The 271,205-nt window shown below is 40.9% G+C and overlaps 3 protein-coding genes across 7 annotated transcripts; 1 reads left to right on the forward strand and 2 right to left on the reverse strand.

Annotated features, from left to right (window-relative positions):
* Positions 1–267: 267 nt before the first annotated feature.
* LOC127574441 (solute carrier family 45 member 4-like) lies at positions 268–66,108 on the reverse strand. The gene is given in 16 exon segments (XM_052023456.1): positions 268–2,807; positions 2,809–2,887; positions 3,943–4,136; positions 4,138–4,154; positions 5,602–5,701; positions 10,392–10,426; positions 10,429–10,470; positions 10,473–10,712; positions 10,715–10,778; positions 10,780–11,480; positions 13,043–13,222; positions 21,851–22,039; positions 32,758–32,788; positions 32,790–32,873; positions 32,875–33,278; positions 65,979–66,108. Coding segments are annotated over 15 exon segments (2,529 nt in total). The 5' UTR covers positions 33,172–33,278; positions 65,979–66,108; the 3' UTR covers positions 268–2,531.
* Positions 66,109–66,955: 847 nt separating this feature from the next.
* LOC127574643 (uncharacterized) lies at positions 66,956–119,614 on the forward strand. Of its 4 annotated transcripts, none has more exons than XR_007956944.1 (4): positions 66,956–67,999; positions 70,559–70,708; positions 71,630–71,749; positions 119,487–119,614. XR_007956944.1 is itself a non-coding variant. In XM_052023815.1 (4 exons), exons 1-4 carry the CDS (start codon positions 67,325–67,327, stop codon positions 103,874–103,876), a joined length of 990 nt encoding a protein of 329 aa, XP_051879775.1. In that variant the 5' UTR covers positions 66,956–67,324; the 3' UTR covers positions 103,877–103,921. The 4 variants fall into 4 exon arrangements, 1 of the variants encoding a protein (XP_051879775.1); XR_007956943.1 differs by lacking the exon at positions 119,487–119,614 and adding an exon at positions 98,821–98,961; XR_007956942.1 differs by lacking the exon at positions 119,487–119,614 and adding an exon at positions 92,185–94,919.
* Positions 119,615–166,690: 47,076 nt separating this feature from the next.
* LOC127574642 (G-protein coupled receptor 20-like) lies at positions 166,691–205,840 on the reverse strand. 2 transcript variants are annotated; one of them, XM_052023813.1, is made up of 4 exons: positions 205,718–205,840; positions 186,303–186,386; positions 183,145–183,176; positions 166,691–171,041 (listed from the first exon to the last, which is right to left on the reverse strand). In XM_052023813.1, exons 3-4 carry the CDS (start codon positions 183,166–183,168, stop codon positions 170,016–170,018), a joined length of 1,050 nt encoding a protein of 349 aa, XP_051879773.1. In that variant the 5' UTR covers positions 183,169–183,176; positions 186,303–186,386; positions 205,718–205,840; the 3' UTR covers positions 166,691–170,015. The 2 variants fall into 2 exon arrangements, with proteins under 2 accessions (XP_051879773.1, XP_051879774.1); XM_052023814.1 differs by lacking the exon at positions 183,145–183,176.
* Positions 205,841–271,205: the final 65,365 nt, after the last annotated feature.

The raw sequence follows: 271,205 nt of genomic DNA on the forward strand, positions 1-271,205 counted from the left end.
AGGAGTATACTTAAAATGTAATATTTACCCATTATCTTCACCTCAAGTCTATTATAAGCACTTTTAAATAGCAAGTTGTTTCACTTTTGCTGGGCATATGTTAGCAATAAAATTGAAACCAGCAAGCTCAGAAAATCAAAGGCCCAGTACATTATCTTTTACCATATACAAATGTAGCACTTTAAAAATAAAGATAATTACCAAAATGGATGAAATAGAAATATAAACTGCACCAAATACAAGTGACATTTTGCCAGAACAGGTCTGTTAAGCTCAGTAGTATTTTAATACAAAACAAAAATCAATACAATTGCAAAATAAATATGACAAACATTTATAAAGTCTTTGATGTACAACTGTGTGCAATTTTCCGCTGATTGCCTTAGCATTCAAAGAACCACGCATAGTACATTCATAGAGTTTTTGCTTTAGTAGTCAACATTTTGACAGTATAGAACCAGTACATTGAACTAAAGGATTCTGCTGCCATTTATTGTGTATATTTGCTTTGGTAAAATGGTACGTTTCTTCCAAATACATACATTCTTGCACTGAATCCACTATCATAAAGTAATGGATTTCTTGTAACTCACAATAGATTTTACACACAATGCCATTATTATTTTTCTGTAGATGAAAGCAGCATTTCTGCATGCATTGTGATATCTATTTCACAACAAAGGTGGGTTGATCAATTATTGCAATGTGTGATTTATCTGCACACAATAAAACAAAACTCAGTGGTTAGTCTCCTCCTTTACTACATCCTCGTAACAGTGAAAATCATTCTGAATTATATTTCTCAATCTAAAATCAAGCTAAGGCTAACTCTGGAAGTATCAAGGCTGTGCTGAGCAGTTCACTTTCACTCCAGAATTGAGAGAGTTTCTGTACAACAGAAATGACACTATTGTATGCCACATTTTTGCTGTCTTTCCTGAGAAGACAGGTAACCTTCAGCCACTTCAAGAAACTGTAACAATCAGGCCGTGTTTAGTTTCTGGTTTCTTTGGCCCAAGTTCAGTTTTCAAAAGGCTGGCATGTTAGATTTCTTAATAAAATACAATTCTAAATGGACTGCTCCAATTAGCTTTCCTATGCTTTTCTTTATTTCAAATGTTAAACAACTTTCTCCGTAGTAGATTTTACTAAACTGTTACTTCTGGTACTATATTGCTGGAGTCACCAGTTAGAAGTGTCTTAAGTCATAGACTCAACCAACCTCATACCCAGAGGGGCAGAGTTGAAGCAGTATTAACAGGCAGAGATGCGAAGGAAACTCTAGAAAGCTACTCTACCTTGTAGAGATGCATCTTTGATCATAAAGCAGCTGTGAAAACATTCTAGGACAAGAGCAAAAATATGTAATTTGAGCACATACAACTCAGCTATCAACTTAAAGCGCAGTACAAAGGAAGACCTATAGGCATCAAGGCCATGCAATAATTCTAAGTGATTTGCATTCAGGGCAAGTTCTTTTTGGTCTTTGGGACTAAATCAGCTGTACTGATTACAGCATTACTATCAAATGTTTGTTCTTTTATTGAAATATGTCAGGAAGAAAAAGGAATGTATTGTAGGGTTGTTGCAAAAATGTAAATTTGTTTTCAAAATAGAACAGCAAATCTGGACATCTGCCTATCTGAAACAAAGGTATTGATAGGCAACACTCACATCTTTATAGGTCTATATTTTAATTGCTTACAAAAATAGCTCAAGACCATTCTCAGTCACTTAACCAGGGCTTATTATATTAAATTCCATCTGTCCAAGCACACTGGCCAAGTGTGTGTAGGGCTTCCCACAAAACAAGTTATCAGGAAAAAGTTGGGAGCTATGAACGTGTTTTTCCAAGGTAAAAATATCGGCAGCATGTTTCTCTTTACTCTATTGGATGAATAAATATGTTCATTCAACCTAGTGGGCTAGGAGGAAAGATGATTGCATAATGCAGTTTGAAAGATTTAAGTTGCCCAGACAAATAATCAAGTTGTTCAGATTATTGCTGATTAACATTTCCACAGCTAGAAAGAGAATATTCAGAGGATCCTTCTGGTTCCAATTACTTTTTTTTTAAAAAATGCTCTATTTATGATGGTTGCAGTCAAAACTTTCAAAATTTCAAATTGGGAGAACCAGCAACAGTGTAATTGGAGAATTAAGGAAAGCAGCATCTCATTTACTGCAAAATAGCTTTTTCACTTGCTACAAAACACTATGCTTGGGTATCAGATTACACGCTCTTTTTAAATGTACCAAACATCCGTCTATTTACTTGATGCCTCACTGTATCCGATGGTACACAAAAGCAAATTGTCAAATCAGTCCTGAAATGTAAATTTAAAAAAAATTACTCATGAAACTATTTGTTCACCATATCCACTCCCAAACTGCCAGGGCACTTGTTTACAAGAAACTATTATGGTTGCTTTCGCATTTTTCTTTTCCAAAGTAGGTTAAGACTGCAGAAAAGAATGAAGGACAGGAAATCTGTTGCGTGTTTTTGATCATGCAGTTTCTGGAATGTTTTATTAAACAGATGATTCAATCTCCACTTTAGAGATAGTGCCTTTACGAGTCAACTTCAAAACAACTGGCTTCTCTGTACTTTTCCCACTGTTTACTGAAGATGCCATTAAAGTCTCTTTATTTCCTTCCTCCACTGCGTCTTCTTGATTTCCCGGATAAATCACAAGAAATGAGGCAGATAAAAAGCCAAGAAATGAACCAATGGATGCCACAATAGGGATGACTCGAACTGAACCAACTGCTTCCACCACACTACCCAGTGCTGATGCTACCAGTATTTTGGGAAATATAAACTTGACAGGAAAGGATTGCACAGTCTATTCCAAAGCCCCTCTTGGAGTTTCCAGGACTGTGATTTCTATACTGTAAAAACAGAACATTTCATTAATTTGGATAAACTGATACAGCCATTCGGGTTAAAGGAATTTGCCCTTACAGAATTCACAAATCACTAGCCAGACAATTGATTTACAGATAAAATTTGCTCAATGGAATTTGATGAAAAACAGTAAATAAACCAACATTTTTTAATCTTGTTTTTTTGACACATGCACATTGTGGCTTCACGTTACTGAAATTGTGACACGGGTCATTTGACAGGAACTAAGCAAAACCACCAACCACCCACCACCCCCCCCCCCAAATAATGTGGTAGTCAGTGGTACTCTGCTCACTTAATTACAACACTAAATATCAGGCACAAACTGAAATGTTGAATTTTAATACTGAATGGCTGGAGCAAAAACAAACTGCTGAAGGATCTTAGCAGGTCAAGCAACATCTGTGGAAGCAATGGAAAATCCTTTGCCTCCACAGATGTTGCTTGACCCGCTTAGTTCCTCCAGCAGTTTGGTATTGCATGAGGTTAGCTAAATCCTGTCCCTTTCTCTGATAGCTGATAAGGCAAATGGTAACTCAAGTCTTTGACTTTTAGATTAGTGGAATATTTACAAATGATAACACAATGATTGATTTACCTTTCATGGCTTATTTAAATTATAGCTTAACAATTCTAATCCTAATCTGTGTTGATGCACTTCAGTAGATAACTGTGTTCCATGCAACAAACAATCTGTGGAAGAATTCAGCTGGTTGAGCAGTATCTGTGGAAGGAAAAGAATTGTCAATGTTCTGACCCAAAACGTTGACAAGGCATTTCCCTCCATGGATGCTGTTCAACATGCTAAGTTCCTTCAGCAGATCATTTATTGCTCCAGATTCCAGCATCTGCGGTCTCGTGCCTCTATCTGGAATGCATAACTGACACTGCTAGTATAAGAAACCACCTTTCTCTTAATTAGAAGTAATTGTACTGTAGTTTGGATTTCACCTTTTGTCTGTGTCATCTTGGGAACAAGTTTGGCCATGCACTACAATTTTAAAATAGCGATAGCAAAAGAGAAAGCTGCTTACTGTTTCATTTCATGGTATTGTCCAAGAAGAGCATAAGGGCAGTACGAGATACTCATAGATACTATTCCCATTGTGCTGATCATTATCATTGACACGTAAACATTTGGAAAAATAGCCATCACTGCAGTACCAATTGAAAACCCAAGTGTTCCTAATATGTAGATAACTTTAATGCTCAAATCGTAGTTATCCAAGGTACTTCTGTAAAATAGCTGTCAGGAAAAGAAAAATATTTGAAGTTTAGATTTACTACTTTAGTTCCTATAATGAGACAATATTACAACAGTAAAATCTATTCACAATATATTTGGTCAAAGAACTGCTATTGCCTGGAAGTAATTAAATCAATTATTTTCCACAAGTTTTACCCCAGAATTCTTAGAATACTCAAGCCCCTTATAAACTACAAGTAGCAAACTGGAGAAAAAGGGAATTGTAAAAAGTGTGAACATGCCCACTTTGTAAGCTTCACACATCTTCCTACTGAATCCACATCATTCAAACTGCAGCGTCACCTTCACATTCCACTAATAGTTGTGAATTTTATCCTTTACGTTAATATTTATGCAATTTATGAATGAACACTGAAGCAATATCACTGAACATTACCTTATCACCGACAGCAGCACTTCAATAGAAATAACAAAACTAAAGTTATAAATTTTAAGGAAGCAATTTTGCTTAGAGTTTACTTCAAACACCCAAAGTTTTATTGTCCAATGTACAGTAAAACTGATAAACCAGCAGCCTTGGACTTCGATTTTCCAGACTATGTGATTCTACTCCTATTAATGTCCCAAAACAATTTAATTAATTTTTGTACATTTTATATAATAGTACAATAAATTTTTCAGCTAACTAGATGAGTTTAAACTGGAGCTCGGGAATGGGGTCCCATGAGTTTAACGGGAACATGAGAAACAGCACCCAGTGAGCTAGATGCCAAACCATCAGGATTCCAAACAATTAGATAGCAGATTAGTGGAGTTTTATTGTATTTTCCAAAACACTTTACTTGATTGGAAAGGTCCATAACTTCTCACCAAGGCACGTTTAATAAATTACAAGAGATCATAGGCACGTGATGTGCCCATTCAATTAATCCAGATTTTCCTCATAGTGCATCCAAGCCATTTGTAAAAATTGAGAAAAATCTGACTCAAAACAAAGTCAGAAACAAATAAGAGGAGTGTGCTTACACACGTTTTAGTACTTGGCTTTGCCTCACGCCAAATTGGTCCCTGCTGTGCTAAAAACAACAATAACCTCCTTATTCATTGGCACATTAAAACATCCTTTTTAACAAAACACATTTTGTATGGCTCCCAAATGTAGCATTAAATGGACAGAAGGACAGTCTTCTGTACAATTATGAAAATATTTGGCTTTTGTGGCAATACCAAAATGCTTAACAATGAATAGTTCTTCATAATCTGCTTCTTAGTGTTTTGTGGCCTTACAACTTCAGATCAATACTTTTCTTCAAAGCTGACAACTGTTGCATTGCAAGTAACATTAAAATGTACTTTAGAACAGACTTTCCCACATAATTATACAACTGGTTAAGACATGTAGGCAGGAGACCCAGCCTTTAATTCAAGACTTTCATTCTGTAGCAAAATTCATTCTCATTCTGGCACAATTATCTTCAATACTAACCTGAACAGATCGCAGCAGTAATAGCATAAATAACAAGTCCCCAGCATCCCATCTGCACACCAGTATTATAGTTCCAGAGCTCAGTGGAATTGGAAAGACCCTGGAGAAACAAATTATTTAAATAATTTTGACAGGCCCATATCATCAACACCAATGACTAAATTTCATTACACTCTTTTAACATGGGGAGTGGGAGTGTGGCGGTTACGGGTGAGGGCTAGGTATGAACGGAATATAATGAATGCAGGGGCGATGTCTACAAATCAAATCAACTTATTAAATGCTGAATGTGTGAAAAGGGAAACCAATCTTCAGAAGGTTCTTAAAGTAAATAAAACTGCAGTTGCTGAAAATCCAAATAAAAACAGATAGTGCCGGAACTAGAAAGTTCTGTTGAAAGCTGATAGCCTGAAGCATTAACTCCACAGATGCAGCATGACCCGCTGAGTAGTTCTGGTCTTTACTTCAGAAGATTCTACTGTTGGCAAGTTTAATTTGTAATTTGAGGATGAAGAAAACCTGCTGCTTATAGTCAGAAAATTAAGTTCTACCAATGTAAATTTGGCCATTGGGACTCTTGTGGTGCACACACAGAGTCACAGTTTTGTTAGTGGAGCTCCAACCTGTTTGCATTTGAGGCTTTCTGAACAAGTGTTAATGCTCACATGAACAGTCCAATAGTTTTCCCCAAATTAGTTGATTACAGGCAGGTGTTTTGAGAAATAGAAGCATGGCACTAAAATCAAGTTAACAAATATACTGCTCAAAAAAAGGTAGAACATGGCAGTTCTCATTCAAGTTTTCAGCTATAACCTTAGGGAATGCATTGCATGTTAGTCGTTTAAGAGATATAAAAGAAATCAAGCTCCCCAAATTTGCAAGTCAAAAATGCTGAACAAGTTTTCTCACTTTAATAATTAGCGTGCAAGCTCTTGTTTCAGCTGATGGATGGGAGGAAACCAGCCAAGCGGAAGGGTTCAGCAAGGAAGGCGATTAAACAGAACATTGAAAATGACAATTATTAGGTGATGCCGGGCAAATCGTTTCAGATGTTAGAAAGATAAGTATTAGGTTAGTTCCATCAAAGGGAGATATGCAGCAAGGTCTACATATGCTAGGATATGAAAACCTGATGTTAAATTAATTTTGCTTTTTGTAAGAAAATAGCTCAAAGTTGTTTTGGGATAGGATGAAAAAACTGTACATCATGCACACTCACAGCAAAAAGAATGTCCATTAATTGTTTTATAGTTGATTTAGTTGATGTTACAAGAATGTGGATATTGTTTAAAAGTAAAAGGTCACATCACACATTTGCATTTCATCCTGTTTTCTCAGGTCAAGACAACTTTATACTCTGACTTTCTTTATTCTGCAAAACTTAGGGTAACAGAAGGTGAAAGATTAGTCACCAGTTACAAAAACAAACTTAATGTGGTCCAAGTGAGGGTATAATACCATTCAGTCTTAGTCTGTATGAAATCTGAACTTTGACCTCAAGAATCTTTTAATTAGAATCTGAATGCAGAACTATAATTATTTCTGAACAATACTTAAACTCTCAATGTCAAGCATGAGAAGCAAGTAGCCCTTTGTACAATCTCTACCATGTCCATTAACAGTTCTGATTAAATTAAAATAAGGTGCCTTAACAAAATTAACAAAAGGGTATCCAATTAAATAGTTGAGAAAGAATACAAAAGGATACAAGGAAGAAACCAGAACCAGATTTGAATTACGAGCAAGCAATGAGAGAAACACAGGAAACAGAAGCCAGCCAGTTTAAAGACAGACCTGGGAAGGTTAACAATTGATGAGGTACTAGGAAGGTTATCTGCGCTTGAAATGTGTAAATTGATTAGACAGCTGGTCTACATCCTAAGTTGATGACTAGAAGCCATGAGGAATAAGGGGAACTGCAGCATGGGTAGAAAATTGGATGAGTTACAGGAAATATAGTAGGGAAAAGTTGTTTTTCATATTGGAGGGAAGTACAGTAAAACTATTAATCTAGCATGCTCAAGAGTTGGTACCATTAGACTTGCAGATTTTCCAAACTATTGGATGGTATTCTTCTGAATATTCCAACACATAGATTTAAGATGTGACACAATATTATAATAAATTTGCCAGCAAACCAGGTGCATTTCAAGGGCACATGTGAACCAGAGCCAGTGAGCCAGATGCCAAAACACTGGCATTTCTGAATGATCAGACAGCAGGTTATCAAAGACAAGAGACTGCAGATGCTGGAATCTGAAGCAAAAAAAGGAGGGTCGAGCAGCATCTCTGGGTGGGGTGGAATTGTTGACCTTTTGGGTCGCGGCCCTGCATCAGGACCAACAATGGAGGGGGAAGGTGGCCAGTATAAAGAGCAGAGGAGGATGGCGAGACAGAGGCTGGTTGCTGATTGGTGAGTCAAGGAAGGGTGAAGGATGATGGGCAGAGGAGCCAGGTGGGGGAGGGCTAGAATTGAGAGACAGAGGCAGGTGGGTGATGGATAGAAGCAGACAAGGAAGAAAAAAAATGAAAAAGGCAGATGGAGCCAAGTGGGGGAAGTGAAGGGTGAAGGTGGAGACAGAGACTGGAGGGTGATAAGCAGTGACACAAAGGTTAGGGGTTCTGGAATCTGATAAGGAAGGTGATAAATGAAAACCTCAGGGGGAGGGGGAGATGTATATAAAATGTATGAAGGGTAGATGGAACCAAATGGGGGAAAGAGTATACGATGACTAAAGTGTGCAAGTAGTAGATTATCTTCTCTCTCCACACTCCATCCTGATGTAGGATCTTGACCCAAAACACTGACAGTTCCTTCACCGCCCCCCCCCCCCCCCCCCCCCCCCCCCGCCCCATGGATGCTGCTCAACCTGCTGAGTTCCTCCTGCAGTTTGTTTTTTTGTTGCTGCAGGTTATCAGATCCTTTAATGTACACAGAGTTCCCTATAGGATGGTACTTTCTTTACATACATATTAATGATGTGAACTTAGGTGTATGGGGCACAATTTCCAAATATGTAGGCGACAAAACTTGAAAGTATTGTGATCTCTGAGGGGGAATAGTAACAGCTTCCTACATCGACAGTAAGATTGAGAGGAGATAATATAAACTAGAGAGCACAATCCTGGGGGGGAGGGGGGTGGAGATTATTGAAAGCACGAGATAAGTTGAAAAAGTGCTTAAAGAAGCATAGTATCCTGGGTTTAATAAATTTATTAACAACCGCCAGTACAGTCCCCAGTTCTGGGCACCACACCTAATTATGATCATTCTGGAGAAGATAGAGAGATTATCGAAAGGATTCCAGGGATGAGGGACTTCAGATCCATAGAGTCATACAGCATGGAAACAGGCCCTTCGGCTCACCACATCCAAACAACCATTAAACATCTATCCGCACAAATCCCACTTCACAGCACACGTCTCAGAGCCCTTCTATGTCATTGCATTTCATGTGCCCATCTAAATACTACTTGAATGTCGTGTGAATACCTGCCTTCACCCTCCCTATGGCGGGAGAGTTCCAGTTTCAACCACCCTCTAGGCAAAAAAATTCTTGCTCAAAACCCTTCTAAGTCTTCTACCCCCTACTTAAACTTAATGCTCTCTGGTTAGAGACATCTGCAGTCAGAGTTGCAGTATCATATAGCACAGAAACAGGCTATTCACCTACTGTGGTAATGCTGATCAGTACATACTAATACTAATTCCATTTACCAGCACTTGGCCCATAGTCTTCCAAACCACACAGCTTTGGGGTGTGGGAGGACACCAGAGCACCCTAGAGCAAACCCATACAGTCACAAAGAAAACATGCAAACTCCATACAGACAGTGCCAGAAGTCAGGATCAAACCTCGGTTGCTAGGACTATGAGACATCAGCTTTACTAGGATTTGAAATTTTCTGTCAGAGTCCCAGCAATCTTCTCCCTCATCTCCTATAGCAGCCTGGGATACATCTCATTACCTGTAAGACACTAAACAATAGCTAACAATGGTGTTAACTTGGGACTAGCACCATTGTCGACATGAACAAGTTGGACCGAAGGGCCTGTTTCTATGCTGTATTACTCAATGACTATCTAATACCTCCTCCTTTCAGATGGTAATTTTGTTCTAGAATTCCACCATACCCCTCCATGAATTGTCCAATGTTCTTCTCCAGAGTGAATACAGATGAGCTGTATTCATTTAAGACCTCTATGCACAGATTGCCATTTTGGTCCTTAATGGGCCCTACTCTTTCCCAGTTAACCTCATGCCCTTATAAACTATTATGGAGATAGAATGAAGAAGCTGGCATTGATTTCAAAAACAAGCAGAGTGTGAGGAGATCTAACAGAGATATTTAAAATCATGATTATATGAACAATTAGCAAGTAGGCAACATAGATCAAAGAGACACAAGAGCCTGCAGATGCTGGAATCTGGAGCAACAGACAATCAGCTGGAGGAACTCAGCAGGTCGAGCAGCAGCCGTTTGCAGCAAAGGAATTGTCAATGTTTTGGGTCGAAACCTTTCATCAGGACTTAAAGCTGATTGGCAAAAAGAACCAAAGTATTATGAGGAAATATATTTTTTAAAAATATAAAAGTGAATTTTACATGCAGTGTTCAATCAAGGGTGACCCTAAGCATAATTATTCTACATATAAAGACTATATAGTGGAAGCATTTAACACTAGGTGCTTTCAAAAGCTGATTCTTCAGGGAAAGAGGATTAGCAGCTCGGTCTTCCAAAGGCAGGACATAAATAATACTGTAATAAAACTAAATTTAAAAACTTACTTTTGGGTCTCCTCCATAGATAACTTGCCCCATGAGTCTGTGTAGAACACAGCAGCCCCAATCACAGCAAACCAAGTACCAGATGACATACACAGAGTCTCATTAGCTCTTTCGGCATTTTCAGCATAGATAACCACAGAAGCTTTACAGTTGTCTCTGACTCTCCTTCCTCACTTTCTGTATCACTGCTTGAATTGGTCACACCACTCTGGTTCCGTAGTCTCTGACGTTGCCTTTGTTTCTTCTGCAGATCGTAAAGGTCATTCATGCTGCGCGAAGATTTGATCAGGACAATGGCGTTGGCACGACGAAAGCGGTACGATGTGAACCCATCTTGCCATAGTACGAAAAGGTGTGAGATGGCTGCCGGTAGAACACGTGCCTCCGCCCTGCGCATGGAACTGCTGGTTGTCGATGGTTTCATTCCAACCCTACAGGTATTATGGTTAATGTTATCGTTAGCGCAGTCATCAGATAGCCCATTTATCACTTTGGAGGATTTAAGATCATCTTTCAAAGTGTCCTCAAATTCATGCTCCCTGAGCAAACCAGAGATGTGATTAAACTTGGATATTATTTCCTGATTGTTACTTTTGGGTATACTTGTTGAAGATTGATGCAGGCTATCACAATGGTCCTGGAAAATAGAAGGTTCAATGTCTCTCAAAAAAAATAACTCTGATTCAATTTCTATTGTTTGCATCAGGCATGTGCAAAACAGAGTCACTTGGCTCCGTCCAATATTTACATCCAGGAAGTCGAGATTGACATCTTGCACAGAGTAAGTTTCATCAGGGAAGACTGCAGCAGTGCAAGGTCCTTCTTCATGAAGCAGGTCAAGCCGAGGGAGGGGTGGGAGACTGTTATTCATATTAACAGTGGAACGTGCATCTGTTTCGTCATCAATGCGGTCTTGTTGGGGGTTATATTCCTCCTCTTCGATGCTGAAAAGATGCAAAGCAACAGAGACAGAAAAGATGATGGCTGCAAAGAAGAAGAGGACTTGCTGTTGTGATTTGAAGATCTGGCCCAAAGCAGTTTGTGTCCAATCTAAGCCACCGAGCATATAGCCAATAGCTCCACCAAGGCCTAGTGAGAAATTGGAAGCAAAAACCAAATGCAAAAGCAAATTAGATTCTTAATCTGCATCCATAAAGTTTAAAACATGATTTACATCTTCAATAAATGCAAGTTCAACCAAAATTATGGACTTCTCCAGTAAGCATCACTTTAGGCATATGTAAAAATAATTAAGGACTAGCAACTATTTCAACAACAGTGAAGATTGTGGTAATGTACTTCAAAAGCAAAAAACTCCCCTAGTATGAAGCTGCCCTTTGTTGTTTCCATTAATCAACCCCAGCCTCTGTCACCATCTTCACTCCTCCCTACCTCACCTGGCTCCATCTGCCCATCAACCCATCCTTACCTGGATCCACTTATTGCTTGCCAGCTCCTGCTTCACCCTCCCCTCTTTATACTGGCCATCTACAAAATCTGACTTTGATGCAGGGTCTCAATCTGAAATGTCAACTATCCCTTTGCCTCCATAAATGCTGCCTGACTCACTGAGTTCCTCCAGCAGTTTGGGTTTTTGCAGACAGTTTGAATTCGTGTATACAAAAACAAATGATTTCACTGACTGCTAACATAAGGCTTTAAAACTCAATATATATTTCATGATGATAAACAGGTTACCAAAAAGACCAGAGCTTGGATTCCCTTATTGAGAGAATAATTATCCAATACAAAAATATATTCACAGCAGTATTAATAGGCAAAACTATTAGTAAGATCAAGGAAAAAATTCAGTTAGAATAACCATGGTGAATATTTCTTCCGTGCAATGTAATAAACAGCATCATTTCAAAGCAAGTTTGTGAATTTTTATAGGCTCAGCTACTACTCCAGAAGCTGAATCTAGGCTGATGCTGCAGTGCAGCATTGAGGGAGCACTGCACTACCAGAAGTCTCTCAAGTTGTAATAAGGTAGCATGGTACTATTTTAGCCCTTTAACCTGGATAATATTAATGTCTCAATGATTACAAATAATTACTGTGTGAGACTTTGCTGGGAATAAATTGCTCTGTATCACGTTTGTGATTCTATCTTTGTAAATAATTAATTGGTTGCAAACTGCTTTAAGACATTGTGCCATGTGCATTAATTAAAATAACCTGAACCTCCAGATGATAAAATGGGTTAAAGAATATACAACAGTAAAAGTGGAAGGCTGGGAATACTTCCAAAGCAGAATGTTCATATTTTGCATCACAGACTTCTGTATGCACGTGGATCAATCACACAGTTCTTATCATAAATCACGTACAATTCCCAGGTTAGGGCAAAATTCCATTCCGGAGAATGGTTTTGTAAGTCGAAAACGTACAAAAGCAGTGTATGGGAGAGAAGCACAGCTACAGCTGTAATGGGACAGCAAGCAGGTATGGGAAGAATGGCTGACTCTGAGTGAGCGAGTCTGCTCAATGCTCCCAGCTCTGCTCCACTCAACCCAGTCCCCAATTTTTGTGTGGGGGTGGAAATGAGGGTAAAGAGAAAAGGCACGTGGAAATGCCCTGTAATCAAAGTCTTCTTATTTCATATCTTACAGACAAGTTAACTAAATGAAAACACATTATTAATTTCAAACCTGCAGAAAATGCATGGATATTGAGTGCCATATCTTGTTCCTCCGTGTCTGCCACATCCAACAAATAAGCTCTGATTGGTCCCTCTGTTGCATCTGCACAGAAGTCCAATATTACTACACCAAGAACCGTCAGGACTATGCCAATTGGCTGATGGTCAGGGACGTCTCCAATGGCCATACCTGAAAAAACAGATTTTTTGTTTAATAAAAGCATTGCCAGAAACACATGCTTGCATTAAAGATATCACACCATTTTCAAATACACACAATGGCTACATTTCAATTCAAAACAATTAAATGCTATCTTGAAAACCAGCAGAATTTGCTTCAAGTCAGCAAAAGTATTTAAACAGACTACAAATCAACAACATTGCAAATCTTTGTTTTACCTTTGGTACATAATAAAGTTTTGCCAGTAATTGCACTTCAAAGTGCTCAACTATTAATATGAATGCTTTTAAAAGCAAAATTCAAAATTGAAATTAGTGTCTAGAATTCTACAGAACAGAACTAGGCCCTTCAGCCCACCATGTCCATGCCAACCAACAAGTACCCATCTATACAAGTCCCATATACCAGCATTTGGTCTGTAGCCTACTATGCCTTGGTGAATCAAGTGCTTGTCTATTTGCATACTGAATGCTGTGATAGTACCGGCCTCTATTTCCTTCTCAGGCAGTGGCTCCAGAATGTAACTATTCTGAGTGAAAAATTCTTCAGATCCCCTCCAAACCTCTTATTCATCACTTTAAACCACTGCCCTCTGGTCTCAGACACCTCTGCCATGGGGAAATGTTTCCTACTATCTACCCTTAATGTGCCTCTTGTAAGATTGTTTACCTCTATCAGGTCCCCATCCAGCTTCCTTTGCTTCAAAGAAAACAAACCCAGCCTATTTAGTCTTTCCTCATAATTGAAACATTCTATCCTAATCAACATTCTGGTGAATCTCCTCTGCACCCCCTCCACAGCAATCACATCTTTCCTGGAGTCAATGTCATGCAGCACTGAAATAGGTCCATGCCAAATACTGGAGAAACAAAGGACTGCAGATACTGGTACCTAAATGAAAAACACTATAATGCTGGAGGAACTCAGGTCAGGCAGCGCCTGTGGAGAAAAGCAGGCGGTCAACATTTCTGGTCAGGACCCTTCTTCATGACTGAAGATAGGAAAAGGAGAAGCCCAATATATAGGAGGGAAAAGCAGAGCAGTGACAGGTAGACAAGAGGGGAGATGGGGTGGGCACAAAGTGGTGATAATTAGATGATATCAGAGGGGGAGCGGAGAGACAGGGACTCACGAAACCCATGCCAAATACGATACTTCCCCCATTTAAGCAAATATAGTGTGGTGACCAGAACTGCATACAATATATTCCAGCTGTGGTCTAACCTACATTATATAAGAGTGGTACCAAGACCTCCTTGCCCTTATACTGCAAGCCCTGGCTAATGAAAGCAAGCATCCCATACGCCTTCATCACCACCCTTTCCTCTTGCACTGCCACCTTAAGGGATCTATGGACATGTACACCAAGGTCCCTTTGTTCCTCAATATTTCCTTGGGTCATACTCTTCTTGACATATGTCCTACCTTATCAGATCCTCCAAAATACATCATCTTACACTTAATCAGGATTAATTTTCATCTGCCATTCCCCTACTTTCTAGCTAATCAATATCATTCTCTACCCCAAGACTTCTCCCTGATCATTACAAACAACCATCAATTTTTGTCTTTCGACATTGAGCTGTCTTTTGAGAATACAAAATATTTTCATTATCCACTTATAAAAATATTCTTCACATTGGTTATTTTTTTATATTGGAAAAGTTCCATTCACACTGGAAGGACGGCAAATATGAATCAGCAATGTCTGAATGTTCTCTTGTATTTTTTTTCCTCCAAATCATTATGTTTGCAAAACGTTGAATCACAACACTATTTTGGACTGAATGGGCTGTCGAGTCAATTATTGAGAGCAACAAAAAGAGCAGTGAATTAACAACTTATTTCATATTAAAGCGCTGCACCAGCTTAGACACAAGGGCACCAATAATCCATGATCATGCAGATTTGATCAATGTTGCTCTGAATACATTTATAAATCAAAACAATTAATCAAATACATTACAAATACAGGGAGAACTGCAGATATCAAAGTATTTTTCCTTATCCTACGATTACCACAGCACAGTTTCGATGGCCAGTGGGGAAAATCAAAGACATCTTTAAAGGGGTTTTCATTGGGGGGGGGGGGGGGGGGGTGGGGAAATCATTAACATCTTCTGGTCTTCACATGGAAAGTCCAGCAATAGTCATAAACTTCATAAACTAAGATGATATACTAAGGTTTACTAATGAGGTTTTGCTTTATTTCAATCTATTTGTTTTCCAATCACAATATTCCTCCACAGAAATTCTTCGAAATCCAGCAACTTGGAGTATAGAAACACTGCATTTTACCCCTAGGCCAAGACTTCCTGTCCATTCCCAGAAAAATAAGAAATCAAGTTTGAGAGAAAAATGACTGAATGCTTCTTACTGATTCAAAGTCTACCACATATTAAGGAGCACTGTATGGTTCATTGTAAATCAGAACAGTACAGCACAATAAAGGCCCTTTGGCCACAATGTTGTGCCGACCTTATACCTCGCTTAAGACTATCTAACTACTTCCTCCCACATATCCCTCTATTTTAAATTCCTCCATATGCTTACCTAGCAATCTCTTGAATTTGATCAGTGTACCTGCCTCCACCACTGCCCCAGGCAGCACATTCCATGCCCCAACCACTCTCTGGGTAAAAAACCTTCCTCTGATATCGCCCTTGAACTTCCCATCCATTACTTTAAAGCCACACCCTCTTGTATTGAGCATTGGTGCCCTGGGAAAGGGGTGCTGGCTGTCTATTCTATCTATTCCTCTTAATATTTTGTATACTTCTCTCATGTCTCCTCTCATCATCCTCCTCTCCAAAGAGTAAAGCCCTAGCTCCCTTAGTTTTCTCCTCATAATGCATATAAGCCAAAGGGCAACTTTGGCTTGTTCAACAATATAAGGAGATGGATCAATAAAAAAATTATATTGACATTCTTATTTAAAAATCTGAGGATAAATCTTTGTCAAAAAAGCAAAAATTACAGTTAATCAGATTCTACTGTGAAATAACAAAGATTGGGGGCTTGGACAATAAACTGGGAACAAATAACATTTAAGAACTGCTATTCACCCTTCATGGAATCTATCACCACTGATTTGGCATAATGGTATATGATTCGGTCCAAGGCAGAGATCGTGAATTCAGATAGACACCTTGCTTGGCATGAATGAGTTGGGCCAAAGGGCATTTATCCATGTTGTATGATTCCATGACTCTAAATGCTACTTCATAACTTCAGCACTGCTTTAAGTCTACTGCATTGTCATAGTTAGTGTCTTTAGATTAACAAAGAGGCATCAAAGCATTCAACCAGAGTTAAAGTTTCTGCTGCCACTACCCTCCCTTCCCTTCCCCCCACCCAGACCCAAAGAGAAAGCTTTCTCATCATCCTAACAAGTGGCACACAACCCACTTGGAAATCTGTGTGCAAAAATATATTCAAGAGTTCATATGTTAAAAATGGAAGTATGGCAAGCAATTAGGCATACAGATTGCATGTTGGAACTTATTGTAAGGAGTTGAACCACAAGAGGAACATAGCTGAGTCTGTACAGGGCTTTGATCAGACCTCAATTAGGAGTACTGTGCGTAGTTCTGGTCTCTGTATCTAAATGAGGATATAGTTCCAATGCAGAATCGCTAAATAGATTCTGGGAATGAGGAGTTAGCCCAACAAAGGATATTGAGTAAGACTGGTCTATACTTGTCAGTGTTTGAAAGAATAAGAGGCGATCTCAATTAGAAATGGTGAGACTGACAGGGTAGATGAAAAGTAATTTCCTTCCTCAAACTAAGGGGCAGATTCTGAGGATAAACAATCAATCATTTAAGATAGGAGAAATTTAGAAATTTACAACATTTAAAAGACATTTTGACAGATACATGGATAGGAAATGTTCAGAGGGATATGGGCAAAATGCAGGCAAATGGGTTGGCTCAGTTAAGCAATTTGGTTGGCATGGACGAGTTGGGCCGAAGGGCCTGTTTTCCATACTGTGTAGCTCTATGAAACACCGGAACATATTTAGAGCAAGTTAAAACAGACTCTCATTCATTGTGAATGAAATTTTAATCCATTACCAGATCAGCAGACACATTGTTCATCACACTGGTTGCCAAAGTGGCATGGGAAAAAAAATACTCAATATGTTAACTATTTTAAAACATATGAAAAGGCGTTTATTTATATATTTTCTTCTAAAGATCATAAACAGGAGATAGTTTAAAGATTTGAACCTGATAAGAGGAAAGTGTTCCAACAATATAGGATGTGGATTTAAACTCCTTTGACAGCTGCTTGGGAATTTTTTTTATGAAAGGAAAACAACAGGAAGCATTTCCTTTGAATTGCTTCCTACCATTTTTTCTCATGTGAAAGAGATTTATGGAATCTCCAAAGCGTGTGAATGAATGAAACCAAAAACTACCAATTTGATAGAAGGCATGATTGCTACCGTAATTTGATTTTTAAAAAAATTAACTAATCAAAAGCCATTCTGGGGTATGGGGTATTAGGCTTGCACACGAGATATTAAATCCTCAAGTTAGAAAAAACATCCATTACATTCTTTTTCATACCTGAAATACTTGCCCCCATGGCAAAATCATGTGTTGTTGAAGCATCTCCATACCTGCAGTTGGAGTATGTGCTTCAAATTAGTTCAAAGGATGAGTGATTAGCAGTGCTATTTCCCCTCCCAGCTCAGACACCCATGGATTAAATCCAGTATGAGGAAAATCAAAACTGCTACAAACATGGCACAAAATTCTTTGATGAGAGTTGTAGACAGAAAATGACAATGTCAAAATGCAAATTACTAAAGAGGAGTCATCAGTGACCATAAAGCACATTAAGGTGGACAAATCCCCAAGGCCTGACCAAGTGCAGGACACTGTTGAGGCTGCACTTGGATTATTGTGTTTAGTTTTGATCACCCCTGCTACAGGAAAGATGTTATCAAACTGGAAAGAGTACAGAAAAAATTTACAAGCATGCTACCAGGACTTGAGTGACAAGAGTTATAGGGAGAGATTGGACAGGCTAGGACTTTATTCCTTAGAGCTTAGGAGACAGAGGTGATCTTACAGAGATGTAAGAAATCATGAGGGGCACAGATAGGGTGAATGCACTCAGTCTTTTCTCCAGGGTTGGGGAAATCAAGAACAGAAGGGCATAGCTTTAAAATGAGAAGGGAAAGATTTAAAAGGAACTTGAGGGGCAACTGTGTTTTTTTTTTAACACCAAGGGTGGTATCCATATGGAATGGATTGCCAGAGCAAGTGGTTGAGGCAGGTGCACTAACAATTGTTAAAAGACAGTTGGACAAGTACATGGATTGGAGAAGTTATGGTCCAAACACTGGCAAATAGGATTAGCTTGGATGGGGCATCTTGGTTGGCATGGACCAGTTGGGCCAAAGGGCCTGCTTCCATACTGTACGACTCCATGACACTATCTACATCTTCAGATCTTGTGGGAAGCTGGGAAGAAATTGCGGAAGCCCTTGCAGAGATACTTGCATCATCTTTAGCCACAGGAGAAGCTTCGGAAGACTGAAGCATAGCTAAAGTACCGTTATTAAAGGGCAGCAAAGACAAGCCAGGGAACTAAAGGCCAGTGAGCCTGATATCAGTGATGGGTAATTTACTGGAGGGGATTAAGGGACATGATCCACCAGCATTTGGATAGACAAGGACTGATTAGGGATAGTCAGCACAGCTTTGTGGGTGGGAAATCATGTCTTACAAATCTGTTAGTGCTTTTTTTTTAAAAAAGGTAACAAGATTGATGAGGGCAGGGCAGCGGACAACGTCTATATGGACTTTGACAAGGCCTTTGACAACATCCCACATGGAAGCTAGTCTGGAAGTTTAGATTGCATGGGAACCAGGGAGAGCTAGCTAAGAAGATACATAATTGGCTTGATGGTAGGAAGCAGAGTGTGATGGTGGTAGGTTGTTTTTCCAGACTGGAGGCCTGTGACTAGTGGTGTGCCACAGGGATCAGTGCTGGGCCCATTAACTGTTTCGTCATTTATATAAATGATTTGGATGAGAATGTACAAGGCATGGTTAGTAAGTTTGCAGATAAGAGCAAGGTGTTGCACTTTGGGAAGTCAAAACAGGGTAGGCTTTCACAGTGAAACTGTAGAACACAGGGACCTAGATGTACAAGTACATAGTTCCCTGGAAGTGGCATGCAGGTAGACAGGGTGGTAAATAAGGCTTTTGGCACACTGGTCTTCATCAGTCAGGGCATTAAGTACAGGAGTTGGGACATTATATTGCAGTTGTACAAGACATTGGTGAGGCTGAACCTGGAGTATTGTGTACAGTTTCATCACCCTGTAATAGGAAAGACATTAAGCTGAATTGTGCAAAAAGAAATGTTCCCAGAACTCGAGGGCTAGAGTTATAGGGAGAGATTGGGCAGGCTAGGGCTTTATTCCTTGGAGCGTAGGAGACTGAGGGGTGACCTTATAGGAGGAGTTTAAGATCATGAGGGGCATAAACAGGGTAAATGCAGTTTTTGTCGTCTAGGAAAAGGGAATCAAAGACTGGGGAGCATAGCTTTAAGATGAGAGGAAAAAAAATTCTCCAGGTACATGGATAGAAGTGGGCCAAACAGGTCTAATTTAAATGGGCATCTTGGTCTGCATGGATGAGTTGGGTCAAAGGGCTTGTGTTCATGCTGTATTACTCTTATACTCTATGATATAAAAGTGAAAAAAGTGTCCTCATTCTGTTGAAAGGGGAAGAGAGAAAGGGCATAAGCTTTTGTTGCAATCCTCAATTAAGATTTCTAAATTGAGCTGGTACTTTTCTAATTGTTCAAATTTTACTGCTCACCTAACAAGCTTATGGTAAAAACTTGAGAAAATTTCTTGACTGACATTCCTCATGCATCATATTTATATTGAACAATTTCATTTTAATTTACTAATTACAATATTGATCAAATGTTACTTTTTAAACTTATTGCAATTATTTACTTAGATCCCAGATAACCACAGAGCATGCCATCATTTTACTGTAATAAATCGGTGGTTGTAGAAGTTACAAACCAGGCATCTTTGATCAATGAATAGCTAAATCAATAAATAGAAAAATTAAATGCATATCTAACAAGAAAATACGCAACATTTTTAAGACAAAAGCCAAGACAACATTCTATTATCAGTTTTTATAATATTTAGTATCTGTGCAGATTATAAAGAGCCTGTGTATTTACACAGAATAAAAACAGAAACAGACCACTCATCTAATGTGTGGTGTTTACATGCTATGTGGAACATCTCCTTTTCCAGCTGCCTCATTTCAATACTTCAGTATATCTTTCCATTTTATTTATTCTCATGTACTCATCTAGCTTGTTTTAGAATGTAATGCATCTAAACTACTTGCCTGAACCACTTGTGATAAAGCCATTCCAACCACTATAAAATATATTTTTCTTATTTCCTGTTTAGATATGGAGATACAGCATGGAAACAGGTCCTTCAGCCCACTGAATACATACCAACCATTTTATGCCCTGGAATTAATCTTTTGTAGTGTTTTTACTTGACTTGCTGAAACCTGTATTACATCCTTTTGTTCTTATACCCTTGTTTATTTTCTAAGGTACAGGAAACAAGATATATTACTCTACATCCAAAGTTCATCTGCCACAATTCTTCACATGCAAGCTGATAATCCATTTTAAGATCAGTAGCAAAACCTATTTTTCTTTCAAGCAGCAACCCAAGTATAGCCCGTAATTACTTAAGGCTCTTTCTTGCTGCTTCTCAGCCAGATTGTATCAAAACAGAGTCTAATATTTACATTCTTAAATATAGAATCAAATTGTACAAGGGAGAACCAGAGTTGGTTGACAAGTCATGCTTAATATGGCTTAATGGACTCTATTACTTTACTATTAAATGGAGAAATGTTAAATCTCCTTTCACAATTGGTAGTGCAATCATACCTTCCCTGTAACATGGTGACCAGAACGATATTCAGACTGTGGCCTAACACATGTACAATCCTAGCATAATCTGCTTGCTTCCAAGGTCTATGCCTTAGCTAATAAAAACACAATCTCTTTTCAATTACCTTACTACCCTCAAATAACTGTGAACATAGACTCTGTTCTTGCATACATCTCAATATCCTCCCAGCTATGTACATTTCATTTCTTGCTCCCCAGTTGCAATAATTCATGTTTCTCTGAATTTTATTGCATTTGCCACTTTTCTGTTCAGCTACCCATGTTTACCCAAAGTTAAAAAGTGTCCTCCTCCCAGTCAATCATGAACAAACTTCTTTAACATGTCACCTATATTTAAATCTAGCTTATTAATATGCACAAAGTTATTAATATACACCACAAAAATGAAAAACAAGTGTAACCCAACAGCCTTCTGGTCACAACCATGCACATTCATTCCCTCTGCTTCCTGGCACTGAGTTGTTCAATCCTCTGGTACAACTCTTGTAGCTAGAGTTGGTTGCGTGCAAAAACAAACATAAGACAATGTAGTTTAAATAACTACAGTCCCTAAAAAAGTGAAGCCAGTTTATTCCCAAATTATTTACAAAGGCATGAATGAAAATATTTGCACAGCAACAACCGAAGTTAAAGTGTTCCATTATTTACCTATGAGGGAGCCATTTAAGAAGAGTGCAACTCCGAAGAGGACTCCAATACAAAGAGCTAGGATGAAGGGCCGCCGGCGGCCCCAGCTCAATGTGCAGCGGTCACTAGCAGAACCTATCAGAGGAGTAAAGATCAGTCCCAGGATTGGGCTTAGAAACCAGGTGAGGCTGTAGTATTGTTCTGGAAGACCTGTGAGAACAAAATTTAAACTTTATAAGTAGTATCTTAAGTAGAAACAAACCATTCAATAGAACTTATTTATGGAAACATTTTCATTACAATTTCAGATTTTCTAATTCACATTCAAATTAATGTGTAGTGATCCAAGTAAGCTTACCATGCTTTCAAATACAATTTCAAATATTGACTATAAACTGGCTTCAATTACTTCATAAAGTCACTTCCATATCTGTTGCCATCACAGGAATTTCTGGCAAAGATACATACATCTGTTCTTGCTGAGGAGAGGCAAGGTACAGAAAGGTGGATTCTCTCGCAATTGCTTGGGTTTCCTCTGGGTAATTGATTTTCTCCCACATCCCAAAAACTCTTGTGGGTTGGTAGGTTAATTAGCCACTGCAATTTGTCCCTAGTGTGATAGGAACCTGGGGAGAAAATGATGGGTTTGGTGCAGATATGGGTGATAGATGGTTGGCGCAGATATAGTGGGCTCGAGGACCTGTTTCTGTGTTGTATTTTCTGATATCCAATTACATTTAAACACCTTTAAGCGCTTGTTTCTTCACATTCTAAATGCCATTTCATTTCTCCACACTGCTCCTGAACCCACCATATACCAGTGATCATCTTATTTATCATGGAAGTCAACTGAAATAGGAACTGAAAACTTCCCATTAACCCAAAAATTAGCCTCCATATTACTATTACAAAAAAAATCCATCAAAACCACAACTAGTCCAATTCAACTAAATGACTATAGAAGACAATTTCTAAAGCTTTTGTACTGAAACTTATACAAGTAAACAAATCAATTCCTTAGAAAGATGACAGTTTGTGTCATCCTCAACAACAAAAGATCACCACCTCAGGACATCACTGCAGGAGAAATGTCTTAGCTTAAACAGCATTATTTTAGTTCATTTTTATTTTGCGCAGATGGCCTTAGCAGGGCAACCCAAGACCACATACTGAACAATAAACTCAGTTACCTAGCTTAAAGCTAGCCTATAACTTATAGCTGCAAGTTACTATTAAAAACAAGTTTAAGTGCGAGTTCAATTCTTTTGAATTGGCATAACATTCCAGTGCTGCCCTCAATGTACAAACAGTTAACTATACTTCAAAAGGCTACATTGACTGCTTTGATATTTCCCATGGTTTTAATTTGTTTGTTTTTTAAAAACAAATAAAGCAGCAGCTTAAAACACCTTTTGGAGATCTTCCATGGCAATTATATTACTTTAATGGAAATGGAGCATTCATAACAAACAGGAAAGTCTAATCTTTTACTACAATTGGAAAGCAGTGGGATTAGTTGAAAATAGCATTTCTCACAACACCGAACACGGGACTATTGACTGTATTGAGCATCAATTTACTGATTGAAAACAATAATATCGGCATAAATCCACACTGCAGGAAAACACATTGTGTTCGTCCAGTTCACAAAGAATGACTCAAGCTTAAACTGCCTGACGGCCTACTCATAACCATCCACCTTGGTGAGAACAATGATATCATTTCCTATTGGCACAAGAAATGCTTCATTTCCTGTTGGCCCCCCAGATAAGTGGCAGGTGGATAGTTCAGTACCACTGAATACAGTTAATAATCTGAACAGGAAACAGCTGGATGCATCAGTTAATGCAATGTAAAAAAAGTGGCAGAAACAGGATATAAATTAAGGATTAGTTAGCAATTTGTTTCCTCAATCTTAAATTGGATTTTAATCCCCTCTCCCACTTTCCCTTTTGGAAAGTGTCTTTTTTTTATTCTATGATGTCTCATTTGCACAGTGGGACTGTGTAACACATTTAAATGAGTAATCCCAGTATATTCAAGGCACAGAACATGTTTCCACCAAGGTCAATCTACACTTCCACGATTCCAGGAGCCAGCTTGCAGCTAAGGAAGAGATTCACCATCACCACAGAGGAGCAGCAGCATTGTGGGTGGCACCAAGAGCTTGAAATCTATGCATTAGAAGCACCCAGAAGCCCAGCGTAAACAGCAGAGGGAAAGCACCATTTTATAAACTACCCACTTTCTGTTGTAGTGTGCTGTTCCACATCACCCATCAGTTCATAACCAACAGAATGGTGAGCGTGTAATCTTGTGCGTAATGGTGTGGGCACATCAGCTGATTGATACAACTCCATCTTAGTCATATAGTCCTCAACTCCTAACACAGTACAATTTCCCCAGGGCTCTATCTTGACAACTTCCATAGCTTGATGGTCACAGTATCTGTGCTGACTCCTAATCAGAATTATTGCTCCAATCCTCATGACTTTTTCTACTTGTCTGCCTCCCCTTTCCTCCATCATTACTTTCTGTGCCAAACAACCACATCCACAACTGTGGATCTCTTAGCATGTTAGCTGGTGAATGTCCAGAGGATGTGTTGGGCCAGCTGATGCCTCATGGACTGCTGGACTTTCTCCAATAGCCGTTGCTTCATTGTGTCCAATGGAGATGATGATCTGCCCACTCAAAGGGGACAAAATTATAGGGGAAGGTTTATGTTGAATTCTATTGGAGAGGATGAATGTAACAAACTGTGCCAACCCAAACTGCAGAGCATTATCGGAAACCATTTCCTTCAAGAGGCTGTGTTGCAGAAGCTTACCTGAAATGTAATGGCTTACTCTGTAGAAATAAACAATCCAAATAGTAAAACTTCTAACCACCAAATGGTGATCAGTGAAAATGGAACTATTCTATCAAAACTTGTCAAGGTTTACCCACTGATATAGATAAGCAGGCCATCTCCACATTTGGACTGGAGTAGTGGGCAGCTTGGGCCTGCAATTAAGACACTGAGCAAGATTTCAACAGATGTTCTACATCCTGATCAATCACAGGCCAATACACATACTCTGGCGTTCAGCTTCATGTGAGCAATGTCCAAATATTGAACATGAATGTATTTTTGCAGCCATTACTGAGGCCCCTCTGCAGACAGCCCTGATCCACTATCTCCTCCAGGAAGATCTGATCTTGCTCCTCTCCCACCTCCAATTAATTCCACCCCAACATGGTATACTTGCAGCAGGCATATAAATAGCCCTGGAAGTATCATAAGCTGTGCCTGGAAAGCACTCTCTCAGCTTGCATTTGCAAAATTCCTTGTCACCTCAAGGCAGCCAAAAGAATGCATCAGTAGCAGCATTTTGCTTTGACGTGCAGTATTCAATCAAGTCATCCAGAGGTGATTCAAAAACCCTAAAGTCCTTGCTCCAATTCCATACGATGAATGATGATAGTTCCAAATATGGAGCAGGTTCTATCACATGACAGCCGTAAATATTCCATTTGAACGCAGAGACTTAAGATTTGCTGTTATTGGAAAATTTGAGAAAGAGCCACTGATTGGAACTAACCATGCACTTTCAATAGCTAATAATTCCTATGTCATTTGTACATAAAGCTGCAGCAGCTCACCTGGAAAGCAAAATGCAGTCCATAGTTTTTCACCATCTAATGCAGAAAACCATGAATAAATCCTAATGAGTGAAAAAATGCTATTTAATATTAAGATGCTAATCTTGTGGATTCAAAAAGGAAACATCAGCACAACCACTTCACTGAATAGCTTTAAGCTATCAATCTAGCCAAATGCAAACTTAAATGAAAACTTAAATGAAAACATTTATTCTTTTTTTCCCCCCAAAACAAAAAGGCATTAGAAGATTTGAGCACTGAATTTCAAATCGAGCCATTTTGGGAAGATGAGATGATTATTCTTCTAGTATTCAAAAAATCTCAAACTTGCACCATCAGATACGCATAGCTTTTCAGAAACAAGTTAGCTAAAGATATCAATATGTGGAGAATCCGCCTTCCTTTGCGCTTACTATTGGAAAGTTGGACATAAATGCAAAAACAATATGCACAGAGAAACATGTTGCAGTAGACAACCATTTCATTAAAGGGAAAAGATTTATCAGAAAAAATCTATTGTACTAATTTTCATATGGAAAACTCTCAAGTTGAAAATTGCTATGACAGAAGAGTGGATGACTGGGATGAAGCGACTAGGTATACAGTAGCTAGAAATGCTGATAAACAATAATACATGGGTTAGCATGTTGTAAAGGAGATACATAGACTGCAAAAGGATAGGAAAAGAAAATAAGCACAAATTCAACTGAAGTGAGACTAAAATGTTGCAGTTCAAAAGGGACCTGGAGTCCTACAGCATGAAACAAAATTTGGCTTGCAGCACAGCAAATAATTAGGAAGGCTACTGGAAGGTTGGCCCTTATTTGCAAGAGATATGGAGTATAAAAGCAGGGATGTTTTGATGCAACATAATTGCTCTGTGTTTTATATTGTATAGAAAAATGGGGAGAGGAAATTCCAAACTTGGAAGAGAAATAAATGTGCACAGCAAACAGTGTTGTGCTGTTAAAGAATAAACAGTGGGAACCATTCAAATTAATTGTTCTGAAGGAAGAGGCTGAAATCTTTGAAAGGACAAAGGTTTCATTTGTGTCAAGCCTGCCTCACCTGTTTTCTAATCTCTGCTCACCTCCATGATTTCCTCCAGCCTTAGAACCTTCCCAAATGTCACATTCCTTCAATTCTGGTCTCATGATCATCCCTGAAATTCATGATTCCACCAATGGCAGCTGTGCTAACAGCTGTCAAAACCCTAAATTCTGAAATAGGGGCAGGAGTACTGAGGACACTGGGTTTGGTTCCAGCTGTGGAGAGAGTAGTTAGTATTTCAGGTCTGGGACTCTCTACTCTAGTGGGTGGTCCTAGACTTGGAGAGCTGGCCATTTCTCTCTCCACAGGTGCTGCCTGGCCTGCTAAGTATTTCCAGAATTGTGTGTTTTTATTTCTGTTTTTATTATTTGCCAAGCTCTGGAATTCCCTTTCTTCCTTCAAGAGATACCTTGAAATCTCCCTCTTTGACCAAACTTTTAGCTACCTACCCTAATATCTCCCTATGAGATTCAGAGCCAAACTTGTTTGATAATGCTCCTGGATAACACCTTGAAAAGTTTGTTCCATTGAGTGCACTAGATATTGTGCTGTCTGCAGACAGTGGCTCTGAGGGAACTACTAGCGTTGAGTCATTCAGACTGATGTTCCAGCTTTACATACTTGGGTTGAGCATCCAGGTCTTGCTGACAGATTCTGGGATGCTGTCACATTGCTGGAGGAGGAAGGGTGAATGGTTGAAGTGATTAAAATCACTACAAATATGGTGAAAGAGAATGGGGAAAGTAAAGACACAAAAGATCTAGGACATGGGAGATGTAAATGAACAAAACAGAATCATTATCTGAAATTGCCAGAGAGGGGAGAGTACCTGGAATACACTGCCTGAGAAAGTGGTGGAAGCAGAGTCACTGACAGCATTTAAGAGGTGCCTGGATGAGACTTGAATCACTTAGGCATATAAGGCTACAGGCCAAGTGCTGGAAGACTGAATATATGGAAGGGTACCCATTGGTCAGCATAGATATGGTGGGCTGAATGACCTGTTTCCATGTTGTATGGCTCTATAATTTCAAGCCATTGATGAGATGACACTGGAGAATTGCAGTGTTTTGGTCTTTATATGTAAGGGGGAACTTACTTGAATGTAGGCAAGAAATATTAGCTGGTTTGATATGTGGGATGAGGAGGTTGATACATGAACAGAATGCTAATTGGAGTATAGGAGAATGAGAGGTGACTTTATCCAAGGGAATCACATTTAAGACAGAAGAAATTCCTCATCTGAGGTACAGGGGGCAGAGTTGTTGAATACATTCAAGACAAAAGGTTGACAGAAATTTAAATCACTAAGGAGTTGATGAATATGGGGAGAGTGGAAAAGGTGTATCAAATCAGCCATGACTTTACTGAATGGTGGACCAGCCTTAAGGGGGCATTTGGCTTATTTCTGCTAACATTCTTGCCCTTTGAGTTAAAGACATCCATTGCAATAGTTTAAGCTTCATGACACATCCATTTTAATTTTCAAAACTTAAGTATTTGGATGGTCTTTATAATAAATTTCGATGCAAGAGCTCCCTGACTAGTTCAAAACATTACTTATCTGGTCCCAAACTCCAAATCTATTAACCCTCCCAAGCCATTCTGTTACCAATACAAATAAGCTGTTGCTTTTATAAAAAAGCTCCTCATCTCTGCCCCCCCCCCCCCCCCCCACCAAGGTAACATTGGCATGCTCCCTCTGCTATCCACCTTCAAAATACAGTATACAAGATTACCACTTATTTCCCCCCCAACATTTGCAACTAATTTACTTTCCTTTCATTGTTATCCCTCAAAATTTCAGCTATTAAATTTTCAGGTCTTTCCTTAAGACCAGCCTTTTACATTCCAGGCTGGAAATCTGCTTCAGTCTGCAGTGCAAGCAGCAAAATATGGTAACAACCTTTAGTGAGGAGAACAGCGAAGAAACTCATTTATCCAGGATGTTAAGAGCAACAGCTGGAGTACTGTATACAGTTTTCATCCCATTTTACAAGGAAATTAGCAGCACTGACGGCAGTCCAGAAGACATTCACCAAGCTAGTTCCTAGGATGACAGGATTGTCTTATCACAATATAGATTAAACCAGTTAGACCATTATTCTTGAGTTTAGAAGAATAAAGGATGATCTTACTGAAACCAGATCCTATAGGGCATGACAAGGTAGATGTCGAGTCTGAAACAAGGGGACATGGATACAAGGAGGTGATTATTTAAACCATGTCAGGGTTTCTTCTGATAGGATAGTGAATTGCTGGAATTCAGTATCCCATAGTGTTGTGGAGCCGAAATCACTGGAGAGGTATTTAAAAAAGGTGGATATGTTTTTGAAAGATTAGGAAATTGTATACTGTGTGTTACTGGCACACAAGGGATGTTGAGATCAGCAGCAGATCAGCTATAATTGCATGGAATGACAAGGCAGTCTTGAGGGTCTTGGTGGTTTACTCCCGCTTCCATTTTCTTGTCTTGTTCCAAAAGTTAGTTAATCTTCAAAGAAACTCAGTTCTATTGAAGTTTTAATAATGTTCATGGTTCAAGAAAAAGCCAAGGATCAGTAATAAACATGAAATAGTTACCAACATGTTTTTCCTGCACTGGGCTACATATCAGGCATTTGATTGAAAGTAGATTGTAATGCGCAAATAAACTATTTACAGATGGTAGCCTTGAGCATTTGCCTCACTAAATTCAATGCAATATTTTCCTGATAGTTTAGGGAGATAGAAGTCTTGTCACAACTGAGATTGTATTTGGTTTCAGTGTCACAGACCTCTGTTAATTTGATACATGATAATGATTAGCCAAAAGCCAAGCAGCAAGTCACAAGACAAACATTGTACACTTGCCAGTCTCTAGGTTTGGTTTAACAAAGCAAGCAGATTGATACAAATGCCATCAGATCATAGCCCTAGACCGTCTGCAATTTTTCTTTCCACTGGTCTTTGCCACTGTACCTTACAAGCTGCTCAACATGGCAACAGATTGACAGTAATAACTGCATGCAAATGCACAAGCGTATAGTGCACTGATATTGTGGACTTAAAATTGTACTGATGGCCATGGTCAAATGATCTGGCGGTGGGAAGCAAGAAATTCAGAAATGGATATGGCCAGCAACTCTGAAGATCTGTGTACCACAGCAGCAAAACAGTTTGCTAAATTATAAAGGAAACAATATTACCTGTATCATTTAATTTAACCATCTTTAATATTACTGAGAAAGTAAATTTTTTTTTAAAAAAACAGCATTGTTCGACTGTTTTCAATTGTTGTAATGTGATTGGTCAGAGCAACTTTTCCATACACATTTTGTTGCAGTTACATTGAACAATAAAAGGAACAGGAATGACTAATTTTCCCAGGACAAGGATGAAGCCCTCCAGGAGTGTAGTCTTGTGTAATTTTCACATCCCAGTTGAGAATCAAAAGAGCAAGACCGTTTGTAGGTGCACATACTCATATTTAAAAAAAACAGGAATGAGGAAGCTTTGGACTGTTTACAGTGGCATGTTCAGTTTAAAATAATTTAAGACAGCTTAACTATAGATCACAAGAGCTACATAATAAGTAACTAGATGCATTACTTGGAGTGAGAAAGCCAAGTTATTTTTACTTATAGTCAGTTATACAGCCCAGAACCAGACCTTTTGGCTGAACTCATCATGCCAACCAACCTAGTCCCATTTGCCTGTCACTTGGGCATAGCCCTCCAAACCTTTCCTCTCTCTGAGGATGTCTAAAATGTCATTTACACATTTTAATGTACCCTACCTCTACACTTTTCCTGGCAACTTGTTTCATATACCTGCCACACTGTGGAAAAACTTGCCCTCAGATCTCCTTCAAGTCTTTCCCCTCTCATTTTAAATTTATGCCTTTCAGTTTTAGATCCCCAAACTCTAGGAAAAGGACTGACCATCCACCTCATCTATGCCCCTCATGATTTTATCATCTACAAGGTCAACCCTCCACCTCCTACGCTCCAGGGAAAATAGCCCCAGCCTATCCAGTCTCTCCAAGTGAAATCTTTTCTGCACCCTTTCCAGCTTAATGACACAGTATGGCAACCAGAACTGCACCACAATACTCCAACAGCAGTCTCACCAACGTCACGTACAACTGTAACATGATGTCCCAGCTCCTTTACTCAGTGTGCTAACTGAAGGCAAGCGTGACAAACACCTTTATCACCCTGTCTACCGCTGTCAGCACTTTTTACAGAAGTGTACTTTACCCCTTGGTATCACTGCTCTACAACATTCCCCAGGGCCTGCCATTTACTGTGCTAATCCTGCCCTGGTTTAACTTCCCAAAATGCAACAACTCACACTTACCAAGTTAAATTCCACCTGCCATTCTTGGCCCACTTCCCCAGTGGACCCAAATCTTGTGGATAACTTCCTCATTGCCCCACTATGCCACCAATTTTGCTGTCATTTGCAACTTATCATGCCACCTACCAAATTGTTCATATAGATGACAAATGGGGGCCCCCCAGCATGGATCCTGTAGCACAGGTCACAGGCCTCTGAACTGGAAAAAAACCCTCCATTACCATCACCAAGCTAATTTTTGAAACCAATGGGCTAGCTCATCTAACTTTCTGCATCAGCCTACTGTGTGGGACCTTGTCAAAGGCCTGGGTAAAGTCCATGCAGACAATATCTACCATCTGCCCTTGTCATCCTCTTGATCACTTTTTCAAAGAACTCAATCAAATTTGTGAGACACGATTTCCCACACAAAGCCATGCTGACTATCCATAATTAGGACACTCGCTTTTCTAAATGCGGGTAGATCCAGTCTCCCAGAATCTGTTCCAGTAATTTTCCCACCATTGATGTTAGGCTCATTGGCCTTAATTCCATAGCTTGTCCTTGCAGACCTTCTTAAATATAGGCACAACATTAGCCATCTTCTTACCTTACCTGTGGCCAAGGAATATGCAAAAGAAAGTCTGCTAGGACCCCAATAATTCTTCCCCAACTTCCACAATGTCTTAGGATACACTCGGTCAGGCCTCAGGGATTTATCAACCTTCATGTACTTTAAGACTGCCAGCACCTCCTCTTTTGTAATGCAGATAATTTCTTAATATTACTATTCTCCTCAATAAAGTTCCCTAGCTTTCCATAACCATTCTCCACAGTAAATACTGTCAAGTACTCATTTAAGACATTGCCCATCTCCCACAGCACCACAAACAGGTGACCACATTGATCCTTAAGGGGTCCTATTCCCTCCCTAGTTACTCTTTTGCTCCATATACTTATAGAATCTCTTGGGATTTACCTTATCTGCCAACACCATCTCATGTCCCTTTTTCCCTCTTAACTCCTGCATCCTTGTACTCAACCACAAATACCTGAAATACTAGTTACCAAGCATTGACATAAACCAGGGATATCAAATATTCCATAGTTTTCCTCAGCAGAGAGAAAATGGGATTCAGGAGCTTTACATGAAAAATGCAGCCATTACTCCATTTACATGAACTGTATTCAAAGTGCTAGTTAGCAATAAAAACAAAATCAGAGCATCTCACCAGTACCAAACTTCTTTAAAGGCCCTAACTGGTAAACATTATGCAGAAAGTTAATCTAAATGTAACAAGCTTAATCTACTGCCAATTTATTACTACTTTGAATAATGCCACTAATATTTATTGTATGCAAATTACTCATACAAATTCACAAACTGCAAGCTAGCAATCACTGATGATATCAGAATTAACAGCATGCAGAATTTCTCTACTTGGTAATTCAGACAGTGTTTATTAAAGTTGATAAAAAAACATTAGATTTTCTGAAGTGCAAATCAAATATTTAGATACCATGATACAAAAAAAAGTATAATGATGCAAATTTCTAAGAGTGGAATAGACTGGTTAGCATTTCATCTGCCATCTAAAATTTTGGCTCTGGCATGACAGAATACAAAGCATCACCAAGTTCACAACATGGTTACACATTTTCTTTTTCTAAATGAGGTGCGTTTCCAAAGCGGTTTATTTGCTGTGGTCAGGTTGCAAGCATTTAATGTACTATTAAATCAGCTGCCCTTTTAAAAAGTATAAATTGAACAGGTATAGGATAGCAAATACACGCATAAACTCAACAAGAACATGTTAGACTCATCCCAATATTTTAGGTTCTATGTACCTGTTGTATCAAATTAGAGACATTACAAAAATGTTGTAACCCGTGCCTAGATTGTTAGCACTCACCTATCTGCAACAATACTGGTGTTACCAAGGCAGCTTTCCATTGCATACCAGAACTCCCTGCCAAACATCACTGCACCATGCATCACCCATAATTTGATGGGAATGCGGTCAATGGATCCCCTCACTAACTGTTTCATCACCATTCTCCTCGACTTCTTTCTTTTTCAATTTTGTGAGCAATTCTTGTGCTTGCATAGGTCCTGTATCATCATTCTGTGGAGCCATTGCTGCCATAAAAAAATAAATCTGCTTTTTGAAAAAACTGTTTCCTCCCGTTTTGTGTTTCAGTTGTAGGTTTAATACTTCTCTTCCAACCATTTCCTTCAAAAGTATTCTCAAAACCATACACCAGATGAGGACTATTTGGTAGAAGCTTTGGATTATGGCTTGTTTATTGTCTATTAAAAATCCCATATTATTGCCATTCAGTTAATACTAGTTTCATTATAGAAGAGTTTCTGCAGTATAGAGATGCGGCGGTGACGCAAAGAGGTAGTTCTCTGTTGCTCCCCATCGAGCGACTGTTTCTGAAACGAAAAAAAAGACAAACAAATCTTAGAGCCATTTAGTGCAGCTGGAAACTATTCAACATTGTACAAGATCTACAAATTCTTTAATATAATGAAGCATTATATGCCAAGAACTAAAAGTACTAGATTTCAAATACCTAGGCTACTTTTGGAAGATTCACAAATCATAACTCAATTTTAATAACACAACTGAAAATTAGGTTGATTGACAAGTGCAGAGCAAAATATTAAGCAGCCATCTCTTCAAAGTCAGACATTTTCATAACCTAATTTGTACTCCAGCAAACCTGTGCAAAATATTACTTCACCACAAGGATCATTCCAATGCTATATTGGGAAAGAACTCTGGCAGGACAGAGCAATTCAAAGCAATAGAACTTTCATCGAATATAAACAGAAAAATGCTGAAACATTCAGATGGTCAGGCAACATCCGAGTTGCTTGATCATCTTTCTTACTTACTGCTTTGTAGCAGCAATTTTCCAAATTTACATTAGGCTGTTTGATGCCTCACAGCTTTCTCCCTAGCACTTCACTTAATCCTTCCATTATTTCTGATGTATCCCACCATCCATCTACATCTAGTACTGGGAAAAACAAATTCCCTCCAGCTCCTTTGGCCCCAAAGCTCAAAATTCCCTCAAACATGTCAGTCATTCATTCTCTACATACTCGCATCTATGTAGAGTTTTTGTCCGAACCCCTCCCATGACCTGGTGCCGATATTTTTTAAAATATATTGATAATGCTCCAATGATACTACAAAAGCAACTTGATGCAGATTCAATAGAATTCTCTCTCTCAAAACCATTAAGTGTAGTCAAAATGTTGTTCATTAAAACTTTAATTTGGCAGCACAATACTAAAATTCAGTGTGCACACAAACTGAGTGATTAGTATTACCCAAGTCAGAAAATTGTTAAAAACACACCTTACCATTGTCACTTCCATTGCATCTCCCCCACCCCACAGGCCTGTACAAACCAAATCAGATACAATTCTTCAATTGCTATTCCTAGAAGTGAATGCCACAGCCTTAACCCAAAAGATAGTTCCCTCATCTTGTTCTAAATCCCATCTAATTTGTGCTTTTAACACAGTACTAAGTGGCTTTTAAACTCTTATTGCAGCCCAGAAATTTAAAAAGCGAGAGCAGGGGTCCAGCAGTTGCCATCATAAATACTGAGCATACTGACATTCTAAGTCCAATTAATGTAGCTACATTTACCTTTCACTTGCTAACTTCTTTCCATTTGACACTTTTTAAGACCATTAACCCATATTCTCTTGACAATTATGGCCATTTCATATTAATGATAGCACAGCTCTGGGAAATGTATACTTTTAAGAATGACTGCTGACTTTCTCCTTACACTGCCAATTTACAATTAACCAGTTCAGCTGTTACACACACTTTCAATATAACCAATAGTCACTCCTCCATTTGACAACATTCTATAATCAAGTGATTTTGGTCAGGGTACACATGCAACAAAAGCAAATTTATTTTTATACTCAAGGTACTGCAACAGTTAAACTGAAAAATATTGAACTAGTGGCTGAAGGAAATAGGAAAGTTGTGCCACATTCAATAGAGCACTTCAAAGTGTTGTCATTATTGCAATATACAAAATCTGGAGGAATAAATCAGCCAGAAGCAATTGCTTCTCTCCACAGATGCTGTTAACTGCCAAGTATTAAGAATGTAATATTCTTTAATTTTAGAAAAAACAGTGTTTAATGTGTGAAAACCTGCTTTATTCCTCAAATTTTGTATATTGAGGTAGTGACAACATACCTCCTTTCACCCACTTACTCAATTTTTGTGGATGGAGAATTAAAGTGATGGGTCAACCTTACAGACCAAATGAAGGCATTCTGCAGAACAATCACCTAATCAATGCTTGGTTTCCCCAATGTAGAGGCCAGCACATAACAAGTGCTGGTTTACAGTAAATGAAGGATCCCCAAAAGCACCAGCACAGGTTGATAAAGGGGTGAAGGCAAGTGGAATACTTACTTTCATTAGCTGGTGCGTAGAACACAAGAACAGAGATACAAAACGTTAGTTGGGCCACAGCTGGAGTCCTGTGTAGAGTTCTAGAACAGTACAGCACAGGAACAGGCCCTTCGGCCCACGATGTTGTGAACTAATGAAATTAGTAACCAAATGCCCAACTAAACTAATCCCTCTGCTGAGACAATGTCCATATCCCTCTATTTCCTGCACATTCATGTGCCTAAGAGCCTCTTGAATGCTTCTATTGTATTTGCCTCCACCAGCAGTGCATTTGACTCACCCACCACTGTAAAACAAAAATCTGCCTTGCACATCTCCTCTGAACTTGCCCACTATCACCTTAAATGCATGCCCTCTGGTATTAGACATTTTAAAACCTGGAAAAAATATACAGCTGTCTTCTCTATCTATGCCTCTTATAATCTTATAAATCTCTATCAAATCTCCCTTTAGCATCCAATGCTCCAGAGCAAACAATCCATGTTTACCCAACCTCTTTATAACACATGCTCTATTCCAGACAGATCCTGGTAAGCCTTCTGCATCCTCTCCAAAGCATCCACATCCTTCCTGTATTGGAGCAATCAGGATTGAATGCAATACTCCAGATGCAAGCCGAACTAGAGTTTTATAAAGCTGCAGCATAACTTCAACTCTTGAACTCAATTCCTCAACTAATAGAGACAAGCATGCCATATGCCTCTTTACCACCCTATCAACTAACTTTTAGTTGCCACACTATAGAAAGGATAGAGGAGATTCATCAGAATGTTGCCTTGATGGAACAGCAATTCAGTAATGAGGGGAGACTGAAGAGGCTTGTGTTTGTTTTTCCTTGGAACAGAGAAGGTATTGGGTGGGTGGGGGGGGGAAAGAAATGGGGAACTCAATGGATAACATACAAAATGATGGGCACAGATGGGGTATATAGTAGCAAGTTTTCCCCAAAGCAGAGGTAACCTAAAGCTAGAGGGCATAGTTTTAGGCAGGATATGTTTAGAAAGGATCCAAGAAGAAACTTTTTCCACCCATAGGGTGAATGGAATCTGGAATACACTGGCCAAGTGGGAGGTGGAGGCAGGTACTCAAACACTTCGTATCTGGATGAGCACTTGAATTGTCAAGACACAGAAGGCTGGTAAATGGGATTAGTAGAGAAAGGTACTTGGTGGCTGGCATGGACACAATGGGCCAACAGGACTGTTTCTGTGTTGAGTCTGCATGTAAAAGTACTGCTTCACTCAAGAGGGCTTGCATCTCTGGACAACAGAAAGGGGTGACCCCTCGCAAGGCAATCAGGCCCTGATGGTGTACCTCGGCAGGGTAATGAAAATCTCTGCTGACCAACTGGCTGGAAGTGTTCAAGGACATCTTCAACCTCACTGCTGCAGTTAGACGTTTCCACCTGCTTCAAAAGGACATCAATCATACCGGTGCCCAAGAGGAGCAGGGTGAGCTGCCTCAATGACTATCACCCTGGAGCACTCACATCTACTGTGAAGTGCTTTGAGAAGTTGGTCATGGCTAGAATTAACTTCTGCCTGAACAAGGACCTGAACCTGCTGCAATTTGCCTACCACCACAACAGGTCTACAGCCAGAACACAATCTCACTGGCTCTCCACTGGAGTTTTCAGCACCTAGACAACAGCAAAACCACAAGTCAGGCTGCTGTTTATTGATTACAGGTCAGCATTCATCACCATCATCCCCTCAGTATAATCAACAAGCTTCAAAATCTGGGCCTCTGTACCTCCCTCTGCAATTGGCTCCTTGACTTCCTTATCAGGAGATCATAGTGTAGTACAGATCAGTAGTAACATCTCCTCCTCACTGACAATCAGCACAGGCATCCTCAAGGATGTGTGCTTAGCCCACTGCTCTACTCTCTCTACGCTCATGACTGTGTGGCTAGGCACAGCTCAAAGGCCATCTACAAACTTAATGACACCACTGTTGTTGGCAGAATCTCAGATGGCAATGAGGCAGCGTACAGGAGCGAGAGATCAGCTGGTTGAGTGGTGTCACAACAACAACCCCGCACTCAACGTCAGCAAGACTAAGGAATTGATTGTGGACTTCAGGAAAGGGAAGTCAGGAGAACACACACCAGTCTTCATTGAGGGGTCAGGGGTGGAAAGGGTGAGCAGCAAGTTCTTGGCCATCAACATCTCAGAGGATCTATCTTGGGCCCAACACATTGATACAATCACAAAGGTGGCATGCTAGCAGCTTTACTTTATTAGGAGTGAGGAGATTTGGTGTCACCAAAGACTCTTGCAAATTTCTATAGATGTATAAGTGGAAAGCATTCTGACTGTTGCATCACCACATGGTATGAAGGCTCCAATGTGCATGATCTAAACAGGCTGCAAAGAGTTGTAGACTCAGCCAGCTCTATCACACGCACAACACCCCCTACCATCAAGGACATCTTCAAGAGGCAGTGCCTCAAGGACCCCACCTGGGACACACCCTCTTCATGTTACTACCATAGGGAGGAGGTACAGTAGCCTGAAGACTCACACTCAACAGTTTAGGAACAGCTTCTTTCCCCTCCACCATCAGATTTCTGAATGGTCCATGAACACTATCTCATTTATTCTGTTTTGCACTACTTAGTTTTGTAACTCTATAGTAATGTTTATGTCTTGCACTGTGATGCTGCCATAATAAATTTCACAACCGGTGTCTGATAATAAACCTGATTGACAAGGGAGTGCTGCATAGGAAATAAAAATTAAAAACTGCAGATGCTGGAAAACTAGAAAACAGAAAATACTGGAAACACTTAACAGATCAAGCAGCATCAGTGGAAAGAGAAACAGTTTACGTTTCACTTCCAGGACTTCTTCATTGAAACCAGTTCTGACAAAGGATCCTAGACATAAAATATTAACTATTTTTCTTTCCACAGACACTGCCAGTTGGATTGCCAGTTAGGGAGGGTTTTAAACTAATTTGGCAGGGGGATGGGAACCAGAGTGATAGAGCTGAGGATGGGGAAACAGTAATAAATCAAAGATAGAGGACAGGAAGGACAGGCAAGTGATGGGGCAAATTTGCAACCAGTAGGATGAGTTGCAGTGCAATTAAAGCAAAAAGTACCAAATACTGGAACTTAAAGTATTATACTTAAATGCATGCAGCATAAAAAAATAAGGTGGATGATCTTGAAATACAGCTACAGATTGGCAGGTATGATGTTGTGGCCATCACTGAGACGTGGCTAAAGGATGGACGTCTTTGGGAGCTGAACATCCAAGGATAGACGGTGTATCAGAAGGATAGGCAAGCAAGCAGAGGGGGTGGCATGGCTTTGCTGGTAAGAAATAATATTAAATAACTATAAAGTGACATAGGATCGGAAGGTGTAGAATCTTTATGGGTTGAATTAAGAATCGCAAGGGTAAAAGGACCCTGATGGCAGTTATATACAGGCCTCAAAACAGCTGCCGTGATGTGGACTACAAGTTACAACAGGAAATAGAAAAGGCTTGTCAGAAGGGCAATGTTATGATAATCATGGGGGATTTTAACATGCGAGTGGATTGGAAAAATCAAGTTGGTACAGGATCAAGAGAATTTGTAGAATGTCTACAAGATGGCTTTTTAGAACAGCTTGTTGTTGAGCCCACTAGGCAATCAGCTGTACTGGATTGGGTATTGTGTAATGAACCAGAGGTGATTAGAGAGCTTAAGGTGAAGGAACCCTTAGGAGGCAGTGATCACAACACAATTTGAGAAGAAGCCGAAATCCGATGTGTTGGTATTTCAGTGGAGTAAGGAAGTTACAGTGGCATGAGAGGGGAACTGGCCCAAAGTTGACTGGAAAGGGACACTAGCAGGAAGGACGGCAGATCAGAAATGGCTGGAGTTTCTGTGAGAAGTGAGGAAAGTGCAAGACAGATATATTCAAAAAAAGAAGAAATTTTTCGAATGGAAAAAGGACACTACCACGGCTGACGAGAAGTCAAAGCCAAAGTAAAAGCAAAGGAGGGGGCATACAAGGAAGCAAAAATTAGTGGGGAGAATAGAGGATTGGGAAGATTTTAAAAACTTACAAAAGGCAACTAAGAAGGTCATTAGGAAGGAAAGGATGAACTATGAAATGGAATAATATCAAGGAGCTAGCTTTTTCTAGTATATAAAGAGTAAAAGACAGGCAAGAGTAGATATAGGACTGAGAAAACAACACTGGAGAAATTGTAATGGGAGACAAGGAGATAGCAGAGGAACTGAATGAGTATTTTGCATCAGTCTTCACTGAGGAAGACATCAGCAGTATACCAGACACTCAAGAGTGTCAGGGAAGAGAAGTGTGTGCAGTCACAATTACAGAGAAGGTACTCAGGAAGCTGAATGGTCTAAGGGTAGATAAATCTCCCCAGGCCAGATGAAATGCACCCTCATGTTTCTGAAGGAAGTAGCTGTAGAGATTGTGGAGGCTTTAGTAATGATCTTTCAAGAATCAATAGTTTCTGGCATGGTTCCGGAGGACTGGAAAATTGCAAATGTCACTCCGCTATTTAAGAAGGGTGCAAGGCAGCAAAAAGGAAATTATATTCCTGTTAGCCTGCCATCAGCGGTTGGGGAAGTTGTTGGAATTGATTGTCAAGAATGAGGTTACAGAGTACCTGGAGGCACATGACAAGATAGGCCAAACTCAACATGGTTTCCTTAAAGGAAAATCCTGCCTGACAAACCTATTGCAATTTTTTTTTGAGGAAGTTACAAGCAGGTTAGAGAAAGGAGATGCAGCGGATGTTGTGTATTTGGATTTCAGAAGGCCCTTTGACAAGGTGCCACATACAAGGCTGCTAAACAAGATACAGGAAAGTTACGAGCATGGATAAAGCATTGCTGATTGGCAGGAAACAAAGTGGGAATAAAGGGATCCATTCTGGTTGGCTGCCGGTTACCAGTGGTGTTCTGCAGGGGTCTGTATTGGGGCTGCTTCTTTTTATGTTGTATATCAACGATTTGGATTATGGAATAAATGGCTTTGTGGCTAAGTTTGCCAATGATACAAAGATAGGTGGAGGGGCAGGTAGTATTGAGGAAACAGTCTGCAGAGAGACTTGGATAGACTAGGAGAATAGGCAAAGAAGTGGCAAATGAAATACAATGTTGGAAAGTGTATGGTCATGCACTTTGGTAGAAGAAATAAACAGGCAGACTATTATTTAAATGGGCAGAAAATTCAAAATTCAGAGATGCAAAGGGACTTGGGAGTCCTTGTGCAGGATACCCTAAAAGTTAACCTCCAGGTTGAGTCAGTGGTGAAAAAGGCAAATGCAATGTTGGCATTCATTTCTAGAGGAATAGAATATAAGAGCAGGGATGTGATGTTGAGGCTCTGTAAGGCATTGGTAAGACCTCACTTGGAGTACTGTTGCATAGTTTTGGGCTCATTATTTAAGAAAGGATGTGCTGATGTTGGAGAGGGTTCAGAGAAGATTCACTAGAACGATTTCAGGAATGAGAGAGTTAACATGAGGAATGTTTTGACGGCTCTTGGGCTGTACTCCTTGGAGTTCAGAAGAGTGAAGGGGGACCTCAGAAGCATTTTGAATGTTAAAAGGCCCGGACAGAGTAGATGTGGCAAAGTTGTTTCCCATGGTAGGAGAGTCTAGTACAAGACAGCACAACTTCAGGATTGAAGGGCGCCCATTCAGTAGGGAGGTGCGGAGAAATTTCTTTAGCCAGAGAGTGGTGAATCTGTGGAATTTGTTGCCATGGGCAGCTGTGGAGGCAAAGTCATTGGGGGTATTTAAGGCAGCGGTTGATAAGTATCCGAGTAGCCAGGGGGAGTGGGCTAAATGGGAGAATGGATCAGCTCATGATAGAATGGCAGAGCAGACTTGATGGCTGAATGGCTGACTTCTGCTCCTTCATCTTATGGATACTGCCTGGGAAGATGCTACAAGACAGGGTTTTGTATCAATCAATTGGCACTGATGTGATCTTGTATTATAAAAAGGTGTTTGTGGGGACAGGGATGCTGTGGTCAAGCTTACAGCATCTTGCAAGAAAAATGCAGACAAGATTGATCACTTGTACACATTGTGAACAAGCTCCTTTGAATGAATCACTGGAGTGGGCTTGTACTGAGAGTCCAAGTACATGCAAATTGAATTTACACTTAAAAGTAAAGCTGCAAGATTGAATAGAAGCTATACTTAGGATGTGTTGGCCCAAGTTTTTAAAACCAGTTTTATGCCACCCAAAAGTCAGGCCAAATTATGTACGAGAAGCCACTAACCACACATTACCATGGATTAAATTGTCACTTTACTGCCCAACTGAACAAAACTAGCTATCCTCTCAGAATTAAAGCTCTCCATATAAATGTCAAGCTTTATATTAATTACAAATTTCTTCATCACCATGCTCTCTTTAAGCCTAAATTATTCATGTATACAACAAGCAACAAGAGATGGTGAGCCTTGTGTACCCCCACTGGCATTAACCCTCCAGACAAAAAACACTCAACAACCACTCACTATTCCCTGCCCCTCCAAGCCAATTTTGTATGTCAATTGACACTTTCTGGGATCCCATACAACTTTCCTTTTTGACAAGCCTGCCATATAAAGACCTTGTAGTTTGTGGCTTTCAGCAAATCTTCTGACATCAAATGCATTACCCCCATCCACCCTTCTTCTCTGACCTAATTTTGAGGTGGTAAAATGACCTTCTGTTAGATCAATGCTAACATTAATCTGTGTCCAAATGTTTACAGCATCCATCAGAATTACAAACTATGTAACAATTCAATAATAGGGTCAACAGCTACAAACTTTGGTTTAGGGTGTTCAATATAGCAGTGTTACTGACTTGTAGTGACACATCAGTTCAGCCACAAAGACAAACAAGCCTGAAGCTTGGATTGGCAAGTTAAAAACCTGATCCAGCCAAAAAGCAAAAGGCAGGCATATACGAACAGAAAATACCTCTGTAGTGTCTAAAATAGTAAAAGCAAGCAAACCAAGGTGGCTCACAAGAAAGTTACTCAAAGTAGTATGAGGACAGATGACTGGCCTAGGACAACAGTTGGTATGGTTAAGTATTAGTAATCCAGAGTCCTGGTCTAATGATCAAAAGACAACTTCAACTGGGGAATTAAACAGAATAAGCTGTCATTAATGAAAGTTACTGAATTGCTGGATGGTTATATAAACGCTAGTCTTAAAAGGACACCTTAAGGAACTTTATAGCAATAGGTTTTATTGATCCAACAATGCTTCTCATTCACCTCCCAATTATCACATTCATTAAGCAATGACTAAAATTTTTAATTTTGAAAATAATTTCTGTTCTGTAACTGGAGGAAGCTGTCCAAGTACATGCTAGTTTTTTGTTATTAATTAACTGGACCAATTCAAAATTGTTGCAAAAGCTGAGCATGGTTTTGGGAGATGACAATTTGTAAGCCACAAGGTGAAGAGGTGGCATTCAGTTCCACATTTCAACAGCTCCACTGGTATGATTGAAAGGGAGTAAGCAGAACCAAATATGAACAAAAAAAAATTGGAGGGGAAAATTGTGTTGAACAAGGTTAAAAAAAGTCTTGTGAAATTGGAGTTGGTGGGGGGGGGGGGGGGGGTAAGTGGGAAAATGCTGCATTATGACTAAAGTCACAAGATACATGGAGGATTGGGCACAGATGTGGGAAACAATTGACGCAAGCTTGAAGACTGGATGACAAGTTCCAAAGTCATGGAATGGTCAGCTGATTTCCACCCAAAGAAAGCTATAGAAGTTTTTGAAAGACAGGAATAGTTTTTGAAATGAAACAATTTACACAAGGTTTAAAAACTTGTAGTATTGAAATTTATCAAACTTTTGTGCAAGCTTTCTTAAGGGAGAAGTAGGATGTTAGTGGACGTTTGGGATGGTTTGACAGAGCTCCATCACCTAGTCAAGTTCTGGGATCTGAAGGACCATGAAGATCTTTCAAGAGTTCATATTGCATCAAAAGTAATCCATTATAAGTTCCTGTGCTGGCAGCAATAGTGACACAGATGTTGACTTGCTCTCAGTGCTTCTGTCAGACAGTCCATGTCAATCAAATATGCATAAGGTACAGTGCTAGCAAGCATGTGTTAGAATTCTAATCCAGCTGGAAAAAAGCAATCCAGAGGCAGCCAGCACTAATGTAAATGAAATCATGGTATAGTGCAGGAACTGGGATCTGCGTCAACCAGAACAGATGTAATGCTACACTAATGTTACATGGAAATGTAACACAAAGATAAGAAAGTTTAGATGAACTTATTGCCAACATTATACAAACCATACAGAATGTATACAATTGTTTACAATGCTAAAATTTCATGCACCTCTCAGAAGTCTATACTTTCACTCTACAATATGATCAAATCACAAAATGAATCATTTTCCATTGCTTAAGAAACTACAATTTTAAAGGAACTATAGCTTCCTTAATGATACCGTGGGCTTCAGTCTCTTAGGTAAAACTACAAGCTTTTACCCAAGCTGAAGTGCTTAGAAAACTCCAAAGATTCAAATAAATATTCAATGAAATATTCAACACTCCACGTTACAAATAACACTTGAAAAATTTAACATTGAAAACAGACAAAATATGAGTTTTAACCAATTGCTAGTATTTCATGAATATACAAGTTAGCATTCATGACCAACAGTACCAGTGGATTACTGTACTAGATCTCAGGCATCTACAGGTCATTTTCATTGCAGCCTTAACCAAATCCAGCTCTCAAATGATAGACTAGGTGCTGTGAACACACTGGAGCTATCAAATTTTAATGCTTCAACTAGACATCATTCCATGGTGCATCTGCAAATAGTTCAACACATTACATGCTAGATGGAACTTATTCATGGATTTAAGCTTTAAAATGTGGAGATAAACATTAACCAAATGTGCACAATGCTGTCCGAAAAACAAGATAAACATCCTCTAACAGTCCTCCTTGTGCATTCAACAGTAATGTTCAACAGACAATGCTGGAAAAAAGTCCTTCCAAAAAAACCCAAATCCATCTCAAAAAAATCTGCTTCCTTTCAATCAACTCAAGGAGTCAGCACACGCTGCTTGATCAGCATTCATCCCACAAGAAACTGGTTGAAATAGGTCTTTTTACAGATGCCCAGGACAAAAGCTTGGAAGAAAACCTTCCAGAACAGCAAAGCCATCTGAAATGTTCTTTTGCCTTCTCTTACTTACCCATCCTGAATAGTCTACTTCCAGCTTTTTTTTTTTAAATTTTGGTTTCCAGTATCTAAAGTGTCAATTGTGCACCTACGCCACAGGTTAAGGTAACAACTTAGTTGATGTGAAAGCCTATAATTTGCTAAGTTATTTAAAAATCAGCAGCAATCCAATAATGATTGAAAATGGGGAAAGCCAAGAAACAACTAGTGAAGAAAATGGACATACATCCAAATGAGGATAGAGTTTATAATATCCCCTCAACATCGTCATCCACATCTGTAGAAGACATTGTAGGGAAACTACTACATCTACATACTGCAGCTGCAGTATAGCATGTGAAAACAAATGATCCCGTCACTTATCAGACCTTGTATGGCAACAAGCTTTTTTGTGGCTGCTCTCAAAACAGAATAATAAGAATTCAATCCGATTTGTGATTTGAGCCTTGCATGAGGGTTCAGTAAAAATGGTCAGGAGATCTGGACCATTAAACTGGAGACTAGTTCAAATCCATAAAGGCAGAAGGCAGCAACTACAACTAATTAAATAAGGAAAGAGAATATAAAACAGTAGTTGTGGTAGTCATGAAATGTTGCCTGGCACTACCATCATGTTAAATTTGATGGACTCAACAGATGTAAGAGCTCCAAACCAGATATCCATGGAGCAGTATGGGCCAACAGCAGCAGAAATGTATACCACCATAATCTACAGCCTTATGACCCAGCACGCTCCTCACTATACCATTACAATCAAGCCAAGGGGTCAACCTTGGATCAATGAGTGCAGAAGGACATGCTGGTAACAGCATCACACAAACCTAATTATGGGAGGTGTCATCCTGAAGCAGCAAGGACTAAAGTTGCTGGGGCCACTAGGCAAAAGCCAAGGTTGAAACATTTACAACCAGAAGTGCCAAATGGATAACCATGTACCACTCCCAACTATCACAACAAGTTTACGGCTAAATGCCATATAACATCAAGGCCAAGAACACTGGATACAGCAATTGTACCAACCAACATTCTAAGTGTAGTACTTAAGATTTATTCTTCAGAACTAGCTGTCCTTCCAGCCAAGCTGTCCTAGTACCGTTCCAACATTTGCATCTACCAAAAATTTGGAAAGTTGCCCAGATACATCTATGCACAGACAGGACAAATCTAGTTCTCCTTAAAGTGATGCATGGTAATGCAAGGTAATGATACTAACTGCCAGTCACTCACCAATGCTTAGCTTGCATTTCACCAGGACCACTCAATTCCAGATCTCATTACAACCATAGACCAACAAGCTGAAGTCTGGAGGCAAGATGGTAGTTCTGACATCAAGATAGCATTAGATAAATTGAGGAGAAAACATGCCAATGACTCATAATACCTTGGTTACAGATGTTGGAGGTCAATCACCACAACCTTAGGGCATCAATGCAGGAACTCCTCTGGGTGGTGTCTTAGGCCAGACCATCTTTAGCTGCTTCAGCAATAATCATTTTTCCATCATACAAGGTCAGAGGTGGGAATGTTCAATGACTGCATAATGTTCAATCCATTAAGCAATCAAGAACTGGAGAACTCAGCACATGCTGACAGTGGCATGTAACAATTTTGTCACAAATGCTGAGCAACAACTCTAAGAACAGAGTAATCATCTACCAAAGAATTCAAATGGAAGTACCATCAATGAGACTCCCTCTAACATCCTGAAGATTACCAATAACTAGAAACTTAACTGGCAGTCCCAGTGTGTGTGACTGGTCAAGAGACTGGATATCACTGACGCCAAGCTTGACCTGTACGATCGGTTTGTAAGACAAGCTTTTCACTGTACCTCTGTACAAGTGACAATAATAAACCATACATCTTCAGAAAAAAAGGAACATATCAAAAGCACAGTAGAATACTCTCCAGTCACAGCTCAAAACTCCAAACTATTCAGGACAAAGCAGCCAGCTTGACTGATGCTCCATCCACTTGAAACATTCATTTTCTTCACCATCAGCATACCAAGGCTGCAGTATAGGTCATCTATACAATGCACTGCAGTCACTCACCCAAGCTATTTTCATAGCTCAAAACTGTTTCCTACCACCAAGGAGAACAAAGGCAGCAAGTGCATGGGTATAGTATCACCTGCAAGTTCCTAACCAAGCCACACACCACCCTGATTTGGAAACACCACACTGATTCATTTTGTTGGTCTAAATCCTGGAACTGCCTATCCAACAGTATCATGGGAATAACTACCTGAAGGACTATACCAATTCAAAACATTGGCTCACCACTATCTTTAAGGACAAATGGGGATGGACAATAAATACTGACCTTGCCTGCAATGCTAATGCTTACATCCCAATGAAAAGAGAATGTCAGTGTAGTTGAGTATGCTTAGAACAAGGACACTGCCCTGGTGAGATAGAATTGATTCCATTTTCTCTATAGAGAAGTTGCAACAATTAACTGTGTCATTTTACCAGTGGTATCAATCATTACCAATAGCAAATTATGTAAGTGTAATAGCAATAAGATTCATTGCAGGAATTCTAACCACCTTCCAATCGTACAAAACCCACAATTCATAAGAACAACCAGAGAACACCAAGATCCATCTTCTTTTGAAGACATGTAGTGAACAGGTCTCTTAAATTGGTTAATGCCCATAAATTACTAATCTGAAATGTTGGAAATATCATTTCAACAGACTACAGCAGCTGAAGATAACCCATCATGACTGCTACAGGGTAATATTACCAAACTGACAAATTCCATACATCTGCTCATTTGCATGGGCCAATTAAATATTTGCATTCACCAAACAGAAAAACTTAGATCAACCAATTCTGACTAATGCCATGATCATAGGTGGAGCAAAGGTCAGGACCCGATTGGCATGAAATTTATTAAATGGAGAAGCAAGCTCAAGGGGTCATTTGAATGTTTACTTTTTTGTGAAATGGGTAAAAAAACCTTCAAAATGGGAACAAAATGATGATTTTTTCCAAAAACAAAGAACAAAACATGCACCTTTCTACTTCAATTTATCTGTCTCATGCAGAAAATGAATTGACAACCACTACATGAATATATACACAACTGATAAAAACTAGAATATTATGACAAGTAACCTGAAGAACTTCTGGCATCATAAGCAAAAAAAAAGATGCAAGTTAATGCCCTGGATTAGAATTCTTGGTTTAATCCAAAACATTAATTAGCACTCTCCTGGCTTAGTATGTCTTATTTACGTAGCCACTGCATGACGTACGAAACAAGTCTACTTCAATTACTCTACGTCTTGCCAGAAGTAATACAGAACTTAAACTTTAATAACCTTTGTCCATTCTAAATATCATATAGCTTGGTCAACCCAAGTTCAATCCTCTATTTTATGCCATGACCATAGGTGGCTCTATTTTATGCCATATCAGTCAACATTCCAGTTAAAATATATTTCCTCCAAAATGCACTAAAGAATTTTTGAAAGAGATGGAATGATTGAGACAGTCATTTTCAAAAATCCTCAAACACTTAATGCATGCAAAAGATGTTTACTGAATTTTCCTTTAATGGGTTTTCCAAGCTGTGCAAGTAGATCCAACCATTCATTATAAATCAGAGAGAAACAAAAATAAAAAGTACTGAAGACACATTCAATGCAGCTCATTTAAAAAGTAGCTCATTTAAGAGACTGATCTCTCAAAAAGCAATTTGTAAGTACAATTTTTTAATAAACGTACTGATGAAATTGCTAAATTTTTTAAAAACTTATTTCTAGTTTTGCCTTCCATGCCCAAAACATTCAAGGAGCAGCAGTAAATCAGAATCAGATTTATTATCACTGACATGCGTTGTGAAATTTGTTTTGCAGCAGTACAGTGGAAGATGTAAAAATTACTGTAGGTTACCAAAATATAAAATAAGCAAGAGGAATAATGAGGTAGAGTTCATGATATAGAGACAGTAATGAATAATAAAACTTTTAATCACTACTTAGTACACAAACTATGTAGAATAGCCAAATTTGAATCAGCAGACTCCAGGACATAAGACATACTATTAGCAATTGAGAGATTCCAACACCTAGTCTATGATTAAGAGGAGAATCTGGGACCAGTTTAATGCACCAATGATTGAACAAACATTTTAGACCTATGCAAATTGGGATATAGCACCACCTTAGCTCACTTCAAATTTTTAAAATACTAAAATTTGAAAAATGGTCTGTTACGAGAAGCCAAACCAGTGGTTTTAAAATCTACGTTTATATAGATTCTCAATACATCAGGCATCCGAAAGTGCTTTATAGTTAATATTTCTGAAATTTAGCCTCATTTTGATGTAGGAAAGTGGCAGCTAACAAGTACATACAACTGCAAGTTGCAATGCAGAGTTTTTTCCCTCCCCTCTAGTTGCCAAGAGAAAAAATATTGGCTGACCTAGATCTTCCTTGTTGTGCCATCTCATGTAAAGATTGGGGCCTCCCAAACAGCACAGTAATCCCCTCAGCATCAATCTGGATTGCATTTAAGTGGTCAGGTGTCTGGAAAAGGACTCAAAACCCACAACCGTGTGACTTGGCAAGTGCGAGATAGTACAAAATGATTACTTATTCCCAAGGCAACAAGCTTAGACTAGATAAACCTGCTTCAGATGCTATTAGTTTAAGATAAGCATCTAAGTTTTCATGAATAATTTTCACATGTGGACACGCATACACAAAGGACTTGTTACGTGGCCAATTTTAATAGTGCGTTTAAAGGTGCCCCTAATTTGGTGCTGCATCTTAAATTTGATCAAATGATTGAACTGTTCAACCATCCAAGGAAGAGCCAATACACAACTATATTGGTACGAGAGAGGCATAGACTAGGTAAGATCAGGTTTTAATTCCCTATGTGACATTGGGTTAATCAGTTGGGTTTATGACCAGGGACATGGTCACTTTTAATGATTCTTTTTATTTTAAAAACCCCTTTATTCAGATTCTCATGATGGGAAAAGAACTGATTCCCTCAATTTTAGCAAGGCAGGTAACTCAGGCAATTCAATGCAAATAAGTGTTAGATGTCAAACTTACCTGCATATCCACAAAAGGGCTATTCATTGTCATTTAATATTTTAAATAATTAAAATGATGCTTCATTCCATTAACAGCAGTACCTGACTAAACCTCAATAGACTAGAAAACTAGACATTTATTTTGCAATTTGGCTGAGACCGACCATGCATGTTTCAAGACCTCTGTCAAAGCGCAGGTGACGGCCTAGAGGCAATTACTGGAATTCAACTGCAGATAATTAAATCTGCAAGATAAAAAGCTTAACAGCTATTGGTACTAATTCTAGTAGAAAGATAAAGAGGGTTCTATTCTTTACAACAGGATTACTATTATGGGCAGGTACCTTGATGGATTGATTGTAATCAGATAATCGCTAATTAATGACATTTAACAACTGATCTGCATGAATTTAAACCTAGGGCTAAAACCCACTTGATTAATGGCAAAAGTGATCAACCTTTGAATAGAGAAAGTGTGTGGACCAGCAAGCACCCTGTAATAGAAAGAATCAAGTCTGACCTCCATTGCATATCTGGAAACCCAATCCTATGACAAACCGTATAGCTGTGTTTTAGTGCACAGTGAACATAGAGGGAAATTAATTACCCTTGCTGGGATTGGAGAGGGGAAAAAAAGGACTACAAATTGTAGGCAGAAGATGAAAAGAGCAAAAGGCAGTCTTGTGAACAGCTTTCTAAAGTGCAAGATTAATTTTCTGGATTTTTAAGGATAGATAAGTATGGAAGAGGTTTAGAGAGGGTCAGCTGGCAGAATGCCTTTTGCATCTACTGAAGCAAGAGTTTAGTATTCCGAAATTTCTCAAAACAAAAAACTATAATTAAACTGGAAGATAAAAAGAATAAATGGGTTGCATGAGCCTGGAATATTGGAAAAGAAAATGCAAAGCAGTAATAGCATTCACTGGTTGGACACACGTTTAGGAAACATATTGCAATTTACTTAAGTCAGTTTAAAGGTTAAATTTTAAACTGCAGTATTAAAATGTAAATGCAAGACATGTTTGTTTTACTAATATAGATACAAGACCACTGATTAGTTAAGACAGTTAATTACAAATACAACTAACTGATGAATTATGGAGTACTTCTCCATTTAACTTCAAGAGATATGTATGGAGAAAAATTAATGTTAACAAAAGTGACAGATATATGCAAACCTCTTCCCGATGGCAGGTCTATTAATTTTACACAGACAACATTCAAAGTTGGGTTGGTAAATGACACGGAATATTTACGCTATAGGAGCTAGAATGTGATTGTCCATCTCCAAAAAGTCTAACCATTACCCCCTGACATTCAAAATTATTGCCAATGCCCCATCAAGATACTGAAAATCATTATTGACCAGTTACTCTAGTGGATCAGCTTCTTAATACCGTGGTCACAAATAAAGAGCCATGTCCAGTTTCCAAGGTCTTGACAATCTACCAGTCAGGAAGTTGCATTCTCAAAGGATTAAAATAGTTCACAGATAATTAATGCTACTTCTCAAGAGAAAGTGTGTTAAAATAAAACAGGAGATTGGCATATTTTATACTTTATTCCTTGTTGTACAGATGTAATCCCAAATTATACTGTAGAAATGGCTCAAAGATTGATATTTAAATCTTGGACACTGCTTTACAAAATCAATCCACTGGTCCAACTTTAATGTGGCCAGAAAGAATAAACCCATGCCTAGTCATCTATTCACCTGCTCCAATTATAATAGCTTTATAAATTTGAGCAGACAAGTTGGATTTCAAAACCTGTGGAACAATAGCTGCATGGCATGTTTTAGCCATTTCTAAAATCAAATCAGATCTTTGAAAAATATTTTAGTTGTATGAAACAACTCCCACGTCAAGTCCACAAACAGCTCTCCCAAATATCTAGTAGCAGTAGATTCCCAAGGTGGCTCAAGAGTTTGGGAAACAGTCAGTAGAGATTACTTCACTATACACTGCCACAAATCTAACTCTCCGTACTGCATACTGGCACCAAACCAATCATGCAGACTGTAGAATAAGTAATAAAGTAAATGTGTTTGTGTCTATTAATTAAAATCATAAAATTTCTAACATCAATGCATGCATTGAGCTAATAAACTGGTGATAACTAAATTGGTGAGAATATAACTGCAAGTTAAAGTCCTTGGTTATTCAGTAAATTTATAAACCATGCTGGAAAATAGTGTGTTTAGCTGTATTATTATCAGGCAAACAAAAAACTAGCTGTGTATTACCGAATGCAACACACCTCCAGCTGCACTTATAGTATGTCATCACCCACAGTAGCACCAAAGGCTTGTGTATCTGTCCCTAGTGGTTCCGCATTACAATGGAAAAACAAAATGCTCAGGGTAACAAAACAAGCCAAAATTTCCTCCTCTCCAACTGGGCTTTATAGCCCCAGTACAACAGGTAATTCATTCTGCCTTTGAACTACCAGATAACAATTTCATCTGTGGAAATGGAATGCAGATAAACAAAATGTTGCCATCATTATTCTATTCTTGTTGGATTGCTTAATAATAGAGTCGTAACTGCAAAAGTTTGTATTCCCTGGGATCCATAGAAATCTTGAACAATACTCAAATTTACAAAACAAACCTACAAAGCTATACCACTCCAACACTACTTGACATCTCCACTTTTGATAGGTAAACATTTAGAAAATGGAACCTACTGCCTTCTGTTCTCATTACAGTCAGCTCTAGCCATAAACTCCACCTTTCTCCTTCTTATCTGAAGATAAATCATTCTTTGCAACTCAGTTAAAAACACATTAAGTTCAAGTTTCAGACCCCATGTCTTTACCAGCTTCAAGGCCAGTTACTTCCATCTTCATAACACAGAAATTTGACTGCGCTTGTTACCCATTACCTTACAACTCAGCTGGTCACACCAAACCAAAACAGCCTTCTTCATTCCACCGTAAAGTTGAAATTATGCAGGGTCTAGACCAGAAACATCGACAATTCCTTCGCTGACAGATGCTGCTTGACCTGCTGAGTTCCTCCAACTGTTTTTTTTTTGCTTTAACTAAAAAATGTAATTAACCCATTACTTCTGCATCTTTATCTACATCTCATTTAAACACCTTACTTTTAAAATTCTCATCCTGGGTTTTTAAATCTTGCCAGTGTCTCAAATCTTTTAATTTTCTCCAGCTCTTTCATCCTCAAAGTATATTAGCACTCTTGTAAACCAGATCTCAAATAGCCGATTTAAACTGCTTTAGCATTTTGGTTGCATCTTCAGCTCCCAAGGACACATGTTCAATTCCTCCCATAAACTTTTGCTCTTTTCCTCCTTTAAAGCACTTCAAGAAACCTACCTGTTCTAATCTTTTGGTCACCTGCCCTTTTCTCCTCATGTGGTTCAGTAACAATAACCTTTTGATTACACTTCATTGAAATTCTTGGCTTCCTTTCTAAAAAAAAGGAGCCATATAAATGCAAGTTATTGTCATTTTAGAGCAGTACAGCTCAGGAAAAGGCCCTTCAGCCAGGATGTCTGTACCAACCATGATGAAACCCAAACTAATCCCAACTATCTGCACGTGGTCCATATCCCTTCATTCCCTGCCTGCTCATGTACCTACCTGAGTGCCTCTTAAACATTGCTATCATATCTGCTTTCACACTTCTGGTAGAATGTTCCAGGCACCTACTCAGTTTTTTTTAAAAAATAAGAAACTTGCCTTGCAGATCTTGTTTGAACTTTCCACCTCAATTCAAAGCCATACCTTCTAGGCTGACATTTCCACCCTAGGGGGAAAAAACCTATTTACCCTATCTATGCCTTTCATTTTAAACCTCTGTGAGGTCACCCATCAGCCTCCAGTGCTTCAACTTTCTTATAGCTAATATTCTAATCCAGGCAACATCCTGGTGAACCTCTTTTGCATCATCTCCAAAGCTTCCATATCCTTCCTGTAACGCACTAATCAGAACTGTACACAGTACTCCAAATGTGACCAAAAACATTTAATACAGCTGCAATTTGACTTCCCGACTTTTATATTCAACACCCCAACTGAAAGCAGCAAGCATGCCTTCTGTGTTGTCACTTTCAGGGATTTATGAACCTGCACTGCAAGATCTGCCATTTTTCTGCTGATTTCCAACTGGTCTTTATCCTGCAGAATCCTTTGACAACATTCCTCATTATCCACAACACTTTTGTGTCCTCTGCAAACTTACTAATGAACCCATCCATATTTTCATTCAAACACTGGTCCCAGCATTGATCCCTCTGGAACACTACTGGTCACAGACCTCCAGTCAGAATAACACAACTCTATGACTACCCTATCTTCTATGGCCAAGCCAATTTTGAATCCAATCGACCAAGTCTCCATGGATCCCAAGTGCCTTTATTGTCTGGATCAGTCTACCATGAGGGACCTTGTCAAAAGCTTTACTAGAGTCCATGTATATAACATCCACTGCCCTGCCCTCAATCACCTTGGTCACTTTCTCACATTTGAGAGAGAGGGCCTCCCCTGCATAAAGCCATGCTGACTATCCCAAATAGGTTCATGTTTTTCCAAATATGACTGGAAAAACTCAATCAAGTTACTGTAATTTTGTTATAGTATAATCCAGCACTTAACATACCAGTATTCAAACTTCAGGTCACTTGTTTGGACAATAGTCATTCCACTTTTTCTGTCAGCAGTGTTCAAAGAAAAACTGTGAGGAACTCAGTGGGTCAGGCAGCATCTGTGGTGGCAGAAGAATGGTTACTGTTTTAGTTAGAGACCCTGCAGTCTTCAGTAGTTGTTTTTTTTGCTCCAGGTTACAGTATCGGCAATTTCTTGTGTCTTCTTTGTATTTCTTAACTGTTTCTTCACTCACACAAGAACAAATCAGCAGTTAAGGTCTTTTTAGTAGTCCCTCAGAACTGAGAATGACTTGTATCCACTCTCATTTCGTGGGTTCTGAGGGTCTTCCATGGATGGAGCAGATGGTGACCAACTTGGTAAGCAGATGAGCCATTTGAGAGATGATCTATTCCTTCCACCACTTGGTGTTTTGATGTGCGACCTTGAGATTCCCCAATATCATCTAAACAGTGCTCCTCTACTTTCAGCAGTCATAGGACGGAGGCTCCCAGGAGCCACTTGGGATGTTGGATTTCAAGGAAGATTTAATATAAGATCTTTATTAGTCACATATACATCAAAACACACAGTAAAATACATCTTTTGCGTTGAGTGCTCTGGGGGCAGCCCGCACATGTCACCGTGCTTCTGGCGCCAACATAGCATGCCCACAACTTCCTACCCTGTACGTCTTTTTTTTTGGAACGTGGGAGGAAACTGGAGCACCCGGAAGAAACCCATGCAGACACGGGGAGAACGTACAAACTCCTTAATTTGAGCACATTCTTAACACTTTTCTCTGTACACTTATTAATCCAATGTTGGGCATGCGAACAACATGGTCTGCCCAATATAGTCAAGTGATAGTAGCCAGAGCCTCTATGCTGGAATGTTGGCTCAGAAATAGACACTGACATTAGTTTGCTTATCTTTCCATTGAATTGGGAAGGATTCTGCAGCAGCAGCTTTGATAGTATTTTCCTGTGCTTCAAGGTGCCTGCTGCAGGGAATCTGGGTATCAGAAACAGTGCAGGAATCACCGTTGCATAGTTGACCATGAGCTGACTGGCTGCATCACAGCCTGGTATGGAGGCTCCAATGCACAGGATTGCAAGAGGCTGCAGAGGGTTATAAACTCAGCCAGCACTGTCACAGGCACAACCCTCCCAACCATAGAAGACATCTTCAAGAGGCAGTGCCTCAAGGTGGTGGCATCCATCACCAAGGACCCTCACCATCTAGGACATGCCTTCTCATTACTACCATCAGGGAGGAGGTACAGGAGCCCAAAAACCCACACTCAACAATTCAGAAACAGCTTCTTGCCCTCCATCAGATTTCTGAACAGTCCATGGACTCAAACACCATCTCATTACAAAATTAGTGCAAAAAGGAATAACTTATAATTTTGTGTCTTTGCACTGCTGCAAGACAACAAATTTCACATCACAAGACAGTGATAATAAATCTTATTCTGAGCTTGCAAAATATGCATAATTAAGGTATCGAGTAATAGATATAGTATATTTGCCAAATATTACAGCAAATGTCATAGGGATTTTTTTTTACCCCCCAAAATACTTGAGAACCAGTTAACACTACAATTGAGAACATAAACAAGCTTGGAAAAAAAAAGGCAAATAGAAGGTATAATAATATGAAGCCATGGGACAAAAATCCAGAGTCTTGGACCATCGATTGGGAGTCTCTCTCAAATTCTACTGCAAATGGGGATTCCAATTTAAGTTATTTAAAAAAAAAGTTGGATCAAACAGTTGATGACAACCATAAATTATTTTTAAATTCAATAGGCTACTTTGCTGATCTTTATAAATAAGTAGCTCTGTTCCAAAAGGATCAGTGCTGTAACTGCTGTTGTTCACACTCGTATAAACAACTTGGACAAGGAAGTGTAGATTTCAAAACTGTTGATGACACCAAATTGGTATTGAACAGAGCGCCACCAAAATACAGAACATTAACAAATACAGAAAGGGTGGGCAACTACAAATTTCAATTTTGCCTTATATTAAGATTTTGGTAGGATGAACAGACAACTCTTCCAAATTATCAGTTAAACGGTACTAGAGAAACAGAGGACTGCATATGCTGGACTCCAGATGAAAAACACTGATACTGATGGAACTCAGCAGGCCAGGCAGCATCCGTGGAGAAAAAGCAGGCGGTCAACATTTCGGGTCAGGACCCTTCTTCAGGACTGAAGATAGGAAAAGGGGAAGCCCAATATGAGGGAAAAGCAGAGCAGTCACAGGTGGACAAAGAGGGGAGGCAGGGTGGGCACAAGGTGTTGATGGGTAGATGCAGGTAAGATAGTGATAGGCAGCTGTGGGGGAGGAGTGAAGAGCAGATCCACTGGGGGATGGGTCAAAGGTAAGGAGAGAAAGGGGGGGGGGGTAGAAAAAAAAAGGCTAGGAAAGAAGAAAAGAGGCACATTGAGGGAGAGGGTATGGGGATTACTTAAAGTGGGAGAATTCAATGTTCATGCTGTTAGGCCACAGAGCAAGGGAGGTCACATGGCTGTGGAACAGTCTGAGTGACCTCATGGTCGAGGAGCCAGAGAGTAGAGGAAATCACTGGGGGTGGGGGGAGGGAGCAACTGAAGTTCTACAAAGTATGATGTGTGATCTGATAGACAAAGGGTTTTTGGGAAATACAAAGGAAAAGATGTTTCCACACAGGGGTGGGTCAGGGAAGGGAAGAGACAAAATTAGGGGCCGTTAGTTTATGATGATTAATGAAGACAATTCAGTCAAAGTTCCTTCACTCATTAATGGCAAGTTCCATATTTTAACCAAAGCATCTGTGAGGCAAACAGATGCTTTTGAAAGGGAAAATGGATAACCATGGAGTAAAAGCACACGTTGATAGGGTTAGAAGTGTGTGGGGGGTTTATAGAGGAGAAAATAATGAAACATCTGATACAGTGGTTATGTCACTGGACTGACATCCAGACATAGTAGTTCAAGTCCCACTACAGCAACTACAGAATTTAAATGCATGTACCCAAAAAAAACTGGAATAAAAATATCAGCAATGATGCAATGAAACTGCTGTTGATATAGAGCATACTTGGTTAACTAACATTCTTCAAGAAAGGAAACCCACTTACCTTACCTGGCTAGGCCCATGTACAACTCCAGACCCAATATGATTGGCTCCTAGCCACCTTCTAAAAAAGGTTTAGCAAGCCATTTCAGTTCAGGGAGCAATTATAGATGGACAATAAATATCAGCGTTGCTAGTAAAACCCACATCCTGTGAATGAATGAATAAAAGACTATAAATACTGACCAATAGACTGTTCCTGTATTACAACTATGCAATATACTTACTAAACAGAAGGCGATTTAAAAAGAGATGGTTATGTAATTGTCTTAAGGGATAGGGAAAGTATTGATCTGTGGCCACTTTTCTGAAGCTCCCCAGAGATGATCAGTGAGAGACCAAAGCTTGTGACTTCAAGATTAAAACAAAAGCTGAGATACATGGTCAAATTTTTAAAAATTAAATATAATTCTATAATAGTGATTGCAAGAATTAAATTCAGCAATTTTCCATAGCATTTACACAGTTAAGATGCAGTTACATTGCATTCAATGCAAATTTTGTTTTAAAGCAAAAAAAAAGTCTACAAAGTTGAAGTTGTCATCAATTCAATGATTTCTGTCTGTAAGGACTTCAATCATGCCCCAGGAAGAAACAAAGCATCACTGACAGAATCTTTGGAAATGCCCTCATTCAATGTGATATAATGTGTCAGGGAACTACAGGCTGACATCAGTGGTGAAGTGACTGGAGGGAATTCTGAGGGGGCAGGATCTACCAACATTTGGATAGACAAAGTCTGATTAGGAGGAGTCAGCATGGCTTTCTGTGTGGGAAATCATGTTTGACAAATCTTTTAAGAGTTCTTTGAAGAGGTAGCCAAAAGGATAGATGAGGGTAGGGCAGTGGATGTCGAAGCCAAAGTCCAAATAGACAAGGTTGCACATGGCAGACCGAAAGGTTAGGTCCAATAGAATCCATAGCACAAGTGCATAGTTCATCGAAAGTGATGTCACAGGTAGACATAGTGGTGAAAAAGGCATTTAGCACACTAGCTTTTGTCAGTCAGGGCATTAAGTATAGGAGTTGGGACATTATGTTACAGTTGTACAAGTCATTGGCGAGGCTGTACTTGGAGCACTGTGTACAGTTTTAGTCATCCTATTATAGAAAAGGCATGGTTAAACTGGAAGGAGTACAGAAAAGATTTACAAGGATGTTGCCAGGACTAGAAGGCCTGAGTTATAGGGAGAGGTTGGCCAGACTAGGTCTTTATTCCTTGAAACGTAGGAGAATGAGGGGCGACCTTATAGGAGTGTTTAAAATTATGCAAAGTGCAGATAAGATGGATGGTAACAGTCTTCCCCAGGCTAGGGAAGTCCAAAACTAGGGGGCATAGGTTTAGGGTGAGAGGGAAAGGATTTAAAAAGGGACCTGAGGGACACCTTTCCCCCTCTTTCTCACACACACAGGGGTGGTGAGTATATGGAATGAGCTAATGAGCTGCCAGAGGAAGTAGTTGAGGCAGGTACAATAGTATCATTTAAGAAACACTTGGATAGGAACATGGAGGGGAGGGGCCTGGAGGGATATGGGCCAAATGCAGGAAATTGGGACTAGCTAGGTGGACAACATTGTTAGCATAGACTCATTGGGCCGAAAGGCCTGCATCTGTGCTGTATTGCTCTATGTCACATGCAGCCTTTACACTAGAATCAACAGGAAAATTCTAATGATGCTGATTACTGACCTGCTGTCATTACAATTGCAAAAATTAAGGCCATTGAGTTTTTAAAAAACAATAAATCTTTTGCTTTTGTATTCAGTGCCTTTAGTTGGAAAATCTTGGAATCTTCATTTTGTTCTAAAAACCTTTACACTTCCAGCTACATTTTGATACACTTTTGTCTCTCTGTTTCCCAAATGCATAAATCCCAGAATGTTACATTTCACATGCTCCACAATGAACAGCATCCAAGGAAACCCATGCAGACACAGGGAGAACATACAAACTCCTTACAGACAGTGGTAGGAATTGAACCCAGGTCGCCAGAGCTGTAAGAGCGTCACGCTAACCACAATGCTACCGTGTCTTGGAGGCAATACAAATCTCAACTTCTTAAAAAAAATAGTCTGTGCCCTGCACACATTTTATTATCCATTTAGCCATATTCCCTCATATCTTAAACACTTCACAAAAGTAAATATACTGCATTTCCTAAATACAACTTCAAGGCAAGCCAAGGACAGCCTACTCTTAAGAAACCTGTGCTTCCTTGCAAAAGAATAGTTAATTCACTGTGTTTTGATGTACGTGACTAATAAAGATATCTTATATCTTATAATTTCTCCAAAAGTTCATTAGTTTGAGTGCATGATGGGTATTTTTCTTAAACAATGGCGCTCCTTTATTTAACTTGAACATTAAATACATCAAGATCAAGTTGTCTATAAACCTTTAGGGGGATGAAGATATGTTGTTCTGCCATGATGATTTTCAAGTTTAGCCTTTTAGGTCTTACTAACTATTATACAATTTCAACATTTATTGTTAAAAAGGTACAAGGTATCATCTAAAATTTCTGCTATTTTATTCTAATATACAAACCTGCCTCATGCTGCAGAATTCCCACCTTCAACTTTTTTCTCCCCAAAGTCAACACTGTATGCCATGTTACCAACCAACTCTCATGTTTAGAATTACACATTTTTCTAATATTGAAACATCTCTCTTGCAAACATGAACATTTTGTTTTAGATTTAAATTGCATCTAGCCTCCCTATCCATTTATCAAAAGCCTGTCAGTTAGGCATTGATTTTTACTGAGCACATTTCACATGTACCCTTTTCAACTTCGGTTAAATATTGTTGGAAGTCTACAGTTCTATTCACTAAACTTTCATCTGCTTAAGCTGGTTGTGGTCCCTTTTAATTAACCTTGCTGTTTAGTATTGCATCTAATCTTCTACTTCTAGTCACATAACTGCTTATAGGCATTATGCAAAATGAGATCGAGTAAAACACAAATTTCAGCAGCTCAGCAAATTTAGCCCGTGGGGCTGCTGTATATCTAGTTTGTTACTGGGCATTCAGCAGTTCCTCAATAATGCAAGTGTCAAAGACTCAAGCGCTACTGCTTAGAAAGCAATCCAATTTAAGTAATTTTCTTGAACCAAAAGGTGCTACAAGTCTACAACAAAAAACTTAGAAGACAATCTGTTAGCATCCAAGGTGCAAATACAGAGAGTTCATATAAAAGTTGCCAAAGTCACAAATATGGGTAAAAATAAACATTATATGACTATTAAACTGGCAGAGCAAACAACTTCAGAATTAGCCACGTGGAAATAAGCCAGTTGATTTCATCCTCCAGCCAAACATTCTAATGAACATTCTATCTAATCTTGAATACAACAGCTTCAGTTGTAACTGACAATCCTGGAACTGATCAGACTCAGGAGTGACTTTCTGTCAACTTGAATTAGGCAGACTTGTAACCTCAGAATGAAGATCTCTTAACAAATCTGAGTTAATTTATAAAGTAAACTGTTGTAAACTAGTGCTGTTCCCTCACCCAAAGCACAAAACATACCACAATAAATTGCCAATATAGGGCCTCCCTGAATTACAAATGCCTGACTTATGGACATCATACATACCAATGAGCTCACATAATAATATTAAATTCAAACAAGAATCAATCTTGGGGAAAAAAGCTGTTTACATGTAACCTTCAGTTATCAGACAGTGTCTCAGGATCTGCTGAGAATTGCACAGTGGGAGGCCACTTGAGATTTGCTTTAGAAATTGACAAGCAATTGTTTCTATAGACACTTGTGCAATGATACTCTATTAAACAACTTAACATCCACTGATACTTCAAGCCCATTGAAACCAGCAATTCACTGAACATGGGACAACATAATTCTCTACCATTGTAACTAGGTAGGGGAAGACCAGAAACAAACATTCATTAATTGGCCCTCATCACACCTTTCATTATAACACTGTACAGATATGGTTACTATAGAGTGATTGTGCATTTTCTGACTTATGGACAAAAATAGACTTATGGATGTCTATAAAAATTGAACCCGTTCATTACTGGGGGACGGCCTGGAGTCATCCATATCAACATCAAACCCAGAAAGCTGATTAGGAAGAGTGGATATTTATAACAGCAGCAAAGTTCTTGATAGGAACAAGCTCCAACAACAGTGGGAATAAACTATGCTGCTCCAGTTAGGTTTTAGTTGGTCAATAATTAGAGCAGTCAAGAAACAATAGAGTTGGGGTTGGTGGTGGGGGGGGGGGGGGCAGTGGAGTAGGAAACTAAAAGGAGTTGGGAGGTCAAGATGAGCAAGAAAAGCAACATCAAGCTTTAGTTTTTAAAAGGATTGAGCAGATGTGTCCATATACCTGGACAAATAACAATCCGAATAAATCTTTTCAAAATAATTAAACACATATGAAACACTAGAGTGCTCTGTGAATGCAATACACCACTTGGCTAAATCATGATTATGGAACAAATATGTCCTTTTCATGTCTTGGACCTTGAAAACACAAGCCCTGTTACCAGATTCTTTCCCTTTCCTATATAAACAAAAAGATGGACTCTAGTTCTACTCAGGTTTGTTCCAAGCCAGAATGTTTATGCAAAAAGGAAAAACTGCAGATGCTGGAAATCTAAAATAAAACACAAAATGCTGAAATACCCAGATCAGGAGGCATCTGTGGAAAGAGAGAAAGATCTGATGTTTCAGGTCAACTATCATAACTGTTCATTTTCCTCGTCTGTTTAAAAAAAAACTCAGAACGAGAATACATCTTTTCCTCACTCAGCTATAAATTTAAAGATGGAGTGATGACATCATTAGTGGAAGTAACATTTCCTAGATGATCTGAAAGTGCTCTAGAACCCATTAAGTTATGTAGTACTATCATTGTGAGCATCTGAAAGACAGGACAATAACGCATTAGCAGTGTCAGGGTCATGGAGGGATACAGCATGGAGAAATAAAGAACTGCAGATGCTGAAATCTAGATGAAAAACACGATGATGCTGGAGGAACTCAGCAGGCCAGGCAGCATCCATGGAGAAAAGCAGGCAGTCAATGTTTCGGGTCAGGATCCTTCAGCACAGGTCCTGACCCAAAACAAATTCCTGAAGAAGGGTCCTGGCCTGAAACTGGTACAGCATGGAGACAGGCTTCTTGGTCCACCCTGACCATCAAGCATCCATTTTTTCACTAATACTACCCTAAGCCATTTTAGTTTCCCAATATACCTATCAACAGGCCTCAGATTCTACCACTCATTTACACATTAGTATTTACAGTGGTCAAATTAACTTGCCAACCCACACATTTTTGGGGAAACCCATATGGTGACAGGGAGAATTCCAAACAAACTTCTCAGACAGTACCAGAGGTCAGAATTGAAACCAAGTTGCTGGAGGTCTGAAGCAGCGCTTTTACTAGCAGCACCATTGTGCTGAAACTTTGTTGTAAATTTTGTGCCGAGTCCTAGAGTGGGACATAAACAGATGACGTTCAAGCACAAAAGGCAAAGCTATCAGACAATGCCTGTCAAACAAGTAAAGTGCTAAATGAAAATTAGGAGGACAGAAAATGCTGCAAAGATACCTGAGCAATAATGTTAATGTCACTGTTGGACTTTTTCTTAAAAGTATCAAAACCATCCAAACTGTTGATGTGTTCTCCCACACAAACTAACCACCTATGTAAAAATACATCTCCATAAAGTTATATATTTATTTCTAAAATGACTGCTGAGTTCAATGAGTGCATTTTCAAATCTCTAATGCTACCATATTATCAGTTACAATTCTACTGAAATTATCCCAAAACATCTTCATACATACAGGCATGACCTTAACACTGCTGCAAGTTATAATCAATAATAGGTATGGTGATTTAAGCAGCTCACCTTTCAACTACTGAAAATTTCCTAAAGGCCGTAAAAGGAGAGCTGCAGATGTATCCCTATCAAATTACAAATAGTCAGATGCTTACCAAAAACATAACAAGTTTTAATTAAAAGGTGGGACTTCTGGCACGAAACAAATTTAATGCAATAGTTTACTGTTACTATGTCATCTTAAAAACTGGTTAATAATCTAGCTCCAGCTCAGAATCATTCACAGACAAGTTCTGGAAATGTTGTTTTGTGGTAAAATAGTTACGATTCATCTGAAACACAGGACACAAAGAAATCCTTGTGTCAGTTTCTGGAAGGCATTTCAACTTTTTAGGGAACACAAAATATTTATTCAGTATTTCACATCTACAGTGCCATCCAGAATTCTTTATAAAAGACTCTAGATATAACCAATAAAAATTAATCATACATTAATAAAGACCAACTAGTTATTATGTACTTTGGTTTCCAAAAATTATCCTTAAAGACAGGCTATATTTTGACAATGAAAATCACCAGCATCTCTTTCTAAATTAACCTTAATTAGTATGGTTACATAATAAGATGCCAAGATGAAAATGTCTACAGCATCATAATTAAGGAACCCAGAGCTAACCTATAACTGTGTTACCTTTTAAAAAGGCATTCAAGCAGACATGGCCCATGACAGTTTTCATAAAATGGCCCAAAACAAAATTCCCCTGGAGCTGACTTTTGGGTTTGAAAAATTATGAAATAACTTGACCATTCTTGCTTACTCAGTATTCTCACTTCAGTCCAGATTGCAAAACCTCACATGGTTAGCAACATTATGTTATACCAGCAGATTTAAGGTTTAGAAACAGATTCCTATAGTAAACTATCATACAACCCCAAATGCAATCTTATGCAAGCATATATTGACCTTAATGGCTGAATGGTTAAACTAATCCTAGTCAATGTGGCATACATAAAATAATGCAATGCTTGCCAATGGAAACACAAGACATTTTAAAACACACCCTAACCATTTAAAAAGGGTTGAATTTTATAAGTTACTGTAACCTAATTTTTCCTGGTTTTTAAAATGGCAACATGCCTCATGGCTTCCATTTTTGGAGAAAACAAAACGTGGAGTTTCGCTTCTACTTCACTTCTCTCAAATGCAGTAAGAAGGAAAACAGATCCCGGGAGAGAAATCGCCCAAGTCTTTGTTAAAATAAAATTAAACGTACAGATTCTATGTATAAGCAGCCCAATTCAACATATTGTACAAGCTTGATTAACATACAATCAAACTGGGATCGGAATCAAACACAAGTAACAGCCGAAAAGTAACAATTAAAAACACGCAATAAACGCAGCTGTCAAATAATCAAGTGCATGACACTGGATACGGTCATGCTTCAATTGCAAACTCAGGATAGACAGGCGCATCAGATCACCAAAAGAAAACCCTGAATAAATAGTTTACGAATAAATGAACTGTAAACACCAGTAAGACAACAGACAAATTAGAGCATACACTGACATTTCAGAGTTAGGCATTGGGCAACGTGTTTTATAAAAACATCTGCATTAAATGCTCCCGCCCCACCGCAGTCCCAGCCTTGGGTTTATATTGCCCTTACTAGAGGCTGGCCGCAGGGCTGATGTGAAGCTAGATCCAGCTGGGTAACAGCATTGCTGCCCTCCCGAGGCCGTCAGTTAGCGTCTCCCTGAAAAAGTCTGCAGCATTGCTCCACATATAGGACCAACTTTCCACCGCCCCCGCCCACAACCACCCCGGGTACCCGTCACAGACTGTCCTGGTACACTGTCGCAGGTTTGCAGACCCAGCCAGCAACTCTGCACCCTTATCTTTCCTCTTCGCCTGCATGGCCCATTCTCCGCCACCCATCTCCTCTGCCCCATTCCACTCCACCCGTCTGCTTTAACACCCCCTCACCACCTTACTCCCCACGCCCGACCCTTCGGACCCACTCCACCTCACTCGGCCACGCAGTACCCCAGGACTCTACCCTCCAGCCCTACGGTTCCCCCCCGCTCGACAACAGCTCTTCCCACTCAGCTCCACAACCCCTTACCACACCCCCCCCCCCCCATCCCACAGCGCTCTCTGCTCTAACGCCCCCACCCCCAATTCACCTGCGGGAAGCTGACCTGCACCCCTTCTACACCCTCCCGCAGCAAATCTGCAGCTTTTCCACCTCCGCCGCCCCCCCCCAGCATCCCCCCCACCCCTTGGGAGTCCAATCTGCACACCCCTTCTCCTCGACCCTCCAACAGTCGGCTTACCACACCCCCCCAACTCCAGTCACCCACCCCCTTCACACTCCAGTCACCTGCCCCCCTCCCCTCACCTCCTCCAATCAACTGCCCCCTCCCCCCGTGCCGCCTTGCCCCCCCCTCCCCTTCCGTCACCTGCCCCCTCCCCTCCCCCCTGCGCCCCCTTGCCGTTCCCTCACCTGCCCTCCCCTTCACCTGGCCTCTCCCCAACCCCACTTCACCTACCTCCCCCACTCCCCAACCCCCCTTCACCTGCCTCTCCCCCCACCTTCACTTGCCTCCACCCCCCCACCCTCCAATCACTTGCCTCTCCCCCCACCTTCACTTGCCTCCACCCCCCCACCCTCCAATCACTTGCCTCTCCCCCCACCTTCACTTGCCTCCACCCCCCCACCCTCCAATCACTTGCCTCTCCCCCCACCTTCACTTGCCTCCACCCCCCCACCCTCCAATCACCTGTCCCCCCCCTCAATCCTCCCTCCAATCACCTGCCTCCCCTGCCCTGCCCGCGGGGCACTCACCTTTCCACGCGGACCGACAGGTAAAACGGGGCCTACGTCTGGATTCGGTGTGCGGCCGTGTGTCCGATGCTGTCCCGGGCTGGCTCTGCAGCAGGCTACGGTAGTGGCCGCGGTCAGAGCCCAGCCTGACGGCACTCCCTCCGTTTACTGGCGCCGGCCTGCGCTGGGGGAGGATTTTTAAACAGAAGAAACAGCCGTTAACGACAACTTCCGGTGACGAGAGCCGGCTTCGGATCCTCGGCGGGGGCGCAGGCGCGTTCTCCTCTCCCTCTTCCCCTTCCCTTTCTTCCTTTTCTCTCCCTCTTCCCCTTCTCTCTCTTCCCTCCTTCTCTTCCTTTCTCTCTCTCCCCTCCCCCTCCCTCTCTTCCCTTCTCTCTCCCCTCATTCCCTTCCCTCTCTTCCCCCTTCCCTCTCTTCCCCTTCCCTCTCTTCCCCCTTCCCTCTCTTCCCCCTTCCCTCTCTTCCCCCTTCCCTCTCTTCCCCCTTCCCTCTCTTCCCCCTTCCCTCTCTTCCCCTTCCCTCTCTTCCCCTTCCCTCCCTTCCCCCTTCCCTCCCTTCCCCCTTCCCTCTCTTCCCCTTCCCTCTCTTCCCCTTCCCTCTCTTCCCCCTTCCCTCTCTTCCCTCTCTTCCCCTTCCCTCTCTTCCCCTTCCCTCTCTTCCCCCTTCCCTCTCTTCCCCCTTCCTCTCCCTCCCCCTCTCCCACCTCTCTCCTTCCTTCTCCCTCTCCCCACCTCCTTCCCTCTCCCCACCTCCTTCCTTCTCCCTCTCCCCACCTCCTTCCTTCTCCCTCTCCCCACCTCCCTCCTTCTCCCTCGCCCCACCTCCCTCCTTCTCCCTCGCCCCACCTCCCTCCTTCTCCCTCGCCCCACCTCCCTCCTTCTCCCTCGCCCCACCTCCCTCCTTCTCCCTCGCCCCACCTCCCTCCTTCTCCATCGCCCCATCTCCCTCCTTTCCGTCTCCCCATCTCCTTCTCCCTCCTTCCCTCTCCCTATCTCCTTTCCCTCTCCCTATCTAGCTCCATCCTTTCCCTCTCCGTATCCTCCTGTCTCCCTCAGACTCTCCCACCCCAGATTCCTCACATCATCCCTTTCTCCTCCTCTACCGCCTCATAATTATCTCCCTTGACAACTCTTTCTACCCCTTCACTTGTTGACACCTCACGGTGTTAAAAAAGACCATGGAAATTGGCCCTTTGGCCCAACATTAAGTCCCTGTCTCCCATTTCCCAGCACTAGACAGATAGCTTTCTAGGCTACAGCATTTTAAGTGTTCATCTCAATACTTCTTAAATGTTCTGAGAGTACCTGCCTCCACCACACTCTTAGGCGCTGCAACCCCAATTTTAAATGCCCTCAAATCTCCTAACCACCCTCCCCCACTTCTTTAAACCTATATCGTCTGGTTATAGACACCTGTCCCAACCTTTTTACCTCTTCTCTATTTACCTCCTACCAGTATCCCCTTCGTCATCTCTTTCTTTTGTTTCGTCTCCTTCTTCCCACATCCCTCTCCAAATCTCTCTGTCCTTTCCTCCTTATACACTGCAACTTATCTTCCTCTGTCTCATCACCTTTTTACACATTTCTCCATATCAACATTATTCACTCCAATCCCTTCCCTCACTTCCTTTCCCTGTTCACCTTTCCCTGTTCTGTCCTTCCAGTACTTTTTCACTTAACTGCTTTTGTCTGCTCCTCCACCCTCTCCCCCTCCACCATCAGCATCCCCTCTTCACTATCATCCTGCATTCTCCTCTGGCAGTTTGTCACCTCTTTTCTCTATCCTCATCTACTTGGCATCCTCCCCCCATCTCCCCCATACTCCCTCTTTGCATTCTTACTTTCCTGTTACTTTTCTTTCCCCTCTCCATATGCCAGAATGGCGGTAGTACTCAGGAGAGGGAGTTTGTGGAATGTCTAAGGGACGTTTTTCTGGAGCAACTTGTTGAAGAGCCCACCAGGGGATCGGCTGTTTTGGATTGGGTGCTGTGTAATGAACCGGAGGTGATTAGGGAACTAAAGGTAAAGGAACCACTGGGAACCAGTGATCACAATATGATTGAGTTCAGTTTCAAGTTTGAGAAGGAGAAACTGGTAACTGGTGTATCGATATTTCAGTGGAACAAAGGAAATTACAATGGTATGAGAGAGGAGTTGGTCCTAATTGATTGGAAGAGTAAGCTGGCTGGAGGGACGGCAGAGGAGAAATGGAAGGAATTTCTACAGGAAATAAGGAAATTGCAGGATAGATGTATTCCAAGAAAAAAGGTTTTTAATGGAAAAAAGGCACAAATGTGGATAACGAGAGAGGTGAAGGCTAAAATAAAAGCAAAAGGGGCAGCGTACAAAGAAGCAAAAATTAGTGGCAAAACAGAGGACTGGGAAGCTTTTAAAAACCTGCAGAGAGAAACTAAGAAGGTCATTAGGAAAGAAAAGAGGAATTATGAAAGGAAGTTGGTGGATAACATTCGAAAGGATACTAAGAGTTTTTTTAAATACATAAGGTGTAAAAAGAGAGACTCGGGTTGATATAGGACCAATTAATAACGGTGCAGGAGCTATTATAATGGACGATAGAGAGATGGCAGAGGAATTGAATGAATATTTTGCATCGGTCTTCACCGTGGAGGACATCAGCAATGTGCCGGTTAGTCAGGAGTCTCATGAAATGGAATTGAATTCAGTTAAGATTACTAGGGAGAAGGTGCTAGGAAAACTAAATGGACTAAAGACTGATAAGTCTCCCGGACCGGATGAGGTGCATCCCCGGGTTCTGAAGGAGGTGGCTTTAGAGATAGCGGAGGCATTGGCGATTATTTCCTAGAAATCGATAGATTCAGGCGTGGTTCCGGAGGACTGGAGGGTCGCAAATGTAGTTCCGTTGTATAAGAAAGGAGGGAGGCAGCATAAAGGAAATTACAGACCTATTAGTCTGACGTCAGTGGTGGGAAAGTTATTGGAATCTATCCTCAAAGACGGGGTTACGGAATACCTAGAGGTGCAGGGCAGGATAAGTCCTAGCCAACATGGTTTTGTGAAGGGAAGATCCTGCCTGACCAACCTATTGGAGTTTTTTGAAGAAATCACAGGCAAGGTGGATAAGGGAGAGGTGGTAGATGTTGTGTATTTAGACTTTCAAAAGGCCTTTGATAAGGTGCCTCACAAGAGACTGATTAATAAGATGAGAGGTCATGGAATTACGGGTAGGATAACAGAATGGGTGGAGCATTGGCTGGTTGACAGGAAGCAAAGAGTGGAAATAAAAGGATCTCGTTCTGGCTGGTTACCGGTTACTAGTGGTGTGCCGCAGGGGTCGGTATTGGGACCGCTCCTTTTTACCTTGTACATTAACGATTTGGATGATGGAATAAATGGTTTCGTGGCTAAGTTTGCGGATGACACCAAGATAGGGGGAGGAGTAGGGAGTATTGAAGAGATAGGAAGGTTGCAGAGGGACCTAGACAGTTTAGGAGAATGGGCAAGGAAATGGCAGATGAGATTCAATGTAGGGAAATGTGCAGTTGTACACTTTGGAAGCAGAAATAAGCGGGCAGATTATTATCTAGGAGGAGAGAAAATCCAAAGCACGGAAGTACAAAGGGACTTGGGGGTACTCGTGCAGGATACCTTAAAGGTTAACCACTAGGTCGGATCAGTGGTAAAGAAAGCGAATGCTATGTTGGCATTCATTTCGAGAGGTATAGTGTATAAAAGTAAGGAAGTGTTGATGAGGCTCTACGGGGCACTAGTGAGGCCTCATTTGGAATATTGTGTGCCGTTTTGGGCCCCACATCTTAGGAGGGATGTGTTGACGTTGGAGAGGGTTCAGAGGAGATTTACGAGGATGATTCCTTGGACTGTACTCGCTGGAGTACAGAAGAATGAGAAGGGACCTCATAGCGACATTTAAAATATTGATAGGAAAGGACAGAGTAAATGTGGCTAGGCTGTTTCCCTTGGTGGGTGAGTCCAGGACTAGAGGGCACAATCTTAGAATTAGAGGGTACAGTTTCAAAACAGAGATGAGGAAAAATTTCTTTAGCCAGAGGGTGGTGAATTTGTGGAACTCCTTGCCACGTACAGCAGTGGAAGCCAGATCAGTGGGGGCGTTCAAGGAGGAGATAGATAGATATCTAAATAGTCAGGATATCAAGGGATATGGGGATAAGGCCGGTAATTGGGATTAGAATAGTTTTTTTTTCTTCTTCCCCCATTCCCCATTTCTATTTCCCTTTCCTTGGAGCAGACTCGATGGGCCGAATAGCCTGCTTCTGCTCCCTTGTCTTGTGATCTTGTGATGCCATACGGAGCATATAGTACCCTGCTCCCTCATTCCTTCAATTGTCTCCCTCCCTCTGTACTCCCTCTGTGCATGTTTTTTTTAGCCCAGTGTAATTTCTAGGTTTTCGACCAGGTTGCTCCTGGTAACGTCATAACCCTTCAGTTAGTACCTTGGAAGGTTTTGGTATTAAAGGAATTCTATACAGTTGTTGCTTATCCTCTTTAGCATAACAAAAGGAATGTTTACCTTTTGAAGAGTTTGTATCATAGTTATTTTTGCTAATATTTTTTATTGAATAGTTGTGGAGTTGTAAATGGCGATAGTAGATCCCAGACCTCCTAAAAATTCGCAATGTTTGGTCCATTCTGCGTAACCAGAATGGTCTAAGGAGTCATCTGTGCACAGTGATGACAATGATGAAGCTGCATCATCTTGCAATAAAAAAAAAGGTGAAAATTGCTCATGGATTCCTATTCCAAATGAATGACTTCCAAATGACTTTCTCCAAATCTGTGCTGACAGGTTAATTGGCTACTTCAAATTACCACTTAGTCATAGAGCAATATGGCACAGATACAGGCCCTTCAGCACAACCGGTCCATGCTGACCACGGCACCCACCCAGCTAGTCCCAATTTCCTGTGTTCAGCCCATGTCCCTCCGAGCCCCTCCCCTCCAAGTGCTTCTTAAATGATACTATTGTACCTGCCTCAATCACTTCCTCTGGCAGCTCTTTCCATATACTCACCACCCTCTATGTGAAAAAACTTGCCCCTCGGTCCCTTTTAAATCTTTCCCCTCTCACCTTAAACCTATGACCCCTAGTTTTGGACTCCCCTACCCTGGAGAAAAGACTGTTACCATCCACCTTATCTGTGCCTCTCATGATTTTAAACACTTCTATAAGGTTGCCTCTCATTCTCCAAGACCCATCCTGGCCAATCTCTCCATATAACTCAGGCCTTCTAGTCTGGCAACATCCTTGTAAATCTTTCCTTCACTCTTTCCAGTTTAACTACATCTTTTCTACAATAGGGTGACCAAAATTATACACAGTACTCCTAAGTGTGGCCTCAGCAATGACTTATACAACTGCAACATAATGTCCTAACTCCTATATTCAATTTCCTGACTGGTGAAGGCCAGTGTGCTAAATGCCTTTTTCACCACCCTGTCTACCTGTGACGCTGCTTTCAACGAACTATGCACTTGTACTCCTATATCCCTCTGTTCCATTACACTCCCTAGTGCCCTACCATTCAAGTATAAGTCCTCCTCTGGTTTGACTTTCCAAAATGCATCATCTCACACTTATTGATAACATCAATAACGTAAAGAAACCTATAGTAGACTATTGTTTATTGACTACAGCTCTGCCTTCAATACTATATTCCAAGGAAACTCATCTCCAAACTCCTAGACCTGGGACTCAACACATCCCTTCGGAACTGGATCCTTGACTTCCTGACCAACAGACTGCAATCACTAAGGGTAGGTAGCAACACTTCTGCCACGATTATCCTCAAGACTGCTGCTCCACAAGGCTGCGTCCTCAACTCCCTACTCTACTCCCTCTACACTCATGACTGTGTGGCCAGATTCTGTTTCAACTCCATCTACGACTCTGTAGATGATACTGCCGTAGTGGGCCGTATCTCAAATAACAATGAGTTGGAGTACAGAAAGGAGATAGAGAGCCTAGTGACATGGTGTCATGACAGCAACTTCTCCCTCAATGTCAGAAAAACAAAATAGCAGGTCATTGACTTCAGGAAGGGGGTGGTGCACATGCTCCTGTTTACATCAATGGTGCTGAGGTCAAGAGTGTTGAGAGCTTCAAATTGCTAGGAGTGAACATCACCAATAGCCCGTCCTGGTCCAACCACGTTGATGCCACAGTCAAGAAAGCTCACCAGCGCCTCTACTTTGGAGGCTAAAGAAATTTGGCATGTTCCCTTTGACCCTCACCAATTTGTATCGATGCGCCATAGAAAGCATCCTATCTGGATGCACCACAAGTTGGCATGGCAACTGGTCTGCTGTCTATACTTCTCGCTCCCTCATTAAAGCAGCCAGCATAATCAAAGACCCCACCCACGCCAGACATTCTCTCTTCTCCCCCCTCCCATCAGGCAGAAGATACAAAAGACTGAAAGCATGTACCACCATGCTCAAGGGCAGCTTCTATTCTGCTGTTTTTAGACTATTGAACAGTTCCCTAGTACGATAAGATGGACTCATCACCTCACAATCTACCTCATTACAGCCTTGCACCTTATTATCTACCTGCACTGCACTTTCTCTGTAACTAACGCTTTATTCTGCACTCTGTTATTGTTTTACCTTATACTACCTTAATGCCCTGTTGTAATGAATAGTTCTGTGAAATGGTATGCAAGACAAGTTTTTCACATTACCTCAAGATTCAAGATTCAAGATTTGCTTTATTATCATTTCTCTGAGTATTTACATACACAAAAAATGAAATACTGTTTCTCACCAGCTCATATCAGTGCAACAAAAAGAACAGTGATAAATATCTAAAATAGTCTATAAAAACATCTCTAAAACAAAAGTAAAAACATATCAACACCACATATTCATATCTGTTAAAGTGTGTTTATGTATTAATAAGCGCTTATTCAGCTCGAGATGAAGTTCAACGTATCAGGTAACTATCAAACTGTTCCTGTATTGATGTGAGTACGTACGTGTGTGTGGAGGGAGAGCTTGTCGGTGGAAGTGGAAGGGGACACAGTCCGTGTATGATCCTGACTGTGGGAAAAAGCTGTTCAACATCCTACTAGATCTAGAGCAGATGCTCCTATACCTCTTCCCCAATGGCAGAAGGGAAAACAGGTCATGAGAAGGGTGATGAAAATCCTTAATGATGGCTGTAGCTCTGCAAATGCAGCGTTGCTGATAGATCTCCATCAAAAAGGGGAGAGGGGCACCACTGATTCTGCTAGCTGTCTTCACCATCCTATTGAGCTGCTGTTGTTTTTGACAACAATGACAATAATAAACTAATTTACCAATTTAATTTACCAGTTTTGTGTCATCCGCAAACTTATTGATCAAGCCTTGTGCATTCGCATCCAAATCATTTATATAAATAATGAATAACAAGAGGCCCATCAACGACCACTGCGGCACAACACTAGTCACCAGTCACCATTCTGAGAAACAACATTCAACCACCACCCTCTGCTTCCTAGCCAATTTTGAATCCATCTAACTAGCTCTCCCTGGATTCCACGGGACCTAACCTTCCAGATCAGCCTACCATGTGGGACCTCGTCGAAGGTCTTGCTAAAGTCCAAATAGACAATATCCACCTTACCCTCTTCTACCCTTTTGGCTACCCCTTCAAAAAATTCTGAAAGATTCATCGAACATTACTTTCCACGCATAAACTCACACTGACTCCTCCTTATCAGACCCTGTCTATCCAAATGCTGGTAGATCCTGTCGCTCAGAATTCCCTCTGGTAACTTCTCCATCACTGATGTCAGGCTGACTGGCCTGTATTTCCCTGGCTTGTCCTTGCCACTCTTCTTAAACAACGGAACAACATTAGCCACCTTCCAGTCTTTGGGGGCTTCACCGGTGGCTAACGATGAAGCAAATATCTCTGCAAGGGCTTTGTAATTTCTTCTCTCGCCTCCCACAAAGTCTGACAATGCACTCGGTCAGGCCCTGGGGATTTATCCACCTTAATGTGCTGTAAGGCTGCAAATACCTCCTCCCAGATAATATAAATGTCCTCCAAAATATCTCCACTTGTTTCCCTTATCTCATGAGCAATCATGCTTTTCTCCTTAGTAAACACCAAGGGAAAATATTTGTTAAAAATCCCACCTATCTCCTGTGGCTCGAGACATAGTTGGCCCTACTGATCTCTAAGAGGACCTAATCTCCCTCCTTTAACTCTTAATATATCTGTAGAACCTCTTGGGATTTTCCTTAACTTTACCTGCTGGATCCATCTCAAACCCTCTCTTTGCTCTCTTGATTTCCCTCTTAAATGTATTCCAAATCTTTTTATAGTTATCAAGGGATTCACTTGTCCCCGACCTCCTAACCTCAAACTTCCTTCTCTTTCCTGACCAGACCCTCAATATCTCTCATCAGCCAAGTTTCCCTAAACTTGAAGGTTTACCCTTCACCTGAACAGGAACATGTTGCTTTAATATCACACTCTTAAAAGCCTCCCCACTTGCCATTTGTTCCTTTCCTGTCAAGCAAACTCACCCAATTGTGTAGGTTAATGGCAAGAAGAATCAAAAATTGATGGCATGTGAGAGAGAGAGAGTAAGTTGCAGGGCTCCAGGGAAATGAAGGTGAATGAGTCTAATGGGATTGGTCTGTGGAAGGAGGCATGGACCTGTAGTATATGACTCCACCCAGGTTTTACCAGAAGGAGGTCAATCATTGCTCAGGATGTTGTGCAGTTTCTCAAAGGGATATGTCATAATAAATTCTTAGTAATTTGTGGTACAGAATCAAGAGAATTGGCCCCTCATGTCAATATCAGCTGAAAATGGAAATATTTAGGTTGCTCACACTTCCTTTCCTTCAACCTGCTGCCATGTAGGTTATGGTTCTTTTGGTGTTTAATCAGGCCCTGGTAATATTATCTTCAGCTGCTTCTAGCACAAGAGCAATAAAAAGGGGATGTCAGATTGCACAATGTTCAATTCCATTTGCAACTCCTTAGAAAATGAAGCATGCCTCTTAGTGTATAGACAGGTATCATGCAATGGCAGTCTCCAACAAGAGAGAATCCAACCACCTACCCTTGACATTAAACAGCATTACCATTGCTGAATACCTTGCCATCAACATTTGAAGGTCACTACTGACCAGAAACTTAACTGGACCAGCTTCATAAATATTGTGACAATAAGGACGGATGAGAGGATGATCTTCCTGTGGTGAGTGACAAATATCATAGTTCTTACAATATAGGAGGGACTCTCATCAGTCCCATTTATTTTCCTATGACCTCTTCTTCCCCCAACCACCACCCCCCCACCCCCCGCCCAGTTCTCTCATGACTCAGCAGGTCCTTTCCACTATCTATAAGGCACAAGTCAGATGTGTGATGTAATAATATCTACTTGCCTGGCTGAGTACAGATCTAACAACATTTAAGTATTTCAACACAATCAATCAAGGCTTGCTCAATTGGCACACCATCTAAAAGTACAATATTCACAAGCATATGGGAACACTGGCACCTGCAGATTCCCATTCAAGCAACTCATCATCCTGACTTGGAAATATAACACAGTTCCTTCATCAGCATGGGATCCAAATCCTGGAATTTCCTAACCAACAACATTGAGGGAGTAACCAATAACATTCAAGGAGTACCTTCACCACAAACAAGGCAGCTATTCAAAATGACAGAAACACAAGAGACGGCAGATACTGGAATCTGGAGCAAAAAAACAAACTGCTGGAGGTACTCAGTGGCTCTGTGGAGGCAGAAGGATGGGCAGAGATGGGGGATGTAGCTTTTAAGGTCCATTCCTCTGCCTCCAGTTCAACCTGTTGTAGGAAAGACATGGTTAAACTGAAAACAGTGCAGAAAAGATTTATGAGGATATTGCCAGAACACAAAAGCCTGAGTTATAGGGAGAGGTTGCCCAGGCTAGGTCTTTATAAGATAAGATAAGATTTCTTTATTAGTTACATGTACATCGAAACTCACAGTGAAATGCATCTTTTGCATAGAGTGTTCTGGGGGCAGCCCGCTAGTGTTGCCACGCTTCCGGCACCAACATAACATGCCCACAACTTCCTAACCCATACGTCTTTGGAATGTGGGAGGAAACCAGAGCACTCGGAGGAAACCCACGCAGACACGGGAGAACGTACAAACTCCTTACAGACAGCAGCCGGAATTGAACCTGGGTCCCTGGCGCTGTAATAGCGTTATGCTAACCGCTATACTACCGTGCCTGCCCTTCCTTGCAACGTAGGAGAATGAGGGATGACCTTATAGAAGTGTTTAAAATTATGAGAGGCATTATGAGGTGGATGGTAACAGTCTTTTCTCCTGTGTAGGGGAGTCCAAAACTAGGGGGCATAGATTTAGGATGAGAGGGGAAAGATTTAAAAGAGACCTGAGGGGCAAGTTTTTCATACAGAAGGTGGTGACTATATGGAATGAGCTGCCAAACGAAGTGGTCGAGGAAGGTGCAATAATATCATTTAAGAAGCACTTGGATAGGTACGTGGAAAGGTGGGCTTGGAGGGATATGGGCCGAACGCAGGAAATTGGGACTAGCTGGGTGGACAATGTGGTCAACATGGACTAGTTGGGCCAAAGGGCCTGTATCCATGCTGTATTACTCTATGACTCCACAGATACAGCCTAACTCACTGAGTTCCTCCAACAGTTTTTGTTCAAAATGATAGTTCACCATCACTACCTCAAGATCTACCAAGGGGCAGGCAATAAATGCTAGGATACTCTCATCCTGTAAATAATAAACAAAAGGGACAAGAGGCTGGCAGCTAACCTGCTTACAGGATGCTGGTCAATTGTTTAAAAATTATTATGCAGTTGTATTTCTCTTGTGCTGTTGCCTTTCTTCTTCCTGATGTACCTTTCTTCTTCCTGAAGACTCCTCCTCCATTTTGGAATTATGACTCTCCCTTCACATTTGTGCACCATGGTTTCCTAATTCTTGTAATATTCTCTCTCCCTCCAACATTGCACTGCATTACTTCCTGTGGGTACATTATGTGTCAAAGTGGAAACATAATCAACATTGGTATTGGTATTGGTTTATTATTGTCACTTCTACTGAGGTACAGTGAAAAACTTGTCTTGCATACCGTTTGTACAGATCAATTCATTAGACAGTGCATTGAGGTAGTACAGGGTAAAACAATAACAGAATATAAAGTGTCACAGCTACAGAGGAAGTGCAGTGCAGGGAGACGATAAGGTGCAGAGTCATAACAAGGTAGATTGTGAGGTGAAGGGTTGATCTTATCGTATATGGGAACCATTCAATAGTCTTATAACAGTGGGATAGAAGCTGTCCTTGAGCCTGGTGGTATGTGCCCTCAGGCTCCTGTATCTTCTGTCTGATGGGAGAGGGGAGAAGAGAGAATGTCCCAGGTGGATGGGGTCTTTGATTATGCTGGCTGCTTCACTGAGGCCACGAGAGATATACACAGAGTCCATGGAGGGTAGGCTGGTTTCTGTAATGTGCTAGGCTGCGTCCACAACTCTCTGCAGTTTCTTATGGTCCCGGGCAGAGCAGTTGCCATACCAAGCCATGATGCATCAGATAGGATGCTTTCTATGGTGCATCGATAAAAGTTGGTGAGCGTCAAAGGGGACATGCCAAATTCCTTTAGCCTCCTGAGGAAGTAGAGGCACTCGTGAACTTTCTTGGCATTTTACATAGTAAACTACTGGAAGGCACTTTATAAGCACGTCATGAGACAAACTTGACAAATGGGACAGATTACCCAGGGGTAGATGTAGATTTTAAGGAGCAACATAATGGAGGTGAGAGGCGAAGAGATATAACTGAAGGTATTGCCATTAATGGAGAAGGAAAACAGGGATGGGCAGGAGGTCAGATGCAGAGGTTTTAGCATAGTTGTAAGATGGGGTACAGTTAGGGCTTAGAGAGGCATTCAACCACAGAATCATCAAACTCATGCAAAGATCTGAACACAAGTATGGGAATTTTAAAATTGACCATCAATGAATCATAAATGAATGTAGATCAACATGCACCAGAGGACTTGGTATGGGTTTGGATATGGATCAGACTTAGATGATGATGGATAAGGGGTGTAGTGTTTCCAGGGACTAGGGAGTGGTGTTTGTTGGGGGAACCAAAAGCTAAGGCATCGGGTTTCCCAATATATAATCACTGGAAATCGCTGCTTAATCAAAACGGCTTGCCAGGCAGTCAAGACTGACTAGAAGTTACTAGGACTGAAGCAGAATGTGGAGATGCCAACCCTATAAATTTTAGGCTCTTTTATCCAGTTCTACATTGTTTCAATTTTTTGTCCATTTTCTTATCATAGCCGTAACTCAGTACCATATCAATATTTTCACTAGTTCTATTAAAGTTGACAAGCAAATTATGCTGCTGCCTCACAACTTGAGTAACCACCTGAGTTTGATCTTAACTGATGGTGCTGTCTGTGTGAAATTTGCACATTCTTCTGCCAGCCACATGGGTTCCCTCCAGATGCCCTGGATTCTTCACACATTCCAAAGACATACTGACTGCTAGGTTAATTGGCTGCTGTAAATGACTCCCATTGTAGTTGTGATAGGAGAATGAGGGTGGTGTTGATGAGGACATGAGGGAAAATAGGTTACTGGGAAATAAGTGGAGGGATGAGATTCATGAGATTGTCCTGGGGCCAGCATAGACTCGATGGGCCAAATGAACACCCATGTCAGAGGAAAATATGGAAACTCCTAGTCTTTTGAATTATTTAAAAGCATTTCATGCATCCTTCAGCTATTTCCCTTATTATAACCTGTCATCATGATGTTATTTATTTCTTCATCTGTACCATGTGGCATTTATTTCCATTCCCATCAATGGTAATGAGCTCCTCATCCATCATTGGATCCAAAATAAAAACAGGATATTTTGAGGCAACAAAAACAAGCTAATCAGATCCGAAACCAGATCGGTTTGTAAGACAAGCCTTTCACTGTACCTCAATACAAGTGACAATAATAAACCAATACGAATACCAATAAGAATTCTCATTAAGGTATTGGTATTGGAGAGAACTAAACGATTTTAAATTCATATTTCAAATACTCAATATCAATAATTTTCATTTTTTTGAGATAATGGGCAAACACCTGCAACAATTTGTAGATGAGAATCAAAAGTTTGCAGATACTGGAAATCTAAAACAAAAACAACAAATGCTAGAAACATTTATCAGGTCAGGCAGCATCCATGGAAAGAGAAACAGTCAATGTTTCAGGTCTGGAAACCTTTATCAGAACTAGGAAAGACAGAAAAAGAAGGTAATTTTCAGTGGCAGAGAAGATGAGAGAGGAATGGGTAGACCAAAGAGAATATCTCTCATAGAGTGAGTCCAAATGGGTTAATGGGAGCGGTTACAGACCCACCATGCTTGTTTTTCTGTGCAATGTGTTGTTAATAACTAGGCTGTAGGATGTGCCCAGCAAGCCAGAATGGAACAAGAAAAACTGAGTCAAAATGATGATGGGCTATAATGTCCATTTCTGATACAGACAGAAAGGAAAAGTTGGAGAATTCAGTTTCAAGCCCAGAATACTGCAATGTACCCAGGAGGAAGGTGAAATGTTTTTTTCCTCACACTTGCATTGGGCCTTATTGTAACAGTGCAAGAGACCACAGACAGGTCAGATCAGGAGTTGGAAAGTGAATTAGAGTGGTGGGCAACCGGAAGCTTGCTCACTCCTGCAACTGAACACAGATCCTCCAAATGCAGACTAGGTGACTGTTTCACAGAACACCTGCATTCCGTCCGTAACCACAATCTGCATCTCCCCGTTGCCAGTCACTTAAACTCCCCCTCCCACACTATCACTGATATGTCTGTCCTCAGGCCTCCTCCACTGCCAGGAGGATTCCAAGCGCAAACTGGAGGAACAGCTCCTCATTTTCCGTCTTGGAACTTTGCAACCTAATGGCATAAACATTGAATTCTCCCACTTTAAGTAATCCCCACACCCCTCCCCTCCTCCACATCCCCCCCAACCATGCCTCTTCTTTCCCAGCCTATCTCTCCTTTTTCTACCCCCCCTTTTTGTTCTCCTTACCTTTGACCCATCCCGCAGTGGATCTGCTCTTCCCTCATCCCCCTATCACTATCTCTTACCTGCATCTACCTATCACCACCTTGTGCCCACCCTGCCTCCCCTCTTTTGTCCACCTATCACTGCTCTGCTTTCCCCTCCTATATATTGGGCTTCCCTTTTTCCTATCTTCAGTTCTGAAGAAGGGTCCTGACCCGAAATGTTGACCGTCTGCTTTTCTCCACGGATGCTGCCTGGCCTGCTGAGTTCCTCCAGCATCAGAGTATTTTTCTTCTAGATTCCAGCATCTGCAGTCCTTTATTTCTTTCGCAAGCTTGAAGAACAACACCTCATATTCTCTCTGAGCATGTTGTAGTCTTCTGGTTTTGAAAATGAATTCTCCTGTTTTAGGTAACTTATTTTTCCTTCCTGTCTGTAACAAAACCAGCGATATCTGGCTCATTTTTTCTAATTCTATTCATAAAATTCCATTCATTGATGAGCATGCCCCATAGCCTTGCTATTAACAACTCATTACACATACAAAGAAGCATAATGTGTTTATAAATCCTCCATTAACCTATTTGGACACTCCTTATAAGAGATATTACCACTGTTCTACCCATCCATCCCCCACCTTCTCTGCCACTGAAAATTGACTCATTTTCAGAATCAGAATCAGATTTATTATCACTGACTTATATGACGTGAAATTTGTTGTTTTGTGGCAGTAGTACAGAGCAAAGACATAAAATTACAAAAATAAATAAATAGTGCAAAAAAGAAGGAATAATGACGTAGTGTTCATGGGTCCATTGACCATTCAGAAATCTGATGGTGGAGGGGAAGAAGCTGTTTGTGAATCAATGAGTGTGGGTCTTCAGGCTCCTGTAACTCCTCCCTGATAGTAGTAACAAGAAGAGAACATATTCCGGATGGTGAGGGTCCTTTGTGATGAATGCCTCCTTCTTGAGGCACCACTTCTTGAAGATGTCCTTGGTGGTGGGGAGGGTTGTGCCTGTGATGGAGCTGGCTGAGCCTATAACCCTCTGCAGCCTCTTGCGATCCTGTGCATTGGAGCCTCCATACCACGCTGTGATGCTACCAGTCAGAATGCTCTCCATTGTACATCTATAGAAATTCGTAAGAGTCTTTGAGAACATACCGAATCTCCTCAAACTAACAAATTTTTCACACTTTCCCAGTTCTGATGAAAGGTTCTGGTCTTGAAACTATTTCTCTTTCCACAGATGCTGCTTGACCCCCTGAGTTCTTCCAGCACATTGTTTGCTGAAACAAGCAGATATTACCTTTAAAAAATTTGCTTCAATTTTATTTCCAATTATGTGCTTAATTCTAAGGACCGATTGATCCTATTATCTTCATTAATTGAAGGCAAGGGCACGTTTTTTAGGGTGCAGCAGCATACTGTATTCAGAAGTTTGGACAATCAGCAATGAAACATATTCAAATCCCATCATGACAGATAAATTTAAGTACAAGTAATGAAATAACTCTGGAAATAAAAACTAATATTAATAAGGGTGATGGTGAAATATGTGATTGTTTTAAATATTCATCTGGTTCACTAATGTCCTTCAAGATAGGTAATTAGTCATAGAGTGATACAGCATGGAAACTAGCCCTTCAGCCCAACTTTTCTTTCCCAACCATATCCCTCCAAAGCTTTCCTATCCATGTATCTGCTCAAATGTCTTTTAAGCATTGTAATTGTTCCTGCGTGTACCACTTTCTCTGGCAGCTTGTTCCATATACCCATTAACCTCTGTGTGAGAAACTTGTCCCTTGGGTCCCCTTTAAATCTTTCCCCTCTCACCTTAAATCTATGCCCTTTTTTTTTTAGACTCATCTACCCTGGGAAAAAGACTGTGACCATCCACCTTATCTATGCCCCTCATGATTTTATAAATCTCTATAAGGTTACCCTTCAGCCTCCTTCGCTGCAGGGAAAACAGTCCCAGCCTATCCGGTCTCTCCTTATAACTGAAGCCCCCCCCCCCAATCATGGCAAGATTCTTGTGAATCTTTTCTGCACTCTCTCTAGCTTAATCACATCCTTCCTGTAGTATGGTGATCAGAACTGCATAAAATACTCCAAGTGTGGTCTCACCAATGTTTTGCTGTATCTGCAAACTCTAGACCCACAGCCATGTGGTTGACTCTTAATTGCTTGCTAGCATCGCCATCAAGCCAGTCAGTTGAGGGGCTGGAAAATGCTGTGCTGGCCAGCAAAGCCCACATATTGTAAATGAATAATCAGAGCAAACAAAATCAACTGAACCAAACTAAAATTTATAATTACTTCAATTTACACGCACCCCAAAAAATATCCTAGCTAAATTTAAGATCTGCTCACTCCATTTATAAGATAAGATATCTTTATGAGTCACATGTGAAATGCATCTTTTGCATAGAGTGTTCAGGGGGCAGCCCGCAAGTGTCGCCACGCTTCCGGCGCCGACATAGCATGCCCACAACTTGCTAATCCATACGTCTTTGGAATGTGGGAGGAAACCAGAGCACCCGGAGGAAACCCACGCAGACACGGGGAGAGTGTACAAACTCCTTACAGAGAGTGGCTGGAATTGAACCAATTTTGCTCTTTCTCCAACATCAAATTCCCCCCTCTCCTTATTACCCTGCAATTTATTCTTCCTCACAAGTTCATCAACTCCCTTTTGATTCTTTCACAAATTAACTACACTAAGGAGTAATTTAAACATAGACAATTACATTTTTAGGATGTATGGGGAAATCAGATTGTCTGATGGAAACCCATGTAGTCATGGGGAGAACATGCAAATTCCACATGGACAGTACCCAAGGTCAGAAGTGAACACAATTACCTGAGCAGTGCCACTATGAGTGCCTCTCATCTGTATAAAGAATCAAAGTATATAATTGAGGAAGGACACAGGTTTGCATTTAAGGATCATCTTTCAAGACCTTGGGGCTCTCCACTGAGCTCCTTGGCCAGTAACTGAGTCATAAGCAAAGCTCCAACCACCTTTATATAATACAAAAATCAAATAATGCTGATGCTGTAAATCTGAAATAAAAACATAAAACTACTGGAGCAACACACAAGATGCTGGAGGAACTCAATGGGTCAGGCAGCATCTATGGAGGGAAATGGACAGTCGACGCTTTGGGTCGAGATCCTTCATCAGAACTGGAAAGAAAGAGGGGAGATGGCCAGTATAAAAAGGTGGGGGGAAGGGGTAGAGCAAGAGCTGTCAGGTGATAGGTGAATCCAGGTGAGAAGGGGAAGACATGCAGGTGAGGGAGGGGGAGAGTGGGAATGCTGCAAGAAGCTGGGAGGTGATGGGTGGAAGTGACAAAAACTGAAGAAGATGGAATCTAAAAGGAGAGGACAGTGGACCATGGAATAAAGGGAAGGAGCTGAGGAGGGGAACTGGAGGGAGGAATGTGTGGGTGATGGGCAAATTGAGAGGGCAGGGGAGGGGAAAGAGATGGGGTAATGGGGCCGGTGGGATAAGGGAAAACAAAGGGGAGACAGAGGGGACTGGTTACTGGAAGTTAGATTAATCGATGTTCATGCCATCAGGTTGGAGACTGCCAAGGTGGAATATGAGGTGCTGCTCCTCTTGTGTTTCCATAAAGCTGCTGGAGTTACTGGATTGGAAAGCATATGTGGGGAAGGAAACCGAGTTAATGTTTGAGGTTAAAGATCTTTCATCAGACTTCCTACAGCATACTTTAGTTACTGCAACATTAATTCTTTTGTTTTTTTTTTAATTGGCTTTCTTACCTTATCATTGTGTCAAGAAGAAAGGAATTTTGGCCTAATTTGCTGCAAACTAATGAATTACCTTGTACTTTAATTAGGTAATCAGTTTTATCAGCCAGTGAAGGGCACGTTCAACATGACCATTTTTTTGGCAAAATTCTCATGACTAGTTGCCATAAAGTATATGTTTGCAAAATACAGACACAGGAATTGAAAGCAGCTTATTCTAAATTACCAAAACTTACTTACTGATGCAGAATTACACACAGTCATACTTCTGACAGGTCAGGGTCTAAAAGTTAGTGGTTAACCTTTAAGGATTGAGATGAAGAACAATTTCTTCACTCAAAGTGTTGTCTTATGAATTCTCTACCCAAGAAAACTGTGGAGGTTCAGTTGCTGCGTATACTGAAGTAAGAAATTGATAGATTTTTGGATATTAGGAAATTAAGAGATACGGGGTTATTCTCCTCGCTGACCATCAACACAGGTACACCTGAAGGCTGCGTGCTTAGCCCTCTACTTTACTCCCTATAAACATATGACTGTGTGGCTAAGCACAGCTCCAATGCCACATACAAATTCGCCGACGACACCACTGTTGTTGGACGAATCACAGGTGGTGATGAGTCAGCGTACAGGAGTGAGATAGAACACTTGGTTTAGTGGTGCCGCAACAACAGCCTCTTGCTCACTGTCAGTAAAACTAAAGAACTGATTGTTGAGTTAGGAAGGGGAAGGAGGGCAAACATGCGCCAGTGTACATTGGTAGATTGGCAGTGGAGAGGGTTAGCAGCTTTAATTTCCTGGGCATTAACATATCAGATGACCTGTCCTAGGCCCAGCACATAGATGCAATCACAAAGAAGGCACGCTAGTGTCTTTACTTCCTTAGAAGGTTAAGGAGGTTCGGTGTATCACTGAACATGCTAACAAATTTCTACACATGTACTGTTGAAAGTATCCTGACTGGTTCTATCATTGTCTGGGAAGTCATGGCAATTCATGGCAATTCGAATGCACAGAAATATAAGCAGCTGCATAGAGTAGAGGACTCAGCCCTATACATCACGGGCACGTACGTTCCCACCATCGTAAGTATTTACATGAACCGCTGCCTCAAGAAGGCAAGATCTATCATTAGAGATCCCCACCATCTAGGCTATGCCATCTTCTCACAGTTGCCATTGGACAGGAGGTACAAAAGGCTGAAGTCCCACACCACCAGGTTCAAGAACAGCTACTTCCCTTCAACTATTCAGTTCTTGAACCAACTGGCACAATCCTAATCACTACCTCAGAATAGCAACACTATGACCACTTTGACCACTTTGCACTACAATGGGCTTTTTTTTTGTTCTAATTGTGTTCTTTGTTGTATAATTTTGTATAATTTATGTTTAATTAATTTTTTTTCTGTGAACATTGTGTCCCTAATGCTTTATGCCTGTGTTGGTGCTGCAGGTAAGTTTTCCATTGCACCTGTGCACTCATGTACTTTTGCATATGACAATAAACTTGACTGACTATTTGAGCCTAAGACAGTGGTACTGAGGTGAAATTTTAGTGTGATCTTATTGAATAGAATAACAGTCTATTCCTGCTTCTATTTCCTACGTTCTTATGGATGAGTACACAATGACATAAAGCTTGTGTAACGCCACAGACTCCCAATAATGAAGGGTGAGCCTCCGCATGCTTTGTTCCACCAGGAGCTGCAGATCTTGAGGCCCTGCCGTCTTTCTGTCCTGGTACTCTTTTGACAGGTCATGCTGTCAGTGGATCTTGAGGTTAGACATGGTCTTCACATTACTGACTTCCATATTGTAATGCACAGGTGCAGAGGTCAGGAACACAATGATAGCTGGCAGTTCTCCATGGCCAGTCATCAGCATGAGCCAAGGATTGGTTTTGGCATTGGTTTTGGCATTGGTTTGTTATGGTCACATGTACCTACAGTGAAAAACTTAGTTTTGCAAGCCATCCATACAGATAATTTCAAAACACAAGTACATTGAGGTAGTACAAGGGAAAAGCAATAACAGAATGCAGAATATAGTTTTGCAGTTACAGTTATGGAGAAAATGCAGTCAAGGCAGACAGTAAGTTGCTAGGGCATGATGAGGTAGATTGTAAAGTTTAGATCTCATCTTTAACATACAAGAGATCCGTTCAACAGTCTTATAACATTGGGATAGAAGCTGCCCTTGAGTCTGTTGGTGTGTGTTTTCAGGCTTTTGTATCTTCTCCCTGATCGTGCAGGTTGCTTTTCCAAGGCAGCAAGAAGTGTAGATTGAGTCCATGGAAGGGAGGCTGGTTTTCATGATGGACTGTGCTCTGTCCATAACTTTCTGCAATTTCTTGCAGTCTTGAGCAGATGCAGAGTGTCATTCTGCCGCTACACCAGCCAAATTGTTGACATAGGTTGTGAATTGTGAATTTCAATTATGTAGGGTCTTGAGCTGAGACAAAAATCTGGAATATTGTGCTAAAGATGTGATCCAGCTAAGTATTTCCTGTTTCTCAAATGCCATTATAAGTGAGATTGCCACTTTTGAATATGGTCCAGGTTTAAAACATAATGCTGGCTATTTCAGATGTCATTCAAAATTGATGCCTTTTGTTTGCAACTTGTATGAGATTGAAAGATCTTTGTCGTTTTTTTGCAGGGAACTAAGCCTGAATCAGAATCAGAATCAGGTTTATTATCACTGACTTATATGATGTGAAATTTGTTGTTTTGTGGCAGCAGTACAGTGCAAAAATGTAAAAATGACTATAAATTACAAAATAAATAAATAGTGCAAAAAAAAGAATAACAAGGTAGTGTTATGGGTTCATGGACCATTCAGAAAGCTGATGGCGGAGGGGAAGAAGCTGTTCCTAAATTGTTCAGTGTGGGTCTTCAGGCTCCTGTACCTCCTCCCCGATGGTAGTAACGAGAAGAGGGCATGTCCCAGATGGTGAGGATCTTTAGTGATGGAGGCCGCCTTCTTGAGGCACCGCCTCTTGGAGATGTCCTCAATGGAGGGGAGGGTTGTGCCCATGATATCCCTCCACCTCGGGTCATCACCATTGAACCCACCATCCGTGAACTTATTACCCCAAAATTTGACATTTCTAACACACTTCTGGTCAGTCTTTCACACTTCGTAAACTTGAGGTCACTGAAAAATATAATTCACATAAAGTCCCATTCACCCATCACCTCTGTGACTGTTGACCAACATTGCTTCCAGTTAAGCATGGCTTGAATTAAAATATCTCACCTTTGTTTTCAATTCTTTTTCAATCTCTATAATCTCCTCCTCCCTTAGAACCTTCAGGCATATCTGACCTCCTCTAATACTGTTATTTTTTGTTCATTTTAAGATAAAAGAACACAAGAAAATAGGAGCAGGAGTAGGCTACAAGTCCCCTCAAGCCTGCGCAGCCATTCAATATATCAGGGCTGACCTATGCTGGCCCCAACTTCTCTTCTGTGCCAGTTCCCCATAACCCTCAATTCCTCGATCTGTTAAATATATATCACCACCTTTAATATATCTAATTATCTGGCCTCCTCCACCTTCAGGGGCAGAGAATTCCAGAGATTCATTACTCTCTGGGAGAAGAAATTTCTCAACACATCAGTTTTAAATGACCAGCCCCTTATTTTATAACTATGTACCATTGTTCATGACACTACCGCTCGTTAAAACAGCTTAACGTCTACCCTGTCATGCACCCTGGGGATCTTGTTTGTTTCAATAAGAACACCCTCATTCTTCTAAACTCCAAGGAATTCAGACTCAAACTGTCTAGTCTCTCTTCATAGGACAACCCTCTCATGACAGGAATTAGCCTGGTGAATCACCTTCGGACTTCCTCCAGTATTGCTATTTACATTTTTTTAGGTAAGGGGACAAGAACTGTGCAGGGTTCCAGCTATGGCTTCACCAACACATGTAGAAATGTAACAAAACCTTCCTTTTCTTAAACTCCAGCCTCTTTTCTAAGTACTGTTTATCTTCTTAACTACATGTTGGAGCTGTCTGTTAACTTTTGTGATTCAGACACTAGGAATCCTAGATCCCTCTGTTCTTCAGTTTGCAGTCTCTCTCCATTTAGATAACAATCCATCTTTTGATTCCTCTTACCAAAGTGCATGACCTAACACTTTCCCACAGGCCCTACTTTGCCAGGGTTTTGCCCAATCACTCAATCTACATCCTGTTGCAGAATCACAATGTCCTCATCACAACATGCCCTTCCAAGTATTTTTGTATCATTGGCCAACTTGGAAACCATACATTTCATTCTCTCCTCCAGGTCATTTATGTAAACAATAAATAATTAAGGGCTAAGAACTGATCTTTGGGTATTCTACTAGTTACATTCCTCCAGCTCGAAAAGGACCTATTTGTCCCAACTGTATGTTTTCTGTGTGACATCCATTTTTTCAATCTATGCTAACATACTTCCTCCAATACCTTGGGCTCTTAGTTTATGCACCAATCTCTTATGTGGCACCATTATCAACAGGTTTAATTATTCCATCTGTGATGGCCTCGTCTTCAACTGCCAAGGCTCCAAGATTATGAATTTCTCATCTCTCCACTTCTGTCTCCTTGTTTAAAAATTATTTCTTTGACCAAGATTTTAAACATCTGCCCTAATTATTTCCATGTGCAGCCTGGCATCAGTTGTTTTATCCTATTCCTGTGAAAGTTTTTGTTGTCTTAAAAATACTATATAGGTGGTTGACATTGTTGTTGCAAGGGGATGAAAGAAGGGAAGGTTTGAAACCAAATTTTCATAGCTTATTATTTTCTATGATGTTAAATCTGCTTTCATCATGTTCCCATAAAAAAACTGCACTGTTCCTTTAGGTAAACATGGAGCCAAATGTCTAAACAAGCTTCTGTAGTACCACAACATTAAAACAAAAATATTGCTGTCTAATGCCACAATTTATGAACAGATTGTACAGAAAACAGTATATGAAGGATGTTCAGTCAAGTTAATATAATCAAACCTGGCAGATCAATAGCATTTTTGATCACTGACCAACATCATTGATCACGTGGTCAGCTGCTTCATGACTGTGATATTTAGAATTAGTAAATTACATAATAGCATAATTACCTGGTTGACTTGATTTTATATCCTTGACCAAGCAGAAATTAAGCATGATGTTTATCATCTTCCCTCTGAATAACTGCAACATAGCAATGAAATTTAGGATGAATGACTCAAGCGCTAATTCTAAGAGGTTACCATAAAAGTTGTGAAATGCTACATTGAGGATAGTGATGAAACAGTGGTTAAATCACCAGGCTAGTCATCCAGAAATCTGATTTAACAGTCCAGGGAAGCAGGTTTAAATTCCATCAGGGCAGCTCTGGAATTTATAATTCAGTTAATTAAATAACCTGAAATTTTTAAAAGAAAACCAACCCATAGTGGTGACCACAATAGTGCTGGATTGTCGTAAATATCTATTTACCATACCATGCCCTTCAGGGTAGGCCTGTGTGTGACTCCAGAATCATAGTAATGTCGTTAACTTTTTAACTGCCCTCTGACTTCAGCTAATCAATTGTGTTGATGCTCCACTGGTTCAAGAAGGTGACTCACTATCCCCTTTAGGGCAACTTTAAGGGCAACATGGCAATATATGTTGATCTTGCCAGCGACAGCTATATCCTGGAAATTGAACAAAAGGACAAATACCTCATACATATTAAAAAGAGTTGTCGGCTGAAATTTGATGTACATCAATTTATAATTAAAGGCACTGCCTGATTTTCCCTAAAAGAAATTCACTTTTGATTATGATAATCAAGGGTTTAATACCTGTTTTGGAACTCCAGTATTATATTGGGCACAAACTGAATGGAGCATGGGAAATTATTGGAGCTTTGAATCTCTAACTGATGCTATTTCGTGTAGAAGAGCTGCCAACATGTAACATGGGCTGATCCAAGGCCAATACTCAAGATTACAGCCTTATGTGGGGTTGCATGGAGGAGTGAATGAGAAAGACAACATGTAGTTGGTGTCCAAACCAATGGGCAATTTATTGAAATGGTGTGCACCAACAGAACAGCCAAAGCTGATCTGCCTGAACATGATTTCAGTACAGTTTACACACTTCTCCACATACGTGATTACACAGAAAACTTAATTAACAGTAAATCTAAGTTTTGATTACAGAATAAAACACATAATTATAAGTAAACCTAATTTAGTTAACAGTAAATCCAAGTTTCGGTACAACAATAGTTGCATGCTAATAACATAGTTATGGTTATCAAGCTTCTGTACTTTGGGTGCAGTTACAGCCGCATCCCATCTCTCTACTGTTAAATCTGATCAGTGGTTCCTTGTTACCATATCAGCATAACCTACATCATATTTTACTAGTTATTAACCCTCTCTATTCCTTCCTCTGCAACACATTGTTGTATCCTTCTTGAGTAATCTCAGATAATCCTTCATGTTGAAAAAACATTGGTCTAGGTGTTGTACTGTGCCTAGAAAAGTATGCTAAGTCGGTATCATGCAGGAGAATCACACCAATTTTACCTGGAGCCACAGGAGATGTTTTTCATACAAATACAATGTGCAAGATGTCGTGTGTATAAACAGGACAAACCCCGGGCCTTTAGCATGGATATAGTCATGCAGGAAGTGCAAATATATCTGCATGATATCCTGTCATGGTGCGAACTCTTTAAGCAATTTTTCCCAGTGCTGCAGTTAATGAGGTGGAATCAAGTGATCTAAGACTTGCTGCCATAATGAGATATCTGATACATTGGTACATCAACACAGCATCTCCCATCAGCTTTTATGGTGAACTCCTCAACAGCTGCGTGGGGAAGAATGGTCCTCTAAAGAGTGCTCAAATAAGTCTTCTGCTAAAGCCTGTTTTCATGGTAGAGACTCTAGTTAATTCCCAGTTGAATCAAATTACTCCTCTGATGTTGTTGTAGCAAAGTCAGATGTGTATGACATAATGATTGATGATGCTGCTGCGAGCCAGTAGCCTTCCAGTGAGCCATGTCACGTGCACAGAAGAACAGAGTTCAATTTTCCCTTATATGCCGTGCAATATAAGAATTGTCAATCACATTTTGCGAACGATTTTACATTTCAATTCAATCATGTGGCACATAAGAACATGTGAGTTATACAACTGAATTTTTGAGACTTTTGCTTTAAACACCTCCTGGGATTAGGCTCCGCCCCTAGCTGCCAGGCATCTCTAAACCACCCCTCACCAATTCCCCCAGACTCAGCCCTCGTCCTGAACCCAATATATTTTCATTTGGTATATTTCATTACTGACTTTAATAATTCTTTATCATGTTATTAAAGCTGTAGATTTCTAGCCAACGTTTTTGGGAAATTTTATGGAGAACAGTTCCTAAACATCTTCACTCAGAGGGTGGAGAATCTTTGGAATTCTATTCCCTGGACAGCTGTGGAGGCTTGGTCATAGAGTTCATTCTAAACAGAAGTTGATAGATTTCTGGAAATGAAGGGAATCAAGGAATCGTGAAGGAAAATGGTACTGAGGTAGACAATCAGCTAGGATTTTGATGAATAGTGGAAGCAGGTTCCAAGGACCATGTGGACTACTCCTGTTCCTAATTCTTATGTTATATTCTTATGTAAGTTCTTGTCAAATCTTCAAATTGCCTTGACTGAATGGAGAAGATTTCAAAGCAGCACATCCAGTAGAAGTACAGGCAGCTTGTCCATTTTCATGTTCTACTGTGTACTTGCATACTCTTAAGACTGCATTCAACTTTATGTTACCACAGCAGCAAGCATTAAAAGTTTTTCTGTCATTAAAAGGTCATAGGCTGGGCCATCTCATAACATACATTTTTCATAGCTTACTGCTATGGGAAAGGAAGAGGGCATTACATCATGCCTGCAATTTTGTTTTGTTGTGCTCCATTCAATGCAGGGTGAACTGGTTCTTTCTGAATTATGACAGACATCTCAAACTGCCTCCTCATTTAGGACAACAATAAATGCCATCGAAGCAGTATTTCCAAGTGCAGCCAGAGAAAGAAAGAAAACAGCAGGAAAGTAACTCGGAATGGAAAAATACAGTTCTGGAATAAATCCAGCAAACAAAACCACTGCTCTTTTTAAGCTGTCCCAAGGCTTTAAAGCTTGTTGTAATGCAGCAATTTCCTCAAATAATAGTGTGAAATACTTTCAGTGTGAGTCACAATATGCAAATGAGACTTATTTCTCCAGAAAACAATTTTTAAAAAATTCATTTGTCCATGGGATAAAGACATAGCTGGCAATCCCTGCATTTATTTTTTTTATTGTCATTTAACCCAGAACTGAGGAGACAATCACGTTGGTAGGTCCAGTGTCACACACAGACTATATCAGGCAAAGATGGCAGATTTCCTTACAAGAAAGGCATCAGTGAACCCTAACACCACGTGACTGCTTTGAGACAGTGGACTGTCCATGTTCAAAGATTCAGCTGCCAGCCTTGATGAGTATGCCACCACCATCACAGACTTTGTCAGCAAGTGTGTGGAGGACTGTGAACCAAAGAGGACAATACGGGTGTTCCCAAACAGGAAACCATGGATGAACTGGGAGATCTACTCCCTACTGAAGTTGAGGACTGCTGCACACAAATCTGGTGATCCTGATCTGTACAAGAAATCAAGATATGACCTTCGGAAAGCTATCAGGGATGCCAAGAGGCAATACTGACTCAAAATAGAGTCCCAGACCAGCCATCAGTTATGGCAGGGCTTACATGCCATAACAGGCTACAAGACGAAGTCGGGCTGCATGGTTAACAACAGCGCATGCCTTCCTGATGAACTTAACGTATTCTATGCGTGTTTTGAACAGAAGGGAAGTGGATTATCACCACCCACCCTGACAGCCTCCAATGCAACTGCACCTGTGGTCACTGTGAGGACCTAAGATCAGTCTTCCGGAGAGTGAACACGAGGAAAGCATCTGACCCAGCTGGTGTCCCTGGCCATGTGCTCAGATCTTGAACTGATCAGCTGGCAGAAGTATTTGTGGACGTATTTAACCTCTCCCTGCTTCAATCTCAGGTTGCCACCTGTTTTAGGAAGACCACTATTATCCCGGTACCGAAGAAAAGCAAGGTAACATGCCTCAATGACTATCGACCAGTGGCTCTGGCATCCACCATCATGGTGCTTTGAAAGGTTGGTCATGGCACGCATCAACTCCTGCCTCCCAGACAGTCTTGACCCGCTGCTATTCACCTATCCCCGAAACAGGTCTACAGTGGACGCCATCTCCCTGGCCCTACACTCAGCTCTGGAGCATCTGGACAGTAAAGACATCTATGTTAGACTATTGTTTATTGACTACAGCTCTGCCTTCAATACAATAATCCCAAGTAAGCTTGTCACCAAACTCTCAGATCTGGGACTCAACACCTCCCTCTGTAACTGGATCCTTGACTTTCTAACAAACAGACCGCAATCAGTGTGGATAGGCAGCAATACCTCTGGCACGATTATTCTCAACACCGGTGTCCCAAAAGGGTGCATCCTCAGCTCTCTACTCTACTCCCTATACACTCATGACTGTGTGGCTAGATTCTGCTCTAACTCCATCTACAAGTTTGCAGATGATACCACCGTTGTAGGCCGTATCTGAAACAGTGATGAGTCGGACTACAGGAAGGAGATAGAGAGCTTAGTGGAATGGTATCACGACAACAACCTTTCCCTCAATGTCAACAAAACAAAAGAGCTGGTCATTGACTTCAGGAAAGGGGGCGGTGTACATGCACCTGTCTACATCAATGGTGCTGAGGTCGAGAGGGTTGAGAGCTTCAAGTTCCTGGGAGTGAACATCACCAACAGCCTGTCCTGGTCAAATCACGTAGATGCCATGGCCAAGAAAGCTCACCAGCGCCTTTACTTCCTCAGGAGGCTAAAAAAATTCGGTTTGTCCCCTTTGACTCTCACCAACTTTTATCGATCCACCATAGAAAGCATCCTATCTGGATGTATCACGGCTTGGTACAGCACCTGCTCTGCCCAGGACTGCCAGAAACTGCAGAGAGTTGTGGACACAGCCCAGCGCATCACGGACACCAGCCTCCCCTCCTTGGACTCTGTCTTTACCTCTCGCTGTCCTGGTGAAGCAGCCAGCATATCAAAGACCCCACCCACCCGGGACATTCTCTCTTCTCTCCTCTTCCATCAGGTAGAAGATACAGGAGCCTGAGGGCATGTACCACCGGACTTAAGGACACCTTCTACCCCACTGTGATAAGACTATTGAACGGTTCCCTTATATGATGAGATGGACTATAACCTCACGATCTACCTTGTTGTGACCTTGCACCTTATTGCACGCACTTTCTCTGTAGCTGTGACACTTTACTCTGTACTGTTATTGTTTTTACCTCTACTACATCAATGCACTCTGTACTAACTCAATGTAACTGCACTGTGTAATGAATTGACCTGTACGATCAGTATGCAAGACAAGTTTTTCACTGTACCTTGATACAAGTGACAATAATGAACCAATACCAATGAGATTTTATGACATTCCAATAGTGTTATGATCACAATTATTGAGACCTTCATCTCATTCCTTCTTTTACTAGGGACAACAGTCATAATTGTTTACAGAATTTTCTCTAAAAAACATTATTAATTGTTTTCCTGCTCTGCCCAAGACAATAGATTGCAGAGAGTTGTGAGCACAGCCTCCCCTCTTTTAACCCTGTCTATACTTCCAGCTGCCTCAGGAAACAGCCAACAAAATCAAAGACCCCTCCCACCCCGGTCATTCTCTTCTCTTCCCCCTTCCATTGGGCAGAAGGTACAAAATCTTGTGAACATGCACCACCGGGCTCAAGGGCAGCTTCTATCCCACTGTTACAAAACTCTTGAACGGACCTCTTGTGTGATAAAGAACCTTGATCTCTCAGTCTACTTTGTCATGGCCTTGCACCTTACTTGACTACCTACACTGCACTTTGTCTGTAACTGTAACACAATATTCTGCATTCTATTATTGTTTTTCCTTTTGTACTACGTCAATATACTTATGTATGGAATGATCTGTCTGGATGGCATGCAAATAAAGCTTTTCAATGTATAAGGTAAGATAAGATTTCTTTATTAGTCAGATGTACATCGAAATACACAGTGAAATGCATGTTTTGTGTAGAGTGTTCTGCGGAGAGCCCGAAAATGTCACACGTTTCTGGCGCCAACATAGAATACCCACAACTTCCTAACCTGTACGTCTTTGGAATGTGGGAGGAAACTGGAGCACCCGGAGGAAACCCACGCAGACACGGGGAAAACGTATAAACTCCTTACAGACAGCAGCCAGAATTGAACCCGGGTCGCTGGCGCTGTAAAGTGTTACGCTAACTGCTACACTACCATGCCTGCTCTTCGTACATGTGACAGTAATAAACCAATTACCAATTAAGACTACAACTGAATTAGGAAAGCTAAAGACATTAATTTTAAATATTCTAGAAAATATATACTGAGTGTGGGAAGCAACCCCTCAGTGTACTTGCAAAACTGAGTTTTGCGATACGTGTATGTTGTTATCTATATCCAAAACAAAAGTGCTGTGCAGTTGAAATTTGACTTCACCCAGACTAGAACAGTAGTATGACAATTTCAGTGTGTCTTAATCCCCACCAGAAAGTTGACTCCTGACATTTTGGTGGGATTTTTATAAGCATTATACCTTTATTCCAGGGCAGAACTCTCCAAGTCACATCAACAGTAGCAGATCAAGCAAAATTCATCCTGACATTACAACCTCACTGGTCTAAATAAATATGACAGTTCTTATTTCCTGACAGATTATGAGGTTTAACTAAATCTGTTTTCCTTGACACTGTACAATATTAAGGAGCAACGTTCAAACTACATTCTTGTCCTCAATGAGATCTGTGAACTCTTGCAGTCTCATCTACAACCTCTCATATGTGCCTTGGCTGCTCTGTTGTAAAGGTCAAAGGCAAGGTCATTCGCAGCTTCCTAACCTCAGGATTATTTCAGGCTGCTGGTCTTTTTCTTTATTCATTTTGTTTGGGATTTGGGTGTTGCTAAGAAGGCCAGCATTTATTACCTGTCTCTAATTCTTCCAAAGGTGGTGGTGGTGCCACCATTTTGAGCTGTTGCAGTCCTCCAGGACTTTAGACCCAGTGACAATGAAGTACTGGTGATATATTTCCAAGTCAGCATGGTGTGCAACCAGGAGGGAAGCCTGCAAGTAGTGGTATTCCCATGCACCTGCTGCCCTGTCCTTCAAAGTGGGTTTGGTGATGCTATTGAAGCAGCCTGAATGAAGATGATATATACTGTAGCCATTGCGTGTCAGTGGTGGAGGGAATGAGTGTTCATGGTGGTTGATGGGGTATCAATCATGTGGGTTGCTTTGTCATGGATGGTGCTGAGCTTCTTGAGTGTTTTTGATGCTTCACTCAACCAGGCAGATGGAGACTATTGCATTACACAAAAAAAAAACAAAGTCCTGGAGGAACTCAGTGGGTCAGGCAGCATTTGTGGAGGTTTTGGGTTGGTGTTTCAGGTTGAGACCCTGAATCAGTCCTGATGCAGGGTCTCCATTATTCCATCACACTCCTAACATAGCCTTACTATCAACTGCAAGGAACTTGGGGTGTTGGGAGATGAGTCAATCACTGCAGGATACCCAACATCTTACCTGTTGTGGCAATGATATTTGTGGATGGACCAGGTAAATTTCTATTCAATGGTGATGCTCAGGATATTGACAGTGGCACACCCAGCGATGATATTGCCATTGAATGTGAAGGGTAGGTGGTTAGAACTCAATGACCAATTCCAACTAGAGAGAGTTCTAACCATTGTTGTGGCACAAATATTACTTGTCACGCCACCCTGTGCCTCAATGTTGTCTAGGTTTTGCTGCACACAGGCACGGGCTGTTTCATACTCTGATGATTGGAAATGGAATGGAACATTATGCAATCATCAGCAAACATCCCCACTTTTGACCTAATGACGGACAGAAAGTTATACATGAAGCAGATGAAAATGGTTGGGTCCACAACACTGCCCTGAGGAACTCCTGCAGTGATGTCCTGGGGCTGGGATGATTGACTGGACAACCATATCCTCTTTCTTTGTGTCAGGTATGATTCCACTTTTCCTTTGATGCCCATGACTTCAGTTTAAGCAAGGTGCCTTGATGCCACACTCATTCAAATACTACCTTGATGTCAAAGGCTTTCTTACCCCACCTTTGAAATTCAGCTCTTTGGTCCATGTTTGGACCAAGGCCATGGTGAAGTCTGCAGTTGAGTGGTTCAGCTGCACATCATTGAGAAAGCTATCAGTGAGCATGTGCCATTTGATAGCACTTTCACCCATAGCTTCCATCATTTTGTTGCTATTACTGCCAGTTTCCTGCTGACTGCTGCTTTAGGGAGGTAGCTCAAGTTCCATGCTTAAGGAGAGAATGTGTCATCTACTTTTCCTTGAGCCCACAGGTGCAGTCAGAGTGGACATGGGGACTTACTTGCATTGCAGACTTCCTCAATATGTAGGTATCCACATGCTCTGTAGTATTATTCCTTACAGATACTTTCCTGCACTAGAAGTGTGTCAGTGTGGACCTGTAAGGTCTCTATGGCCCAGTTACACAAACAGCATCTTCCCAGGGGCACTGGTCTTCACCAGTCCATTCTATATGTTCTGAACCATGGAGAGTGCTCTCCAACCTTTCTCCCATCATTGCAGCATCCATTTATTAAAAGGTAACCCTGCCTTGTAACTGAAAGAGTGCGACTTGTATTATGATATGTCCCTTTAAGAATTGGTTGTAGAGGTTGCATCTGCAATGCTAAATGCCAACAGCTGCAAGATCTTGCACTAGGTTGATATAGAATGCTGTATTGAAACTGGCACAGTGTAGTGTTATACAAGGAAACCTGATAATACTCTACTGTGAACCTCACAAATGAAGCATTCGACTTTTATGGGATTTTATTGACAGTCTTATGGTGACCTTCAACACTGTTTTAACACTATTAAAATGTAGGAAATCAACTTCAAAGCTTGTGGCTGATAACAATTAAAGAGGGACATTGGATATAAATGATTCAACAGGCCCACTATCTGAGCTACAACGAACGTTGGTATTGTATAAAATCCTTATGATTCTAGCTGTTATTAGTTTTGTTTGCATTGTTAATACTAGATCTGTTTGAAATTATAATTGACATACACTTTCATGTTGATGATAGAGTTGCCTTATTATTTTATAGCATAAAGTTGTATGAGCATTGTTATAATCTTATATACATATTCAGGTACAAGACTTAGCCTTCTCTTTGAAAGCTTTTACGTGATTAGTATTTGCATGCATTTAGTTAAATTGGCTAAGTCATGAGTTTTAACCTTTAAAATCCAATTTTATCTTTGGAATGTTGCTGACAACTGGTTAGATTGTGTAGAATTTATTTCATTTATTTATAAAATTGAATAGTGCTCTTGCTAACTGATGTTTATCTAAAAAAAGTGTTCTCTAGATATTGGTCAGGCTGGTGAAGCCACATATTTCCCAAACAAGGTGGTCCCAAGAAGTGGTTGCATGCATAATAATGCACAATCAGCTTACTTAAATGTTTTTGTAATGCTCAGAATGTTTGGTGCAGGGGCGGTACGTTGGAATGTCAAGAGCTGGTGGGGCCCTGCACAAGATAATGCAGCAAGGAGGGGCTGAGGTGAAAGTTCATCTATGATCTTATGAAGTGGTAAATCAGGAATGGTCTACTCCTGCTTCTATTTCTTATGTTCCACGCTAAGTGGAATGTAGAGAATTAATTAACAAAATTACTGAAAATGTTGGATATCTGATATAAAAATTAGAAACATTAGGAGCACTCAAGCTAGACAGTGTCAGTTGTGATAAAACATGTTTCTGACCTTTTATCAGAACTTATTGTGCCTTTCGGGAAGAGAACATGAAGGCAAGATGGTTGTTCTAACTGGAAATCAGAAGGAAAGAACCAACTCACATCAGAAGGTCTTTTTGGAATAGCTTCTGCTACTTCACAAAAGGGAAGTGTGCAGCCTTTTTGTTCTCTAGGCAACTTGCGAGACAGTATGTCATCTAAATGACAAACCACATACGAACCAGGCTGATTGCTTCTTCAGAAATAATGTGGGCTATCAGCTGATATGTAAAGTGGTTTCATTTGTTTAAAGTTCCATCTGTTCAGAATATTTTTACTAAATATGATATATAGCTTCTATATACATACTGAGATCAATACAAAATAATTGCATAGATCAAAATTGAACTTCAGGTCCTGCACTAATTATGAGCAGCATTATAGGAGATCAATTCATCCAAGACTAGTTGTCACACTTGATTGGCTTTGAGAAGTAATTAAGAAAACAGTATTTGCATGAACACCTTAGTGGCTGAGCTTATTAATGCTACTTTGTAAATGTTACATCTTGCTCTCCTGAAGATTACATAATATCTCCAACCTGATAACAGCCCAATTGACTCCAGTGGTCCATGGCTGCATTTACACACTTCACAAGTTTCCTCTCTGTTACCTCTTTTCATCTTGACTTTACAAGATCTGCCAGCAACTTAGCCATGTCCAGGTTTGATGCTAGGCTGATGCCAGGTGATTTATGTAGTCTTATTCTTTTTCTATTTCGTTATAGTTATATTGGACATCTTGTTAGGCCATTTCTCAGTCTTTGGTGGGACTGGAGTCACATTTAAGCCAGAGTGGGCCAGGATGACAGATTTCCTCCCTAGAGGACATTAGTGAACCAATTCGGTTTTATGACAATTTGGTAGTTTTGTGGTCATTATTAATATTGCAATTGAATCAGTCTGTTTTCATTCTTGAGCTCGGCTTCTGATTTGCCATTCACCTCTCCCCTAATGGTTCCTACTATCACCTCCTTATCAGATTCTAGCCCTTTGTGTTCCTGCTTGTCTTCCTCCGGCAGAGAATTATCACACTCCCCACCCCTCCACCTTGCTCCATCTGTGTTATTATTCCCCTTTTTCCTCTTTCCTCTCTCTCTCTCTGTCAGCCTCCGTCTATCATTCACCTGCCCCTGTCTCCCAACGCCACTCCTGCTCCCCTCCCCTACCTGGTACAACCTGCCTGTCACCTTACAGCACTCCTCAGTCTACCAATCACCTCTGATTCCTTTGTCACCACCTCCCATTCTCCTCATTATCTCCCCTCTCAGTCCTAATGCAGGGTTTTGGCCTGAAACGTCGACAATTCCTTTCCTCCCATAGATGCTGCTCAACCCGCTGAGTTCCAGATTCCAGCATCTGCAGTCATGCATCCACAGTATCCCTACACTCATCCCACTTTATTCTCTCACATTCCCATAAACTCCCCCTGATTTTACCACTCTACACTTGGGGCAATTAACCTATCAACCCACATGTCTATGGGAGGAAAATGGAATACCCTGGGAAACCCACACAGTCACAAAGAGAATATGCAAGCTCCACATAGACAGCATTGGAGGTGTGGATTGAACTGTGGTCACTGGGGCAGCAGCTCTTCAAGCTATGCCATGCAAACTCCACTAACTCTGTTTCTCCTTTCACAAATGCTGTCTTATCTATTGAGTGTTTTTATAAGCAATTTCTGTTTTTATTTCAGATTTCCAGAAGCTGTGGTTCATTGATTTTTAACTTCTAATCTTTCTATCACTTTCTGATCTTTCTATGCTTTCTATCACTTTCCTAATAATGCCTTTATCTGCTCCATCATTAATTATTCTCCTCTTGTCAGCCCGAGCTTGATACTTGCTTGTTTTACCCAAATTCAGGCTTTCATAAAGTTTAGTTTATTTGCAGCCATTTTGCTGGTTAAATCACTCATCTATTGAAGTAATTTGTTATATCATATTGATTTGTGTGCATGGTGTGTTAAATGGTGTGAGGATTGAATGATAACATCTAGCTTCCAATTAGCTGTTCTCATGTACTGAGAAATGGCTCTTGATCTTTACTACCAGGCTGAATTAACTCTAATAATAACTCCAGTTATATACCACCTTAACTGCCTCAGGCTATTTCTCAGATAGGTTTCTGATACACAGATGCTATATTAGGATGTATAGTAATACTTGCGTTATTGCACTCCACTTACTCACCTCAGCTTTTCAAACAACACGTTCCAAACATATGATTCAACCATCAAGAAAGTCAAGGGTAGCAAGCAGCATTAAGTGCCATTGTTCAGATGTTCCCTTCCAAGTTTCACATGTTCCTGACTTGAAAAGTCATTAATTGTTGGTGGGAGTAAGTCCTGGAACTCCTCACCCAATAGCATGCTGGGAGAAGGTTCCTCAGAACAGCTGTTCAAGGTGTCCGACTATCACCTTCCCAGGGTTAATTAACGATGGACAATAAATGTTGGTCATGCTAACAATACTGAAAAGTGAACAAATAAAAAAAAATTAGATTGAGCTGGATCAGGTAATGATGACTTAAGCAGTTGTGAGCAAGACTTGTTCAAGCTTGCAGAAAAACATCAGGAATATACTCGGGCTGACAGCAGGGATAGGGGACAGTATTGGATATAGGGCTTCAAGACAGAAGCAAGGGAAGAATTAAGAAAGCTGATAGTAGCAGAGGTCTTGTGCAAAGTTAGGGCTAAAATTGAGATAGTTGGGAATTTGTGAGTGAGTTTATCTGAAAGCGTTTTCCATTGACAGATGTTAAGAGAAGTGTGCTTAAGTATAGATAATAATGAGAGTGATTGCCTTGTCAGTCATTACTGGATCAGATGGCAGGTTGTGGAAACTCTACAGCAGTCAAAGATATGGGTATGGAAGCTTAAGGTAAAGGAAAGATGATGAAGTCATTAGGAAGGGCCTTGGAGTATTGATATTAAATCTGGAATTATTGCAATATTTCTCTGCAACTTAAAACCTGCCTGTTTTCTAACTTTACCAGGTTGTGATGCAAGGCCATCAGCTTGAAACATCACTCTAAAAATTGGGCCTGACTTGCTGAGTATTTCCAGCAAGCTTTTGTTTTTTCCTTCTTGTTTCCAGCATTTTTTTTTGTGTTCTGAAAATGAGGACTTGCTTAGTGTAGAGATTTGAGAGAAAAAGAAGTGATGACATATTGATAAGGAAGTCAAATAACAAAAAATGAACAGCAAAGGTTTTAGAAAAGATATCAAAGCCTATCAAAGGAAGAAAAGAATGTATTGGAGCAGGAGGAGCAAACTCTGATTTTAAAAGTTACAGTCTCAGGTTTTCAGATATATTTAATGATAATACAAACCAGCAGTAAATAGTGCGTTACATCAGTGACATTAAAACCAGTTCACACAGTAGCATTGACATAAACACTATCTGCACCAGTGATTATGTACTCCTTTACACTTCTTCCAATTAACAAATCCTGATAGTGTATTATTTCTGGATGTGGTTGCCTTTTAGAGAAGATCATGAGGACACTATCACATAGTTATCTGAAAGCTGCATACAGTGGCCTCATTGAAAACAGGCTGCGATTAGGTTCAAATTCTGCCTCCGTGACCTTCATGTAGCTTGTCAAAAAGAAATAGAAGGGTAGTCAGATGCTTTGCTAGATGTTGGCTGTATGTATATAAAAACACAGAAGCTATTTGCTTTCTCAGATTACCATATTTTACATTATCAATAAATTTGGTTAATGCCTACCTTTCAGCTGGTGGAATAATTTCATAGGAGGGATATATTTTTATTTGTTAGATTAATACAGTGTTTGTTGCTTGCCGTTTTCAGATTCCTATTTGTTTAATTTAGTAAGTCACATCTACACTGTTTATTCCCATATGGGTAGGTTACTTTTGTATCCTTTCTTAAACATAGAACACTATAGCAAAGTACAGGCCCTTCAGCCCACAATGTTGTGCCAACATTTTATCCTGCTCTAAGATCTATTTAACCTTTCCCTCCCACATAGTCCCCCATTTCTCTAACATTCATGTGTCTATCTAAGAGTCTCTTAGATGTCCCTAATGTATCTGCCCCCACAACCTCTGCAGGCAGTGCGTTCCATGCACCCACCACTCTCTCTATAAAAAAACTTACCACTGACATCCCCCTTATACCTTCCTCCAATCACCTTAAAATTATGTCCCCTCGTGTTAGCCATTTTCACCCTGGGAAAAAGTCTCTGACTGTCCACTTGATCTATGCCTCTTATCATCTTGTACACTTCTATCAAGTCAGCTCTCCTCCTCCTTCTCTCCATAGAGAAAAGCCCTAGCTCACTCAACCAAAATCCTACCATGCAATAATAGGATAATATTGTAGAACTGTTACAGCACAGGAAGAGCTATTTGACCCGTTGAGATGATGTCAGCTCTTGCCTGGCAATCTGGCCAGTCCCATTCACTTCCTCTTTCCCTACAGCCCAGTAACTTATTCCCTCTCAAGATCCTGTACAGCCCCCTCCAAAACCAGCATTTGCTTCTGTTTCCTACATCCCAACAGACAATGAATTCCAGATCATAATTATTCTCTACATTGTTTTTCGTTCTTGTCCCTGTTCCCTAAAAATTTAAATCTATGTCCCCTAGTCCTTGAACAACCCATAATAGGAGGAACCTCCCTCTACCTAATCACTATAGCACATGATCCCATTGTCCTGGACCTTTGAACGTCCTGTATATTCCAGTTCATTATGTATGGTGTCCTTGCTATATTGCAGCATTGAGGTACTAATCTAACAAGAATGGAAATATATCTCTCCTTCCAACTGCTGAAAGATGAACAGAAACCAAATGTATTGACCAGATAAAGTACGTGAATCTGAAAAAGCAAACAGCTTCAGTGAAAGATGCACACAAGTAGATTGAAATATAATGTTGCCTCTGTTTCTTTTTCCACAGACGCTACCTGACCTGCTGAGTATTTCTGGTATTTTTCATTATAATATTGGATTTTCAGCACTTGCAAAAACACCAGATTATGCACTTCAGTTCCAACCCACATGAATTACTTTTTTAAGACCTCAATACTGTTAAGAAAAGAAATGCCAATTCTTTCTTAATGAAAGAGGAAATCATGTGGGACATTGATTTCACACATATCCATGCTTATAGTTACTTTGAAAAAGCCTCCAATATGCCTAGTTTATGATTATAAATGGATCAGAGACCTAATACAGGTTTTCACTTGTACAAAATATTTATTCTTTATTGTTATTACATATTTTCTATTAGTTAATATTCTCAATAAATTCTGTGTTTGTAACTACTTCTTTAATCAAATATTTACTTTGGTTAAATCCTGCCATTTACATGAGTGTGGACTTTGGTGAGAAAGGGAATTTGGCAAAGGTGCAGGTTTATATTTAAAGGAAACACTGTAGAATTAAAAATACTCTGTTTATTTTTCATTCAGTGAGTTAAGCTGATGGTGAATCTGGCTGGCAAGATTGTATTTTCTTTATTCCTTCTTAAAGGGGTTCACTATAAATTATAAACCCCCCTACAAATATTTAACTAAAACCGCATCTTTAAATGAGATTAGAGACCAGACAAAATTATAAATAACAAGTATAAATGCATGACAGGACAGATGTTGTATTGCAGCTGTGAAATATGAGAGAGATGGAAACTATTGAGATCTGTGGCAACTACATCTGCAGCTCAAGGAACAGTGGTTCAGAACCAAAAAGATAATCACCTCTGGACTACTACCTGAGCAGGCCTGGGGTTAGTAAGATCAGAGAGTTGAATACATGGCTCAAAGACTGGTATGGGAGAAAAGGGTTTTAATTAATGGGGCACTGGAACCAGAGCTGGGGATGGAGAGAACTGTTCCGATGGAATGGGCTTCATGAATCTGTGTTCTATGGCTGTGGATAAGGCTTTAAGCTAAATAGTTGGGAACAGGTTAGGGGAAATTAAGAATGTTAAAGAGGAAAGATGAAGAGGTGAGTGAAATGAGTAATGGTAACCAGAGAGTGTCGTGAAAGGACAGAGTATATAAACATAAAAATTAGACAGAGAAGAAAAAACAGTAAAAAGACAAAACTGGAGGTTCTTTATCTGAACTCATAACAGATGTTATAACACATAACAGTTTGAATGGAAGGCATAAACAGAAATAAATAGGTATGATCTAATAAAGTGGCGGAGCATGTCGTGGGTTTGATCCTCAAAATGTCTGCATAAAATTTGCATGTTCTTCTAATGACTGGGTACACCTGACCTCACAATCTACCTTGTTATGACCTTGCACCTTATTGTCTACTTGCACTGCACTTTCTCTGTAGATGTGACACTTTACTCTGCATTCCGTATTGTACTACCTCAATGCACAGTGTAATGAATTGATCAGCATGAACAGTATGCAAGACAAGTTTTTCACTGTACCTTGGTACAAGTGACAGTAATAAACCAATTCAATTCAACACCTGTTTCCTCCAACATCTCAAAATGAGCCCATTGGTAGGTTAATTGGCTACTGTAAATTACACCCCCACCTCCCCCCCCCCACCCCATGCAGATGTCTGGAAGGAGAATTGGGCGTGCAAGAAGGAATAGTTTCCAAGGAAATATGTGGGGAAATAGAATTGAAGAGCTTTCTCTGAGAGTTGGCATAGACTTGATGAGCAGAATAGCTGCCTTCTATACTGTAAGGAAATATGAGAATAGGCATTACAGAGAGGTGGTTGCAATGTGACCAAAGCTTGTAACTAAATACTCCAGGATACTTTAGAAGTAGAATAAGATTGGGTGGAGCTAAGAAATGCCAAGGACCAGAAAACATTAATGGGATTGTCTACAGGCCCTCATAAAACATTGAGCAAAGCATGAGGATGGAAACTAGAGGTATGTGTAACAAGGTAATACAATAATCATGGGGGGACTTAAAGCCAAAGTGGATAACTACTTGATAAGCAAGGGGGTCCCAGGCTACTGCAGTTAGGTAGGAATGTAAAGTTGAGGTTACATTTAGATTGGCCATGATCTTATTAAATGGTGGAGCAGCTTTGAGGACCTGAGTGGCTTTTTCCTGTTCCTAATTTATTTGTTTGTATGTAGCTGTAATAGAGACGAGGATGAATCAGTATGTTCAAGAACCAACTACGGAACAGGCTATATTTGATCTAGTATTGTACAATGAGAAAGAATTAACTAATAATCTTGTATTTAAAGGGCTTTTTAAGAAGAAAAAAACAAATTTTAGATTAAGATAATAAGTGATTTAGTTCAATCCAAAACATAAGAATATAAGAGATAGGACCAAAAGTAGGCCATTTTGCCTCTTGAGCCTGCTCTGTCATCAATAAGTTCATGGCTGAGCTTCCAGCTCAGTACCATTTGCCTCCCTTATTCCCACATGACTTGAATCCTGTAATATCCAGAAGTCTATCAGTCTCAATTTTAAGTGCAATCAATAACTGAGCTTCTGTAGACCCCCCAGGGTAGAAACTTCCAAAGATTTACCATCCTCATTTCGGTCCTAAAATCTTAGTGAAGCCAACTACAACCATATGAAACAGTAGTTGACTATTGTAGGTTAGGAAACTAAAATAAATGGTATAACAGCGGATAAGAAATGGTTAAAATTAAAAAAAATATAGTTTTTGACAAATTTACAGTAAAAGACCATTTATCAGTCAATTCATTAATCCTGCACTCTCCAGTAAGTGGCACTTCAAACAGTGCTGAGGGAATCCCATGTTGATATCAAGACAATGCTAAGGGAGTTCCTAGTCTGGCATTGGAGGGAGTTCCTGGGCTGTTCATGGGTTAACCGGCATATTGATTAATCGGCACCTGTCAAGTCTGGCACGTACTGGAGAACAGAGCTTTTATTGAATATCCCTTTAAGGAACAAAAAACGAACAGGAAAAGTGATCCAACTGTGGCTGAGAAGAACACTAGATCAAAGGAAAATGTTGCCAAAAAGAGCAGTAAGCCTGAGGATTAGTAAAATTCAACAAAAGAATACCAAGATATTCAAAGAGGATGGGAAACTAGAATATGAAAGTAATCTGGCAAGGCCCATAAAAACAGACTGTAACAACTTTTATAGATATATGAAGAGGTAAAGATAAAAGAATGTTAATAAGGACATAGCACAGAGAGCAAACAAATGTTGTTCCTGCCTCCAGGGAAGTAGACACAAAAAATCCTTCAGAAGTGGTGGAAAAAGATGGATTTAGAGTGCATGAGGAACTGAAAAAAATTAACATTAGTTAAATAAAAATGTACTGGAGAAATTAATGGCAGTGAACGCCGGTATATCACTGGATGAATTCCTGAGGTGGACAATATATGCACACCTGGTCAGCGATGGCCAGATCCCAAAAATGAATTTAAACCCCCCCCCCCCCCCACAAATTCAGCCTCTGCTCTCCATAAACTCAACTTCTGATGACCCACTCTGATCCCCACAAACGCAGTCTCTGATCCCTACACAAACACAGCCTCCGATCACCACAAACTCAGTCTTCAAGCTCCCATGAACCTCCCTCATAGCTCCACGACCACACTATGCTATACTTCACTTCCCTCCAAATCCCCCTCCCTCTCAAAAAAATACAACCAACCTCACACAGCCTCAGTTGAGGAGGATCTGGCAGTATATACTCTCCTCCGAAAATGTGTAACGCTCTGAATATTGTAAATATATCATGAGAATAGCTCTGAAAAACTTTTACTTGGAACTACAGTATCCTAAAATATATTGATGATATTGAACTAAGATCATTTGTGTCAGTGGCTTGTTGGAAACAATTAATAATTCTTAATTTGCTTCAAACAACATTTATGTTCTAGTCACAGGCCATGCCATCTATCTAAGGAATTTATCTGGAACTGCTACAGACTATTCAAGAGCAAATTTTGGGCCTATTTTTAGAGTTGGCAGAATAAAGTATTGGCAAATTGGGATAATGCACACCAGCTTTTGCCCACTGCAATTTGTTTGTCATCTTATGGAACCTCTTCATAAAAGATGTATTTCACTGTGTTTCAATGTACACGTGACTAATAAGGATATGTTATCTTATCTAAAGCTGCTAGTCTTCAAGATATTAGATTTAGGTGCACTGTACAATGGTATTCCATTAAGTACAGACCAACAGCATGAATTGGCATTCATACTGCATCTTTTGTGGAGTAAACCACTCAGAAGAACATTATCAAACAAAATTAAGATATGCCACATAAGGTGATTTTAGAAAGGGATAGTGGATGCTGCAAATCTGAAATAAAGGCAGAAATGCTAGAAACACCCAGCAGGTCTTCTGCCCGACCTGCTGAGTTCCTCTGGCATTTTGCTGTGTTTCCATCTAGATTCCAGCATCTGTACTCCTTTATTTCTCTTTCATCCGTGCAGAAGCCTGTTTCATGCAGCGAAGAATGAACTGTTTCTCCACAGTTCTGTCCAATCTTTTTCCCGGGGTAGAAATGTCAAATACAAGAGGACATGCATTTAAGGTAAGAAGTGGAAAGTTTAAAGGAGATATGCAGGGCAAATTTTTGTTTACACAGAGAGTGGTAGGTGCTTAGAACGGGCTGCCAGGGGTATTGGTGGAAGCAGATACAACAGTGGCATTTAAGAGGCTTTTAGATAGACACATGAATATGCAGTGAACGGAGGGATATAGATCACGTGCAGGCAGAAGAAATTTATTTTAATTTGGCATCATGTTCAGCACAGACATCATGGGCCAAAGGGCCTGTTCCTGTGTTGTACTGTTTTATGTTATAGCATGTTTCATGTTAAGTTTTATCTGGTGAATATTTCCAACATTTCCATTAATAAGGTAATAACAGGACAGGTGGAGATTGGGTTTAAAGGGTATCTTAAAGGACGGTAAAGAGTGGGAGAGGTTTAGGGCAACAGTAACACAAAGTTTTACAAGAATTTGTGGTATAGGTTTTGGCAAGGAATGATACATAACCTCTGCATTCCATTAAAGGAATGTTATATTACACAACTCCACCAAATACAAATTCAAAGCTTAATCAGATCAGTGTAGTGAGGAAATATTCTGGTTCCTGTAGTTTCTCATTTTTAAAACACGAAGTGTGACAGATTACATTTCTAGGCATTTTTGGCTAATTCTTTGTATGCTCTTAGCAAGAATGTTTCAAAATATTTTCCATCATCAAAAAATAAAGCTCTTTAAAACCTAAAAGCACGCTGGCCGTAAAACATCGAGACATTGTTAATGATTACGTATTTTTAAAAAGTGTTCAATGTTTGTGCAATGTGCTAAACTTAACTTTCAAACTTATTTGTTTTTTTGACACAATACCCCAAAAATTAAATGGACAATAATGAACATCAGCGATATTAACATGATGGTTGAGGAATAACAAGCTGTTTTGCTCAAAAAATAAGTGCTGCAAATACTGGAGATCTGAGATAAGATGAAAATACTAGGAATACAGCTCCTCCCCAGCTTCCGAACATCCAACCTATGTACAGCCCATACACATGAACGAGCATTTGGGAGACCGGCGGGCTGGATTTGCCGGCTGCTGCAGGGCCGCTGGCACCTTCTGCCGCCTGGGAACTCAGTTTGTGACCACATTTCCAAATGTGATCTGTTCGGTTTACAAATATTTCACGGGAATGAAATCCTGCCGTAGCTTGGGGAGGACCTGTACTCACTAGGCCAAGCAGATTCTCTGAATAGAAACACAGCTAATGTTTCAGCACAGTGACCTTTCATCTGACATACTTCACCAGAAGAACCATTAATTTGTTGTATTGACTGTGGATAATGCAGTGAGCTGTTATGTAAGTGCCACAGCAGCAATCATGCACTTGATCTCAGCTGAAGTTAGGATGTATGGATTGGTGCTGAACAGGCAACAGTAAAAATTATCAGGGACTGAATTCCAGACCTCTTTACTTAGAGTCATAGAATAATACAGCATGGAAACAGGCCCTTCGTTCCAACTGGTCTGTGCCGACCAAGATTCCCATCTAAGCTAGTCCCATTTGCCTGCATTTGGCCCATATTCCTCTAAACCTGGTCTATCCATGTACCTTTCTAAATGTCTTTTAAATGTTGTTAATGTACTGCTTCAACCACTTCTTCCGGCAGCTCATTCCATATACAGACCACCCTCTGGGTGAAAAAGTTGCCCCTCAGGTTCCTATTAAATGTCTCCTCTCTCACCCTAAACCTTGGTCCTCTAGCTCTTGATTCCCCACCCTGGGAAAAAAACTCTGTGGATTCATCCTATCTATGCCTCTCATGATTTTGTACACCTCTGTAAGATCACCCCTCATTTTTCTGCACTCCAATGATTAAAGTCCCAGCCTGCTCAACCTCTCGCCATAACTCTGTCCCTCGAGTCCCAGCAACATCCTTGTAAATTTCTCTGCATGCTTTCCAGCTTAATGGCATCTTTCCTATAGCAGAGTGACCAAACCTGAACACGATATTCCATATATGGTCTCATCGATGTCTTGTACAACTGAAACATAACATCCCAACTTCTTTACACAATGCGCTGACTGATGAAGGCCAGCATGTCAAAAGCCATCTTCACCACTCTGTCTACCTGTGACGCCACTTTCAGAGAACCATGTACTAGGTTCCTCTGATCTACAGCACTGCCCAGGGTCCTGCCATTCACTGTGAAAGTCCTACCCTCATTTTTCTTCCCAAAATGTAACACCTCAAACTTATTTGAATTAAACACCACTTGCCATTCCTTGGCCCATTTACCTAGCTGATCAAGATCCATCTGTAATTCCTGATAACCATCTTTACTGTCTATGACATCAACTATTTCAATGTTATCTGCAAACTTACTAACCATGTCTTGTACGTTCTTCTTCATTAAAAATCCTTCTCCCAACTCCCCTTAAGTCTTTCTACCATTTATCTCTATCTGTGAACCGTAGCAATAAACTCTACACTAAGGAAAATAGCTTGTTTCTGGCCAACCTGCCATAATTTTATATGCCTTAGTTAAATCTACTCCAAGATTTCTTTGTTCCAAATAAAACATCATGAGTTTAGCTGGCTTATATTCTTAACTACAAATCTCCAGTCCTGGCAACATCCTCATAAATCTCTGTACTCTTTCTCGTGCATAAGATCATAACAAAGGAACAGGAGTGGGCCATACAGCCCCATCAATCGAATCGTGGCTGATCTGAGCTTGATCTCAGCTCCACTTTTCTCCTTGTTTCCAATTACCGTTGGCTCCGTTATATTTTTAAAAAATGTCTACATTATCCTTGAATATGTTCAGTGACAGGCTCCACATCTTTCTGGGAAAGAGAAATTCAAAGATTCCCAACCTTCTATGTGAAGAAACTTCTCCTCAGCTCAATCTTAAATGGCCGATTCCTCATTTTGAAACTATGCCCCTAGTTCTAGATTACCCCATGACAAGAAGTGTTCTCACAGCAGCTATCCTGTCGAGATCCACAGAATGTAACATGTTATAATAAAATTACTTTACAATCTTCTTAATGCCAAAACCAGTTCTGATGAAGGATCATCAACCTGCAATACTAACTATTCTCTGTCCACTGCAGCTACCTGGCTTGTAGACCAGTTCCAGTATTTTATTTCAGATTTCCAGCATACAAGTATGTTGTTTTTTGTGTAACCTGACCAACCTTTTGTTATAGGACAACTCTTTTTTTCCCGTGAAGTTTTTTGTCACATTCTTTCTTGTAACATGGTGACCAGAAGTGCATGAAGTACTTCTGTTGTGACTTGGATGGCTGGAGTGACATCACTGAACAAGATATGTCACAAATGCTCTATTTGTTCCATTGTTCAAGAAAGGTAAAAGGGATAATCCCAGGAAATCTAGACCAGTGAGTCTTACATCAGTGGTGGGCAAACTATTGGAGAGGATTCTTAGGGACAGGACTTATGAACGTTTTGAGAAGCATTGTCTTATTAGGGATAGTCAACAAGGGCAGGTTGTGCCTCATGAGTCTAATGGAGTTTTTTTGAGTAAGTGACAAGACAAATTGATGAAAATAGTGCAGTGGATATCGTACGGTATATATGGATTTTACCAAGGCGTTTGACAAGGTTCTCCATGGTAGGCTCATTCAGAAAGTCATGAGGTATGGGATCTATAGAAAATTGGCCATGTGGATTCAAAATTGGCTTGCCCACAGAAGGCAGAGGGTGGTTGTAGAAGGGGAGTAATTGACCTGGAGGTCGGTGACTAGTGGTGTTCTGCAGGGATCTGTTCTGGGACCCCTGCTCTTTGTGATTTTTATAGATGATTTGGATGAGGAAGTGGAAGGGTGGGGTGGTAAGTTTGCAGATGACACAAAGGTTGGCGGTGTAGTAGATAGTGCAGAAGGTTGTCAGAGGTTGCAATGAGATATGGACAGGATGTAGAGCTGGGTGGAGAAGTGGCAGATGGAGTTCAATCTGGAGAAGTGTGAAGTGATACACCTTGGAAAAATGAACTTGAGGCAGAGTACATGGTTAATGGCAGGATTCTTAGTAGCTTGGAGGAACAGAGAGATCTTGGGGTCCAAGTACATAGATCCCTCAAAGTTGCCGCACAAGTGGATAGGGCAGTTGAAAAGGCACATGTTGTGCTGGCCTTCATTAGCCGGGGCATTGGGTTCAAGAGTCAAGAGGTAATGTTGCAGCTATATAAGGCTCTGGTTAGACCACATTTGAAATATTGTGTTCAGTTCTGGTCACCACATTATAGGAAGGATATGGAAGCTTTGGAGAGGAGATTTACAAGGATGCTGCCTGGATTGGAGACCATATCTTATGACAAGAGTTTGAGCGAGTTAGATCTTTTCTTATTGGAGCACAGAAGATGAGAGGAGACTTGATAGAGGTATATACGATTATGAGAGGCATAGACAGAGTGCACAACCAGCATCTTTTCCCCAGAGCGATAATGCCAATACGAGAGGTCACCCATTTAAGGTGCGTGGAGGAAAGTTCAGGGGAGATGTCAGAGGTAGGTTTTGTTTTTACACAGAGTGGTGGCTGCCTGGAATGCACTGCTGGGGTGGTGGTAGAGGCCAAAATGATAGGGTCATTTAAGAGACTATTAGATAGGCACATGGACAGTAGAAAAATAGAGGGTTATGGGAGGTGAAGTAGAGAGGGGGATAGATTGAATGGGGATAGGGGTATGTAGGTCAGCACAACATTGTGAGCCAAAGGGCCCGTACTGTGCTGTACTGTTCTATGTTCTAAATGCATTGATAACACAGTTTTAAATGGGAAGAAAATTAGGGTGGTGGAGAAGAAAATGGATTTATATTGATCTAATGAGAAGGAAAATAAGATAGCCAGTTTTAAAATTAGTCTCAAATGTCCTATATGACTCTTTCCATGTGGTTCACATTCACAACAAAGCACCAAATATCAATAGTAGCTCAGTTTGAAGTAGTTGTGGCGCTGAATCAGAATGTTGTGGGTTTAACTCCCATTCAGACACCTGCTGATGTTTCAGTACATCACTGAAAGATTGCAGCAGTGTTGTGACTCCTGCCTTCTGGATGAGAAATAAATTGAGACCCTGTTTGTTACCGCTTTAGGTTTCCTGAGAAGTGTTGACATTGTGCTTACTCAGAGAACATCTCCATTTTTGGCCTAATGCTGGAAGGAAGGTCAGTGATAAAACAACTGATATCTTGGGGCCTGGAAGATTGTCTTCCAACAACCACAACCATTTTCCTTTGTATGAAGTCTGATTCCAATCACTGGACTGTTTTCCCTTTGATGCCCATTGACTTCGGTTTTACTTTAGATTTAGAGAGAAAGGAAGCCTTGTGCTGTGCTTACTGCCTTCTTCAACAAGGTAGTAATTGTTGTGATTTGCCAAGGGAGGAGTATGAAATGGATGAGAGGTAAATTGTTCAAGAGCCAAGGCCTGCACCTTGTGCAATTTGCTTTTGACAGTTACAGTAAGAATAATAAACATTATACTTGGTAAGGGGTTGAGGTTATGGGGAAATAAGAGAGATTTCCTGTCAAGGTGTGAGATGGTGATAGGCCTTATCCCTGAAGCGCTCCTTGTGCTCTGATGCCACGTGACCAGAGTGTTGAAGCTGTTTGTTTATTTATGCCCCTCTGATATTTATTTGCTTAAGGCAAAGAATGGGGCTGGAACTGAAAGCCCTGAAAATGGGTGGGAGGTGAATGATGTGTAATTAAACTTTGCCAGTTGATTGCAGCACAGGCAGTGTGCCAATTGTGCACTTTGTATTGTCTGCTCCCTATAATGGCCCAGATTTTCCTGAAAGCCGTCTAATGTTTGCTTTCATCTTCCCCTTGCCCCCCCCCAGTTTATCTCCTCTGGATCTGGAAGATCAGTTTCTCTGGTCTAGACAATCCCTGAACTGAGCAACAAAACCTTGAGCAGTGGATGGCCTCAAGTGATGTACTGGGGAGACTTGGCTAGAAATAAGCTCTGCCTATGAACTCCCTTCAAAAGTTCTACTGGTTTGCAAAGTCCTCTCTTTCAGCTGTCAAACGTATCAAAAGTTTTCCAATAGTTTTGAATGTCAGAAACATGCAATAACTAATAGAAATGAAATAGATAATCATAAAAAAATAATTTTAAACCATAAATGCTGAAAACTTTAAAATAATTAAAAAAGCACTAAACAAAACATGAGTTATTATAAAATTGCAATTTAATCTTCTGTATAGCCCTAAAAACTCCACTCAAATGAAAGGACACATGGATTCCATACTAGATTCCCCAACTAGGGATTCTTCGTTCACCTCGGCAGCACAGAAAGCTGCTGACTCAGACTATCCAGTAAATTTGGGACCTCTACATCCCTGCAGAAAACCACCAAGTTAGCAAATACTTTCAGTGTCAGCCACACCACTCTTTAGAGCTTTTTGCAGTTTGAAACTAATATTGAAAGCGACAGACAATTGGAGAATTGTAACTGTAGCCAGATGGAAATCAATCAGCAACTAACTGGAGGTGGAAGATGATCCAATAGTCTTGGGTGATAGGTTCCTCACATTGCTGACTGTAACATGAAGATTAAGCAATGGTGTTAGTTGAGCTGCTGAACTCCAAAATAGCAAGACGAGTAGTCTGTGACCAATGGTATTCCACAGGGATTGATGCTGAAACTTTTCCCAGTGGCAGAGGCATCTGAAAGTAAAGGGCATAGATTTAGAGTAAATGGTTAGAGGTTTAGAAGGGAGCTGAGGAAGAATTTTTCACCAAAGGCATGGTTGGAATCTGGAATGCATTGCCTAGGGGGGTGATGAGGCAGACATTCTCACAAAATTTAAGAATTATCTGGACTAGCCCTTTTATTGCCAAGGCATAGAAGGCAATGGATCAAGTGTTGATAGATGGGTACTTGATGATGGCATGGACGTGGTGAGCTGAAGGGCCTGTTTCTGTGCTGTATGACTGTATGACTCCAAGTGTGATGTACAGTGGCTGTTGTTATGGTTTACCTACTATGTAAACTTCCTGTAGAAGTTCATTGCACACACATTAATCCAGCATCTGGTATTATTTATCCATGTGTATGCTGTGGATACCACCTTAAAATTCTAAAGAGTTTGATAAAATAATCAAAACAAAACATTGCTTGTCAAAATTTATTCAAAGTTTACAAACCCTTTTTGTTGGTCCAATGGCCTGGATGCTGCTGGACTCTTGCACTTTGTGTTTAGAGTAATAGAAACAACTATTAGATAAAGAAACTAGTATGAGACACAGAAATGAGATTAGCACGATGGAGTAAAATAGTGGGGATTGTGGGGAAAGAACTGTCAGTCCCTTTTCCCCCTTCACACTAACATTAGATCACAGGAATGCACTTGCACCCCTAATTCCAAGTTCAAGTTTATTGTTATCATAGGCATAGATACACAGGGTATTAATGCCGGCAGCAGCACAGTACATTACAAACATGAGTTAACATAAACTTAAATTAACAGAAATTATACATACCTTACATGTGCACATAAATAAACAACAAAATAATCACCAGTGACACTAGTGTGAGATTGAGAGAGTGAAAAAGAAATATAGTCCGAGGTAGTGTTAGGGTTTCTCAGGTCAGTTCAGGAATCTGATGGCAGTGGGGAAGAAGCTGTTGTTGAACCTTGACGTGTGATCTTCAGTCTCCTGTGGGTCTGATGGCAGTATCGAGAAGAGGGCATGACCCAGATGGGGGGTGTCCCTGATGATGGGTGTCGCCTTCCTGAGACATCGCCTCTTGTAAGTGTCCTTGATGATGGGGAGAGCTGTACCCATGATGGAACTGGCTGAGTCCACTACTCTTTGTAGCCTCTTGTGTTCCTATGCATTGGAGTTTCCATATCAGGCTGTTATGCAAATTTCCACTGTACATCTGTAGAAGTTTGTCAGAGTCTTCGATGACATGCCAGATCTCCTTAAACTTCTATGAAAGTAGAGACACTGGCCTGCCTGCTTCATAGTTGCATCTATGTGCTGGGCCCAGGAAAGGTCCTCTGAGATATTGACACCCAGCAACTTGAAGCTGCTCACCCTTTCCACTGCAGACCCTTCAATGAAGACTGGTGATAGTTCGCCTGAATTACCCTTCTTAATGTCCACAATGAGTTCCTTGGTTTTGCTGATGTTAAGCACAAGGCCGTTGTTATGACACCACTCAACCAGCTTACCTACCTCACTCCTGTACACAGCCTCGTCACCATCCGTGATTCTGCCAACAACAGCGGTGTCGTCGGCAAATTTGCAGGTGGCGTTGGAGCTACGCTTAGCCACACAGTCATAGGTATAGAAAGAGTAGAGCAGGGGGCTATGCACGCAATCCTTGTGTTGATGGTCAGTGAGGAGGAGATGATGTTTCCGATTTACACTGATTGTGGTTTCCCAGTGAGGAAGTTGAGGATCCAATTGCAGAGGGAAGTACAGAGGTCCAGGTCTTGGAGCTTGACAATAAGTTTTGAGGGGATGATAGTGTTGACTGCAGAGCTGTAGTCAATGAACAACAGCCTGGCATATATGTTCTGGTTGTCCAGGTGTCCAGTTTTCTGTCCATCTAAATTCTTGATTATTCTCCAAAATATTGCTAGATTAGAGCACTTTTCCTGCACACCTCCCAATCAATATAATGTTACAGCTTTCATTCATGCAAAAAAAAGTCTTTCGTCTTAATGCCTTAATGTTAAGCTTGCATGTTATGATACTGACAAAGAGAGCTCAAGGTCTAATACTCTAATCACACTAAATCCACAAAGATCTAATAAATCTAATGGTATAAATAATATAATAGCTTTGTGGGTGTGGGAATTGGAAAAGTTAATGGTTAGTAAAGTGCTCCATGCAACTGAATCACCTTCATAGCATTTCTGAGTTGCAGGTTTGATAGAAAGGAGTCACCAGTATCTTTTCCTGTCTTGCTTTTTATTCAGAACTTTACCTATTGAATGATATAGCACAGAAACAGGACCTTAAACTTACCAAATCCATTCTGACTATCAAGCACCCATTGACACTAATCTTATACTAATCCCATCTTTATTCTCCCTCTATTCCTATCAACTCCTTCCAGATTCAACCATTCACTATACCCTAGGGGCAATTCACAGTGAACAATTAACCAATAACCTGCACATCTTTGGGATGTGGGAGGAAACCAGAGGAATCTCATGAAGTCGCAGGGAGAACATGCAAACTCTACATAGCTGGCACTGCAGGTCAGGATTGAACCCCGGTCAGTGATGCTGTGAGGCACTGGATCTATAAGTTGCACCACTGTGCTGCTCCTTGGAGTTAGAAACATGAGCAAAGGAACTGAGTTAAGCCCTGCAAATGTACTTGTCAATGAGCGTGTATGAATAGAATATGTCATAAACAACAAGTCCTTTCTCCCTTACAATGCTCAGATTGAATGCCCAACATATTTTCAGGGGAAATATGTACTAAATTTGCTCTGTTAAACCAATAGCTATGAGCCAAGATATCAACACCCACCTGTGTACATTAGAAGCAGACACTGGTATAGGAGCAGGAACAAGCAAACTTGTCCTTTAATAGCTGAGTCTCAGTTGCATGTCACTTCTGTCTTTTTACACATTATTGTTTAGAAGAGTTGGTGAGTTTTTTCCTGGTAATCCAGCCAATGTTTATCCTTTAATCAGCATCATCAAAACTTTACCTCATTTGTATTGGGGACTCTTGGTCTGCACAGGTTGGCTCCTGCATGGTTATTGAAGGGCTTAGGGGATGCTCTGAAGTTAGAACATAGAACAGTATAGCACAGGAACAGGCTCTTCAGCCCACGATGTCTGTGCCAACCATGATGCCAAATTAAACTAAACTTATCTCCCTGCACATGATCGATATCCCTCCATTCCCTGTTTGTTCATGTCTGTCTAAATGCCACTATTGTACCTGTTTCCACCATCACACCTGGCAGCACGTCCCAGGCACCCACCACTCTCTATGTAAAAAAACTTGCCCCGCACATCTCCTTAAAACTTTCTTCATCTCACCCTAAACCTATGTCCTCAAGTATTTGACATTTCTACCCTGGGTAAAAGACTCTATCCAATGTGGCCCTTTATCCAAAACCCTCAAATCTAAATGCCCTGGATATGATTTCATGGTTCTCACCACCACTGCTCTGCCTGGAAGTTTATTCCAGCTTCATCACTCTTTGTTTGAAGTATTATTTCTTCACAGAAGTCATGGTTTTAATCTTTTAATTCCCACCCACATTAATCACTCTGTGGACAAGATAATGGAGAAAATATTATTGCTTACACTCAGGAGTGAGCATTGTCTAGGTTACTGCTAGAAGCAGATGTGGATACTATCTCACACAGAGAGCTGTGCCGTGGTCAGTGGTCCATTGTATTTCAAATGCTGAACCAAAGTCATTGGCACTTCAGTGATGCTAATGATAGGCATATAGAACATTCCCACTGTACAGTGAGAAGCATCTAACTGTGCACAGTTCTGGTCTCCAAGTCACAAAAAAAGATATGAAAATCCAAGTCTTTTTTCCCTCTTTTGCTAACTCAACCAGTTGGGGGGCTATTCCAGTCCAGTGTTTAAAATGGTACATATTTATCTGAAGCAATCCCAGGAGAAATGGTAGTCTGAGTGAGAACAGAATTCTGCCAGAGAGGAAAGAATATCATTGTACTCCTGCCCCTCTGTACCCTCAGGGAGAGGACAAATTAAAATTTACCTTTTTATTTCTTTTCTGGCCTTGGCTCCTCTTGTCAATTGGTTTGGCCCATTCAGAGCTCTACCAGCTCAGGCCTCTGGTTAAAGTCACAGATCAGGCACCAATGTCATCATTAGAACCCAGTCTACATATTTAAAGAGGATCTTACGGTCTTCAGATAAGTTGCTTGGCAATTTGCAATTTAATATTGTGGTCAATCATATCAGGTTGGGTAACCCACACTCTCTTTATCTGAAATCATCTGTCTACTGTCTTTTCACTGAACAGGGGATTCTGTTGAATACAGGCATATCAACTTAGAAAACCAGCAAAAGTTGACAAAAAGAATCCAAAAGAACTGACGTGACTCGCAGAAATACTGACAGGCATAGCTTTTACATGCGAAACAAGTAGCTACATACGTTTGTAATTTAACTAAATGGTGCATGCAACATTCTGTAGCGGCTAGCTATCCACTACGAAATGAAGACACAGAGTCGATGGTTTGAAGTCAGAAGTCGAACGAATGACAGGGGCGCGGTGCGCCTTTAATACCCGAGAGCTTCCCGCGCTACAGTTCCCACGCTGACGTCACGCACGGGTCACCTGAACTTCCCGTGCATGGGCTTTCGCGATGTCGGGAGCCGGTTCGATGCCGGTGTGGTGAGTCGCCACAATTCCTTCATTTGTACTGGAGGCAAAAATCTATTAAGTTTAGGGGGAAGGGAGTAATAGATATGCTGGAGGAAACAAGGAAATGATTTTCTGGAAAATATTGCATTTTTATATTAAAATAATACTATTTTGTTAATTTGGAGCAATTTATAATTCTTAATTAGGTTTAATTAAAAAGAGCTGAAAATTGCATTTGGGTTTTTAGCTGGAAAATTGGATCATCACTCTCTCCATTGCTCTTAGAATTGTGAAATATTTTCTGGTGAATGTTGTGTCTTTGGCCTAGCTATCTAAAGTTTTCCTTTTATCTATTTATGTGCTCAGCTCTCAGTGGGTGAAATTGGCCTCAGGCAAACTGGGCACGAGTAAACAAGCAGTCAATTTTATAACTTGTTCAATTTTCTTTTCCACTGAAGTCAATTAGGTCAGGTTTAAACTTACTTTCAAATAATTCATTTTGTGCTCTTGTCACAGGCAAATTTCATGCCTTTAATGCCCTTAGAGCAATAATAATTATCCAGCTAGTGTTGCTTTCTAATGGAATGTTTAGGATACTGATTTTTTTTCAGGATTGAATGTATTGGTAACCCATAAGACACCATTAACATATGTTGCAGGAGCCCTGAGTTAGAGCTTATGGTTAAAATCTTTGTACCACATTCAAGAGTTCTTTTTATTTGCTATAAAGTAAATAATCTGGAAATAATCTGGAATACATAATCAATATATGGTTATCTAAAGTGATTTTGAGGGATTGTCTGGACATTGATGACCTTCATGTCTAACTCAACTTTCTGCATTTTAGGTAGGGCCCCTTTGTGTTCTACACTTTGTCTGTTTAATGCCCGAAATAATTCATAAGAAAGAAAGACCCTTTACTATCAGTCTAGTGGGTTTTCATCAAAACATTAATATTTTGGGCAACAAAGGTTAATATCTTGGCCAACTTGAGCTGCTCCAAATCAAGGCAAGTTTGTCTGAGTGTTGCTCTTCCATCTTGACATGACTATCCCTTCTACTTTTATCAGTCACAGGTTAATTTGCTGATATTGAGAATATTGGCAAGGTTGCTGGATTAACTCATTGAGATAGACCAGGAAGAGGCAGCAATATTATTGAAATATAAGTTAGTTGAAAGAAGTAAGAGAAAAGCAGGATGAAACATTTATTTTGTGACCCCTCTGGTGTGCATATATAAACTACAATCTTAGTATTAACATTAAGTATGCTAATAGCTGTTTTGAACATTTTGAACTAAATGACATCTTGGAAAAGACACTACAAATAGATTAATGGAGAAACTAAGTGTCTTCAATCATTATTCCATTGCTACGATTACATTAGCCTTATCCAGTTCTGCTTGTTGCTGAGTTACACATGAGGTCACCAAGTTGCTCCATAAAAATCTATGTTGGAAAATTTAGAAGGAGTCCAATAGATGAGTAAATAAGAGAGTACTAATGTGGAAGGCAAGGTTGCTGGATTAACTCATTGTTAATTTTTTAGAGCTGAGGCTGATTCAATGATGAAAGAGTTATAGTCCAGAATTTGTTCAGTTATTACATTAATAATGTTATATACCTTTGGTCACCTTATTTTGAAAAGTGGGTGAGAGTTTAGGAGTCACCATGGCAACATTGACAGACACTAACAATGCTTCTAAATGACAATAGAAGAAAACAGTTACTTTCCACATCCTTGTGATTATACCTATTTACTTCTATCCAATAGAATCTACAATGTCAAAAATAGACCATTTTCCCATTTTATGCCCAAGGGCATGAAAAAATACTTTTAGATCAAATGTATTATGGATACAGTCCAATGTAGATTGATGAGAAAAGAATAAATAAACTACTGCATCAATGTGCTATTTGTATTTCCTGCATTATATGTCCTTGTGGTTTTCTCAATGAAATGACTTAGTTTTACTTGTGCTAAATAACAATGCAGCTTTGTGCAATTTATGAATAAACCTTTGTGTGTCAGGCAATAACTACAATTTACTGAGGTTATCATGCTTAGAAACTTTAACAACCATTAAAGAAAAGAATGGTTTAATCTCATTGCTTGACCCTGATTCAAACCCAAGTTCTAGAGGCAAGTACACAAGTTGTATTTAGAACTGACCAAAAAATATGTGAAAACAAAATTTTGGATAACATTAAAGACCACAGCAGAATATCTTACTCTTCCATTCGGTTGTAAAAACATATGAATTATAGTTTATAAGAATTTCAATGGCTTGGTCTGATGCTTTTAAAGTATTCTACCATTTCTATGCTTGGTTCTCAATTCATTTTACTGCCACCAATTAGGAAGTTGAGGGAATCCTAAAGTTGAAACCTGGGAAAATAGATGTTCTACTTCTCTTATCATTTTTTTTCCTTTTGGTGTTCTTAATTTGGGCTTTGAACTTTTTGTTAAAACTAAAATCAGGTAAAGTATATTGCCATCATTTCAGTATTGTTGGGGGTCCAGATCCTGGAACTCTCTAATCAGCAGCAGAATGGAGGTACCTTTACCAGTGAGAGACTACAGCAGCTCAGAAAGGTAGCTCACTGTTACTTCTTAACACTTCCACATCTGAGGATGGAACACAATTCTGGTCTTACCAAGGATGCCCACATTCTGTCAATGAATAAAAAAGGGAACTATGGATAGGAGAGGCATTGAAATTATTCTTCCCTTGTGCAAATATAGGTAAAGGATGAGCAGTCAATGAAGATCAAATAACTGGAAGTGCGAAATAAAAACAGAAAATGCTGGAAAAACTCAGTAGGTCAGGCAGCATCTATGGAAAGAGAAACAGTTAATGTTTCAGATCGAAGACCCTTCAGCAGAACTGAGAGAGGGAAAGCAAGTTAGTTTAGGTAGCAGAGAAGGTGGGCTGGGTAATGAGTGGAACAAAGGGAATGTCTGTAAAAGGGTGAAATAATGTAACCATTAAACAAGCAGTTAAGTTCCTTTGTCTGTGTAATGTTGTGAAGTGTTGGTGATGTTGGAAAGTCTGGTTTACTGGGACATGCCCAGCAGGCTAGAATATACACATGAAATTGTTCTCTATTTTACTCAAGTTGGGCTCTTCTGTGTAACTGCTGTCTCCTGTTTTGTACTAATATTCTACACTGTGACTACTCACAAGCCTGGGCAGAATTTATGGTGTCCTTGATGTCCCAATATAAGGATACCCCCTTCATCTTCCCAGCTGGGTCCAAGTTAAAGCAGAGCACGTTTGACACTGGAGCAAAAAACAAGCTGCTGGAGGAACTTGACGGATCAGGCAGCATCTGTGGAGGCAAAGGGATAGTCGAGGTTTTGCATCGAGACCCTACATCAGGGCTGAGAGTGTAAAGGAGAGATAGCCAGTTTGAAGTGGTGAGGAGGAGGAGTGAAAGCAGGAGCTGGCAAGCGATATGTAGATCCATGTGAGGAGGGGTTGATGGGCAGATGGAGCCAGGTGAGGAAGGGAGGGGTGGAGATAATGACAGAGGTTGGGACCCGATTGGTGGAGACAACAGAGGGCTGCAGATTATGGAATCTGATAAGAGAGGAAGGCGGTGAGTGGAACCAGATAAGGGAGGGATGTGGGCAGATGGGAACAGTGGGGGGAGGGAATAGGCGACCCAGTGGGTTGAGCGTGTGGGTGATGGACAGATAAAACCACCTGGGTAACAAGGGGATGGGTATCAGGGACCTGGGTGGATCAGAAGGAGTGAGGAGGAACAGAGGGGGAGTGGGTTACCTGAAATTGGAGAGTTCAATATTCATGCTGTTGCTCTTCCTCTAGTTTATGTTTGGTCTCACCATGGCAGTGAGAGAGGCAGAAGTCAGACAGGTTGGTGTTGGACAGCGGAGGGGAGATAAAATGGCTTGCAAGCAGAAACTCAAGATGCTCATTGTGGACAGAGTGCAGGTGTTTGGCAAAGCAGTCATCTTGTCTGTGTTTGGTCTCTGGCTTGGTTGCAGTGGTTCTGGAAACAAGACTCAATTAAGCAGCAGTCCTTCCTTGGATTTCCTGTCCAGATTAAGGTTCATTACACTTTGGGTGAAGACATTTCTTCTCATCCCCTGAATGCTCAACCCCATATTTTGAGACAGTAACCCCTGGTTTTAGACATCCCACTCAGGGAAACATGATCCCTGCATCTACTCTGTCAAACTCTTCACTTAGCCTTCCTCGCTCCTGAGATACTCCCAAGGAAATGAGGACTGGTTACTTAGAAATGGAGTCTTGATATCTAGTGTCATGTCATGCCTGCACACCATCAGGGGGTAAAGCTTCTTTAATGAAAGGTCATTGACCTGAAATAACCTTTTTTTCTCTCCACGGACCTGATGAGTTTTTCTTGCATTTTCTACTTTTACTTCAAGGGATATGGAATTGGGCAGGAAAGTGGAGATAATGTAGAGGATCAGCTGTGATGTTGTCGAATGGCAGAGCAGGCTTGAGGACCCTGTACCTACACCTGCTCATAGTTCTTCCTATTATATCCTTAAAAAAATATCTTGTAACTTACCTCCCTGTTAATTGGTTAATTATGAGCACAGCCTTCATTCACTAAAGAACAGCTTCTTGCCTTGTTTACGATGGCTTTTTTTAAACAACTGCCCTGTAAAAATTAATACATTTCACTGGCGCTCTTAGTTGAAGCTGGCAATTACTAGTTAAATAATGTGAAAAACATGTTTGTTTTTGGCGCACACTCCTTCTCGGTAGTGTAGCGGTTAGCGTAACACTTTACAGCGCCAGTGACCTGGGTTCAAATCTGGCCACTGTCTGTAAGGAGTTTGTACATTCTCCCCGTGTCTGTGTGGGTTTCCTCCGGGTGCTCCGGTTTCCTCCCACATTCCAAAGACGTACAGGTTAGGAAGTTGTGGGCATGCTATGTTGGCACAGGAAGCGTGGCGACGCTTGCGGGCTGCCCCCAGAACACTACGCAAAAAGATGTATTTCACTGTGTGTTTCGATGTACATGTGACTAATAAAGATATCTTATTTGCTACAGGCCTTTTCCTGCATGAGGCTTTAATGACCAAAGTAGGTCTTAAAATAGTGCATTTTTCCCCCTCAATATGCCACGGTTATTTCTTCCCTCCTAAACCCTGAGGTAAGCCCAAGCTGCTGCTGGCTTTTTGTGTGCCCGTGTGCTGGAGTGCTTCCACTTTCAGTGTACACTGCTAATTGGCAGCAATGTGAAAAGGGGAGTTGGGTAAGTCACACCCTGTCAGTGCAGAGCCGCTCAGAGGGCAAGTCCTCTGTTGATCCTCCATGAGCCCCCTTGCATGCGAATGTCTCAGTAAAAGGAAGGCTTTTGAAGGAAACCCTGACCAAAAAAAATCTGGAGTGGAGGTCAAACAAGGAGGATAGGCATGATTGATCTATTGAAGGGCAACTGCAAACCTATATTAACATTAAGAAATACAGGCAAACACCTTGCAGTTAGAGAGCATTTATATAGAAAAAGGTAGAATTAATCTTTTAGGTTTATGACCTATCAATAGGACTTACATACCTCAGGGGGGCAGGTGCAGTGAATGTAATGCATGATAAACATTCATCCATTTGATGGTGCAGCATACATATAAAGTACACGCTGAGACTGGATTAGCATGATTTCATTTGCAGCCTGTGTTAACCCATTGTTTATCGATTACCTGGACTGCCCAAAAGTCAGGTTATCCCTTTGAAGGACATGTGCTTTTAAGGGGTGAAGTGGTGGTGGAAATCATTCCATGGGGATCTGATTTTCTGATGATGGTCTGAAAACCTTGGTGGGGGAGGTGGAGAGGAATTCACATGGCACATGCTTCCTCCACTGCTGGCGGGAACTAAAGATTTGTGTGCAACCCATGATCTTTACTGTTAACCTATAGAGAAACAAGGGGTGCACCACACAGGGTTCAGAAATGAGAGGGCTAATAAGGAGTCTGCACTGTCACATCAATGTCACACACAGAGTGTCTGCTAGCCTCACTTTTCAATTGTCAGCATTATGTAAAATGATTCAAAAATGTTCCCTTCATGGAAGACAGATGTTTAGTTTAGATCATGTCCAAGCTGCTACTCTGGTCATGGCCCCTTGAGTAGCCTTCATAGACCAAGGCATTGAGTGTAAGAGTTGGGATGTCACGTTGCAGCTGTACAAAATTTTAGCCAGGCTGCATTCAGAGTATTGTGTACAGCTTTGGTCACCGCACCACAGGAAGGATGTGGTAGCATTAGAAAGTGTGCAAGAAAGATTCATCAGGATGTTGCCTGGAATGGAGGACTTTAGTCATAAGGAGAGATTGGATGGGCTGGGTTTATATTCACTGGAGTGCAGGGATCTGAGGGGTGAGATTATAGAGATTTATAAAATTATGAGGGCATGGATGGGGTAGATAGTCAGAGTCTTTTTCCTAGGGTGGGGGAGTCTAAAACTAGAGGGCGTAGATTTAAGGTGAGAGGAAAGAAATTTAAGGGAGATCTGAGGGGCAAGCTTTTCACACAGATGGTGGTGGTTAGATGGATTGAGCTGCCAGAGGATGTCATAGAGTCACAACATAGAAACAGGCTCTTCAGCCCAACTCATCCGTGCTGACCAAGTTGTCTGCCTGAGCTAGTCCCATTGGCCCATATCCCTCTAAACCTTTCCGATCCATGTACCTGTCTAAATGCCTTTTAAATGTTGTAATTGTACCAGCCTCTATCATTGCTCTGGCAGCTTGTTCCATATATCCACCATCTTCTGTGTGAATAAGTTGCTCATTTAAATCTTTCCCCTCTCACCTTAAATCTATGTCCTCTAGTTTTAGACACCCCTACCCTGGGAAAAAGACCATGACCATTCACCTTACCTATGCCCCTCGTGATTTTAAATATCCCCATAAGGTCACCCCTCTGCCTCCTACACTCTAAGAAAAAAGCCCCAGCCTATCCAGCGTCTCTTTATAACTCATGCCCTCCAGTCTCAGTAACATACTTCAGTAAATCTTTTCTGTCCTCTTTCCAGCTTAATCACATCTTTCTGTAGCATGATGACCAGAGTGCACACAATATTCCAAGTGTGATCTTACCAATGCCTTGTTCAGCTATAACATGACGTCCCAACTCTTGTCTTATATGGCAGAGGCAGACACAGTTACAGCATTTAAAAGGCATTTGGACAGGTACTTGGATAGGAAAGGAGTAGGGGGGTACAGGCTTATTGAAGGCAAATGGGATTTGTATTAATAGGCATCACGGTTGGCATGGACCAGTTGGGCTGAAGGGCCCATTTTTGTGCTGTACAGCTCTGTGACTCTATGAGTGGCTTAGGAAGTTAGGAGCAAAGGTGAAGGAATCAATTGTGCCAAATGATCTCCTGGTGGGTGCCCAGAGGAGAGTACCACACGCCTCCCTCACCTGCATTTTCCTTTAGCTCCATAGTGGCTTTTTCTGCTGCTGTGCTGTGGGTTTTGGAGGAAGAGTCCTTTAAATGCTGACTCACATCTCAGCAGTCGAGGTAATGACACTGTGGTTGTGAGCTCTGCTCAGAGCGACCAATGGGAACTGTACAGCTATCTGTCTGCAGTATGACTTCATTGTATTTTTGTAAATGGATTTTTGCCCAATTTCACAAGCTTCTTTTTTTGGGAGACCTGAGTGGGAGTCAGTGTTGTACTTAGTGCACGAAAAGAGGGAGTAAATCTAATTTCTAGGCTCAGTGGTGCAGAGTTAGTGCTCCAGGTACCTGCATTTGGTCTTGACACTGTGGAATTTGCAGTTCTGCCAGTTGTCCCTGGGTGCTCCAGTTTCCTCCTACATCCCAAAAATGTAGTGGAAAGTTCATTGGCCATTGTAAATTAACTCCTTAGTGTGGGTACGTGGCAAAAATAATCAAGGGGGAGTTCGGGCATGCTTGGGAAGGAATAAGTTGCAAAGGTACAGGGAAATATGGAAAATGGGATGAATAGGACTGCTCCTCTTGGGGTCAATGTAGATCCAGTGGGCCAAGGACCCTCCTTCTGTGTCAGTGTAAATGTAAGTTAAACATCAGAAGTCTCTACAAGTCTCATACCCAGCGATCACCAAAGATCATGAGTGAGACATCTGGAAATGCAATGTGTCAGAACACCACAAAATGTGTGAAACAAAACAGCAGTAATCTTAGGTGCATCATTAAATATTAATGGAGTCAAACAGTCCATATGTCACTGCCATCTGTCACAAAGTGTATATCAAAGGCAATCCTAAAATATGAGTTACCTCTCATGGAAAATCAACCCAGTGTTCAGCCCAAGCTGGAAGCCAGGTAACAAGCCAAGAAGGTGGAGGGGAGGGGAACATGGAGAGAGGAGTTGGACGCAAGTAGAAAAGAGGAAAGAGGAAGGCGAGCAGAGGATGAGTGAAAAGGGCGTAAAAGAAGATGGAGAGCTCAGGACATAGTGAAAGGGAAGAGAGGGAATGGTAGTTTGGCAAGGTAAGAAACGTGGAATGAAGGAAAGCGTAACAACAGAAGGGAAGTGATGATAGAAAGGAGGTGGGGGAAAGCTGGGAGAAAGAGCTAGAGGACGAAGTAAGGAGGAAACCCAAAGGAGAGGGGTAAAGAATAAAGGACTGGGAAGGCCATGGTGAAAAGGAATGAATCAAATTATTTGATTGGGATGGAAGACAAACATTAGGGTAAGAACAGAAAATGCTGGAAACACTCCGCTTTTTTGAAAGGGCACTTGAAAATTTTAGGGAAGGGTTTAATTGTGTTAATCATTTACTCCTTGCATTAATGATTAATGATTAAACAAAGATAACCTTTGAAGTAATGCATTGATGTTATGCAGTCAAAACAAAAACTGATACACTCATCCCACAAATAAATCATACAGAACAGATTCAATAGACAGGGAGGTTCCAGGTAGATATTGTGTGCAGAGTGTAAAGAGAAAGGAGGAAATTTTCATACTACATTTGCTCCAGATAACTCCTATTGGAGAAAAAATGCCACCACTGCCACTTGTCATCTCTATTTGCCATTCAAACTATCAGCCCCATTGAACAACAACCTTTACCATAGTTAATATCAATTCTCCCTTCTGCTGGATGGAGCATTTCAGTTAGTCAGCAGATGACCTGCTATGGTCTATATCTTTTGCAAGTCAAGAGTTGATTCCAGAAAACAACAGCCTGGCAGTGAGATAAACAAAGCCTAGTCTCAGTCTTCAAAACTGTCCGAACTGGTGAGGAGAGGGGTTGGGGTGGATGGGGGGTAGGGGTGGAATGTTACTGGTGACAGGGGTGCAAGGGAAAAGTTGTCTGATGTCTGGGATAAATGATACACCAGTGTATAACCAATGATACACCAGTTCCAAGTGAGTGGTATTGGGTGAAGCTAATGCTCTGCGTAGCAATGTACTGAGATTGGTAAGTTGGTAAATTAGTAAATTGGTTTATTATTGTCACATGTACCGAGGTACGTTGAAAAACTTGTCTTGTATACCACTCAAACAGATCAATTCATTACAACGTTGCGTTGAGGTAGTCTTGATATCTGGAGGTTTATGGACTTTTTGGGATAATGAAGGGAAAGCAAAGTTAATGTGCTTGATATAGAGAATTGCTTTTTATGGACATGAATGCACAAGTATAAGAAGAACAAGATTGCCTCCAAAATGCCCCTCAGGGAATTCGGAGAGTGTCATAGCAAATAGTGATTGAAATACTGGATGCAAGTCAAGAGTTAACAAGTAGCAACATCTTTCAAGTTACTTTATTTATTATTTGCCCTTACCTACAAATAACATAAAAAGTGAGATACAAACATTATAGTAGGATTGCACATTAAGGGGGACTCCATTACCTTTGTTTTGAATTAATGGATTCATTTGCTATTCCAAATAGATTTAACAATTCTGAGATATCAGAAATAATATTGATGTAATGCTTATAGGAAAGTAATGATCAAAGCTTAATACTTTCTCAGGATTGAAGTATTTAGTCGTGTGATTTGCAGTAGCATTGGTGTCTTTTTATGCTATATTTTAATTAAAACTAATTTTAGATTATAAGGTATATATGTCTGGCTAATTTTGATAATAATGACAATTTACATTAGGAGTTTTGCTAAAATTCAGCTAATGAAATATCTTGCATCAAATACTACTTCTAGCCAAGTATCTCAAGGTCAAGCTTTAAATAGTTTATTAATAGAGTGTAGATTGTGTGTGAGAAAATGCTGTTTATCAGCCCTTCCACCAACTCTCTGTGTGAGAACCTCAGCTGTTTTGTTAGATGAAATGTGAGAACAGCTCATGCCTTTCTGGAGCATCATCACATCACGTGATGTTTGTCTGGTGCTGCTAAATGGAACAAAACACACCCAAAGATATTTTGCACTTATAGCTCAACAGGAGACTGGCTCCACCTTCTCAAGGACAATAAATACTGAAGACGGCTGGATTCTGAGAATGAATATAACAAAAAACTTGGAGTAAATTGAACTGATTGTTCACTCACCTTGTCAGATGATTTCTTAACAATTTACTTCATCATCTTATTTTCACAAGGAGATTTAAAGTTGTATAGTCAAGAAGGTATGGCATTGGAAGCTGGAAGTAAAGAAAAGGAAACTTCATTTTTTTATTTCAGAAGTATTCCTTTATTCATAAAGTTTGCAAATATGTAATATAGTACATTCATTTGTTAACATCCCACAGGTTCCAGTTCATCAATGTGTGTTGGCCGGAGAACCTTAAACTGTGGCTATTCTCCAAATAGCCTTTTTTAGCAGCTGCACCAACTTTCAGTGTATTCCTCAGCATATAGTTTTTGGATGTTGGAATGTGCCAATAGACTCTATCAGCTCTTGCACTGGAAAACAGGCAAGTTTTGGGAAAATCAGAGAGAGACTTTCATTGAGTTGGTGTTGGTCTTAATTGGTAATTGGTTTATTATTGTCACACGTACCAAGGAACAGTGAAAAACTTTGTATCGCATGTCATCCGTACAGATCATTTCACCACATCAGTACATCGAAGTAGTACAAGGGAAAAGCAATAACAGAATGCAGAATATAGCATTAGAGTTACAGGGAAAGTGCAGTGCAGGCAGACAATAAGGCACAAGGGCCATGACAAGGTAGAATCAAAGAGTCCAGCTTATCATCCAAGAGATCCGTTCAATAGTCTTATAACAGCAGGATAGAAGCTGTCCTTGAGCCTGGTGGTACGTGCTTTCAGGTTTCTGTATCTTCTGCTTGATGGGAGGGGGGAGAAGAGAGAATGTCCGGGGTGGGTGGGGTCTTTGATTATATTGGCTGCTGTGCTGAGGCAGTGAGGTGTAGAAAGAGTCCATGGAGGGGAGGCCGGGTTTTGTGATGTACTGAGCTGTGTCCACAACTCTCTGTAGTTTCTTGCGGTCTTGGGCAGAGCAGTTGCCGTACCAAACCGTGATACATCCAGATAAGTTGCTTTCTATGGTGCATCTATAAAAATTGGTGAAGGTCAACGAGAACATGCCAAATTTCCTTAGCCTCCTGAGGAAATCGAGGCACTAGTGAGCTTTCTTGGCCATGGTGTCTACATAGTTGGACCAGGACAGGCTATTGGTGATGTTTACACCTAGGAATTTGAGGCTCTCAACCATCTTGTCAGCACCATTGATGTAAACAGGAGCGTGTGCACTGCCCCACTTTCTGAAGTCAATGACCAGCTCTTCTGTTTTGCTGACATTGAGGGAAAGGTTGTTGTCATGACACCATGTCACTAAGTTTGTCCCTAGGAACAGCCCAGACAGCACAAAACCTAGTATTGTGCAACTCTTCAGGACAACTCTTGACAAAGGTCACTGAATCCCTTTCTTGGCAAATGCACATTCCAGAAGAGATGAATGGAGTTCTGCAAATGTTCACCGAACTGATTTCTGGGACGTCCTGACTTATGAAGGGAGATTGGGTCAAATAGGTTTATATTCATTAGAGTTTAGAAAAATAACAGGGGATCTTGAAATTCTAACAGGACTGGACAGATTAGATGCAAGAAGAATGTTCAGGACCAGGAGTCGCTGTATAAGTGGTAAGCCATTTAAAACTGAGAGGAGCAGAAATTTCTTCTCCCCCCTGATAATGATAAACATGTGTAATTCTCTACCATAGAAAGCAGTTGAAACCAAATCAATAAATATATGCAAGAAAGTGCTACGTATTAGGTTTATAGGGATCAGGAGAATTGAAAACAGACCCGGAACAAGGTACTGAATTTCGAAGATCAGCCATGGTCCTATTAAATGACAGAGCAGGTTTGAAAGGTTGAATGGCCTACTCATGTTTCTGTTTTATATGTACCTTTTGGCATGTGTCTTACCTTCTGCTATCCCTAAGCCTTTCCACCTCAACAAGTTACAATTCAGGAGCACAATAAATCCACCATGCTAAATATCCATTCCCTCCTCTACTGGTACCTATTCATTGTAGTGTGTAGCAACTACAAAATGCATTGTAGTTACTAACCTAGCCTACCCTGTAACCTCTGTAACTAAGCTGGACAAGGACAGCAGGCACATGGGAACACCACTCCCGGTGCATTCCCCTACAAGTCATGCACCATCCTGACTTGGAAATAGCTCACTGTTCCTTAATCATTGCTGGGTCCAAGCCCCAGAACACACAACCTAACAGCACTTCAGTGGTTTACTAAGGCAGCTCACTGCCACCTTCTTGATGACAATTAGGGATGGGGAATAAATGCTGGCCTTGCCTGCAATGTCCTCATTGTGAAAAAGTAATTCAAGAAGAAGATGCAGTTCAGGAAATTACTGTGCAAATGTTGGGGTTATATATTTAAAACCTAATGCTTTGCCAGTCAAAATTCCACTGGAGATTAACATGAAATTGGTGCTTCTTTTGGAACCATTTGTACCTGGAAGTAATGTCTGCCTGGAAACTCCCCTATTCTCTTAAAGGAAAGGATAAAACCAAATAATAGATGACTTACAGAAGAACAAAAGAACATAAGACATAGAATCAGGAGTGACAGTAAGGTAATAAATCAGCATTAACTTACTGAATGATGGAGCAGTCTCAAGGGGTCAAACGGCTAATTCCTGCTTCTAGTTCTCATGTGTACAAGGACCCCTGAACTCCAACAGCTTTTAACCTCTCACCATTTAAAAAATACTCTTTGTTACAGTTTTTAAAATCATTTTCCACGGTATATTCCATCTGCTGTGTCCTTGTCATTCATTTAACTTATCTATATCCCCTTTCTGTATCCTCCTCACAGCCTACACTTCCACAACTTTATCTCATCAGCAAACTTGGATATATTACAGTTGACCCCCTTATCCAAATCACTGATATAGATTGTAGGCAGCCGGTGTCCCAGCACCTATCCCAGTGACAACCCCCAGATAGAACCTCCCAACACAAAAATTACTACTTTATTCCTACTATCCGTTTTCTGTCTGTTTGCCAATCCTTAACCCCTGACAGTATCGTGTGCTATTATATGTGTAGTGTATTCAAGTGCTATGGAATGAACTGCCAGAGGAAGTGGTTGAAGCAGGTATTTTAACAACATTTAAAAGGCACTTGGATAGGTAAATGGATTGGAAGGGTTCAGAGGGGTATGGGCCAAACACAGGCAAATGGGATAGCTTAGATCGACATCTTGGTTGGCATGGAAATGTTGTGATGAAGAGCCTGTTTCTATGCTGCCTGACGCTATGACAAACTAGTCTAATAATTCAATCCCAGTGTGGACTGCTCTGACTTCCACAGGGAATATTTTCATCCCCAGTGCCTTCAGAAAAAGCGGGGAGGCAATTGGGGGAATTTTTGCTTCATGAAGGATATCTCGGGAGAACTGACTTTTTCCACAGTAGCACTATTTAATTTACAACAATAAAATTCTCTAGACAAACTGCTGCTTTTGTTCCAGTGACTTGCCCCAGATGAGACCTAGACGTCTTGGCTATTTTTATTGGCAAGCTTCATTTTGCTCAGAATAGGAAATCGAGCGTTGGTCTTTTTATTGCTTGTCTGCAGAAGTCATTAATCACTTGCAAGAAAACAATGTCTTCATGCAGCCTGTGAAAGTGTGGGCGGTCGTTCATAATGAATGGATGTTGGAGCCCAATGCTACTGAGGATACTGAGTACAGTCATCAAGTGTCCACTTGTCTCACAGGTGCATTTCTTTCCAGGGTGGGAATGTCACTGAGGGACACTGGTGAATCAGTGCCTAGGGAGAATTGGTGGATGATGAAGTGTTTTCATTCACTAAGTCTCTGTGGCAACAGATATATTCAGGGAAGTAAAAGATCTGAACCCATTTTCTGATTAACGCTCTTTTCTACGAGTGCTTGTTTTCTAAGGCTGCACACCAGCATTCCACTTGAGTCACTATTACTTGTGTATGATTGTAGCACCTGTGTATTGCAGTCAAGACTACATTTTCCACCAGGAATGCCAATTATTAATGAACGGCCTAGAGGTTTGTTTCCTTTTTCAGCCCGATGGATTTTATCATCACTGTGACTGAGTTTAGTTGGTTTGGTAGAGCAACCAGGGATCAAAACCTAGACATGCTTGGCCGGCAAAGCTCCGTTTTCTTCCCTCCTGGTCCAGTTCACTGGCAAAGGTGAGAATATTACATTAACTTTATCTCTCCTTTTATACCAAACATGGAAAACTAAGCTTGCATTTCATCTGTATCAGATGGAGGGTCTTGACCCGAAACACCGACTGTTCATTTCCCTCCACAATTGCTTCCTGACCTGTTGAGTTCCTCCAGCATCTCATCTTTTCCTCCAGATTCCAGCATCTGCAGTCTCTGGTGTCTCCATCTTGCATCTCATGTTTGGTATAATACGGAACTATATCTTGGTTTTCTCTTGAAGTGAACATTGGGAAACAAAGCTCAACCCTGTGCAATTGGCCTTTATTTGCTTGTTTAACAATAGGGCAGCTATAAATGACAGATGTATCTTTGTAGTCAGCAAACTTCAGAATTGCCAGTGGGAGGCAAAAGACAAACAGAATTAGTATCAGTTTCACAGTTATGTGATATGAATACATCTTTGTTATTATCATGTCAATAAAGTTCTTTAAAATCCTTTTGAGTCTTATTTCACCAACAAGGATTACATTAGGGACGAATAATAATAGATGTCATACAGGCCATTTTAACCTGTCTTTCGAATCACTGATTCTGAAGCTTAAACATTTGAATATCATTCAGTATTTCCCCATATTTTTGCTTACACTAGTAATACTAAGTTGGCATTATCACTCATTTTAACATTTCTGACCCTAACCTACTGTCTTCTGAGAGCGCCTGGCCTGCACTAGATTCAATTCACAGCAAAAGGGATTTTACAGTAACAGTGACTAGCTGTGGTGTAGTCTGCAATTACCTAAAAGTGGCACGTAGGCCTTCATCAATCAGTGCATCGAGTATAGGCATTGGGAGGATATGTTGCAGTTGTACAAGATGTTGGTGAGGCCACATTTGGAACATTGTGTTCAGTTTTGGTCACCCTGCTATAGGAAAGATGCCATTAAGCTGAAAAGAGTGCAGAGAAGACTTACGAGGATGTTGCCAGGTCTCAAGGGCCTGAGTTAGAGGGAGAGGTTGGGCAGGTTAGGACTGTATTCATTGGAGCAAAGAGGACTGAGGGGTGACCTTATAGAGGTGTATAAAATCATGAGGGGCATAGATAGGATGAACGGGCACAGTCTTTTTCACAAGAAAAGGGAATCTATAAATAGAGGGCACAGTTTTAAGGTGAGAGGGGAAAGATTTGAAAGGGACCTGAGGGGCAACCTCTTCACACAGAGGGTGGTGTGTATATGGAACGAGATGTCAGAGGAAGTGGTCGAGGCAGGTCCAATAATAATATTTAAAAAGCATTTGGACAAGTACATAGATAGGAAAGGTTTAGATGGGACTAGCTTTGATGGGCATCTTGGTTGGCATGGACAAATTGGGCCGAAGGGCCTGTTTCCATGCTGTATTACTCTATGACTTTAATTGGAGAGGAGCTAAAGGATTCCTGTAAAAGTCTAAGGGCCAGTTGACTTTGTGATCATTCTATGGCTTACTGCCTGTTTCTCCCCCAGCTAGCAGCAACACAACCTGCTAAATGGACAAGGCCTACCTTGGGAGGATCCCTGGATTTGCTGGGAAATCTAAAGGAGAGAGTGATGCAGCACATTGACTCCCCACCCACTTTTCCTTCCTTTTCCATCTGGGCAATGGTTATTCCACAGACTGAATGAAACAGTCTTGACATTAATTAGTACAGGTCAGAGATCATTCTGGGTTCAATCCTGACCTCCTGTGCTGACTCGTATGTTCTCCCTGTGACCACGTAGGTTTCCTCCTGATACTTGTTTCCTCTTACAGCTGAGAGATGTGTATGTTGGTAGGTTAATTTGCCACTGTAAATTACCCTTGTGTGTAAGTGAGTGGTAGAATCTAGTGGTTGGGGGGAAGAGTTGAGAGGAATATGGGAGAAATAAAGTAGGATGGGTGCTTAATGGTTGGTATGGGCTCATTGTGGTATTTCCATGCTGCGTAACTCTATGAAGTCATTCAAACTTCTGCTGCCTGTGTCCTACTGCTCCAAGTTCTGTTCACTCATCATCTCATGATGTTGTCCTACAGTCAACACCTTGATTTTAAAATTCTCATCCTGATTTTTGAAGGTAATTTCATCACTCCACTATTGGCAGCTGTGCCATTGGCACGGGTTGGTTACGTGAGTTTCTCAACTGTGGGATTCACTCTGCTGCATGAGAGATGGCCATGTTTCCTTTTCTACATCACTGAAACTCTTTGGAGAGGGTCAGTCCAGGCTGGTATCCACTTCAAGTCCTGTAGATAATGTTTGATGCTTTGGTGTTACTGACAGATTAGTTTGTTACTCCTGGGGATATAATGTAATTATTTAATAAAAATAATAATATGAACATGGTTGGGCATGCAATTCTTGCACAGACAAAATATAGTGCCTGTGTCCATGCATTAGAGGTACTGCTTGTTAATAATAACAATGACTTTAGCCATTGAGGAATTTCTCCCAATCCCCACAAATTTACTGAGGCCAGAATTAGGGTAATACAGCTTTAATACTGAAAGCAGTCACTTTCATCTTGCCTCTGGAATTCAGTTCTTGAATCGATATTGGAACAATCCATAACAAGGTCTTGAGACAAAAGTCTAGTAGAAAAAAAGCTGAGCTTTCATGAGAAGTTTATTGGTGATTATGTTCCACTTGATAGCACTGTTCATGCATCGTTCTCTCACTTTGTCAATGAATAGTAAATAACAACATGGGATAGATTATTTTAATGGATAGGACATACCTGGTTAAAGTCTGGGAACTGAAACTTGCAATGATTTTACAATGGAACCTACTTTGTCATTATCAACAATCTGTTTGTTGTCAATCTTTGATCACACTTGGTAGAACACTGACCTCTGGAGATCCTGGTTTGTGAAATGAAGCAAAATTTCAGCTGTAGCGGAGCAGAGAGTTTCAAGAAGAAATCACATTCATAGGGTTCAGTCCTCCAATTTTTTCAATCCAAGTGCATCTTTGGAGTGAATGAACTTCTGGGAGTGACCAAACATTTCAGCTTAGCTCTCCCAATATATCTCAAGCCTTATTTCTGCTGAGGGGAATTGATTGTGGACTTCAGTAAGAGGAAGTCTGGAGAACACACACCAGTCCTCAGTTGAGGGGTCAGTGGTGGAAAGGGTGAGCAGCTTCAAGTTTCTGGGCATCAACATCTTGGAGGATCTATCCTGGGCCCAACACATTGATGCAATCACGAAGAAGGCATGCCAGCGGCTCTACTTTGTTAAGAGTTTGAGGAGATTCAGTTTGTCACCAAAGACAAATTTCTACAGATGTACAGTGGAGAGCATTCTGACTGGTTGCATCACAGCATCGTATGGATGCTCCAATGCACAGGATCACAGGAGGCTGCAGAGGGTTGTAGACTCAGCCAGCTCCATCATGGGCACATACTTCCCCCAGATCTTCAAGAGGCGGTGCCTCAAGAAGGCAGCCTCTATCACTAAGGACCCTCATCATCCGGGACATGCCCTCTTCACGTTACTACCATCGGGGAGGAGGTACAGGAGCCTGAAGACCCACACTCAAGGATTCAAGAACAGCTTTTCCCCCTCTGCCATCAGATCTGAACGGTCTATGAACCCATGAATGCTACCTCATTATTCACCTTTTTTGCACTATTTATTTATTTCTGTAATTTATAGTAATCTTATGGAGGCATATAAAATGATGAACAGCATAGGTAGGGTCAATGCACAAATATTTTTCCCAGGGGTGTGGAATCAAGACCTAAAGGGCATAGGTTTAAGGTGAGAGGAGAGAGATTTAATAGATGTTTGAGGGTCAACTTTTTCACTGAGAGGTTGGTCCATATATGGAATGAGCTGCCAGCAGAAGTGGTTGAGGCAGGTACATTAACAATACTTAATAGATACTTGGACAGGTACATGGATAGGAAAGGTTTAGTTGGATATGGGCCAAACACAGGCAAATGGGACTAGTTTAGATGGGCACCTTGATTGGTGTGGACAGTTGAGCCATAGGACCTGTTTCCATGCTGTATGGTTCTACAACTGTATGACTCTTTGACTCTACTTAGTATGTTGACATGTGGCCTGTGAAGATGGAGCAATTGGGAAGGTTCCAAAAACATCCAATCATTATTACAGGAGAAGATGAGGAAGAGAAGGAGGAGGCGAAGGAGAAGGAAGTGGAGGAGGTGGCAGAGGAGGAGGAGGAAAAGGAGAAGAGGAGGAGGAGGAGGAGAAGGGGGAGGAGGAGGAAGAGGAAGAGGAGGAGGAGGAGGAGGAAGAAAAGGAGAAGAGGAGGAGGAGGAAAAGGAGAAGAGGAGGAGAAGGAGGAAAAGGAGGAAAGGAGGAAAAAGGAGGGGAAGGAGGAGGAGGAGGAGGAGGAGGAGGAGGAGGAGAAGTTGTTGTAGTTGTTATTATTAAAAAGGTATTGGGTCCTGACATTAAATTCAGCTGGTCTTCAGCGAAACCCACACTTCTGGATTTTATGGCTCCGAAATCTCCTTCAGCTCTCCTCCCACCTCTCATTTATTATTGACTTCATTAAGGAAATGGAAATACAACATTTGATAATGTCTGATTGCACCCATATCTCATAAACTCTGGACAAAACAAATAAAGAGCAGTAAAATGGCATAGAAATAAGCACAGCATGGTTCAGGATTTCAATGACTGATGAAGGAAAAGGAGAGACATGTTCAGGAAATTAATTCTACTGGGGGTAAAAATCACTGTAAATTATTTCTGCAGTGACAGGAAGACCTGACTAAATGCTGTCACTGCAGTCAGTATTAAGATAATGGAACTTCACTTGCATTAAGTGCTACAATTGAAATATATTTTTTGGCAGGCGATCAATGAACACAAATCAATAGTAAAGATCCTACTTTGAAGCTTCAATGGCCTTGGATGCACTTACCTTGGAAAATGATTAGAAGAAACTGTACTCAAGCCTAAAGGTTATCAAGCAATTTCCAGGGCAGCAAAATGACGCAGCTGGTAGAGCTGCTGCCTCACAGCTCCAACAACCTGGGTTCAATCCTGACTTCTGATGCTTCTGGGTTTAATAGCTCATTCATAAGATGCATCCCTTGACGGGGCAGCATTACCTCCCCACTGCACGACAATGCTAACCTAATTGCTGGGAAAGGACTTAAATCCATAATCTTTGGAACCACAGCAGTCACATTGGATCCACATGGCATAAAGGAACATTGGGTCATTACTTCCTGAAGTTTAGAAAGCAACTTTATACTTGCTTTGCTCCCAACTGACACAATGCAGGTTCATCTGCTAAATGCATACAACTTTTCTCCCATGGGAGTGATGATCTTGAGAAGCCAGGGTGAGTGAACCTCCCTCTCATTTCTTGCCAATTTCATTTGGCATATTTGCATCTCTCCCTTGTGGGCATTCCATAGAGCAAGTAAGTCACTTCTTTGTCCAAACATTTGCCTACAGTAATATTGAACTGTTGATTGTGTCCTTATCATACCACTAAATTTGGATGCTGCAGAGCCCATTACGTCACTTCACATATAAACCAGCAGCTGATGTTTCATTTGGTTTTGTACTAAGTTGGTATCTACCACGGTCTACCAAGTCCTGAGCCACAACATTTTCTCACCATTGGTGCTCAATTAATCCCTTGCCAAAACTAGTCATTTCCTTTTCCTACAATCTTAATCCTCCATTAATAATTAATCACTTGTATGCCAAACCATGTAGCTATAACCATTCAGTAACAAGCCATTCATCTCATTGAGCCCGTGCTGGTTCTTTGAAAGGGCCATGCATTTGGTATCAGCCCACTGACTTCCTTTTTGTGCATATTATAAATTACCTTCTTGATGTTGCCATTAAATCTGCTTCCACGCCTGTCTCAACCATTACATTTAAGTCAAGTCGAGTTTATTGTCGAATGCACAAGTATATGTATGAACAGGTGCAATGAAAAACTTATTTGCAGCAGCATTACAGGCACTTAGCATCATATAAGCAGCATTCCCAAGAAAAGCATAATATAATGTAAATTATACACAATTTTTACAGGAAAAAGCACAGTTAGAACAAAAAAAAGAAAACAAAGAAAAAACAAAGTAGTTGTTTGTTTTTCTTGTGCAACTCATTGCATTGAAAATAACTCCCTCCCTTCCTCATATTCAGTTGGTTGTTAAGTAGTTAATCAGTTTCCTGTATTGGTGCCTGTATGAAAAAGTAAGCGATTTCTCACAGTAACAAATTGATATTAAAGCTGATTCACACTGAGTAAAACAGAAGTATGATGTCAGTGTTCCTTCATGAAAATTAGTCTTAAAAACCCATATTTGTCAGAGATATTGGAATAGAAAATGAATAAATAAAATATTTTGAGGTCAATTCTCATTTTATTGTTGGCAGCAGACTGACCTTAAGTTTTATGCACTTGCTGTTTTTTCATGTCCACTGATTCCAAGGGTAATGAAGACAGGGCAAGGTTTACTCGGAGTAGTGAATTTGCAACCACAAAATGGTAATTGTGAACATTGCAAAAGACAAAATTATTAAAAGTTATTTGTCTCAAAATAGTTGCTAGATAGCTTAGGAATCCCAAGAGAACAAGAAATAAGAAAGAAAGACTCAGAGTAAAGGAGCAGGTATTGGTATTGGTATTGGTTTATTATTGTCACTTGTACCAAGGTACAGTGAAAAACTTGTCTTACAAACCAATCGTACAGGTCAATTCATTACACAGTGCAGTCACATTGAGTTAGTACAGAGTGCATTGATGTAGTACAGGTAAAAACATTAACAGTACAAAGTGTCACAGCTACAGAGAAAGTGCAGTGCAATAAGGTGCAAGGTCACAACAAAGTAGCTCGTGAGGTCATAGTCCATCTCATTGTATAAGGGAACCATTCAATAGTCTTATCACAGTGGGGTAGAAGCTGTCCTTAAGTCTGGTGGTACGTTCCTTCAGGCTCCTGTATCTTCTACCCAATGGAAGAGAGAATGTCCTAGCTGGGTGGGGTCTTTGATTATGCTGGCTGCGTATATCCTGTGGTTGCTTTGCTGTGGGAAGGGGAGTAGTTAGTGGAGATGGAGGGGTGAACCAGGAAGTTGCAGAGGGAAAGTTCCCTTTGGAATGTTGAAAAGGGAGCGGAGGGGAAGATTTACAGCATTGTCTACTGTCGGTGGCACAGAGGCACTTCAGTTAGTGCACCCGTCTCACAGCTGCAGCTAACAAAAACAGAACGCTGGACTGACTCAGGATGTTGCCTGGACTTGGGTGCCTGAGTTACAAGGAGAGGTTGCATAGACTAGGACCTTATTCCTGGATTGTAGGAGAATGAGGGGTGACCTGATAGAGGTATATAAGGGTCAGAGTACATAGTCTTTTTCCCAGGGAGGGGTGCTAAAAACAAGAGAGCATAGGTTTAAGGTCAGAGGCGAGAGATTTAAAAGGGACATCAGGGGCAGCAGCTTCACGCAAAGGGTGGTGCGTATTTGGGATGAGCTGCCAAAAGTAATGGTTGAGGCAGTCACATTAACAACACTTAAAAGCTATCTAGATAAGTACATGGATAGGAGAGGTTAGAGGGCTATGGGGCCAAATGCAGGCAGATGGGACTAGCTCGCTGGGCAACATGGTCGGCGTGGACGACTTGGGCTGAAGTGCTTGTTTCCATGCTGTATGACTCTATGACTCAGCAGGTCAAGCAGCATCTGTGGAGGCAAAAGCTGTAAGTCAATATTTACACTGTTCTTCCAGCATTCTTTTTAATGTGTGTGTGTGCGTGCGTGTGTGTGTGCGTGCGTGTGTGTGTGTGTGTGAGAGAGAGAGAGAGAGAGAGAGAGAGAGAGGGGGGGGGTGGGGGAAAGAGAGAGAGAGATTCTTAATGAATATAATGTTTTACCGTGGAGAAAGATATGAAGACTTTGGAACTAGGAAAAGTAAGTGGGGAGGTCTTGGGGATAGTCTGCATTACAGTAGAGGAGGTGCTGGATGGCTTAAAAGGTATGACAGTAGACTGGTATATCCAAGAACATTGTGGGAGGCTAGAGAAGAAATAACGGGAGCCCTGGCTGAGATATTTGCATCATCATTAGGCATGGGTGAGGTGCCGGTAGACTGGAGGATGGCAAATATTATGCCTTTATTTAAGAAGGGTGGCAAAGAAAATCCTGGGAGCTATAGGCCAGTAAGTCTAACATCTGTGGTAGGTAAGTTACTGGGGAGGAATCTGAGGGATAGGATATAGGTACATCTGGAAAGATGGGGTTTGATTAGGGGTAGTCAGCATGGCTTCGTGCGTGGGAGATCATGTCTTACAAACTTTGATGTTTCTTTGACGTTGTGACCAAGAAAATCGATGAGGGCAGCGTAGTAGATGTGCTTTATATGGACTTCAGTAAGGCCTTTGATAAGATTCCACATGGTAGGCTGCTCTGGAAGGTTAGATTGTATGGAATCCAGAGGGAGCTGGCTAATTGGACACACAATTGGCTTGATGGTAGAAAACAGAGGGTGAATGGTGGAAGGTTGTTTCTCGGACTAGAGGTCCGTGACTCATGGTGTGGTTCAGGGGTCCATGCTGGGTCCATTGTTGTTTGTCATTTATGTCAATGGTTTGGATAAGAATGTACAAAGGCATGGTTAGTAAGTTTGCAGATGATATAGAACATAGAACAGTACAGCACAGGAACAGGCCCTTTGGCCCACAATATTGTGCCAAACTAAATAAATTGGTAATCAAATGCCCAAGTAAACTAATCCCTTCTGCCTACACAATGTCCATATCTTACCATTTCCCGCACATTCATGTGCCATTCTAAGAACCTCCTGGATGCCCCTATTGAATTTGCCTCCACCACCATCCCAGGCAGCTCATTCCAGGCACCCACAGGCACCCACCACTCGCTGTGTAAAATACTTGCCCTGCACATCTCTTTTGAACTTACCCCCTCTCACCTTAAATGCATGTCCTCTGGTATTAGACATTTCAATCCTGGGAAAAAGATACTGGCTGTCCACTCTATCTATGCCTCTCATAATCTTATAAACCTCTATCACATCTCCCTTCAGCCTCTGCTGCTCCAGAGAAAACAACCCCAGTTTGTCCAAGTTTGTCCCAAGATTAGTGGACAATGAAGAAGGTTATCAAAAATGACATGGGGATCTTGATCAGATGAGTAAGTGGGCCAAGGAATGGCAAATGGAGTTTAATTTGGATAAGTGTGAAGTGTTGCATTTTGGAAAGTCAAATCCAGGTAGGACTTTCACAGTGAACAGCAAGGCCCTGGGGAGTGTTACAAAACAGAGGGACCTTGGAGTACAAGTACAAGGTTCTCTGAAAGCGGAGTCAAAGGTAGTCAGGGTGGTGAAGAAGGCTTTTGACACACTGGCCTTCATCAGTTAGGGCAGTGAATAAAAAAGTTGGGAGGTCATGGTGTGGTTGTACAGGATGCTGGTGAGGCCGCACGTGGAGTATTGTGTTCAGTTTTGGTCGCCCTGCTATAAGAAAGATGTTATTAAATTGGAAAGAGTGCAGAAAAGATTTACAAGGATGTTGCCAGGAATGAGGGACTGGGTTATAGGTAGAGGCTGGGAAGGTTAGGACTTTATTCCTTGGAGCGTAGCAGACTGAGAGGTGATCTTATCGAGATGTATAAGATCATGAGGGGTATAGATCGGGTGAATGCACTCAGTCTTTTTCCCAGGGTTGGGGAATCAAGAACTAGAGAGCATAGGTTTAAGGTGAGAGGGGAAAGATTTACTAGGAACTTGAGAGGCAACTTTTTTACAAAAGGATGGTATGTGTGTGGAATGAGCTGCCAGAGGAAGTGGTTGATGCAGGTATTATAACAGCTTTTAAAAGACAGTTGGACAGGTACATGGATTGGAAAGGTTTAGAAAGTTCTGGGTCAAACACTGGCAAATGGGACTAGCTTTGGTGGGCACCTTGCTTGTCATGGACCAGTTGGGCCGAAGGGCCTGCTTCCGTGATGTATGACTCTATGAACTCTATAAAAGGGGACCGCATGAATTTAGCAATGGAGCTATAATGACTGTGCAAACTGGCCACAGGGTCTACAATGCCAAATTGCTTTGCCACCTGCTAAATTACCATATGGCAAGGTGTGGTCCACATCAGAATGGCCTGTTCCTCTGCTCCTTTTTACTTAGTCATTTTTCAGGACCTGGCCATTACTTGGAAGGACATAGGAGGGTAGAAATTGGAAGATAGGACAGGTGAATGTGTTGTTGAAGACCTGGTGCAGGAGGGAGGGCTTTAGGTACTTATAGTCAAAGAGTCATAGAGTTATACAGCAAGGAAACAGGCCTTTCGGCGTAACTAACGTCCATGCCAACCAAGTTGTTTACTTGAACTTGTCCCTTGTTTCCTTCCTTTAAGTAATTGGGAATGCTTACAGTGTAGGTTGCATGTGTACAAGATAGGTTGCACCTAAAGTGGAGGGGGACCAATATCCTTGCTCACGCTATTCAGCAGGGTTTAAGCTAATTTAGCAGTGGGGTAGAATGCATAGTTTGATTGGAGTGAAAATGTAGGCAATAAATCATGCAAGTCTAGTGGGCAGAGCAGAAAGAGGCAGGTTAGGCAGCATGACTGGACTGGCAGGCTCAACTGCGTTTACTTTAATGCAAGGAGCCTTATAGGTAAGTTAAATGAGCTTAGAGCATGGATCAGCACTTGGAATTATAATGTTATTACAATCATAGAAATGTGGCTTAGCGAAGGGCAGGACTGGCAGCTTAATGTTCTAGGGTATAGAAGTTTCAGACATGACAGAGGCAATTGTCTATATGGACTTCAGTAAGGCGTTTGACAAGGTCCCACACAGCAGGCTGGTCCGGAAGGTTATGGCACATGGGATCCAAGACAAGTTGGAGAATTGGATCCAAACTTGGGTTGGTGATAGGAGGCATATTGTACTGGTAGAAGGATGCTTTTCTGATTGGAGGTCTGTGACCAGTGGTGTACTGCAGGGATTGGTACTGCAGCCCTTACTGTTTGCGATATATACTAAAAACTTGGATGTGAATGTAGGAGGTTTGATTAGTAAGTGTGTGGATGACACAAAGGTTGGTATTGTGGATAGCAACGAAGGTTGTCCAGGGCTACAGTTGGATATAGACAGATGGAAAGTTAGGCGGAGCATTGGCAAATGGAATTTAATCCCAACAAGTTCAAGGTGATGCATTTTGGGGAGTCAAATGGGAGGAGGACATATGTAGTAACTGGTAGGATGCTAAGGAATGTTGATGAACAGAGGGATCTTTTTCCCTGAAAGTGGCAATACAGGTAGATAGGGTGCTGAAAAAGGCATATGCTTGCCTGCATAAGTCAGGACATAGAATATAAATGTTTAGATGTTATGTTGCAATGGGGTAAAAAGAACCTGGAGTATTGTGTGCTGTTCTGGTCATCAGAAAGGTATGATTATGTTGGAGAGAGTGCAGAGGAGATTCACCAAGATGTTGCCTGGATTGGAGGACTTTAATTAAGGAGACAGATTGGATAGGCTGGGTTTGTTTTCTCTGTAGTGAAGGAGACTGAGAGGTGACCTGATACTGATATATAAAATTATCAGAGGCATAGATAGGATAGATATTCAGAATCTTTTTCCCATGTCAAAATCAAGATGAGAGGAAGGAGTTTTAAAGGGGATATGAGGGGAAAGTGTTTTACGCAGAGAGTAACTTTCTGTCAGAGGAGGTGGTGGAGTCATATATAATCACTATGTTCAGGAGACATTTAGACAGGCAGTTAAATTGGCAAGGCAGAGAAGGATATGGACCTAATGTGGGCAAATGGAGTTAGTGCAGATGGGCAAAAAGATCGGCAAGAACATGCTGGGCCAAAGGGCTCATTTCTGTGACTCTATGACAGCATTTATTGCTCATCCCTAATTGACCTCAAGAAAGTGGTAGTCAGCCATCTCTTGATCTCCTGCAGTCAATCTAGCGAAGGTGCTTTCACAGTGTTGTTGGGGAGGGAGCTCCAGGATTTAGGCTCAGTGATTATGCAGGGATAGCATTATACTTCCAAATGAGAAAGGTGCGCAACTTCAAGGGCGCCTGTAGATAATCATGTTTGTATGTACTCACCATCCTTCTCCTTCTTGCTGGTGGAGTTATGGTTTTGGGAGACGTTGCTAGAGTGATCTAGGTGAGCAACTGCAGTGCATTGGGGTGCAGTGCAGTGCAGTGCATAGTGGTACACATTGAAGCTTGTGGGGAGGAATGAACAAATTTTAAACCCAGCAATAATGAGGAATATCAGGACACTGTGGAATTGGAGGGTGTCTACCTATGCCAATGCCCTATTCCTTCTTGGTGGTAGAGGTTACAGATTTAAGAGGTAAATAACTGAAGTGAATTTTGAGATGGTACGTAATTCAGCCACTGTGCACTGGTGATTGAGGGAATAAACATTTAGGGTGGGTGATAGAATGTCACCCAGGGTTGTTTTGCCCTGGATTATGTCCAGCTTCTTGTTGGACCTGCATTCTTCCAGGCATATGGAGAGTATTCCATCACAATGTTCACCTCTGCCTTGTCAGTGGTAGAGAGGTTTTGAGGTGGTAGGAAATGAGTCACTAACAGCAGGATACTCAGTCTCTGACCTGCTCTTGTAGCCACTGTATTTGTGTGGCTGGTCCAGCTGAGATTCTGAACAGTCATGACCCTCAGAATGTTGGTGGTGGGAGTTGGGGGTGGTGGGGTGGTGGGAAGTGGCCTTACTGATAGTAACACCATTGAATGCCAAGGCCTAGGTGTTTGAATATTCTCTTGTGGTACTTGGTGTTTGTTTGGTACTTTTATAGCTCAAATATTCCTTTCCACTTATTCAAATGTAAGAATGTTGCCTGGCTCTTGCTACAAGCAAGTACAGACTCCTTCATTTGCTGATGAATTGGGAATTCAATTGACCTTCGTGCCACCATTAGGGAACATTCCCATTTCTGACCTTTGGAAGGAAGGTCATTAATGAAGCAATGAAGATGGCTTGGGCTTAGGAGACTCCCCTAAGGGACTCCTGCAGTGCTTGAATGATTGAGCTCCAATAATGACAGCCAAGTTGCTTTATTCAGTTTGGATTGTTTACCCTTTGATGCACATTGGCTTCAGTTTTACCAGGGCTCCTTGTTGCCACACTTGGTTAAAATATGTCTTGATATCAAGGGCAGTTACTCTCAGCTCGTCTCTGGAATTCTGTTTTTTGACTCATGTTTGGAGCAAGGCTGAGATGAGGTCTGGAGCCAAGTGGTCCTGGTGAAACACAGAATGGGCATTGTTGGGCAGTTTATTGGTGAATAAGTGCTTGATGTACTCTGTTGAAAACAGCCTCTATTACTTTGCAACTGGTTTTTTTGGGTGGCAGTTAACAGGACATACCTGAGCAACCTTGCAATGGTATATCTGAACAGGGATTGCCTGGGCAATATTTTACTGTCATAATCATACTGGAATAATGTGGCCAGAGGCATGGCTAATTCTGCAGCACTAGCTTTCCCTCCTATGGCCAGGAGGTTATGTGGTTCCATAGTCTTTGCTGTATCCTTTGCCTCAAGTGTTGCCTGATATCATATAGAGTGAATCAAATTGATTGAATGCTGGCTTGTGTGATGGTGGGGATCTCAGGACAAAGTAGGCATTGATCATCCACTTGGTACTCCTGATCATGATAGCGCATGTTTTTTTTAAGCACTCACATTTTTTCAAGCTATGTTGCCTGACATGCAGTGCAAGATTCCAACATGTTTTGGCTTATTATGATCTTTGTATTATGTTACTCTAAATTAACCTGTTAATCTGCACCCGAGTGCCTGGTCTAGTCTCCAGCTGTCCAGCTGCTTTGCATGCAATGCTGTGAATTGTCCAAAGATGCCTTGTTACAAAAGGAGATATTAGAACAAATTATTTTAAGGAAAACACAATGATGCTGGAGGAAATCAGCAGGCCAGGCAGCATCTGTGGAGAAAAGCAGGCAGTCAATGTTTTGGGTCAGGACCCTTCTTCAGGACTGAAGATAGAAAAAGGGGAAGACCAATGGATAGGGAGGAAAAGCAGAGCAGTGATAGGTGGACAAAAGAGGGGAGGTGGGGTGGGCATAAGTTGGTGATAGGTAGATGCAGGTAAGAGACGGTGATAGGTAGATGCAGGTAAGAGACAGTGATAGACAGGTGTGGGGGAGGAGGGGAGAGCAGATCCACTGGGGGATGGGGGATGGCCTCCTCTACATTGGCGAGACCAAACGCAGACTAGGTGACCGTTTCGCAGAACACCTGCGCTCTGTCCGTAACTACGACCTGCATCTGTCCATTACCAGTCACTTCAACTCCCCTCCCACTCCATCACAGATATCCCAGTCCTCGGCCTCCTCCAACTGCCAGGAGAAGTCCAAGTGCAAACTGGAGGAACAGCACCTCATTTTCCAACATGAACATTGAATTCTCCCACTTTAAGTAATCCCTACACCCCTTCCCCACACCCTGCCCCCCACCATGCTTCTTCTTTTCTTCCCTTTCCTAGCCTATCTCTCTTTTTTCTAACCCCTTTTTTTTCTCTCCTTACCTTTGACCCATCCCCTAGTGGATCTGCTCCCCTCTTTTGTCCACCTATCACTGCTCTTTTTCCCTCCTACATATTGGGCTTCCCCTTTTCCTATCTTCAGTCCTGAAGAAGGGTCCTGACCGCCTGCTTTTCTCCACTGATGCTGCCTGGCCTGCTGAGTTCCTCCAGCATCGTAGTGTTTTTCATCTAGATTCCAGCATCTGCAGTCCTTTGTTTTTCTAGGTTTTAAGGAACTTCACAAAAGGAAGGGAGATAGGTAAAGAGGTAGAGAACATAGAAACCTTGGTTGTGGGCTGCAGATTGAATTCTGACTTAGGGAGTTAGTTTTTGTCCGCTGTACAGACTATATTCTGGGAGAGTGAATTGCAGACCCATTGAACAGTCCAGCAACCATTTATTATGGAAAACGTCTGAGTTGCAGAGGTGAAAATAAGCCGGTATGGGCCGGAACAGTGTACCGGTGAGAAAGTGGCCAATTCAATCAATATGAATCAGCTAAGTTGACAGTGTTAATGATATAACTGTACAAGTAAGAAACCTGAGATATTTTCACTCCTGCTGAGCTGTTGTAGCTGTCAATGCAGTTGGTGATTTTGATGGAGTTGACCATTTGATTTATTTTGGACAGCTTACCATCATTCTTTGTATAAAGCCTTCACACAAGTATTTTTTTCACTTATTTGTTCAAGGGACGTGGGTGTCACTGGCATGACAGGCATCTATTCCCCATTCACAATTACCTTGAACCCATTGTTTTGCTTGGACATTTGAAAAGACAGTTAAGAATCAATCACATTGGTGTGGGTCTGGGATTCCATGTATATGTAACCAGGTACAAATGACAAATTTCCTTCTCTACAGGTCATTAGTAAATCAAGCGAGTTTAGTCTCCTCATGGTTACCATTTCTGAGGTGAATTTTTTATTCCAGATTTACTTTAATTAACTCATTTTAAATTTCCCACCTGCCATTGAAGTTATGACTATAGATTTGATGTCATGACTCTCGATCAATTGTCTAAGATAAAATAAGATACCTTTATTAGTCACACGTACATCGAAACACACAGTGAAATACGCCTTTTGCATAGAGTGTTCTGGGGACAGCTCACAAGTGTCGCCACGTTTCTGGCACCAACATAGCATGCCCACAACTCCCTAACCCGTACATATTTGGAATGTGGGAGGAAACTGGAGCATCTGGAGGAAACCCACGCAGACACGGGGAGAATGTACAAACTCCTTACAGACAGCAGCCGGAATTGAACCTGGGTCGCTGGTGCTGTAATAGCGTTACGCTAACCGCTACACTACCGTGATGTGGTACAATAACAACCACAGTGCCCCCGGTAGCCTTGTCTCTTCCGCATTCCATGCCACCGTGTCCAAGGTCTCTCACAGCCTGGCTAGAACATCTAACATTCCCTTCTGAATACCTAAACCTTGGTAGTCCATGCCCCTGAAGTTAGCATCCAAATCCTGTCCTGCACAACTATTGTGAGATCTTGCCGTCTACTGAGCTGGAACAAAAGAGCTGCAGTTGTCCTGCTGCCTGCTTGAACTTGCCCGACAAGTGACCATGTGCAGGAAGCCCCTCTAATGCAACCTCTAAAGCTGGCGCACTTAAGCTGGTACCTGTGAGAGATTAGCTCTGTATGGTGGAGTGGAGAGATTTGGGTCAACTCAGGTTGGTCTGTGGAGGGAATTCCTCAGTTCAGCAGTGCAATGGTAGACCTCACAGACCCTGGTTCAGTCAGGAAATTCCTTTGCTGAGGTTTCCTTGCCTACATTCACTTGCAATGCTGTGCAGTGGCAGCATTGTGATCAAAGTGTCATTTTCATTTGAAAATAACCATAGGCCATGGAACAGATAGATGAGTGGGTGTGGCAGTCCCACAAAATGATAAGGTATTTCCATTTGTCAATTTTATTGGCACATCAATTGATATTGCAAAAGGCAAAATCCAGAATGAACAGGACACATGCATTCCTGCTTGAAAAGTCTGGGACAAATAGCAGCAAAATGTCGAGGCTAAGGAACAATTGAACTTCTGCTGACAGTGCCACCCGATGGGAATTCAAAGAATTGCAGCCCAGGCAGGTTCCTGCGCTATTCAAATAGTGCAGTGTAGAGGGGCTATGGGAGCAGGATTTCAAAATATACTTTGCTTTGAAAGGGTTTTTATAGCACTGAACAATTTGGTTAGTTGTGTGGGCGTACTGGATCCTAGGAGGGCTGAGTTCTTCCTGGTCAATATCATTTGTGAAAAGGACCTTCTGAGCACATTAAGCCCCCACTCAGTGCCAATTTGGAGGATCCTTCCTAAGTTCCACCAGTGAGAACCAGATGAGCAGGCTACTGGAAACCAGTAGAATAGCAGCCACTATGCCTTTGCTAAAGTGGGCTCCTCCACAATCTGTGACACTTATGATCAAGGTATCTGGCAGACAGTTCCGTACACCTAATATTTCATGACAACTGCCTATATTCTGGTAACTCAGGACCACCCTTCAGGATTATCCTGGAATCTTCAGCAATTAAGGATGAACCTCCTGAACACTGCAGCAAGCAAACCCCAGGAGAAGAATAACAGGGCCATTTAAAAAAATGTTAGCTATTCCATTTTCTTTTACTACTTTTAGGTATGTTGTAAAAATATAGTAATTGAGGCTTGGGGAGGGACTATTTGATGGGGAAAGTTTGTGAAGGTTGGGTAACAGGGAGTCTTGTAATGCAACATCGAGAAGTATGCCCAGGCAGACTTGGTGACCTTAATCATTGCAGCGTCAATCATAATCAGGTACTCCATCAAGCACCCAAAGCATTCATTCCTCCACCACAGAGGGTTGCATTGTGCACTGCCTACAAAATGCACTGCAGTTACTTGCCCATGCTACTTCATGATACCTCTAAGATCATGACTTCCACCACCAAGAAAGACAAGGGCAGCAGATACATGGGAACATGACCACTTGTAAGGTCCCCTCCAAATTGCACACCATTTGAAAATGCATCATCACTCTCTCCTCAGTGTTGGGTCTAGATCCTGGAATCCATCCTGAATAGCACTGAAGGAACACCTTCACTAGAAGGACAGAAGTTGTTCAAAAAGGTGGCCAAGAATCATTTTCTTAAGGGAAGTTAGGATTGGGCAATAAATGCTGGCCATATGAGTGCCAGCCACATCCTGAAATATAAATAAATGAATAATCAAGTTTCTACCACAGGAAGACTTTACCCTATGAATGCTTGTGATCAGTGGGTAAGAGTGCAGTACCAGCTTTAATGTTGCAAACGTAATTTGTTTCTTCTTGCTTTTTTTCCCCATCAGTTTGTTTCATTTCCTCAATCTTTTTCCTGCAGCATTGGCTGGCTGCAAGGGCAAAGATTTTTGTTGGTTGTCCAGCAATCTCCAATTTTATTCTGTCCCAGTGGGCACAGATGACCAAGATGATGACTTAATTTGTCCCTCGGCCTAGTGGTCCATTCTGGTGAGTGTTGCTGGAAGACAATTGGGACTGGACTGATTTATCCCTCTCTCAATGACCATTGAGATTGGTTGCAACACCAACACCACCACTTCCTTGGCTGGGATCAACAACTCTGCGCAGACTGAGGTCAAATGTGGGACCTTATTCCCTGTGTGGGTCAGGTACAAGTTTGCTTCTTCCACTGGGAATTGCTTAAGCACTCTCTTCAGGTACATTTATGTTAAACTGATAAATCGTGTAAGGTATTCTCTAAAGGACCATTAAATGTGAGGATCATCCTTCACTCAGTTTGACCCAGCATTACATGAGATCATGGTCACCTGGTGCTACCCACATCCCACATTCATTTACAATATTTAACCCTTTTATACCTGCCTGCAGGAGAAGGTTGCATATAACAAGAGTCAGGGGAAGCTGACAGGCCAGCTAAACTGTGACCATTTACCCCTCATGAGGAAGCAGCTGTTGAGTTGTATGATAACATAAATGAACAGGAACAAATGTGAATGCATTTTAAGTAAAGATTGAAAGATATGTTGTCAGACTAGACTTTGTGTATCAACTTTATATGGGCAGGAATTAGAACTGGATTTCACATATTTTTGATGCACTAAGTAGATGATGCATTTAGTTCTAACGTCCAATGGAGTGATCTGCAAAAATATCATTAAGTTGGTGGAATTTATCTTTAAAAGTGCTTTGGAATGTTCCCTCCACCCCTTGTGTCATGCTTGCTAGGAATAATGGGAGGTGAGTCTCAGTGATACACTTTTCACTGTGTAATTCCATAACTTTATCAATTTCATTAATCTGCTTCATAACTGTGCTATACAGCTGTCATGAAGAGAAGAGAAATACAGGCAAAGGGGGTATGTGTCTTCACTGTGTCTGGACACATACCCCTCCTTGCACCCTCCATGTTACAAATCTGTCCACATGTTTATTCCCAGGTTCTAAGTGGCCTCAAGCCACTGTAATGCAAGTGTTCATCATTCAGTCAGCAGTCAGTACAATGACCTCTGTTGTGAAAAGCTGCTGCAGTCGGGTAAACACACTGCTGGACAAGCAAATCATTAATCAGTCAGTCAGACACGATGAGGAAGCAAAATATTGATGTCCCAATGGGGAATCTTTAATTCACGTATAGTTGATGACTTGGAAGGTTTGCTGCTTGTTTTACCACGACTGAAAAACACAGGTGTAGGTTGCATATATTTCCAGCGGCTTCAAATGTTAATGAAGGCATGAAGTTCTTGCATGTTGATGTCATCATTGGTGAGGCCGAGGGAACGACCCCCTTATAAGGTAACTTACCCTCAAAAGTGCCTAGTCCAATTTCCTGATATGTGTGACCTCAATTGGAAATGTGTGCAATCACATTAGAACATGTGCAAAATTATTCTAAAGTGCATTTTATGCAGAAAAACCTGTGTGATTGGGGTCAGATTCCAGACTGCCAGAAATCATGCAATCTGTTTTACATTGCACAGATAGGAAGGCAAGGAACCATAAGGACAACATCGAACACCCACATTCCTGTCCCCCACTTCAACGAGCTTCCATAGTCTCTAACAAACTCAACTCTCTCCAAAAATGCACCCATTACCACTTAAACCATTTCCATCAGCAACATTGCCAGATAATCAATTCCATTCTACAGTCTTCTGAGTCAAGCATGTCATCTCTGACTCACTGATGCTTTTGCTGTAAACACATATCACATGATGTTGGGATCTTGCTCCAACTTGATTGCCAATTCAACAAAGATGTTCAAACCTGCATGTTAGCACTTATGCACTATTTGGGGAAGGTGAAAGATATTCAAACTACCTGAAGAAATAAAAGATATCAGCTATATTGGCCTCTGTAAGTTTATTACATAGTGTCTTTAGTACTAGGTTCTTGGAGTATCAGGATAATGGTGGGTGTTTTCATTGACGAATACTTTCAGATGTGGTGTGCTCCAGTAAAACAATAGTAACTAATTTCCATCTCAATAATAAGAATGCTAAGTGCATCCTGGAAATGACCCTCTCAGAGAATGATCTATTTCAGACTGAAACTGGATTTCAAACTAACCTTTGTTGTGCCAAATTCATTGATTATAGTAGTATACTTGTCTACACATTCCACGGCCACCTGACCTGATAGCCACCATGGCGATGAGAAAGGTCAAGTGGGCCTAGAAAGTGGCAACCACAAGAAAAAGAGCATCTTTGGACATCAGTGATGAGCCCTGTGCCCTCCACAGCCTTTTACTGTGCACTGTAAGTACTAGAAAGTCACATTTGACTTATTGACATCCAACTAAACACTGCAGTGCAGGGACCTCAACATCCTGTCGAATTCAGCACCCTGGCTTCCAGGCTATCCACTTGTGAGATGCTGCCACTTCCCAAAGTCCAGCAAACTGAGAGAAGTGAAAGTCATTCTATCCAGCAGGATCTCAGCAATGCCCTCAACAGGCAGAAAGTCATGCAAACTCTTTGGATTCATGAGGTTAACTTTTGACAGTGTACTTTTATCCACAATGAAGTTAGGAAAAGAGAATAGAGAATAGAATTCCAACCTCACATGTGAATACTTTGTGAAAGGCCTGATATGGAAGATCTCAGCTTTAGTCTTCCATGAAGCTCACGGGAACCCAAAACCAATCTGTATAAACTATAGCAGATTACATACTGGACGCTCATTTGGAAGATTAAAAGCTTTCCAGTGTGTGACCATACACACCCAGAACAAAACACGGAACAAGAAATGAGGCTCAATACTTGATTCAGAAATATCAAAGAGGTATCACCGTGATAATTCTGCTATGAATCTAATTACCCAGTTTATTCAAAGTCAAAGTCAAAGTCAAGTTTATTGTCATATGCACAAGTACATATGTGCAATGATAAACTTACTTGCATCAGCATCACAGGCACGTAGCATCATATAAGCAGCATTCACAAGAAAAACATAAATTAACCATAAATTATACACAATTTTTACAAGAAAGAACACAAAGTGCAAAGTGATCAAAATGGTCATAGTGTTGCTAAACTGTAGCGATTGGGGTTTTGTCGGTTGATTCAAGAACTGAATGATTGAAGATAAGTAGCTGTTCTTGAACCTAGTGGTGTGGGACTTCAGGCTTCTATAACTCCTGCCTGACGGTAGCTGCGAAAGGATGGCATGGCTTGAATGGTGGGGATCTTTGATGATAGATGTTGTTTTCTTGAGGCAGCACCTCCTGTAGATATTACCAATGATCGGGAGGTATGTGCCCATGGGCAGAGTCCACTACTCTCTTCAACTTCTTACATTCCTATGCATTTGAATTGTCATGATGCAACCAGTTAGGATATTTTCAACAGTACATCTGTAGAAGTTTGTTAGAGTGTTCGGTGACAAGCCAAACCTCCTTAACCTCCTAAGAAAATAAAGACACTGGCGCACTTTCCTTATGATTGCATTGTGATTGCTCACCTGAATTAAACTCCACGTCTGATTAGCCATTCAAAGTACAAGGAACCTCAGGCTGCAGGAATAAGTAGCCTGCTCCTGGGAATTTAGAACCTTTCTTCACACTGCAACCATCAGAATTATTTCATCATTTAAATCAAGCAAATTTGAATTAAGAGCAGATTGTACACCCTGTATTAACAGCCATACCATACTGTCAGTTGTTGGATAACATTCTTGAGATAATTTCTTTTTGTCTACAAAACACAACAATAGCAATGGTTGAGGTTTTTAATTTATTATTTCTAGTTCCATAGAATTACAGAATTTAACACAACCGAAGGGGACCATTTGACCCATTGCACCAAATGGTCAGTATTTCCAAGTCCCCAGCTCTTTCCGCTCTTTCCTTTTCAGGTATGTAATCAATTTTCTTTTACAAGCTGTTATTGAATTTGCTTCCATCACCCTTTCGCCACTAATCCTGGGTCATAACAATTTTTTAGATGTATTATTGCCACTGTACAGAGCTTCCCAAGTTGTTCCACGGTCAAAATGGTTTCACTAAGCAATGTAATACTCGTTTTCCCTTACAGATGGCAGCATTGGCTGATGGTTTCAGACCACTGGAAAAGACTTGCAAAGATAATATTCTTGAAACAAGTTCTTTGAATGGAAAAAAATCCTATTTTAGGATTATTGTTCCTTCTCAGTGCCCCAGAGAGAGAGAATGGAGTCAGAATTTGGTTCACCCAGAAAACACTTGCAGGGTTCTGGGAATAAGCTAGCTGGAAATGTTATAGAGTTGTAGCGTCATACAGCACGGAAATAGGCCCTTCAGCCCAACCAGTTCATGCCAGCCAAGGTTCCCATCTAAACTAGTCCCATTTGTTCGCATTTGACCCATATCCCTCTGAACCTTTCCTATCCATGTACCTGTCCAACTACCTTTTAAATATTGTTGATGTACCTGCCTCACCCACTTCCTCTGGCAGCTCGTTCCATATATGCACCACCCTCTCGGTGAGAAAGGTTGCCCCTCACGTACCTATTAAATCTCTCCCCTCTCATCTTACACCTATGTCCTCTACTTCTTGATTCCCCAATGCTGGGAAAAAGTCTGTGCTCATTCACCCTATCTATGCCCCTCATGATTTTATACACCGCTATACTATCACCCCTAATTCTCCTACGGTCCAATGAATAAAGTCCTAGCCTGCCCAACCTCTTTCGACAACGCAGTCCCTTGAGTCTTGGCAACATTCTCGTGAATCTTGTTGCCCAAGGAAATAAGCAAATGCACTTTATTAAATGGAAAGATCTACAGGTAGATTTCTAGTTTTATGAGAAAAGCACTTGCAGTGCTGGAATGTGGGAAAGTTGTATAAAAGTTTCACGAAGTTTCACCTTGCAAAGTCGGGAGTTGGAGTGGGATTTGGAGCAGGAGCTTTGAAAAGAGGTGAGTCTCTGTGCATGTGCTTGTGAGTTTCACCTTGCAAGAGTCTAAAAGAGGCACATTTGCAAATTGTTAATAGTTGATTGGCTGATTAACAGCAGCGGATGAAAGGAAGGTAGGTATAAGTAGGGTGGCCATTGTTGGAGTGAGCCAGGATTAGAGTGGTGTACTTGAGGCTTTGGCGAGAGGAGGTGGAGGCTAAGTCTCTGGTAAGTTTGTTTCTTTCTTTGATTATTCCTTTTGTGCCAGGCTAGAGTAGTTAGAATGGCTCCAGGGTCAGTGGTGTGCTCATCTTGTGAGATACGAGCGTTCTGGGAGACCTCCGGTCTCCCTGATAGCTACATCTGCACAAGGTGCATCCAGCTGCAGCTCCTTACGGGTTGTGTTGGGGGAACTGGAGATGCAGCTGGATGACCTTTGGCTCCTAGGGGAGAACAATGAGTTCATAGATAAGAGCTACAAGGAGGCAGTTGCGCTGAAGCTGCAGGAGACAGGTAGCTGGGTGACTATCAGGAGAAGGAAGGAGAATAGTCAGGCAGTGCAGAGTACCTCTGTGGCTGTTCCCCTCAATAACAGCTATACCACTTTGGATACTGTAGGAGGAATGACCTACTGGAGAAAGCTGCAGTGACCAGGTCTCTGGCACTGAGTATGGTTGTGTGGTGCAGAAGGGAAGAGGAGAGTGGTAGTGATAGGGGATTCAATGGTAAGGGGGACAGACAGGAGATTCTGCGGATGTGAAAGAGACTCCCGGATGGTATGTTGCCTTCTGGTTGCCAGGGTCAGGGACATCTCAGATCGGGTCCACAGCATTCTGAAGGGGGAGGGTGAACAGCCAGAAACTGTGGTACATATTGGTACCAATGACATAGGTAGGAAAAGAGATGAGGTCCTGAAGAGTGACTATAGGGAGCTAGGTAGGAAGTGGAAAAGCAGGACCTCAAGGGTAGTAATCTCTGGATTGCTGCCTGTGCCATGCGCCAGTCAGGGTAAGAGTAGAATGATTTGGCAGATGAATGTGTGGCTGAGGAGTTGGTGAAGGGGGAAGGGTTTCAGATTTGTGGATCATTGGGATCTCTTCTGGGGAAGGTATGACCTGTACAAAAGGGATGGGTTACACCTGAACTGGAGGGGGACCAATATTCTTGCAGGCAGGTTTGCTAGAGCTGTTGGGGAGGGTTTAAACTAGTCTGCCAAGGGGATGGGAACCAGAGTGATAGGTCAGAGGTTGGTGCATCTAGTGTACAAGTAGATGCAGCGTGTAGAAAGACTGTGAAGAAGGATAGGCATTTGAAAGGGCAAAGTTGCAGTCAGTTGGATGGGCTGAAGTGTGGCTACTTTAATGCAAGAAGTATCCAGAATGGGTGATGAACTTAGAGCATGGGTCAGTACATGGAACTACGATGTGGTGGCCTTTACAGAGTCTTGGCTGTTACAAGGGCAGGAATGGCTGCTAGATATTCTGGTGTTTAGATGTTTCAAAAGGGACAGGGATGGAGGTAAAAGAGGTGGCGGAGTGGCTTTGCTGATCAGGGACAGTGTCACAGCTGTAGAAAGGGAGGATGTCCTGGAGGAATTGTCCACTGAGTCAGTGTGGGTGGAAGTCAGAAACAGGAAGGGAGCGATCACTCTATTGGGAGTATTCTACAGACCCCCCAATAGCAACAGAGATACTGAGGAGCAGATTGGGAGGCAGATTTTGAAAAGGTGTAAAAATAACAGGGTTGCATCATGGGTGATTTCAGCTTCCCTAACATTGATTAGCACCTCATAGTGTAAAGGGGATAGATTGGGTAGAGTTTGTTAGTGTCCAGGCAGGATTCCTGACAGGCTGACTAGAGGAGAGGCCATTCTGGACCTGGTACTAGGCAATGAGCCTGATCAGGGTTCAGACCTCTTGGTGGGAGAGCATTTTGGAGGCAGTGACCATAACTCCTTGATCTTTACCATAGCTTTGGAGAGGGATAGAAGCAGATGACATGGGAAAGTATTTAATTGGGGGAGGGGGAATTATGATGCTATTAGGCAGGAACTTGGGAGTGTAAATTGGGAACAGATGTTCTTGGGGAAGTGCACAATGGAAATGTGGAGGTGGTTTAGGGACTACTTGCATGGTATTTTGGATAGGTTTGTCCCATTGAGGCAGGGTAAGGATGGCAGAGTGAAGCAACCGTGGTTGACAAGAGACATAGAATATCTCGTCAAGAGGAAGAAAGAAGCTTGCCTAAGGTTTAGAAAGTAAGGATCAGACAGGGCTCTAGAGTTACAAGGTAGCCAGGAGAAAGCTTAAGAATGGACTTAGGAGAACTAGAAGGGGGTATGAGAAGGCCTTGGCAAGTAGGATTAAGGAAAATCTCAAGGTGTTCTACACATGCGTGAAGAATAGGAGGATGACTAGAGTGAGGGTAAGACCAATTGGGGATATAAGAGGAAACATTGCCTGGGGAGGTCCTTAATGAATTCTTTGCTTCAGTACTCACCAGAGAGAGAGACCTTGACATTCAAGGATGGCATACAACAGACTGATATGCTAGAGCATGTTGATGTGAGGAAAGAGGATGTGCTGGAACTTTTGAAAAACATTAGGATAGATAAGTCACCGGGGCCAGATGGGATATATCCAAGGTTATTAGAGGAAGTGAGGGAAGAGATTACTTTGTCTTTGGTGATGATTTTTGTGTCCTCACTGACCACAGGAGTAGTGTAAAATGATTGGAGGGTGGCAAATGTTGTTCCTTTGTTCATGAAAGGGAGAAGGGATAACCTTGGGAATTACAGACCAGTGAGTCTTACTTCAGTGGTGGCCAAATTACTGGAGAAGATTCTTAGAGGCAGCATTTATGGGCATTTGGAGAAGCATAGGCTGACTAGGAACAGTCAGTATGACTTTGAGGAGAAAGTCATGCCTCAAGAACCTGTGAATTCTTTGAGGATGTGACAAAGTACATTGACGAAGGTAGAGCAGTGGATGTGGTGTACATAAATTTTAGCAAGGCATTTGATAAGGTTCCTCATGGAAGTCTCATTCAGAAAGTCAAGAGGCATGGGATCTAGGGAAACTTGGCTGTATGGATTCAGAATTAGCTCACCCACAGAAGACAGAAGGTGGTTGTAGATGGAGTGTATTCTGCCTGGAGGTCAGTGAACAGTGGTGTTCTGCGGGGATCTGTTCTGGGACCCCTGCTCTTTGTGATTTTTATAAATGACTTGGATGAGGATGTGGAAGAGTGGGTTAGTAAGTTTGCAGATGACATGAAGGTTGGTGGTGTAGTAGATAGGGCTGAGCAGTGGCAGATGGAGTTCAACCCAGAAAAGTGTGAAGTGATACACTTTGGAAGATCAAATTTGAAGGCAGAATACAAGGTTATTGGCAGGACTCTTAGCAGTGTGGAGGAACAGAGGGATCTTGAGGTCCACATCCATAGATTGCTCAAGGTTGCCATGCAGGTTGATAGGGTTGTTAAGAAGGTGTATGGTGTGTTGGCCTTCATTAGTCGGGGTATTGAGTTCCAGAGCCACAAGGTAATGTTGCAACTCTATAAAACTCTGGTCAGACCACACTTGGAGTATTGTGTTCAGTTCTGGTTGCATCCTTATAGGAAGGATGTGGAAGCTTTAGAGAGGGTGAAGAGGAGATTTACCAGGATGCTGCCTGGATTGAAGAGCATGACTTATGAGGATAGTTTGAGTGAGCTAGGGCTTTTCTCTTTAAAGAGGTGGAGGATGAGAGGTGATTTGATGGAGGTATACAAGATGAAAAGAGGGATAGATTGAATGGACAGTCAGACTTTTTCTCTGGGCGAAAATGTCTAATATGAGGGGGCATAATTTTAAGGTGATTGGAGGAAGGCATAGGGGGAATGTCAGAGGTAAGTTTTTTTTTCACACAGGATGCATGGAATCCACTGCTGGCAGAGGTGGTGGAGGCAGATACATTAGGGACACTTAAAAGACCCTTAGATAAGTACATGAATGATAGAAAACTGGATGGCTATGTAGGAGGGAAGGGTTAGATAGATCTTAGAGCAGGATAAAATATCAGCACAACATTGTGGGCCAAAGGGCCTGTACTGTAATGTTCTATGCCCTTAAAAGGGTAGACATTGTGTTTCCTGTGGTTATAGGGAAGTTTCTGTTGGAAGTCAAATGGGCATTGGTGGAGACAGAAGAAAAAAAATAGAAGCTGGATAGGCTCAAACTTGCTCCACCATTCATTAAGACAATGGCTGATCTGATATCAGCCTCAACTCCACTTCCCTGTCCATTCACCATAACCCCTCATCCCCAAAAGTCAGCCTTGGATGCATTCAATGACTCAGTGTTCACAGGTCTCTAGTAAAGGAATTCAAAGATTCATGACCCTTGAGAGAAAATATTCCTTTCCATCTCCAATTTAAATTATCAAGCCTTTCTTTTGAAGTAATGTCTGCTAATTCTAGATTCCTCCATGAGGGGAAACATGTGAGGAAACATCCTCTCAGCACCCACCCTGCCAAGTCCCCTCAGAATCTGTAATACTTCAAAGTTCACCCCTCATTTTTTTTAGAAACTCCAAGGAATATAGGAGAAACCTACTCAATCTCTCCTCATTTCAACTCTTTTACCCAAGGGATCAACCTAATGAATGTTCTCCTAAATATTGATCAAGCGTAACCAGAGCATGCTGAAAGGACTGCTTCCTTTGGAATGCTGAAAGAGGAAATGGAACACTCTTTCTGGTTATGGCATCATGTTGCAAGTGACAGAAATTGCAGAGGCTGATGTACTTCAGAAACCCCAGGTTAAATGGGGACAAGATCAGGAACAAAACAAAATCATGTCTGAATGGCATTTGTGAACAGCTAGTTGTCCATTACAGATCATCCACAGGTAACGGCACTGTTTGTAGCCAGAACAGATCACAAGTCAGTAAAGTGGCTGCAAATTGAGTTCCCAACAGCAGAAGATGCCTGCAGCCTCGCAGCAACTGCGAAGTCTATACCACCAGCCTCCAAATGCTTGTTTGTCTGTATGGGCTGCAGATAAATTGGGCGTTCCTATCCTGGATAGGACCTGTATTGTGAGATCCCTGGTATGGCAAAGCATGAGCTATGTTCCCATTCTCCAGTCATACGTCTGTTTCCTATTTTAACACTTAGAATGATAGAATCATGGAATTGTTACAACACAATGACACTCATAGCAAAGTACTTGCCAGTCCCATTTCCCTTGCTTTTTCCTCTATGGCTCTATTGATGTCAAGTGGATTCCATTTTGAAGGTTGTGATTGATTCTGCTTCTGCCACTTCTACAGGTGGCAAACTCCTGACAATATAAAAGGGCTTTTCTTCACATCTGCCTTGTGATTTTAGTCCAGAATTTTAAACCTGTGTCCCTGGTCCTTGAAACATCTGTAACTATGAATCCTATCTAAACCAACCATGATCTTGAACACTTCTATCAAACCCCACTCAACCTTCTTCCAAGGAGAAAGACTTAATATGTGGAGAATTAGTACTTAGCTTACAACAAATATATCCTGGAATGGGCAGGTTGCCTTATGAGGAAAGTTTGGAGATTAGAGATAATCCCTTGTTCTGTCCATTCATTGGCCAGCTTCTCTGCAATTTAAAACCAATTAGTTTTATCTTTCCAAGTTCTGATGAAGGGTCTTTAACTCTGTTTCTCCTTCCACAGATGCTGCCTGATTTGCTGAGTGTTTCCAGTATTTACAGTTTTAAAATTTGTCAATGTCAGGTTGGGAGGTTGTGACTACAGGTCATCCCTGGGTTATGAACACCTGACTTATGGACTCTCTGTATACAAACAAGCTCCCATAATATTATTAAATTCAAAAGTCTGATGTATGTACATATGTTCCTTCCTACAGATGGCAGAACCAGTCTCCTCTCTTCACTTTTAGTAATTATTAGTCTTGTGTGCTTTTGATGCCATTCATTACAATACCATGGAGGTATGGTTACTATATTGAATGATTTTAGTGTATTTTCCAACAAATGGACAAAATTGACTCGTGGATATCTATAAAAATGGAAGCCATTTGTTATCTGGGAAAAGCCTGTAGTGGGGTGTTGCAGAGATCATTGCTGTGACTCCAGCTACTCACGATCTATATCCTCATCTTGGATGAGGGGATCAAGTATGATATTTTAATGTACTTAGCTAGGTAAGAGGGATGCAGGATGCTTCATGGGATATAGACAGACAAAGTGAATGGGCAGGGACTTGGCAGATATGATACATCACAATTGTGTGATACATCTTGGTAGAAAAATTAGAATGCTGACTGTTGCTGATGGTCCTGAAGAAAACTGACATTTAGCTGCTCCCAGGAAGTATGCCCTACATTACAGCCATGACTTTAAAAGTTCTTCACCAGCTGTAAGACACTTTGGGGACACAAAACCTGCTATATAAATTCAGGTGTTCCTCCTTTACGTCTCCAAGTGATTTTACTCAATGCTTTGTCTCCATTAGTCCACTTCCTGAGACTTTTCCCTTCATTTCTCATCACTCATCCTTTCCTCCCCTATTGCTCAGCCTTCCATTGCCTGATACAGTGTGCCCCATTTAACATTGGTGTTGGTATTAATGCAACTTACCTAGAATATGGAGCAGACACATGTCATATATCCATGTCAAATTCAGATTCTGAAAGTTGCTTCCATTGACTTCAATGTGTTCAATGTCCATGTGTTTCCATATTGCCTGTGTTTAGCACATGCAACTGAACACCCATTTCTAGCCTGAAGGAATTTTTAAGAATAGTCTTAATTGTTCTATTAAAAATATAAATATTTCATTCTCTCTTTTACTTTGGTACAATGAGCTTTTTGACTCATTTTGGTTGGTTGATCATATGGCTCAATTGTATGACTGTATTGTTTAACTAAATGATTGCATTTGTTAACTCTTTTAAAGTGGCATTGCAGTCTTTTAACCTCAGAATGAACTATGGTATTAGAGAAGGTAAGATGGGGAAATATGAAAATTTTGATCATTTTGCCTGAGGTCCAAGGGGGAGATTTAAATCCACTACCCTGCACCCCCCCCCCACACCCCCCCCCCCAGACAGAATGTAGGGTGTTAGGAGTTAATAGGAGCTATACAGAGATAGGATCAACTTGATCTAGTAGGTAAATGCTTTTTTACTACACTGTTTGAGAACCAGGATAACCTGGTGTCACAGAGACAAGAAATTCTGCAGATGCTGGAATCTGGAGCAATACACAAAGTGCTGGAGGAACTCAGCAGGTCAGGCAGCATCTGTGGAGGGAAATAAACAGGTGACTTTTCAGCTGAGACCCTTCATCAGGACTGGAAAGGAAGAGGGCAGAAGCCAGAATAAGAAGGTGGGGGGAGAGGGAAGAGCACATGCAGGCAGGGGATAGCTGAGTTCAGGTGATAGACGAGTCCAGGTGAGGGGGGAAGGTAGGTGGGTGGGGGAGGGGGAGAAGATGTAGTAAGCTGAGAGGTGAAGAGGCAAAGGGCTGAAGAAGGAATCCGGTAGGAGAGGGCAGTGGACTGTGGAATAAAGGATGGGGGAGGGGAGCCTGGTGTCATGGCCCCTTAAGCAAACATTTTACTCCAATAACTAACCCACCCCGCTCCCACACTTCACCAATACCCCCATCCCAAACCTGAGATCCCAATCCTTATGGATTGTAAAAAATACCTCCAACCCCAATTCAACTTCAGATCATTCCTTCTTGTTGGGTCTATTTATGCTCTTCCACCTGCAGACTTGTGCCATAAGCTTTCACAGTCCAGTATCTGTCAAAGCAGCTGACTGCAGGAGAGAAAGTTGTATATGACGACTGACAATGAGGTTTTGCCGTTAAGTTCAGCAGTACCTCCATGTTCCCAGGTTTTCCTGATATCTCCCATGCAACATGCTCTACTACTTCCTCCCCGCTCCCTATATAGAGAAGCCTTGCTCTGATTTGCAGGTTCAAATGTACATTTAAGCATCACTTTCCGAATAAGAGTTGCGGGAGTGAACACCGAGCGATGAGTTTATGACCATTTGAGATCTTTGAATCCAGCACAGACTAGGAGAGTCAAGTCTTGGATCTTCCACATCTATTTGGTACAATCCTTTGTTTTGGACTTACCACTGGTGTTCAAGTATGTTAATAAGGAACTTTGGACTGACAAAAGGAGTTTCTTTACAGGTTAAGACAGCATAGGACCAGTGGAAAACTCTTAATTAAATATAAGAGAAAATAATTTATCTTTTATCTATCTTCTTTATCTTTATTAGTCACATGTACATCGAAACACACAGTGAAGTACATCTTTTTGCGTTGTGTTCTGGGGGCAGCCTGCAAGTGTTGTCACGCTTCCGGCGCCAACATAGCATGCCCACAACTTCCTAACCTGTATGTCTTTGGAATGTGGGAGGAAACCAGAACACCTGGGGGAAACCCACACACACAAGGAGAACTCCTTACAGACAGTGGCTGGATTTGAACCCAGGCGGCTGGCGCTGTAAAGCATTACGTTAAATTGACTAGAGTTATAGAGCCATACAGCAGACAGGCCCCTTGGCCCATTGAGTCATGCACCAGTTTACACCTATCCTACGTTAATCCCATTTCATTCTTTCCACACCCTAGATTCTACCAATCAGCTACACACCAGTGGCAATTTACAGTGGCCAATTAACCTACTGACCTGCATGTCTTTGGGAGGAAAATGGAGCACCCAGGGGAACCCCACTTCTCAGGACAACTTACAAACTCCACGCACTCAGCACTAGAGGTCAGGATTGAACCTGGGTCTCTGGAGCTGTAAGTCATTGGCTCTACAGGCTGCATCCCTGCTTAGGTTGTAGAAATTTGATTTATAGAAATCTGAGGCTATCTCATTTTATTTTTAAAATGGTATCATGCAGTTGTTTCATAGATTCCTCTCCATCTGCCTGCTGCAATATTTCTTCCTTTAGGTGAAAGAAAACCCAACTACTATTTGTAAAAATGTAAATCATAAGTCTGTTTGATATTGGAAAATGGTCTCCTTTGAAGTTGGGGTTATTAACTGTGGGTAGTCTGTGCAAGTGGCTGCCTGTCCAAACTCTCCCTCTTTCAAGGCTTGATATTGGTAAGTGGCCATACATGCAGTCTGTCTGATTGTCAACCTGGCTCGGTGACTGCTGTACTGCAAAATTACTTCACAACCTCTGGTTTTTCAGGTTTTCCCATAAAACATACTACAGCATTCCCCCCCGTCATTCCCAGACACAGATATCAGTTGTTTTTAAATTAATACTTCTGAAAGAAGTAGTAGCATTATACAAAATATAACTTTATTAATTCAATTGTAAATTAGCATGTGTACACATCACAATAGCATAGCATCTCCTCAAAATATATGACATATTTTACATCAATGGCTATTTCCTTTTGGAGTATGCATTGAAGTACTAGTGAAGTGTGTATGGAGTTCTGCCATCAAGTAATACATCAGAATCATTATGTGAACAATTCAGACAGTTACTTAAATAAAATGTTTATAATCCTCTTACAGAAGAAAATTTGTTGCATGTACATCAGTGGTGTTCATTGAGAGTGTGCTGGCGTGGACACTGAATTAAGAAAACTTGCTGCTTTTAAAAGGTATAAGTGACATCCTTTATATGTCACACAGCCGAACAAGCACAATAGAGGACCCATGCTCCTTGATGTGTACTGAAAGTTGCATAAGTAAATTGCAGAGCACCTATGGTAGCTTAAACTGATTATATTCTAGCTATACATGGAACAGCATCTTAATTGATGTATTACAAACTTAAATGCTTCAACTGAATACAAATCTTCGAAAGCTCAGACATTTTGTTGCCAATTCGAGAGTCATTACCTTATAGAATTTGCTTCCTGTGATTTCAAAGGGTTACACACATTTTACTATGTACAAAATTCAACAAATGTAGTTCTTATAAACACAAATTTATTAAGCATTGTTTTATTTAAAACAAGTAATTTCTTTCACAATATATTCTATGTCCAACTTGCTCTGTCTGAATTTTGGGATGAAGATATTAAGTTGCCTTTTCACTAATGCTGTCTGACTCTATAGGTCCTGCTGTTTCAGATTATTGGTATTTGCCATCTTTCCAATCACCTACACTACAGTACTTGGTATTCTCAACAGATGAATGGCATGATGGGGAAAGCAGGATGGCATTTATTTCTCTTAACTTCAGAGGCAACAAGCTTCTTGGAACACTTAGTCATGCTGTGAGATTGCTGACTGTAAAACCTCCTCCTCATTCCAAGAAGATCAGATAATGGTTTGAAGAAATTAAACTGGTAACAACATTGGTGCATTCATTCATCTGAAAATGTAAGGAACCTCTTGTCTTTTAGGGTAATAAAATGACAGTTTTAAAGATGATGAGGATTATGTTGTAAATAGGCATTGTAACAGTCATCAGAGTGAGTTTGGTTATTGTACCCTGAGGCCCAAGCAACATGAAAACCTGTGAAGTCATCTGTGATTAATATTTTATCACTAGATGCATTTACTCTGATTTCTAAATGGACTTTGACCCATTCATTACTGATAGCATCTTGTGGCAGAACATCAATAGTGTACTGGCCTGAAACGTTATATTAACAAGCTGTCCATTTGGACACATGGGCATAAAGAAAAGCTTTTCATTGTTTTGTCAGTTTTCACACAGCTGTTTAATAGGTCTCCAAACAACTGTTCCCATATTTGGTAATCACTCCTTTATCAAGATGCACAAAATAGTCTTATATGTGTTTCAGCTTACAATCTCATCTTGGTCAGCTCTTCAGCATCTTTTAATTTTATTTTTATGGGATGAGGATGTTACTGCCAAGGCCAGCATTTATTACCCATCCCCATCGCCCTCGGGAAGGTGGTAGTGAGCCACCTCCTTTAACATCTGCAGTCCTTTTAGTGAAGGTACCATTCTGTTGGGTAGGGAGTTCCAGGATTTAGACCAAGTGACAATGAAGGAGGAACAATATATTTCAAGCACGATGTGTGTCTTGGAGGGAAACTGCAGATTGTGGCATTCCTGTGTACCTGGAATCACACGGATGTAGGTGGGAAGGGATTGAACCAGGAGGGAACAGGATAGTGTATAGGTATGAGGATATGAGCTCCGTGGGGCATTCCTCTGTACCTGTTGCCCTTGACTTTTAGTAATTAGAACTTGTTGGTTTGGGGGATGCTGTAGGAGCAGCCTTGGTGATTAGCTGCAGTTTGCAGTGCAGTCTGTGACAGTGGCTAGAGAGAAAGAGAATTGGTGGCAGTGATAAAAGGCGTGTGGAAGCAGGAGAAGACTATGTTTAAACTTTCAAAGGTTTAATTGCAGAATGTTAGGCCTACCAAGATAGGCCAACAGCACAGAGTAGCATGGCTGAGACAAGAAGTGCTGAGCTAGGTATCATGAGTAGATTAGACAACTTCAAGTGCTAATCCTTGCTTTCTTGTTCAACTCCTTTCTATCACCCTTGCATAGAGTCAGCATGTAGATTAGAAATAGGAACAGGGCATGGATTAGGGCATTTCAATGATATAGTGAAGAAGTGGGGGAGATTCTCTGATTATGACTGGATGTAAACAAGTAGAATCTGGGTGATATTTAATTTAGCCAATCCAAATCTGGTGATGAATATCTAAACTATCTGTATATCATTTGTTCTGACCTCCTTGCATCTGGATCAAAGTACAATGAAGATGAAAGGTTAATGTCTTTGCTGGGAACATGGGCAGCATGGGTTGACGTGAGGGAGTGATTGACCAGACTGATAGCTCCAGAAGAGTTCTTTCACAAAACCATATTTGAGAGCCATTTTCTGGATTCAGTAAACCCAAACAAACTCCCTGTACCACCCAGGTGATTGGCATCAAAGGTTTCTTGTCAAAAGTAGGGCAGTGTTTTTGTAGTGGAATCACTGTAGTCTTGAACAGAAACCAAGATGATGCACAAACTTATGATGGTGTCTGGAAATATCTGAAGCCCTACCACTCATCAGAAAAAGAACTGCTTAACATTCACACTGAGCCCACTTTTGAGTAGTTTAAATGCATTTATTCTTTCCCAATCTGCAACACACCCTTTCACTATATTACATTTCTGAAACATCAGGCTAGATGAAGGAGTTTCTCAGAAAATGGAGGTCTGAATGCATCGATCTTCATCCTGTCTACCCAATGACAACTCCAGTGGCTATTTTATATCTACACAGCTTTATAAATTTTTAGGTATGCTTGTGGTTAATAAATTACAGAACTTCACAAAATATATTCAACATTTCTCAGGCATCACCCAAAGAGAATTAGTAAGAATGGAAAGAGAGAACAGACAGGTGTATAAACATTGCTGATTTCTCTCTGAAAAGTCTGCTTTTACAAGGAGAACAAAGCTTTTTCCGTTGCATTTGGCCAAGGGCCAAGGATTTCTATCCCATATTATAAAACAATGAAGCAAACATTGCATCTTTGTTTCTCTCTTTTTGTCAGCCAACACTGTATAGTTTTACAACTAATGGAACATAACCTAAACTGAAAAAGCAGGTCTGCCATTATTGTCTAATAAAGAAGACCTTCAATATATTTCACCTTAACTGTACAAAATGATGTATTATGAACGTCAAGGCACAAAATAAAACAAAAGGCGAAGTTTAGAAAAAAACTCATGACACATTAGTCCCCATCTTCATATTTGAACAGCAATGTTTCATGTTCTGTTCATCGTTCACCGTTCAGTGCAGGGTCGTTCATCATCATGTTTGCATACACTTACTTTACTGTGGATACTTTGGAGCTTTTCTGCATGCTGATTATATCTCCACTGATTTGTTCAGGCTCAGTCTTGACAAAGATGTTCCTCATAGTGGACTGGAAGTTATTAGTGACAAAGCAGTAGACAATTGGATCCAAGCAGCTATTGAGGCTACTGAGGGTCACCGTGACGTGGTATACGATTAGGCTGATATGCAGCGGGATATCAGGGTTGATGTAGATCACAACCTGACGGATATGAAAGGGTGTGAAGCAGATCATGAAAATGACTAGGACAGTGACTAGAAGTTGGACAGCTCTCATACGCCGTTCTCTGCTCTGCTGCATTAAGTTTGGTTTGGCAAGGGCACACATGATCCTAATGGTGAAGACCGTGATGATCAGTAAAGGCAGAAAGTACTCAAATACTGTCAGAGCAAAGAGCTTAGACAGACAACAAGCAGCATACTTGATTGCAGTGGAAAGTATAGAGTAGGTGACAATAATGGCAAAGAGCCAGATAAAGACGCAAATCCCTTTGGCATAGTGGGGGTTCCTCCACTTGCGTGATGCTTCGACCTGGACGATGGCAAGGTACCTGTCTACACAGATACAGGTTAGGAACAGGATGCTGCAGTACATGTTCACAAAATAGCTGAAAATGTGCACAAATGAGCATGTCAAGCATTTGCCACCACTGCAATACATTATTATCCTGGTCGGTAAGGAGAAACCCACCATCAAATCCGTGATTACCAGGTTTATGGTGTAGATGACAGATGTTGTTTTAGTCTTGGTACGAAAACAGAAAACATACAATGCAACGCTGTTGAGGACAATGCCAACTACAAATATGAGAACATTAATTATCATCAAGGCGAGCCACAGACTGTAGTAATCATTGTAAAGAGCTTCATCGAGATGCGCAAGTTTATGTAGATAGGGCTCCTTGTGGGTGTGGGTTTCATTGCTATGGCCACTTATGGATATGTTGGCAAGATTTTGTTCAACTGTTGCAGTCTGCATGCTGAACTTTTGGTTGACCTGTAACAAGAAAAAAAACATAATTTTAGTGAAATTAGAAATTAACTGGAATGAGCTGCCAAAGGAGGTGGTTGCGGCAGGTACAATAACAACATTTAAAAGGCCCCTGGATAGGTACATGAATCAGAAAGGTTTAGAGGGATATGTGCCAAATGAAGGCAAACGGGACAAGCATATATGGGCATCTTGGTCGGTATGGATGAGTTGGACCAAAGGACCGGTTTTTGTGCTGTATTATTCTATGACTTTATGAATCTATAACTGAAGTTCTCCAAGTAATTTGCATCAAAGGGGGTAATTTTGACCTTTGCACACAGGGCAGGTTGTCTGTCCATCACAGCAATTAGCTCATCCTAATTCTATTGAGTGATTTGGTGAGTTCTCAGATCCACAGTTTTCTACCTGACTACTAAAGTTCAAAATTACCTCCAGTGGCCTCTTAGACATTCCATGTTTTTAGTTCTTTCACGGTAGTCTCTGTCTAGGCTGGTTTTTGTTGCCCTTCCTAATTACATTTGAACTAAATGGCTTGAGAGCAGTTAAAAATTTGTTACATTGCTGCATATCTGGGGTTTTATGTAGGCTATGTTAGGGAGCAGCAAGCCATAGTCAGACGGTATATAGTATAGTAACGATTGGTTTCATTAATACAAGCAAGAACCAGCCTTCAAGTTACTTTCATAAACTATGATTGGTTTTGAAATTGTAAGGACCGCTGCGTAAACAAATACCATCGCCTGTGAAGGGAGCAGCCTGCTGGCTCACTGCCGAAGGTCATTTAAGAGATATGCATTAGAAACTGACAATACTTGATCTGTCAATAGATACGAGCATAAAAGTAATCTGTTTAAGTATTGTGACAAAGCAAATGAGTCATTCTGGTATACATTGGCCCAATATACAGACAACAGAGCTAGGTTAATTGAAACACATCAAATCCTTGCCATGACAATAGCTATGATATCCACTGATAACGAGAAACAATAAATGAAGTTGGAGCCATTAAAACCAGGCATTAGAAGTGAGACACCCTGAGCTTTGCATCGTTGTATGACAGACAGGGGGATACAACAGATGAAAGGGGGCTCCGTGTCTCCAAATCTGGAATGAAATCATGGAGGTTCCAAACTGATTATTTTTCTAATTAGCACTTCAAACTTGGCCATAGTCATATTTGTTCTGTTGATCAATACTTGGACTCTCTGTGCATTCAAAGAGCCATGCCTCACAACACTGTGGTAAAAGAAGGATGTCTGGGTTTTGACCTCATAAGCTTATAGAATATTGACATGAATACTTTGACTCAACAAAGACATTTGAATATCCTTATCACTTATGATGTGCTCCCATTGTAAATGTATAATTCCATGGAATCATTTCTCTCCTATGTGAAACTGTATTTAATCACCTGTTATCTTCTTTGTAGCTAAAAAGTATAGGAACCTGATACAGTTTGAGTTGTTCCACCAGGTCTCCCTGTGTACTTGCTTGTGCTGAATAAAGAACAGTTGCATCTGCAGTTCTGGATTCTGAGAAGCCACACAGGACAGGCCAGGTGAGGATGCCAAATATTCTTGTCTAAAGGACATTAGTGAACAATTTTTTAATGACAGTCAAAATGTTTCATGGTCACCTCTTACAATGTTATCTTTTTAATTCCAGGTTATTTAATTACTTGAATTTAAATTCCCAAGTCGGGATGGTGGCATTTGAATTTATCCATCTGAAGCATCTCTTCTGAATTTTCATCCACAAGCCTCACTCTACTACATCTCTAAGAACCTAATCCCATTCCTCTAATCACTCCTCTACTCATGATATTCCAAGTGCACTCTTTTTTTCCCTCCATTCTAACACGAGGTGACTGTGAGTGAGGATATTGGGTGTGTATTCATTGGTAGGGCATGACCTGACCTGCAGTGCATGCTGGATTTCTGTTCCAGTGCTTCAGCCTTCTCTTATGTTGATAAATGACAGATCGAACAGACAGCCGTATATCTCAGTTTGCTGCCAGCCATAAGCTGGATGGGAGAGTAAGCAGTAAGGGTGGGAGCAAGGAATTGACAAAAACATGAATAGATTCAGTGGGTGGGCAAACTGTGACAGAGGGGAATTCAAGTGTTCGGATATCCACATTAGACCAAAGGAAGTAGGATCAGACAAAAAAACAACTAAGGGTTCTCCCAAACAAAAAGCAGCCATGAACACTAGAAATCACTAAAAGCTAATGGGGAGATACAAAAATAATTCAAAAAGGCAATAGAAAGGCGGCACGGTAGCGTAGCGGTTAGCGCAACGCTATTACAGCACCGGCGATCGGGGTTCGATTCCTGTCGCTGTCTGTAAGGAGTTTGTATGTTCTCCCGTGTCTGCGTGGGTTTCCTCCGGGTGCTCCGGTTTCCTCCCACATTCTAAAGACATACGGGTAGGTTAATTTGGGGGTTTAAAATGGGCGGCGCGGACTTGTTGGGCCAGAAGGGCCCGTTACCACGCTGTAAATAAAAGTTAAAAATTAAAAAAAATTATGAGGAATGATAATTTACAATGGAATGAAAATTAGGCTACTGCTGTATAAAGTTCCAGTGAAGCTACATCTGCAGTTTTGGATTCAATTTTGAGCACTAAGCCTTAGGGAGGATATTTTGGTCTTGGAGTTCATGCAGGATAAGTGTCAAGATATAAGAATAGGTTACACAGGTTAGTTTTGCATTGTCTTGGATGTAGAAAATAAAACAGTGACTTAATTGAGAAGAAGATTACAGCATTCAATAGGGTAGATTAAGAGGAAATACTTCTTCTGATGGGGAGACTCTAGGGCAAGAGGACATAGACCATTAGAGTTAAGACGGGTATGATGTTAGAAATAATTTCTTCACACAAATACAAATGCAAATCTTTAACTTACTTTCAAAAAACAGCTGAGGTAAATCAGTTGCAAATTTCAAAACTGAGATTGATTTTTCTTAGGCATGCAATTTAAGGGTTTATGGAGCAAGGTGGGGGGATGGAGTTAAGATTCAGATCAGTGATGGGTTAAATGAGTGGTGATAAAGCCAGAAGTGACTGAATGATCTACTTTTGTTTGTATGTTCCACTAAATCCCATTGACTTTTGATATTTTCGCAACTTCAAAAAAATCTAATTAAAATCAACCTGTCAACAGTGTCTTTGGCAAACTCATGTATTTATATTACATTTTTTTAGGTCTGACTGTTAACTGTAAATTGGCTTTATACAGTTTGTAATATTGATTCAAGATGGGAGATTGCAAGATTTGGTTCACAGCATTCTCATCCCTTGTATTATATGTATGAATACTAGGATGGTTATCAGACACTCCCTACATGGACTGCAAGCTGGGAATTTATAGGCTGCTGTGCCTTATGTTCTGCCGAGGAACTTCAGTCCATGGGTTATCAGATACTGGAAGCGGCAATGATTTTTAACCAGGATTACTGTTCTTTCCAATTGTCCTTTGCCCTGCAATCAATGAAAGGCAGCTTATAGATATGGTCAATATGTGCTATAGAGCAAAGAAATTGCCCCAGCATTTGCAATTTTTCTAACAGGGCTCCACTTAACAAATGCTCAGGACCACATTGATATTTGGGTGCTTTGGATTGCCAATCAGATTTTATTTGCCACAGCCAAAGTTTAGTTTGTTTTTTTTGGATTGAAAAGTTTTGTACATATCAAAATCCCAGACTTTCCTTAAAAGGAAATTTGATTGTCCATGTTGAATTTGAAGCACCATAGAAACTTAGGTGGTACAGTCTGTCTGAATCCATTGCTTCTGTTTACAACGTGTCTGCCTGCAGTAAATTCTCCCAGAGTAGATAGGGTTGCAGAATGTGACAGCTTAGCAAAAGCTAAGAGCTGAGATCCTTCAAATATAGGACCCTATAGTTCATTAAGTGAATATCTCTCTCTTTGTGGTGCCAAGACTTGCAGAGCAGACCTATAAATCCCTATCTGTGCTAAGTTTGTTAACATCAGCCAAAGCAGCAGTTGGAGGGTTTAAATGAGTCTCAGGAACACCCTACAATTTTTTTTTTTTGTTATCAAGATTTGTTCATGAAGAATGGACACAAATGATTTACAGGAGGAGACTGGTACTAGTGCACATTACTCCAGACTCGTCAGCACTTCCAAAGATAATAGGGTATAAATTACTCCAGAATGTCAGTTGTTTCTAGAGATATCAAGCTACAGAATCCCTCTAGAACTTTAACTGATTCCAGAGATAATTAGTTACAGAATTTTGCTGGAATTTCAGCACATCCCAGAAATATTGGGATATAGAATTACCTCAGAATTTCAACTCTTTCCTGCAATAGTACAGTGCAGAATTACTCCAGAACAAATCAGCATATATCTGGAATAAGGTCTGAAATCAGGTCCCACTTAACAATCTTGGCATGGTTCTGGGCCAGGAGGCACAAGAGACTGCAGATGCTGGAATCTGGAGCAACAAACAATCTGCTGGAAGAACTCAGTGGGTTAAGCAGCATCTGTGGGGAAGGGTGGAAGGTTGTGGGGAAGGAATTGTTGCCATTTTAGGTCGAAATCCTGCATTAGGACTCAATGTTCTGATGCAGGATTTTGACCAGAAATGTTGACAGTTCCTTTCTCCCTATAATGCTGCTTGATCTGCTGAGTTCCTTCAGCAGATTGTTTGTTGCTCAAGGTTCTGACCCATCTATTTAAATGAAATGAACCCCGTGCCTCTCCGACATCAACCCTGAGGCAAAGCTCAGAAATGGGTGGAAGATGTGGAGGTGATTTCTACTCACTCCACATGAATGCACGTTCAACAAATCAAACTATTTGGTTGTTGCTTAGGAGATGTAATCATGAAGAATACTGAAACAAAGTAAGGCTAGAGTAACATCTAACTTCCCAGAAGGCATAAAGCTGGCCTTAACTTCCTCACTTACTTATGTGAGGTGCCTTAAACTTATTTTGGGAAGAGTATCTATCTGTGCTATTGAGGCATTCAATGGGTGGAAGATGGGGCAAAATTATGATAGGCCTCACAATACCTAATGCATTTTTCACCAAACAGAGCAAAATTAGTCTGTTAAAACAGCACAATATGCCACTCTATGTACAGAATCTACTTGGAAAACTCATCAGTGAAACAGCAGTGAGGTTGCCTGACAAACACAGAATAATTTTTAAAGCAAAATCAGCTAGTGAAGGATGGCTACCCACAAATTATGTATGTAAAATCAGTTCCAGTTCTTCATGGTGGTACATTCTCCAGGTATGATTGACAAGAGGATCAGTCAGTCATCTCTGGGCATATTGGTGTGACCATTAGTAACCACTTTTAGGTGGCCAACAGGGATGCCTGAGAAATTGCTCAATTTAGTGAGGTAAGATGCCTTTCAGGCTTGTTTGAAGTTGGTCCAAAAACATTGTCCTCTTTGCATGCATTTAAAACCTTTGAAATGGAAACATTGAGGTCCATTTTCTAAAATGGAAAGGTAATTAGTGCAGGATAAACTATATAATAAATAAGATACATTTTATGAATGAGGGCTCCCTCTTCAAAGTTATCACTTTTTTCACACAAGTTACATCTCTTTTTGCAGTATTTCTATTTGCACTTAGTAAAACTTGACATTGACTTAAAGAACAAGTTGTAAAAATAACTACAAATTAAAATTGCTATTTGATTCCCAAGTAAAATAGACTTAAAATAAACACTTGAAATCATAAATGAATGTGCTTGCTTTGAGCTTGCAAATTTTTTGCATAAGTTCAAATGTGACAGTATGGTTTGGTTGACACTTCTGCCTCTGAATCTGAATCTTGTGAGTACAAATTTCACCCTACTATTTGGGCACATACCTTAGGCTGATATTTCAGTGCAATACTGAGCAAATGATTATTGTCCGAAAACCTTACCGTTGGACACCTGTCCAGAAACAACCATTGCCTTGTGGTGGGGGTAGGAGCATTGGTGTATGGAGTGCAAGTAAAGCTTCATTTTGGGGTGTCTATATCTGATTAGAAAATTATATAAAATTGTTTTAAGCTGGCCCTAAATATGCACAGACATAACCATGGAATGGCATGTAGTCATTAGAAATAAAGTTGGCAAATTAGATTAATATAACTGTAATACCAAAAAGTGGTCTTTATTGTTTTCAACAACATCTATCCTCATACAGGAACAAAAGCACACAAAAAAATAGGAGCAGGGGTAGTCCACCAGGCCCCTCAAGCTTGTCTTGCCGTTCAATATGATCATTGCTGATCTATGCTGGTCTAAACACCTCATCTATGCCAGTTTCCCATAGCCCTCAATTCCCTGATCTTTCAAATACTTACTTATTTCCATCTTAAATATTTCTAATGATCTAGCCTCCCTCCACCACCATCTGGGGCAGATAATTCCAGAGATTCACTAACTTAGTTTCCTCCAGAGGAAATTGTGATAATTCCAGACACAAGAGATTCAGCAGATGCTGGAAATCTGGAGCAACACACACAAAATAGTGGAGGAACTCAGCAGGTCAGGTAGCAGCTATGGAGGGAATAAACAGTCGACGATTCGAGTCAAGACCCTTCATCAGGACTCGGTCTCTTTTGATGAGGTAATTCCAGTAATTCTATAATTTCGATAATTATGGAATGGTAATTCCATCATTCCAGTCTATTCTGTATCAAAGCCTGAGGAAATTCTACCTTCTCTTTCTCCAAACCTCTTCCTTGGGCCATGCAAACCTTAACTCTACATTGTGCTTTTACTGCATCCATCTCAACTGTTTCATCTTGACTTCTCCTTCTTGATCCCATTCTATCCAAATATTGCTACCTTCTTCTATAAATTTTTAAGGGCCTTTAGTTTTCATCACCCATCCTTGTCTATTGCATTTGGTACTTGCAATGTGGCCTTCTCTACATCGGCGAGACCAAGCGCAGACCAGGTGACTGGTTTGCAGGGCACCTCCACTCTGTCCACAACAGCCATCCTGAGCTCCTGGTTGCACGCCATCTCATCTCCCCTTTCCATTCCCACACTGACCTGTCCGTCCTCAGTGTTCTGCACTGCCAGGGTGATGCCCAACGCAAACCAGAGGAACAACCGCTCATATTCCTCCTGGGTAGTCTACAACATGGTAGTGTGAACATTGAATTTTCCCACTTCAGGTAACCCTTACCTCCTGTATTCCACCCTCTCTCTTTTGATCCACTTCCGGTCCTCTCAGTTTTGTTCCCTTTCCCATACACCCTCACCAGCCCCCATCAGCCATTTTTGTCCCCCTTCCCTCCCTGGTTGCATCCACCCACCATCTATTTCCATCTATCCTTCATTTCTTCCTAAATGGTTCCCATTACCACCTTCTTTACTTATCAGATTTCAGCGTTCGTATCGTCTGTGTCCTGGCTTGTCACCCTCCAGCCTCTGCCTCCACCTTCACCCTACCTGCTCCACCTGCCCCCTTTTTCCCCTGTCTGTTTCCACTTATCACTCACCTGCCTCTTTGTCTCAGTTCCACCTCTCCCCTTCTGCCCATCATCCCTCACCCCTCTCCCTCTCCTCTCTGTATCAGCTATTTTCCCACTCCACTTTCAGTCCTGATGCAAGGTTTCAACCCAAATGCTCACCCACCCCACAGGTGCTGCTTGACCCCCTGAGTTCCCCCTAACCCTAACATGCAGTCTTGTTTGTTGACATGATTTCATAAACTTATGTGGTCAGTTTAAAGACTTTAAATTTTGAATGCTGCCTCGCCAAGTGTGAAACATAGGTAGAAATATTCAACTAGAGTTTTTGGCATAGTAAGTAATGTTGGAAGCTTGTCTGTTGTTGGAACAGCTCTAATCTGCTCAGGAAATGCCTCGTTCCTGAGCAAATCGTTAGAATACTTAACCCAGTGTTATTCTGTTTGATGGAGCCAGTAGAGGCTGCTGATGCTAGAGCAAAAAAATGAGCTGCTGGAAGAACTCAATGGGTCAGGCAGCATCTGTGGAGGGAAATAGGCAGTTAGTGTCTCAGGTCCCTCCACAGATGCTGCCTCACCGCTGAGTTCCTCCAGCAGCTCGTATTTTGTTCCTCATTCTGTATCCCTTCAGGATACCTACCCTGAGACCGAAGTGAAAGAAAATATTTGCAAGTCTTTTATTAGGTTAACTTGGAAACCTGATATTAATGTAACTCTATGACATGGAAAACTGTCAAATTAAGCAAGTGCCAAATAAAGGAGGCACATCTCAAGACACAAATGTATATGAATGTCAATTCAGGGTGGGGGTCATTTGGTGAGAAGATGGCAAGATATCAAGTGAACTGCTGATTTATTATCACCAACTTTAAAATGCAGCATCAGTCCTATTCTGTTTAGAAAGGCAGAAGTCCAATAAAACATACAGAGCATATCCTCCATAACATTTAGACACTGGTAGGTGTAACTGCAGGGTAGATTTCCCAGCAGCTGCCACAAGTTTTGATTTGTTCCAGTTGTGTACAAGGCCCAGGGTCTCACAAAACAAACTTGTATCTATGCAAGTCCTGAAAATAGCACAAGAGGAGAATGGGCAACACGCCAGCTGTGTAAGTAAGTGGAACATTTTTGAACAATGCATTGTAACAGCGCAGATTAAGTATAAGGAGGATAGATCAGTACGTGAGGGAGAAAGAAGGATGTGTTGAATTTGTTAGGTGCGGTAGGATGGAAGGGGTCTTATACACAGCACAGCTACTGATGTAGATCAGTTGGACTGAATGGCTGCTTTTATGCTTGCAAGCTCTTCATAAAGTTAAAGAGGTTCAACAACACCAATGATTTTAAAGTATTAAAGCTAAAATGATTTAGTTGTTTCTAATTTGGTAAGTCACTAACGTATGTCTATGAAACTCAACAGTCAATGTCTCCCTTGTGGGATCATCCTATTTTAGCATGTAGATTGATTCCAGTGAAGAATTCAGGAGAAGCTTCTCAGCCAGAGAGTAATGAAATAGAATATTGAATTTACGGACATGGTAAATAGCATTGGCACATTTAAGCAAAGATGAAATAAGCACTCAAGGGAGAAAAGAATAGAAGGATTTGCTATGGGATTAAATATAAAGAGAGTTAGAGGAGGCACTAGTGGAGTATAAGCTCTGGCATGGACTTACTGAGTAAAATATTTTATAGTGCTTTATAATTGTATGTTATAATTCATAGTACAATAAAATTATGATAATCTGCTATCCCACTGTTCAGTAGTCCCAATGGTCTGGCATCTGGCTCACTGGATTCTGTTTCCTATGTCCCTTTAAACTCACAGGGGTCTTTTTTCTCATGTTCACTGAGTTCACTGGAATGTCAATTATACATCTGCGTAATATCTTTAAAAAAAAGTGTGTTGTGGTATTAATAGGAGTAACATCCAATAGTCTGGAAAATTTGCTAATCCGGTATCACTAAAGTCCCGATGGAGTTTTACTGTAGTTGTTCAGAGGTGACTACAGTTAATTGAATCCTATGGTAAAGCCAGGTTAGATAAGTGATCTGGTTAAACTGAGTGATTCAATTGACTGAACCAATGGATGTTAAGCTGTAGTAGAAGGTAGTACATTTAAACTGATGATAAATATAAAGCCTGATTGTATTTGATCTGGCCTGAGCTTGGACTCACTGTCAGTGATGGCCTCCTCCCACCCTTTCTCAGACGTAGAATGAAGAATTAGCAGGGTCATTGCCCTAAGAGGCATCCCACAAACCAGTGTAGGCTCTGAATGGCGAGTAGGCCTCAGCTTGCCACTGTCAAAAGGTTTTGAACAGTTTATAAATGTCTCTGATGGGGACACTTATCAACTATTCAAATAAATTAAAAAAAATATAAACATATACTTAACTGCATTTAGCTTTTTCTACAGGGTCAGTGGCCCCATTCAAATGACAGGGGCCATGATGAGTACATCAGCCAACCCTGGTGAAAAGCTGAAGGGCTGGATGTGAAATGAAGGGTTGAATATGCTGATATTTGACCTCAAGCTCGTTTTTAACCTCTAGGTTTGGCCAAGCATACATGGAAGTCTGATACATGGAACAGCTGAGCCATTAACAGTTGGTGGCTGGTGGTTCCCTATGGAATACAAGGGGCTTCCAGTTGGGTCACTTCAGCCCTATCAGTTTATAATCATGTCTAAAGACCCAACAACTGTTATCCTTCAAAGTCTCCAGTAAGTTGACTGAAACACGTGGGCGTTTTTTCTGCTTTAATTAGGTTCTTTTTTACTCCATTTTCCGCATAAACTTTTGCTCCCATAATGGTATACCTCCTTTGTGGGAAAATAAGCACAACCCTAGTTGTGGTCCTAGTTGGAGTCTGAGGCTCCAGATTAGCAGACAGGGATGTGCAGATCTCTCAATGTGTTTACAAATGCACATTGAGATTGCCTTGTGAATTAATATACTCGAGGCAACCTCTTCAGCCTGCTTATATTCACAGGAAGCTGGTAAAATAAATGTGAAGAGGAAATAGCTGTTGCTTTTAAATTGTTTGGTTTTTGTTAATCCCTGTGATTAATTAGGCTAAAGTTTCTCGGGAGGATTTGGGCCTAATCTGAAAAGAATTTTCCATCTTTTTCCTGATTTTGACTGCATTGTACTCAATTCCCAACTGAACAGCCCCTGTTGATCTATTACCAAGGATCTGATGATGTTGTGCTTGAATTGGTTATGCAGGAATTACCTATAGGAACTTGCCAACAGATTTTACCATTTTTCTCTGTGAGGAAATGCATGTTAAAATGTTGGCTACTAATATAAGCCATTAGAAGAGAATTCCCACATCAACCAATTTATTATAATATTTTCCTCTCTATAGATCATTTGTCTTATTAATGCATTGATTGTTCAAATAAAGGACATTTTTGGTGTTTTTAAATCTCCCACATTTTGAGCTATTAATGTTGCTACACAGCTGTTGCTGCTCATTTCAGTTTCTTCAGGGACACATGTTATGCTTTACTGAGCAATAACAAGTAAGTTACCAACTATTACTTGCTATTTTTATTTGATCTGTCTCCCCCTACTTAGAAGTAATTTGCTTCCTTTGGAATGAAAGAGGGGAAAATTCCTAATCGAGGCAAACTTAGATTTGACTGCCCAACATTATTGCATTTTAAAATGATTACTTCAAATATATCATTAATTATTTTCTGTCTGTTCTGTGCTTTTTCAAAACAAGTGCTCTAAGATAGTGTTGAGTGGTTCAAGAGATCAACAGTGCTAGAGGAATAAATCATTGTGGGTCATGGTCATGCAGAAATAGTTGGACGCCACTCAAAATCATGGCCTGGATTGTAAAGGGTTCTGCTGGCAGTCCTGTGTAGAACTGTCACTACTTAACAGTGAAAATGCCTGCAAGTTAATAGGTGTCTAATGGTCAGTGTGGACTTGATAGGCTGAAGGGCCTGCTTCAGTGCTGTACTGTACGTCTCTAAGTTACAACTGCAGTGTAAATGCAGAAGTCCCAAATTGATTGGCCAATTTCCGCTGGTGACTTTCTGGATGCTGTTCTCCATGTGGAGCCAACAGATAAAGCAGGAGGTTCCTAGAATTTCTCAGCTTTTAAAATAAGGAATCTTTTTTGCTGATTTAAGATGATCTGCCAGTCTATTCACTAGAATGGAGATTTTATAGCTGTAGGGAAAGAAGGGTAAGAGTAAGGTAAGTTATACTTTTAAAAATGGTTTGCAGCAATGTTTTTAGTTATTCAAAAATATTTTTCAATGCTTTTGAGTGCTTCTGGGACTTTCAGAAGCATTGAGAAACTTGGTCAGGGATATTGTTTTGTGAGTGGGACTTCTGCTCTGCTCATTCTCATTGCTCTGCTCATAGAATGAGCTTAATGCATTCTATGCACGTTTTGAACAGAAAGGGATTGGTTTGTCACCACCCACCCCGACAGCCTCCAAGGGACCTGAATCCACAGTCACCGTTGGAGATGTAAGCTCAATCTTCTGGAGAATGAACTCATGGAAAGCACCTGGCCTGGATGGTGTCCTTGGCCATGTCCTTAGATCCTGTGCTGATCAGTTGGCGGGGGTATTTGCAGACATGTTTAACCTCTCCCTGCTTCAATCTGAGGTTCTCACCTGCTTTAAGAAGACCACCATCATGCCGGTACCTATGAAAAACAAGGTAACATGCCTTAATGACTACTGCCCGGTGGCTCTGATATCCACGTCATGAAGTGCTTTGAAAGGCTGGTCAGGGCACACATTAACTCCAGTCTTCCAGACAGCCTTGACCCACTGCAAATTGCCTACCGCTGAAATAGGTCCATGGTGGACGCCATCTCCCTGGCCCTACACTCATCTCTGGAACATCTGGACACCTACTTTAAACTATTGTTTATTGACTAAGCTCCACCTTCAATACCATAATTCCAAGCAAACTCATCTCCAAACTCCAAGACCTGGGACTCAGCACATTCCTTTGCAAATGGATCCTCGACTTCCTGACCAACAGACCGCAATCAGTGAGGGTAGGCAGCAACACCTCCAGCACAATTATTCTCAACACTGGTGCCCCACAAGGCTGTGTCCTCAGCTCCCAATTCTACTCCCTATACACTCATGACTTTGTGGCCAGATTCTGCTCTAACTCCATCTACAAGTTTGCAGATGATACCACCGTAGTGGGCCGTATCTCAAATAATGATGAGTTGGAGTACAGGAAGGAGATAGAGAACTTAGTAACATGGTGTCATGACAACAACCTTTCCCTCGATGTCAGCAAAACAAAAGGGCTGGTCAGAGACTTTAGGAAGGGGTGTGGTGCACACGCTCCTGTTTACATCAACGGTGCTGAGGTCGAGAGGGTTGAGAGCTTCAAGTTCCTAGGAATGAACATCACCCATAGCCTGTCCTGGTCCAACCATGTAGATGCCACAGCCAAGAAAGCTCACCAGCGCCTCTAATTCCTCAGGAGACTAAAGAAATTCGTTATGTCTCCTTTGACTCTCACCAACTTTTATCGATGCAGCATAGAAAGCATCCTATCTGGATGCATCATGGCTTGGTATGGCAACTGCTCTGCCTGTGACCGCAAGAAACTGGAGAGAGTCATAGACACAGCCCAGCGCATCACGGAAACCAGCCTCCCCTCCATGGATTCTATCTACACTTCTCACTACCTCGGTAAAGCAGCCAACATAATGAAAGACCCCCACCCACCCCAGATGTTCTCCCTTCTCCCCTCTCCCCTCTCCCATCGGGCAGAAGATGCAGAAGCCTGAAAGCACATACACCAGGCTCAGAGACAGCTTCTATCCCTCTGTTATAAGACTATTGAACGGTTCCCTAGTACAATAAGTTGGACTCTTGACCTCACAATCTACCTTGTTATGACCTTGCACCTTAATGTCTACCTGCACTGCATTTTCTCTGTTGCTGTTACACTTTATTCTGCACTCTGTTATTGTTTTACCTTGTACTACCTCAATGCACTGTGTAATGAATTGATCTGTAAGAATGGTATGCAAGATAAGTTTTCACTGTACCTCGGGTCAAGTGACAATAATAAACCAATTCCAGTTCATGAGACCTGTTTGCAACACACAAGACCCAGTCACCACTCAGGCCCTTGCTGCCAGGATGATTTCAGCCAGCAAGATTATTTTTCAGGTGTGTAGAAGTTAAGCATGTGATATAGATGCAATTTACTGTTTGTGGCTAAGAGGGCCAAAATGGAAAAGGAAGCTTCCAGTCCCTTAGACATAATTGTGAATGGCACTGAGAACTGCATAGCTAAAACTGAATATTATTCTTCCTGATTATTATGGGGTCTTGCATTATGATGGCCAAGAACTCTGCTGAATGCATCCTTCAGCACCCTCATTTTGTGCCTCCTCCTCATGATCATGGCAGAGAAAATAGAGGTACTTGCTCCTCTTGTCCTCACCAAGAGAGGAAAAATTGTTACTGGTACTTTAATGAGATGCTTTGAAATTATTTGTGCCATGGTAGAATAGGGGTGATAGTGTTTGAAGGGTAGAAGAGGTGTGGAAATATGAGGAAACAAACATTGAGGTAAGTGTTACTAGCAAAAGGAGGTGTGATGAAATGTGGTGTTGTGAATGGAGGAGAATGGGTAAGAAATGAGTTGTGAATTCTGTGGGAAATGACTTATTGCATTATTGCAGTTGAACAGCTTGATGTGAGACCTTTCTAACAACTGAAAGGAGAAGGACATCTCTATTCCTGCCCACCTTTTCGACCATCACTTAATGCAGCTTCTGAAAGCCACAGCTTGTCTCTCCTATAAGAAGTGCAGTTTACTTGTCAATAGTGGTCATTGCTCCACTATCAGGGGAGCTGCTAACCATTAACACCGGTTGTGGCAGCAGCCTTCCCCTAGTGCGATAATCTTGGCTTCCCATCAATTTTGCTTCGTGATTGTACACGTGTTTAGACCTGTGCTACTTATTACAGGCTCAGATGTGTTTCTGCCCAGTCTGATATTATGCAAGTGTGTACTGCCGTTTGTAATTTTCCTTCATTCAAGACATGGTTATGGTTAGAACTGCTTTATGTATTAAAAATTCATATATAGCCTGCTCAGCTTGCTTATTGTCCACATAATTGAAGACTATAAAAGAACAATTATTTTAAACCTTGGTTATTTACAATATAAAGTTTAGAGACATGGAGTAAACCAAATTCATAGATCACAAATAGAAGTGAAATTGACAAAAATCTTAAATCTCTTAAAAGTCTACCGGGGTTTAAAGAATTGTGGATTACATTTTATATAAATGTTACTCTTCCATTCATTAAAATGTCCTCCAGCTCCAGAGGGTGAACCTACCCTCATTAGATTGGCGCTGGGGAGTATTCTGACATACTAGCTGTGATGTATCCTCTTTAGTAGACCAGTTACATTTCAAGCAAGTTGCTCTCTGAAATGACAATATCACCTTAGCAGAGGACAAGATTGACATGTTAGACAATGAGGCTGACATGTCCAATGGTGATATTAGAGCTCCATAAAGCATAAGTGATTCAAAAAATGGTTAGATTGGTGCACCCAATGTTTATGTTCTATATTCTATGTATCTTGAGGTTATCAGTCCAATAACACAATCATTGCTGTAGTGGATCAGCAACCATTGCTTATCACTGAGCAATCTCTTTGGATAGCACAGGTCCAAAAACCTGACCTCATTATTTTCACACCTCTAGGTCAGCAGGCTCTACTAATATTGGAAGCATAAACTAGGAATTGACTCTGAAAGGTTTATGCAACTTACCTCTATAGCCGTTTCCAGTTTCGTTAAGTTTCGTTAGGAATAAAAACAGAGAATGCTGAAAACACTCAGCAGATCAGGCAGCATCTGAGAAGAGACAAACAGCATCAATGCTTCAAGTTGATGACCTTTCATAAGAAATGAGAAACCTTAGAAAGCAAACATATTTTAAGTTGGAGAGACGGGGAAATATCATCAGTTCACTGATGAAACTTCATTGACTTGGAATATTGACTTTATTTCTTTCTTTACACTGTCTGATCTGCTGAGTGTTTCCAATATCTTCTCTTTCACTACTGACTTTAAGCACCTGAAATTTATCATTGTTTAGACAGCTGGGCAGCCTGTTTGCTCCAGCTCCAGCTTTTTTGGCAACAGCAAATGAGAAGCATGTTGAAAAAATAGCACTGATTACCTTTGAGGAACAAGGTGGCCATAGAAATTGAGGGGTCAGTGGTGGAGAAAGGGTGAGCAGCTTCAAGTTCCTGGGTGTCACACCTTGGAGGATATATCGTGGGTCCAACACATTGATACAATCATGAAGAAGGCACACCAGTGGCTCTACTTCGTTAAGAGTTTGGGGAGATTTGGTATGTCATCAAAGGCCCTTACAAATATCTATAGATGTATGGTGGAGAGCATTCTGACTGGTTGCATCACAGCCTGGTATGGAGCTTCCAATGCACAGGATTGCAAGAGGCTGCAGAGGGATGTAGACTCAGTCAGCTCCATCACAGGCACAACCTTCCCCACCATCGAGGACATCTTCAAGATGTGGTGCCTCAGAAGGCGGCATCCATCATTAAGGACCCTCACCATCTGAGACATGCCTCTTCCCGTTACTACCATTGGGGAGGAGGCACAGGAGCCTGAAGACCCAAACTCCGTGATTCAGGGACATCTTATTCCCCTCTGCCATCAGATTTCTGAACGATCCATGGACCATTATTCCTTTTGTTTTGCACTCTTTGTTTATTTTTGTAGTTTATAGATTTTTATGTCTTGGATTGTATTGATGCTGCAAAACAACAAATTTCACAGCATATATCAGTGATAATAATTCTGATTCTGATTCTGAAATTATACCTTGAAGTAAGCCTTTCATCCCTTTGTGCTTATTTCTAATAGCTCTACAAATAGAATGGACACGCCTCACCCAATATTCTGATTTTCAAGTTCCCTATCAATTAGCTAAAATCTGTTGTCAAAAAAGTTGAAGGTGGAGGGATTAAAAATAAAGTATGCATTGGACTACAATGATAGGAATCCTGAATTCAGGATAACAATGTCCTTATGTCACATTATGCTTAATACATTCCTCATCAGACTAATGAGCCCGTGCTGCTGATGATTGTGTTATGAGGAGAAATTAAGAAGGCTGGGCCTATACACTCTAGAACTGAGAACAATGAGGTGTAATCCCATTGAAACATACAGAATTCTTACAGGACTTGACAAGGTAGGTGCAGGGATAACGTTTCACTTGGCTAGCATCTAGAAACAGAAATTATAGACTCAGAATAAGGGGTTGGGCATTCAGGAGTAAGGTGAGAAGAAATTTCTTCACCCAGAGGATAATTAAGCTTTGGCATTTACTACCCAAGAGAGTTGTGGATGCTCAGGAACTGAATATATTCAAGACAAACATTGATAAATTTTTTGAAATGAAGGAAATCTAGGGTCTTGGAGTTAGTACTGAAAAGTAGTGCAGAGATAAAAGATCAGCCATGATCTTATTGAATGGCAGAGCAGATGTGAGGGATTGAATGGTCAGTATTTTTCTCTCAAAAGTGTTATCAGTTGTTTGAAACTATTAAAAAAAGCTTTAAAAACATTTTAAGAGACATTGTTAAATTTGTGCCAAGTGCAAGAATTAAGAAGAGCCATTAAAACTTTTGCAGTCTTAAACTTTAGGATATGATTAACATTTTAGCAGTGAATTTCTAAAATCATAAAACTGTTTGCAGATGATGTTCAAATTTACTATGTGCCTGATTACTGAATGGTGAAATATTTTTAGATTTTCTACAGCTTCATATTTATTTTCTCTCCCAGTATCTTGCTAATGGATCAGGCATTAATTGACTTTCAGAGTCAATGAAGTACGTTTGAAGTGTTGTTACATAGAACATAGAACACTACAGCACAGTACAGGCCCTTCGGCCCATGATGTTGTGCCGACAATTTATCCTGCTCTAAGATCTAGCTAACATTTCCCTCCCACATAGCCTCCTATTCTTCTATCATTCATGTGCTGTTATCACTGTCTTGTAGACAACCATGTCAGCGATTTGCATACAACGAAGTTTTATAATCAAATGGGCAGAAAAGCTTTCAGTAATGTTGCTTGGGAGACAAATGCTGACTAGGTTACAACAAAAATGCCCCTCCTTAGGATAATGCCATAGGATCTTTTTATCCTGAGAGGGTAGAAAATTTGTGGCAGAGAGGCCATTTGGCCCATTGTATCCATTATAAGACCATAAGACATAGGAGCAGAATTAGGCCATTCGGTTCATTGAATCTGCTCCACCCTTCGATCATGGCTGATTTAATTTTCCCTCTCAATCCCATTCTCCTGCCTTCTCCCCGTAACCTTTGATGCCCTCACTAATCAAGAACCTATCAAATTCCGCTTTAAATATACCCAATGACTTGGCCTCCACAGCCGTCTGTGGCAATAAATTCCACTGATTCAACACCACCTGGCTAAAGCAATTCCTCCTCATCTCAATTCTAAAGGGACATCCTTTAATTCTGAGACTGTGCCCTCTGGTCCGAAACTCTCCCAGCCAAAGACGTACGGATTAGGAGCTGTGGGCATGCTATGTTTGTGCTGGAAGAGTGGCGACACTTGTGGGCTGCCCCTAGCACATTCTCAGTAACACAAAAAGATGCATTTCACTGTGTGTTTCGATGTACGTGTGACTAATAAATAAATATCTTATCTTATATGTATCGTATATCCTCTCCACATCCATTCTATCATGGCCTTTATGTTTGAAAAACAGTTTCTCAGCCTAATTCGGCAATAGCTTGACAGCTTTGGTTCTTCAAGTTTTTATTTATTTGTTATTTGCGATCCAGGAGTTCCCAACATGTATTGTCCATTTCCCATTTCCCTTGCCAGGCCAATCAGGAGTCAACCACATTGTTGGTCCTCAGTCATACACAGGCCAGATCAGGTAAGAGTGATAGATTCCATCCACTGATCCTTCCACCAAGTACTTTAAATCTGTGTCACCTGGTTGTGACACGTCTGCAAAGGGAATTTGGTTCTTCCTATTTGCTCTGTCTAAACATCTCATAGGTTTATATACAACCCAATTAAATCTCTTCTCAGCCTCCTCTGTTCCAAAGAATAAAAACGCAGTTTCTCCAATCTTTCTGGTAGCTAAAATTTCCCAGTCCTGGCAACATCCTTGAAACTCTTGCATCCGCTCTAGTTCAATCTCATTTTTCCAGTAATATGATGACCAAAACTGTATACAGTACTCAAACTGTGGCATTGTATTCTGCTCTAGTGTTAATTCTCAGGACTTATTTTTCTATACCTCAAGTAATAAAGGAAAGCATAGGCATGCTTTTTAACCACTTAACTAACCTGTCAGCTACCCTTAAGGAATCATTGAACATACATACCAAGGTCCCTCTGTGCTAACACAGAACATAGAACAGTACAGCACAGGAACAGGCATTTCGGCCCACGATGTCTGCGCCGACCATGATGCCATTTTAAACTAATCCCATCTGCCTGCATATAGTCTTGATTCCTCCATTCCCTGCCTGTTCATGTGCCTGTCTAAATGCCTCTTAAACACTGCTATTGTACCTGCTTCCACTACTTCCCGGCAACTCATTCCAGGCAGCTCCCACTCTCTGTGTAAAAATCTTGCCTCATAAATCTCCTTCAACTTTCCACCTCTCAACTTAAAGCTGCATCCTCTAGTAGTTGACATTTCCACCCTGGGAAAAAGACTCTATCTCCCCTCTCTATTCCTCTCATAATTTTATGTACTTCTATCAGGACACCCCTCAACCTCCAGGGAAAACAATCCAAATTTGCCCAACCTCTCCTTATAACTAATACTTTTTAATCCAGGCAACCTCCTGGTGAATCTCTACTGCACCATCTCCAAAGCTTTAGCTTCTTTCCAGTAATACGGTGACCAGAACTGCACACAATACTCCAAATGTGGTCTCACCAAAGTTTTATACAGCAACATCATGACTTCCCGACTTTTATACTCAACACCTTGATTAATGAAGGCAGGTATGTTGTATGCATTATTACCCTACCTTATCTACTTGTGTTACCACTTTCAGGGAGCTCTGGACTTGCACCCCCAGATCCCTTTGTGCATCAATGCTCCTAAAGGTTCTGCCACTTACTTTCCTCTTGCATTTGACCTCTCAAAGTGCAACATGTCACTCTTGTCTGGATTAAACTCCATCTGCTCTTTCTCAGCCTACATCTCCAACTGGTCTATATCCTGCTGAATCCTTTGACAACATTTCCCACCATCCACAACTCTGCAAATTTTTGTGTCGTCTGCAAACTTACTAATCAGCCCACCTACATTTTTGTCCAAATCACTTATATATAGAGATTCTAGTACTGGTCCTTATGGAACACTACTGATCACACAGCTCTGATCAGAATAACACCACTCCACTACTTCTCTCTGTCTTCTATGGCTGAGCTAATTTTTGAATCCAATCTACCAAGTCTCCACTGATGCTATGTGCCTTAATCTTCTGGATCAGTCTACCATGAAGGACCTTGTCAAATCCATGTGTACATCATCCACCGCCCTATGCTCATCAATCATTTTGGTCACCTCCTTGAAAAACAATGAGGTTTGTAAGATATGATCTCCACAGCCAAAACCATGCTGACTATCCCTAATAAATCTACACTTTTCCAGATGTGAGTTAATCCTATGCCTCAGAATCTCCTCCAATAATTTCCCTACCACTGATGTAAAGCTCACTGGCCTATAATCTCCCGATTTGTCTCTACTGTTCTTTTTAAACAGAGGAACAACATTAGCTAATCTCCAGTCCTCTGGGGCCTCACCTGTGGCTAAAGAGGGTACAAAGATTTCTGTCAAGGTCCCAGATCTCCTCTCTTGCCTCCCTCAATAACCTAGGATCGATCCCATGAGGCTCTGGAGACTTCCACCTTAATGCTCTTCAAGAGCACCAATACCTCCTCCTCATTACTTGTTTAGCATGCTGCCCACTTCCTCCGGCTCCAGGCATAAATTCCATCCTTTGACCTTGAGTGTTCCTAATCTTTCCTCAGTTACCCTCTTGTTTTTGATGTATATATAAAATGACTTGGGATTCTCCTTAATCCTCCTTGCCAAAGACATTCCATGGTCCCTTTTGGCCCCCTTAATTCCCTGTTTAACTTCTCTCCTGCTTCCTTTACATCTCTCAAGGGCCCTGTCTGATTTCACTTCCTAAACCTTACATATGTTTTCTTTTTCTTTTTGACTAAAATACGCAAAATCTCTTGTCATCCAAGTTTCCTGAACCTTGCCATCCTTGTCTTCCGCATGGGAACATGTTGGTCCTGAATTCTGACCAGCTGGCCTTTGAACAAGTCTCACATGCCAGATGTGGACTTGCCCAATAACAGCTGCTCCCAATCTACTCTCCCCGGCCCCTGGCTAATATTGTCATCATAAGCCTTTCCCCAGTTTAGCATTTTCCCCCGAGGTCAGTCATATCCCCCATCACTCGCTCACCTTGTCTATGGTCTACCTATTATTATTTTGGACAGTGAAGAGAGTTATCTAAGATTACAATGGAATCTAGATCAACTGTGAAAGTGGGCCAAAGAATGGTAGATGGAACTTATCTCGGACAAGTGCGAGGTGTTGCACTTTGGTAAGTTAAACCAGGGCAGGACTTGCACAGTAAATGGTAGGGGCTTGGACAGTGTTATAAAACAGAGAGACCTAGGGGTACAGGTACATAGTTCCCCGAAAGTGGAGATGCAGGTATACAGGAAGATGGAGAAGGCATTTGGCACACTTTGGCACACTTTGCCCCAAAGACAGGAAATTATAGGCCAGTTAGCCTGACTTCAATGGTTGGTAGGATGTAAGAGTCCAGTGTTAAGGATGAGGTTTTGGGGCACTTGGAAACACATGATAAAATAGGCCGAAGTCAGCATGATTTCTTTAAGGGGAAATCTTGCCTGACAAATCGGTTGGAATTCTTTGAGAAGTAACAGGCAGGATAGATAAAGGAGAGTCAGTGGATGTTCTTTACTTGGATTTTCAGCAGGCCTTTAACAAGGTGCCGCACAAGAGGCTGCTAAACAAGATAGGAGCCCATGGTATTACAGGAAAGGTAATAGTATGGATAGAAGATTGGCTGACTGGCAGAAGGCAAAGAATGGGAATAAAGGAGGCCTTTTCTGATTGTCTGCCGGTGACTAGTGGTGTTCCACAGGGGTCGGTGTTGGGTCCACTACTTTTCACGTTATATGTCAATGATATGGATAATGGAATTGATGGCTTTGTGGCCAAGTTTGCAGATGATACAAAGACAGGTGGAGGGGCAGGTAGTGTTGAGGAAGCAGGGTGTCTGCCGAAGGACTTGGACAGGTTGGGAGAATGGGCAAAGAAGTGGTAGATGGAATACAGCTTAGGGAAGTGTATGGTCATGCACTTTGGTAGAAGGAATAATGGTATAGACTATTTTCTAAATGGGGAGCAAATTCAGAAATGGGAGGCGCAAAGAGACTTGGGAGTCCTAGTGCAGGATTCCCTAAAGCTTAACCTGCAGGTTGAGTCAGTAATAAGGAAGGCAAATGCAATGTTAGCATTCATTTCAAGAGTACTAGAATATAAAAGCAAAGATGTAATGCTGAGGTTAGACCACATTTGGAGTATCGTGAGCAGTTTTGGGCCGCATATCTAAGGAAAAATGTGTTGGAGAGGGTCCAGAGGAGGTTTACGAGAAGGATCCCAGGAATGAAAGGGTTAACGTATGAGGAGCGTTTGATGGCTCAGGGCCTGTATTTGCTGGAGGTTAGAAGGATGGAGGGGGGGGGGGGGGGATCTCATTGAAATCTACCGAATATTGATAGGCCTAGATAGAGTGGACGTGGAGAGGATGTTTCCAGTAGTGGGAGAGTCTAGGACCAGAGCACACAGCCTCAGAATAGAAGGATGCCTCTTTAGATCAGAGATGAGGAGGAATTTATTTAGCCAGAGGGTGGTGAATCTGTGGTATTCATTGCTACAGATGACTGTGGAGGCCAAGTCATTGGGTATATTTAAAGCAGAGATTGATAAGTTCTTGATTAATAAGGGTGTCAAAGGTTACGAGGAGAAGGCAGGAGAATGGGGTTGTGAGGGAAAAATAAATCAGTTATGGCCGAATGGTAGAGCAGACTTTATGGGCTGAATGGCCTAATTCTGCTCCTCTGTCTTATGGTCTTATGATCACTTGCCTTCATTGATCAGGGCATTGAGTACAGGAGTTGGGATGTCATGTTACAGTTGTACAAGACGTTGGTGCAACCACACTAGGAGTATTGTGTGCAGTTCTGTTGCCCAGCTATAGGAAGGACGTCACTAAGCTGGCAAGGGTGCAGAAATGATTCACAAGGATGTTACTGTGACTGGAGGGCTTGAGTTATAAGGAGAGGCTGGATAGGCTGGGAATGTTTTCCCTGGAGGTTAGGAAGCTGAGGGGTGACCTTATAGAGGTATATAAAATAATGAAAGGCATAGATAAGGTGAATGATCATGGTCTTTTTCCCAGGGTACATGGATATGAATGGTTTAGAGGGATATTGGTCAAGTGCATGCAAATGGAATTGGCTCAGGTAGATAATTTGGTTGGCATTGATGAGTTGGGCTGAAGGGCCTGTTTCTGTGCTCTAGGCCTTGTTGCATCTCACCAAATTTTGCTGATTGAATTCCATTGCCCTTGTCTATTCAATTGCCCATCAATATCCTTCTGCTTTCATCCTCACTCTCATTCACAAGGCTAATTTTTGTACCTTTTTTTTTATCATATTCCCTGTTCAATAAAAATCATGTATATATACTGCAGTCTGCAAGAGTCTGAGTACTGAGCCCTGTGGAACCATACTGGAAACAGTCTTCCAGTGTCAAAGACACTGGCAAACACCCGTCAACTTGTTCTATCAAGAGAGGCTAGACGGTTTGGGTCCATATTCCTTGGAGATTAGAAGAAAGAGAAGTGACCTTATTGAAACTGATTAGATCCTGAGGGGGTTTGATAAGGTGGATGTTGAGATGTTTTCACTAGTGGGAGAGTCATGAACAGGAGGATGTTGCTACAAAATAAGGGGAAGTCACTTAAAACTGAAGTGCATAGAAATTTCTTCTCTCCGAGGGTTGTGGATCTCTGGAATTCTCTGCCACTGAGGGTGGTGGAGGCTAGATCATTAGATATATTTATGGTGGAGATAGATATATATTCGAAAGATTGAGGAATTGAGAGTTACAAGGAACTGCTACAGAGGAGGATTTGAAGCCAGCATAGATCAGCCACGATCATATTGAATGGCGGGGCAGGCTCGAGGGGTCTGGTGGTCCACTCCTGCTCTTACTCTCTTGTGTTCTTGTGGACTTGTATTACCCTTTGCTAATGCCACTGAGCCTGTTTTGGATCAAATTTGCTACTCTCCATTGGATTCCATGAGCCTTTCCTTACTTGACCAGTCTGCCATTTGAGACCTTGTCAAATGCATTGCCCTCATTGACCTTCCCCGTTAAGTTCTTAAAACATTTAATCAGGTTATTCATAAAATCATAGAGTCATGGAGTTATACAGCACAGAAACAGGCCCTTTGGCCCCTACTTGTCCATGCTAACAAAGTTGCCTACCTGAGCTAGTCCCATTTTCCTGGCCCATATCCTTCTAAACATTTCCTCTCCATGTATCTGTCTAAATGTCTTTTAAACGTTGTAATTGTACCCACCTCTACCACTTTCTCTGGCAGTTCATTCCATTTACCTACCACCTTCTGTGTGAAAACATTACCTCTCAGGTCCCCTTTAAATCTTTCCCCTCTCACCTGAAACCTATGCCGTCTACTTCCACACCCTGGGAAAAAGACTGTGACCATTCACCTTATCAATGCCCTTCATGATTTTAACTAGCTTCGTAAAGTCAATCCTCAACCTCCTACGTTCTGGGGGAAAAAAGCCCCAGCCTATAAAGTTTCTCCTTATAACTCAAGCTCTCCAGTCCTAGTAACATCTTTGTGAATCTTTTCTGTGCCTTTTCCAGGTTAATGACATTCTCCATCTAGCTAGGTGACCAGAAGTGCACACAGTATTCCAAGTGCAGTCTCACCAACGTATTGTACAGCTGCAACATAGGAAGTCGAGTGTTGCCTGCTCTCTAGTAGGGCCATTTACATATTGTATGAGGAAACTTCCCTGGACACAGTTAACAGATTCCACCCCATCCAAGACCTTAGCACTATGGCAGGCCCATAGGGAAGTTAAAATCACCTACTATTATTCCTACAGCTATCTGCGATCTCCCTACATATTTGCTCCTTGGGGGGTGGGGGGTGGGGGAGGGTGCCTACAGCGCAATCCCATGTAAGTGACCACCCCCTTCCTACTTCTAAGTTCCACCCATATAGCCTCACTGGTCGATCTCCCAGGAATTTCCTCTCTTAAGTACTGCCGTCAAAGTACAGTTGTCAAACACAACCTTCCCTTAGTATATCTGTGCTGAATGTTCTTGACTAATCTATGCCTTTCTAAATGAATATTTACACTATTCCTCACATCTGTTTTATTATTCCATATGAAAGATAGCACACGCAGCGCTCCTTCAGAAGTACTGGCCCATGTCTGTGTTCAAACCTCTGGGGCAAGTGGAGGAGGGAACATAACCCGGTGTGTTACCACTAAGTAAATTCTGACACTTAACAGTTAAGTTAAATCAATTCATCAGTTAGGTACAAAATACGGTTGAAAAATTTTATTTATAAAAATGTCATTTGTTTGGATAATAAAAATTTCTGTTCATGCAGACTATGAGTTAGAAGTATATAAGTAAATGTGAGTTATTAGAAGCAAGTTTGTATGTTCAATTAAATGATCATGATCATAAGACCATAAGACATAGGAGCAGAAATAAGGCCATTTGGCCCATCGAATCTGCTCCACCAGTCAATCATGGCTGATTTTATTTTTCTCAACCCCATTTTCCCGCATTCTTCCTGTAACCCTTAATCCCCTAACCAATCAAGAACCTATCAATCCCTGCCTTAAATACACCCAATGACTTTGCCTCCACAACCCTCCGTGTTAGTGAATTCCACAGATTCACCACCCCTCTGGCTGAAGAAATTCCTCCTCATCTCAGTCCTAAAGGGACGTGATTATTACAGAATTCCCTCCCACCCTCCCACCTCCCCCCCCCACACACACACACACACACACCTCTCTTACCCTTATCCTCACCCACCATATAATGCTATATTGTATATGACTATAATTTATATTAGAAGCAGTTTTCTATATTCTGCCTATTACATTTGTCTATGTACAGTCACGTAATGCTGCATGGTCTCAATCTCAATCCCTCCCTAAATAACGAATCTGCATGGAAGAGATTGAGCCGAGATTACATCATGAAGTGAGCTACTGCTGGGGTAAATGAGCACAGAGTGAGGTTAAAGTTCAAAAAAGTTATTTAATGAGAGTAGAAATTCAGCACAGAGTGGAGATAAAAACACAAAATGCCACACTCAGCAGCTCAGGCAGTATCTGGCAAGTCAGATACTGTTGAGTGTTTCTAGCATTTTCTGGTTTTATTTCAGATTTCCAGTATCTGTACACTTCTTTTTGATTTTCAGTAACAGAGTTGAAGGAGACAATTCAGTAGACTATCTACAATAGACTAAAGCTCCCATCTCAGAATATAAACCAATACTTTTTTTACTCTCACTGGATAGCCCTTTCACCTCTTTGCTAGCCATTGGCTTTCTCATGTGGACATAGCAGATTTCAGGCACTATGTGAAGAGGAATTGGTAACTTTGTCTGATGTCCTGACTAACTTCGAGGTATAATAAACTAAAATGCCAATTCAAGAAGGCAGTATTAGATTATCCCCAATCAACATTAAGCACTGAAAATCTCTTCACTGGTATTTCGAGACTGTATGACTCTATGACTCTTGGACAAGTTAGGACCAGATCTGGAAGGTCTATCCATTAAACCCTACTATCTGCAAGACATCGTGTCAAAGTAAAGTGCACAGAGACTGCACTGTTATTTTGGATATTTATTTTCTCAGGTTTGTCTTTTAATTATTAGGGAAATTATGAAACATTTGTAATACTGGGCTTGTACCCTTTCAGGAATTTTCAAATGTGATCAACTTTTCTCAATGTTGTGGCTCGAAATGAACAACTGCACAGAACTGGCTTTCCTGTGTGAAAGCAGCAGGCAGTAGAAAATGCTCTCTCTTTTTCTACGACTGTTTTAATAAAGCACTTTTTCCATTTAAGTTACTGAATATACTGTAGTATCTTAAATGAATGAGATAAATATATTGTAACACTTTATGAAAGGACATTGACCTGCAATGAAAACCTTGATTCTCCACAGAAACCACTTGGCCAACTTAGTGTCCCTGGCATTTTTGGTTTTTATTTCAGATTTCCAGCACCCACAGATTATCCTTTTGTCGCTGGTAGAAGCAGGCTGTTTCCTGTGGGTGTGAGGTCCAGACTGAAGGTACATTGATCTTTGTGCAGAGCAAAAGGAAATCTTCTTTCCTTGGACTTGTGACGTTATGGAATCTATTTTGAGGAGTAATAGTTGAGGAGGTAATGTGTTAACATTTCAGATTTGAGTGGCTGGGTAGGTGAGGTGAGGTGCAGGAATCAGGAAAGAATAAAATGGGATTAGTTTAAATGGGTGTTAGTGTAAATCGGCACATTGGGTCAAAGGGTCTATGAATGTACGATTATATGTGACATAAAGGGTGATAAAGGAAGATAGTGAAACAACAGGGAATTGTAAATAGGTTAATTTTCTGGTTTGTTAAGTAATTTCTTTGTATGACAGCTGAAGAGCAATCCTACCAGAAAAAAACCTTGGTCAGTAACCAAATCAAAGTAGTTTGGCAATAAACTTCATATGATGTACACAATAATCTAATGAAAAACATAATAATCCTTCAGGTGTATTATTTGGATGTACAGAATGATATCTGAATATTCTAATACCTTTCATTATTACCTATTTAATGTTCACTATTTTTTTGGGTAAGTGTAGAATGGAGACTTAATATGTTTTCTGCTACATGGTTAGGAGACATCTGAAAGGAACTTTTCAAAGCTGACCATAAAACAATATTTTCTGAGGCATTGGAACATTTCTCCAAAATAAAAATAGAACATGTTGGAAATACTCAGCAGTTCAGGCAGCTGCCGTGGAGAGAGAAACAGAGTTAAATTTCAGTTCAATGGCTCATCAGAACTGGGAAAAGTAAGACAGTTTTAAAATGCAAAGTAAGTGAGAAAGAAGGGAAAGAGAAGAGGCTATATTTGATGGATTGGAAGGCAGGCGTAAAAGTGAATAAGAAAGAGATAGAAAATTCATGTTGGGGGTCAGTTCTGATCAGATAGCAGATTGTTCTTCTTAGGAGCTGGGAATATAGTGGGCCAAATACTACTCTGAGCTCTTCAGCCAAACTCACCCCAGCTGACATGTTTCAGAATGAGGATTATTAAAAAGGGAAAAGAATCCATACTTCCCCAAGAGGATTTCTTCCTCCATGGAGAACATAAGAGGATGAATTTCTTCAGGGTTTTCTTTCTGCCATGCCACCATTTGACATTCTGTTGGCAGTTAGGGCAAAAAGCTGACCTATCAATATAGTTGACCCTACATAAGATTTGGGGCAAGGTCTTAGGCCTGGATGGCAGTATTTCTGTTCCACTGTTCTTTTGCCAGAGGAGTTCTTCAGGAAGGTTGCTATTCTGTTGTCTGAGAATGAGATTATGCCCTTCATGACTCCATTACAACATATCAAAAAGATTACTCCAAGTATAAGAGAAATGTATTTTACCACATGAATTCCTTTGTACTTTAATTTTCTGTTACTATATTTGTTTCCTTCTCAGTTCTTCCCCTTTCCAGCTGCCATGTCATCACTAGATATGTCTGCTTTATTTCAACTAATAAGCACTTCTTCTCAGCCTTTGAAAATGCTGAGATTATTTCAAACATAACTTTTGGCCATGAGATAGAAGTTGGCTCTCAAGTGATATCATTTGGGCAAAAGGGAAATAGTGTCCGTGTGCAGCAAATGAATTGCAAAACTACATTAAAAATAAATGAAAACGTGCTCTCAACTCCCTACATCAGCTCTTTTTACCTTAGCTCTGCAGAATGTGGTCTGACAGCTGCACGACATGTTAATCGCACCAATATCACATGAAGTGATATATTTTTGAAAAGAGCTGATGTTTTCATGTGACTTGTGCACATGAAATTTTTCCCGATAAAGATTTGGGATCCTTTTCTTGCAGCAACAAAGATACAGGCCCTTGACATACTCTGTGCAGAAACTGCAAGTTCATGGAGCTTTCAGAATTAGTTTGCAAAATAATACCCCATTATTCTGTGATGAAACAGAGATTTATCATGAGCTCTGACCAGCTGCTGGTCCCACCACAGTAAGCCTTGCCAAAACCAAATTAATTGCAACCTCGTTGTGAGCCTCTCCATTGACATTAATCATGTCATGAAATTGCTGGATTTTAGACGTTAATGTGAATTAATCTCACTACAGCCATTTGGAGCTGGTAAATCAAGTCATAAGAATCCGGTTAAGGGCGATTTATGCTCCTGCCATGCCTCACAGCCTTGCAGGCTGAGAAAGAGAGTAATTAAACTCTGGAGTCTTACACCTGCAGGTTTTAGGATGTTCCCAGAGATTTTAAAAATCCCTTTTATGCCTGTCTTCACAGTCACAGTTTTTTTAGTTGGACCATGGTACCAGAAAGGTGAAGATAAACCAGATGGAATTTGGCCTTTACTCAAACAACTATTTCTATGCTGCAATGAAATCTGTTCCACTGTTCCTTATCTGAATCATCATGCTGGTTCAATTCTTCAGAGTTAAAGAACGTTTTTATTCTTAACACATCGCTCCTCCACTCACTCACGTCCCTTTGATGATCAATGCACCAATTTCCAAATACAATGATTTACCTTATACTCTTTTTCTGATTATTCCTTTTAATATTTTTCTAACTTTTCCTTTTTGTCTCTTTTTTCTCTCTCTTAAATCATGCTTACTTTCCCTCTCTTTAATTCTCTTTCTGGCTCTAATTCACTCTGATCCCACCTTTGTCAGTTGGTCCATTTCTTTCTCTATGATTATTGACATGACTTTCCTCAAATCCCAGATATAACATTGCCACTGTTAGGCCATTATCAATTCAGAACCGCAGCATCATGTAGTGCAAAGATAGTGCAATCAGAGATGAAAAATCCAGATCACATCATTCACCTAGAGATGTACTATGACAGCAAATTCTGGATCTCTAGTGTGTTGATGACTCTATGTATTCTCTGTGCTGCCTTTATCTGTTGCTATAATGGAAACATTAACCTATCTATAAGTTTGAGGACTTGAAGTTCTCTGAGGTTATTACTATTGTCTGCCATAACTATTTTTTGGGGGACTGGTGGAACTTATTTTAATTCCACATGTTCCCTAACTTGTCCTGTCTTACCTCAAATAGGATAGTTATTGGACCTCCTCGGAATTTTAGAACCCCAAGTTGCAAAGTAGTGTAGCAGTTAGCATTATGCTATTACAGCGCCAGCGACCCCGGTTCAATTCCAGCCACTGACTGTAAGGAGTTTGTATGTTCCCCCCGTGTCTGCATGGGTTTCCTCTGGGTGCTCCGGTTTCCTCCCACTTTCCAAAGACATACAGGTTAGGAAGATGTGGGCATGCTATGTTGGCGGCTGAAATGTGGTGACACTTGTGGGCTGCCCCCAGAACACTCTATGCAAAGATGCATTTCACTGTGTGTTTTAACCTACATGTGACTAATAAAGATATCTTAAAAAATCTTAGTTGCAAATGTGGAAATGGTAAAGGACCATCGGAGACCACCTGAGCATGAGAAAAAGAAGAGGGATTGACTGCATGTGTAAAACTGAACAAAAGGGAGGAACTTTTGTTTAAAAGGTGAACAAAAGGGAACCTTTTCCCTCATCAAAAGGTGAGGGATGAGAAAGTTGAAGGGTAGAATGTTGTCTTTAGTCGCTAGTGCTGGAAGTGAGCGAGACACACACTGAACTGAATGGAGTTGCAGTTTCAGTAGGTTCTTGAACTTCTTGCCACTTACAGAGGGACATGCTAACATTTCTCAGGAAAATCTGGGTTATTATCGGATCCAAAGATCAGCACTGCCAGTAGTGCCGTACCATCTCAGTGGTGAACTGGAGTGTGCGATCAGTTTTTGAGGTCGTCCAGTCTTCGGCATCTGACTTGAACCCACAGTGCTGTGATTATGAGCAAGAACGCTACTGAATGAGCAATGGTTGATACGAGTGGGAGAAAGAGGAGTGATTGAGTGCATATGATAGAGAAAGAGACAGTAAAAGTGAACACAGAAATTAAGTGCGCATATGCTTGCATGTGGCTATGTGTATGTGCGTCCAAAAGACAGACAGATAAGTAATAAAATAACCTTGTTATAAGGGCTGAAATAAAAGCGGAGAATGCTGGAAATACTCAGCAGATCAGGCAGCATCAGCAGTTCTGAGCAAAAGTTACCGCCATGAAACATTGACTCTGTTTCTCTCTCCACAGATGCTGCCTAACCTGCTGAATATTTCCAGCATTCGTTGTTCTTATTTCAATTTTACAGGATGTATACTCTTTGCTTTTCTTATTACGATGTTTGGACAGCTTACAATACAGACTCTAAAGTGAACGCACACACTACTTTTCTTTCTGACCAGTTTACCACATGCATTTTCAAAGCTTATATTTTAATGAAGAAAAAATGCAGAGAAGGAATGAACTTCAGATCACCCATGGCTTGTACACCACTCTTGAGAGGCAATATAAAACAAATACAAAAATAATTTATGCGGGAGAGACAAGTATAATAACAATAATAGAATTAGAACATAGAACATGGAACAGTACAGCATAGGAACAGGCCTTTTGCCCACAATATCTGTGCCGATCATGACGCCAATCCAAAGTAATCCCATTGCTGTCATATCTGCTTCCACCACTTCCTCTGGCAGCACGTTCCAGACAGCTACTACTCTCTGTGTAAAATACTTGCCTTGTAAATCTCCTCTAAACATTCCCCTTCTCACCTTAAAGCTATGCCCTCTAGTAGTTGACATTTCCACCCTGGGAAGAAGACTCTATTCACCCGATCTATGCCTCTCATAATTTTATATACTTCTATCAGGTTGCCCCTCAGTCTCTGACACTCCAGAGAAAACAATCCAAGTTGTCCAGCCTCTCCTGTAACTAATACTTTCTAATCCAAGCAGCATCCCAGTGAACCCCTTCTGCACCCTCTCCAAAGCCTTCACATCCTTCCTGTAATGCAGTGACCAGAACTACACACAATACTCCAAATGTGGCCTAAAGAAGTTTTGTACATCTGCAACATTGCTTCCTGATTTTTATATTCAACGCCTCAGCCAATGAACACAAGTATGGCATACGCCTTCATTACCACCCTGTCTACTTGTGTCACCACTTTCAGGGAGCTATGGACTTGCATCAAGATCCCTCAGTACATCAATGCTCCTCAGGGTCCTGCCATTTACTGTATACTTTCCTCTTGCATTTGACCTCACAAAGTGCAACACCTCATATTTGTCCGGAATAAACTCTATCTGCCATTTACCTGTCCATATTTCCACCTGATCTATATCCTGCTGAATCTTTTAACAACCTTCTGCACTTCCATGTCTGCCAATTCTTGTGTCATCTACACACTTACTAATCAGCCCACCTACATTTCCGTATCCAAATCACACACATATATCACTAACAACAGAGGTCCCAGCACTGATGCTTGTGGTTCAACTGGCATCTGGCGCTTGGAAACACCACCACTTCCTAGTTCGTCTCCAAATAACATGCTCCTGCCTTGAAAATGTATTGCCGATCCATCATTGTTGCCTGGTCAAAGTCCTGTATTTGCCTACTTCTGTGGGATTACTTGTTTAACTATACATTTTCCAGCAGTTCAAGAGCTGGCTCACTGCCACCTTTTGAAGAGCAATTAGTGATTAGTCATAAGTACTAGTCTAGCTGGAGATGTGCAACTGAAACAGAACACTTTTGCAACAATTGTGTTCTCCACTGTTCCTCTCCTGGAACCTTCATTCCACATTTGACAGCAAATTAAGGAACTCAGATGGTCCTTCAGTTTGAAGGTAAATTGTTACCATCTCTTCATCTTTGTGTACGATTCTAAAGGAGGTCTCCACTCCCCCTCATCATGTTCATTTCCTTCATGAAACCTGCTCTCTCTCCACCAATTCATGACCTAAGCTGGCTTTCTATTCATGCACGTTACACCCAATTGACCAGTTCAATCACTGGTCATTAAATGCAAAGATCTTCCTGTTTATTGAAACTGACATTAAGTTATGAGCAACTAAAGTTTATTTCAGTACAATGTTAGCTAAATGAGTGTATAATTTTCAGTAGCAACAAACAATCTGCTGGAGGAACTTAGCAGGTTGAGCAGCATCTGTGGGAAGAAAGGAATTGTCAACATTTTGACCTGAAACGTCGACAATTCCTTTCCCCCCCACACATGCTGCTTGACCCACTGAGTTCCTTCAGCAGATTGTTCGTTGCTCCAGGTTCCAGTATCTGTAGTCTCTTGTGACTTCAGTATATTTTTCAGTGCCGATGGCATAATTGGGAATTTTGGTGCTTAGGTGACCCTGACACTCCTCTACAAGCTCCAGCTGAATGCTCAGCACTCTGGAGGATGAGTGGGGTGGGAAGAAGGGGGAGGTGGTGGAAGTGTTGGAGAAAGGTTAGGGTACTTAAAGTTCTCGTGACCTATTTTGAATTGCTGCTCTGAAGTTCCAGGAAATCTGGTAGTTTTTATAAATCTGAAACGTTCCCAGCAACATCTTCATCATGAAGCCATACATCAGGCTGAAGCAAGTTGCCTGTGATCTTAAGGTTATTTTTGTCTGTCACCAAAGCTCTATTTTCTACCTCCAAAAATCATTTACTTCCAATGCAGTTTCTATCATCTGCTAAAGTCAACATTTGTGCATTCATCATCGCTAGATTAGGTTCCTCAAATTCTGTCCGGAGTAGTCTCATTTCCTGCACAAACTCCACTTCATTTCGAACTCAATGCCCCAGTTCATCACACAAATTTAAGTACAGTGATTTCCCTCACATTCTCTGAGCAGTATTACTCTCCTCCTTCAATCAGCACCAAACTTCAAAGCCATCAATTTCGTTTAGTCCCACTTCATCTTCCATCTCGAAACCACCATCTACTTACACTCTACCTAGAGCTATTAAGCACTCTCTACATTCTCTCCTCCACCATCAATGCTTTTACTTCATATTTTGAAGCTATCTCCTCCAGTACACTTCCCATACTTCCCACAAAAGCATATTAAAATGTGATCCTTTGAAATATACATCTACCTTCTCTTTTTTTCTGTGGTAACCTTGGTTTCCTTTTGTGGTTATAAGAAATGCCCTGCCACATTTAACCGAAAGATTCCACCACAGAAAGGAGCTCATTTGCTTTGCAATAATCGAAAAGGAAAAGTTACTGAGTGTCCAGAGGTTATTTATCTCGCTATTATCACTAATGGAAAATACTTCGATACTGATAATACACTTAAATGAAGATAATACACTTAAATGAAGAATGCCAGAAGTGGCATGATTAACAAAAGATGATATTATAAATTGTCTATGTTCTCTTAAAAAGTCAGTGCTGGAAAGTTTAATCAAACTGAAAGAATTGGAAATAGTATTTATTGTATAGTTAATCTAAAATATTATTTAATATATTACTTTTACTGAAAGACTCCAATTTTACAGTCAACAGTATATGTAACTCATGTATCGCAATCAACATGTCTAATGTTGAAATTCTGGTGTTGCACCATGTAATAACTGGCAAAATAAGTATTGGAGAACTTTAAATCTTAATTTATTCAAAACTACTACTTAAGATCCCTTCTAAAAACATGCTTGGTTTGTTTCATTAAGGAACAAAGACTCTAAATATTGAGAGAATTTCACTTCTGAATTTTAAAATAGGTTGAAATATTAGTTGCATTTCATAAATTGTCCTTTTAAAACTTTCCTTACAGAGTGCACATTAGGAGAACTTACTTGCAGTCGACTTCAGTGAGAGCAGCTGGTTCCCTCTGTAATTCAGATGTTTTACTGATGTGACACACAGTGCATCGTTTTGGATTTGCCTTTGGCCAGCTTAGAGGAACTCAGGGATGATTTAGAGGCAGTTGACGTCAGACCTTTCTTTTACTTAAAGTCTGCTCTGCTTTGGTAAACTGCTGTGAACTGCTTACAACCCACGGATTCTCAGGGACTGGAGGATTAATGTAAATAAATTTAAACCACAGAAAATGTAGACTGCAGAAAATTTAAATTAGTGAAATGTGTAAAAGAGAAAAAATGGAATTAACAACTTTTTAATAAAAAGAGTAACATTATAAACTGCACATACATTGTCCACAGAAATGGGACACAGCACTTTGGGCATAAATTGTTAAGAGATCTGTCATCCTGGTATTTCAGATTTCCAGCATCTGCAGAATTATATTCTTGAATTACTAGCCTTAGTAAGCTGGTCTACATGAGATTTTGTCATGTTTGTGTACAGAAATGAACAATGAGTGAGTTCAGGATATAACAACACCAGAAAAATGATTGATGTTATAGATTTGTGCCACAGAAACTGTATCACCATAGAAGTTTTCAAAATAATCACTTTTAGCAACCCACTCGGATTTTAAGACTTCGAAATCCTAAGTCTTCCTTTTTTTTTGGGCTGGCCATAGCCTTTCAAAAGTTAAAGGGAAATTTTTAACCTAACCTGTACATGAAGAACTGCTGGAGGGTGTTCCATTGGAATGTTGATAACAGACTCTCTGCACACCTGATTTTATTCTCCGTTGGAAGTAGACTGAATAATACTGGGGTGACGTATGGGTGCTACAAAGTTGTTATTCTCCCAGGATACTGTCAGCTTTTAGGTTGGCATACTAAATTATAATTACTTCTGGTGCATTTCTTAATTTGATTTGCTCTTTCTGCTTCCTAACATCTTTTATGCTCATTGAATCATAGAATCATTTAGATCTACAACACAGAAAGAGGCTATTTGTCCCATTACTAGCTGAAAAAGAGCTCTTCAGACCCATCCCACTCCCCAGCTCTCACTGCAAAGCTTTGCAAGGCTCTAGTGCATCACAAGCTCATCCAGGTACCTTGTAAGTGTGAAGAAGATTGCTGCTTCCACCAACCTTTGTAACCGTGAGTTATATTCTACTGTCAGTCTTTATTCTTCATGTCAGTTCCTTATTAAAGTGTCTACTTTGTTAAAGTAATATCATTGCAGCAGTAACATTTTTTTTTCCTTTGGATAGCCTGTTCTTTCTCTCTGGAGGCTCAGAATAGGACTGTCCACATAGCATTGTTTTCAAATTTAAGTTTTCCAGCATTCACAGCTTTTTTGATTTTCTGTCCACATTCTGTCCACATTACTCAGTTAAGTAGAAGTAATTTTCCAATATTTGGCTGCCTATGGGTGGCCTACCAACTGAAACTGCATATCAGTCATAAGTTTGTCTCCCCTGGGATTTTCCAACCCTCTTAATAAGTCTTGTAAGATCATACGCAACTCAAATTTGCAATGCATGTGCCCAACAGGAAATTAATTTAAATGCGCCTTAAGATGGATCACCTCTGCTGTTCACTTTAACAGGGGCTGATAGAATTTGTCAGAGGGTGCATGTTCCCCAAACTCAGCTACCTGATGGAATTTAGGAAAACAATTTAAATTCTGTCTCTGGTCTCTTTCAGTTCTAAAGTAGCCAAAGACAGTCCTCCTGAGTACACTGTGGCTTTAAAAACAAGACAAATTTTGTAGAGTTTGCATGTGAAAAATAGTAGGCAAGAAATATCTGTATTTTGCTGGCATACAAAGAAAATACATGATCCTAAACAGAGAGCAGTGTCAAGTTTCCAGTGAAACCAACTCTCTTCATCATCCTTTGCAAATTCTCGGTTCCCTTTTCCAATTTGAGGTTTTGAGTTTAAAAATAGTATAAGTATATGCACGGGTAAATGTTTAGGAAAACAAAATAAGGACCCAGGGAAAAAAATTCTGTTTCCATAACTGAAATGCTGATGATGTGAGGGTGCCAATTTGAGCTGACTGGCGTACCAACCAGAAGTAACATGAAGAAAATCTTTTCCTTCAATGAGTGCTTGGGATTTGGAATGCCCTCCTTGATAGGCTGGCAAATACAGATTCAGCTGTGAACTTTGCATGAGAATGGAAAAAATACTTGAAAGAGGAAAAATTGCAAGGGTATGAGGAAAGAACAGGGCAATGGATTAACTGGAGTCGGTGCAGCCTTGGTGGGCTGAATGGCCTCCTTCTGTGACGTGCTATTCTATGGTCTGTATGTTGGGAACACATTTTCAGATCTTTTCCTGTGAAATGCTAACCACTGCATGTATATTTGTTCTTAACAATTACTCAGCCTAGAAGCAAGTCTGATTGGCAGAATTGGCTTCCAGTCAGGTAGGAAGACTCTGGAACAGAGAGGAGGACCAGCAAGAGGTAATAAATGATAATTAGTTGGATGGATTTTTTGGATGGGCGTTTCCTGTTTTTTTGCGGACAGGACATGTGTAGACAATTTTCCACATAGAATTATGGAGTCATACAGCACGGAGTATGACTCATAGATTCATTGGGTTCAACTGATCCATGGTGACCAAGATTCCCTTCTAAGCTAGTCCCACTTGCCAGTGTTTGGCCCATATCTCTCTCAATCTATCCAATCCATGTACTGTCCAAGATCCTTTTAGTCAGTTAGATGTCAATCTTAGATATCAGTGTTGTAATTGCTCTGGAACAAACTGGTAGAATTGTGGCTAGTTCTGGAGCACACACCTTCATTGTTACAGCCAGGCTGTTGTCTTGTCCCATAACCTTTGCTGTAATGTAGTGCTCTCAGATGTTTTTTTGATGTTACGTGGAGTGAAGTAAGCTGGCTGAAGACTGGCTTCTGTGATAGTTGGGATCTCAGGAGAAAGTTAAAGTGGATCATTCACTTCTGGCTGACAATGGTTGCCAGATCCTGGCTGACAGGGTCTACGAACATTTGGAGAGACAGGGTCTGATTCAGGACAGCTTTGTACATGGGAATTTGTGGCTGACAAACCTCTTGGAGGTAACCAAGGGGGTGGATGAGGGTAGGGCAATGGATGTTGTCTATATGGACTTTAGCAGGACTTTGACAAGGTCCCTCGTGGCAGGCTAGTCTGGAAGGTTAGGTCACATGGGATCCAGGGGGAGATAGCAGATTGGTTCATAATTTGGTTCAGTAGTAGGAAGCAGAGGGTGATCGTTGCGGTTGTTTCTCAGAATGGAGGCCTGTGTCTAGTGGTGTACCACAGGGGTCGGTACTGGGAACTGTCGTTTGTAATCTGTATAAACAATTTGGATATGAATGTACAAGGCATGATTAGTAAGTTTGCGGATGATACTAAAATAGGTGGTGCTGTAGATAGTGTAGGAGGTTATGAAAAATTGCAGAGGGATCTTAATCAGCTAGGTATGTGGGCTGAGGATTGGCAAATGCTTCTCAATCCAGATAAATGTGAGGTATTGCATTTTGGGAGATCAAACTAGGGTAGGACTTATACTGTGAATAGTAGGGCCCTGGGGAGTGTTATGAGATAGAAAATGTTGGTGAGGTCACACTTGGAGTACTGTGTACAGTTTTGGTCACCCTGTTATAGGAAAGATGTTATTAAACTAAAGCGAGTGCAGGAAAGATTTACCAGATGTTGACATGGGGGCCTGAATTACAAGGAGAGGTTATGTAGACTAGGACTTTATTCCATGGAATGCAGGAGATTGAGGGGTGACCTGATAAGAGGTATATAAGATCATGAGGGGCATAGACGTCATTCCTGATGCAGGGTTTCAATCCGAAACATCGACAATTTCTTTCCTCCTACAGATGCTGCGTGACCTGCTGAGTTCCTGCAGTACATTATTTGTTGCTCCAGATTCCACCAACTGCAGTCTCTTGTGTCTCTCTAGATAAGTACATGGATAGGAGAGGTTTAGAGAGCTGTGGGCCAAACACAGGGAGATGGGACTAGCTCGCTGGGCAACACAGTTGGCATGGATGAATTGAGCCGAAGGGGCTGTTTCCATGCTGTATGACTCTATGACTCTATGGTCGCAAAAACTTCAGTCTTATCTTTGGCACACGTGCTGGGCCCTGCTTTCTTTGAGGGACAGGGTTTATTGGAACTTCTTCCTCCTTTTATTCATTTAAGTCATTCACAAATGGATGTGGCAGGACTGTAGACCTTTGATCTGATCATTTGGTTGGGAGATTGCTTATCTATCTTTCGCAATACACATAGTCCTGTAAGGCACCTTTGCTAGGTTGTCACCACACCTTTAGTTATGCCAAAGTGCTGCTTCTGGCATACCCTTTTGCATTTCTCATTGAACCAGTGTTGATGCCCGGCTTGATTGCAATGATAGACGAGGTGCCATATCCCACCCCTGAAAATAACGTATTCTTGTACGTTAGCACTGAGAAAGAAAAAGACAACAAAAAATTACTTGATTGATTCCAGTGATGAGGAGAGTTGTTGTTTAAGGACCGATTAAGCCAACTGGGCCATACTCTCTGGCATTTAGAATAATGAAAGGTGATCTCATTGAAAAATATAACATTCTTACAGATTTAGCAGGGTAGATATTAAGAATGATGAGCCATCCTGTTAAAACACACCGCCGGAGGACACTATGGAATCAGATACAATTACTACATTTAATAGGCATTTAGACAGACACTTAAATAGGCAAGGCATAGAGGGATATGGTCTTAATGCAGGCAAATGGAATTAGTGTAGATGGGCAAAAAGGTCAGCATGGACACAATGGGCTGAAGGGCCCGTTTCTGTGATGTACAATTCTACAACTCCATGACATAAGTGAGATGAAATTTCTTTGCCTGGGATGGAGTGAATCTTTGGAATCCTCTGCTTTAGAGGGCAGTTAAACTCAGTCGTTGAGTATATTCAAGATAAGAGATTGATAGATTTGAAGGGATATAGGGCAAGTGCAGGAAAATGGCATTGAGGTAAAAGATTAGCCATGACCCTATTAAAGACAGAGCAGATACAAGATGCTGAATGGCTTCTTCTGTTTCTATTTCTTATGTTCAATATTAGGCTTCGTGACAGATTGAATTCAATTGAACTATATAGTAGTGCTATTAAGGAAGGATGCATCAATAACAGGAAAGGATAAGAGCCTTTTAAATCTAATTACATTAATAGATAGATAGATATCCTTATTAGTCATATGTACATTGAAACACACAGTGAAATGCATCTTTTGCGTCGAGTGTTCTGGGGCAGCCCGCAAGTGTCGCCACACTTCTGGCGCCAACATAACATGTCCACAACTTCCTAACCCATATGTATTTGGGATGTGGGAGGAAACCCGAGCACCCGGAGGAAACCCATGCAGACACGAGTAGAACGTACAAACTCCTTACAGACAGTGGCCGGAATTGAACCTGGGTCACTGGCGCTGTAATAGTGTTACACTAATTGGATTCACTTTTAGGATATTTTTGCTCAGATCTAAGCTTCGCTTTATCAGATTTAATTTTGATTCCCACATCCAAAGGACGAGCTCATTCCCAGGTGAGGGTTAACCAGTTTGACAGAGACAGAATTCTGACGTCTTTCTCGTTTTTAACTGTTTCAAGTTGTTGCTGGAACTCAGCCACAATCACTCAGCTTGTTCTCAGCAGTCTTCAGTTGCCCGAGAACTTTGCTAACAAAGGAAACAGCCTCGGCTTCACAGGGAAATCTGAGGTCGATAAAGTCAGAGACACAGTTGCCCTGCAGCTGTGATAGCATAATTTAAGAACTGGACTTCATTGTGGGTCAAATGGCAAACAGTCAACAAGCACTGGTTATATGTAAATTATGATGCTTGGCATAATAGCTAAGTAAATAGATTCAGTCAACAATATATCTTGCTCACAGTCTGATGGCTGCATTTGGTTTATAATCACCAGGATATCAATACATTTAGTTTTTGTTTATTTATTCAGTAGGTGAGTGGGTCTGGGAAGAATCTTTCTTATTACTGGAATTGGACAGTGCCCACTCAGAGTAGATTGTGTTAAAGATCACTTCTGGGTGAAATTGCACCAGAGGTTGGATTGGGTTCTCCTGTGGACTATTCACATAGCATCCCTGATCCTTTCCCAGCATCAGGCACACACTAAATGATTTTATTATTTGCATAATGCACAATTCTGCCTGTACCTTCAGATATTGGAGCAAAGACCTCCACAATATGATTGCCTTGGAGCAGTAGGATAATGCCTATTGGTTGCTTTTATCACTATTTATGGGGACACTCTGCTGACAGTGGGAGACCACACCAGGCAGCTTTAGAAGTAACTCCAGGGTGCTCGAGCGCTTTCCAACGTTCACAGGCTGTGCTGCAGCAACAGGAAGTGTTTTTCCTAGCAGTTGGTTGCTGGGATATTCATTCAGTAGTTGCCTCAGTGGTGACATCACTGACAACACTCCATTACTGGAGGTCTCAAAGTAGCAATGACAAGCCATGCAGGTTGGGTCAGGAACCTTGGGGAAGGAGGCAAAGACATGCCCATCAGTGAAGAGCCTATCTCTACAGAGCCTTCAGAGACATCACATTCTACCTAAGCTTCTCTGATGAGCCATGTTTTCACTGGCTCAGGTTTTCTAAGAATATAATCACCAAGGCTGCTTGACCTGCTGAGTTCCTCCAGCAGATTGTTTGTTGCTTCAGCCATGCCCAATGCCTGATCTTGTCTCCTTTGAGGTCGAAGTCAACGAGAGCCAAACAAGTACCAGAAGATTGGTCTTCTCAAGTTTATATTTTGTTGCCAGTATTAGTCTAACGTGCCCTGTGATAGAGGGCAAGCAGATGCAGAAACTTTGTCATTGTGCGCTGCATGCTGCACAATGTAGCAGAACAATAGACAGCTACTGGTGCCAAAGGAAGGGCAGCAAGGGTACCTGGAGTTTGATGTCCATGAAGTGGAGCATGAAGAATAGCAGGAGCGAGAGGAGCAGGAAGAAGGAGGATAGCAGGGAAATGTCTATAGCCCCATCTCCCAGCTGAATGGAGGATCAAGAGATTGACTACAGGGGATAAAAGATTCACCAATGAAGAGAAGATATTCCAGTGCAAGCCAACTAACTCTGATAATAATGAAATCCTTAACACCAACAATGAACACCAGTAGACAGCTGGGAGAGGCCAGAAGATGCATAAAATCACCTCACATTCTGCAGTACTGAAAATAATATATAAATGAGTGACCCCCTGCTCTAATGACTTTGATTGGCATGCGATTTGTTTTCCTGATAAGTGGTATCTTGCTTAAAGAATTCAGACATTTTCATAAAAGCAATTTCTATGAGGATCTCCATTCTGCAGGTATAGACAGTGAGGTGTAGATCGCCTTGATATACTTTCTGAAGTTTCATTTAGCTGCATTGTGTGGGGAGTAAAGTAACCTCCTCAGACCAGACTCCTCTTGTGGTGGGTCTCACGGGTATCCCAGCTCTTTTGATGTACAGGACCTTTGTTGACAATGACTTGCACATCCCATTGAATGCCTTTATCTGCCATATGGCCTCTGTCTGTCTAGTAGCAGCCACATGGTCTGTTGCTACTGTGTGGCTGCCATAGGCAGTGAACCTTTAATGGCTGATGACACTCTTCTCTGATTGTTGTGATGGATAGGGTTGGGAATTGCAAAAACTTGATTGAGGTCTTGTCACAGATCATACAGGTCCCATTTCAATGCTTACTTTTGGGAGTGAAACATCATTTCAAATTGGATTTTAGACAACTTTGTGACTTTCGTGAGGGTATGGATATTGGTGTCAAACACAACAATGTGTTAGCACACCAAAAATGGGTGCAATCCCAATTCCAGGCATTTATCTGCAACCTGAAGTTTGTGCGAGTTTGCAGTAAAAGGGAATATTGCCCACACTGTTGAGGATCTTGATGAGAAAGAAGCTTCTGCTTATTTCTGCCCAAGGGTTTAGTTTACATTTTGCAATAAATATTGCTTGAATGTTCCTGTGATATCAAGAAATGACTGACAGAAATGGATATAGTAAAGGCTGTGGGACCAGACAACATCCCGGCCATAGAATTGGAGACACACACACCAGAACTAGCTGGACCTCTAGCCAAACTGTTCCAGTACAGTTCAACATTGGCATCTACCCAACAATGTGGAAAATTGCCCAGGTACGTCCTGTTCACAAAAAGCAGGACAAATTCAACTGGGCAAATTACTGCCCAATCAGTCTACTCTCAATCATCAGCTAAGTGATGGGAGTTGTCATTGACAGTACTATCACTCACCCATGCCAAGACCACACAGCTCCAGACTTCATCACAATTTTCGTCCAAACAAAGACTCCTCAGCAATGAGTATCTCATGTCTGTATGCAGAATGACCTAGACAATATTCAGGCATAGGCTGATAAGTGGCAAGCAATATTCATACAACAAAAGTGTCAGACAACAATCATCTTCAACAAGAAGGAGTCTAACCACCTCTCCTTGATACTCAATGACATGACCATTGCTGAGTCTCTCACCATCAACATCCTGGGGTCACCATTGACCGACCAAAAACTCAAATGGACCAGCCACATAAATACTGTGGTCGCAATAGTAGGTCAGAGGCTGGATATCCTGTGGTGAATGACTCACCTCTTGACATCTAAACCTTTCCCACCATCTGCAAGGCACAAGTTAGGAGTGTGTTAAAACACTCTATACTTGCCTGGATGAGAGCAGCTTCAACAAGTCTCAAGTAGCTCAATACCATTCAGGACAAGGCAGCCTGTTTGATTGGTAACCTATGATCCACCCTAAACATTCATGCCCTCTACTATTGGTGCACAATTGCTACAGTGTATACCATCTACAAAATGCCTAGGCTGCTCTGGCAGCACCTCTGAAATCCTGTGACCTCCAACTCCAAATAGGACAAGGGCAGCAAATACACAGGAACGTCAACACCTGTAAGTCCCCATCCGTGTCATGCACCAACCTGAATTGGAACTATATTGCCAGTTCTTCATTGTCACTGGGTCAAAATCCTGAGCTCCTTAATAAAGAACATTTTGTGGCTACCTTCACTAGAAAGACTGCAAAAGTTCAAGATAGCGACCCATCATCACCTTCTCAAGCAGAATTATAGATGGGCAATAAATACTGGCCTTGCTCTCACTGACCATTTCCTGAAAATTAATGAAAAACCTCAAAGAAAAATATCACAAAGCCTCATAAAAGACATATGCCTTCAAAGTGCCAAGACTTCCTTCTGTTGGAATTGCAATTTTCTAAGTGAATGTTGATTCAAATTCTGATACACATCAATTCTGCTATAAAATGAAAAAATCTTCAACGAGTCTTTATAAAATTAATCAAAAGAACATGCCCCCCCTAAGAGCTCAGGATGAAGTCATTGAGACCAAGGCTGAATTATCTGCCACAGGCAGAGTGGTCCTGACCTTAGTCTAGAAAAAATGTCTGTACATTGTGCTAAATAGCTACATCTTGGAGTAAGTTAAAGATGAATTGCTGATATTGCACCTATGCTTGAGGAGAACATATTCATTCACCAAGCTCTGCCCACCTGAATTTTAAAATGTCAGGTAAATCATGTCAGATGTCCAGCTGCAATTGTCACAGTATCTGCTAGCTGTGTCTGAAGTATTCTCTGAAATGGGAGTGGACATTTCCTGGAAGTTGAAGGTGCAATGCAGAAGATCTTGGAGTGGATATAACGATAATCAATAGGTTTTCCACCTCATAGTGGCAGACTGTGCAACCCACTTCCTGAGCAGATGTTGTCAGTGGCTGCAAACAGTACCTGTAAAAGCTTCTGTAATTCACTCACTCCAAAGCCTTGTTGCTCCCCTTAGAATTATTGGTACAATTAGACAATGGACATATGGATATGTGCCTGGGCTCCTGACATGAGTCAAGATCCAGGTGGTGAGAGGATAATCCTGGCCTTCAGGTAGTAATTGATGGTCTAAGTGCAAGGAAAAGATATTGTGAACTAGTGGTTCTGCTAGTATATCTACTATATGTACTATATCTACTATATCTGTAGTTTTGCTTACCATTACAAATAGCAGCTTTTCACTCCAGATGTATTTAATTACACAGTTGTTTTGGTCAGTATACCAGTGAAGCAATTTAGCTGCTAGGCTAGCATACCCTGAGATGTCAGATTTACTCCTGGTGCAGTCTAGAAGTAGGATGTCACATTTGAGAGTCATCGATTTGCGAACCAGTTTCTCTCCCAATGTCACTTGTGGAGGTAGGAATAAAGACAAATACAAATAATGCTCAGACACTGGGGATCTACAGTGTAGAGGCCATTCTGGATGAGACAATACATTTTGGTTGAGTGCCAATGCAGATCATTATCTGAAAATTCTTTTCATGCACTTAAAAATCCAGGCTTCTTTAATATCAGTAGTATTTTTCAACTTATTTTACCACACTGAGAGATGACATGGAACCAAAGATTACAAAATAAACTAACTAGAAAACAGGATAGACATTTGCCCTGAGTAACTTCAAAGATCTTCCCAATCATTTTTTTTTGGCCAAGTAACGTTTATCTACAATGCATTTCATTTCAACAAAGTCTTATTGACCTTTTCAGCAATGTGCTTCAAGTTTTTTTTATGTCATCAGTTCTTTGCCAACAATTTTGTGAAGTTCAGCAAAACTGGGAGAATTTGTTTCTCAGGCCCCCAAGAGAATTCAATGATAGATAATTGTGCACAATTTTCCTTTGGGTCTTGGTAGCCACTTAACTGTTCCAAAGAACGTATTAAAAAATTGACAAGAAAAAATAACCCTGGCTGGGAGAATTGGGACCACTGTACTAATTCTGTTGGACAACATTCTGTGTCATTACAGCCAGCAATCTATGATGTTGAACTTATTAGCTCATATCTTATTAAACAAACAATAAACTTGCACTGATGTCGTGCCTCGAATGCAGAAGAATAATTAACAGCACTTCACAGTTGTACAATAAAAGAAATAAAGTGTTGAGGAGGGTAATCAAATGAAAGATTGTTTTAAAGCAGCACTTTAAAAGAGGGTGGGGCTGTGGAGAGAAATGAGGGGAAGAAATTTCAGAGCATGGAGCATGTGCAGCTGATTATATAGCTACTAATGGAAAGGCAAAGGCAGCAGTGTTGCCCAAGAGCCCAGGATTACAAGTCCAAGGTTGGGCTGGAAAAATTACAGAGGGTGAAAAATCTAAGACCATGAAGGGGTCTAATCTGGGAACAGCATCCAGGAATGATTGAACATTAGCAAAGATAGGAGTGATGGTGAGAAAAACGTTGTTGGATAATCAGCAGAGCTCTGGACAATCTGGTTTATAAAGGATAGACACTGTCATTGGAATAGTGGACTCTAGGGGTGAAGGTTACATCCTCTGATTGGAGAGCGAGGCAAATAGGTTTGTAAAAATGGGGAATAATTCTGTCTACTTGATAGGGACACAAATTCCACCTTAAAATCTAAGATTAGAAGCAGTCGAACTCAGTCTAGATGACGAGGGGAATTAGGTTGTTTCACAAAATTTGGATGCCCCAAAGCAGTTTAGTACCTTTAGAAAAAAGGTCACTATTAAGATGTAGAAAATAGGCAATTGAAATTGAAATGATTTATCAATAGTATTATCTTGTATTTGGATTTTATGCAAAGCATTTTGCTAGAACTATAGATGTGTGTATAGATTCAAAAATCTTTGCCAGATTATTAATCCCTTCGATTCTATTGCATGAAATGCTGTGAGTTATCTAAGATCTTCATAAAGTCACAGTCCCTAATGTGTTGGAATCTTTTTGATTTAGAGAATCTAAGTACATCGCGGAGCTAAAATGTGCAAGATTCCTTTCAGCTCATGGAATATTAATCCATTTGTGTTTCAGGTAAGGATTTTCAAAACTGCAAGTATCCCCAAGATAAGAGAGAGGCTAATTTCAAATAACACAGAGGAACCTGCAAAACTCTCAATCGCAAGGGATAAAGTATTAGTAAAACTCACAGGTGTAAAGGTGGGTAAATTGCTAGGACTCGATGGCCTGCACCCAGGGTTTTAAAAGAGATGGCTGCAGAGATAATGGACCCATTGGTGGAAATTTTTCAAAACCCACTAAAAAAAAACCAAGAGGGTACCAGATGATTGGAAAACAACTAATGTGATTCCCTAATTCAAGAACTCTGGGCCAGTTGGTTTAACATTTAATTTTGACAAGATGCCAGAGTCATTAATCATAGAAGAACTAACTAATCATTTAGGAAAGCTGAATATAATCAAATCTAGTTACCGTGGTTTTATGAAAGGTAAATCATACCTTCACTGAGATTGGCTTTGTTGTAGACCATTGGTCAGGGCCATGACTTCCATGCTATCATGAAGTAAAACATAAAATGGTGATGACTTTTTTTGTGGGCAGCGAATTTGAGGAGGCCAATCCACAGTCTTTTAACAAAAAAACTTACGTGGTCACCCAGGATCATTGTTGTGTGAATAATTCTTTTCTGATCTTCACCGAGCAACAATTCCAAGTAAGGTGCAGAACCAACCACTACATCTGGGTTTTTTCAACCTCATTAAAGCTTTTGATTCCACCAAATATTGTTGGCATGCACTTTGCATTTGTGTTTCTTTCAAGATGGCTCAAAAGCCGTGAACCTAACCAATAGATCTACACTGATGTCAAACAAAGCGGTGTCAGTTCCCCCAACCCTTGCAACACTTTACTCAAGCTTCCTCACTACAATGTTGCACCTTACCTCCAACAAACTTCCTATTGCATTGGACCTAACCTTCAGGACTAACAGATAACTGTCAACCTACCATGGCTACAATCCAGAACCTAGGTCACCTCAACGTCAATTAATGAGCTGCAGTATGCAGATAATGCTTGCATTTGCGCATGCTGGGAGACCAGGCTCCAGCCATTGTGGACTTGTTCATTGAAACACATGAGAGGATGGGCATTACATTCAATATATGTAAATCAAAGATCCTCTATCAACCTGCCCCTGCTGCACCACACTCTAATCAACAAAAGAGGTTCGCATATCTCAGAAGTCACCTTTTGGTGAAGGCAAACATTGATGGTGACGTTCACGGTCAACTTCAATGTGCTAACACAGCCTTTGGCTGATTGATGAAAAGGACCTCCGAAGACTAAGATCTCAGGCCTGGTGCAGAACTCTTCCTCTGCCAGTGATCCCTGCCTCATATATGCTGCTGAGACCTAGATTTTCTACAGCAGACACCTCAAGGCACTTGAAAGATACCATCAACACTACTTGCACAAAATCCTCCAAATTCTCTCGAAGGATAAGGGAACCAATGTTAGTGCCCTCTCCCAGACTACAATCTCCAGCTTTGAGCCCATAGTTACGCACACACAGCTCTAATGTCAGGCCATGTCATTTGGATGCCTGACAACAGACTCCTCTGACAGTATTCTATTCCAAACATTGTCAAGGGAAGCAATTCCAGGCATACAGAGGAAATGATTCAAGGATGTGCTCTTAGCCAACTTGAAAACATGTAACATCGTCACTGAATCTTGGGAATCCTGGCCACATGGCTGATCAAAGTAGAGAAAGAGCATCTGGTATTGAGATCCTTGAGTCTATTAGTCAGGACCACACATAAGTCTCTGTAACCAGCAGAAGGAACAAACTACCCCTTCACCATTCTGCCAGACTCCACCTGTCTCATCTCATTCTCCTTGATGTCATAGCCAACTTTTATCTCTCAAGCAACATTACTGTAAAACAGTTCATCTGGCCATTGGTTTGTGAGATACTGCGGTGCACAAATTGGTTGCTGCATTTTGTGCATTACAAAAGTGATTCCACAGGTTGTGATAAGTGCTTTGTAAAAGAAAGGCTTGATATTCTCTCCTTAAAAGATGCATCTCAATGCTAGCTTCATCTTTTGTACGAGAAAATGGAGATACTGTTATAAAGGCATGACAACACTAAATTATGGAAATCAAAACATTCTTGGTTATGCATTCGCATTTCACATACATAATCTTTTGTCTTCCAACCATCATTGAGAAGAAATAACTTACAGAAATAGCTACACAATTTCAGAAATAGGTTCTAGCTTTAGATGAATGATTTGTTTTAAAGAAAAGCAGTGGATTGGGAAAAGGTAAGTTTGAAAGAATGACAATGGAATTAAGGAGATACACCGAAAAACAATTGGCAAAAGTATTGACCAGTCATGTTTATTGGGAAAACTACAATGCCAGAGACGGCCTTAGAGTAAGTGATCAAAAAGGCAGACATTTAAGATTGAAAGGGAAAATAATTGATAAACTAATCAAATTTCTTATAGCACAGAAGGAGGCCATTCAGCCCATCACTGCATTTTGGCTCCCAGCGAAATATTCCATTAGTCCAATTCCTGCTTCCTTTTCCCCCGCTGCTCTGCAACTTATTCTCTTTCACATGACCATCAGCTCCCTTTGGTTCTTTTGCCATTGCCTACAATGAGAGTAAATTTACAGTAACCATCTAATCTACTAGCATATCTTATAGAGGATAAAACAAATTTAGAGATATTGGTGAAAAAAGATTCAATACACAAGAACAAAACTAGAACTGAGGCATATGTTTATCAGGAAAAGCTGGACTGATTTGTGGAGTGTTACAGGTTTATGTTATTGGTTTATTATTGTCGTATGTATTGAGATACAGTGAAAAGCTTTTTTTTCTGTATGCCATCCACATACATCATTCCATACATCGAGGTAGTAAAAAGGAAAACAGAATACAGAATATAGTGTTGCAGTTACAGAGAAAGTGCACTGCAGGTAGACAAATAAAGTGCAAGGATCACAACAAGGTAAATTGGGAGATCAAAAATTCATCTTTTAGTTTATGAGACTTCAAGAGTCTGATAACAGTGGGATAGAAACTGTTCTTGAGCCTGGCGATATGTGCTTTCAAGCTTTTTAAAATTAAAAAAAATAATTTTATTTACAGCGTGGTAACAGGCCCTTCTGGCTCAATGAGTCCGCGCCGCCCATTTTAATCCCAAATTAACCTACCCGTACTTCTTTGGAATGTGGGAGGAAACCGGAGCACCTGGAGGAAACCCACGCAGACACGGGAGAACGTACAAACTCCTTACAGACAGCGATGGGAATTGAACCCCGATCGCTGGCGCTGTAATAGCATCGCACTAACCACTACGCTACCGTGCCGTACTGTATCTTCTGCCTGACAGGAGAGGGGAGAAGAGAGAATGACAGGGTTGGGAGGGGTCCTTGATTATGTTGGTTGCTTTCCCAAGGCACTGGGAAGTGTAGGAGTCCATGGAGGAGAGGTTGGTTTGTGTGATGGACTGGGCTGCATTCGCAACTCTGCTATTTCTTGCTGTCTAGAGCAGTTGCCCACAGCAAGCTGCAAGCAGTCTGTTGTTTATTGGGGTGGGTCATATTTGCCTCTTGTGGGATACCCACACCTGCACCAACCTTCCATAGGGGTGCAGCACACAACATCCTGCTGCAGCCATTCTGTGAGGTGCAGTCAGCCATGGGCAGTGACTAGGCTACAGGTGGTGGAAGCTAAAGGTATAGACCATCCTGATGGCCTTCTGACAGCTTGCAGTGTCAAAGGTCTTTTCCACTTGTTTTTAACTGTCTCTGATCTCCAAAAGGCACTCAGAAAGAATTGAAAAATGTTCAGGAACCATCTGAGACCCTTTCTCTTTTCACCACTGCTGCTTGACCTGCTGAGTGTTTCCAGCATTTTCTGGTTTTATTTCAGATTTGTGGTTTATTGATTTTGAAAAACATTTTATTATAAGAAAAGATATTGAAACACACAGTGAAATACATCCTTTACGTAGAGCGTTCTGGGGGCAGCCTGCAAGTGTCACCACGCTTCCGGCACCAACATAGCATGCCTACAACTCCTAACCTGTACGTCTTTGGAATGTGGGAGGAAACCGGAGCACCCGGAGGAAGCCCACGCAGTCACGGGGAGAACGTACAAACTCCTTACAGACAGTGGGCGGAATTGAACCCAGGTCGCTGGTGCTGTAATAGCATTACGCTAACTGCTACACTACCATGCTTGAGGAAAGTAATAAATTAATTTGGAAACATATTCAATTTATGTGAATCAATTAAAACATTAATATTAATTAAAGTAAAAATAACACTTAGCTTACTTATCTTTTTTAGTGTAGGATGGTAATCCCATTAAAATGCATTGGGACCTTTGATAGGAGAGGTGGCAGACCTCAGTGACATCTGGTTTGAAAAATCTATCCTCCAGGTCATTGTTCCTTTGGCAAATAGATATAAGAGCATTCCTGCCCGAAGATTCTTGGGATATAGCTGGTACTTAAAGATCACTTTAAATAGAACAAAGGAGGCCCTGTATATCTGAGTTCATGGCCATTGGAGGTGGGGAAATAGGAGGCATCATCACCTCTCCTATGCATTTTGTCTGCCATTGGTGGAGAAATTTTACAAATGTCTCCAGATGACCCCTGGGAGAATCTCAGGACAAAAGTTTAGGAGGAGAATGGTGATGCCATTGACCTTCACTGGGAATGTGTGGCCACTAGGTCTGACAAGCAACTGAGCTTGTTCCTGTAAGCTGCAAATGTCTTCTGACAATGGACACAGGAGCGTTGATCTTCCTGAGACCTTTGTGCTCAGACACAAGTTCATTTCCTACCTGTAGCAGGCTTGTCTTACTGAGAGCTGCACTTCTCCGCTGATCCCCTCCAATATGAGCAGACAGAGGTAGGCGCATATGAGTCTGCTACTCTTTCTACAACTCATACTGCTCCTGTTGCTAAGACAATGTAAGTGGAACCCACACTTATGCATCTATTGAAAGCTGCAACATTCAATTCACACGTAGTTATTCCAAAGCTTGGAAACAAACCTGCAAAGTTTATGGACTGAGCTCCAACATCTACAAGGTTCCTTTCACCACTTGTCTTCTGAGCAAAACCTTTCACAAGAACATCCAAGTAAACATCTATGGGGTTTTAGTACCTACTGACAGCCTTGCCTATCAGTTCTTCAGTCCTGTCCAACGTCACTGTACTTGTACTTTCACTGGTGAGTTACAGAAAGTGTGGGAATCCAGGGAACACTCAGTTAAACCTCTAAACTTATGTTACAATTGAAACATCAAGCCACCTCTCCTGAGGGAACATCACTCGCATAAAGCCCAAGTTTAAAATGTGAGTTAGTGATAGCTTCCCAGCGTACAGTCACTTTCAGTGTATTTAACTCACCTACATTGTCACAAGCTCATGAGTTAAAATTTAGCCAATTTCTAAAGTCTGGAATTCCTTATGTTTTAATTGCTTTGTTAATTGATAACGTCACTTTCAAAAATTTGATTGGAAACCCTTTCTCAGCACTAACTTTGTACCTAAGTATTGTTCTTGACTCCACCATTATGGCAAAGACTGTGGTTTTTACTGATCCCTCCTCCTCCCTAACATCCCAATCCCTCTTCTGATCACGTCCCCTCCCTCAGTGGACTTGCTTGATATTCAGGGCTGTTACTGGCAGCACAAAGGTCTGAAATTAAAATCCTCTTCACTGCCGAGCTGTTCATGGAGATGCACATGACAATTAGGCCCAAGGCCAATATGGGGAATGTGTCGTCCATCTTATTTGAGCCAACAATTTCTAGGCTTTGGTTTGCTCTGTTTTCTTTTAGCAGTTTGTTTATTTAATCCTTCTAGTGACTTGATGAAAGCACTTGGGTGCCAAAGGCTGACTTCCCTGCAATTGACATCTGGAAGCAATTATTCCCTGGTTGCTAAACTCAGGAAGTAGAGGTTATGCCCTGTAGCACTCTTGCATCTCTGACATTGCTTGAGGTAGGAGAAACAGACACACTGCTTGGTTCTTAATTGATTCCAGGATTTTCAATGTCACTCTATCTGGGAGCTCATGTCATGGGTGATGACACTTTGTATAAAGAAAAATTCATTTGCCATAGGAGACACAGGAGACTGCAGATGCTGGAATCTGGAACAACAAATAAACTGCTGGAGGAACTCAGCAGGTCGAGCAGCATCTGTGGGGGGGGGCGGCGTTGCTCAACCCGCTGAGTTCTTTCAGCAGCTTGTTTGTTGCTTTATTTGTCATCGGTCTGAAATACACTTCTCACTGTTTTGAACCTCATGTTTGATTTCAGAACATAAGAACATAAGAAATAGAAGGAGGAGAAGATAATTGGTAATTGGCAATTTGTTTATTATTGTCACATGTACTGAGATACAGTGAAAAGCTTTTACCATCCAGACAGATCATTCCATACATAAGTATGTCGAGGTAGTATAGAAGGGAAAAAAAGCAGAATACAGAATATAGTGTACAATTACAGAGAACATGCAGTGCAGGTAGACAAATAAGGTGCAAGGGCCATGATGAGGTAGATTGAAAAATCAAGAGTTCATCTTTATTGTATAAGAGGTCCTTTCAAGAGTCCTATAACAGTGGGATAGAAGTTGTCCTTGTGCCTTGTGGTGCGTGTTCTCAAGCTTTTGTATCTTCTGCCCGATGGAAGTGGGGAAAAGAGAGAATGACCAAGGTGGGAGGGGTCCTAGATTATGTTGGCTGCTTTCCTGGCCATTCAGTCCTATATATCTGTTCTGCCATTCAATAAGATTGTGGCTAATCTCTTACTTCAGTGTTTCTTGCATACACTAATTTTTACTATCATGCCTTTATCATATAACTTCATATTAACTTTGTAAACTCAGCTGTCAGTCACCTTTTTAGGCTGAAAATCCAGCAAGTCTTTCCTATCATTACATTCTCTGACACTAAGTATGAAGCTTGTGTTGCTTTCCTCAATGAGATGGTCTCAGCAGCTGGATGGCAAATGAAAACTCTGTTGGGACTTCTTGAAGTCCAAGGCTGAGGGTAGCTCAGGGTCCAAAACACAAGATAGAATTTAGTGCAGTTACCTAAGGACACTGCACAATTTCAGATCTCTCCCAACACATTGGTTTAATTGTATTATTATGTCCAGTGTTGATTATTGATTTTCCATGGTTGGATATGGAACGTGTTGGTTTTAGAGTCATAAAGTCACACGACACAGAAACAGTCTCTTCGGCCCACTGAGTCTGTGCTGAGCATCAAATGCCCATTGACACCAATCCTACACTAATCCCATTTATTCTCCCTACACTCCCATTAACTCCTTCCAGGTTCTACCACTCGGTATTACACCAGGGGCAATGTAAGATAAGATAAAATAAGATTGCTTTATTATTCACATGTACTGTACATCGAAACACACAGTGAAATGTATCTTTGCATAGAATGTGCTGGGGGCAGCCCACAAGTGTCGCCATGCTTCCAGTGCCAACATAGCATGCCTACAACTCCTAACCCATACGTCTTTGGAATGTGGGAGGAAACCAGAGCACCCGGAGGAAACCCACACAGTCATGGGGAGAACGTACAAACTCCTTACAGACAGCGGCTGGAGTTGAACCTGGGTTGCTGGTACTATAATAGTGTTACGCTAACCGCTACACCACCGTGCTGCCATACACTGGTTAATTAACTTACCAATTTACACATCTTTATTCTGAAGTCTTGCTCCTGGACACCAGACTTCATCTTTAGCTACCCAATGCTATTCATGGAACAGAGTCCAAATCTTAACATACCCTGTAAGAATGAAACAGGTCAAAAAAGATCTATTTCAAAGAAATCAGCAAAGCCGATATAATTCTTAGCCAGGCCTTTGAATATATGGTCAGCATTATTGGCCAAACAAGCAGAAGGTTGTTTGCAATTGTAAATTGGTCCATGCCAGTTGAGGCACTCTGAAATGATGGTGGAGAGTTAGGTTAAAGAAATTAACTGCCTGTTGCTTCCAGATTTTGCAAAGGTTGAGATGCCTAATCAATGTCACTAAAGGGACCTTTGAATATTTATTTCGGCACTTAATATTTTCTTCTCTTTTATAGAAGATTTTTGGGGGTTAAAATGCTATGAAAATCCTGTCTTCTGCCAGCATATTCGTGGCTTTTCCCATCCCCACCCACTTCCATCATAAATTCCATGATGCTCCTCTTCTCCAACATATCCTACTAATCTGCTGGATTGCTGGAGAAACTGGCTTAGTTTCTAATGATACCAAACCAGGGAGTTGCCCTTGACTGAGCGTTGGGTCAAGGATTGTTGGTATAACTGGAGCCAATGGGCATCAAGGAGAAACTACTCCAGTGGTTAGTTGTATCTCACACAAAAGAAATTGGTTGTGGTTGCTCAAGGTCAATCTCCCAGCCCCAGGATGTCACTGCACAAGTCTCCCAGGGCAGTGTCCAAGGAACAAACATCTTCAACTGCTTCATCAATGACCTTCCTTCCATCATACAATTAGAAATGGGGATGTTTGCTGATGATTGCACAATTTTCAATTCCTTTCAAGTTGCCACAGAAAATGGAACAACCTATGCCTGCATGCAGCAGGAGCTAGACAACATTTGGGTAAGTAACACTGTAAGTAACAGAAGTGCCGTACAGCTACTGCCTCCAATCATCTAGCCATCCCCAAATCTCCCACTATCAACATCTTTGGTCAACTACCACTGACTAGAAACTTAACTAGACCAGCCATATAAATACTATGGATGTAAGAGTGGGTGAGAGTCCAAACACAAAACATCATGTAACTTATCTCCCGACACCACAAGGACTTTCCATCATCTACAAGTCAGGAAAGTGTTGGAATGCCTTCCACTTACCTGGATGAGTGAAACTTCCACATCTTTCAAGAAGCTCATCACCATCCAGGCCAAAGGAGCCCACCTCACTGGCATCCTATTAACCACTACAACCACTCATTTCCTCCACCACTGGAACACCCTGGCTGCAGTATCTCCTATCTTGCTGTTACTCACCTAAGCTAGTCTGAGAGCACCTCCCAAAGCTACCACCTCTACCACCAAGAAGGATAAGGTGCATAGGAATACCACCACCTGCATGCTTTTGACTTTGAAGTGTATCATCATTAGGCATTGTTGTTGGTTCAAAATGTTGGAACTGTGTGACTACGTTCACCAGAAGGATTGGGCCAATTCAGAAAACTGGCTTAGCATCATCTTCTCAAAGGAAACTATGGACGGGCAATTAAATGTTGGTCTTGCCAGTAACCTTTACATTCTGAAAAAATATTTTTTAAAAATTGGAACAAAATACTAGGTTGGCAACTTGCAACATGCCTATTTAAATTAAAACAAGATTCAAAGCTGAAACCAGTTTGGGTATCTTGACCCTGGAAACGATTATGGGCTGAATGCTCGTGGTGCAATGGTTTTGGGCTGAAAACAAGCTCTCAAGACTGTAACTGAACTGCTTGCAAACTAGTAATAAACTAGTAATAAAAGGCAGGGAAATAAAAGGACTTGTAAATTTTATAGAAGAAGAAATAGTCAGTATGTAAGTGATAATAAGCAGAGCAAGTGAGTAATGATGCATGAACAATGTTGTACAGGAAACAGGTGAGTAAATGACTTTATTTGAAGCAAATGGAGACTCAATGTCTGGGCGGCTGTGCGATTTTAAGTAAACAATGTCATTTGGAAGGCATTTAAAAAAAAATTGGCTGGAGAGGGAAAGTTGGAAATCTGAAGTTGCTGTTTCTGTGAGACACTATCATTATCATAAATTTGAAATGCTTATTTATATTGTCGATCACTTAAAGAGAAATGAATCTAATAAGCACATGATATACTGCTTCAGGGTGCACAGTGAGGTGTATCATATTGTCAGACTAATTCAGTACATTGGAGGATGATGTTTACAAAATCCATAGCAAATAATGTGCTCTCTCCATAACCAAACCCACATTCTGAAGTCATTTTAATTAAATTGAATTTGATTAACAAAGTCCTCACTACAGCTGTTAAGATTGCTCAAAGGGACCTTTTCATTAATGAAATTATCTGTCTAAAGATATTTAGTCATGGAGTCATAGAGCAATACAGCACAGATACAGGCCCTTCGGCCCAACCAATCCATGCCGACCACATTGTCCACCCAGCTGGTCCCAATTTCCTGCGTTCAGCCCATATCCCTCCAAGCCCTGCCCCTCCATGTACCTATCCCAGAGCTTCTTAAATGATACTATTGTACCTGCCTCAACCACCTCCTCTGGAAGCTCGTTCCATATACTGACCAGCCTCTGTGTGAAAAAGTTGCCCCTCAGGTCCCTTTTAAACCTTTCCCCTCTCACCCTAAACCTATGCCCCCTAGTTTTGGACTCTCCTACCCTGGGGAAAAGACTGTTACCGTCCACCTTATCTACGCCTCTCATAATTTTCAACATTTCTGTAAGGTCGCCCCTCATTCTCCTTTGTTCCAAGGACTAAAGACCGAGCCTGGCCAAACTCTCCCTGTAACTCAGGCCCTCTAGTCCTGGCAACATCCTCGTAAATCTTTTCTGCACTCTTTCTGATAACAGGGTAACGAAAACTGTACACAGTACTCCAAGTGCAGCCTCACCATCGACTTATACAACTGCAACATAATGTCCCAACTTCTTTACTCAGTGCCCTTACTGATGAAGGCTAGTGTGCTAAACGCCTTTTGCACCACCCTGTCTGCCTGTGATGCCACTTTCAACGAATTATGCATTTGTACTCCTAGGTTCCTCTGTTCCCTTACACTCCCTACTGCCCTACCATTCATAGTATAAGTCCTACTGTGGTTTGACTTACCTAAATGCATCACCTCACACTTATCCATATTGAAATCCATTTGCCACTCCTTGGCCCACTTCCCTAACTGATCAAGATTCCCCTGTAATCTATGATAACCTTCTTCACTATCAACAACACCTCCTAATTTTGTCTCATCCACAAACTTACTGGTCAAGCCTTGTGCTTTTTGATATTCATTGACTACTTTTAATCTCCTTTAAAGTTTAATGTTATAGAATCATGAAAAATTCATGACATAGAAGGAGTCCATTTAGTCTATCATGTACCATGCTGGTCAAAAAAAGCTACACAATCTGATGCTTCCTTCCAGCAATTGATCCATACTCTTGCAGGTCACAGCTCAAGTACACATCCAAGTATGTTTTAATATGGTGAGGGTTTTAATATGGTGAGGGTTTTAATATGGTGAAAGCTTCTGCTTCTATCAGCTGTTCAGGCAGTGACTTCTAGACCATCTATTGGAAATAAGTGCTTTTTCTCATCTTCCCATTAATCCTTCTATCCATTATATTATTTTTATTATTTTCTGAAATAAAAATAGAAGTCACTGGAACTGTTCAGCAAGTCCAGCAGTGTCTGTGGAGAGAGATGAAGTCAATGTTTCAGGTGAATAACCTTACATCAGTACTGGTTTTTGACCCTTCAGATAAGGGAAAAAGACCTTTCCTATTTACTCTATCTAGGAGCCTCATAATTTATTACACATCAATTAACTTTCTCCTCAGCATCCTCTGTTCCAAGAAAACTATCTCCACTGATCTAATCTGCCCTCATAGCTGAAATGTTCCAGTCCTGGCAATATTACCATAAATCTCCTCCTTATCCTCTCTAGTGTATTCACACCTTCCTTGTAATTTGTTAACCAGAACTATACAACGTATTCAAGCTGGGTCCTAATGGGCATTGTACACGTTTAGCATTACCTACCTGCTGATGTTCTGTTCTAGATTTAGAGGTCAGATCCTTTGACCCACTGAGTCTGCAACCATCAAGCACCCACTTACACTGATGCTACACTAATCCATTTTTTTATTCTCCCCATTCCCATCAACTCCCACCATTTTCTACCACTGATCTACATAGAACATAGAACATTACAGCACAGTGCAGGCCCTTTGGCCCACAATGTTGTGCCAACATTTTATCCTGTTCCAAGATCTATCTAACCCTTCCCTCCCACATAGCCCCCTATTTCTCTATCATTCATGTGTCTATCTAAGAGTCTCTTAAATGTCCCTAATGTATCTTCCCCACAACCTCTGCTGGCAGTGCATTCCACGCACCCTATGCTGTGGGCAATCTACAGTGGTCACTTAACCTAACAGCCAGCACGTCTTTGAGATGTGGGAAGAAACTGGAGCACCTGGAGGAAATACATAGTCACAGGGAGAATGTGCAAACTCCATACAGACAGCATCGGAGATCAGTATTGAGCCTGGGATAGTGAAGCTCTACCAGTTGCACCACTGAGTCACTCCAGGCTTCGACTTATAAAGGAAAACATCCTGTATGCCTGACCCATTATTTTTAAGTATCTGTGGACATACAAAGCATGGTCCCTCTGTTCTTCCATACTTCTCAATATTATCATATTTACTGTATATTATGCGGAGAGGAACAGAAAGGACATGCAAAGACAAAACACAAATTAGTTTGACCAAAAATACCCATCTTGCACAATACTAGTGGGATAAATTAACCAGGACGCCCGGGAATTGAACCACTATTCCAGAATTGACTGCCCAACAATGACTGAAAAAAAGGAAGGAAAATCTTAAAGATTTTCCAACATATCGAATTTGAGAGTCATAAACAGGAACAACCAACCACGATGACAATGTATTTTTAGTGTCTTCAATCTTGCCTTATGAGGTTTAACATATTTTCACATTTCAACATAAAATGCCCAATTTCCTTCTTTTCACAACTGAAATTATTTTTAGTTTTTTTTTTCTGATGATGGGGAAAGAAAAAGCACATGTTGATGCCCTGTTTGCTCTCTCAGGTTGATATAACAGATCTTATGATGTTGTATTGAATAAACCTTGAGTAAACAACACAGGCTTCCAGTATTGACATTATTTTTGTTCATATCCAAAACTGTTAAGAAAATGTCCTTAAAGAACATGTTAATGGCAAGTGCTATCATATGTCAGTTGCTAGCACTCCCACCTCTGATTTAGAAAGTTGTGGTTTTATATCCCAATCTTTGGAGGTGGACATAAATATTGAGGTTGCCCCTCTATTGCAGTTTTAAAGGATGTTGCATTGTTGGGGAAACAGTTTGCATGAGATTTTAAACTTGAGGCTCTACTCTTTCAGTGAACAAAGTAGTTTCCATGACATTATTTTGAAGACAAGCAGTGTAATCATTCAGTCAACATTGCTAAATACAGTTTGATGTCACGTTGCTACCTGGGTTATCTTGCTGTACTCTATTGGCTGCTATGTTCCCTATTTTACAGTCATGACTAAACTTCGGCAGAATATCATTAGTTGTAGTTTGATGTAACCTGAGGATGTGAGAAGTGCTCTATAAGTGCATTTTTGTTTCTTTGAGGAGCTTTTGAACATTTATGATTTGTGAGTTCATAAAAATTATTTTACTTTGGGACATTTAGAAAGAAAGAGAGATTAGTAGAGCTAGTTGAGGGCAGTGAGATATATATCAGAATTAGATTCTGGGAGGTGCTCCTCAATGTTGAACCACAATTGGAAGAAGCACTGAAGGGCACAAAATGGACTCTGGGTAGCAAACTTCAGTGTCCACCACCAAGGGTGGCTCCATAGCATTATCATAGCTCAAGATGGCTGAGTCTTGAAGGATGTAGCTGACAGATTGGGTCTATGACATGTAGTGAGTGAATGAACACAAGAGATAAACCTACTTGATCTTGTCTTCACCAATCTACTTAATGTAGATGAACCAGTCCACGATGCCATTGGTAAAGTGACCACCCCACAGTCCTTGTGAAGACAAAGTCCCAGTCTTGTGCTGTGTGCCATTACAAAAGGGTTAGATTCAGAACAGAACTGGCAACTCAAAACTGAACATTCATGAGGTGCTGCAAACCATCAGTAGCAGCAGAAATATACAGAACCAGAATGTGTGCTCTCATGCCCCAGCACATCCCTCACCCTGCCATTACAATTAAACCAGGGCATAATTCTGGCTCATTGAGGAGTGCAGGAGTACATGCTGGGAATACCTAAAGATAATGAGGCACCACAGCAAGTGAAACTTGCAATACAAAGCTACATGCAGGTAAATGGCATAAACAGCACATAATAGAGTTAAGCAATCTCACAACCAATGGATCAGATTGAGACTCTGCAATCCTACTGCATCTAGGTGTGAATGATACTGGATAATTAAATGGCTTGTAAGAGGAGAAAGCTCCAAGAATCCTCAACCATGGCAGGGCCCAGCACTTGAGTGTTAAAAGAAAGGCTGAGATATTCACAATTGTTCATAGATGGATAGCTGGATCATCTATTGGCCTGAAATGCTAATAGATGATCTACCTCAAGTTTCCTCCTGTGATCCCCACCATCACAGAAGACAACTTGATTCTAACCCATAATATCAAGAAACATCTGAAACCACTGGATACAGCAAAGACTATGGGACCAGACAACATTGCAGCCATAGTACTGAAGATTCATTTCAGAACTAGCTAAACCTCAAGTCAAGCTGCACCAGTACAGTTATAACACTAGCATCCACCTGACAGTGTGGAAAATGTCCTGTTCACCAAGAAGAGGACAAATCCAATCTCACTAATTACTGCCCAATCAGCCAACTTTCAATTATCAGCAAAGTGACCAAAGTTGTTGTTGACAGTGCTACCAGGCACTACTTAGTTATCAATAACCAATGCCGATGCCCATTTTGGGTTTCACCAGGTCCATTCAGCTCCAGATTTCATAAACTCCATGGTCGAGAGGTGCTTCTAGATTACATTATGTGGAATGGTTATATAAACCAGAGGTTATATTCGCTAAAATTTAGAAGATTGAGGGGTAATATATTGAAATATTACAGGGAATTGACCATAGGAAAGAAAGAGAAAAATGATTTCTATTAGCCATGATCTCACTGAATGGTGAATCTAACTAGAGGAGTTAAATAGCCTGCCACTGATCTTGTGTTCTTGTACCTGGACTGATGACCAAATCACAACAATCAAGTTTAAACAAAAAAACTTCAGAATTGTTTTGTAAGTTTTATTACCTTGAGAAGGTAGACGGAAAAGTAATGTTAAACCACCATTTTCTGCTATAATAAACATACATTAAATGAACAAACAACCAAATACATAATTGTAATTTGCTTTATGACAAAAAAAATTAATCTATTGAGAAGTGGTCTGTGAGCCACTAAAGTAGAGCTGGTGACTACTGTCTTAAACTCTAGGAGGCACCTGGAGCTTCAGATCATGTTTTAACTCTTTATTGAAGACTAGCAAACAAATATCATTACATCATTATGTAAATGCACACATAACTAACTTACATACAAATATGACACACTGCTTTCCATCTTTGAAAGAGCGTTTCACATGAGTACAGCAATTACATGTTCAGTCTATTAATTGGCTATTCAGATTATCTTGACCTTCTTATCTGTATTTGGTCTCTGGCACTGCAGTTATTTTTTGATCTGAAGGATATCTGACTTTCTTCCTCAATTCATTGTTGATTTGCATCTGATCTTCAGTAGTTGGTTCTGTACCCACTTCTGAACTAATTTCTTTGTTGCACTATATTCTGCTATGACTCTCTGCAATTATTTGTTCAGTGTCGATGCTTCTAACTTTTCCTTCAATTGGAATAGCTTTGTTGATTAATACTGCAGACTTGAATTGGAAATTTGCTTAATGATGATTCCTAATTGGGCTTGAACAATTGTAGAGAATTGCCTCTTCAAGGCTCGTGCACATCACATGCACATGTGACTCAGTGCTGGCACCCTTAACTGCCTCTGTAGCTGCATTGACATGCACAATCATCATTCAATATATACCAGGGCATTTGTAGATTTCAAAACTCAACCTGTTATTTTTTAATCTCAGAAGAAAATACTATCGATGGAGGAAGTCTGAAATTAAGCAGAAAATGTTGGAAATACTTAGCAGAATCTGTCGAGGGAGGAAGAGCTAATATTTCAAGATGTTAACTGTTTGTCTTCCCATGGATGTTATTTGATCTGCTGAGTAGCTCCAGCGTTTATCAATTTTATTTCTTGTACTCATTGCACAGGATGTGGACACCTCTGGCAAAGACAGCATTTATTGCTCATCCCAAGTAACTAAAGCTTTCAACCAGAATGTCAAAACTGGAATGTGTCTTTCCATGTTAGCATCATATATGCTAGCAAGTATTTTATCCATAATGCTGTCCTACATATTATGTCCTATGAATAAATTTACAGCTTGTGGAAAAACTCAGCATGGAGACAAGGTTACCTCAACATTGTTGGAAGAAAATTATCTTTTTTTAGTTGTTCACTGATGAATTTAGATTGGGATTATTGTGAAATAGGTGATTGGTGGTATTGTTGCAAAGACTAGAGTTCTATTCATTGACATTGGATGATTAAGTAGTTTAAGACATTTAAGATGAGTTAAATAGTTAATAGGGAAGATAGAAACAACTTCTCTGGTGCCAAAGTTCAGAACATGAGGTTTGAGGAAGAGGAGGAGCACTGAAGGACTGAGGATAGAGTTAGGACTGGGCCTTATTTTGTCTAGAAACACATTACTCAAAGGGTAATGAAAATCTGGAGCTGTCTCTCCTCACAAAGTAGCTGAGGTTTGGTCAACTGATAAGCCAAAAAATGAAATCCTTCTGTTTGACAAATGTATGGATCATGGTGGGGAAATAAACTCAAGAGGTACATCATGGTAGTCTAATTGAGTTTTGGAATGGGTTTGAGGAATTGAGTGGCCTCTTGGTGTGAATGCATTCCTCGTTGCTACACATTGATTCCATACGTGAGCAGCAGTGATGAAATATGCTGTGTGAAAGTGATGCTGTCTCTGATTATGACATCAACTGAGTAAAATGTGGCACTGGACAAAATAGGCAGTAGATGTACTTCTTGTTCAGACGTTCAGAAGATACATCTATTTTTGGTCTGAAATGCAAAATCCTATCTCCTCAGTGAATCAAATAAAAAACGCAGCTTGGTGAATTGGGTTCTCAAGCGTAAATGCCAGCTTGCAATTTGGACTATATTTTCCCATCATAACAGCTATTAAGCATTTGGAGGGCAATGGAGCACTCCAAGAAATGTTTTCAAAAGACTAAATGGAAATATTAGTCTGATGCCAAATATAATTTATTTTTGCATCAGAATATTTTTTCTTTGAAATGGTTATCTACCCTCTCATCTCACCCCTCAATCTCTGTCAGATCAGGTGATAGAAATCTTGTAATTTGAAGACCTCTGAGTATACTTTCAGCTACCACAATTTTTATTTTGCATATAAAAATATACCTTGCATATTGACATAATATGATTAGTGTGCCTTTGGAACCCAAAACACACAAGTTGCTCTTATGGGCTTTTAGTTTCTATTTATGTGAATTAAAAGGTTGTATGTGTCCATTGTCAATAGGTTTTAGACATAAGGCACTGATGAACAAACACAATTCTTTAACAGAGATTGATCAGACAGGTGATATAGACTCTCTTGAGGTTCAGCCATTACCATCTTATTTACTGCCAGGTTCTTGGACTCAGTGCATGCTCATGTCTCAATTTCTGTTCTGGCTTTCTCCCAGTTTCTTCCCCAAGAGAACAACTAGTGTTATAAATAATTTCTAAAATGTATCTATTGAACTATCTGTCTGTATATCTATCCAGATGTATGAAAAGTGAGAAAGTACATACACTCTTTCAAACCAACACCAACTAGACACCATTGCAATTATGTCCTTCATTTACTTGCCCTCTTCCCACAGATTTTTCTGCAAGAGGACAAAAAAAAAGCTGAGGGAAAAAAACTCAGGCAAATTCAGTAAAATTTTCCTCCTTGACTTCCAAAGACAATTAACCAAAGAATTGATTGTGTTCTAGTTATGGCACTGAAATTGTGAATGAAGAAAGCCATTTGGCTCATCTTAGTTCATCCATCCTGAAAGGCTTTGAAATCAAATAATTCTTATGTGATTCTATAATTACCCCACCACTACTATATCTGGGGCCCTGCCCTATGAGTTGATCACATTTTGTGTGAAGAAGAGTTTATCTGAGATATCGGATCCAATTCTGGTCACTATACTTTAGGATAGATGTAAAAACCCTAGGGAGGGTACAGAAAAGATTTACGACAATGGTTCCAGGGATGGGAGATTTCCAAGGATAGACTAGAGAATCTGGGGTGGCTCTAACTGGAATACAGAGGGTCACGGACCAATCTAGGAGAGGAGTGAATAGAGGTTTAAATAGAGTAAGTAGAAAACAAACTGTTTCCTTTAGTTGAGGGGTAAAGAACCAAAGGATGCTGATTTCAAATGATTGGCAAAAGATCCTGGCATAATGTACAGTAAAATCTTTCTTATGCAGATTTTCTACAACTCTATGATTCAAATATTTTATATTTGTTGCAGGCCAAATGGATATGGTCCAAATGCAGGATTAGCTGAGGAAGACACTTTGGTCAGCATGGATGAGTTGGGCCGAAGGGTTTGTTTCCATACTGTTAACTCTATGACCCTATATTACAATGTAAGGAAAGGAAACAAGCCCTTGTAACATCATATTTATTGTATTGTATTCATGGTATTGTAAAAAGAAAGGTTTCATGCTGGATCCATGGTTAGCAAAGATGTTTGTGAAAGCATATTTGATCTTGCAGCAGTCAGTTTGCTTGGGGATAAAATGCTGAAATTCTTTACGACATGGTGTTGTGTTGCTCCAAGAACATCAATGTCTTCAATGGATGATAGTGAATGGTATTCATCTGTACATGGCAGGCAAAACACTGAAGTCCGTCAGCTAAGTACATTCAAATGATGTGGGTTTGAAATTTTGAATGTATTTTGCAATGTGTTGTAAATGACTGATGAAATTGTGCCAAAAACCAAAACACTAGAATGGGAATTAACCAAAAGAGAGAAGCTTTGAAAGAGCTGTTCTATTATTTCAGGTCATTTTGTCTCTCATGCTAATTAATTTATTTATTGAGCTTCACTGGGTGAGGTCAAAATCTCCTTCAATGTTTTACATAAGACTGCATAGGATAGATGACCCAGAAACAGGCCATTTGCCCAACTACTTCATGTGTGTATTTTCCACTCAAGCCTCTTCCTACCTTGCTTCAGCTCTAGAACTGTAACTCTCTATTCCCTTCTCCCTCATATGCTTGTTCAGCCTTGCTTAAATTCATCAGTACTAGGAGCTTCAACTGCTCCCTCTGGTAGTGAGTTCCTCATCCTCACCAGTCTTTGGGTAAATAAGTTTTTCTCATTTCCCAGTTGGATTTATCGGTGACTACCTTATATTGCTGCTCTCTGGTAATGCTGTTCCCCTCTTCCAATTTCCACCCTGCTCTCACCTTCACATGGCCCATCTCTGACTCTTCCCTTCCCTTTCTTGATCTCTCTGTCTCCATCTCAAGAGGCTAGTGACACACATCTGCTACAAGCCTACAGACTCCCACAGCTATCTCAGTTACCTCCCACCCATGCCTCCTGTAAGGACTCCATTCCATTCTCTGTCGCATCTGCTCCAATGATGAGACCTGTCACACAAGTACCTCTGAGAAATCTTCCCCCTTTCTGCACTGCTTCCAATCTACCATTGTTGACAGAACACTTGACTGCATCTCATCAATTTCCTATTCCCCTACTCCTCCCAGAAAGAGCAAGCATAGTGTTCCCCCGAGCCTCAGTTTCCACCCCATCAGGCACCAATTCAGGAGATCACCCTCCAAATTTCTGCAACCTTCAACAAGATTCCATTATCACATACATCTCCCTCTCCCCTTTAAGCATTCCAAAGGGATGGTTTTCTTCTTGACTGCCTGTAACACTCCTCTATTGCAGTCTTCTCACAGTACTTTCCCAAGCTGTCATGGTTCTGAGTGCTGGCCCTTGATTTGGCTCCATTGATGGTGCCTTGTTGTGCAGCACATGGATTCCATGCACTATGAAGCACATAATGACACACACCTGAGCCCCATCAGGAGATTAGCATAAGAACCCTGGTTTCATTAGCACTAGTTGTCAGAGTATTGGTCAATCTTTGGGTATACTTTGTCTCCTGGCTGCTCAGAACTGTCGACTCTAGAGCAGTCCTGATTTTGCTGTTCCTCCTGGGATACCCTGTTTCTGTGTTGGGACTCTGCCTCAGAGACGCAAGGCAAGATTCCTTCTGGTTGCTGCCTGCATTCGGTCCTGAGGAACCATCTTGACTCCAGTCTCGTAACGGTGCTCTGCATTTGGGTTCTCCGTGATCTCACTCTTTGTTTGACATTGTGACACAAGGAAACTCAGGAGATGCAATACCTGTCTTTTTACCTCTTCCCTTTCCATTATCCAGGCACCTAAACAGTCCCACAAAGTGAAGCAGTGATTCACTAGCACTTTTTTTCAATATAGTGTACTGCATTTGGTAGTCATAATTGTCTCCCCTACACTGAAGATACCAAACACCGTTTTGGGTAACTGTTAACATAAAACAGTACAGCACAGAACAGGCCCTTTGGCCCACAATGTTGTGCAGACATAGCTATTTCCTCCTACCTACAGAATGCCCATATCCTTCTATTTTCCTCTCATTCATGTACTCATCCAAGCCCCTCTTAAAAGCCCCCAATGAATATGCCTCCACCGCCCTATCAGGCAATGCATTCCAGGCATCCACCACTATCTCAGTAAAAAAACATACCTCTCATGTCTGATGTCTGTTCTGAACCTACTCCCTCTGGGAAAAAGATATTGCTTGTCCACCCTATCTATGCCCCTCATAATTTTATACACTCTCAACAGATCACCCCTCAGCCTCCGCTGCTCCAGAGAAAAGAGCCCAAGTTTGTCCAGCCTGTCCTGATAGTACATGCCCTCTAATCCAGGCAGCATCCTGGTAAATCTCCTCTGCACCCTCTCTAAAGCCTTAACATCCTTCCTATAGTGAGGTGACCAGAATTGCATGCAATACTCTAAATGTGGCCTAACCAGAGCTCTATAGAGATGCATCATAACTTCTTAACTCCTATACTCTATACCCCGATTAATAAATGCAAGCATTCCACAGGCCTTCTTAACCACCCTGTCTACCTGTGTAGCCACTTTCAGTGAGTCATGAACTTGCACCCCAAGGTCTCTCTGCTCTCCAACACTGTTAAGGGTCTTGCCTCTTGACATTAGTCCTATCAAGGTGCAACACATCACATTTATCCGGGTTAAACTCCATCTGCCATTTCTCTGCCCACATCTGCAAGTGATCTATATCACGCTGTATTGTGGTACCACACCTGGAGTGTTGTATACAGTTTTGGTTGCCCTGATACAGGAAAGATGTCATTAAGCTGGAAAGAGTGCAAAAAAGATTTTTGCGAATGTTTCCAGGACTCCAGGGCTTCAGTTATAAGGAGAGGTTGGGCAGGCTAGAACTTTATTCCTTGGAGGGTAGGAGACTGAGGTGTATTATGAGATGTTTTATACATCTTATAGAGGTGTATAAAATTATGAGGGACATAGACAGAGTGAATGCACATAGTCTTTATCCCAGGGGAAGGGAATCAGAAACTACTGGGCATAAGTTTAAAGTGAGAGGAGAAAGATTTAAAAAGGTCCTCAGGAGCAACTGAGGGTTGTCCGAACAAGCTGCCAGAGGAGGTGGTTGAGTCAGGTACAACGACAACATCTAAAAAACACTTGGACAGGGATGTGGATAGGAAAGATTTAGAGGGATATGGGCCAAACGTGGGCAAATAGGACTAGCTTAGGCACCTTGGTTGGCATTGATGAGTTGGGTTGAAGGGCCTGTTTCCTGCCCTATGACTCTGCTGAGCACCTCCTTTCAGTCCACACGGGTGATTGAGCTTTCAGTTTCTTGCCAATTTAATTCTCCATCCCTCTACCACCTTGACCTATCAGGCTTGTGGCTTCCTGAACTGTTATCACAAAGCCTAACATAAACTTGAGAAACAGACCCTCATCTCCAGATTACTCATTTTCTGGTTAGTATCTGAACTGGCTAGTTCTGCTGTAGGTTATCTATCTGTAATCAGTTTTTCTTTTTCCACTAGCAGAGCCTGATTTGCTGGCCATTTCCTTCAGCTCTGCATTTCACAGCTTCTATGAACCTTTGTGTTCTTTCTTTCTAATTTTCTCATTAACTATCAACCAGATAACTTCATCAACAGCTTATCACCTTGACAACCCTGGACTCACCCCATCAGATATATTCCTTTTGTCCAGTTCATTTACCATCTAATCCCTCTAAACTTTAAAACTAATTTGTTTTTTCTCTCTCCCAGTTCTGACGTAAGGTCTTTAACCTAAAATATTAACTGTTTCTCTTTCTACAGATGCTGCCTGACTTTCTGAGAGTTTCCAGTTTTTCTGTTTTTATTCCTCTTTTGACTGATACATCTGTAAAATGTTACCATTTTGTTTCATATTCCTTGATAATTTAATTTGATTTCTTTCTCTTTGTATTCCCAATGCAACTCACTACCACAGGGAGCTTGATGCGTCTCTATAGAACTCTGGTTAGGCCACATTTAGAGTATTGCGTGCAATTCTGGTCACCTCACTATAGGAAGGATGTCAAGGCTTTAGAGAGGGTGTAGAGGAGATTTACCAGGATGCTGCCTGGACAAGAGGGCATGTACAATCAGGAGAGGCTGGACAAACTTGGGCTCTTTTCTCTGGAGCAGTGGAGGCTGAGGGGTGATCTGTTGGAGGTGTATAAAATTATGAGGGACATAGATAGGGTGGACAAGCAATATCTTTTTCCCATTATTGAACAATCCAATACCAGAGGGCATGCATTTAAGGTGAGGGGGGCAGTTTCAGAACAGACGTGAGGGGTACATTTTTTACTGAGATAGTGGTGGATGCCTGGAATGTGTTGCCTGATAGGGTGGTGGAGGCAAACTCTTTGGGGGCTTTCAAGAAGGGCTTGGATGGACACATGAATGAGAGGAAAATAGAGAGATATGGGCATTCTGTAGGTAGGAGGGAATAACTATTTCGGCACGACATTGTGGGTCGAAGGGCCTGTTCTGTGCTTTACTGTTCTATGTTCTAACTTTTTCTGTTGAACTCTCTCTTAATCCCTTTGTATTCTTTTGTTTTAAATCTTGCATTCTTCTTCTATCTGCACTCTTCAGCTGTCGACGTGTTCTATGTAGACCTCTTTTCTTACCATTAATTGTTCTCTTTTGACCTTATTCATCCACGGAGTTTCAAGAACGTTTGTTCTTTCCTGTCAATGGAATAATGTCACACATGTTGAATAAGTAGCTCTCAGAACATAAGCATTTTCGCAGCAAATCAGATATCCCACATATTTCACTGCTTCCTAATTGGCTGAAGGATTAGAAAGGGGAAAAAGGCAATTTATTGTATTGGTCCTAGGCTTTCAATAGTTCAGGTTCTTAAAGACTGTAGGTAACTGTGGTTGTTGTTCATAGTGTAGAGAATATCAATGGCAGATTCAGTTGTGGTATTTAAAGTTAAGAAGGATTAAGACAGCTAATTCAAAAGAAACTGCTTCTAGTTTGCTGAAGACTCTGTGGCTAACATCAACTGCTTGCAGTTATAAAGAACTTAAAAGATAGTAAAATGGCTCAAGATGCCTCAAAGTATTGTTAACAAAGAATATTTGACACCAAACTACATAAGGAGATTATAAGGCAAATGAAAAAAGGTTCAGTCAAAGAGGGTTTGGGAGGTTCCTAAATGAGGAAAGGAAGGAAGTGAGACATGGATGCATATGGATCTTGGATATAGGTTGGTCTCCATATGAGCCAGAACAATGATGAGGACACATTTTTTATGCAATAAGCTATTTCATCTGGTACACTCTGCCACATTGAGAAAATGGAAGGAGAAAAATCATTAGGGCTGTGAAAAATAGGCAGGGAACAGGACAAAAATAGCAAGTTCTTTAAAAGAGCTGACAACAGCAGGATGGGTTAAATAGCATTCAGTGCTGCATCATTCCATGACTGTATGAATAGCATTGCTACAAGTTATAAGAACTTAAGATCTTGAGAGGGAGGGGAAAAATGATATGGCATTGTTTATCTTCAGATTTCCATTAGTCAGTGGGTGGATTTTTCTGGTGAGGATCAAATACCTAAAGCTTCAGAAAAGATTAAACCAACTTGCCTTTTATCTTCTTCATCAAACGTTACAACAACAACACTTATTATTTCCATTAATCTTCTCCATACATGTTGGCCTGCTTTGTGAGAAATGTAAACCAGATTATTCCATTGTATTCCCAAGGAATATCTGCCTACTTTTTTCACTAGATTGGCAAGAAATGATCGAATTTAATTTTCTTTAGTTCCTGTGATGTGCATGTCACTGACATTTATTGTAAATCCATAAATGTCCCTGAGCTGAGTTGAATTATAAGTTATTTGAAAAGTTAAGATTCAACCACATTCTTCTCAGGGGTTAGGCACGACTTGCTTCGGTGGGTTCTGAGGTCAAGTGAGTCCTTTGGGCCATCCACACACTCTGCCACTAGTGGGGCAGGTGGTGCTTGATGGGGTAGGTGAGTGGGTGCATTATTCAGATTCTTGTGTGGTTCCTTTGCTGTTTGTTCTTCACCTCAACCAAAAAACTCAAAGTGCTTGGTACCTACCTGTACAGTTCTCCTCAAGTCTGAATGGACTTAGGTCAAGGATTATCACAATGTCACATTTTTTCAAACAGGTTTTGAGGGACCCTTGAAGTGACTTCCCTGTCCTCCTGGAAGTCATTTCCTTGATGGAGCTTGGAGTACAATAGTTGTTCTGGGAATAAAACTCTGCAGGTCAGGCAGCATCTGTGAAGAAAGTAAGAGATAATATTTTAAGTCAATAGTTCAGTTTGATTCTCTGCAGGTGCTGCACACCTGCTGATTACCTCCAACATTTTCTGTTTTTATTTCGAGCATCTACAGTATTTTGATTCCTGATAATTTTTTTGGGAGTCTCGCGTGAGACATTCAAATAATGTGAAAATCAAATAAACTGCAGATGCTGGAATCTGAAATAAAATTGAAAGTTCTGGAAACACTCAGCAGGTCAGGCAGAATCTGTGGAAAGACAAACAGTTTACATTTCTCACCTTATACGATGTTCCAAAAGAACAGACCAAAAGGGAAAGGAGGAGAGGTAGTGTTGTTAGTCAATAACGGTATCGGAATGGTGTTGACTTATGATATAAAGATAGTGGATAGTAATGTTAAATGAGTTTGAGTTGAAATCATGAATAGCAGGGGAAAGAAGACATGGGCGCGAGTAGTCTATAAGCCCCCAAAATGTGACCTCTCAGTAGGGTAGAGCATAAATGGAGAAATATCTATGGCATGTTTGAAAGGAACTACAATGGTCATGGGATATTTTGATCTGCATATTGATTAAACAAACCAATATGGCAAGGGTTTCATCGAAGGAGAATTTGTGGAGTGCATCAGAGGTTGTTTTTTGGAGCTGCATGCTATAAAACCTACTGGGGGCAGGCTTACTTAGATTTGATCATGAATAATGAGGAAGGATAAATAAGAGATCTTGTGGTTAACGATCCTCTGGGAATTAGTGACTACAAGATGATGAAATCCTTGACGCAGCGTGAAAGTGAACACCCATAGGTCCAAAACCATTGTTTTCAACTTAAATAAAGTGCAATTATATTGGTATGAAGGTGGAGTTGTCTAAGGTGGACTGGGAAAATAAGCTAGGATATAGATCAGTAGAGGAACTGTGGTAGATATTCAACTCGCTGATCTATAATGCTTGGCAGGAATTTATCTCAATTAGAAAGAGGGATTCCATGAGAAAGAGGGACAATCTGTGGTTAACAAAGGAAGTCAAGGATAATGTTAAATTGAAAAGTAGGGCATACAAAGTGGCCAAGGCTGGTGGTAGGCTGGAGAACTGAGAATTTTTTAGGATCCTGCAGTGAAAGACTATAAAACTAATAAGATAGAAATTTGATTTTGACAGCAAACTTGGATGTACTATAAAACAAACCGTAAGATTTTCTATGGTTATATAAATAGGAAGAAGGCAACTATGGTAACTGTGTGACCTGTAAAGCATGAAGCTAGTAAATTAATAACAGAAAACAAAGAAATGGCAGAAATGTTAAATCAATTTTTGCATTAGTCATCACCGTGGAGGACCCTGCAAATATCCCTAAGATAACAGATGGGTTAATTTCAAATAACGTGGAGGAACCTGTAAAAATTCCAATCACAAGGTATTAGAGAAACTGACAGGGCCAAGGGTGGACAAATCCCTGGGATCCGATGGCTTGCACTCAGGGGTTTTAAAGGAAGTGGCTGAAGAGATAGTGGACCCATTGGTTGAAAATTTTCAAAACTAATTAAACTCTGGGAGGGTACCAGAAGGTTACAAAAAGCCAATGTGATTCACTTGTACAAAAAGGAGGAAGAGAGAAGATGGGGAACACTAGGCCAGTTACTTTAACATCTGTTGTTGGCAAGATGCTAGTCAATAATCAAAGAGGAAATAATTAATCATTTAGGAAAAGCTGAATATAATTAAACCTAGTCAATGTGGTTTTATGAAAGATAAATCATGTTAGATAAATCTTCTTTTTTTTTGAGGATGTGACTGGGAGAGTCAATAGAGGGGAACGTGTAGATGTAGCGTATTTAGATTCCCAGAAGGCATTTAACAAAGTGCCACAGGAGAGGATGATGCATAAATTCAGAGCCCAGGTATTAGACGAAGTGCATTAGCATGGATTGAAAACTGCTGTCACGTAAAAACACAAAGATTTGTAATTTCAGGCTGGAGTGATGGTACTATTGAAGTACCCCAAGGATCGGTTCTTGGCCCTCAATTGTTTACTAGTTACGTTAATAACCCAGAGGACGGAACAAAATAAATGGAAGGGCATGCTGTGATGAAGACGTTGTGATTCTGTGATATGATATAGATAGATTGAGTGACTGGGCACAATCCTGGCAAATGGAGTTTAATGTGGGTTGTGTGAGGTCATGTACCTCACATCTACATGAAAGGAATCAGAAGGTGGATTAATATCTAAATGGAGAGAGACTGCAAAGTTCAGAGGGATCTTGGTGTTCTTCTGCATGAATTCCAAAAAGTTAGCAGGCAGGTCCAGCAAGTAGATAAGAAGGAAAACAGCATTTAGGTCTTTATAAAGTTTAAGAATTGGAAGGTTTGTTACAGTGTACAGAGTGTTGATGAGGCCACAGCTGGAACACTCTTCTCAGTTTTGTTTTCCTTACCTGAAAAAAGATATAGTAACAAAGATAAAGATTGAAGAATTGAGAGTTATAGGTAACTGGCACAGAAAAGGAGCTGAGGCCAGTATAGATCATACTGAATGTTGAGGCAGGCTTGAAGGGCCTGGTGGCTTACACCTGCTCTGACTTTCTTGTGGACTTGTGTTCTCATATTATCATTTGCTTCTCCCCGCTGAGCCTGTTTTGGATCAAGTTTGCTACTCTCCATTAGATTCCATGAGCTTTTCCTTTCTTGATCTGTTTGTCATGAGAGACCTTGTCAGGTGTACTGCCCTCATCAACCTTCCTTGCTAAATACTCAAAAAAAAAAAATCAGATTAGTCAAACACAACTGTCCCTAAACACACCTGTGCTGAATGTTCTTGACTAATCTGTGCTTTTCTAAATGAAGGTTTTGCACTATCCTTCACATCTGGTTTTATTACCATATTAAAGATAGCACATGCAGCACTCCCTCAGAAGTACTGGCCTAAGTTCTGTGTTCAAGTATCTGGGGCAAGTGGAGAAGAGCCCATAACCTAGAGTGCTACCACTAATTAAATTCTGACACTTAGCTGTGGGGCTAAATCAGTCATCAATTTTGTATAAGACACAGACAAGAAAATTTTATTGATAAACATTTGTTTGGATGTTGAAAAATTCTTTTTGTGCCAACCATAAGTCAGAGCTATGCTCCTTTTTTTTGTGTGTTCTTGTGTTCTGGAATATTGATTTTTCTCCTTAGGTTAACATTTTCTTGCTCTCTGTTTTTCACATTCACACAAAGATAAGATAAGGTAAGATCTCTTTATTAGTCACATGTACATCGAAACACACAATGAAATACATCTTTTGCGTAGAGTGTTCTGGGGGCAGCCCACAAGTGTCGCCACGCTTCTAACACCGACATAACATGCCCACAACTTCCTAACCTGTACATCTTTGGAATGTGGGAGGAAACGGGAGCACCCAGAGGAAACCCACGCAGACACGTGGGGAGAACGTACAAACTCCTTATAGACGGTGGTTGGAATTGAACCCGGGTCACTGGCACTGTTAATATCATTACGCTAATCACTACACTACCATGAAACAATTGCAACCAATTATCCACTACATATCGCAAAATGAACAGACAATTCCAGATTTCAAATACTCTGTTATCAATGGAGGAAGAGTTCAACCGGACACAATTAACTGAGGCTTTCAGTACTAGATTCATAGATTCATAAAACATTACAGCACAGTACAGGCCCTTTGGCCCACGATGTAGTGCTGACATTTCATCCTGCCCTAAGATCTATCTAACCTTTCCCTCCCACATAGCCCTCCATTTTCCTATCATTCATGTGCTGATCTAAGAGTCTCTTAAATGTCCACAATGTATCTGCCTCCACCACCTCTGCCACCACTGAGCTAACATTATCCACTGCTGTGACCTGCTAAATCCCTGCAAGCCAAGTATGGCACGTAAGGTCACCTCACTGGAGGGCCAGTAATTCTGAACTTTAAATGCAAAGTTACCATACTCAGGACTTCTTTTTGACTGTCTTGTCTTTTTTATACCCTTCAACCTTTATTTGTGTTACGTCTAATGCAACTCAACTTCCCAGTTAAAGCTGATTTGAAATTCTTCACCGGGTCTATGTAAGAAGCACACATGGTTATGACCTGAAAGGAAGTCATTCAGCCAGTCGAGTCCATCCTGGCAGCCTGTAAGTGCTTGTCTCCCCTCTCTAGCCCTTTTCCCAACGGCTCTGTAAATTCCTTCTTTTCATACACTTTGAATTCTACAATAAAATCTGCCTCTTCTTATACCCTTAGCAGTGCATCCTACATCTCCAAACCCTGACAATAAGTTGTCCACAGGGTAATAATAATGATTGCAGAACTGTAGATTTCAGTTCCACATGTTATTTTATGAATCTTTCAAGATTTTGAGGAAATAATCGGTTTCCTTATTTTGTGCACAGTAAAATTAAAACCTACACCACCAGGAACAATGATCTGTATGTATTCTTCTGCTGTGTGATGTTAGGAGTGGTGTTAAGACAAATGAAGTTGCATTATGTTTCATGAGCAAAACATTTCTAGAGACCTCTGTTGTGAGAAAGTCTCGTCAGGTCACTATTTCACAAAGAAGTGAAAGAGACAGAGAATAGAGCTCAGAATTCCTGAATTATTTTGGAAAAACAAAACCCTGCCTGTCTAAAAGAGAAAGATAGCTGAATATTTTGGATGGTTTTCTGCATCAATCCAAAATGGAAAAGATAACTCCTCATATAAAGCCTGACTGAAACATTGACCTTTCTTTTCCAACTTGTGTACTTGGAAAAATTTTCCTTACAATTTTGGATTTTCTTAATTTAAGAGCTTTCTTTCACCCTTCTTATAATTTTCACAAAGATTGTATTTCATACAAAAGATATATTGTTAGTTTATAGACTGTAACTGTTTGAAGTATAAGGAAACATAAACCGTTCCATGTTTAGTGCTTGAAATTATTTATCTGGACCGCTGCGAGATACGCATTGATTCTTTGTGAGGTTCAGTTTCATAGTGGTTGCCATTTATCATCTCACCGTTTGTATCATCTGCTTAAACTGGATGTCAAAGTGACAGAAAACAGCAATATAACTGTTTATCCAGAACTTCAGGCTTTAGAGTGCAAATATTCAGCAAGTCACAATCAAACTCTTTTGATGACCCTCTGTATAAGCGACTACTGACAGCGCAGTATTAAAATAAGACAGTCTATTCATCATTTCCTTCTGGTTTATGAATTGCCTGATCTGTCATTTGAAATCAGTTCTGAAATCTTAACTTACAAAGATGAAGGAAACTGAATGTGATAAAACTGAGGCCATTTTTAATATCAGACTAAAAATATCAAGAAGAACAAACATGAGACTTTGTGGGAAAACATTTTTGGCTCCATTGGTATGTTTTCATTAAAGGCTGCAAATAAAGGACACTACATTCATAATCACTGTGCGTTCTGTGGGGATTCTGTGCATGCCACAAAGGGGAAATTTACTTCCCTTAAAATACTTAAATGCATCATTCTAATAACATAAAACACAATGACATGCCTACTGGGTGGGTATTTAGTTTGCTTCAGAAAACAAGGAGACTGTGGACTGGATATTATGCCATGTTATTTCTATTTAAAAACGGCCACAAGGAAAGTCAGTTATTGGAACCAATGTTCTGTGTCTCTAGGACCCTAAAGTAAATCTGAACTGATATTGAGAATAATCGCTTTTCCAGCAAAGAGGATGACAGGCATTAGCCTTTTTGCATATACTAATGAGGGGCCTAACACCTGTTCATAGATTGGTTCCCCAAAATTGCCACTCAGTTGGGTAAATGATAACTAGAAGAGAATAGTTGGTGTAAGAATTAAATATGTCTCCATACTGCAGTGGTCAATAGCAGTTAATCTACCCTTTAGATGTTAGGTCTATGGTTCTTGTTGGGCTAGAAACAATGGAAGAGGGAATTTTTCAATGTTCTGCTGTCAATTGTAACAATGTGGTTGTCAAACTGTTCTGCAGGAAACTTTATTATAGCACTTGTTACTATACTTAGTATTGTGTACTGTGTAGAAGAGACTTTGGAGTCTGGACAGAGCCCAAATAGACAAATCTTGAATGAAAAATACACGCTGTTTTGAATCAGGGAATAAATCCCTGCACTTAGTTTTTGTTTCCATTATAGTTGGATCACTTCAGCCTGAATAGTTTTCTTATTGATGGATGGCATAGAATTTTGGAACTCATTTGTCTTTTGTGGTGATGCCCAGGTTCAAAATATGTGCCATTAAAGTACTAAAGGGAAGAAGATGATTTAATCATATCTAGTACAAAGGAATGAAAACAGAAAATGCAGGAAATACTCAGTAGGGCAGGCTGCATCTGTGGGAACGGGAGAATAAAGAAATGGCAAACCAATTAAATTCATACTTTAGTCCTGGCTTCACAAAGGAGGATACAGAAATTCACCCAGAGATGTTGGAAACCACATGGTCTAGTAAGGCAGAGGAACTAAATGAAATCAAAAATAGTAGGAAAATTGAAAGGATTAATAAAGATTGTTAATCCCCAGATTACATAAAGAAGTGGCCCTTGAACTATTAGATGCATTGGTGACCATTTTCCAATATTCTTTGAACCCTGGAACAGTTCCAACAGATTGCAGGAGAGCTAATGTGATCACAATATTTGAAAAAGGAGATAGAGAATAAAACAGGTCACCCTGAGGCAGAAAGTGGAGCAGATCTGCTTCCATGGTGAGGTTTTCCATTCCAGGACATCAGCGACGTCCAACTGCTTTACTAACCGTGGCTTCTCCCCTACTGTGGTCAAGAGAGCTCGCACCCATATCTCTGCCATTTCCCGCTCCTCTGCTCTCACCCCCACCCCTCCCAGACCCAACAGGGATAGAGTCCTCCTTGTCCTCACATTTCATCCCACCAGCCTACATATCCAGAACATCATTCTCCGCCACTTCCGCCATCTCCAACAGGACCCTACCGCCCAGCATATCTTCCCTTCCCCCCCCCCTTTTCTGCCTTTAGCAGGGACCACTCTCTCCACAATTCCCAAGTTCACTTCCCCCTCCTCACCTGTCCCGCTTCCACCTCTAGGGCTTTCCACTGCACCCGCCATAGGTGTAACACCTGCCCCTACACCACCTCCATCACCTCCATTCAGGGACTGAAACAGTCCTTTCAGGTGAGACAGAGATTCACCTGCACCTCCCTTAATATCATCTACTGCATTCAGTGCTCCAAGTGTGGCCTCCTCTACATTGGTGAGACCAAACACAGACTAGGTGACCATTTTGCAGAACACCTGCGCTCTGTCCATAGCTGTGATCTACATCTCCCTGTTGCCAATCACTTCAACTCCCCCTCCCACTCCATCACAGATATATCAGTCCTCTGACTCCTCCACTGCCAGAAGTCCAAGCGCAAACTGGAGGAACAGCACCTCAGTTTCCGTCTTGGAACCTTGCAGCCTAATGGCACGAACATTGCGTTCTCCCACTTTAAGTAATCCCCACAACACCTTCCCCCGCACCCTCCCCCAACCGTACCTCTTCTTTTCTTCCCTTTCCCAGCCTATCCCGCTTTTTTCTACCCCTTTTTTCTCCTCCTTTCCTTTAACCCATCTCCCAGTGGATCTGCTCTCCCCTCCTCCCCCTCACCCGCCTATCACTATCTCTTACCTGTATCTACCTATCACCACCTTGTGCCCACCCCGCCTCCCCTCTTTTGTCCACCTATCACTGCTCTGCTTTTCCCTCCTATATATTGGGCTTCCCCTTTTCCTATCCTCAGTTCTGAAGAAGGGTCCTGATCTGAAACATTGACCGCCTGCTTTTCTCCATGAATGCTGCCTGGCCTGCTGAGTTCCTCCTGATTTTTATCTGAATGGGGATAGATTGGGAAAGGGGAGGTGAAATGAGACTTGGGTGTCCTTGTGCATTAGTCACTGAAGGTGCAACAGGCGAGTAAAAAGGCAAATGGTATGCTGGCCTTCATAGCAAGAGGAATTGAGTCTAGGAGCAAGGATTTCTTGCTGCAAGTATACAGGGCCTTGGTAGTATTGTGTGCAGTTTTGATCTCATTATCTGAGGAAGTATGTTCTTGCTATGGAGGGAGTTCAGCACAGGTTCACCAGACTGATCCCTGGGATCCCTATGTTTCTAAATATATTTATATAATTAAATAAAATAAGTTTATGTAAAACACAGACAGAAGAGACTGCAGATGCTGAGAATAGCAATCAATCTGCTGGAGGAACTCAGCAGGTTGAGCAGCATCTGTGGGGGGAAAGGAATTATCGAGTTTCATGTTGAAATCCTGCATTAGAACTCAGTCTCCCTTTCCTATCCATTCCTCCTTACCCTCTCTGTAACTTTAACTTGTTTTCTCTCTTTCTCAGTTCCGACAAAAGGTCTCTAATCTGAAATGTTGACTCTTGTTTCTCTTTCCACAGTTGCTGCCTGATCTGCTGAATGCTTCCAGCATTTTCTGTTTTTATTTCAACTTTCCAGCATCTGCAATTTTTTGATATTCAGCCCAGATTGCTCCTTCAATTGACCCTGGACAGAAGCCAGTTCATCCAGGGCAAGAATTTGTTGTGGGTTATCAAGGGCGTATGTACAGTCTCAGAAAGAAAGGGAACAGCTGTACAGCTGCTAGAATGCAGGCACACAAGGGATAGTTCAGCATTGTGCTTGGCTGTTGAAACCCACATTTCAGTTAGTAAACCCAGAAAGGCACTAAGGTGTGTAATTTGACTGAAAAATCTTATGATTTTTCATTTTATTTTTTTCTAAGTTATTCCGAACACTAAGGTAGATGAACATCATACTTATTTATTGGAAAGTAACGTCCCTCCTTTTGCAGAGGGAGTGGTATGACAGCTGCTAGTATTGCTGCAAACCTTTCCATGCCTCAGCTAGGAAGGTTGCCAAGGGAGTTCTGCCAGCAGTGTCACCATTGAATCATCCATTGAATAATTAAGTCAGCAGTTAAATGCTGAGAAAATACCTCCTGTTGATTTAAGTGGACTCTGTGAACTTGTGGAAGGTATTTTTTTATAAGATAAGAGTTCTTTATTAGTCACATGTACATCAAAACACACAGTCAAATGAATCTTTGTGTGGAATATTCTGGGGGCATCCCGCAAGTGTCGCCACACTTCCGGCGCCAACATAGCATGACCACAACTTCCTAACTCGTATGTCTTTGGGATGCGGGAGGAAACCGGATCACCCGGAGAAAACTCACGCTGTCACGGGGAGGACATACAAACTCCTTACATTGGACATTGGAATTGAATCCGGGTCACTGGCGCTGAAATAGCGTTACACTAACCGCTACACTACCGTGCCTGCCCAGCTTTGAACAGCTTGCTGTGAATCCTGAAACCAGAAGTATATTAACTTTGAAGATACACTCTGCTGACATCAGGACATCTGACTGGGCAGCTTCAGAACTCACCTTTCATCAAACCTTTGACATTCCAAAAGAATTGGCAAAAAGGGAAAGCAGGTGGGGTGGTGTTGCTAATCAAGGAAGGTAGCAGTGCAGAGGTGACTGATGGAGAATCAGTTTGGGTGGAAGTGGGACTCAGAACATGGAACAGTACAGCACAGGAACAGACCCTTTGGCCCACAATGTCTGCCCCGAACACGATGCTGAATTAAATGAATTCACTTCTGCCTGTACATGAACCATATATGGATGATGGAGGAAAGTATACATGGGTGAGCATAGTCTAGTGTAGCATCATGGTAAGACAAAGCAGTAATAGGGAAATATCCAAGAAAGGAACAGCATTAAGCATGGGCGATTTTAATCTGCCTATTGAATGCATTGATCAAACTGGCAAGGATACTCTGGAAGAGGAATTTGTGGAATGTTTCAGGGATTGTTTCTTAGAGCAATATGTTATTGCACCTACCCAGGAACAGGCTGGTTCAGATTTGGTTGAATCTTATATTAAGGGTCCTCAAGGGAGTAATGATCACCTTATGGCAGAATTCTGCTTACAGTTTTATGTGGATTCCCTTGGGTCCAAGAGCTGGGTCCGCTATTTAAATAACAAAAACCTATACGTCGTCATGGAAGATTAGTCTTGAGTGCACTGGGATAATAGGCTAAAGGAAAGATTATTAGATGAGCAGTGGTAGATATCAAAGCAGCTGTTCCATAATGCTCAGCAGAAATTTATCCTAATCAGAGAGAGGAACTGAATGAGAATGATAAATTAGCCCTGGGTAACACAGGAGGTCATGGAAAAGCTTATATCAAAAACGAGAGCATGCAAAGTGGAAAAAACTGTTGAAGGGCCACTGGTCTGGGAATTTTTCATGAACCAGCAGCAGAGGACTAACTAGTTAATAAGGAGGGAGAAAATTGATTGTAAGGGTAAACTGGCAAATAATATCAAAATCTGTCCTGTCAGGCACCTGCTACCCCAGAGAAGAACCTACAGTTCCCACAATGGTCTCATCGTTCACTTGAAATCTTACAAGACTGGAATGGAAGCAAGTCATTTTCGATCCCGATGGTCTGCCTAAGGAGGAGAAGAGTGAAGTAGATTGTGATCGTTAAAATGCAGGCCTTCATAAAAAATACTGTTTTCATCAATTACAAAATTGCTAAGTAGGTTCTTGAAACAAAATGAACTACAAACTGCTGGAAGAACTCAGCAGGTCAGGCAGCTGCTGTGGAGGCAAAGGAACTGATACAGGGTCTCAGCCTGAAATGCCTATCATCCCTGTGCTACCACAGATGCTGATTGACCCACTGAGTTCTTCCAGCGGTGTAGTTTTTGCTCCAGATTTTAGCATCTGCAGTCTCTTGTGTCTTGTGTTAACAATGTGGATATGAATTTAGGAGGAGTGGTTACTAAATCTGTGAATGACACGAAAATTAGTGGTGTTTTGGATAGTGAGGAAAGTTGTCTAAGGCTTTAGCAGGTCATTGGTCAAATGGAAAGGTGGACAGTGTTAGAAAATGGAATTTAATTTCAACAAGTCTGAGTTAATGTATTTTGGGAAGTCAAATATGGTGGGACAAATAGAGTAAATGGTAGGATATTGAAGAAAGTTGATGAACAGATGGACCTTGAGGTTCCAGTCCATAGTTCCCAGAAAGTGGCAACATAGGTACATAGGTGATGAAGAAGGCATATGCTATGCCTACCTTCATAGTTTGAGGCATAGAATATAAAAGTTGAGATGTTATGTTGCAATTTTACAAAACACTGATGACACTTTGAATATTGTACGCAGTTCTGGTTGCCACACTCTAGGAAGGATGTGATTGCACTGGAGTGAGTACAGAGGGCATTCACCAGGATGTTGCCTGGATTGGTGGATTTTAGTGATGGAGAGAGATTGGGCTGGCTGGGATTATTTTCCCTGGTGTGAAGGAGGTTGATGGGTGACTATATAGAGGTATATAAAATTGTAAGAGGCATAGATAAGAGAGATCGTCAGAATCTTTTATCCATGGTAGGTTTATCAAAAAAAAAGGCATAGGCTTCAGATGAAAGAGTTTTAAAGGGAATCTGAGGAGAAAGATTTTTACACAGGGAATGGCTGATATCTGGAATGTACTGCCAGAAGAGGTGGTGAATTCAGATACAATCACTATGGTTAAGAGGCACTTGAATAGGCAAAGCATAGAAGGATACGGACCTAATGTAAGCACATGGGATTAGTATAGATAGGCACAGTGGTCAGCATGGATGGGGTGGGCGGAAGGGCCCGTTTCGGTGCAGCACTACTCTATGATTATGTACGTATATCAGGTGATGATGAACTGTCTAAATCCCTAGCTAGTCTTAAACATCCATTTTTAGGGATGGAATCAATCTTGTTTCCATGTCACATTATTTGAACTAAGTTATGTTTCTGCCATCATTGTTGAGAATAAATTAACCTGCCATGGCCTCTTTAACTTTTCAAGCACAAAGTTTAGCACTTACCAACTGTAAAAATAGTTTAATTGCAATAATGATCCAAATGTCACACATCTTATCAAAAGAGAGTTTGTTGTAAAACAAGTTCTATATGACGACAGGGGACACAAGTAAGAAGATGATTACAAAGACAATAATGAGCTCATGCTTATTGATGAATAAACAAGTAAATTTTTTTAACAATGGTTGCCATAAATCATGACTGGTGGGTGCTGGGCACTCACAAATGCAATGACGTGTTAGGTATTTGTATTCAATGGCTTGTTTGGTATTCTGAATTTTAGTAGGAATGCCATAATAATCCACATCCATATATGGGAGAAAAGAGTAGCAGTCCTTCATCAATTTGGATCCTCTCCAGGTTCCAGCCATTGCTTCACTGTAACCAAGGAGAGGTTTTATAAAATGAAGGTGTCAGTAACTGCAGCTTTGAATATTGAGCTTTCAGCCTCTCTGCCCAAGTGCATATAACTTAAAAATCTTTTGTAGTGTCAAACAGTTAAATATTATGGTATTAATTTAACCTTGGCATTGGCCATTGGCACAGTGACAGGGCCATAGCATAATCAAGGCTAAAACACGACAGTGATTTGTGATTTCACAAGCACAACACTTTGGAATGGTTGAAAGATATTGGCAGCACAGGGTCTGAAGAAAAGCCAGCCTGCAGTGGGTTGTGAGGTCCATTTTTGCTAACATTTTAGACATGCCCAAGCATTGTTGTTTTTCTTCCTGTGATACAGTCAGCTTGCAGCATTTCCTGAGTCCATCTTTCAATCAGTTGTCTTGGCTGTCAGGCATTCTGATCTAAGGGTTTAATTGGGATATGACATACCATGTTCATAGGATCAGACAGCACAGAAAGAGGCTATTTGACCAATTATGCCTGTGCTTGCTTTTTGAAACAGCCACCAATTAGTCCCACTCTCTTGCCATTTCCCCACAGTCCAACAACATTTTCTTTTTTTAAGATGGGATCCAAATCTCTTTTGGTAGCTATTATTAAATTTGTTTCCACCACCCTTTCAGGCACTGCATTCCATACCCATAGCATAAAAAAACTTTTCCTCCTGTTTTTGTTCCAACTGTTTTAAATCTGTGTTCTCCAGTTACTTATCATCCTCCCCAATAAAACAGCTTCTCACTACCTAAATAACAAAACCCTCAGAATTCTCAAATTAATTAGTGAGATTTCCACACTGTGAACTATTGCTAGAACAACATTTTCATCACTGAATATATGTGAATGTGTTAGATAAAGGCAAATTCTCGGAGATGATTCAAACAAGAATGGGGAATGCAACTTGATAAAGAAGATAAGGTATCTTTATTAGTCACACGTACATCGAAACACACAGTGAAATGCACCTTTTGCGTAGAATGTTCTGGGGGCAGCCCGCAAGTGTCGCCATGCTTCTGGCGCCAACATAGCATACCCACAACTTCCTAACCCACACGTCTTTGGAATGTGGGAGGAAACCAGAGCACCCGGAGAAAACCCATGCAGACACGGGGAAAACGTACAAATTCCTTACAGACAGCAGCCGGAATTGAACCTGGGTCACTGGCGCTGAAATAGCATTACGCTAACCACTACACTACTGTGCCTAAAAGGGTATCTTTGGATAACATTTTCATAGGAGCTTAGGAACAAGGAAAGACTATATTAACCTTCATATTTGGTGAACCATTCAATAAGATCATAGTTGATGTAACTAATTCATTATAAATTCACAGTTTGCTGCCGATTGTTGTATAAAGGAATGAAGCAATGAGCCACATTTCATTCTCACTTGACAGACAGTCATGTGGTTTCATGAGGATCGCAGCCTCACCATAGTCCAGGAAATTATACATAGTATGTATACAGTCCAATATACCCATAATGCAGTTCTGTTTCACACAACTTCCCCAGACACTTCTTCATCTAACCCTATCAGTATTGGTGTTGGTTTGCTATTGTCACATGTACCAAGATACAGTAAAAAGGTTTTGTTTTGCATGCCATCCAGATCATGCCATACATAATTACATCGAGGTAGCAAAAAGAAAACAGAATGCAGAATATAGTGTTGCGGTTACAGAGAAAGAGCAGTGCAGGTAAACAATAAGATGGAAAGGTCAAGGTTGAATTAAGATTGGGAGATCTAGAATGTTCTATTTTTTCAACCTCATAGGCTTTAAGATACCTTGTCATATCGTCCCCCTTGTATTTACAAACTTTACATTCTGTTCAGCTTCTGAGCTAGGAATTTCACCTCAATTTCCTATTAGAGATATCAGTGATTATCTTATGTTTATATTAGCCCCAAGTTCTGGGTTTAGCTGCAAGTTATAACATCTTAATGAGACCACCAGCACAATGCTGGGCTGGAATATAAAATAATGGCAAAAAATTCCAGTAAGTAGAAGAGATGTAAAGTTGGTAGTTTATTGCTTTATAAGGCAATAGTTACACCATTTAGAGCAGTGTTTGCAGTTCTTGTTCTGCTAAGCATAGAAAGAATTTTTAGTTCCTTTGAGAGGAACCAGCTTATGTAATTCCAGGTACAGAAACAAGAATTTAAATTGTAATAAAAATTAATAGAAGTTAAAGAAAGAACAAAAAAATTATACAGTGTCTTTCACAACCTCAGGACACTCTTCAATTTGATTCATAACTTTTGGGTTTCTCCAGTTTATAAAAGATGAAAATTTTAAGTTATACAACTGAACTTTTCAAGATCATTGGCAGCCAGAAGAACCGTCTTTTGGATAAGATCTTCATTTGAAGCCTTGTTTGGCCTCTCTAACTGATGTAAAATAATCCCCTTACACAATATGAAAATGAGCAGAACTCCCTCTGTGTCTTGCTCAACATCAGCTCTCAAACAATATCATCAGGAGCAGTCACGGTGGTGTAGTGGTTAGCTTAATGCTATTACAGCGCCAGCGATTTGGGTTCAATTCTGGCCACTGCCTGTAAGGAGTTTTTACGTTCTCCCCGTGTCTATGTGGGTTTCCTCCAGGTGCTCCAGTTTCCTCCCACATTCCAAAGACGTACGGGTTAGGAAGTTGTGGGCATGCTATGTTGGCGCCAGAAGCGTGGCGACACTTGCGGCTGCCCCCAGAACACTCTACGCAAAAGATGTATTTCATTGTGTGTTTCGATGTACATGTGACAAATAATCTTATCTTAAAATCAGATTTGTCTAGAAATTCAAGTGAAAATACTGTATTCTCATTGTCACTCAACAGAAATCAATCTTTTCTGAAGTTAAATGCAATAATCATAATTTCTGTATGTTTTGTGTCACTTCAGAAATTTGGCACTTCTGGGTGTGTGTTGCCCTTGTACTCCTGATGTGATTTCTGTACCAGTTGTGCATGGATGTGTGTCAATCCCCATGCAACATTCCTTTTGGATCATTGCAGGGGAGAATGAGTTACATTGTCCTAGGAGTAATTATCACTGATCATTCCTGATGATGAGGACGTCTGCCATATAAAGCAACTATTTACCTTGCATTCTTCATCCCTCCCCCTCATATTTGCACTACACAGTTTCATCATCAAACCATGTCCACCCCATCACTATCACCGTTGCTCTCAATCCCCAAACCTGATATTACCCAAGACCCGGATCCCCCAATCCCAGCTCCCATCATCCAAATCTTATAGGCCTTCGATTCCCCCCCTGTCTTGCCCCCACGCCTCACCATCCCCCTTTATACTGGCCGTAGTGAAGACCCATTTGGTCCTGGGGTGTGCTGCTCTCCTAATCCTAGTTCCAAACAGGGATTCTGGACAGTGCATTTTGAATGGTTAAAATGTTTGATGCTTCATCACTTGAATATGGAGCCAATGACTTCAAGCACATTCTGTAGCAGGAGACCCCACTGCTGCACTATCTAATACATTTATCAGGAGGCATCAGAAGGTCCAGGCAATTATAGAACATAGAACAGTATAGCACAGAACAGGCCCTTCGACCCACAGTGTTGTGCTGACATAGCTAATCCCTCCTACCTAGAGAATACCCTTATCCTTTCATTCATGTGCCCATCCAAGCCCCTCTTAAAAGCCCCCAATGAATTTGCCTCCACCATCCTATCAGGCAACACATTCCAGGCACCGCTCTCTGAGTAAAAAAAGTACCCCTCACGTCTGTTCTGAACCTACCCCCTCTCACCTTGAATGCATGCCATTTGGTATTGGATCGCTCAATAATGGGAAAAAGATATTGCTTATCCACCCTATCTATGCCCCTCATAATTTTATACACTTTCAACAGATCACTCCTCAGCCTCCGCTGCTCCAGTGAAAAGAGCCCAAGTTTTTCCAACCTCTCCTGATAGCACATGCCCTCTAATCTAGGCAGCATCTGAGTAAACTTCCTCTGCACCCTCTTTAAAGCCTCTGGTCATCTGGTCATTTATCTGGTCATTTTTCACATTGCGGTTTGAAGGATGTTGCTGTATGGAAATTAGTAACATTTTCCACTACATTAGAACAATAACTGCATATCAAAGGTTCTTCAGTGGCTAGGAATCAAATTCTGAGTTTGAGAGAGGTACCATCAACAATACAAGTTCTTCCTTATTTACATGCTCAGCTGGTTTGAACTATTTTTATTTAATAATATTTTGCTCTTTTGTGTACAGTAGTGCTTTTTCCATTCCCTTCCATCTGTGGAGTGATAAACAAAGTTAATGTTCATGTCGATGACCTTGTATTGGAAGTGAGAAAACGTTGAGATAAAAATAACCTTCAAAATGCAGAGAAAGGAGGGAGGAAGAAATGAGGAGGGCCTGTGAGCCAAATGGGAGACAGAAGCGACTGAATGGCAAAGTGTTGGCGGGACTGGCTGAAAAAGGACTGTAGAGACATTTCTGAATAACAGAATGTATGACTGGATGAGGTGGTAAATAGGAGAAGACAAATAAAGTTGAAATTACCAGAAAAAAAATGCTGCGAATTGTGGAAACGTGAAATGCAAAATCTGGAGTTGCTAATTGTCTGAAATTGCTGAATTCAATGTTGAGTCCTGAAAACATAAATCAATGAATCTCTTTTTGAAGTTTTCAATTAGCCTTTGCTTTGGAAGAGAGGATTCAAGATTTCCATTATCCTCCTTGTGAAGGTGTACCTCTTGACAGCATCTTCGATCAACCCACTTCTAATTTCAATGTTAAGCAACCCCAAATCATCCCCACCCCTCCTGTTTCTCCCTAACAGAAGAAGTAGTTTCTATGTATCCTAGTAACTACTTTAATAGTTTCAAAACCACAATTAGATCACCTCTTAATCTTTGAAGGTTAATTTATGATGTAAAGGCTTAACAATATTTGAAATGCATTTCCTTTGGTTGATTAACTCTGTTTTTCTCTTGGTTGTTGGTTTTAATCTGCAAGTGATCACATTTGCCAATGAGATAAACCAATGTCATTCAGCGCTGACAAACTCTACGTATTTTATTGATGCCAAGTCAACATAAATATTACAGATTGACTATAGCTTTTTAGTTTCTGCTTTATTTCATCTGAACAGTGTTATATTTAAGTATTAACATCTCTTTTTGTAAAGTGTCATAAGTACCAAAAACAGTATCCTGAAAATGACTTTCTTTTTTGAACTGACGAGGCTTTTTTAAACATATGTGTGGTAAAGCTGTAATATATTAAAAGGAACAGAAACAATATGTTCCATGCAGGTTCATAAATAATTTTTTATCATAACCTGCATAGCAAAGTTTGAGGAAATATTTAAAGTACAGACACATTACAAAGATTCAGCTTCATAATTAATGTGTTTATTATTAAGTGTGAGCTTGATATCATCAACAGTTCAGTACAAGTATATAAATTACTGCATTTCTTTGAATTGGGCTGACAATGTATCTGAATCACAGATGCAAATATTTTTAAAGCATGTTCACCAGAGTCCGTGTCACTTTTCGCCTGAGGGTCATCAGTGACATAAACATTGTTCAGCCTTTTACAACATTAGGTTATGAACTTACAGTTCTTTGATGATAATGATGCTTGATATGATTTAGTAATTGGATGCATTCAACAAAGACAATCAAAGGGCTTTTTTGCTTTTGAAGTTGTGGATCTCTTTTCATTTTACTCTGTAATGATCTGCAGATTATGCACCTTAAAGTGGTGTTTTATTTGTTTCTGCATTAGTGTCACTAATTTCCTACCCCATTTACCAGTTTCCTCTGGGGCATCCCTTTAGATGGAATCCTGAAATTGAAGAATGTTTACAACATAGAAAGAACTCATCTGGCCCATCATGTCCGTATTGGTTCTATGTAAGAATAATCCAGTTGATCCCATTCCCTCATCCTCTCTCCATAGTCCTCTAAGTTCTTTCCTGTCAGATACTTTTCCAGCTGCCTTTTGAAAGTTACAATAAAATCCGCCTCCAATACCCCTGGCAGTACATTCTAGAACTTAGCCATTCTCTGTGCAAAGAAAAAAATTCTCGTGTCATTTAGTTCTTTTGGCAGTCACCTTTATGCCAAGTCCCCTAGTTCTTGAACCTTCCACCAAGGGCAAGAAATTTCTCTCTAACTTCTTTGTCTCTGCTTTTCATGATTTTGACTTCTACTGTCAGACTGCTTCACAACCTCCTCTGTTCTTAGGAGAACAGACTATAAAACTAAAGTTCCTCATCCTTGCAGTGATTTTAGTAAAATTCTTCTCTGCCTGCTCCAAAGCCTTTAATCTTTTCTAATGTGTGGTGCCCAGATCTGGATGTAATCCTTCAATCCTAGCCAAACCAGCAATTTATAAAGGTTCATCATGACTTCTTTGCTCTTGTGCTCTGTGCCCCTATTTATAAAGCCCAGGATTCAAATGCTTTTTTTTAACTACTGTTGCAACCTGCCTGCCACCTTCAACAAACTGTGCATGTATACCCATGGATCTCTTTGTTCTTGGACATCTTTTAGAACTGTGCCCTCCAGTTTACATTGCCTCTTCTCATGTTCCTACCAATTTGTCAGCATTAATTTTAACCTACCACCTATGACCCCATCCCACCAGCCTCTCTATATCTCCACAAAGTCTATATCCACACTTCTCACTCTGCCTCCACGTTTTGTGTCAGGTGCAAATGTGGAAGTTAGGCCTTGTACACTAATAAATGTATTTTAGGAAAACCGGTGCTCCTGGTGCTGACACCTGGGCAACTTCACTGTACATTTCCTTCTAGTCTGATTAACAACCTTCTATAAAAACTGTTCCTTCCTATTTCGCCAAATTTCAAAGTCAAAGTCGAGGTTATTGTCATATGCACATGTATGCACAGATGCAATGAAAAACCTACTTGCAGCAGCATCACAGGCACATAGCATCATATAAGCAGCATTCACAAGAAAAACATAAATTAATTATAAATTATACACAATTTTTACAAGAAAAAAACACAAAAAAAGTCCATTTTAGTGCAAAGTGATCAGAGTGGTCTTGGTGTTACTAAACTGTAGTGGTGATTAGGGTTTTGCTGGTTGGTTCAAGAACAGAATGGTTGAAGATAAGTAGCTGTTCTTGAATCTGGTGGTGTGGGACTTCAGGCTTATGTACCTCTTTCTGTGCTCCTTTTATTTGATGCTCTTCAATTCTGATGACAAACCTATTATGTAGAAGTTCATATATATCTCATCAATTACATTTCCACCATTGACCCTCTTTCTTACTTTGTCAAAAAAACTTGTTATAAGCTGGTCAGACAAAATTTGCTCATAACAATTTTTTTCTGTACTGCTGTCAAGTGACTGCTTATTCTATCCTTGACTGTTGTTCTGGAGCTGGTCTTTAATCGCTGGGTTTATTTCTAAATCCTTTTTGAACAAGGGTGTAATATTTGGAATTTTGCAGTTTGCAGGCACCACTCCTAAACCTGTAGATACTTGGAAGGCTATAGAATGGCCAGAAAGACATAGAGTTGTAGAGAACAGAAGCTGGCCACTCAGCCCATCATACCCATGCCAACCTTTTTGCCCATGTACACTGAACCCATTTGCCCTCTGCAGATTCATCCTTTCCCTGAGCAAACCTGGATGGACCCCATCTGGACCAGGTGTTTCATTCATGTTAATGTCATTAGCTTTTTCATTACCTACTCTTATTCTTTTAAAACCCATTCTGAATCTCTATTACAGTTTGCTTTGCCCTAACTCCAGTAGCATTGTCTACCTGCAGATAGATGTCAAGTACTCATATTGCATCTCTGCCATGCCACCTGTCTCCATGAGTTGTTTCTTTTTTAGTCCCCCAATCATCTTACAATCCCCTTCCTGTTCACTTGCCTATAGAACATTTTTGTATTTTTTTTTGTGCTTGAATACTATAATTCCAAACTAACACATGTCCAAATTCCTAGACCTGGGACTCAACCCCTTTTTTTCCCACCTATCCCTGCTCTGCTTTTCCCTCTTATATATTGGGCTTCCCCCTTTTCCTATCTTCAGTCCTGAAGGAGGGTCCTGACTGAAACGTTGACCGCCTGCTTTTCTCCACGGATGCTGCCTGGCCTGCTGAGTTCCTCCAGCGTCATTGTGTTTTTCATCTAGATTCCAGCATCTGCAGTCCTTTATTTCTCCACTAATTTATGTTTGCTGCCAACCAGTATTATCCTGATTTCCCATTTTTCTTATTTGCTTTCTTTGCATCCTTCACTTCCTTTTTTACTTCCCCTTTGAACTTCTTGTAATCAGCCCAGTTCTCACTTGTATTGATGATCTAGCCCGTGTCAAATACTCTTTATTCTGCTTTATTTTACTCTTGATCTTTTTGCTCATCCATTGCCTTGTGGCTTTAACTTCCCTACCCTGCCCCCCATGGGAAAGTAACTAGACTGTAGCTGAAACATCTCCACTTCAAAGGCGAACATCAAGAAAACTTCAGATGCTGGAAATCCAAAACATTCAGCAGATCAGGCAGCGTCTATGGAAACAGAGTTAATATTTTATGTTTTTAATGGTCATATTTTGTTCAGTTACAGTTTTACCTGCCAGGCTTTTATTCCAAAGATCTGTTCTCATCCCATTGACAATGTACCTTTTTCAATTAAGCATTCTCACTTTAGAATGGTCTATATCCTTTCCCACAGCTATTCTAAAGCTTTCAAAATTATGAATGATGTTTCCCAAATGTTCCCTCACAGGTTCCTGCTCCACATGACTTGGTTCATCTCCCAGAGTCAAGACCAGCAATGCCATCTTCCTTGTTGGCCAAATGCTGATCAGAAAAGCTCTCCTGAACACATTTCAGAAGCTACACCCCCCACCCCTTTTACCCCTTATGTTATTGCAATTCCAGTCTATACCTGGAAGGTTGATTCCCCCGATTATCATTACCCTATGGCTTTTGCAAGTCTGTAATTTCTCTGCAAATTTGCTCCTCAAAACCCTTCCCGCTTGTTGGTTGCCTATAGAATAGTTCCATTAGTGTACTTGCACCTCTGTTTTTTCTTAACTCTAAACAGACAGATTCTGTCCTTGTTTATTCCAGGAAATCCTCTCACCCCAGCGCTGCAAAATTCTCCTTAGTAAATACTGCCGCTCTCTCCTTTCTTCCTTTCCTGAACACCTTGTATCATGGAATATTTAGAGCCCATTTCTGCCCTTGTTTTAGTCAAGACTCTTTTACTGCCACAACATGATAATCCATTGTGGTTAACTGTGTCTACAATCATTAGCCTTTTTTAATATGATTCTTGCTTTTTATGTACATGCACAGTAAAGCTATAATAGATCTCTGGGTACTCTGTCTTAGCATTTTCCTGTCTAAAAGCTTTCTACTTCCTGCTCTTATTCTATTTATCTATTCCAAACCTTTATGTACTTATTTTCATGTTAAGTGCTACTTTTCTGTGCCTACCCACTGCCAAATCCTCTCTGAATTACTTGCATCTCCTCTGTGGCCTATTCAAGTTTACCCAAGTTTATGCATATTTCTTGCTGGACTATTTTTCATAAACCATTAAACATCCTTCTATAGTGTATGAATCATTTACAATAAAATTTTATCAGATGTGCTCTGAAATATTACATGTCCTTCTCTGTGGCATTTTTCTATGCGATAGCTGCCCGAAATCAAGTAGGATTTCCTTTGCCTTCTGGACAGTTACCCTGTGAACAAAATGAAGAATTACTTCAAACATTTGTGAGGTATACAGGATACAATTTGATGCTTTTTCATCCAGGGAAAATCTGGTGCACATCCAGGAAAATCAGCCCCAAATGTCTACACAGGAAGTCCCTGGGTTATGAACGCCCGACTTACAAACGCCCGTACTTATGAATGGCCATGGACAATTCTGACGGCCGTGTACAAATCAACAGATACGTGGCTGCAGTGAGCAGGATGTCACTGACAGGCACTGTAATGCAGTGATCAATGGTTTACCGAATTGATGTAAGTCGCTGTGGATCTGTCAGCAATATAAATGAAACAACAAACTCAAGAAACGGAGGAGAAATCATAGGTTGATGAAAGCCATTGAGGATGATTATCACCGTGCACAGACCAGGTCAACGCATTACACCTCCCTCAAATCTTTACCGGAGCCCGAAACCACTGCATCTCACCTGTCTGTTGGTCGTGTATTTGGACAGAAACTTACCTGGAACAGCAACAAGGGCGAGGATCGGATAGTAGATGGGCTTAATAGTCTGCACTAAAGAATAGATCCGATAATGCAATGATATCCGAGATTATTCGAAAAAATAAAGCTGGCCCTGTCAAAGACATCCTTTCGCATGGCTGTAACATCCCCATCTGCTGTTTCCAGATTCCTACCTGTTCCTGCAACATCTCAGTCCACTGTTCCTCATTTCCAATCAGTGACCAGAACTTCACACTCTTCTATTCTCAGATTCCGAACCATGAACGGAACACCCCGACTTACATACAAAGTCGACTTACGAACAGACTCAAAAACAGAACTCGTTCATAATCTGGGGACTTCCTGTACTGCATTTGTTTCCCTTTCTGTAAGAGGAACTTCCCATTTGAACAAAATAGAAAATGCCGGGAATTCTCAGCAAATTAGGCAGCTTCAGTAGAAGGTGAAATTATTTTTTTCTCTCCATAGATACTGCCTGACCCATTGAGTATTACTGCCATTTTCTAATCTAGTTCCAATTTTCAGCATCTGCTATATATTGCTTACCTGTTTGAATTGTTTCATAGAAAATGGCTGGGGTTTGGAGGAATATGATGTGATCACTAACACATTTTTGATTAAGATTTCATAATTAAGTAATGTGATTGACTGAAAGGCACAGTTCCAAATGTAACATAAAGTGATGTATCGTGATGATTTATTTGGAGTCTTGTTGTAGCATGGAGTGATTTTAATTGCTTTTGGAATAATATTCTCTTTTAAGAGCTGGGGCATATATCTGGGAGTTCTTGGTGTTCATGGTCTGATTGTTACCATTGTACACAGTTGGAAACCCAGACAGGTTATCTGTGATTTGTTCCTGTTAAAACAGATGGCTTTAACATTTCAGTATGGATTGAATATAAGGACATTGGGTTGAAACCATTTTATGATACCTTTGATGGTTGGATGGATAAAGTATTAAGTTCCAAATACCACTGCTAATTCAACCTGGGAGGCAAAATTCTTATGTAATTGAAAAATAATGATGATGACCTATTTAACATAATTAAAAGAAGTGTATTTCTTTGTGTGAATAGATTTTGTTTCAGTAAATCTGCAAAGAAGATGAAATCATTCTTCTGTGACTGTTTAAATAAACCAGCAGCAAGATTGGGCTACATTGACTCCAAAGCCAACCATCTAAGAAGGGAAGATGTTTCTAACAAATTTCAAGTGTATTTTGAAAGCTAGCCCTGGGGAATGACCTTTCAGCAATGCTCTTGATAAAAAAAATCCTGGTAATCAGATACACACAGAAGCAATAGGGGCATGTACATTATTATTGTAATGTTGTTAAAGGAATTGCTCCCAGAAAGGTCAGCTTATTTTTGTTTTACTTTGTTTAATGCAATTAAGGTACAGTGAGTTGTCCCCTTCCCACACCATCTGATTTCTGTTTTCCTTCAGCCAAGGGAAGAACTCTTTTTAATAGCGTCTTGGTTCCTTACAGGCCTTATTATCTGTTAAGCCTCATCAAGCCTATTATCTGAATGGTGATAGAATGACAAGAGAAGATTCAGTGAGTCCTGGGTGTCCTTGTGCAGCAGTCACTGAAAGCAAGCATTCAGTGTAGCAAATAGTTCGGAAAGCAAATGTTATGTCGGCCTTCCTTGCAGGAGGATTTGAATACATGAGCAAGGATGCCTTGCTGCAGCTGTACAAGGCCTTGCTGAAACCCCATCTGAAATTTAGTGTGCAGTTTTGATCTCCATATCTGAGGAAGAATGTTCTTGCCATGGAATGAGTGCTCAATGGTTTAGTGGACTGATTCCTGGCAAGGTCGACCAACCATATAAGGTGAGATTGAGTCAATAGTTTAGAAGAATGAGAGGGGATCTCATAGAAACTTGTATAATTCTATCAGGACCAGACAGACTAAACACAGGGAGGATATCCCCAATGACTGGAGAGTCCAGAATCAGGCTCACAGCCTCAGGTTACAGGGTATGCCATTTAGAACCAAAATCAGGAGAATTTCTTCACCCAGAGGATGGTGAACCTGTGGAATTCTCTATCGCAGAAGGCAATGGAGGTCAGGTCATTAAATATTCTCACAAAAGTGGTTGATATAAATATTTTATTTCAATACTAAATGGATTGAGGGAAATGGGGAGAGGCAGGAACAGGATACTGAATTTGGTGATCAGTCATGAATGTGTTGACTGGTGGCTCAGGCCCAAAGGGCTGAATGGTATCTCCTGCTCCTACTTTCTATGTTTCTAATGAGACATCTTTGGATTGATGGATTAGTATCCTTGGTACCCCTAAAGTTGCTCTCTTTAATTATGAGTAAAGAAACCAAGCCTGTTGCAGTTTCATCCGGTTTCCATGACCAGGAACCCTGGGGTCCAATCCATAATAGTTACACATTTTTGGGTTCAATGCATTGGTAATTTGAATAGAAAGCAGTTATGAAGGGTATTTCTGTCCACAGATCTACTGAGCCACAGAAGTAGGTGCCTTCAATATAATTTTATCAACAACTTACAGTGTCAAATCTGGCACTTATTCTGTCTCAATGTGCCTCAAACATCAGAGATTGGCAGACTCAGATACCAAAATCCTGGGGAGACGTAGAAATTATTTCAAAAGGCAAATAATATGAATGCTGTAAATCTGAACAAAAAACAGAAAAGGCTGGAAATGCTCAGTAGACCAGGCAACCTTTGTGGAAAAAGAAAGAAGAATTAACCTCTCAGGTCAATGATTTTTAAAAGTTGGGAGATGTTAAAGATAAATAAGTTTTAAGATGCAGAGAAATGGGAAAGGGTCAACAACTGGATGGAATAGTAAGGTTAGACCGCAGATGAGCAATCTATTTTCTTTGGGAAGGGAGAGACCATGGTTGTCCTTGTTACTGTAGAGGAATCTCCAGGCCAGTGCTATGCAGCCAAACAAAGGGAGGAAGAGACAGTACTTCACCAATGAGCATTGCAATTGTCCACAACAGCTCATGGATGACAATGACCTTGTTGAGGAATGAAAGGACACTCTGACCAAAAATATAAAAGGAGGTGGTGATTGTTGACTCAATGGCAGCTTCTGCTGAACAGAGGCAGGAGGGATGACTGAGATAGGAAGAAGATCAACAAGATTGGTCATGATGAGAGAAGGTTGATGAAAGGAGGAATTTGGGAAGTTTGGATTCATGCTCATGAGATGGCAACAATGGATGTTATAGTGATCACTTTGGACAAATCCATGAGAAGCCCAGAGGGTAGCTATGGATTTATCCATGGAGATCTGTGTGGGTTGATCCATGAGGATCTCCACCTGAAAGAGTGACAGGAAAGTATTGTCCAATCATTGGATCATAGAACGTATGTTGCAGAGAAGGAGGCCAACAACTTGTTCTGTCTGTGCCGACAATAGAGAGAGGAGAAAAGAATAAAGCAGCCCAGGGTTGGATTTGGAAAATTGGGATGGGATAATTACTGAATAAGTAAGAAATAAAAGATGGTATGATGTTGGCAGGAAGAGGATACAGGAGAAAAGACCCAAGGTGGGATTCAGGGGTGTATGCGGTTTGCAGCAAGGTAGAATATCATCCACAGCCTGGAATAACATTCTTTGTTAGGTGCACAGTTTGCATTCAGTCCAGATAATGTCATCAGAGTCTAACAACATGTTTATGAATTCATGTGGAACTGTGTCTTCCTCAGGCATGGGTTAAAAGAGACATACCTTTCCAGGCATCTTCTGGCAAGGGATGTACCATTTGCATCTGTTATTTCATCAATTTTCTAGCCTGTTATTTTTGCAATTCCTTTTGTTTCTTTTGTTAAGAAGGATCATTTCATGAACTGATAACATTTACAGATCCAACGTCACTACAGGAAATATGCTCTCTGTTATCAATATCTAACAACCTATATTTATGGATTACATCACTCTTTCCTGGCAATGTCACAAGACATCTGCCTTTGACACCTCAGTTTCTCTGCATAGATAGTATCCAAGCTATTTCAATTGCTGCATTTTATTTGCCGGTAAGCTCAAGATCTACGGTTCTTGGAGGCACAGTGGCACAGCCAGGAGAGCAGCTGCCTCAAAGCTCCAGCAATCTGGGTTCAATCCTGAGTTTGTACATTCTCTCTGTGAGTGCATGGGTTTCCTCCCACATGTCGAAGATGTGCAGGCTGGTAGGTTAATTGGCCACAGTAAATTGCCCCTAGTATGCAGGAGAGGGAGAGAATCTGGGGGAAGTGGATGAGAATGTAAGAAGAATTTAAAAAGTGGGATTAGTGTAGACTTAAGGCAAATGGATGGTTTATGGTTGGCACAGACTTGTTCAGCAGAAGGGCCCATTCCTGTGCTGTATGACTCTATAAGTGAAAGGCAGTCTAAGTGTTTGGGTTTCTTTCTTTATGGCCTTGAGCATCATTGCAGCAAAGGGTTTCAATGCAATGAAACCTTTCCCTGAATGGCATAAACCTGACTACAATTTATTCCTTTAAGAAGGAAGTTACACACATTGGCCTAAAAACATTAAGTGCACCTTAAAGGATGGGCTAGCTGGATGGTGGAGCATGACACCCTGGAGTTTGTGGGATGTCTGGCGGCTAGTCCAAATCAGGGTCTGTTCTGTGGTTGGGGTGTTGGGAGTTGGGGTAGAGGAAAGGAATGTGGAGTGGGGGAAGAAGAATGAGACTGATACTGTGATCTTGAGGTAGGTGTGCAAGAAACGATTGTGCCTTGAGTCAGGAGCAGGCATGGTGGGAAGGAATGAAACACGCATAGGGGCTGAGGATGGTAGGAATCATTGGAAATTTGTCTCAGATCAGGGGTAGGTGGTCCTAGGAGCAGGCCAATGACTGGCCGTGGAATGTGGAGGGATCCCCAGATTGTCGCTGAAGGCATGTAGATCAAAGACCTGACGGAAATTGTGAAGGTGCAACATGGAATAATGCAGAACATTAATGAGTTTCATAAGGACCTGGCCCCTTAAGTTTTCATGGAAACCATTTTGAGTGGAACATTGAGCAAAAAATAATCAGCAGATTGTTTTTAACATCAGTGCAATTGCTTTGGCAATTTTCGTTGCTGGGCAATACAGAGGCACAGTAACCATACTGGCAAAGTCCTGACATAATGATGTCTATGCCTCATAGATATTTTTAACAAAAATGATCACGTAGTATGAAGAGCACTTTAAAAGTTCTGCACAAGGGCAGATCCAGTTCCTGTTACAGAGCAGGATTCCCACAGCATGCAATATAACTCCTGTCTCTGTTGCTGAATTTATGGTGTTCTCAAGCTTTTTCCATATTGTTAGATGAAGCTGAAGCAATGGACTAACCCCAACTGGGAGGTGGCCTGCTTTCGAAAGCAGGGTTATATCGATGATCCTGCCTATTGACCTCTTGCTGTAACTGCCTTTTAGGCCCAGCTTGAGAATTGCCCTGTTACTGAACTATAAACATATCTTTAAGTAAATGTGTAGCCTGCCGCTGTGTCTTTGGAAACCTAGTGAATACAATCTATGGGAAAGAGAGCGTACTGGGGGAAAAAACAGATTAGAAGTTCGTTTATCATCAACAAGCTGTCATATGAATCTATTTTGATTCCCTGCTGCATCCCACAATAGTAACAATGACCAAATCATTGTAGTCTGAGGCCAACGAGACCTAGAACAAATGATCAACTAACAAGTAAGTTCAGAACGAGGAGTGTGACAAATTGAACAAGGTTACCTCCCAGCAATTACAGCCAAGATCCACCTAACCACTTACTCAAGTGCTGTGGGCCTGATTTTTTTGTTTGGAGGTACAATGACAATGCAGTGCGTCTTGTGCGAGACTGCACAGAGTGGACCTTGATTGTGGTAATAGCAAAAGCAACTGTAATTCTTCATCACAAAGCAATCTGTTTGTCAATTAATCTCATATATCAAAGGCTGAATAGTGTACACTGCCACCAAGGTGGAACAAATTAGAAGTGCAGGTGCTGTCATTTGGTGAAAACCACCCAAACTGTATTTTTGCTATGGATTTTCAATCCACTGTGTGGGATCTTTGCCAGGCTGAACATATAACTGAGTCAGTCTGCCAGTTAACTCAGCAACT

This window comes from Pristis pectinata, chromosome 9 (assembly GCF_009764475.1).
Source record: "Pristis pectinata isolate sPriPec2 chromosome 9, sPriPec2.1.pri, whole genome shotgun sequence".
NCBI classification, from domain to species: Eukaryota; Metazoa; Chordata; class Chondrichthyes; order Rhinopristiformes; family Pristidae; genus Pristis; species Pristis pectinata.

What these genes read in the sequence shown, in the direction of transcription:
- LOC127574642 (XM_052023813.1), bottom strand. Translation starts at nt 183,168, where the DNA reads ATGATGGTGGTCTTCTTAAAGCAG. An exon ending in TGGTGGTCTTCTTAAAGCAG is followed by an intron (nt 171,042 to 183,144) that starts GTGAGAACCTCA and finishes TTCTTGTTACAG; the next exon opens with GTCAACCAAAAGTTCAGCAT.
- LOC127574643 (XM_052023815.1), top strand. Translation starts at nt 67,325, where the DNA reads ATGCCCTCAAATCTCCTAACCACCCTCCCCCACTTCTTTAAACCTATA. An exon ending in AGGTGATTAGGGAACTAAAG is followed by an intron (nt 68,000 to 71,629) that starts GTAAAGGAACCA and finishes TATTGACTACAG; the next exon opens with CTCTGCCTTCAATACTATAT. An exon ending in ACAGACTGCAATCACTAAGG is followed by an intron (nt 71,750 to 98,820) that starts GTAGGTAGCAAC and finishes ACCTTTTATCAG; the next exon opens with AACTTATTGTGCCTTTCGGG.